We start from the raw sequence: 288,358 nt of genomic DNA, 5'->3' as shown, positions 1-288,358 counted from the left end.
ATCTCCACTGCGCGGTGTTCGATATTTTTTGTATTTGAATCTTGGTTTTAACGAGAAGAATATTAAGTGTTATGATGGTAGCAAGGAGCCATAGGCCACACATATATTAACGCTACAAATCCTATAAATCTAACATCTACGTGTTATTTAATGATATCATGTTTAAATTTGAGTCATCGCTTCTGATAGTTTCGTGCTTTATTTATATAACGGAGGCTGTGTAACGATTATGCAAACATTGACCGAGACGTGAACAAACGAGAGTTTAGATGATCAACACACAAATGACCATCTCGCTATGACCTAAGCAGGTCACGATACCAAACCAGTTATTGTAAACAAACAATGGACGTTTCCCAATGTGATGTACCCATTTATCAGATTCAAGATCTCAAAAAATAGTGTTTTGGTAGTTATTTCGACAATGCTTGATAAGGAATTATTAAATTATAACCAGAAAGATTAAATCTTAAATCCGTATTTAATTTCACTTGATTTTCCCTCAGACATTTTAGTTTACATCTGACCTAACTTATACTGACCGATAAGATTTGTGCAGTCACAGAATATTCTCCATAGTCACCATAATATACAGCCGGATATCGCACACTAACACAGGTGTACTTACTTTGTAGGTAGGCAGGTGAGAGGTTACCTCGACAGTCCGGTGTCCGTGGATACTGAAGACAGAAGAAATACAGACGTTATAAGTCACAATTCTTTAAGTCAATATCCTTACTGCGACGTTTTCAACACACCAAAAAATCTCGGCACAAGATCACTGTTATCTCAAACCATTGCACGGACAACACATTTTGTAACTTAACACCAAGTATTTCATACACGTATGCCTGTGGTGGACTGACAATTGCTTTACAACATTTCTGGTTTATTTACGGAAACATATTATGTATCCGAGAGTGGCTCCACCTTCTTCAGTTTTCCACACCCACCCTGCTAATTTATCCCCCATGTGTAGCTGTAACTCAGACACAACGGCTGGAATCATTGGTTCGTTAAAACGCTTGAATTATTGATGTCAATTAGCAACTAAAACGGTATTTAACTATAATTCAAATGTTATTAAGAATACAGTTTGTGATGTTAAGGTAAGCAATGTCATAGGCCTCAAGGCCTTAGTCTTTTAGTTATTTTACAATGTATAAAGGTATCGAAATATTGTATTTGATACAAAATTCCACTATCCACTGATACAATAGTGATTGGATTTTCAGTACAATTTTCCCTCCGCTCTCTTAACCAGAAACAACAAGTGGAAAAGCTCCAAACAGATTTTGACACGTGCTGATGCGTGTCCGTCCGTCACGGCTCTACTGTCAGGAATTTGCCGTATGTAGAATCAAAATCACCCAACATCATTGGCCATCAATAGTTTAGCAATATGGGAAGCTTGGGGCGACTCGATTTGAATATCGACGTTGATTCTGTCATCGCCGGGATCTTAGTAGGACTGTGATGTAGGCCAACACATTCAGTCCAATCGATCCACATGACGAATTATTGTACCAGAACAACAAGATGTCTCACCAGAGGGCGAACTTTCACTGCTGCCATGCGGACAGCTGGACAAAACCGGAAAAGGTCTCAGCAGGTTGAAAACATTCACTGCCGCCACACGGACAACTGGACAAATCCGGATATGTCTCAGAAGAGGGCGAACACTCACTGCCACCATACGGACGACTTGGACAAATATGTACAGCATCTTGAATACCAGAACACCGATAACTATCACCAGAGGGCGAGTCTGTTGCAAAGCGGACAAGTGGACAGAACACCGTGACGAAACCTACATGTAGACACAAACAATCAAACTCACAAGAACAACAAAAGTCATTCCAGTGTGACATAATGAAATCGTTTACAAATTTATAATCTAATTATTTATAAAACATGCATTTCGATTGGCTAAGTTTTTCTATGTTATCATCCGATAACGTTCAAAAAATCGACGTCGTTTTGTAACGCCACGTTTGATTGGCCAAAGTGGTGGTGTAAGTAATTATGAAGTATCGATGATAAAATGTCAAAATGATTTTTTATATTGATATTGAATTATTTCATATTAAACGTACCTGTAGACAATACAAGGTTATGTTTCTGAACAAGAACAACTGTCCATAACCTTCTGTGCTCTAAATATTCTGCACCGACGAACAACGTCTTTTTGTGCCTGTACTTTTGGTACTACAAGCTCTCTTAGTGTGCGGACGGATACCGCCCCCATTCATTTCAGGTCGTGTGTTTATTACGCTATGAACTTTACAATATGCTACACGGACGAGCTGTACGGACGAACAGAGAACCTTTCTGCCTATGTTGATGGCTTTCGCAGTCAAAATCAAATAAGTGTGTAAATCACAACAGATACACAAGTCAATGTTTTCCACTACGATCGATAAAAGTATTACAAAAACAGACATGTATACTCGGGAAATCTTCCCCGAGGTATACCGATGTAACATTCCATCTCGGGCTCAAAGTGGCACTTCGATTTTTCTTTGACCTAAGGATTGCTGATTGAGTAGATTCACTTGCAGCGGTCATAATTGTGTATGCTGTCGGGCAGGTAAAGCTCCCGTGATCATTCATCACTTTATATTACAAATTATCAAAATGGACAAACTCTGTACAAACACATTAATAACATACAACGTGTTTTTGCTATTAAAAACAATATATGTTATGAGTCGTCTTTCGTTTTTCACAATTAACGACAGAACAGAAAAAATAATCATTTCTGGGTGATGGTATCACGCTCGTCTTTCAACTACACTAAGTATTCGTATCTCCGATCGGACATGAAACAGTATGGGATCACCCGCCCGACCACGCAGATATACTCCTCCCACAGTAAGACCCCTCCGATCAGGGCAGGCAAGGGTGGTGGATATAACCTGATAGATTATTTCGCAATGGCTGTAAAACGTTCATTATGTGTTCACTCAGGTAATAATGATGTCTCTCAGGTTTAAAATTCCTTAAAAAGAAAAACAACCACCAAACCTCGTACACAACCTGACGAAATTAAGTCTACTGTAATCTTATAAGGTTAAAAGTTTGGTTGTCAATCAAATATACATAGAAACGACATTATAACAATATTCTTATCTTTGGTGGGAGATAAGCTGTTGGAAGAAAAAAAGAACTCATCATAAATTGATTTAACAATAATGTTTATCGATATTATAATTACCTGATTTATCCGGTATAGTGTTTGACGATTTGTCTCGTGCTGCATTCCTAACATACCTGTATTATGATATAGTCTTTATCAGCCGTGTTCATTGTTCGCTTTGTACAATGACTTCCTGTTACACGTATAAAGAGTGTTTGAGTGATCGATTAAACCTGGTACCATTTACAGGGTAATAATCTTTGTCCGTCTTGAGGTTGTCTCCCCTTACCCTAATCTCTCTTATTACAAAGCAATTTGATACCTTAATATTGATAGTGTCATTTTCCTCTTTTGACAGTGTTAAAGAAGACAATAGAACGAATGAATGAATGAATAAATGAATGATTGAATGAACAAATAATTAACTCGGAGATTTCAACTGAAACTGACGTATATTTATTTTATAAATATATACAAACGCAGGTAACGAGGCAAGGACAATAATTTAAGCTTACACCATCTGTGGTTGAACAATCCAATTACGATGACTTCTGATCAGAATACGAATTCCGTTTTAACCTGTCTGATATAATGACATCTAATTTCCGTATGTTCTGACGTCTAAAATTATTGATTATTTCTGTAAAACCTCGTTGGAAATTTCTATATCAATAGTTTTTTTTTTTAATTCAGAACTATTCAATTCGACGACTTTCGATTAAGATATGACACTCCTACTTAAACATTTCTGTCACCAGTAAAATAAAATCAAGTATAAAGTTGGTCTGTATGTGTACAGGCGTCACACATCAACCAAATGTGCTTCTGTAGAGAGAGTTCACTTCTACATTAGCCCCCTGTTGACAAGTAGAAAATTATCATCTAAATACACATATGTTCTGAATGTAAAAAAAAAACCACGGAAATTAATGTTTTATCTGTATGTCATCTTCATTTTATCTTTGCATTATGATTTGCGTTTGTTTGCCTTGTTTTATTTTCGTTATATCTATCTCTTTTCAAAGTACAGAATTACATTATATTTTCAGTATGATACTTTACACAAGTTATGTGAATTTTCTCAGACTGAATTGTCTAACAGAATGATAATTCAACAAACAAAATCAATTTGTTTTGATTGAGAAGAATTTAATGTAAGCAATACCTTGATGTTTAGTAATGAATTAAAGGGAGTACATCTTAAACACCAAGCAGATGTGGGTAGTCGTGTCAAGATACTGAATACAAGCTTCTATGAGAATCAGAATGACAAACTTCTATGAGAATGTGATCCATCGTAACGCTACTCTCGCCGGTAATACTACACCAGTACCACTTTGGTAAGGTTTCCGTCGATATCAAGTGTTCGATTACGTCACATACTCATCATCTCCATGTTTGAAGAAATAAAAGCTCGGTTGTTAAATTGTTTGGGAATATTTCCGCCTAGAACTTGAGGGTCATCAGCGGATATTTCTCCAATATTCACGAAGAACTAACCAGACGCTTGTAAGGGTTCCGAGAATCTCGTTTTACGGGATAAAATGATGTCTAATACAAATCGACGAAAAGATGAAATCTCGTGAACACTTTCATTGACAACCCAGCAACAGGTGTGTTTATCGTAAAATATATTGTGGACATTTTATCAGATGTGATGTCGATGTATTTCATTCACGACTAAACGGTTGTACTTTACACAGATTCAGGGTCAGATTACACAGAAACAAGTCTGATTTTGTCTGGTTATGTTTCATTGTCATTCTTTAGAAGAAATATTGGCGCTGTGTTTGTTCTGTCTCTGACCAGATCAACTTTAGGTGATTTAAACTGACTAAGCTAAATGTGTTACTTGCAATAATTAATTTAAATAACACCGAAACATTTGCCTAATTATCAATTATGCTGATTCCGGCTCCGTTGCACTGATTAGTGCAATCAGATTGACAATCAATAGTTTTTTTTAGAAATATTTACTAATGGATAACTGATTGATTTCATGTGCAGAATATCATTTAGTGTTTGGCATCAAATCTCTAACAATGTATTGTATTTGTAATGACGTACAATATGTCGGTCCATTAGGATAGAAATTTATAGCTACAGAAGGGAATGGACTGGAAATCCAGTTTCACAAGATCAAAACTCTGTGTGTTCTCCATTGGCCTCCTAGGCAATCCTAAACTGGAAAGCGGGACGTCGCACACAGACAAAGCCTCTAGCAACATTTTAAGTATTGCTCTGAAACTGATGCGTCTAAGTCCTGGAACGCTTCTAGCGGTCAATTAAGAAAACTGACCCGATCGTGCAAATGCAACATCTGTAAATATGTATCTTACCGACGTGACGTCGCACGCGGACGTTCTGCTTGTGGGCAGTCTCGTACCGTGTTTGTCTCATGAAAACGCCCCCTCAACAGTTAAAAGTTTTTTAAAACCATCTAACAGGTTTTTTAATACTTCAAGATATAATTTTGGAAATTATCAGTCAGAAAAGTACTCTTGGTTTTTTTTTTTATCGTCGTTGTTGGGTAGGCCTGGTAGCCGACCTCATACCTATTCACGTCCATCCGGGGAAGAGAACCACGGACGTCGAGGTGAAAGGAGAGTGCGCTACAAAGACGCCACCCGAAACCAATCACATCGCAAACAGAGAGCTTTCGATTTTAAAGCGACATATTCACGCGGTGAAAGCGAAAACAAGATGAGTATCGAGATGACATTTTACATGTTTCTCATAACACGTATTATTTGATAGATACTTTATGCATCGACAAGGGGAGATAATGACGTGTATGACGAGATGATTCTGGAGAAAGGAGAAATGATTTCTGTTTAACCGGAATTTTCTGTTTGAAAAAAAAAACCGACGATTTTTGTCGTGAAATTTTGCGGCCTTGTTGCTAAGTCGGACCTAGACCTAGCTGTTAGTATATGAAATCTCGTTCAACGAGATTAGTGACATAGCCGTCAACACACTGGTACACGTACTTTCGAATTCTTTCGAATGGTAATTCCGGTTTCATATTGATGATTTAGTATGAAGTGTCATCGTCAATTCATTTCTAGTGGTTGACATAATAGCCTTTTAAATTTGACATGACAATGTAAAGCTAATTCTGCTTGGTGTTGTAACGAATGACACACACTGCCTCGTGCACCGACGGCAATGAAATACAAACCTCATTCTGTTGTAAATCCATCCACGCCCATATTTCATAACGTCTCTAAACAATGCAGGCAGTGATAAAATCTTTAAAAACAATTAACATAGCAACCTTTGGCAACTCTGTACCCTGCCATAAAACTCGCCTAAACGTCAAGTAATTACAACACTGGACAATTATTCTTTAAAAAACTATTTACCGAATTTATGCAGAATTGACCAACGCATGGTTCCAGATGTCTGCTAGCGTGGACATCTTTGATTTACGGACTACTTAGGTTTTACAGCCTCGTGTGTCATTTAGTCTAACCAGCTCAGTCTGTCCGTCTGTCTGTCGAGTCTCGAGAAACATATATCCAATATAATGCACGTTTGTTATTAGTATTGTATTTTTACCAGAGATTTATAGTTTTGGATGTAAATGGTGGATACAAAATCGTTGTGATCGATTGACCAGGTTCTACCTCATCCTTGACATGTAGACATTCAAGTGCGACAACGCTCTCCACACCAATCGACATGTGAAATTGGAAAATGCTTTGCGGACAATTATAGACCGATTTCCGGTTTGACAGACAACCTATGACATGCTATGTTGACTATGTCCGAACAGAATGTGATTACTTGTGCTTAATGATATTGCCGCCTCCGTCTTCAGAAATGACACTATTATTATAGATCGTTGGTATGTGTGAAAACATATTGACACCGTGAGTTTTAGCTGACACTTAAAGACACAGGTTTCACCACGGAAAATATCACATCTTGCAAGCTTTAATTAATTTGGTCAAAAGTAAGGTATTTTGTACCTAGTGGTACAAAAATAAGGACCATTATTTCGTGTTCATCTTCTCAAAAATAGTTAAACGTTAATCACTAAATCAGTTCACTAAATTTTAGTTTCACATTTTCACATTTTTACATTTTCTCAAAGCATATGGAGAGTGAAAGTTTAATTGGAAAAAGAATGTAATACAATAGACGTAACTTTAATTAAAAAAACTTGTAAAATCGCTGAATCTTCCGAAACACCTCGGCCCGTGTTCGTGAAACCGTTCTCATGCTCAAGCATGAATTTTGTACTCAAGACTTATGTCTTTTTTAGGTTAAAGATTAATAAATAAGGCTGGTTTTTCCGAAGATTTAAAAACAATTTTGAAAGGATTTCAACTCAAAGCTATATTTAAGGTATAAATTTGACATTTGTATTATCTTATATGATTTAGGTGAATTATAAAAAAGTTAGCTTGAGCACAAAATATATGCTTGAACACGAGAATGGTTTAATGAATACGGGCCCTGGTCTTATTATCCTTGTACTTTTTCAAGGGTCTCCATGTAAACTTACTTTTGTTCATATTTTGCCCTAGTGTGATTGAATTGGGGCTCGGATGATGATTGTATTTACATGTTGTTTTTTGTTTTGTTTCTATGTATTAAATAAATAAATTTAAACCCTAAAAAATGTCTATAATATTGTAAATGAAACAGGAATACTTAGTCAAGAAAATCATAATGTTACAAACACTGTGACACAAATATGGACGGTGTACAAGACTCGTAACAGTACATATAGTGAAATCATAGTGTACAAACACTGTGACATAAATATGGACGGTGTACAAGACTCGTGACAGTACATACAGTGAAATCATAGTGTACAAACACTATCACATAAATATGGACGATGTACAAGACACGTAACAGTACATACAGTGAAATCATAGTGTACAAACACTATCACATTAATATGGACGATGTACAAGACTCGTAACAGTACATACAGTGAAATCATAGGTTACAAACACTGTGACACAAATATGGACGGTGTACAAGACTCGTGACAGTACATATAGTGAAAGCATAGTGTACAAACACTGTGACATAAATATGGACGGTGTACAAGACTCGTGAGAGTACATACAGTGAAATCATAGTGTACAAACACTATCACATAAATATGGACGATGTACAAGACTCGCAACAGTACATACAGTGAAATCATAGTGTACAAACACTATCACATAAATATGGACGATGTACAAGACTCGCAACAGTACATACAGTGAAATCATAGTGTACAAACACTATCACATAAATATGGACGATGTACAAGACTCGTAACAGTACATACAGTGAAATCATAGTGTACAAACACTATCACATAAATATGGACGATGTACAAGACTCGCAACAGTACATACAGTGAAATCATAGTGTACAAACACTATCACATAAATATGGACGATGTACAAGACTCGCAACAGTACATACAGTGAAATCATAGGTTACAAACACTGTGACACAAATATGGACGGTGTACAAGACTCGTAACAGTACATACAGTGAAATCATAGTGTACAAACACTATCACATAAATATGGACGATGTACAAGACTCGTGACAGTACATACAGTGAAATCATAGTGTACAAACACTATCACATAAATATGGACGATGTACAAGACTCGTAACAGTACATACAGTGAAATCATAGGTTACAAACACTGAGACACAAATATGGACGATGTACAAGACTCGTAACAGTACATACAGTGAAATCATAGGTTACAAACACTGTGACACAAATATGGACGATGTACAAGACTCGTAACAGTACATACAGTGAAATCATAGAGTTCAAACACTATCACATGAATATGGACGATGTACAAGACTCGTGACAGTACATACAGTGAAATCATAGTGTACAAACACTGTGACATAAATATGGACGATGTACAAGACTCGTAACAGTACATACAGTGAAATCATAGTGTACAAACACTATCACATAAATATGGACGATGTACAAGACTCGTGACAGTACATACAGTGAAATCATAGTGTACAAACACTATCACATAAATATGGACGATGTACAAGACTCGTGACAGTACATACAGTGAAATCATAGTGTACAAACACTATCACATAAATATGGACGATGTACAAGACTCGTAACAGTACATACAGTGAAATCATAGTGTACAAACACTATCACATAAATATGGACGATGTACAAGACTCGTGACAGTACATACAGTGAAATCATAGTGTACAAACACTATCACATAAATATGGACGATGTACAAGACTCGTGACAGTACATACAGTGAAATCATAGTGTACAAACACTATCACATAAATATGGACGATGTACAAGACTCGTAACAGTACATACAGTGAAATCATAGTGTACAAACACTATCACATAAATATGGACGATGTATAAGACTCGTAACAGTACATACAGTAAAATTCTTGATTTCCATGTCGGTTCTATTTTTGGTAATTTCGCTATACACTTAATCTAAGAATTTATTTGTCCACGAACTATTAAATTTAGTATGTATAAACCTATTTAACCACTTAATCAAGCGTCCACGAAAAAGGGATTTTTTTAAAAACCACGAAAATTGAATCCCATGAAAAATTTACATGATGTAAATCTTCAGTGTAGAGTTCAACATGATGTAAATCTTCAGTGTAGAGTTCAACATGATGTAAATCTTCAGTGTAGAGTTCAACATGTTGTTAATGGTGTTTAAACATTGATCTTGCGACACAGACAAAGTGATTCTGTCTAAAAAATAACGGTTTTATATCATGATTTTGACATTATTTTCAATCATTTTGGATTCTCCTCAGTCGCCTCCTATGCATCACTGACAACACCTAGAAGGATGAAACAGCTGTATGATGTAGCATCACTGACAAGACCTAGAAGGACGAAACAGCTGTATGATGTAGCATCACTGACAAGACCTAGAAGGATGAAACAGCTGTATGATGAAGCACCACTGACAAGTCCTAGAAGGATGAAACAGCTGTATGATGTGGCATCACTGACAAGACCTAGAAGGATGAAACAGCTGTATGATGTAGCATCACTGACAAGACCTAGAAGGATGAAACAGCTGTATGATGAAGCACCACTGACAAGTCCTAGAAGGATGAAACAGCTGTATGATGTAGCATCACTGACAAGACCTAGAAGGATGAAACAGCTGTATGATGTGGCATCACTGACAAGACCTAGAAGGATGAAACAGCTGTATGATGTAGCATCACTGACAAGACCTAGAAGGATGAAACAGCTGTATGATGAAGCACCACTGACAAGTCCTAGAAGGATGAAACAGCTGTATGATGAGGCATCACTGACAAGACCTAGAAGGATGAAACAGCTGTATGATGAAGCACCACTGACAAGTCCTAGAAGGATGAAACAGCTGTATGATGAAGCACCACTGACAAGTCCTAGAAGGATGATACAGCTGTATGATGTAGCATCACTGACAAGTCCTAGAAAAATGAAACAGCTGTATGATGTAGCATCACTGACAAGACCTAGAAGGATGAAACAGCTGTATGATGAAGCACCACTGACAGGACCTAGAAGGATGAAACAGCTGTATGATGTAGCACCACTGACAAGTCCTAGAAGGATGAAACAGCTGTATGATGTAGCACCACTGACAAGACCTAGAAGGATGAAACAGCTGTATGATGTAGCACCACTGACAAGTCCTAGAAGGATGAAACAGCTGTATGATGTAGCATCACTGACAAGACCTAGAAGGATGAAACAGCTGTATGATGAAGCACCACTGACAAGTCCTAGAATGATGAAACAGCTGTATGATGTAGCATCACTGACAAGACCTAGAAGGATGAAACAGCTGTATGATGTGGCATCACTGACGAGTCCTAGAAGGATGAAACAGCTGTATGATGTAGCATCACTGACGAGACCTAGAAGGATGAAACAGCTGTATGATGTGGCATCACTGACGAGTCCTAGAAGGATGAAACAGCTGTATGATGTAGCATCACTGACAAGACCTAGAAGGATGAAACAGCTGTATGATGAAGCACCACTGACAAGACCTAGAAGGATGAAACAGCTGTATGATGTAGCATCACTGACAAGACCTAGAAGGATGAAATAGCTGTATGATGAAGCACCACTGACAAGTCCTAGAAGGATGAAACAGCTGTATGATGTAGCATCACTGACAAGACCTAGAAGGATGAAACAGCTGTATGATGAAGCACCACTGACAAGACCTAGAAGGATGAAACAGCTGTATGATGTGGCATCACTGACAAGAACTAGAAGGATGAAATAGCTGTATGATGTGGCATCACTGACAAGACCTAGAAGGATGAAACAGCTGTATGATGTGGCATCACTGACAAGACCTAGAAGGATGAAACAGCTGTATGATGTGGCATCACTGACAAGACCTAGAAGGATGAAACAGCTGTATGATGTAGCATCACTGACAAGTCCTAGAAGGATGAAACAGCTGTATGATGAGGCATCACTGACAAGACCTAGAAGGATGAAACAGCTGTATAATGAAGCACCACTGACAAGTCCTAGAAGGATGAAACAGCTGTATGATGAGGCATCACTGACAAGACCTAGAAGGATGAAACAGCTGCATGATGAAGCACCACTGACAAGACCTAGAAGGATGAAACAGCTGTATGATGTAGCATCACTGACAAGTCCTAGAAGGATGAAACAGCTGTATGATGAGGCATCACTGACAAGACCTAGAAGGATGAAACAGCTGCATGATGAAGCACCACTGACAAGACCTAGAAGGATGAAACAGCTGTATGATGTAGCTGTATGATGTAGCATCACTGACAAGTCCTAGAAGGATGAAACAGCTGTATGATGAGGCATCACTGACAAGACCTAGAAGGATGAAACAGCTGTATGATGAAGCACCACTGACAAGTCCTAGAAGGATGAAACAGCTGTATGATGAGGCATCACTGACAAGACCTAGAAGGATGAAACAGCTGTATGATGAAGCATCACTGACAAGTCCTAGAAGGACGAAACAGCTGTATGATGTAATGAAATTCATTATTTTGGCACTATTGTTTCTAAGTTTGTATTAGTTGGGGTTATTTACTGGTGTGTTTTGTACAATCTCATTATTGCTACAGTAGAGGAATTTCATACCGCTGTACACTAGTTCAAGGGTCACCGTCGGACATCCAATCATTCTGATTACGTCATTGCAAAGTCATTATTTTAAGTCTAACATTTGATCAAAAATAAGTGCATGGAATTTTTTGTTTGTTTAGAGAATGTAAAATCTAAATGAATGATATTACAAAAACAATTTAATTGTAATCGTTTTTTTCAGCCTCCCTAAGGGTAAGTTTTTATTATTAGTGATACAAATGGTTACCATGGTTATCATGAATTAAAATTAGTGGTATTTCATAACTATTTTAATTAGCGATTTTATTAAATTTTGACATATCACGCAGGTTTCTAAAATCGTCGCTCAGACTTTTTTTTATCTTTCTCCACAATGAATATCTGTGCCAACCTCTGGTTTAAGGTATAAATTTGTCCATAGTAGGATGAATATCGTAAAAATTTGTACAAATGCTAGACGGAGGGAAAATACGACAACTATTTCATCATCCGTCTGGTATTCGATTTTACTGTTAATTTATATGCATTGATGTAATTTCGGTGTATAATTATCGGTGACAGACATACATTTTACTTTGTTCTTCCATTTACTTTTGAAGGGAATGATCCGCGTGCTAAACATTCTTTTACCATTTCATACAGATCATATTTTCTCAAAACTCGAACAACACCATTCATGAATCCGCGATCATTCAAATTACTTTCATGCATATTAGTGCTTACATCCGCCATAAAAAGGCGAGTAAAACATACAGTACAAGACACACTCTCTTTCCCTAAATTACACAATCTTCCAAAAAATGTTAGCTTCCTAATATCTATATATGATTCTAAGCTAAGCCAACCAAGCAAGCTGCTACACATATCCGTTCGAGTCCTCATATGGAACCCCTGAATCGATTTGAGAATAAAACGTTGAGTTCTTTCCAACATTAAAACTTCTGCTTTTGCAAGACATCATCATCCGTCTGGTATTCGATTTTACTGTTAATTTATATGCATTGATGTAATTTCTCGGTGTATAATTATCGGTGATAGGCATACACTATTAATGAAACATTGATATATAAAACCCATTGTATAAGTCGGATATATATAGACATCTTAGGGTCATACCGAAGTTCTACTGAAACAAAAACATCTGTGTGACATTGTTATTTGTAGGGACCTCTGAATATCAGATAAATAGCAGTGCTAAGTTATACCAAGCAATTACTTCCGAAATAGTAGATTTAATCTTCTCCACATTGGATGGCAAAAGACGGGAAAGAGAAAAGACACGCAGACGACAGCTGACTGACCAATGAAATCTTTGACAAGTAGGTGTTCAATCGTGGAAACAAAATCGGGGATGTAAATTGAAATATGTACTCCACAAATTATCTGATAATGTATGTTTCGGGTAGAATGTGAAGATAGTTCGAGAAAACATGTTGTACTTAATTTCTCAATACAAATGAAGTGCTTTGATAATCCCAACTATTCTGGTATTTTTTTATCCTTAATGTCACATCCCAGTAAATTGATGTACAGCACAGCTGCCACTGTTGATATATTTAATAGCTATATAGGTTTGCTCTCCTGTTATAGTGTACATACACATAAAACACTTTAACGTCATACATTATTCTGATCTAACAGATAAGCTCTCAGGACAGTCTGGATTTAAACGTTTACTCAATCACTAACAAAAAAAACATACAGAACATCACAAACCAAACTATGGATACCGTCGGGAATAAATATCACAAAGGGGACATAACTGACTGGGGTGAATACTGATCTCAATATCACCCAAGGGCACATAACTGACTGGGGTGAATACCGATCTCAATGTCATCCAAAGGGGATATAACTGACTGGGGTGAATACCGATCTCAATATCACCAAAGGGGACATAACTGACTGGGGTGAATACCGATCTCAATATCACCCAAGGGCACATAACTGACTGGGGTGAATACCGATCTCAATATCACCCAAGGGCACATAACTGACTGGGGTGAATACCGATCTCAATATCACCCAAGGGCACATAACTGACTGGGGTGAATACCGATCTCAATATCACCCAAGGGGACATAACTGACTGGGGTGAATACTGATCTCAATATCACCCAAGGGGACATAACTGACTGGGGTGAATACCGATCTCAATATCACCCAAGGGCACATAACTGACTGGGGTGAATACCGATCTCAATATCACCCAAATGGATATAACTGACTGGTTGAATACAGATCTCCTCATTAACCTAGGACCAGGATTTCTGTGAGGATATTTGACAGATATAATATTTTCTGACTCGTTGTTATATGTCTTACTTTAACACTCGTTTTCACAGATAAACTTGCGTAAACGCAGATTAAGGAATATATTTGATCAAATACACGTGTTCCGTTATACCAGACATAGATAAGTTATGGTAAATCAGATGTCTACATGAGGGTTGTGTTATAAACTCTAGGGAATCGTTTAGTGGAAACGCAAGAGAATGATATACAATAGGCTTAAGCCTTGAGATTTTAGCATAACGTTAATTGTACAGCTGATCTAGTGTAAGAAATATACATCTGTACAATGATAGACACGCCCTTCTCTAAGGTTTCAATTCCGTTCAGTCGACATCAATATCCTTGAATATAACAATCTATCCCTAAATAAGACAATAAAAACAAGGTTTAGAATTATGCCAAATGTTGATATTTGCTTTTGCCTTTTCTGTAAAAATGTTTTTAACTTCGCCCTAACTTTGATCGTAACACGCAATAATAGTTTGTTTTCGACCTATTACTTCAAGGAGCGTGAGGTATATATCAAGATTTCTGATGCGTTTTTGTCTATGTCCCATTCGATAATAAACTTCCCCCTTGTCGGTGAATGTTTACTGTTTTAGTTTTGTGCTATGTCGTCATGTTTCGAACTTTATACGAACGTTGTTTTCATAAGAGGATGTTTGTTGGCGACGACGACTAACCCCTAGGTAAAATATGAAAAAAAGACGCTGAGCCTTGTACAAGCCCAAAAATGGAATAAGATCATGTGTTCCGGAAAGGTAAGTGTCTTCTGCTTCACTGATGAAATTTACCATGTAGATATTGGTTAATAGACTGTTGGGAATGTCGTAACCTCAGATGGGAACGAAGTAAACAAGAACGGTACCGGCAGGCATATAAATGACAAAGAAATAGAGTATTAACCTTTTGTTGTGAGTTTATCTCTCAGTTGTCGACATCTTGCAGGAAAATTGTGATATTGGGAACACGCCCTTCAATAGGAAATCAGCGGCAACATGAAAACACCATAGGCTGGTGGTTCGGGACTCCAACTTATAATATCTATGGTAAAACTGGCTCATCCGGTTGGTGGGAATGGTCTTATATCGCAGCCGATTATAAAATTGTGTGTGATGTTTGTATGACTACAATGTCATCGTCATCAGATGTAATACCAAAAACAAGCGTATTTGCACTGAATGCGTACAGTGTACGAGCTGGTAATGAATCGTCAAGACTGTCCGGTTGTACTATAATCCTTTGTACATTAAGCTGGAAAGATGTGTGACGAAATGACCACAAGAGTACAGCGATAACGGATAAATCGGCGATCTTCCATAACCGTACTTTAGGTGGTAACAATGTACTTTCTCATGAGTTCATTCGGTTTCGCTTTTTTGGGCCTTCATTGAACACCAGAAAAAGATAGAAACCCAAGAAGACAGGAAATGTTTACTTTAAGAAATTTTAAACGTGAAATGTACCTGGGCGCAGCGTACAAGGTAAATAAGGCGTCACAGATCATGCTGAATATCATTGATTGGAACAATTATAAAGTAGATGATAGAGAGAACCACCTTTTCAAGGGGCTTCTGAAGGAAGTCACCTGGATATGGCCTATCGGACCAGTTCTAAACAGAGACAAGGGGGCTCATAAACTATCGTATATCTATGACCAGGTTTTGAACAAAGTGTAGCCGACTGGACTTTCTCGATGTAATATACCTATATCACTACCGTATAATATGACGAAAAATTAAGCCCCACGTAAATGTATGAATTTACAGTAAGCGATATTCAGCATATGACGTCATCATTGATCACCTTTCACCATTCTGTCACATCCTTGCTTAAGATATTTTGTTTCGCTTGACCAGCGTCACGCCTTACTAGACGCACATCTCGCGGTTCAATAGCCCACGGAAAGACAGATGCATGATTGTAATTCCTTATAACATATAACAGAAGCTTCGCGTATACACAGGTTATATCATTCTGAAATAAAACACGACCATGTTGACACGAAGAGAATTTTAAAGACGACACAGATAGACATTTAACGGCCACTAAATCACGTGTTAAACACTTCTTAGATAGTCTGCTAGAGAGGATTAATGGGCAATACTACACCTGTAGCTTGTGGTCTTCCCGAGGCGATAGAAATATACAAGTGTAGCACTTAATCTTGTACCGTAGCATGAGGTCGGGTGTAGCGACCTTTAACTTTGAGCTTACTCATGTTTTACTATGTGCATCATATAGCTATATTTTAATGTCAACAAGGATGTAATCTAAATTTAGTCCTTGTAGTTCTCGTGCTTGTGTTACACAAAGTAATTATAGACTCATGTCCAATGTATATTGGCTTTTTACAAACCATTCCCCGGTGTGAAATTTAATTAGTTAAAACATAATTCCTAATAAGGTTATTAATATTTATCGATAACGTCATCTTTTCAAATCAAAGTGTTATAACGTTCTCAACGATAGACTATGGTAGTGAAAAGGATGTTATATTGATCATAACCGTAGACACGAGAGAGAAATTTGAGAATTTATGAACGTGGCTTTTAAACTTATCGGAATATAGCAGACGTGAAACGAGCTCTTGAATAACGAATAGGTTGCGAAATGTATTACTGACGTAAGGTGAGAATGGTGCTGCTACCAAGACAGTGAAAATAGCAGAGACAACACAGTAAACAGGATAAAAAAAATGGTGGCAGATTAAACGAGAAAAGATACTGACGTAATACAATTATCATTTAAACTAAAACCAAATGTGTTTGGCGTAATATGAACAAAGGAAAGATTTACACGGAGACTCCTGAAAAAGGCCAGGAGAATCAGACCAGAGCAAGTTATGAGCAAAGCTGAATTTACACGGAGAAAAAAAATTAACATTACCAAGTTTATTTAACCAGAACGTCTCGAAACAAAAATTGATGTAATGATAATTACAGATTGTCATTGATGTAAATAAAACTCAGCACTGCTTCAATTTTTCAAGTCAACAAACGTTTGTAACTTCCGTTGAATCGTGAAATGTATTGAACATTGACTGACAGTAATATATTCAAGATTCTAGATAGAGATCTGTCTTTGATCTGTGAGACAGCGATAATGAACACCAGGATCTTCAACATTAGAAAACGGGTTACGTCTACAGACACCTACCAGGTCGTCAGGAAACACATGTAATCTCATCATCTAATATACTGCCATATTTAAGTGTTTCTTTTTTTTCCTAGTGATAGAGTGATGTATATGGAGATGATAAAAAGATCTCCACCGCATCAGAACGATTTCATGACGGAAGTGAGGTCATGGGGATTTATTTTTTGTATCTGACTAAGGCAGATTGCGTATTGAATACGAAAGACAGGATCGCTATTTCTGTAAGAAACGGTACAAGAATATATTTGGTAATGTATGCAGCAAAAAGGCCGAGGACATTTTCACGCTACACTTCTTGTCGTCTCAACTCTATTGTTTCCAATGTTACGTTACAATGCGATCAATGCGTGTATGACGTCACTTCATTAGTTAGACCTAATTTCATATTTTCTAGATGTTATACAGTTATTTGGTCGTCAGTATTTCAATTGTAGTTACATAAGTATGTTTCTGATGTTTTTACCTAAATGATACTAGAAAAACTGTCATTCTGAAGGAAGATGCAATACAGTTTAACAGTCGTCATAATGGTCTCATTAAAAAAGTTCTATTTCCTTGTACGATATCTAGTTGGACATGTTTGGCGCTCGTTTGTATACCTCGTGGTTCTGTCGCTTACTCTTTATGAACTTCTGGTCTTATTCTATTTGTACTCCATGTAAATATTTCTCTTGTTCCTTGTTTCAGTATCAGGGAATTTGAGTTAAGGTTAAATATGTGTTGACATTGCCGGTTTTTTTTATTTCATTATGCTTTTTTCGAACAAATGGTAAGACCTATATCTATGCCATGAAAACCATATCGCTTTAGAAATACCTATTGCATTCATTTACATATTGAACCCGTTGCAACCATTTTTTTTTATATTCCGTGAGCAACATACAAAATACTTTATACAAAACAGACATTAAAACACGTTTTCTTAATTTACTCTTCATCCTTATTCAAGATAATTACATTTACAACACATTAAAAACCATATATCAGAGTACTTTCAGAATTTCTTTCCCATGTGCCCTTCGAATTACTATTTGCAAGTCGCTGAAGGAGTCGTTAAATTTTCCATTTTCCGGAAGTGTGACGTAATTGACAGAACTAATGGGATCTGTAACGATATGTTCATTGTCTGACATGACATTCACATATCCAAACGACAAAGAACTGTCTATATTGTCGGCATGCTCACATTAATTATTCATTCGGAATGTTGTAATTAACATGTATTGACGACAGTATGCTGTACACTGATGTTTTCTGTGAAATAAATTTGATAGGAAATATTGTAAAAATGGTGATGTCGGACACATCCAGTTTCAACACTTGTCTTGTCTTGTCAAAGCTCCATAAATATGAAGAATTCAGCCTCATCATATCGACAAATTCAATATAAATAAGAGTCTAGCTTATGCAGAACCGATTTCAAAATTCTTATTTATCTGTCTCTGCCATTTTCAAAGATCTTGAAATTGAGCGATTGATTAAATAAATATTTCTTAAAATGCAATAATTTGAACTTACACGTAACCACAAGAAAGATGAATAACATTTTGATGATATTATGTATGGAAAAAGATAATTTATGACGTCACAAACGTTCACTTTTGTCCGCACTTACTTCTATCAATTAATGATGAAATCTTTCCGGAGGATGACGAAAACCTGCGATAACACCTGTAGACATAAGCAGAGATCGCCGGAGAATGACGAAAATCTGCAATAGTACCCGAGGACACTGCAGAAATCACCGGAGAATGACGAAAAACTGCGATGATACCCGAGGATGTTAGCAGAAATCACAAGAGAATCGGAAGCATATATTACCTAAACGTTCGCAACTTTTTATTGAGAGAAGATTTTTGGTTGCATATGAAATTAGTTGTAAATCATTTTAATGTTTTATTATTGCCTTTTTAAATGCGGTTTCCTGTTATGCACCATATACTAAGGTATATACTTAAACGCCAGGGCTGCCTTCCCCTGGTATTACATAAACATGACAAGCGATTTGCATAAGTGATCAAAACTATCTAGATGGCACGCCTGTTAGCATCTCAGGTGTGAGAATATGTTACCTGTATAGGAAACAGATAACTAAAGTGGGACAATCGGGGATTTATTATGGGAGACTCTGTTGTTCATCTGATATTCGTTGTAATATTATCACTGAAAGGACCAGACAATATCGATATTGAAGTCAATCTCTGTGGTATTAATAGCTAACCGATGATAAATTGTATTTTATATTTACCCAACAGTATGTTTTTATCAAAGTTTGTCGATTTCATGCACAATAGATGGCCCCCACCCTCTGTTCTCTCAGTCAGGTTATTGTAGTGTTTCATTAGGTCTGTCGTGAATCACAGTATGGGTTAAGGAAAAAGTAAGATGCTCGATTTTAGAATAACCTTTTTCTCGATTTTGTGTCACAGACGTTCTTTTGAAGTTGTCCGAATATATATATGTATATGAAATTTCGGAATTCCGAAGCTAGTGCATCTTCCCAATGAAATTTATTTTATTTTTATCGATCAATTATAATTTTCCTCAGTCGTGTCCTCGGTGATAAAATTTAGGCACTTAACTGACGTGTACTAGAAGGACGAAACAGCTGTATAATGCAGCATCACTGACGAGTCCTAGAAGGACGAAACAACCGTATAATGCAGCATCACTGACGAGTCATAGAAGGACGAAACAACTGTATAATGTAGCATCACTGACGAGTCATAGAAGGACGAAACAGCTGTATAATGTAGCATCACTGACGAGTCATAGACGGACGAAACAGCTGTATAATGCAGCATCACTGACGAGTCCTAGAAGGACGAAACAACTGTATAATGTAGCATCACTGACGAGTCATAGAAGGACGAGACAACTGTAAAATGCAGCATCACTGACGAGTCCTATATGGACGAAACAACTGTATAATGTAGCATCACTGACAAGTCCTAGATGTGTATGTGTATGATATCTCGTATTCATTATCCGACTCTTGTATTTGATTATAATATTTTGCACTGAAAGGTGTTATCAATTTGTGTGTTTTGTGCATTCCTATTGTATTGTATATGTTATTTATGTTAGGTTGCCGCACAGATAAATTCGATGTTATACATTATGAAGCAGACGACGCTTATTTTCCTGGAACACCTGGCCTTATTCTCCTTGTACTTTTCAGAAGTCTCGATGTAAACCTTTCTTTTGTTCATAATATGTTCTAGTTTTATAAAATTAATTGGATTATGATTATGTCCACATGTTGGTATGTTTTCGTTGTTGATGTTGTGGAGTCCTAACTAAAATGATAAAATCCTGACGTCACGTTTCACCGACTGGCCCGGGTGTGTTAGGGTCATGGAAATGTATTTAAACGTTATGATATACTACTCAAGGAAAGCGACATTAAATACGTCACGGTACAATTATTTTTATATATCACTGTATATAGCGTCATTAATCAAGCGTAACATTGATCTAGATTTTTCCCAGTCTCGTGGGATACATTTGATGACACATTTCGATCAAGCTTTTATCCGTTTTATTGACGTTCATATTCTGAATTAACACCGTATCCCAAAAGTTTGGTGTGCAGTACCACATAACTGTATACAACGCCCACACGAACGATGGTTCCTCAACTGGTCGGATTCGAACTCTTTTTAATTTCTGAAAGCAATGTACTTCCATTTTCATCAAGATATGTTTGAATTTACTTAGTTCGTTCTAGATCCATCCAGAGGATATATAAATAGTAATGTATATATTTATCAATAAACCAATCTGCTCCAGATGTCTGACATCGAACTGTTATGCTGTGGGGTGACATGGTACCAACTTACCCTCTTAATCAAACCAGGACAGTATAATCAAATATTAAACATATGGGGTTAGAATGACGAATAGAAGGATTAAAAACCCTCTGTTTCATGGACGAAAATGTCAAGTTTCATCAGAGGTAAAATCTATGGAATAAAGTAAATTCAAAATGCTCACACTGATCTGTCTTTTGTACAATGACCAAGACTTCAAGGGCCATGTGAGGTCAACAATTTGTCCAAATTACAATTCCCTACTGTCAAGCTATCCAAAGGTGGTCTTTTTGTCAGTTTCTTCATTATTCTAAAACTTATTTAGTTTGAAAATAGATTAAATGTAAATTATGTAATTGTGACCTTCTTGAACAATTTTGTGACACATTGTTTTTTTTTACTTTTTTTAATCAATTGAATTTTTAAAACCCAATATTTCTTGAACAGAAAACGCAAATACTACATTTTTTTAATGTATAAGAAATTTAATAATGTCATATTCTCAAGGTAAACAACAAGGTAAACAACAAGGAACCAACAGGAAAATTAACGGGTATCAAACATGTCCAGCTTTATATCGTACTAAGAAATAGAAGATCCCTCTATGAGATCGACCATAACAATAGAATTAATTAAAAAGACTAGAACTGTTTCATTAATTCCGTATGACTGGAAAATTACCCAAGACCTTCCTATAATTGGTAACAAACTGTGTGCGAACCGTGTTTATCATTATATCTACTTTTTATACTAGATTCCACAAGCTGAAATAAGTTTTATGTCGTATGTGACACATACTGATAGAGTGTAATTCTCTCGAGTTATAAACACGAGTATCTGTAACATGGTACAAACATCAGGTGTCATGTGCTAAAACGTTTTATTGTGTGGATTACATCAAAAGAAAATAAGTTTCTAGGACAGTGCAACACAGATACCTTTCAGGCGGCTTTTGTGTGGTACATCACGATAATTATTTATATGTGTGATTTGTAAGCATAACACATGTTCAGACAGCATTTAAAACACATCAGTAGATATTATATTTGTTGAAGGTAGGTTTAATCAGAATTTCATCTTGTGAAATATACAACTATTATCTTTATTACAATTTATTTCAAACCGACTTCAGCAATTATCAGACATTATCTGAATGCTCTAGACAAATGCTCAGGTGCACACGTGAGGGCTCTCCGAGTCGTGACGATATCAACCCCGCCACTTGTGTCTCACATATCTCAATGTTTAGACAACTCATTGTGAAGATCGTGACAATACAAAATATTCCAAAACTATCAAACTATATTATAATTTGCTAACAAGTCTAAAATGTCCTGTCTGGTCCTAACCGATCTCATTCTATCCCAGCTGGTCCTAACCAATCTTATTCTATCCTTGCTGGTCCTACCCGAACTTGTTCTTTCCTTGCTGGTCCTAACCTATCTTATTCTATCCTAGCTGGTCCTACCAGAACTTGTTCTATCCTAGCTGGTCCAAACCGATCTTATTCTACCCTAGCTGGTCCAAACCGATCTTATTCGATCTTTCCTAGCCTTACATGGTCCTATAAGATGTTATTTTATCATAGCTTGTCCTATCCGATTTTATTCTATCCTATCCAGTCCTACCTGGTCCTGCTCGATCTTGTTCAATGTTACCTAGTCCTGACTAGTCCCATCTGGTCCGACCCGATCTTATTCGATCCTACCTAGTCTTACCTGGCCCTATCCGATCTTGTTCTATCCTAACTTGTCCTACTCGATTTTATTCGATCCTAGCTAATCTTACCTGGTCCTACCCGATCTTGTTCTATCCTAACTTGTCCTTCTCGATTTTATTCCATCCTGCCTAGTCTTACCTGGTCCTACCCGATTTTATTCTATCCTACATAGTCTTACCTGGTCCTACCCGATTTTATTCGATCTTCCCTAGTCTTACCTGGTCCTACCAGATCTTGTTCTGTCCTAACTTGTCCTTCTCGATTTTATTCGATCCTACCTAGTCTTACCTGGTCCTACCCGATTTTATTCTATCCTACCTAGTCTTACCTGGTCCTACCCGATCCTGTTCTATCTTAGCTTGTCCTACTCGATTTTATTCGATCCTACCTAGTCTTACTTGGTCCTACCCGATGTAATTCTATCCTATCTAGTCCTACCTGGTCCTGCTCGGTCTTGTTCAATGTTACCTAGTCCTGACTAGTCCCATCTGGTCTCACCCGATCTTTTTCGATCCTACCTAGTCTTACCTGGTCCTACCCGATCTTGTTTTATCCTAACTTGTCCGACCCGATCTTATTCTATCCTACCTAGTCTTACCTGGCCCTATCCGATCTTGTTCTATCCTAACTTGTCCTACTCGATTTTATTCGATCCTAGCTAATCTTACCTGGTCCTACCCGATCTTGTTCTATCCTAACTTGTCCTTCTCGATTTTATTCCATCCTGCCTAGTCTTACCTGGTCCTACCCGATTTTATTCTATCCTACATAGTCTTACCTGGTCCTACCCGATTTTATTCGATCTTCCTAGTCTTACCTGGTCCTACCAGATCTTGTTCTGTCCTAACTTGTCCTTCTCGATTTTATTCGATCCTACCTAGTCTTACCTGGTCCTACCCGATTTTATTCTATCCTACCTAGTCTTACCTGGTCCTACCCGATCCTGTTCTATCTTAGCTTGTCCTACTCGATTTTATTCGATCCTACCTAGTCTTACCTGGTCCTACCCGATTTTATTCGATCTTCCCTAGTCTTATTCCTACCAGATCCTATTTTATTCTAATCTTACATGGTCCTACCCAATCTTATTCTATCCTACCTAGTCTTACCTGGTCCTATCCGATCTTGTTCTATCCTAACTTGTCCTACTCGATTTTATTCGATCCTAGCTAATCTTACCTGGTCCTACGCGATCTTATTCTATCCTACCTAGTCTTACCTGGCCCTACTCGATCTTGTTCTATCCTAATTAGTCCTTCCCGATCTTATTCTACCGGGCTACATATGTATTGTTTTTTTGTGCTACAGCACGCGCCGTCGAGAAGGTCACCTTGAAATCCAGTAAATATAATTATATCCTTATTCGTAGCATTCAAAAGGTCTTGACTTTTCAGGCCTCTGACGACAAAGAGTATAACATTAAACATGTATAGAGACGTACGTGCTAGATAGCGTTTCCTCTCCGGTCAATTTCTATACGTCATTTAGTCTGATTCGAACTCTTTTTAATTTCTGAAAGCAATGTACTTCCATTTTCATCAAGATATGTTTGAATTTACTTAGTTCGTTCTAGATCCATCCAGAGGATATATAAATAGTAATGTATATATTTATCAATAAACCAATCTGCTCCAGCTGTCTGACATCGAACTGTTATGCTGTGGGGTGACATGGTACCAACTTACCCTCTTAATCAAACCAGGACAGTATAATCAAAAGAACGCTACGTATTAAACATAGCTGGCCTACACGATCTTATTCCATCGCAGCTGGTCCAAACCGATCTTATTCTATCCTACCTGGTCCTAACCGATCTCGTTCTTTCCTCGCTGGTCCTAACCTATCTTATTCTATCCTACCTGGTCCTACCCGATCTTATTCTATCATAGCTGGTCCTAACCGATCTCATTCTATCCTAGCTGGTCCTACCCGATCTTATTCTATCCTACCTGGTCCTAACCGATCTCGTTCTTTCCTCGCTGGTCCTAACCTATCTTATTATATCCTAACTGGTCCTACCCGATCTTATTCTATCATAGCTGGTCCTACCCGATCTTATTCTATCCTAGCTGGTCCTACCCGATCTTATTCTATCCTAGCTGGTCCTACCTGATCTTATTCTATCCTACCTAGTCCTACCTGGTCCTGCTCGATCTTATTCAATGTTACCTAGTCCTGACTAGTCTTACCTGGTCCCACCCGATCTTGTTCTATCCTAACTTGTCCTACTCGACCTTCTTCTATCCTGCCTGATCCTACTTTTTTCTACCGGGTCTTTTTCGATCGCACCTATTCCTAACTAGTGTTAACTAGTCTGTTATGCTAGGACAAAAAAAAAAGAAGAAAAATTCTGAAAAAGGAAAAGCTCCACCCATATTAATGTTAAGGTATTGAAGTATTACAAAACCAGGTATATAGTTCCACATGTATGACAAATTCCTACCTCCACATATTTGTGAAAATCATATTTTCAAAGTTGTGTTGGCAGTATTTGATTAAATTGATCACTTTTCAATGTTCTAACATTATGGATGGCTCCTATATTTAGTACAGACAAAAGTAGGTGGAACATAGAATCGGTATCTACTGTTCTAAATGTTCAGTAGATTGCCAGAATCACCAACAAATACTGACACACGTCCTGCTGTAGTCCTCTTTAAATTAAAGACAGAAAAAGATGTACATCGTCAGACAAGACCTGGTTATTTTGGGAGTTTTTCAATTGGTATTAGATATGCGATTACAAGAGGGGCGATAGTTGCCAAGTGATTAAGACATCTGACCATCTTTAACTAGCCCTCTGCCTCTGAGTCATGGGTTTGAGGCCTACATGCATGTGGGGCAGTCACCAGGTACTGGCCGAAAGTCAATGGGTTTTCTGCCGGAACTGCGACTTTCCTCCACCAGCCAAACCTGGCATGTCCTTAAATGACCCTGGTTTATAGTTGCTTTACGTCCTATTAACATAGGACATAAAGCAACTATAAACCAAACAAACCAGTCACAAGACAAAGTTGTTAGATGTTAAAATCTACACCTTAAATTATGACAGGAACATCGTGGCTTGTTGACGATACAATATCCCATGGAGCATGGCACCGTGAAAGATTGGAATGATATGGAGAGAATCTGGCAATACATTTATTCTAAGGACCAATTACAAACATTTTCAGAAGAGGTATAAAATCATCTCCATAATATTTGTTGACAGTTTCCTTTTGTCGTTAATTTGTCAATAATTTACTTTGTTTAACTCTTATCTCTCGATCTTATTCAATGTTACCTAGTCCTGACTAGTCTTGCCTGGTCCTACCCGATCTTGTTCTGTCCTAACTAGTCTTACCTGGTCCTACCCGATCTTGTTCTATCCTAACTTGTCCTATTCAATCTTGTTTTATCCTACCTAGTCCTACCAGATTTCATTCTATCCTGCTTGGTCCTGCCTGGTCCTACTTTTTTCTACCGGATCTTTTTCGATCGCACCTAATCCTGCCTAGTCCTATATGGTCCTACCCAATTTTATTTGATCCTACCTAGTCTTACCTTGTCCTTCCCGACCTTGTTCTATCCTTACTAGTCCTACTCGATCTTGTTTTATCCTACCTGTTCCCACTCTATCTCATTCAGCACAACATAGTCCTGCCTAGTCCTACTTGATTCCGCCCGATCTTTTCGATCGTACCCAATCTTAATTAGCCCTACTTGGTCCTACCAGATCTTATATAACATGTATATCCTACCTGGTCCTACCTGGTCCTACCTAGTGGTAATAAGTCCTATCTTATCCTATCCTAGCTAATCTTACCAGGTCCTACCTGTTCCTATCTAGTTTTACGTGGTTCTACTTGGCTATTCTCCTAACGTTCCAATACGTCCTAGAAAATCCAACCAGTCACATGGTTTTACACTGCCTTTGAAGTTTCTCGCATGTCAAATCAGATTCGGCTCGTAATCCTTAAATCATCACTTTAAATACATGTAGCCACATCGATCACGACCCTTAAGCTTAACAGACACCGCTAACAAACTTTAAATACATGTAGCCACATCGATCACGACCCTTAAGTTTAACAGACACCGCTAACAAACTTTAAATACATGTAGCCACATAGATCACGACCCTTAAGTTTAACAGACACCGCTAACAAACTTTAAATGCATGTAGCCACATCGATCACGACCCTTAAGTTTAACAGACACCGCTAACAAACTTTAAATACATGTAGCCACATCGATCACGACCCTCAAGTTTAACAGACACCGCTAACAAACTTTAAATACATGTAGCCACATCGATCACGACCCTTACGTTTAACAGACACCGCTAACAAACTTTAAATACATGTAGCCACATCGATCACGACCCTTAAGTTTAACAGACACCGCTAACAAACTTTAAATACATGTAGCCACATCGATCACGACCCTCAAGTTTAACAGACACCGCTAACAAACTTTAAATACATGTAGCCACATCGATCACGACCCTTAAGAGTTTAACAGACACCGCTAACAAACTTTAAATACATGTAGCCACATCGGTCACGACCCTTAAGTTTAACAGACACCGCTAACAAACTTTAAATACATGTAGTCACATCGATCACGACCCTTAAGAGTTTAACAGACACCGCTAACAAACTTTAAATACATGTAGTCACATCGATCACGACCCTTAAGAGTTTAACAGACACCGCTAACAAACTTTAAATACATGTAGTCACATCGATCACGACCCTTAAGAGTTTAACAGACACTGCTAACAAACAGATAGTGCATAGTGAATGAAATGTATTAATATATGCAAGTAACATTTACGAAAAGCCGAGATTTCTTGGCCAGACACGAAACTGAGGTGACAAGAATAACAATTGGTAAACTTTAAAATAAAATACAGAGATGCAAACATGTATTAGAAAGTAAAGAAAGTGATGGAAATATTATGACTACAAAAATTCCAGGTAAAAAAATCGTGCTTCATTGGGAGCCTGAAGTTGGCTCCGAGTTCTTTATAGTTCCTAGCTTCGTGTAGGAAAAACGGAACTGGGAACCAGGGTCTGGTTCCCAGGTCAAACGGAACTAATATATGGCTCCCAGTTCTGTTTTTCTTCAACAGAACTAGGAACTGGGAATCAGTTTCAGGCTGTTCGTTTCAGAATGGCTAAAATTGGCAACTGAACCATAACTACCGATATTGTAAAAATATTCACATCACATCCATATCTGATAGAGTTTCAGTATCATTAACCTAGGCTGTTTCGATGTTTTAATTGATTCAATATTCTAGGATTTATTCAAAAATCGTTAATTCTGTCATATATAACGAAAAATAACAGTAATCCGTGGTCACGTGGTTCAGAAAGCGTGCCGTAAAGTTAAATTTGGTAACTTAAAGTATAGATTGGCTACTAGCTCGTAGATTTTGCCATGAAATACTCACTGCATTTGTATACTAGCTTATCTGTCCTTACTGTGAAGCTTGAAATCAAAAGAGTAAAAAGAAACCAGAATTTCAAAACCAATGTTTTAGTTATTAAATATTCCAGAGACCGGGTCCAGTCTACTCAAACTGACAAAGTTACAAATCATTCGAGGGAGAGCTATACATAACATTTTTATCGCTATTCACAAAGTTTTTAAAGTTATATTCAATCTAAATGTCGGATACAGATATATCAGCACATTTATGAGGTATAAAGCTGTGTTTTTGTGTGTGTAATTGCTGGTATGTACTTCCGTTATTGTTTTGGTTGTGTCTTGTTTCTTCGAGTCAATATAATTACTATTGGCGAAATGTTTTAGTTTACCCCTCCACTGATTAACGAACACTTCCTTCAGTCACACCAACTACAGTTGTGGGATCGCACCATGTTACACGATGTGCAATGTGCGCACGATGTATGCACGGTGTGTGCACGAAAATTAGACGAAATAAGCTATCTCACATTTGTGTGGTTGATAAAAATTTAGAAATGACACATAAATAAGTGTGGGATAGGGTTTATTTATTTATATGTATATAAGAATACAACTAAGTATATTTCCTTAAATGTGCGATCCTATCGCACAGTTGTGCGCACGATACTGTATCGTTCGTGCGCACGATTCGTGCGAACACAGTTTTTGGTGTGTTGATCGTTACCACAACTGTAATGAGGTATTTCAATGCCACGATGATTCACACTGTTGTATAACCGGTTTCGTAAATAATTCAGGATACGCTGACTTCTTCAATTACTTATTTACATATATATACTTCGTCGACTTCTTACGCGATTCATTGCGATATCTGAGACAAAGAAATGATGTTTCCATTTTTGTGTGTTTGTTGATGTCTTCGTTGTTATGATAAGTGCGTTGTAACTCCTACAAACCAGCCGTTTGATTCAGTTAATTCATTATTTGGCATTACCCTGTATCGATTACCAAATTAACAATGAAATGTGTTATTTGCATAATGAACTTGTGCGCGTTTAAGTCTTCGTACAACCGTAAAAGACAAGGTAATTTTATAAGGTGATGTATATAAACCCCTTGCTTACATACCTTAACCGTACTAGTTCGCTAGACACAATACCAGGCCTGGTCATTCTTATTTATTATTATTATTATAATTATTATTACATTCTTAACGGCCCGTTAACACATAAAAGGTCATTAGGGCCATCAAACGGCATTCTTATTTAAGAAATTGTCATTTCAAAAAGTAGAAAATAACAATAGAAATCCTTATACTTCATTTACTATGGCGTTATTAATTAAGTGTGACGTCATTAATTGTCTATGACGTCACTAAATATGCTGCACTTGTTTGACGTTACAGTAAACGTTATAAAAATCATCCTAGCTTATTTCAAATGAAACAATGTTTAGTATCTATCTGATGTTTGATACTGGGGTTTTATCCTACGTAGATTGTAATTAATTCACCACTGAATATATCAGGTAAATTTTAGTTAATTGACGTTGATGTGGACCATGGCTTAATTAAACAGGATTTGTTGATAGGTATTTACTGACGGCGATAAGCGTCACACTCATTTTACTAACTAACCTGTCAAAGCCATTCTCATGCTGCTTCTAATCTTAAATACACATGTAGGAGAGTTGACAACATGCTATAAGTATAACATGTTATGGTATTTCTATAATCAAACTACACGTGTTACAAAAAGAAATTATATATATTCCTGTTTTACCAAATATATCGTTGTCAAAGGTGTTAAAGTATTAATTTGTGAAAATGTTGACAATTTTTTTTTCAAATCCAGTTATACACCAAAAAACTTCCTATAGTGTCCAGAGGGACAGGAAAATGAAATTTAAATTGGATGATAAATTATTGTTTTTATATTTTGGTTGTTTTTTGTTTTTGTTTTTGCCATTTTGTTTATTATTGTTTATTTACATCGGTTGAGGTAATGCTGACGTCAGACTTAGGTACATGTCGTGATGTATCGCACACAACGTTACAAGTTTGTGTGAAAGAATATACCAGTATATTTTGTAGAGAAAAATGTTGCATACTACACAATGTAGAAAAATGTTGACAGTACAGACACTATTGGTAGAGGGCGACATCTGTCGGTGTACCAGGTGGCGAGCTCGACGACATATGTTCAATAACCATCCTCCTAAATACGATGTAGGTATTGTATAATCTACTGATGTGCATGGGGTTGTTTCCTATTTAACAACAAACTGGAAAAAAATAGGTGTCATATTATCTCAAAGTATTCATAGAATAAGAAAATAAATTCTATTGTTCTTTTTTTCATGGTATCATTATTCTGGAATGTTCCGTACTTATATTAGTCATCATCCCAATAATCCGGAATGTTCCGTACTTACATTAGTCATCATCCCAATAATTCGGAGTGTTTCGTACGTTTGATAATTATCATCGTGGTAATCCGGAATGTTCCGTACTTATATTAGTCATCATCCCAATAATCCGGAATGTTCCGTACTTATATTAGTCATCATCCCAATAATTCGGAGTGTTTCGTACGTTTGATAATTATCATCGTGGTAATCCGGAATGTTTAAGAAATTATTCAATATTCCATTTTTCACATTTTAAATCAGAAAAGTTTCTTTCAGCACCTGACTAACTGTGTGTGTTTTTTTCTTCTCCAACCAGAATGGTTACATTCAATTTCGATTTAAACGAGTTTTATCAAACACAAGGATACAACAGATTTGTTCCTTAAAATTCTTTTGTATGTAACAACGGTAGCCTGTATAATATCGTGACAGTACAATGAACTTGTAGGATATGGACAACGTTATAAGGTGTTGGACTGATATTTAGGAAATAGCACCAGAATCATTTTCGATAAATGATTCGTTTTTCTACACTGAAAGGAAGAAGATCAGAGACAATCCCATACACTCGAAAGCTTTAGAAGCCCCAAACTGACACCACATTTTAATATTATTAAGTATTTGATCTTCATTACAACATAGAAATTTTGTACCAGAGACAGATATGTGAATAACACCTTTCAATACAACTTTAGCAGGGCAACATAATTAATCAAACTGTATCATACAGTTGTTTCGTCCTTCTAGGACTCGTTAGTGATGCTACATCATACAGCTGTTTCATCTTTCTCGTACTCGTCAATGATGCTAAATCACATAGTTGTTTCGTCCTTCTAGGACTCGTCAGTGATGCTACATCATACAGCGTTTTTGTCCTTCTAGGACTCGTCAGTGATGCTACATCATACAGATGTTTCGTCCATCGAGGACTCGTCAGTAACGCTACATCATACAGCTATTTCGTCTATCGAGGACTCGTCAGTCATGCTGCGTCATATAGCGTTTTCGTCCTTCTAGGACTCGTCAGTGATTTGCTACATCATACAGCTGTTTCGTCCTTCGAGGACTCGTCGGTGTTGCTGCATCACACAGATGTTTCTTCTTTCTAGAACACGTCAGTGACACCATACAGTTGTTTCGTCCATCGAGGACTCGTCAGTAATGCTAAGGGTCTATTTTTAAGACTGGAAGGCGACTGGAGAAATTCCAAAGATATCAAAATGAATCTCAGAATTTAGATTGGGAGGTGCACTTATAAGTAATTCAATAAAATTTAATATTTGTTAATTTTAGAAGTACGTCAAATACATCCAAGTACTTTTTATGATCAGAACCTATATCGATTAGTACATACAAATTGTTTGTTCACGGGGGAAAATAATCGCTTAAATGGCGAAGAAATAATAAAATTCTTGTTAAAGTCACATTACAATAGCCTGGTAAATAAATATGTAAAGTCCAGTCAACTGCAAACTGTTTAAACAAAAATGCTCCTTTTCTTTTCGTTTGATTTTACATCCAACACGAAATTACAATATTTCAGAATCGAGAACATCACTGAGGTTAAACGGCTGGTGAAAAGTTTAGAACCCAGCATTTCCTCATGTTTGGAGTTAACAAATTGTGTCTGGTTTTGAGATCATCAACACTATATTTGACGCCTACACCGAAAAAAAGAAGCGGAAGAACCCAGGGATTTACCTAAATTCTGAATGTTGTAACGGAATTGAGTAGGTGTTTTTCTCGTACCCTTGTTCATAGTTTTATTGAATTTTAGTTTGTACCTCGATAAGGTTCGCATATTGGGGTATTCTTGTTTTTTTCAAATCTTTGTTTGAAGTGACTTTGGAATAATTCAGGTCCTGTCAGTATCTGTCGTTCTTTCCCTGTTTTAATCAAGACACAATAATTTTGCGCTCTAGAGTACCAATAGTGATTTTGGAAGTCTATATATGTTTCATGTTCTCGTTTCTATAGATGTTAAAACAAGAAAACAGCCGACATCTGTAAAGATTCCAACCTTTTGCTCACCACAAAGGTTTTCACGCCCAAGACTATCCCCATACAATCACCGTTCCGCTTTTCTACTGGCAAGAATTTCATTTCGCTGATGGCGACGATTACGACTTGAACACATGGAGCACTGTGTTGGGTAGGTACATAGTTTACAGGTGATGACAGGTCTGATTTCGTACGTGAAACGTTCACGTAAAAAGGCATGCATCATCTGAACTAGATGATTCAGAACACGTCAGCGAACTGACTTACTTTTTTCAGTATATTGATGGTGTTACTTAAGTTAAGAAAGGTGAATATGGCGTTTCTTTCTACTAAAGTGACTCTGAAAAATGAGTGAAAACTCATGGATATAATTCTTTTAGGCAATTTTTGTGTATCGACTAGGCAACTTTAAAATTTCAATATTTTTATTTCGTAAAGGCTTTTTAGTTTATTCACTAAACTATGCATGAAAATGTATTTTTTTTTGTTGTAAAAGTTTTTGTAGCAATTAACCAAAATATCCATTAAAATGTATGTGTTTTCTGTAAATATTTTTGTATTTATTAACCAAAGTACCCATTAAAATGTTTTCAATGCGGGCAAGGCTTGGGTGCGTATTTATTTTGCGTTTTGGTATAGCTATCATCGGTAAATCAACACTGGAAACAAATTCGGCCCGATTGAAAAAAAAGTAAATAGGATGACGAAATACGGTTGTCACTGCCTTAGAAGATCTGTTCCCTTCAGGAGACACTAACGGCGGTATAGTGGATGTTCTTTGTGATACATTGTAAAGATAATCCGCCCAGTGCTACGGACGATTACACCGCGAGCTCACTTCCGCGTGCTTCACCGCATCTGACGTAAAAGAATACCTATTAGTTTCAAAACCTATCAAGCTTGACGCCGAAGTGTCAACACATTCATTAAGTTACAGCCATTTTGTTTAAGGTTTACTTTCAGTTGTAAGCGAAAGTTTTTGTGTGTATATATATAACGCTTTGTCGACTTTACAGGCAGCCAGCATAAAACAAGAGACCGCTTTTTCGTATTTGATCTTAAGCTGAAAAATTAAAATAAAATTGACAACGATATACCCTGTAGCAAAGGGCGAACTCTTAATATTCCGCCCCCAATTTCATACGTGATTTTGTCGGTTTCAGTTCAGTACTGTGTGAAGTCAGTACGCTCGATACCCCAGCTCCGCCCACCCTCAGGTCTACTAACAACTGGCTATTGCATGTAGAGAATGCTTTTATTTATCACTTGAAACTTTATAAGTTGATGACAATAAATTCAAAATTTTGAGCAGTTATTGACACAGTAGTACAGTAGTAGCGCCTCGTGTCTATTCGGTGAAGTACTAGGGCCTCGTGTCTGTTGGGTGCAGTAGAAGCGCCTCGTATATGTTGGGTGCAGTAGTAGCGCCTCGTGTCTATTTGGTGAAGTAGAAGCGCTTCGTGTCTGTTCGGTTTAGCAATAGCACCCGGTGTCAATTCGGTGCAGTAGTAGCACTTCCTGTCTATTCGGCGCAGTACTAGCACCTCGTGCCTTTTCGATGCAGTAGTAGCACCTCGTGCCTTTTTGGTGCAGTAGCAGCACCTCGTGTCTTTTCGGTGCAGTACTAGGACTTCCTGCCTATTCGGTGCAGTACTAGCACCTCGTGTCTTTTCGTTGCAGTTGAAACACATCGTGCCTTTTCGGTGCAGTACTATCACCTCCTGTCTTTCCGTTGCAGTTGAAGCACATCGTGCCTTTTCGATGCAGTACTAGCACCTCGTGCCTTTCCGGTGCAGTAGTAGCACCTCGTGCATTTCGATGCAGTTGCAGCACCTCGTGCCTTTTTGGTGCAGTAGCAGCACCTCGTGTCTTTTCGGTGCAGTACTAGCACTTCCTGTCTATTCGGTGCAGTTGCAGCACCTCGTGCCTTTTTGGTGCAGTAGCAGCACTTCGTGTCTTTTCGGTGCAGTACTAGCACTTCCTGTTTATTCGGTGCAGTACTAGCACCTCGTGTCTTTTCATTGCAGTTGAAGCACCTCGTGCCTTTTCGGCGCAGTAGCAGCACCTCGTTCCGTTTTAATGCCGTTGAAGTAAGTATTGATAAAGTGAATTTTGAGATATAAAAACCCACTGATAAAATAGAAATACCAAGATCCCTTGAAGTTTGATATCAAGGTATTGATAAGTTTGTGGATAGCGAAGGACAATAAGGTATAATTAAACCTGATGGTAGGCGAGTCCTATACGTAGCTAAATGTGACTTTTATTTAAAACAAGTCAACTGTTTAGTGCTATTCAATGATTGATGAACTTGTGTTCAGAATTATTCAATAACATGATACCCGTAAAGATACTACAAACGTTTGGTCGTATCTGCTGTCGTTGTGACCCTTCCCATTAAATACTGACAAACATCTGCCTGATGACCAAAACATTAGTCGTACTCCACCAAATTTGACCTGAGTCATTTAACCAAGACACACCGTGCAAGAGAGCAGCCGGTTCCGAGCTCCCCCGGGGCGGGATACAGTGTACCCCTCTCGTGTCTCCTGTACACAGACTGTCAGTTATTTTACCTGTTCGGGTCCCACTATCCCTATATCATGTGTATTTCAGAACTTATCTTGAGAAAACATGAAGTTCTGCCGAGAATGGTATATGTTGGTTAAAATTGTGTTTTGTCGGCTGACAGAGGTGAGGGGTTCAAGGTAAAGGTATCTCGGTGATGTAGTGAAGAACAGCAAGTCTGTTTTACATGTTTAAATACCTAAAGAATCTATTCTTGGTACAGCACAGTTAGAACCAGTGGCAAGAATTGTCAATGTCAGCCTGTGTTAACATGTCGTTAATCACTATTTGGTGTAGATGGTGGTGGTGGTGGTGGTGGAGGTGGTGGTCGTAGGAGTGCGGAGTGGGTAGAGTGAATCTCCGGGGCCAACTTAACTGAACAGAATGTAATCTTATTGAAACAAATGAACGTTATTTGTGTCTAGAACAATGAGTGTAACCGTACCATTACAACAGAACGTAACAGGTGTTTGATACTGAGAGTGTAACCTTACCGGGACAACAGACATCATTAGTGTCCGATACCGAGAGTGTCACCTTACCGGGACAACAGACATCATTAGTGTCCGATACCGAGAGTGAAACCTTACCAGGACAACAGACATCATAAGTGTCCGATACCGAGAGTGTCACCTTACCGGGACAACAGACATCATTAGTGTCCGATACCGAGAGTGTCACCTTACCGGGACAACAGACATCATTAGTGTCTGATACCGAGAGTGAAACCTTACCGGGACAACAGACATCATTAGTGTCCGATACCGAGAGTGTCACCTTCCTTGGACAACAGAACGTTATAGATGTCTGGTACTGAGGGTGAAACATTCCTACGACAACAGAACGTTATAGATGTCTTGTAATGATCGTGTGCTAGACCTCGTCGTTGTTTAAGCAAATGAAACAAGATACTGATGATGTAGGCTTACGGAAACAACCATTCAAGGACCTTGTGATTTACACATAAGTTTAATGCAAAGAATAAACCGCATATTAGATACGGGAAGGAAAACAACTTAAACAAAATATCGGCATTCAAATGATATTACAATTACACTGCTTTTAGTAGACAAAGACAAAAACAGTTAACTAATACAAGTGATGCTGGAGACATGCTATATCTGACGATTTTCTTATAAAATTGATACATAGGGGAAATGGTTTGGAATTACAACACGGAATTGGAGAAGCATATTTGTCAAACAAATTGGATACAATAAGTTTAAGTCATTTTATTCGAGAACACTAGCAAATTAAATGGTGCAATAACAAAGACGAAATATTGCAAATTATCCCCAGATAAATCATTAATTAAAGCGATGAGCAGAAAACATACGAAAATTTAAGTTGTCCTTGAGATCTCCAGTAAAGCGTCTCAGGTGATCACGTGTCAGCACCGTCAAACCCCTCGTTCGTCACGTGACGTACATTGAATATGTACAGGCGACCAATATTTTCAATAACAAAAAAGTTAGTCCGGTTTAACCTGATAGTCCGAGTGTTTGCACGTGCAATATTAATTTTTTACTCTGTAGCACGTGTAAATCTGTCACGTGATGAGTTAAGAGCACAGTCCGTCTTTCTTAAAGCTGACATAAGGGATGGATTTGATAATACATCGCTTAAATGAAAGGCATATGTTTGTTAATTTACCAAACAATAACAACATTTGGTTATTATCAATATGTACCTTCATATTAACAGTTACAGGGATGTTTATAATTATACCAAGTCGCTGGCACAGCTACACGTTCATCAAAATGTTTACAACACCAAATGATACTAATGGTATTTCTCAAGATTTCTGATATTCAAGTTGAATATTCTGTTTCTAATCAATAACAATGCCTGTATAGAATATATTATTATTAACATGCATTTCTCAAATGAGCGAGTTCTAAACATACAGAACCGGCGTCATTGATTGAGTGTCTGAGATCTATGTTAGAACTCCATAACCTATATATCACACAGAGGTAAACTGCGGGCTCGTTTTAATGGTTGGTGTAACTACGATAGTGACGAAGAGAAATCAACAACATATATATAGGTTTATATACCTATATACTTACCACGTATACCATGGTAACAGACGTTCTCAATTTTTTATCATTTTCTTTATTCCTGTATATATGATCCATGAAGTTATAAAGACAGTACGGACAAGTTCATTGCCTTTTCGAGGAACCCTTATCTATCATCAACACGCAAATAATTACAAAATTTAAATCACATGCATAGAACATAAAACAAAGACAAAAGTATAAAGTGTCCCGATAATCTCTTCGGCCAATGTACGCCGGGTAAAAAGGCTCTTTATAAGGAGCAAAGATCTATCTTAAGCTGATGTTTCCAAAGATGGTAAATCAAATATCAACTCTGGGGTAACTCTCAGTAAGGTTTGATAGCAAAGAAAACATTTTTTCAGCGTCAAACTCTTGGGTTTGTCATTAATTATCGGTTCCATCCTAAATAAAGAGCTGGTGATTGAAAATCAGAAGTTTTATTGAAGAGAGTTTATAAATGTATGTATAGTTAGAATAAAAATATCTTTAATAAAAATCACTAGTTAAATGAAAATAAAGGAAGAATTGAGTATGGCCGAATAGGCCAAACATAAGTCAACTCGTCCCCAAGTAGTCTAGATTCAGGGTGGCCCGTAAATCTCATATGATGGTGCCATCTTGGTGTCCAAGGCTGTACCACTGATTTATAGACAATGCTCTTCAGTGAATGTGAAGTTGTTCAACGTGAACAATGACTTTAGAAGTTTTACCAAACTATCTGTTGAAGGTTGTTTGTTCTCCCTATTACTGTGGACGAAGATGTCTGAGATGTTGATCGACAAGGAGACTACATCCCTGTTTTCCTGGAACGTATCATCAGGTAAATTGCTACATGGTGTTTTTGTTTTAGATAACCTGTGGTATCTTTCAGGTAAGACGGTATATCTTCTACATGAGCCGTATTTGGAAGTCGATGAACTTTTTTCACTCTATGTTGGCCAATCGATGATATATCAACGTATCAGGAATACTAGTCTTGTGAATTTTTGGGAAGAGGTGAAAATTCCATGTCCTTGGGGAATCGCAAATGTCTCATGTGATAAATGGCGATTGGCTTCTTTAATGTAATAATCTGTTTTGATGACACCCACTGCGGAGCCATTGTCAACTGGTTTACATCACAATACCGATGTTCTGTTTGAAAGCCTGCAAGACCTTACGTTTATCCAGACTAAGGTTATCTCTTTGGGTAAGGGTTTTGGTGCAGTGTTCGGATATCTCCTGTTTTGCAGCAGCTATCCTGCACCAATTCGGTGTTTATATGTATAAGTTAAGATTAAGCGGCTCGTTTAAATGAACTTACGTGAAAAAGTTTGACAACGATAAACCGAAAGATTTTCAAAGTGAAACGGAAATTCACGACAACGCGGACATTAATGTAAATAATTCTGTAACTGATTTCGTCAGCGTTGCGTTCGGTCGGTGAAGTCGCCGGCAGTTTTACATTTAATAGTTGATACGGGGCATTAGTGGGAGAGATGCTTCAGAATATTCTCACCTGCCATAGAAATGTGCCTGCCTTTCGGCGAGAAACTGGATAAAAATATCCATCAATATTTGACAGCTACTTATGGTTCTAAAATAATCAGTCATTGAACTGTGTCTATCGCATGTAAACAGGGTGTGTCGGAAAGGTAAACAATTTGTAACAGGTGTTACATAGGACGATAAATGTTGATGATATATTTTGTTTAGTGCTTCTATTTATAACAGGTGTCCTGAGAAACGCTGCAAGTGCTTAACACGACATAACGTCACACAGGTAAATAAAATAAGTGACAGGTGCAGTGTCCAAAAATATTTATTTGCACGTTCTGTACAACACATTAGGTGATAAATCAGTTCGTACCGAGCAGAAAATTCAGCCAACGTCCAGTTTTCTTAACTGACCATTATCGTCGTAAACTTCCTGTTACATCGATTGTTCTAGAAATCAATAGTGAGAACTAGTACGACAGCTATGGTCACGGCACCGTATAATCACTATAGAGTTTTTTATCAACAGATACAGTTTACAAACATTCTTCCGCGTTTGTTTACTCAACAAATATATTTCTATATTTATTCTGCAGGGATGTAAATACGAGAATAATGTGTTTGTGATTGTTATCGTCATACTTCAGCGGGATAGGTAGACGTCACGCAGTAACAAATAACACGTCCTGCCTATCTGGTACAGGCACGCCGACCCTCTCTTTATTGTAGATGTATAATCCTCATTACATACATACTGTTAACGACTGTGTGTGGACTGTTAACCGCAGATTCAGCAAGGTTAAACATGACTTGAGAATGATCTATCGTAATGGTTCAAACACTGCCAAAGGAAAGCGACATATTGACAAGATTTCTTCTTCAGTCGCCAATGAAACCACTACAATGATACACACTAAATATCAATATTACGTGTATTGTATCTCCCTTGCATTAAGACGGTTCAGATTCGAGGCATCCGATCGGAATGACTTGAACAACTTAGAATGTCTCGTGTCAACGTTGTCATTGAACGTTGTTTCTGTGTTTATGATCAATGATTTTCACTAATGTCATTATTCAGGTCTACGTATTTCCATGGCTATTTTTTTACTTAAGGCCGAAGGGCAAAATATCCGTACCTTTTGTGTAAGAAACGAATGTTCACAAGTGGTGGTTTCGGCGACCAGGTCAAGGTATGGTAGGTTGCCTAATACGTCCCATAACAAAATATTCTATATTTAGTTGTTTGTGTATCTAGCCATTGGCATTTTCAGCATTTTTATAGTATTTTCTGTGAGAGTAACCAGTTATACAGTGCCTGGTAGATATCTTAGCAGTCTCTAAATACAATAACATGAAAATAGCACAAAGAGCTACAGCATTTAGATATAGCAAGAGCTAATGCTAGGTTTAGCGTTTTCGCAGACAATGAAATCATTTTTTTTACATCATTAAGAACAATTAGATTGAAACAACAAATACAGATTGAAATATAGGCATGGAGTAATAGTACATCTCACACAGCAAGGAAAGGTTTTTTACACATCGCGCATAAAACAACTTAGGAATACCAAGGGTCTATCCGGATTGCCATATTTATTGAACTTTCAACGTGTTTATATAATAGATAATATATAAATGAATAGTTCTCCATTGACTTTACAATTTAACGTTGATAAAAAATCATAAAAACCAATAATTTATGATGTGGATCAGAAGATCGACTGCTAGAAATAATCCCGAGATAAGTATTATTTTATCAAGACATAAGCAATAGAATTGGGAGTGATTTGAAATAAAGCACACTGATTCGTTGTATTGCTATCTTTGACGGGTACCATTGACAAAAGATAATGACCATACTAAGTCATATAGATATATTTGGATGACTACTATCTGTTTAATCCGGTTGTCTGGAAAATTTACTTTTTATATAAATATATTTACAGTCTGTCCGAATTTTTCACCTCATTTGGCAACCGAACATGAATTTTTACGTCATCATTATTAATTTACTTACTAAACTTTCGTCCTCTAAATCGACCTTTCGGCCTTTCGGGGAACGAGCCTCTGCCTCGTCACAATGTTCTCTTGTGATTCAATGGTTTATCATTGAATATCAATGATACGAAGGGTGAAATAATTCACTGGAATAACATTACAAGTTAGGTGTATTCTGCAGTTGAAGTCAGCCCACACGAGAAACCTTGTCAAGCTGTATAGACGGAAATCTGGCTCATGATTTGATACATTATCTAGATCGAAACTAGATCGAATTACTCAGTTCTCATGTAAAGTGGTCAGTGACTTTTGACCAACGCCCGTTAAATTGTCTTCCCGATGTCGCTGTAAATGTTTTGGGGATATCGCCAGACTGTACTGTACCAGCGACATTTAAATGATTCACAATATTCCTCAGAATAACAGATATGGACGGCTCTGTCTGGTCAGTTTGATCGTGACCACTAGTGTAAGGAGTACATTAGACCATCCAGGATATAATATCGAACTCACAGAAATAACACAATGATATTGCAAAGAATTTTCATGCGATAACCGAGAGGTTGAAAATTTGTTAATTTTATGATTGATAGGTTGAAAATGATATTAATGTGAAAACTAACTGGTTGAAAATAATGTCCATGTGATTATGGCTTGCATAAAGAGTCAAGATTTAGAACTTGTAAGTTAAGGCTTCACCAATTCTGAATCTTAATAATGATCGACAGCTGAAGTAGGAATCACCTTGTCATCATATAGTAATTAATGTAAAACATACACCAATGTTTGTCTGATGTGAAAGAAGCAGACTTCAATGTTTCGGAATCAACAGACCTTTCGCACTAGTGTGAGGTTTTATGTTGAGATAAAAAGAGCGCCTCATCATCCTGTGAAATAGAGTGTGTAGTTCTTACCTGCCGTTTGCTGTATGTATTATCCTGCAGATTGATCGGCAAATATAATCCGATTGAAACACAAAACAAGATGGATGACACCATCTGATGAAGTTGGCAATTTTCTCTTTACGTTTCTATCCGTCTTATGAGTTCTAACTTGTAAACAGAGTTATTTTCTCTATCACGTTTTAGAAAGGTTTATCCGCCTGTCCGGCCTCGAGAGCTATCCACATGGTATTAAGCCGTGTAGTTACGATGTATTTTATCACCAGCAATTTAAATGACTATTTTCCCCATACCCCTAGACTTTTAAATAACATTCGCTTAGCCATGCGTTGAGTTTTGTGTGCATCACTGCTGGTTTGAATAGGCTACAAATAAGTTACTAAAGGTGTAAAGTCAGTTTACCCGCCAACACTGTAAGATGGTTCTACAACAAGCACCGTCAACTTGGTAGTCATTTACCTCGTGTGTTTACAACATTTGTTATCATTTATTCTGTATAGCAGCTTTCAGAAATATTAATGCTTTTTGAAGTCAGAATATCAACAATGTCTTTGTTCCGCTGTCGGTTGAACGATGGTGCTGTCCTGTGGCTGGTAAGTTGACCATACATCCCCCCGCCGGACTGGTCTATAGACAGAACAGGCTGTTCTATACACTGTTCTACTTGCCGTTCATATTCTAAGTGACATGTTGTGATGGTGTTTCCTCCTCAAACGCACAGAAATCCATCACTCAATCAACTCCGGTATATAACTGTAGGTTTACATAGAAGTAGGTAGAAAAAGCCATACAGGTAAATCTATTTCAGTATCATTATATCTCGACCGATATATATATATAGATATACAGGGTGTCTACAAGGACAGTAAACATTAGGGTGCAGATGTGTAATGACACTCGAGCGTGCTTTAAATACGAGGAAAATTAAGTCCTGTTTGTTTCAATTAACCATAATGATTTCAAGTCTGATTAACATAAAGTTGAATAAATCTTAATGTGTACACTTATGGTAGAATATACCACAGCATCAACACACAGTGGCAAAATATACCACAATATCAACACACAGTGATGATATGTACCACAATATCAACACACAGTGACAAAATATACCACAGTATCAACACACAGTGACAAAATATACCACAGTATCAACACACAGTGACAAAATATAACACAGTATCAACACAGTGACAAAATGTACCACAGTATCAACACAGAGTGACAAAATATACCACAGTATCAACACACAGTGACAAAATATAACACAGTATCAACACACAGTAACAAAATGTACCACAGTATCAACACACAGTAACAAAATATAACACAGTATCAACACAGTGACAAAATGTACCACAGTATCAACACACAGTGACAAAATATACCACAGTATCAACACAGTGACAAAATGTACCACAGTATCAACACACAGTAACAAAATATACCACAGTATCAACACACAGTAACAAAATGTACCACAGTATCAACACACAGAGACAAAATGTACCACAGTATCAACACACAGTGACAAAATGTAACACAGTATCAACACAGTGACAAAATGTACCACAGTATCAACACACAGTGACAAAATATACCACAGTATCAACACAGTGACAAAATGTACCACAGTATCAACACAGTAACAAAATATACCACAGTATCAACACACAGTAACAAAATGTACCACAGTATCAACACACAGAGACAAAATATACCACAGTATCAACACAGTGACAAAATGTACCACAGTATCAACACAGTGACAAAATGTACCACAGTATCAACACACAGCGACAAAATATACCACAGTATCAACACACAGCGACAAAATATACCACAGTATCAACACACAGTGACAAAATGTACCACAGTATCAACACACAGAGACAAAATATACCACAGTATCAACACAGTGACAAAATGTACCACAGTATCAACACACAGCGACAAAATATACCACAGTATCAACACACAGCGACAAAATATACCACAGTATCAACACACAGTGACAAAATATACCACAGTATCAACACACAGTGACAAAATGTACCAGAGTATCAACACAGTGACAAAATATAACACAGTATCAACACACAGTGACAAAATGTACCACAGTATCAACACACATTACATTTTGTCACTGTGTTGATAGTTTGGTACATTTCATCACTGTGTGTTGATATTGTGGTATATTTTGTCACTGTGTGTTGATATTGTGGTACATATCATCACTGTGTGCTGATATTGTGGTATATTTTGCCATTGTGTGTTGATATTGTGGTATATTTTTCCACTGTGTATATATGTGTGTTTGTGAAACGTTCTTGCGTTAAAAAATAATTTCGTTCTCCTAAATGATTTCATTTTATTCATAGTTTTTAAACTGAAATATTATCTGAAATAGCCATATTTGACAACAATAACTTTTAATAAGGTAGTTTACCAGTTACACCGTGAAAATGTTAGGTTAGCTGTCTACACACTGAACAGACGGTAGAGATATTCACGTCTGCAGTCATCAATGTCGGCATCAGGCTACATCGATCTTACATACGCATCATAATTATTGATATTTATACCACATGTTAAAGTAACACGTTGATAACTTTACCGGGACTATTTATTTACAAAATGTAGTTAGTATAATATTTCTTATTTACAAAATGTAGTTAGTATGATATTCCTTATCTACAATATGTAACAAATACGAAATGTTAACAAAATCTTAATTCAAATACATTTTCGATAGAGGTGTCTTAAAATATGAACAAAAGATTTACATAGAGTCTTCTAGAAAGGCTTAAGTAATATAAGACCATGTGTTCCAGACAAGAAAGCGTCTTCTGCTTCATCAACGACACCCATGATGTAAATCACAGTTGATCTAAGCAGTGTCACAATTCCAAATTGAGAACAAGGTATACAACAATGGAACCAATAGGTAAACTGACGAAAATCAAACACATCGATCTTCATATCACACAAAGAAATAGATTATTTCTCAATGAGATAACTATGACGACCGTAAAACGTCCCCATTATTTTTATCAACCTGCATATTTTAAAAGATTTTGTTGTCAGTTTGTCAGGTGAAAAAATAATGTTTACCTCACAGTTTCAAGAGGAAAGTTATTTATTTTGATTTCGTTTTAGGAAAAGTTAGAATGTAGAAAAGTTTGTCCTGTCCTAAATATCAAATTAAGGATGGAACGATGACCGTTGTCAGTACATTCCTTGTTATGTAAAGGTAAGGCGTCATCAAAATATTAAAAAAAGAGAAATTGAAGGGCTTGGCGACGTCTATGTGACCTATTGCGATAAGATCTTTGATAAATCCAGCCTCGTATAAAAAAAAAAAAAAACAAAACAAGTCAGCCAACAGCGAGGTACATTTAATGTCCGTAGGTGCACATGGTCAATAGGAAGATCTTACCACCATATTTGACGAAAAATTCGATTTTTTTTTTAAATTTTGTTTTGGTTTTTTTATGCCAATTCAAATGATTTATTGACCTAGTCGTTTTTAAGAAGTCAAGAGTTCAACGTAACAGAACAAAAATGAAGAACTTTTTTCAACTGTTTTTCGTATAATAACGATAATAAACGAGTTTGATAACTATTCTGTTGATTAACCATAATTTGCATACAAATTGGCTGAAAGTTCGTATTTTGTTTGTGGTTGAACCATAAATAAATTGACGTCATAATTGACTGTATGGGACTGAATACAAGGTAACACGCATTGAGTGCGTGATCGGCACCAATTTTACAGGGCGTAAGCACGTGACGGCAGCTTCTAAAATGGTGTTGAGTAAACCTAATAAGCTAATATCCCTAATAGATTATTTAATGTAATTTGACTGATGGTAAAACTGATTGGGAATGATAATTTCCTTCGTTTAATTCCAAATATCATGTCAATTTCCTATTTCCAATTCATTTTGTGCACAGCGTTGTGTTTACAAAGCGTTTGTCTGATCGCGTCAGAGGAAAGTTTGTGTTCAATGTATCTCTAGGGCATACCTTTACCATGGACATTAAAGCAATATCACGTTCTGACTTCCGGTTATCAGTACGCATGTCAACATGGAAATGAATGAGATAAAAAATAGAATGGTCCGTAATATTGAAAGTGCTCAAAATATCCGACTTGTATAATTAATGGAATTGCATTTTAAAGATTGCTGCAGATTTGAAATCCAGGTGAAGTCCGGGGTCTCCTACTTCCGTGAGGAATGATTCCACATACGCCGCTGTACCGTCCAAACTAGCCGTCGACATTTTAAAGTACTGGTGTAGTTGCCCTTCAGTACATAAGAGTAAGATACACCAACTAAGAAGGTATGCATCAAGCCTGGGTATAATACTATTAAAATATTGTGTAATGGTTTCAGAAGGCAATGTTTACACGTGCTTATCAGTGTACTTTCTTACTATCCCAGCTGCTGCTGTACATAAACTCAGTGACGACTGGTCTCTATCAACTGGTAATCAAAAGGATTTTAAAAAACCGTTTACCACTTTTTGACAATCGAAATGAACAGAAAATGTGACTTTGATATCATTTTTTGCAAAGTTTTAAGCTTTGTCACCTACCACTGACGCAGCCTTTTGGTAGGCAACATTTACCGCGAACACGAGGGAAAAACCGGTGTTCGGAATACCTTTGTGTTTATTTTTTTACCCTGTATGAAAAAGAAAGTTTCTGAGGTTCTCATTGGTAATCCAACGCTATCAGATAATGTGGCGTGCAGAAATATTTTATGTTTGAGGGTAGTCACACAGTTATAGGTTGGTAGGGATTCGTTGGGGATAAGCTATCTTGTTTGTTTGCGTGTTAAGCTAGGGTCATTTAGAGGCGAGTCTCCTGGTAGTGTAGCTTGTGGGTGTCTTACTGAACAACATACGTGAGATCCGTCTATGAGGCGGGTCTCCTGGTAGTGTAGCTTGTGGGTGTCTTACTGAACAACATACGTGAGATCCGTCTATGAGGCGGGTCTCCTGGTAGTGTAGCTTGTGGGTGTCTTACTGAACAACATACGTAAGGTCCGTCTATGAGGCGGGTCTCCTGGTAGTGTAGCTTTTGGGTGTCTTACTGAACAACATACGTAAGGTCCGTCTATGAGGCGGGTCTCCTGGTAGTGTAGCTTGTGGGTGTCTTACTGAACAACATACGTGAGATCCGTCTATGAGGCGGGTCTCCTGGTAGTGTAGCTTGTGGGTGTCTTACTGAACAACATACGTCAGATCCGTCCACGAGGCGGGTCTCCTGGTAGTGTAGCTTGTGGGTGTCTTACTGAACAACATACGTCAGATCCGTCTATGAGGCGGGTATCCTGGTAGTGTAGCTTTTGGGTGTCTTACTGAACAACATACGTCAGATCCGTCTATGAGGCGGATCTCCTGGTAGTGTAGCTTTTGGGTGTCTTACTGAACAACATACGTCAGATCCGTCCACGAGGCGGGTCTCCTGGTAGTGTAGCTTGTGGGTGTCTTACTGAACAACATACGTAAGATCCGTCTACGAGGCGGGTCTCCTGGTAGTGTAGCTTGTGGGTTTCTTACTGAACAACATACGTGAGATCCGTCTATGAGGCGGATCTCCTGGTAGTGTAGCTTTTGGGTGTCTTATTGAACAACATACGTAAGATCCGTCTATGAGGCGGATCTCCTGGTAGTGTAGCTTTTGGGTGTCTTACTGAACAACATACGTAAGATCCGTCTATGAGGCGGATCTCCTGGTAGTGTAGCTTTTGGGTTTCTTACTGAACAACATACGTGAGATCCGTCTATGAGGCGGGTCTCCTGGTAGTTTAGCTTTTGGGTGTCTTACTGAACAACATACGTAAGATCCGTCTACGAGGCGGGTCTCCTGGTAGTGTAGCTTGTGGGTTTCTTACTGAACAACATACGTGAGATCCGTCTATGAGGCGGATCTCCTGGTAGTGTAGCTTGTGGGTGTCTTACTGAACAACATACGTCAGATCCGTCCACGAGGCGGGTCTCCTGGTAGTGTAGCTTGTGGGTGTGTTACTGAACAACATACGTGAGATCCGTCTATGAGGCGGGTCTCCTGGTAGTGTAGCTTGTGGGTGTCTTACTGAACAACATACGTCAGATCCGTCCACGAGGCGGGTCTCCTGGTAGTGTAGCTTGTGGGTGTCTTACTGAACAACATACGTGAGATCCGTCTATGAGGCGGGTCTCCTGGTAGTGTAGCTTTTGGGTGTCTTACTGAACAACATACGTAAGATCCGTCTATGAGGCGGATCTCCTGGTAGTGTAGCTTTTGGGTTTCTTACTGAACAACATACGTGAGATCCGTCTATGAGGCGGGTCTCCTGGTAGTGTAGCTTGTGGGTGTCTTACTGAACAACATACGTAAGATCCGTCCACGAGGCGGGTCTCCTGGTAGTGTAGCTTGTGGGTGTGTTACTGAACAACATACGTGAGATCCGTCTATGAGGCGGGTCTCCTGGTAGTGTAACTTGTGGGTGTCTTACTGAACAACATACGTCAGATCCGTCCACGAGGCGGGTCTCCTGGTAGTGTAGCTTGTGGGTGTCTTACTGAACAACATACGTGAGATCCGTCTATGAGGCGGGTCTCCTGGTAGTGTAGCTTTTGGGTGTCTTACTGAACAACATACGTAAGATCCGTCTATGAGGCGGATCTCCTGGTAGTGTAGCTTTTGGGTGTCTTACTGAACAACATACGTGAGATCCGTCTATGAGGCGGGTCTCCTGGTAGTGTAGCTTGTGGGTGTCTTACTGAACAACATACGTAAGATCCGTCTATGAGGCGGATCTCCTGGTAGTGTAGCTTGTGGGTGTGTTACTGAACAACATACGTGAGATCCGTCTATGAGGCGGGTCTCCTGGTAGTGTAGCTTGTGGGTGTCTTACTGAACAACATACGTAAGATCCGTCCACGAGGCGGGTCTCCTGGTAGTGTAGCTTGTGGGTGTCTTACTGAACAACATACGTGAGATCCGTCTATGAGGCGGGTCTCCTGGTAGTGTAGCTTGTGGGTGTCTTACTGAACAACATACGTCAGATCCGTCCACGAGGCGGGTCTCCTGGTAGTGTAGCTTGTGGGTGTCTTACTGAACAGCATACGTGAGATCCGTCTATGATGCGGGTCTCCTGGTAGTGTAGCTTTTGGGTGTCTTACTGAACAACATACGTGAGATCCGACGGATGCCATAAACCCCTTCTCTATCCGTGTAAAAAACTCCCATGATGACGTTATAAACTGTATCTCATCGGTGCGACTTAGTTTACAGTTTATCACAGATTTTCGCAATTATCGCGTGTAGAACAAAAATCCTACTGGAACACAACAGCGATTTCCAACCTACCTACACTACGATACTACTGTAACAAACATCAAGTGTCTACCACATTGACATAACACAACTCGGGGATACATTGATTATATACTAATCAGCTCCCTTGGACGACAATATCAAAAACCTAATAGGATATAATAGGCCCATTACGAGATAAGGGTTAATGGTTTAGGAATGATTGCCTTCCCTACCGGATCTAACACAACAATTAGTGAGGAATTTAGCCTACACTTTGTTTCTTTTTTCATTATTTTTACGGTTTGGATATCAAATGTGACTGGTAATTACATAGTTGAAATATGGATGAATTTATCAAATATGTAATATAAAACAGAATTTATATGAAAAATAAAGCTAAAAAAGAGCCAAAAAAGCAGTATTGTTCGCCCGAATATAAATGATCTGAATGTTATTAGGCTATGAGTGGACTAAAATTGTATGAATATTTCGTGCTATGAATATGGTTTGTAACATTTTCTCTATAGATAGATATTGCAATAATTTGACTGGTGTTAACGGAGATAAGAGTCTACCATTATTACCTACAACTCTGTCACAATACCTGGATAGTTACCTCCCTTGGATAAATAGACGATTCATCCTCGTTCCATGTTATACTTTTCTAATATCTATATTCGGGTTAACAACCACAATCTAACTCGTTTCAATATATCTGTATATGAAGTGTTATTTTCCAGCTTCTACGTATCAACACACGAATTTAATTAGATAACATCAAGTTGCCTAGCCGTTGATCTTTTGGTGACGTTGTCCAGAGAACGGTCTTTATAACGTTGTTGTTCACGTGATATTTGAGATTGATAAGCGAATAAAATTACATGTTAGATAATCAGACGAAGAAAGGAAATTGAAAAAGCACAAACAAATAAAAAAAAAAACAAAAACAAAAAAAATGCAAAAAACAAAACAAGACAAAAAATAAAAGACAGAAAGAAAGAAAAAAAAAGAACAAAACAAAAACAACGAAAATACAAAACAACAAAAAAGCAGAATAATTAAAGGGAAATTAAACTGATGGCATCTCTAACATCAAATTTTGTAAAACTTGAAATTTGAGTACATCAATTAAAACGATATGTCGGCATTAGACTCGACAACATCGTAGTTAGGAATCATTATAGTAAACAATGATAGGATACAGAGCTGACCGCTGGTCATTTGCTACTAATGTTTGTACAGTACACCTGAAAGATGTTGTCAAAGCTGATCTCAGAAATGCAGAGGTTATAGAAAAAAATTCAAATAGAATTAAACAAAATCAAAAATTTTCTTTGTCATTTCTCAGCTGTAGGTTGGTTGAGACGTGTCTGAGAGATATTTTTGAATGTATACATGGTTTCCATTGAAGATCTTTGATTTTTTTTTCAGTGGGCGGAGTTTTTTTTCACTCACTATGAATTTTCCTAACCCTGCTTTGAGCCATTGGGACCTGACGGGTACTCTACTCATGTGACCACAGTCTATGAATATTCATTTGATTCATGGGAGAAATCATAAGTCACGACTGAATGGTTTGCAAACACCTGACTAATATTGTGATAGAACAAAACAAACCACACGTCACAGATAAATTATCTAAATAATTGATAACAGTCTCATGTTATACACGATGTTTGTCTGCTATATGTCAAGCATAAAATAAAATTTGTCCGAACTGAAAACTAAAACAAATTATTCAAACTGAATGATTTCAGTTATTACGTAAGATTAAGTATTACATGGTCTGTCTGAAAAAAAAAATCAGCCTCGCAGAGTTCAAACCACCACGGGTAGGAAACAGCTAACAAGGTGATGTAGACCAACGCGCTGCATTTTAAGTGATAGGCTTGGCGATAATCTGAGGGGAGAATGGTGGATAGGCAGGGCGATAACTGAGGGGAGAATGGTGGATAGGCAGGGCGATAATCTGAGGGGAGAATGACTGATAGGCAGGGCGATAATCTAAGGGGAGAATGGTGGATAGACAGGGCGATAATCTGAGAGGAGAATGGTGGATGGGCAGGGCGATAATCTGAGGGGAGAATGGTGGATAGACAGGGCGATAATCTGAGGGGAGAATGGTGGATGGGCAGGGCGATAATCTGAGGGGAGAATGGTGGATAGACAGGGCGATAATCTGAGGGGAGAATGGTGGATGGGCAGGGCGATAATCTGAGGGGAGAATGGTGGATAGACAGGGCGATAATCTGAGGGGAGAATGGTGGATAGGCAGGGCGATAATCTGAGGGGAGAATGGTGGATGGGCAGGGCGATAATCTGAGGGGAGAATGGTGGATAGACAGGGCGATAATCTGAGGGGAGAATGGTGGATAGACAGGGCGATAATCTGAGGGGAGAATGGTGGATAGGCAGGGCGATAATCTGAGGGGAGAATGATGGATAGACAGGGCGATAATCTGAGGGGAGAATGGTGGATAGACAGGGCGATAATCTGAGGGGAGAATGGTGGATAGGCAGGGCGATAATCCGAGGGGAGAATGGTGGATAGACAGGGCGATAATCTGAGGGGAGAATGGTGGATGGGCAGGGCGATAATCTGAGGGGAGAATGGTGGATAGACAGGGCGATAATCTGAGGGGAGAATGGTGGATAGACAGGGCGATAATCTGAGGGGAGAATGGTGGATATTGTAAAACTGCCTCTCTTCGTATAACAACTCTCATGGTGACGTTATACAGTAAACTGTTTGTCATCGATCTGTGTACCAAAAATAACTACACCACCTATTCTCCACACACACACACACACACACACACACACACACACACACACACACACACACACACACACACACGCACGCACGCACGCACGCAAGCACACACGCACGCATGCATGCACGCACGCACGTACACTATTACTCGTTTACCTAGTAAAGAGAGGTACACTTTCTTGGCTGATTTTTATATGCGTTGAGAGGACTCCACACACACACACACACACACACACACACACACACACACACACACACACACACACACAATCACAACTATAAGTATTTGTATCACCCACACACACACACATGACTTCAACAATCACACGCTCTACATGCACTGAGAGGTAGATTTGCGTACTGTAAAAATGACCCATGTTTGTACGATTTGAACTGGTGGTTCCCAATGAATCGTTACTTCAACGGAAACAGTTTAACACAAATTATTTCCTTTTTAATTGTAGCATATTGACTAAGCTTAAAACTAAACATTATTGTAATAACAATGAAATCATCAATTACATTATTTTCATTACTTTTATGTAACGTCAGATTTACAATCACACAAAGAACTAAAAGAAAAAAATGTTCTAAAACATCAGTCAAACCGATAAGTTGTCTTGTTAGTATTCCAATTAATGCTGAAGCAGAAGAATAGCTGAGAAAAATGTATACAATGTAGCTTACATGTACATATATATATATATAAATAATATACATCACTTTAGAAAAAAATATGACAACACTGATTAAAGTGTCTAAAATTTCATCAACAAAGCGAGGTACATTACAGTACCTCACTTCAGCGAAATTTTATTTAAACACAGTGTGACAACACTGAACCTGCCAAGCGAGGTACATAAAAAGTATCTCACTTCGCCAACATTTTGTTTAAACACAGTGTGACAACACTGAACCGGCCAAGCGAGGTACATAAAGCCTTGTAAGCAGATACCGGGGATGCTCAAAGCCAGGTAACGGGTAAAAGTACCTCGCTTTATTTCGAACCTTGCTTCGTGGAAGTGTACTCCTGGGTAAGTAGGTTAAACGAACTCACACACACACTGACATACACACATACAGACACACCACCACCACCACCACCACACACACACACACATAGGAATAAAGAAAAGAATGCCCACATTGATTTGTAGAATGAATGACATTTTAATTCATTAAAGGAGGGGAACACATGTTCCAATCTCTTGTGGGAAATCACACTACCAGTAACTGTCATGTCCACTCTTTTAGAGAGCGAAACAAGACCGATATATAAAACCCGCCCTCCGTATCGTTGGTAAGACATGGACTTTTTTTACCGTTAGCTACAGCTCAAAGAGGTCACTGCATTCGACACAAGCCAATATCAATTTACGCACATCTGAATTTGAAATAACACCCATTGTTGCAAAAACACGAAATTGAATTGTTTTTGTTTTCTGTGATATCTAAGAAATCGACGTTTTCCCCCAGCGTGTTTCAATAAATATCAAGCCCAATATCAATTTTCTCTCCTCCATGTAGAAGACTTATCCGTTGTTGTCACGTCTAGTCTTTTGTCGACATCCATTCTGGAGATTAAAATCTCCTGTTCCTTTGAATAAGCTTCATGTGCATCCTAACTAAATCACGAGTGTAGTCTATTTGTACTTTTAAGTAAGATTAGGTGTCAAGTAAAGTTTAGTGGGGATGGTCCGGCGGTCCATTTGATACTGTATCCAGTCGGTTCCGAGGAAATTAAACAGTTAAATCATTTCAGCTGAGGGATACATGTTGTAAAAAGAAACTGCCCGGATGTTAGCCTACTAGCCCGGATTTGAGACTTCTAGTTGTTACAGTCGGGGATGAATTAATATTGCTAGGCTAAATGACATTTTCCATGAACATCCTAATTTGAACACCTGCATTAAAGGAGTGATTACATGTTAATAATTTGGAGCCGATTGTGAAGAGAACCTACCAATCTCCAATAGAATATGTTTCCAGAAGGTTTCTTCCGCACAAACGTCTAGCGAAACAACCTACAACAAGATGGTTCTACGATCAACCCAGACGACTTAGAGACTTGTCCACAATCAGCATATCTAGCGGCTAATAGTAAATAGACAAGCACATTTCTCACCATTTCGATTCAACAGCTCTTTAAAAGTACACAATGCAAATAACCATATAGAGAACACAAGCAGTGAAAAGCAAACTCTAACTCCAAAACGTGGACATTCTCAACACCGACGTGTTCACAAAATCGTCACAAAACTTCAAAACGTGGACATACTCATCACTGACGTGTCCACAAAATCGTCACAAACACATTGTTTCCTACTTAAATCTAACATAAAGTATTCACTAAAGCACAAAGTACGCCACTAAACAAAAACGCATTGTATGCCACTAAACTTAAACAAAAAATATGCCACTAAACAAAAACACAAAATATGCCACTAAACAAAAACACATTGTATGCCACTAAACTGAAACACAAAGCATGCCACTAAACTAAAACACAAAATATGCCACTAAACAAAAGCATATAGTATGCCACTAAACTGAAACACAAAGAATGCCACTAAACAAAAACACATTGTATGCCATTAAACTAAAACACATGGTATGCCTCTAAACTAAAACACAAAGTATGCCACTAAACAAAAACACAAAATATGCCATTAAACTAAAACACATGGTATGCCTCTAAACTAAAACACAAAGTATGCCACTAAACAAAAACACATTGTATGCCATTAAACTAAAACACAAAGTATGTCAACAAGACCTAAGTTAAGTAAGCCGTCAATCCTCCGATAAAACGTTGCTGTGATTTGGATAAAGAACATAATGATATTAGAGTATAATTTAATTGATTTTTGAATAGACATTTGATGTAGCTGCTGCAATAACACTACATGTGCATCTCATTGAATCACTCATACACATGTAAATGAGATACCCGAAATGTTTGTCTATATTATCAAGGCTTCATAACAGTTTATAAATGATGAATTGGAAAACCAATGCAAAAAGCTCGTTGGTTATGAAAGCACTCGAGAGACAAACAAAAAATAAAGTTAAATCAAAACTACATAGACGGCGGAGACAACTCAGAGAGCCGAAACGCATACTCCACTTCTAAACCTATCAAATCCTGACGTTGCATGGAGTATGGCCCAAATCACATATCAATATTTAGTCTGACACAGTGACAATGTCGTTTGCTTCACATCGAAAAATTATATATTAAAACAATCCATCGAATCATTCCAAAACAGTCAAAGAAAACTATGTATTTTATTTGATACTCGGACAGTAGTTCTCAGATAAAAACAACAATATTTAATAAATCTTTGAAGATTTTTGCAGTGGTCTAGTAACTATACACGACCGGAAGTAAAATTATCCCGTAATGTTTTTTATTTAAACACGTTTCATTTCAAGAATAAATAGATAGATAAGTAATTAAAATAAACAAATGAAATAAATAAATAAGTAGATAAAATATAAAAATGATATAGAATAAAGATGGTATAATGATAGAATATTCGTTAAGAAGACAGAGTGGTTACACATTGAAAATAATGACTATAATGCACTCTGTCTGTTTACACTTTGATGTATGAATTGAACGTAACATGACAGAAAAGAAAGTTTAAAAGAATTCCTAATTAAACTTTTCCCGGTATCAATACGTCCCTGTTAGGTACATTTGGTGTAGTAAATATAAGAGAAACGTCTGTCTAGCTGTTTGGTCCTGTTAGAAACACGAGCAGACTTTGTCAATCCGGGAAATAGTTCGGTTCTGTCAATTAGTGTGTTGTGTGCAGCATTAGAAGTGACGGCACTGTTCATCAAAGTAATACTAGCTGTGAAATACATAGGTTGTTCGTCGTGTTATAAATATGGAAGCCTGTAGTTACCTACTGGCTGTTCAACTTCCCCAAAATCACGCCTCGTGTCATATAAATTATAAAATCAAGGACTTTTACAGCCGTTCGTTGTTGACCAAACTTTAGCTTTTCATTATTCACTTCAATCCTCTTGTCAGCATTTCGTTATTGAATTCAGTCCTCTTGTTAGTTTTTTGTCCTTCATTTCAGCCCTCTTGTCAGGTTTGGTACTTTACTCCAGTCCTCTTGTCAATGTTTCGTTCTTCACTCCAACCTTCTTGTCAATTTTTTATTCTTCATTTCAAGACTTTTGTCGGTATTTCGTCCTTCAGTCCAGCGCTCTTGTCGGTGTTTGATTCTTTACTTCAGACCTCTTGTCAGTGTTCCGATCTTCCTTTCAGCCCTCTTGTCAGCGTTTCGCCCTTAACTTCAGCCCCCTTTTCAGTTAATCGTTCTTCATTTCAGCTCTCTTGTCAGTGTTTCGCCCTTAACTTCAGCCCCCTTGTCAGTTATTCGTTCTTCATTTCAGCTCTCTTGTCAGTGTTTCGCCCACTTAAATGTTTCCTCCTTCTTTTCTGCCTTCTCGTCAGTGTTTCAACTCTCCTATCCTGGCCACCGTATTTCATTCACTTGAGAAGTTTGGTTCTTTAATTTTCTTCATAATTTTTCATCAACATGCTTATTACCTCCACGTGTTATCAATGATATCCTTACTATCACACAGGCACTCCACTAAACATCAGTTTTCGCGTCCTGTCAGCCTCCATATAAGTCTTCTCTAATCTGAGCTGTAGTCTACATGAGGATGACGCGATCCTACTGGATTTTTGCCACCTCAACACGTAAAATCTCCCGACGTGACGATTTGCAGACTTGTATAATTTGAAGGGACGCTTAATTCCTTATAGTAATGCCTGGAAATGAGTATTAAAGCCAATCGAAGCGCCCACGGGATGCGGTACGGGAATCGGTCAATTATATAAAAAGGTCCGCTCTACCCAAACGTAATAGGATTCTCTCCTTGTTTCATTGCTCTCTAGGCAGAACGGTGTAAATGGATGCTATACTTATACAGGGCATTTTAACTAAGATACAGCGCTCAGTAATGGTCAGAAGCTAGTGTCCAGATATGTCCGTGATGTATAATACTACCGCAAGATATACGATTGTATGTGTAATCACAATACATATTTGAGCACAGCTGTAAGTTGATAAATTAACACAATTATGATAGTGGTTATCACTGTTTTTATTTATATACTGTACAAATTCACATTTTCATAGTGTTTATAAGAGCGTTCTCCCACATCATGACAAATATCCCGTCCCTACTTTGAGGACGTAACATTTTTGGGATTTCAACATTAACAAGGTATTAAGTTTCTGTAAAACAAGAAATTTTCAAACTTTCAAATAAATTGGGCTAAATCATCTTTAGCATTGACTTATTCAAAGTTACCGTAGATTCGTCGAGTTTTGTTAACATTTTGACTTTCAGAATTTTAATTTGTAGACCATTTCATTCAACTTCACTGTCATGCGCTAAGACACAGAATATTTGATGCTTCTGATGTGACATGAAAAAGAAGCAAATCATGCCATAATTCACATGTATCACGCGTTAGGAGAGTGTACAGTCATACTTGTTGATATTTCAAATCTACTCAAGCTGGACTCAATGAAATAACCAAATTTTTGTCTGTTTCATTTTACCATGAACTTGATCAGATCCCCTTAGACCTGGACGTATGAATACATCCTTAACAAGTTATGTTAGGGGAGAGAGCCCGTGACAAATATTTGGTGCTAAACTTTAAATAAAAGTATCCAAATTTGCTTTAGATTTGCAGAATAAGAATTGATAAAGATAGGTAATATACAAAATGTATATAATGATTATTAGATGAATCAAACTATGACATTATGGTAATTTTCAGCAGAAAATCTGATATCTGCTTGAGACCTTGGGAATGTTGTCGTCCGCCGCAAACAGTTATCAACCTTCCACTGCCTGAAAATGAAAATATTCTGTAAGACCAAGAGCGTCCATTGAGTGATTTTGTTACAGAACTGCTTCTCCACTAAGTTTTGAATGCCAAGGAAACATAGGCTATTGAGAAAGGTCACAAAACACACTCCGTGACAAGTTAAAAGTGGCAGTAGCCGAGTTCGAAGCAAAGTAAGAGACGACCATAGAACTCAGCATGAATGTCCTTCTTCTGAGTAGCTATGGGAGAATTTTCATAATTTCTAATAATATATTGACAGAATCATGGGGGATGAATTTCTCTTGAGACAAATTCAATATGAGCTGCATCGCACTTAAGTTTGCATGCAGAGAAATTCAATTTATCATCCCATTTAATCGACAAAAACACAATTCAATGCTGAATTGATATACACGAAACTGTACGATATCCCCAATGATGTATCCGATTTTCAATAAAGAAATCACACATTCATGTCAAAATAGGAACATTTTAATCTTAGTAATTTTCCTTCCAGGAGATACACTTTCCGATTTAAACAACAATTCGCTTCCTTGAGGAGCAAAAATAAAATGAAGCATTTTGGAATAAGCATTTTGGAATATGGAATACGGATAACAGCTATAGAAAACATAAAATCATACTCTAGCATAGTGTATGTATATCACACAAGTGTCATCATTAAAACATTACACATATGACATAATTTTTATAAAAGTGTATATTTTTTTTACATCATTGTAGTAAGTAATCACACAAGACATTATTTATTTGTATGATATATGTAATGTTTTTTTTCTTTCCCGTTGATTTCAATATTGTACAATGGATGATGTTATAGGTTTGCTCTCTTTGATAGTTTTGTCCATAATATAACTATGTTACAATTATCCTACTAAAGACAAGAAGATGAGGAACAGGATAACAGATTGATCAAACTGTCCCTACTTCGTTAGATGATATGTCTAGACCGATGTGATTTACACGGGCGATGTCCATTTCGTTTGAAACAAGTGTCCATCAAACCAGATGTGACAGTGCCAGGCAGTTCAGTGGCCGAAATACAGCAGTCACTCCCAGAATACATATCTAATCGAAACCCGTCATACGATTATATAACAATTTTCGAAACACAGAATGAATAGATAACCGCATGTAAATAAATAAATAAATAAATAAATTCCTAATTCATATTATTAATTACTAATAGATATTTCTGTAGCTGGAAAAAATATTTTATATGACGAGTCATATACTGTCATATAAGGATCGCCAAATGATATTCTTCATCTTACTCGGATACTAGCCCTTTCATGATCATCACAAATGGTATAACGAACAATCCACAGACAGGGAGGGGTGTGTGTTTCACTAGGTTGATGCTTTACACTGTCTTCGTTTAAGAAGTTAGCAAAATCGATTTTAGATTCTGTTACAAATGTTTCTGAAAATCATCGATCAAAGTTTATATTGGCCGCCTTACCTGCTGGCAATAATCAAGTCATTGGCCGCATTATCTGTTGGCAATAATCAAGTCATTGGCCGCATTATCTGTTGGCAAAATTCAAGTCATTGGCCGCATTATCTGTTGGCAAAGCTCATGGCATTAAACGCATTATCTGCTGGCAATAATCAACTCATTGGCCGCCTCTTCTGTTGGTTATGATCACGGCAATGGCCGAAAAATCTGTTGGCAATGATCAAGTCAATGCACGCCTTATATGTTGGCAATGATCAAGTCATTGGCCGCATTATCTGTTGGCAAAGCTCATGGCATTAAACGCCTTATCTGCTGGCAATAATCAAGTCATTGAACGCCTTATCTGCTGACAATAATCAACTCATTGGCCGCCTCTTCTGTTGGCTATGATCACGGCAGTGGCCGAATAATCTGTTGGCAATGATCAAGTCAATGCACGCCTTACCTGCTGGCAATAATCAAGTTATTGGACGCCTTATCTGCTGGCAATAATCAAGTTATTGGACGCCTTATCTGCTGGCAATAATCAAGTCATTGAACGCCTTATCTGCTGACAATAATCAACTCATTGGCCGCCTCTTCTGTTGGCTATGATCACGGCAGTGGCCGAATAATCTGTTGGCAATGATCAAGTCAATGCACGCCTTACCTGCTGGCAATAATTAAGTCATTGGACACCTTATCTGCTGGCAATAATCAAGTTATTGGACGCCTTATCTGCTGGCAATAATCAAGTTATTGGACGCCTTATCTGCTGGCAATAATCAAGTTATTAAACGCCTTATCTGCTGGCAATAATCAAGTTATTAAACGCCTTATCTGCTGTACAATAACATACCTTTCATCTAAATCTTTAAGTGTGGATTTGACATCTGGATCTAGGAATGCTGATCTGTGTTTTGTCTTCATTTTGGAATTCGAGCTGCTAATTCTTTCAAGAACGAGGGACCAGATTTAACCCACTATGATAGTGCATAAAATACAGCATGTTCTCGTTTCACCCATTCTCTAGCATAATTTCAACGAATTCAACAAGTATTTGTGAAACTTATATTCTAATGAACGGACGAGGTTTCACGATGTTTTGGACCCATCATGAAAATCTTTCGTCGCTAAATAATTTGGATAATGCTTAAATCACCCGTAATAAGGAGAGGTATAATAAGAACAAGCTGACGGCAGAGTAGTTATAAGGTCTTTAGAGTATTTTACAATGCACATACCATTAACTGCACTTGTTGCCATGCGTCAGGTAGGTGTCTGACTGTCTGTAGGAGCCACATTAGGCCTATAGCAGTAACGAATGTAAAGCCACGCTATTATCAGTAGCCATTTTTGTATTCTAAATGTTAAGAAGCGGATTAATTCTAAAACAATTTCATGTGGTTTTATTACGAGTTCAGACTAGTGTGTAGAAGACATATTTTTTTTCCGCTGTCTGTTTATCTGTTGTTGTCTTTAACCTTGCCCATAACTTTTACAAAGAGGTAGGGCTTTCATATTTTGCATGTCAGTTCCTTGTGACAAGATCTTTCTTGTGATACCAAATTCTTTGACCACGTGACCTTGACCGTAACCTCTGACCTACATTTGAAAATAAAAAGAATCATTACCACAATGAAGACATAAGTGTTTCACAAAGTGTGCATGCAATTAACACATGTCTTACACAGTATAGTTTTAATGTTCCGCATGAGTATTTTCTTGCAACAGGGAGCAGTGTTTCATAAATACGTCATGTTTTTGTTTTGTTTTTGTTTTCGGATTTTGTTTTTGCTTTTGTTTTCTTTTTAATCTGTTTCCTGCCGTGACTTTTGTGTAAAACTCATTGTAGTGCAAGAATAAGATGTATTTAAACTCTTTGAAAAGTCATTGAAGAAATACACCAATTGATATCGTCAATGAAAAATTATCGTCAATAGTTGATATCAAAGTCAAAAAAATAAAAAATTTAGCATATAATTTAAGTCCCATTCATCCTTCAAATTAAATAAAAGTATTAGTAAATAAATAAAAATAAATATCAACAATTTATGATTTAATCTATTGTTCGTGGTTAATTGATCCTTAAAAACTGTTGATTTTTTACCATTGTTTCCAATACTCATGTAACTCATCAGTTACACAAAGGTCACAGAGAAGAGCAAAATGGTTGACGAAATTACAATGGATAAAAATCTCCTTATCGAAGATTGAAATTCTTAGAAATGGTTGGAATTACTACAAATGGCATTCCTATGTCAATTTCTTTGTCAAAATCTCCCTAAAAATTAAAAAGTTTGAGGACTGTTAAAATTGATCCCAGATTGATAACAAATAAAAAATTCAGTATTTAAAGTATTGCATTGTCAACCTCGTCACCAGATTCACATACTGGTTTTCACTGGTTTGAGGCCGCACGCGTATTTGACGTGCCCACGTACTTATCATTGCAATATATGACGTGGATATCAGGCAACATTTTCATTAAACCAGTCTCCAAGATTTGGCCGGAATTCTCCTGGCGGTTTCGGCCGAGCAGCCAAGCATGTCTATCAGTTGTCCGCAGACATGATGGTTAGTGATAGGGTGGTTGAGGACCATCGTGTTTAACTGTAGTTTCCTGTCAAATTCCAAGCTAGCCAACCAGATATACGGTCTTCTGATAGGCATCGTTTTTAAATCATGTCTTATTTGTTCAAGTGTAGATATTGACGATAATAAACTCTGCCAATTTCAAAAATCTTGCTATTTTCCTAAAAAAATAGACAATATCAGATTTACCCAGATAAATTATGCCTCGAGTGTTTAGATAATGTCAGCATGATGGTCTTACAGGTCACGTGATGTACTCGTTAGTGTGATGTCTTGTTTGCGCGGGATAAACACGTGATGTCCCAATAGGTAACTAACTAAGAATGCACGACATGTCTATATAAATCAAAATCGAGGTAAAATACAAATTAGATAAATCAAGGAATGCTGATAAATGATATATTTATACCACCAATATACAATCATTACACGCTCTGACGACATCCAACGAAACAAAGAGATAGTTCTGGAGCTGATTGAGCATGTAAATGTGGGTTATGACCGTTAATATGGAACGCTTTCTATCATAATTACAAATTTGTTTAGAATAAGATACTTTAGTAAGGTAAAGGTCAAATGTCAATAGTTCGTAACCAATAGAGAGAAAAAAACTTCAGTAAGGTAAAGGTCAAATGTCAATAGTTCGTAACCAATAGAGAGAATAAAACTTCAGTAAGGTAAAGGTCAAATGTCAATAGTTCGTAACCAATAGAGAGAATAAAACTTCTGTAAGGTAAAGGTCAAATGTCAATAGTTGGTAACCAATAGAGAGAATAAAACTTCAGTAAGGTAAAGGTCAAATGTCAATAGTTCGTAACCAATAGAGAGAATAAAACTTATGTAAGGTAAAGGTCAAATGTCAATAGTTCGTAACCAATAGAGAGAATAAAATTTCATTAAGGTGAGGGTCAAATGTCAATAGTTCGTAACCAATAGAGAGAATAAAACTTCTGTAAGGTAAAGGTCAAATGTCAATAGTTGGTAACCAATAGAGAGAATAAAACTTCAGTAAGGTAAAGGTCAAATGTCAATAGTTCGTAACCAACAGAGAGAATAAAATTTCAGTAAGGTAAAGGTCAAATGTCAAAATGTATGTTCTGTCGCGTCTGTAACAACCAAGTGCAACCCAGGTTCGAGTTTGCCTTCTAAGCATCTATGTATAGAATGATGGACACACAACAAAGAAGGTAATTGTCTTTACAACTCCTGCTTTAATTTACTTAATACGACATCATCTAGAACTTATAACAGCACAAAGTAAACAACCAAATCAAAGCCACACAGTTACTAGGGGAGTAACAACATGCTTACCATTATAGGCTGGTATTATTCATCATCAAGCATCAAATAATCATTCCAACATAATGAACTTTGAGCTATGAACTATGAACTTTTGACCGAAATGGCGTTTCACGCACTCACAGATATGCGCGGATGTATTGTTCACATTATCGTGAAGAGTTCATATATATTTCTTCCTAGTTGAGAACAGAAACAAAAACTATGCGGAAAACAACACAGAAGAAATTAGTATGGTTTCGGAATCCTAGATGTGGTCACATTTCTCAAGGAAATCGATTTTTTATTAGGATATGCCATATCATAGTTTGTTGATAATGAACTGAATGATGGTATAAGACATATTGAAATATCTTCTCATTTCATTTTCGAGAATAGCTATATTTATGGTTCATTATCACGTAAGTATTTCCATAGTTACGCATGAAAAAATGCTTCGGCAAATTCTCAACATAAGCAACATGTTAGCTACGTGTAAAACGGATTAGGGTTACTAACTGGCTTTCAAATGTTGTTCATTTCCAAAATTAGCTCCAAAACTTATCTAGACTGCAACCTTTTCATATTTTCACTCTCTTGTAGTGATAACAAAAATCATAAAGATGGCAATTACCGTGTTTTCCCTCCCAACAGCGGGAGTAACGGCTAATCAAAACCGCCGCACATTTATACGGCCGTGTTTCTACAGCAGTTAGTCAGCTGGGCAGAAATTGATCATTTGTTTTTGAAACAGACGTGATATATGTATATTTCAAATGCGGCTGCTTTCGCTGGTAAAATATCGAGAACATGGATAGAAATAAAATTAAATTTTTGTTCATCTACTCCTCATTCTAAACGAATCGTTTATTGATAAACGAGACGACAGAAGACACATTCCATGAAATGCGACATCTACCGTCATTGTGTTGGCGGTATGACAGACACATACGTATAGGCCTATATATATGGTTATAAAGAATGACACATGTCAAAATTTGAATTAAAAAAAAAAAAAAAATGACGTGATTTTAGACTAAACAAATCTCACTGAAATGTATATATGTGCGAAAGGGTCATTTATGCTTTTTTTCTATATTAGCTCTGTCATATACCTTGTCTCAACGGATGCAACATACAGATACCATTTATCGTGATGACGTTCTGTGGTACCATGTTACATAATCACGGTTACTCACGTGCCAGGTAAAATTGTTATTATCCTCATAGCTATCCACCATCATAAAACAAATCTGTCTAATGGATTTATACAATGTTCTTTTTGGTAAAGTGTTTTTTCTGCGTTTGACGAAGGAAATGTGATTTTATCGCAAAATATTACATCACTTTTTCTCGATGTGGCTGCAATGTTCGGAAAAACATCTCGAAGGTACAAGAAATATGTTGTTTTTAGGAAAATGTGTTTCTGTAATATATTTTCATGGCTGTTGAACAGGACCGTCTTCTCGGTATAATTATACACGTTGATGAGAAGAACACACGGGCGGTACGTTAACTGGAAGGATAGCTTGGAGGACGACAAGTGATGTGTGTTGCTTGCTTCTGTGGTCGGCCTCTTTGTCAGTCATACACGTAAATTTGAAAGGTAGCCAATGTGTGTATGTTTTCTTTTAAAAGAAAACCAAATGACACAGACTAGCCAGGATATCTTGAACTTGGTGAATTAACTCTAATCTAGTTTGTTATGTAAAGTTGGTGTATCATTGACCGAAACCTTAATACAGAAAATGAATTGAATCAAATAGATAAATGTCATTGGTCCATAGTTAACCTAGACAATAGGGTACATATTTACCAAACGGTGTTTGAATAAAAATATTCCCGGCAAACCTCCCCGATAAGGTGTTAACACATATCAGATGACCATGGTTCTCCTTCAGGCGCGCGACTGGGATTTTGAAGTACCAGAAAGTGTAGTTTTGCAGGGGAAATGTTTTACATACAGTATCATGCATTTCAAAATATTTTATTAAAGATTCAAAATGACACTATTTTGAAAGAAATTCTGATAGATGTTAATGACAGCTAAAATTGCCTTAAGATGGAATATTATGAGTTTTTTGGTGATAATTTCCACGCAATGTCCACTCAAATGACACTATATAAAGTATCAAAACGACAAAAATTGAATTTCCTTACAAGAAAGGTACTTTTTATCAAATGGAAGGATTTTGTATGCTCCCTGGCGTTTCTGTACAGCATGATATTGAAGAGAAAGCTAGCATGCATTTTTCTGACATTTTATCCAGTTTGTAGAAGTAAATAAATGTTCCCGTGTCCACTGTAGCGGTGTTGTCTGTTGTTGGACAGTAAATCTACAGTGACGTTGTGACGTGTCCAATAGAATCCCGCAAGCTCAATAGTCTATGAACAGCCTAAATATTTACACTGTCTGCACGTGATTGTTTTGTCGTGTCTCACAGGACCAACCACATATAAGAAGCTTGTCTGTCGGAAGTCTAAGGTCAAGAATCCACCGACCCCAGAGCTCCATATTAAGACAGTCACCGCATGTCTGTGATGAAACGTGTTGGTGAGGTTAAGACGATGTGAACGTTACGTTATGCTTGGTGTGGCGTCTACAATATCTTTTGGCGTCTACATTTGGATGTCGTCTGAGGTAATTTTCAGAATCAAACTGAATGGTTCTTATAGGTCATGGTGCTAAGTCACTGGGAATGACTTCTATGAATTGTCCGTGATATATTGAAAGTGTTCCATCGACCTAGTATATTGTTTTTTACTCAAGCACTTTGTGGATTCTGAATTTTTCATTTATTCATAGTGTTGTGGATTCGCATGTCTTGTTTTCACCTGGGTTGATTGAAAGTAACAAAAGTTCCGAATGACCCTCGAAATGCCTTACTACAACTTTTTAGTTGGTCGGTTTGTTACAGATTTTCCGTCTCCGTGACTCCTCCCGTATCCAGGTGTCGTCTTACCGACGAACGTCAAACGTTCTGGCGACGTCTTTCTTTAGTTAGAGTCCGTTCGTAGTATTTTCGAAGCGAAGTCTACTTGAGATAACAGAAAAGCTATCGCATGCAGGCAACCCAGTCGAGTGCGCACGTCACGATTTCGCTACGGAAAACAAGTAACGAGGTTATTAATGATTTTGCCCAAAATCACTTTTCTGAAAGCTGAATGATTAAACGGCCGACAGTGCTGTTTGGGATATCTATGTTCATTATTTTTTCTGCAAGTAACCAATATTGTGAGATTGTATAGTTAACACAACGATGTAGAAAATCTGAGGTAAAATTATCTTGCGAGGATAAAAAATAGTAAATGAAATATAAATATTCCTCTTAAACACGTAAGTAGAGTTGTTTATTGGAGAGGTTTTTGCTGTGTTTACAGTCGCCTGGTGGAGTCAGGAACGGTAAAAACCGTGATATGAGGCCTGAAATCACGTTCATTCGGTATCTTACAGCTTGTTTACGCTGTAAAAAATCTTTCAAGCGTTAATTCGAAATTGGAATGCGATGACGTCAAACACAAATCAATAAACGATTCATTTGATCTAATCACTTTTACGTGTGAAACATGACCAGCGTCCCTCGCTGACCAAGTCTACACCAACAAAACATTGTTGCAACGGCAGCGTTTATCATATACGTTCACTGTCGGCGATAACGACTAATACAATTAGGCTCATTGATCAGATATAAAAGACATACCAAACAACTACATATCAGAATGAGATTTATTACAGCGGAGTCCCGGAACTCGGAACATTTAAATTTAAGTCTGAGTGCACGTGTTTCTGTCTTGACGTGTTCAACACCAGTTGTTGTTGCTATCTGAATCATATTACGAGTATTTACAAATTTTACTTTCCGCGTCAAAACAATTATATAAATATTGAATGGTATATATAATATATATATATATATATATAATGAACATATCAACAGCTCAGTGTCCGGTTCAGTATATGAGAATAATAATCAGAAACACGATGTGCATTTAAGTGTAAAGCATGAGCGCTTCCATGTATTAATCTTCATCAATTTACAATAAATTACATTAAATATACATTTAATTTAAGACAAGTCTTACTTTCCTCAATGTGTTACACCTGTACAGGTACACTTGGCACTCAGTACGATTGCTTCTGGCACCAAACTTGCTCCGGATAAAATGTTTCCAATTCAGAATAACCACAAACGTAATGTGAAATAATTTCAAAAAGGAAGCTAGTTTGCATCCGAACAACAGATGCGTTTCAGTATTATTTTTATCTAACCATGTCGATGTTAGGTGAGATAGACCGTAGCGATCTTTACTTCCGGTTTTCGGATTCCTAAACTCATTAACATTTGAATAAGTTTAACGACACTTTAGATCATTCTTACAACAACTTAAGTATCAGTTCCAGCTGTCCATACCTTCAGTATACATCACAAACGGTAATTTGTATGCGCTGACTGACGTTTCTGTACCAACTGTGTAGACAACACCAGGATTGTTAATAGAGACGATCTGCCTGGCCTACCGACTATTAGTGCATCTGACCCTATCACTGTGGACATAACTTCTATTCGTTTTATACATCAAACGACGTTTCTACAATCGCAAAATATATGTTCCCTTATAACGGGCCTTTTGCTTTGTTAATTACAGAGTTTAATATTGCGGACTTTTGTGCTCGAAAATGTTCAGCAAGAGAGGCAATACGTGTAATTCAATAATGGAAAAAGAGTCATTGAAGCTACTATCAGGATCTGTGTTTGTTATTATCGAGATCTGTGTTTGTTAATATCGAGATCTGTGTTCGTTAATATCGAGATCAGTGTTTGTTGATATCGAGATCTGTGTTTGTTATTATCGAGATATGTGTTTGTTATTATCGAGATCTGTGTCTGTTAATATCGAGATCTGTGTTCGTTAATATCGAGATCTGTGTTTGTAATTATCTCATGTTCCAGTAGACATCACTATTTACCGTCACTACACCATCTATCATTGTCCTGTGTCGTGTTGTTCTCATGTTCCTGTAGACATCACTATTTACCGTCACTACACCATCCGTCATTGTCCTGTGTCGTGTTGTTCTCATGTTCCTGTAGACATCACTATTTACCGTCACTACACCATCATTTCATGTTCCGGTTCATGTTCCTGTAGACATCACTATTTACCGTCACTACACCATCTGTCATTGTCCTGTGTCGTGTTGTTCTCATGTTCCTGTAGACATCACTATTTACCGTCACTACACCATCAGTACTTGTCCTGTGTCGTGTTGTTCTCATGTTCCGGTAGACATCACTATTTACCGTCACTACACCATCCGTCATTGTCCTGTGTCATGTTGTTCTCATGTTCCTGTAAACATCACTATTTACCGTCACTACACCATCATTACTTGTCCTGTGTCGTGTTGTTCACATGTTCCTGTAGACCTGTGTCGTGTTGTTCTCATCCTGTCATCGTGTTGTTGTTCTTATGTTCCGGTAGACATCACTATTTACCGTCACTATACCATCCGTCATTGTCCTGTGTTATGTTGTTCTTATGTTCAGTACTTGTCCTGTAACATGAATACCTCTCATATGATATAGATATAAGCTATTAACACCAGGATATGATATAGATATAAGCTATTAACACCAGGAGCCGAAATCTTCACCCCCTCCCCCGTCCCCGGACTATAAATCCCTTCTACAAAGTGGTGATAATGGTTATTATTACAATGAGAAACAATGTTAAACCTTATCATATATCAATGATTAGAAACTCCTACTATTAAAGATCTGAATCATTCAGTCTTTAATGATTTCATTCGGATGATTTCTGTTTTGAAATAACACGTTTTATTGTTTATTGTACACATATCTGCTACAAACATCAAACGCGCTACGCTCACCAGTGTGTGGAGTTACAACCGTAAGAGACTCTTGTTTCACAGCTGTCTTCTTTTCATCGTAACACATAATTGATGTGCACTAGTAACAGATACTTTTCAACTAAATATAAACCTGTATGTCATAACAATTCAGTTTTGACAGGTGTTGTAATCAACCGCAGCCGTGGGATACCTGGCATTCATACTATTGTAAACGCAATAGGGTACCTGGCTGCTGTTCCGCTACCTGATGTCTAATTGAATTGCAAGATATGTTTTATTGATGTAGCTATCTTTAAATCCATATCTGGTGGTCATTTCAGACAGGTTCGTGAGATAGCCAAAGTGGAATGTAGGGAAGCGTTCTTCGATTGTGAATGTCGTCAGCATCAGGCGGTTTATGCATGCATGTCCTTGCATCTTGGCCAGACTGTCCGATCAAGTTTTAATAAGACATTGCATGTGTACATGTCCTTGCATCTTGGCCAGACTGTCCGATCAAGTTTTAATAAGACATTGCATGTGTACGTGTCCTTGCATCTTGGCCAGACTGTCCGATCAAGTTTAAATAAGACATTGCATGTGTACGTGTCCTTGCATCTAGGCCAGAATATCCGATCAAGTTTTAATAAGACATTGTATGTGTACGTGTCCTTGCATCTTGGCCACACTGTCCGATCACGTTTTAATAAGACATTGCATGTGTACGTGTCCTTGCATCTAGGCCAGACTGTCGGGTCAAGTTTTAATAAGACATTGTATGTGTGTGTTTTCTTGCATTTTGACCAGACTGTCGGGTCAAGTTTTAATAAGACATTGTATGTGTACGTGTCCTTGCATCTTGGCCACACTGTCCGATCAAGTTTTAATAAGACATTGCATGTGCACACGTGTCCTTGCATCTTGACCAGACTGTCGGGTCAAGTTTTAATAAGACATTGTATGTGTACGTGTCCTTGCATCTTGGCCACACTGTCCGATCACGTTTTAATAAGACATTGCATGTGCACGTGTCCTTGCATCTTGACCAGACTGTCGGGTCAAGTTTTAATAAGACATTGTATGTGTGTGTTTTCTTGCATTTTGACCAGACTGTCGGGTCAAGTTTTAATAAGACATTGTATGTGTACGTGTCCTTGCCTCTTGGCCAGACTGTCCGATCACGTTTTAATAAGACATTGCATGTGTACGTGTCCTTGCATCTTGGCCACACTGTCCGATCAAGTTTTAATACGACATTGCATGTGTACCTTTCCTTGCATCTTGGCCAGACTGTCCGATCAAGTTTTAATAAGACATTGCATGTGTACGTGTCCTTGCATCTTGGCCACACTGTCCGATCACGTTTTAATAAGACATTGCATGTGTACGTGTCCTTGCATCTAGGCCAGACTGTCGGGTCAAGTTTTAATAAGACATTGTATGTGTGTGTTTTCTTGCATTTTGACCAGACTGTCGGGTCAAGTTTTAATAAGACATTGTATGTGTACGTGTCCTTGCATCTTGGCCACACTGTCCGATCAAGTTTTAATAAGACATTGCATGTGCACACGTGTCCTTGCATCTTGACCAGACTGTCGGGTCAAGTTTTAATAAGACATTGTATGTGTACGTGTCCTTGCCTCTTGGCCAGACTGTCCGATCACGTTTTAATAAGACATTGCATGTGTACGTGTCCTTGCATCTTGGCCACACTGTCCGATCAAGTTTTAATACGACATTGCATGTGTACCTTTCCTTGCATCTTGGCCAGACTGTCCGATCAAGTTTTAATAAGACATTGCATGTGTACGTGTCCTTGCATCTAGCCCAGAATATCCGATCAAGTTTTAATAAGACATTGTATGTGTGTGTTTTCTTGCATCTTGACCAGACTGTTCGATCAAGTTTTAATAAGACATTGTATGTGTACGTGTCCTTGCATCTTGGCCACACTGTCCGATCAAGTTTTAATAAGACATTGTATGTGTACGTGTCCTTGCATCTTGGCCAGACTGTCCGATCAAGTTTTAATAAGACATTGCATGTGCACGTGTCCTTGCATCTTGGCCACACTGTCCGATCAAGTTTTAATAAGACATTGTATGTGTGTGTTTTCTTGCATTTTGACCAGACTGTCGGGTCAAGTTTTAATAAGACATTGTATGTGTACGTGTCCTTGCATCTTGGCCACACTGTCCGATCAAGTTTTAATCAGACGGTGTATGTGTACGTGTCCTTGCATCTTGGCCAGACTGTCCGATCAAGTTTTAATAAGACATTGCATGTGCACGTGTCCTTGCATCTTGACCAGACTGTCGGGTCAAGTTTTAATAAGACATTGTATGTGTGTGTTTTCTTGCATTTTGACCAGACTGTCGGGTCAAGTCTTAATAAGACATTGTATGTGTACGTGTCCTTGCATCTTGGCCACACTGTCCGATCAAGTTTTAATAAGACATTGTATGTGTACGTGTCCTTGCATCTTAGCCACACTGTCCGATCAAGTTTTAATAAGACATTGTATGTGTACGTGTCCTTGCATCTTGGCCACACTGTCCGATCAAGTTTTAATAAGACATTGTATGTGTACGTGTCCTTGCATCTTGACCAGACTGTCCGATCAAGTTTTAATAAGACATTGTATGTGTACGTGTCCTTGCATCTTGGCCACACTGTCCGATCAAGTTTTAATAAGACATTGTATGTGTGTGTTTTCTTGCATCTTGGCCACACTGTCCGATCAAGTTTTAATAAGACATTGTATGTGTACGTGTCCTTGCATCTTGGCCACACTGTCCGATCAAGTTTTAATAAGACATTGTATGTGTGTGTTTTCTTGCATCTTGGCCACACTGTCCGATCAAGTTTTAATAAGACATTGTATGTGTACGTGTCCTTGCATCTTGGCCAGACTGTCCGATCAAGTTTTAATAAGACATTGTATGTGTGTGTTTTCTTGCATCTTGACCAGACTGTCCGATCAAGTTTTAATAAGACATTGTATGTGTACGTGTCCTTGCATCTTGGCCACACTGTCCGATCAAGTTTTAATAAGACATTGTATGTGTGTGTTTTCTTGCATCTTGGCCACACTGTCCGATCAAGTTTTAATAAGACATTGTATGTGTACGTGTCCTTGCATCTTGACCAGACTGTCCGATCAAGTTTTAATAAGACATTGTATGTGTACGTGTCCTTGCATCTTGGCCACACTGTCCGATCAAGTTTTAATAAGACATTGTATGTGTGTGTTTTCTTGCATCTTGGCCACACTGTCCGATCAAGTTTTAATAAGACATTGTATGTGTACGTGTCCTTGCATCTTGACCAGACTGTCCGATCAAGTTTTAATAAGACATTGTATGTGTACGTGTCCTTGCATCTTGGCCACACTGTCCGATCAAGTTTTAATAAGACATTGTATGTGTGTGTTTTCTTGCATCTTGGCCACACTGTCCGATCAAGTTTTAATAAGACATTGTATGTGTACGTGTCCTTGCATCTTGGCCAGACTGTCCGATCAAGTTTTAATAAGACGGTGTATGTGTACGTGTCCTTGCATCTTGGCCAGACTGTCCGATCAAGTTTTAATCAGACGGTGTATGTGTACGTGTCCTTGCATCTTGGCCAGAATATCCGATCAAGTTTTAATAAGACATTGTATGTGTACGTGTCCTTGCATCTTGGCCAGACTGTCGGGTCAAGTTTTAATCAGACGGTGTATGTGTACGTGTCCTTGCATCTTGGCCACACTGTCCGATCAAGTTTCAATAAGACATTGTATGTGTACGTGTCCTTGCATCTTGGCCAGAATATCCGATCAAGTTTTAATAAGACATTGTATGTGTACGTGTCCTTGCATCTTGGCCAGACTGTCCGATCAAGTTTTAATCAGACGTTGTATGTGTACGTGTCCTTGCATCTTGGCCAGACTGTCCGATCAAGTTTTAATAAGACATTGCATGTGCACGTGTCCTTGCATCTTGACCAGACTGTCGGGTCAAGTTTTAATAAGACATTGTATGTGTGTGTTTTCTTGCATTTTGACCAGACTGTCGGGTCAAGTTTTAATAAGACATTGTATGTGTACGTGTCCTTGCATCTTGGCCAGACTGTCCGATCAAGTTTTAATCAGACATTGCATGTGTACGTGTCCTTGCATCTTGGCCACACTGTCCGATCAAGTTTTAATAAGACATTGTATGTGCACGTGTCCTTGCATCTTGACCAGACTGTCGGGTCAAGTTTTAATAAGACATTGTATGTGTGTGTTTTCTTGCATTTTGACCAGACTGTCGGGTCAAGTTTTAATAAGACATTGTATGTGTACGTGTCCTTGCATCTTGGCCAGACTGTCCGATCAAGTTTTAATCAGACGGTGTATGTGGGTGGTTTTTTTCATCTTGGCCACGCTGTCCGATCAAGTTTTAATCAGACGTTGTATGTGTGTTGTTTTTTTCATCTTGGCCACACTGTCCGATCAAATAAGTTGCGGTATCGTTGTATTCGTTTTAGACCAAGAGATGTCGTCACTTCCGCTTTGCCTTCTGGTTGCTGGTATGACTTTGGTTTGTAATAATGCCTCTCCACTGGTATCACTACTGTAACCACGTGGACTTTGTTTGGATATCGAAGAGTACAGTTTCCGGTTCCGGTTCCGTTGTCACTTTCGTTTCGTCGCCTAGATTTAATTAAAAACATGAAGAAATAAGTTAAATGTTGAATTTGACTACAGCATGTACAATAAGTTTTATTCTCGTGGCTTTTTTCATATTAAATATGTCGCGGTGGTATAACGGAATAAAACAACTATGCAAATTAATTTTCGTTGCAGGTTTATATCGAGCACCAAATTCAAATAGAACACGTGATCAACAGATCTAGGCTTCATACACTTCCGTGAAGCTGACTTACTGAAGACTGCTACCATTACAGAGATTGTAACAATTTACATTAATCAGTGAGACACTTTTGTATAACGAATTATTCAACCCCTGATAGTTCTGGGGCCTTGGCTGCTGAGACCAGTTGATAAATTAAACAGATTTTATTATTTTTCTCTTTTTTATTTCCACTTCAAATAATTTACCTCACAATACATAAAATAAGCATTAAGACGGATTTTTTACTAACACGTGAATCGCAATTGAGATTACTTTACCGGAAGTGACATCAAGTGTGAAGCTCCGTTGAGCAATCAACTCCGGTCTGATAACTGCCGATGTTTTCTTTATCTGATTGTTCTAATGAGAGTAGAGAGAGGTCATGCAATTTCTAGCTGATGAAGAACAGAGAATGGACTTTAGTCAGCTTTTATTGTATAACAGATAAGAACTAGCGGGGAATGACTTGTACATGTGTAGATGCTCAGAAACCGGCCTCCTTACCTAGAGTTTGCTAGTGGGAATTTTTCTTTCATTGTGCGCTACATGTTAGACACGTATTAGGAGGCAGCGTTACATATATATACATGTGTTGACAACCCCACTAGTATATATGTGTTGAAGAGAACTGACCCGTACAACCCCCACTAGTATATAGGTGTTGACGAGAACTGACCCGTACAACCCCCACTAGTATATAGGTGTTGACGAGAACTGACCCGTACAACCCGACTGGTATATATGTGTTGACGAGAACTGACCTGTACAACCCGAATAGTATATAGGTGTTGACGAGAACTGACCCGTACAACCCGACTGGTATATAGGTGTTGACGAGAACTGACCCGTACAACCCGACTGGTATATATGTGTTGACGAGAACTGACCTGTACAACCCGAATAGTATATAGGTGTTGACGAGAACTGACCCGTACAACCCGACTGGTATATATGTGTTGACGAGAACTGACCCGTACAACCCGACTGGTATATAGGTGTTGACGAGAACTGACCCGTACAACCCGACTGGTATATAGGTGTTGACGAGAACTGACCCGTACAACCCCACTAGTATATAGGTGTTGACGAGAACTGACCCGTACAACCCGACTGGTATATATGTGTTGACGAGAACTGACCCGTACAACCCCATTAGTATATAGGTGTTGACGAGAACCGACCCGTACAACCCGACTGGTATATAGGTGTTGACGAGAACTGACCCATACAACCCCACTAGTATATAGGTGTTGACGAGAACTGACCCGTACAACCCGACTAGTATATATGTGTTGACGAGAACTGACCCGTACAACCCCATTAGTATATAGGTGTTGACGAGAACTGACCCGTACAACCCGACTGGTATATAGGTGTTGACGAGAACTGACCCGTACAACCCGAATAGTATATAGGTGTTGACGAGAACTGACCCGTACAACCCCATTAGTATATAGGTGTTGACGAAAACCGACCCGTACAACCCGACTGGTATATAGGTGTTGACGAGAACTGACCCGTACAACCCGACTGGTATATAGGAACTGACGAAAACTGACCCGTACAACCCGACTGGTATATAGGTGTTGACGAGAACTGACCCGTACAACCCGACTGGTATATAGGTACTGACGAGAACTGACCCGTACAACCCGACTGGTATATAGGTGTTGACGAGAACTGACCCGTACAACCCGACTGGTATATAGGTGTTGACGAGAACTGACCCGTACAACCCGACTGGTATATAGCTGTTGACGAGAACTGACCCGTACAACCCCACTAGTATATAGATGATGACGAGAAGTATGGAGTATCATTGTACAACACCCTACACCTGACAGTAATGTAGGAGTTTGAGTGTGTCATTGTACAACACCCTACACCTGACAGTGATGTAGGAGTTTGTGTTTATCATCGTACAACACTCTACACCTGACAGTGATGTAGGAGTTTGTGTTTATCATTGTACAACACTCTACACCTGACAGTGATGTAGGAGTTAGGGTGTATCATTGTACAACACCCTACACCTGACAGTGATGTAGGAGTTTGTGTTTATCATTGTACAACACTCTACACCTGACAGTAATGTAGGAGTTTGAGTGTGTCATTGTACAACACCCTACACCTGACAGTGATGTAGGAGTTTGGGTGTATCATTGTACAACACTCTACACCTGACAGTAATGTAGGAGTTTGTGTTTATCATCGTACAACACCCTAACTCTGATCTTGAATTAGACTTAGAACTTTAAGAGACGCCAAACAAATATATATATGTGACTATATTTGATTTAGTATATATTGGAAAACATCAGAAGATACGGAATTACTAAAAATCTGATGTTGAAATTGATTTTGAAACCTTTTTTGAATTATATAAAATTTCATAGTCCGACCATAATAAATGTAAGCGCCGGTATTTGATCGAAGAGAGGTAACTCTTCCATTGTTCTGTTCATGTTGTAGATAAAATTGACATTTTCCAGTTCAGAGACGATCACATAGAGTTTCCTACACTGTGTACCTACAGCAAATTAAATGTCCTATTTGTCTTCGATAATCCTTCTGATTGTCCGCGACAATAGGCTGACAGGATTTCTTTACATTGTTTTAAGCTGAAGTGTCAAACACCACAATATACTGTACATTGATTTTACTTAAATCTCGATTTATACTCCAAAATTGAGAACCGTTTAAGAAAATAATCCATTCATACTCGATTTTTTTTCGATGAAGTTTAAATTCAGATCATAAGTATCACGATAATTCTTCGTTTTGTTTCTGTAACGTGTTGTTGTATTTTCTATAAAGAATATAACGAAATGTCGATAGGTAGAGATTCCCAACGAGTGACGAGTCACGTTATTTTCAATTTTTTAAATGATCTAACAAGAGTTTTATAAACATAACAAACAACCGTTACGTGTTAGGGAACATGTTTATCCCATAACTTTTAGATAAGAAAAATGTACTGAGCTCCCCTATCACGGCAACTAAATTCTGTAAGCCGCACCACTCCACGACAAAATATAGTAATGAATGAACGTCTATTACATATTGAAGATGTCCGATTGATTTTTTTCATCGAAATTTTCTGTACATAAATTAGCATTTAAAAAATGACACAATATTTTGATAAGTATAGCGTTTGTTTGTTTCGTTAATAAAACACTCGTTTAAATCCCCTCGCGAAATGAACATACATGGCGAGATCGAATGAAAAAGCTTGGACTGCCGAATTCTACCGTTTTCAGCTATCGATCGTTTCCTGAACGTATTAGGCGTGTGGTTATTGTTGATGCTAATATCAAAAGTTCTCTTGAAGATTTTTCTCATTCAAGACACCACAAGGCAGACGTGTCAAGTTCAACAGATTTCCGGGAAACCGAGCCGGATTGATAAACTAATGTTACTGTCACGACACCTTGGTTGACATAAATGGCGATGTCGGCGGGGCTGCTACACCGGCCGGAGGGCAACAACAGGGAATTGTTGAGTGTCTGACGGGAGTTCAACGCCGAAATGCGTTGATACTACATGTATCAGGTAAAATTAAAATTGCATTATTTGAATATGTTGTCAAATTTGGAGGTAGCTTTTTTGTGTGTGTTTCAAAAACTGTTTGTTTACAACATGTTTAAGAAAAACACCAAGAGACACACCCCATTGGCGCCAGTAGTGGTTGACATACAACAATGACCTTTACACCTGAATGAAAGGTTAAACAATGATTATGTTCTTACTGATCACATTCATGCGAACATAAAATAATTGATTTCAAATGAATAACAACCACATACATAGAAATAACAGCACGTTGCTCATTCGAGAAGTAAACGTGTGTGCAACTGTATACCGACCTAGAACTACATTTAAATGTTTAGATTCAAAGAAGCTGACAACTGGGTATTTGATGAATCCTCTATATATCAATCCTTAGCTACGTCAGACTTCAATCGACCATTGACCTTTATAAGACGTGCAGAAACCTGTTGATTGCAGGAGACCTCGGTCGCGCCACCGCTCCTGAAGTTATGTAAACCAATTTTCTTTTTGTCTATGCCTGTAGACGACAAAGCGTCCAAAAGTAGCTCTCTTGCCCTAGTGTATGATAAAGCCTTATTTGAATTACACAGTTTATAACTGTTGGATTTCTTACTAAAGACAACCGCTCCAAATATCAACATATCCATAAAACTGGACAAGTTACCTCCCCTGTCCTAGCAATTACAACTTTATTCCCTCTCCTATACATATATCCATTTTACTCAATATCGATACTGATGTAATCCTTAAACATCATGATATGTTTAACCCTCCATTGTATAATTTCCTTAGAAAACCTGCGAAATCTATCAAAAACATATTACACAGTCTTAAATTTAGAAGATAAGCAAGGTTCGATCCATATTTGTCAATTATTTTCTTGATAATGTCCGATGAAATAGGTTCCTTATTTTGAGCCTCTTTACACATCGTACACTTTGCGCCTCCATTAACATCAGAATTAAGTGACAGCAAACACACATCCTGATATCTCTTAATACCGTAGTAAACTGAGGAGTTGATAACAGACTCCGATTCGTTCATCTGAACCCGCGTACTGATGAAAACTACTACAGTGGAAACTACAGCTGGTGAAGTACTTAATCCGTTGGACTTACAAACTATATGAAGTTCCAAGCGACTTTTGTAAAAACTTGACCAGCAGAACTAAGCCCAAAAGGTAGAACAGCAAACTCGAAATAACTGATCTCATTCTTATTTTTCCAACAAAAATCTGGAGATTTCCGATGCTCCGAATGAATATCAATATGATGATAGCCATTTTTGAGATAAAATTTACACAACTGATTACCTTGCTGTGCCTAGTGTAAGGCCTCGTTCACACCCTCAAATTTGTCCTTCACCTTTTCAACATACTGATTTACGTGTCTTAAATCAAAAACTATTCTCCTTTTCTCTGTACTGTTGTTAGTCGAAACTGTCAGCGGTTGCAGACATATGGACGTTTTACCTGTTTTACACACCCAGCCTTTAACAGTTATACGAATTCAGAATGATATTGATGGCAGGTCGATAATTTTTGGACATGGGTCACTTTTAAAAGAGATTTTGTAACCGTCTTCTGCGCAAATAAAATTTTAAGACACCTTGCTAATATAAAAGTGACTTAATAGTACCGAGACTTTGCTTAGTCTCATAATCTCTTCCTTCATTATACTCAAATTTATAAGCAACTGGAGCCTCCTCACTTTGGGGACGCTAGTCTGCTGCCCGCCGAAATTCCCGCTGACTTCGGAGGCTGAAGATATGGCTGATGACGTGGGACAGTTTCTCGTGAAGTTGCCAAGTTGTCTACAGTAGCAGCAGAGCATGGTTTTTGCTCTATAAACACTCTGTCCAGTTTGTTGTTAATTTACCAAAAAAAAAAGTCATTTGGTACAAAACCCTGTTGACCGCTGAATGCTGGTCCCCCCACACCCAGGTGGATTTTGAAGAGTATGATTTTCTGAAAGTTTATGGAAAATGCAACATGAAAATCAGTGTTTACCATCTGGCCGTTGGAGCTTTTGGGCGTGGCACCTCGCTCCCTATTAGTTTTGATGCTTTGTAATGGAACACAGTCTAGGTTATAACGTGCGTCATTTTAAAGCTAGAACCATAAAAATGCAGCAAAAGTGCAACAGAACATAAAGACATAAGTTTGCGACATCTTGATTGATTTCAAAACTAGAGTTGTATCATTTGAATAGTATGATGTCTGGTTTAATTAAATGCTAAAATATGTACATTAACTCATTTGTACCATAAGTTGGCATGAGGTCCACAATACAGTAAGAATGCTTACACTAGACTGCAAATACTATGACCATTAACATGCCCTAAGTATTTCCGACATTAAAGGAAATATAGTTAGATACTGACTTATGTATTTTAGACTTTACGTAATAAGAAAAACTGACAACTAAAATGGATATTTAGTGTCTAAACAAATATGTATCAAATAAATTGTACGTTTGAAACAAATACCGTTTGTTTTAAATCAATTTTATATTTAACTTTCAGAATGTAAGCTTATATAAACAAAATGTCTTATTCAAATAAGAGATAAAACACAGAATTTTGTCATGAAATTTCCCTCTTACTTAGAAAAACCTTCGTCCCGAAGAGTACAAAGAAACATCTCTTTGAAAAAAATAAAATAAAGAAATACAGATAACAAATGTTTGTGATGAATGATATTACCATGATTCAATTATCAAATTAATGTCCCATATAAGGACCTTGTGGAATTTAAAACAAGGGAGATAACTATGGTATCAGACAGAATGTTACAGAATAAAGATTGAGGTACAAAAACGAATGTATCCTTTGAAACTAGGAATGTACATCTTATATGTTTTTCGGACGGCTCAAGCAATCCGTGTTGTGAACATTCTCTTTACACGATTAAAATATATGTATATACAGACATATTAGTGTACACAAAATATAAAAGAAAAGTATGTACAATTGAGTTCATATATGAATTTGTACAGAAACATTTTCACAAAGACTTCCCCAATCAGTTTATACCAATATAAATCCCTTATCCTATCATTAGTGGCAGAATCCATTCCCTCCATTTGACTTCCCCTATTAGTTTATCTCTCTGAAATTAAAATCCCTTATCCTACATTTAATGGCAGAATCCCTTCCCTCTAATTGGCCTCCCTTATTCGTTTATCACTGAAATTGAAATCCCTTATCCTGTATTTAGTGACAGAATCCCTTCCCTCCATTTGACTTCCTCTATCAGTTTATCTCTGAAATTGAAATCACTTATTCTATATTTAGTGGCTGAATCCCTCTCCTCCATTTGACTTCCCCTATTAGTTTATCTGAAATTGAAATCCCTTATCCTAAATTTATTGGTAGAATCACTTTTCTCCATTTGGCTTCCCTATTAATTTAACTCAGAACTTGAAATCCCTTATCCTGAATTTTATGACAGAATCCCTTCCCTCCATTTGACTTCCCATATTAATTTAACTCAGAACTTGAAATCCCTTATCCTAAATTTATTGGCAGAATCACTTTTCTCCATTTGGCTTCCCTATTAATTTAACTCCGAACTGCAAATCCCTAATCCTATATTTAGTGGCAGAATCCCGTTCCTCTATTTGACTTCCGCTGTAAGTTTATCTATGAAATTGAAACCCCTTATCCTGTATTTAGTGACGGAATTCCTTTCCTCCGTTTGGCGTATTTGTTGTTCTAAAACATTGGACCAAAATCTCCTATTCCTGATTTCCTCATCTGTCACTTCCTCAGTGATATAACTTTCCGGTTTAGAACAACTTTCACCTGCTTCACTCAAAATCTGTTATCTGAGTACTGGTCGACCACGGACACTTTCTGTAAAATCAAGAATTATCAAGTTATCATCAATCTTCTATAACTTTGTATTTTTCCCCTATAATTTGCAGATTTTGTATTCCAGGTATATGTCATTGTTGTTGTATGTCTATCGTAACTGTCGCCATTAGGCCTGTCTAATGGTGATTTTCGTGATTTTGTAAATAAATATTTCATGAAACACACAAAAAAGCATTGGTTGTCACATGAACAAAGCTCCCTAAAAGAGTGTTCACTTATCCCACCCAACCCCACTCCGCCTCTCTCTCTCTCTCTCTCTCTCTCTCTCTCTCTCTCTCTCTCTCTCTCTATATATATATATATATATATATATATATATATATTGTGTTTTGATTTTGTTCGAAACTGGATTTTCTATGTGTGCAAGCGGAAAACAAATACCTGTCATAATCTTCAATTTCTCAATGTTATAACCAATTCGAATAACTTAACCCCGACATTCCTACTTAGGGGCCCTTTATGATACAAGCATTTCGACAGGATGCAATTTACAACAATTAATTTAAAGTTAAATAAACGGATTTAAAGGCAGAATCTGTTATAGTCACACATCTCATATAGTTAAACTTCTGACACTAGAGTGTATAACATTTACCATACCATAACCCAAATGGCAAGACCACTTTCTTAGAAGCGATTAGTAATAAGCATACGAGAACACTCTTATGTGTAGCTTTGTTCATGTGACAACCCAGGCTTGACAGGAAAACCATATTCGGCTTCGCTTTGAAAAATTTTTATAATCACGCTTTGTAATCTGGACATACAATAAGGAAACTTTAAAAACCCGGTGTTTAAAATCCATGTATTTCAAAATTCATGGTTCAGTTAGGGTTGTATGTTCATGGGTTACTTTATTTATCTTAACTTCTACTTGTCACACTTGTGATAAGCATGCGAGGGGTCTAAGAGTAGGATAAAACCTATGTTTCTTCGGGGAATCGAACCTCGGACAGGTGCGCTACAAATGATAATTATGCATTGTTTTCGAGATGAAGACGAAGAAGAAGAAGCCTTAGTGCAGACATGAATGGGGCAATTCAAAATGGGCATCTTGTTGATCAACTTGCGCTCAGTGTTTTAGGCACTGCCTTGAAAATATTATGGACTTGTATAAAAGATTAACGCAGGCACAAAAAGATGTTGCAAGTCGTGTCCCTTAAATATCAGGGACCACCAGGAAATACTCAATAATAGCACTAAATAGTTAAACGCTGGAATAAGGAACTTTAACAAGCATAATTCAGTTTAAGCACCAACATTCAGTGCGGATTTAGAAAAAGAGAGGAAAAGACGTAAGAAAATTATATTCATTTAGCGTACTGGTGGAGTTCACCTAAGTTCTAATCTAAGCAAATACTGGGTCAGAAGACTAGGGACAAAGATTTGGCCAAAGGAGTGTGAATGTGAATATCTATCTAGGTAATATGATGAGTGGGGATTGCTCTACCACAGAAACTTAGATTACACCAACACTTTTCTGGTGCCGAGACTTAGTAGGAACATTATCAATTACAAAAAAAATGGCAGACAGGGAAAAAATAAAATGTCCGAAATGTGACAACCGAATCAAAAACAATATGGTAATTCAGTATGAAGTGTTTGATGATCTGTGATACTGTATAAGATGGCCAAAAACATACAACCTACTGCAATCGGATGAACTAGACGAACTGACGCGGATATGTAAAGTATGCGAAGAAAATCCCGCGAGGTTCGCCATGATAGAAAAGAGTTTAAAACAAATTCAAGACAACACTAATTACAGGAGAAAGGGAGGGGGAGGAAATCGAAGAGATAAGACAGGAACTACAAAGATAAGAAACTGTAAATGACATGAGAGATGACATAATCTCTGGCCTGAAGAATGAACTAAATGACATTGTTTATAACATAATTAAGAAGGCAGGTCAACGAAAGAGTCGAGAACTAAACAGTGTTAATTCATATAAGGGAATCCACTCCAGAAAATGCTGCAAAAAGAAAAGAAGGTGGCAGAGCAGAAATGAATCGGCTTACAAAAGCACCAGGTTTTAGCCAACTTGCGATAAAGCACATAATAGGGGGAAAGGCGAAGGGAAAAGAAGGCCATCAAAGCTAGTTTTTAAAACTAAATCAGAAAGGAAAAAACTGTTTTGTTAAAATCGGAGATAAAAGGCAGTTGCAATATCAACATTTAAATGATATTCTTGTCACAAGGGCGAGAAGACGAATAAACAACAGTTAGATATAGTAAGAACCAGGATACTGACATGCTGCAGTACTTGGACACAAGTTTTAACCTGCACAAAACTAAAAACATTGCACAGAAAAATCCTCAATGTTCGGGGTTGCATATAGCAATGTTGATAGCTTCCTATATAAAAGTCATGAATCAATCATTAACATGGAAAATTAAGAATGGTAGCATTGACGGAGAAATTGCCAAAACATAACATCGTAAACCTTGACATCAGTGTATTCACTCTAAAAGGATATGACACATTTACAAACAGTCTTGAGGGGGGACGAGGAGTCATAATTTACATTAAAAGTAAACATCAAGAAGAAGAGGAAGACGATTTAACGCAATTAGACTTCAAAGAACTGATATGGTGCAGCATTAAATCACAAGTAGTTGATATGGTGTAGCATTAAATCACAGGTAGTAATTACAAGCTGTTAATAGGATGTATGTACAAGAGTCATTCCAGTAGCAGAGACACACAGAAAACCTAGACAGTGATACAAGAATCAAGCGACAGAGCCTCACACCTTCTCATACTGTTGAATTTTTAACTAAAAGGAAATACATTGGCAAATAGAAACAATGACCCTGAAAGTTTAGATTGTATACAAGGGTTGGGGCTATGAACAGATATGCCTGGAGCTGGATAGAAAGAGGTGGGATGAAATTAATCTAATGGATCTGGAATAATCATGGGGGCCTACTTTGTTGACAAAATTATGTAGTGTACTGAACAATGGAAATCAGTAAACAAAAGTAGTCCTGGGAGACCTCGAAACCTATAGATGAACGAAACAGTAATACAAGCAGTGAAGAGAAAAAGAATAATATAAGTACAGAGGTAACGAGAATGAAAAATTACAAAAGAGCAAGGAACCACGCCACAAGTGTACAGCAACAGACTTCTAAACGGTATGGACAAAAGATAGTCAACGAGTTTAAGACAGACTCTAAAAGCTTCTGGAAATATATTCAAACCAGGACAACAACAGGCATCTCTATATTAGAGGCAGAAGATGGCAGAATGGAATCGGACAAAAGTGACAAAGCAGATGTTCTCAACAAATGTTTCTGCAAAATATTCACTATTGGGAATCATCAAGATATCCCTACATTACCAATTGATAATACATATATTCAAATGAGACGGTTAGACATCATTGAGGAAAAAGTATTGGCAAAACTATTCAAATATGACTCATCCAAAGCCACAGGTCCGGATGAAATTCATCCAAAAATATTATATGAAACAAGAACTGTATTAAGCAAACCCTTGAATATTATATTTAACAAATATCTGGAAGATGAAAATCTAACCGATGAATGGAGGGAAGCTACCATTATTCCAATCTTCAAAAAGGGGCAGTAAAAAATCCAAATGATTATAGACCTATTAGTCTGACAAGTATAATATGCAAGATTATAGAATCTATCTTAAGGGACAGCATCGTGGAATACTTGAACCAATAAGGTCTGTTAAATAATGGTCAATACGGGTTTCACAAGGGACGATTAGTCACACTACAGCTCTTAGAGATCCTTGGCTATATAATCAAGAAAACAGACGAGGGAAATAAAATGGGCATTTTTATGAAGATTTTCAAAAAGCTTTACAAAGTTTCCCATCAAAGAAACAGCAAAATTCAAAGTCATTGGTATAGAAAATAAAGTGTCAAATTGGATAGCATTTTCCTACGTAACCTGAAACAACGAGTACTTATCAGTGGTAAAATATCAAATTGGGCAAATGTAACAAGCAGGGTCCCCCAGGGGATCGTCCTTGGACCTGTATTATGTTTAATATAGATCAAAGTACTAAATCTACCACAAAATTGTTCGCAAATGATACAAAGATATATGGAACAAGTTACAACGATAACAGGTCAACTCCAGACTGACTTGGACACCCTGGGAGATTCGTCTAAAACGTGGTAGCATAAATATAATCCTGGGAAATGTAAATCTTTGCACTTTGGACATAACAAGGAAAGGCACAGATACTATATGGATTGTTAAAAAATACAATAAGGATATCAGGAAAAACATCTAGGGGTCACATTTGACACTGACTTGAAGTTCAACATACATGTTGTGAAGTGTTAAAAAGGCGAACAGATAAGTAGGGCTATTAAAGAAGTCATTCATACATATAGACAAAGAAATGTTCATAAAACTGTATAAGGTTCTCCTTAGACCGAATTTAGAGCATGCTGTAACTGTATGGAATCCACTGTTACAGAAAGACATTAGAGCAAGTGAAAAAAAAGCGCAAAGAAAAGTCACTAAGCATGTTAGATCTTTAGAGGACTTGTCAAATCCAGATAGGCTACCATCGCTCCGACTTCCAACCTTAAAATATAAGAGAAAGAAGTCCGATGTCATTGAAGTCTATAGAAACCTCAATGTAATTGAAGAAAAGGGCAGAGAAATGTGTGAAATTATTAAAAGCAACAAAACAAGGGGCATATCTTCAAAATCCACCAGAAACACTCTAAAATGAAGGGGGCACTCATTTGGATTAAGAGTGGTAAGAGACTGGAACTATTTTTCGAATGAAGAGATCAAGTTCAGTCCAGATTGTTACTAGTAAGGGGCTATCTACTAGGAGAAAAGAAGTTTTAAATACGTGAAAATGTTTTTAAGAAATTGGACAGACTAGCTCAGAGATATCGTAATGCGCAACCAACGATAAAAACAAGAATTAAGAATCATGGTGGTGTAGACGTTTATACAAACAGAAGATCAGGTGAATCGGGTAAACCATTTCTTCTGTAACACACACGAATTCAGGATTTGGAGTTAGAAGGGACGAACATTTTTTATATTGAAAAATCTCCTCCCGTTCTCCTCCCGCCCCCTTTTTATACTGTCCGGCCCAACTTTTTTCCCGTATTATGCTTATTATATTTCAATTTCTACCAAAATCAGACTTAATGAAACTACTAAATGTGATCTGTTTCATTTACTAATGAATTTGACCAGATTAACATTGCCAGTGTGTATGAATACAAATATTAGTTAAGGGGAGAAAACTCCCCAACTTCTACTAGACTGGCAATATACCACAAGTATTTATAGATTTAAAAACATCAAAATAAAAATATAACATTTAATAACTGTAACTTTACGTTTCAAAAGAGCTTCGGTGCCTGTAGAAAATGGCTGCCACCGCTTCGATTGCGAACCGGCGCACCACGTCTAGATGTTATTCCTCCGTGGGGAAAATGCATACTGTCTTTGTTGCACACTATTATTTAAATTTTCATTAAAGTTGTCGAAAAGTGTATTAAATTTTGTCCTTATTAAAGTTTCATTGAATATTAAGTAACCACGCTGAAATATATTTCAACCTGTCACAATAATCTGTCTTCAAATGACGGACTATTTGCTTGTATGACGTCAGACGATATGATGACAAGAAACGAAAATAAAAGTAGAAGATAAATTGCGTCACTTCCCATGCTGTAGAAAAAAAAGAAGCGTTAATTGAAATATAAGGATTGAATCTTGCTTATGTCGATTTCATGGGATGATGAATTGAGTTGGTCTTGAGACAAATTCAACATCAACTGCTTCGCAGTATATTGCGGCTAGTATTTGCCACAGCTACAATATGTTCTGAATTTTTTTTAATCAACTTCTCATTTACGTGACTTCGTTTCGCTGACAAAGTTATCAACATAGAGACCAGTATCATTCGATTCTTTAAGAAGCTTTATAAAAACGTCAAGAAAATACCAACATGTCAACGTAGTCATAATCCAAACTGAAATTCCTTAAAAATAGGGCAAAATATGAACAAAAGAAAGATTTACACAGGGGTTCTTGGAAAAGTACAAGGAGAATAAGACCAGATGATCCCCAAGAAAAAAGTGTCTAAATACAGACTCTTTCAACCTCGCAAAAGTTCAAGTGTATGACGTAGCATTTTATTTAAAATGGCGTCGACAAACAGACGACGCATAAGCTCTGGAATTGTGATCGTGACGCGGTTATGGAACGGGTACCAGTAACGTTACGAAACAAGCGCTAGGACTCTGTTTCCACAGGAAATCGTTTATCGTCGTAATGCTTTATTACCAAAAATGAGGGAACGAAAACATCGTAGTGAGATTGTGCGACTCGTGTACAATGTCCCCGTGTGGTCATCTAATTAAGCCATGATGTACCCAGCCTCTGTTGGTTTTTTTCGTCGCTACAGTCATTAACATAAAACATAGTTTAGTAATACAAATATTTATTTGATTGTCGTTATTAAATCTACGCTTTTTTTAAGCTCTGACTTTTTATGATTGTAAGATAGCTTTTGCATTTTGTGTTTGAGGGATACTATTTGATGTTATCATGTCAGAACTGAGTATGTGTCATAAACAAATAGCAGTGATACGTCATTAAATCAATAATTATAAATTAAGGCTGATCATGGTTTAAAATCTGATCTTAGGTACCTACCATGTTGTGTACTTTCGACTTTGAAAGCCCGCGCAGAAAGGGTTGGACGACTTACAGGATCGGGCTACGATTTACAGGATCGAGCAGAATCGGGGTAGAATAGTGCCATTTTAATGATTTTTTTTTCATTAATACCATCATAAGTTTAACACCAAGAACAGCTTTAAAGGGGAAATGAAGACATATTACATAAAACACTCATATATGTTTTGGTCGTGCAAGACCGAAGGACGATTTACAGAATTGGGCAGAATCGGAGGTAGAATAGTGCTGATTTAATGATTTTAATTAATTTATTTTGCATTAAAATTAAAACGGCAGTATTATACCCCGATTCTATTTAAATTATGGCCCTTTAATAACAAAGTATTTACATTAGGAACATTTTAATGTACAAATTCTACATAGAAATCCTGTCCGACCCTTTAAATCTGTCCGATCTTGCCCGATCCTGCCCGATGCTGTAAGTCGTCTAACCGGCGCAGAAACATAGACACGTAGACGTTTGCATTGGTATGTAAGCATTATGCTTTGTTTATCTCCAGTTCTGTAGTGTGATGTTTATTATTGTACGTTTGTCCCGAGCACGTTTCTGAAACTCTGCACGTAGCACATCACAAAGGTAAACTCTTAACAAGAGGTTTTTAACAAACATTCCAACAGACTAAAGCGACATTCCGCGGAAAACTATCGCGCAGAGTCACTAACTTTTGTCTGAAACTTACAGTCTGTACTTAAGGATCTAGAAAGACATGAAGTGATTACTATGAATAAATCATGGCTTCAGATCTGGTTATTCATGTGAGACACGATTACTCTTGACCATTGCATGACGTGACTTGTTCAACTAAAGCAGGTTGGGTAAACAACATGCGTATGTTGCTATAGTGGGCTGGACTTTCGCTTGTGTCGTTTACGCTCAAGAATCAGACACAGGTGCATGTGGAACAACCCAGCATAGTGTAAGACTATCATGACCAGTGCTCGAAAACTTTTTTTGATATTTTCGGTTCTCATTCCACAGACGACCGATTTGTCCACACATGGTGCATTATAATTATGAGGTGTATTGACCTAGTTAGCAAGTTCAAGGTTTTCTGTCTCTGCGACCCCTCTCGTCGCCTTTTTACGCTTTTATCGTCTCTGTGATGAACTTTGTGTACTTTGATAAAAAAAAAAGCACTTGACCTACCGTGGCAATCTGAATCTAGCAGACGACTGCGCTGCCAATGCTGCTGCAATCTAAACTGCAAATTTCTGTCCCTTAAATGATGTGTTAATGTCAGTCAGTATTCTTATTTATTTTGCTGTTATTAATATATATATGTATAATTTTACATACTATGCACATTTTAAAAATAAAAATGTCAAAATCATTAGCACCAATATAAATGTGAATATTGACGTTAAATTATCATTTAGAGACGGAAATCTTCAGCTCAGCTGCAAGTGACCACTGTCAAAATAAAGGTTGATACTTAAAAAGTTTACATACTTACTATTTTAAAGTACTATTCCAAACCATTACATTTAACACTGTGCTACAGAAGAAACTCCTGCATAAAACCTAGCAAAATAGTGTGTAAGGACAAGATATGTGTTGTAGTGTTGTAGTTGTGTCTTAGTGTTTTACTAGTGGTTGTAATTTTGAATATTTTCAGTATGAAATGATCATGACCAAATTTAATTATTGAAGTTAGTTGAAGTAAAAGAATGCTATTTTAATGAATTCATTTTAACTGTCCAGGATCAACTCATTCAAGTGATTCTTCTGCCATTTTATCTGACCCAGCAGGAAGTTGTTAGTGTTGTACTATATTTTATCTGACTCAACAGGAAGTTGTCAGTGTTGTACTATATTTTATCTGACTCAACAGGAAGTTGTCAGTGTTGTACTATATTTTATCTGACTCTGTAAGAAGATGTTAGTGTTGTACTATATTTTATCTGACTCAGCAGGAAGATGTTAGTGTTGTACTAAATTTTTCCTGACTCAACAGGAAGTTGTCAGTGTTGTATATATTTTATCTGACTCAACAGGAAGTTGTTAGTGTTGTACTAGATTTTACCAGATCCAACAGAAGTTGTCAGTGTTGTACTATATTTTATCTGACTCAACAGGAAGTTGTCAGTGTTGTACTATATTTTATCTGACTCTGTAAGAAGATGTTAGTGTTGTACTATATTTTATCTGACTCAGCAGGAAGTTGTTAGTGTTGTACTAAATTTTTCCTGACTCAACAGGAAGTTGTCAGTGTTGTATATATTTTATCTGACTCAACAGGAAGTTGTTAGTGTTGTACTAGATTTTACCAGATCCAACAGGAGTTGTCAGTGTTGTACTATATTTTACCTAGCTCAGTAGGAAGCTGTAAGTATTGCACTATATTTTACCTGGCTCAGTAGGAAAAGTTAAGTGTTCTAAAATTAACCTATCAACTCAGAAAGAAGATTTTACAAGGGTTATATTCATAATGTTTTTTTATTTTGCATTTCAGGGACAAAATCAGTTGGATGGAATTGTATGACAACATGAATACACAACTCTTTGTATTGGTATACATTTGAGAAAAAGATCTGTGTAGTCATTGTCACATATACGATTAGACATCATGAATCAGGACCGAACAATTTCCCCATTACCTCTGGATTTCAGTAACAACTTCAGTGGAATACCCACTACTCCACCAGTACTGCCCAAAAAACAGGGGAGACCACTCTTCTCCATTGGTGTGGATACTACTCAGAAATCAACTTGCACAGAAACTGAGAGATCTCCAGACACAAATCTACAAGATGTTGGTAAGGGGAGAGCACTCTTCTCCATAGGTGTACATACTGCAGCATATATCATAATAGATAAACAATACGCTGATCAACAAGATATAAAGTAAGCAGAGGCAACAATGTATTTTATTGTTGCGGGTTGCTGTGACCTGTATTTTCTATTGTATCAACTTATGTACAGTTTTTAATAACCTGCTTATATGATAACTTAATTATTTGATGTTAAATCTATTAAAATCTCTAGATATTGATACTTGCAGGTTTATTTTATTTTTTGTTTTTGTCTCGTCAGTTGTTAATTCTAAATAAAATCATTATTTCTAGACTATAGCATATATATATAGATATATTTCTCTCAATTAGATTTGGTAAAACCCAAAATTTTTCAACTTTCACAGGAGGTGCACACCTTAAAGTGGAAAAGAAGACTGGTATAAACAGGTCAGCATCATCCCCAACATTGTCACAGTTCCTCAACCTTGTACAGGAATCAAAGTTTACCAGTAATGTCAACTTACAGGCGAATGTTTCCGGGTTTACAGCAGATAAAGTTAGGTCATGTGATGACAGCATTAGTGTCCACCCACAAGTCCAAATACACAGCGCAAATAGTACATCATCACTTGTAACCCAAGAACCTTCCGCTAAACATGTCCGCAAAGAAATGCAGTCATATTATTCCAGAGGAGAGGTAAACAAATATGGAAGCTTGTTCAGAAAACCTGGACTTGATCACAAAGTGTCATCTGTCACAAGATCAGAATTTGTTCCAGAGAAGACCCAGCTACTGTCATTCCCAGAAGAGGAAGAAAGCTCAACACCTGACGTGTCAATTGGGCAAAGAGTTAAAAAATGGATGACAACATCTCCTGTAAAACAAACAAACAGAGAAAAGAATGCTATTTTTCCATCTTCCTTTTAAAGAGCCATACCCACTCCTCGACTGATATTATTTTGTATTAAAAAAACCCCATGATTTTCTATTTTTCTCGGGTAGCAAAAGTTCTGACCAACCCTGTAATACCGCAATTTTAAACTAAATCGCTGCCAATCTAATGTAATAAATAGTTTTAAAAAAGAATTTGAAACGACTCCGTGCTAATTCATAATTATGCGGGAAGTCCTGCCCTCTGATGCATGCGCAAAGAACTGTAAATAAATCTGCCGACTTCCAACATGGCAGAAAGCATGCGAGGGAAGCGGGGAAGAAAACGTGTTTTGACGGACTCTGAGGCGAAAAGAAGGAAGATGGCTGGTTCATACTCTGTAATCCCTTTCTGTTTGGCTCTCTCGTGTAGTATCACTCTAAAATCACATTCATAAATACTCTTATCATCCAATATTCACTTTAGATAGATCCATTTCGGGATGTTCTATCTGTTCGTTACCGTATCGTTGCCCCCATTAAAGAGCCTCTTTGCAATTAATCGTAGTTTTTCTCGTAATCTGCACGTTTTTGTGTCATATCTAAGCATTGAAAGATGCCATCAATACATACGTTAGATGATTTCCATACAGGATATATAGAGTATTGATTGCATTTATCGGTAAAATCTCTTTACAAGCAATGTGACATGGACATACTACTCACCTCTTCCTCCATTTTTGTTTTGATTCTGACCGCGTCTGAACATATCACGTGACTTTCCCTCATCAATATTCATATCCTGGTGTTGATTAATGAGACTAATTCTGGCACCGATATCTCCTGTACCCTTTCAATTCAATTAGTATACAACAACATTTCCAGTCAATAAAATATGAAAAAATATCTATAGCGGAGTGGGTCTGGCTCTTTGACCAAGTTTTGGTAAGAAATATTGTTATCATGTTATTGTATGATATAAACAGCTACCACCTGATACCCACTATCACTGTAAGTAAAGTATGTGTGTGTAAAGAGAAGCAGTTACATACAACGTAATCTTGTGGTTTTGCTTTTAGTTATTGTTAATGTAAAAGATAAGATGTTCTTAACTTGACACATTTTGAAAGTTTAAGAGGAGGAGTGTCAGACCTTTTTGGTTTCATGATTTAACAAAGGAAACAAACTCCTGATCACACAGGAATTCAATGTAGAATTATCAACAAATGAGAGGGGAAACATGCATCAGTACAAATCATAAGGGTGGTTGGATGGTGCAGTGGTAACGCACCTGCCTTTCACATAGTTGTCCAGGGTTTGATTCCCGGAACAGACATAAAAAGGGAAAGGGTCACCTGCCTGACCACGCTGGTTTTCCCTGGATACTCTGGTTTCCTCCCACAATATCACTCTTTGCACTTGCATCCGGGTAAGCAAGAGTGATTAGTCTTAGATGAAATAACTGTAATAGTGATAATGTAAAAGTTGATCGAAATTTACACAATTGGAGGGACTGTATAGTGATTGTGTAAAAGTTGATAGAAATTTACTCAATTGGAGGGAATGTATAGTGATTGTGTAAAAGTTGATAGAAATTTACACAATGGGAGGGAATAAATAGTGATTGTGTAAAAGTTGATAGAAATTTACTCAATGGGAGGGAATGTATAGTGATTGTGTAAAAGTTGATAGAAATTTACATAGTGGGAGGGACTGTATAGTGATTGTGTAAAAGTTGATAGAAATTTACACGATTGGAGGGAATGTATAGTGATTGTGTAAAAGTAGATAGAAATTTAGTTGATAGAAATTTACACATTGGGGGACTGTATAGTGATTGTGTAAAAGTTGATGAAAATTAACATGGTGGGAAGGGCTGTTTGGTGGTTGTGTAGTGTGATTGTCACTTAAAACAAGTATTTGCAGAGGCAATCACTTTTTCAGTTGTCTCCCTTTGTCATGTCTTTGCACAACCACTCAACACAGAGGTCACTTGCATTAAATATTTCTTGTGTGCATTTCTGAGTTACATACAAACCTGTGCTGTTGGAAAAGTTTGAAGCTCAAGCATTTTTTAATTTGAGTACACTATGGTGTCTCCGCATCCTATTGGATTTTAACTACCATGACACTAAAGTGCCTACATATCCACAGGAACTAGCCTTGTCCGGTTAGTGACTTGTGACATTTCCCAGTAAAGGGAAAGCTGGAGTGTTTTTCAGGATTTGTGGTATCATTAGAGTTGTTATAATCATTGTTGCTCCATTTTGTGTCTTTTATCCATCATCACAACCTTATTCATCTTAATTATTCTAGTCACTAACTATGCTGTTTCATTGACATACAGTGTTATGTTAAAGCTGAGTGCTGCCAATATCCTTTACCTATTTATCCAGAAAGTTGGCTGGGATTAGGATTTCTTAAGCTGTAAAAATATGCGCTATGTTACACTTGGGATATATTCTATTTCTTTGTGCGATGGACAGATTTGATACTTGTTAGTTTACCTGTTGACACCATTGTTTTATACCTTGTTCTCATTTGAGAGTGTGACATTTTTTACTTATATTTACCAAGATTTACATAGTGGGTGTCGTCGATAAAGCAAAGGACGCTCACTCTCCCAGAGTATCTGGTCTTAATCTCCTTGTTTTCCATGTAAATCTGTTCATATTTTGCCCTAATTTTATTGAATTTGAGTTTGGATTATCATAATGTTGACACGTTTGTACTTGTTGTTGTTTGTTTTTTAAAAATCTTCATAATCACTTAAAACAAGTGTTAAATCATACAATATATGGCTAGTGGCCATGATATTAGTGAATACAAAATTTTGGAGAGAAATAGAGGAATTCTGTAGAGTTTTCTTGTAGGTAGCCATGTTACTTACACGTTTATTAGATGAATAGAGTCCTGACCTCTCAGATTGTTTTAGTGCACTTGTACTGGCATTGTTTTAGTGCACTTGTACTCACATTGATTTAGTGCACTTGTACTCGCATTGTTTTAGTGAACTTGTACTCACATTGTTTTAGTGCACTTGTACTGGCATTATTTTAGTGCACTTGTACTGGCATTGTTTTAGTGAACTTGTACTAGCATTGTTTTAGTGCATTTGTACTCGCATTGTTTTAGTGAACTTGTACTCACATTGTTTTTGTGCATTTGACTCCTACCAACATACTTATAGTCTCTGTAGCCTTATTTATTGAGTATGATGTTCAGATATTGTAAAATGCTGTCAGTCTAAGTATAATTGTATGTTGGAGGTACGTGTCAGTCTAAGTATAATTGTATGTGGGAGGTACGTGTCAGTCTAAGTATAATTGTATGTGGGAGGTACGTGTCAGTCTAAGTATAATTGTATGTGGGAGGTACGTGTCAGTCTAAGTATAATTGTATGTGGGAGGTACGTGTCAGTCTAAGTATAATTGTATGTGGGAGGTACGTGTCAGTCTAAGTATAATTGTATGTGGGAGGTACGTGTCAGTCTAAGTATAATTGTATGTGGGAGGTACGTGTCAGTCTAAGTATAATTGTATGTGGGAGGTACGTGTCAGTCTAAGTATAATTGTATGTGGGAGGTACGTGTCAGTCTAAGTATAATTGTATGTGGGAGGTACGTGTCAGTCTAAGTATAATTGTATGTGGGAGGTACGTGTCATCTTGTTTGTAACAGATTCAACTGTTGAAGGACAAATTAAGATCAAACAATGGCTTATGCCATGATCCTGCTGGGATCTGTTGTTAAAACTACTTGTGTATATATAGGTTATGATTACATTAGTATAAATACAAAGTATGATCTACTTTTGTTTTGACAATTTTGATGGAACTCAAAAGTTATGGTGACATGGGCACCAGAAATTTGGAAGACTCGTCTTTTTTATTGTGGACTGAGACTGGCCTTTTATTGTGAGACTGACTGATTGTTTTTTAAATGGTCATACAGAATGCTTACATGTATACAGATAAGGTCTCCTATTCTGTGTTTTACAGGCCTATCAGAAATCAAATTATATTTTATATAATTACAGTATACAGTGCTTTAATCAATGTTTATTTATATGTAGGTTTCCGACCGATAAGATAATCAAACATAACAATTTATTGAATCTTGTATTTTATATAGTAAAATTAACGTATATGGTGGTGATATGTTTGTCATCAATGTAAGTCTCCTCCTCTAGAGAGGCTTAGCAGATTTTGACCTCATTTGATTTGTAGTATTATTTGGCATGAACTCTGGTCCTCATGGTCAGTAGCATTATATGTCCTTGTCTTGCTTATTTGTCGCAAACTCTGCAGAAAAATTTTATGTGTCTGTGTCAAACATTCAGAACATTTTCTTCAGGTTTGTAATGTGAATAGAATGAAAGTTCTTATAACACAATCAGTAGAAGATTAGAGTAGGGTTTCTATGACTACATGGTCACCTTCAACCAAATGGGTTAATTACTTACCATTCCATACACTATATGTGTGTCAGTGCAAGAATGCTTCACACTGGTCATTTGACTGATGAAGCTGACTGTGTAGTCATTGAAACGTTACACTTTTATCTTCTACTGGTTGTGTTATCAGAACTTTTATTCTGTAAATCAGCTGGCTTTGGCTCCTGTTTGGGATGCAAAGCATTTAATCAGATCTCAATGTAATATCTTCATTCCTTGTTACTGATTTGTTATACAGGTACCTGTTACAGGGCCAATAAAATTATTTATTCCAACATTTCTCAGTTTTTGTTAAGTTTGTATTGTAGATATAAATGTTACATACATCTTGGTCCATTCCGAAAGCTGCCACAAGATAGTGGTTAATTAACTTGTTTGTTACACAAGTACTACAGGGATCAATCTAGAGTACTGATTGGATAATCTCCCCTAGATGCTAAAATTCCTCTCTTTCAAAATGTTCCCCTTGAATTTTGCAATATATACCCCTATTTTACATAAATTATCGATTTTCTGTTTGAATTTCCCCATTTCAACATAAAATGCTCTTTTTATCTTTTTATTGTTTTTGAGTAGAATTTGATGGATATTGTATATTTTCTGGCTTATAAAGAATCTTACATTGTTCCACATATTTTTGTACTGCCAATCATAAGTTCTGAAAACCTATCCACTGGTTTCAGCCCAGAAGGCTTTTGCTTGTAGTCCTTTGAAACCCAGGCTGTTTCCCCTAGTCACAAAAAGTACTTTCTCCGGTATCCTAGATTGATCCCTAAGTAAAGAGAAAATCTAAGAAAACATATCCACAATTTGAAATTTTCCATAAAAAGTGATACATCATGATTAAGAATACATATTTTTCCGTTCAAGGAGTAGTAAGTACTAATGTAAATAAAAACTCTGCCAAAAACATATGTTAGAATCTGGATAGACAAACCACCGTACCTCCACTGTACGTGAAGCGGAATTAAGCAATCTTAATAGGCTCCCAGTGAGGTACAGATTCAACCAGCTGGAAAACAAGAGAGATTTAAAACGAAAACAATTTGTGTAAACAAGACCGGAACTCCGACTCTATAAAACGAAGGTAATATATTTCAAATAGTAATACCAGGAACTGCAATATAGAAAGTTCGTGATATTACCAAATATAATTGAAATATTAGAAAAGAATATCCCGATACAAATATATATATATATATAAACTAGAGAGCATAGTCAAGCTGTAATAGGGAATATGTATTGGAAAAATATACCCAGCTGGGGTTCGAGCTAGCAACCCTTCTGTCTCTAACCTGACACACTGTCTCTTTCTATATAGCAACAGCACAGATGCATTGAGATATCACCGTAGGTAAGAAAAGTACTACTGGGCGGAGCGAAATTTTTGTTATACACCATAAAAATGAAGCAATGATGGCGTGATCAAAGTGTCGCCAATTTAGCAAAATTTGACGAAATTAGAATTCGAAAGAACGAAGGACAACAACTTCTAAAATTTTCAAGATGAAAAAAAAACTATAGCCAAATTTAAAGAGATCGGTCAAAACCCGAAAGAAGAAATCTACGGACAAAATTTAAATGTTGAAATAAAATTCATGTAAACAAAGCAAATGTCTTAAGAGTCGAGAGTGATAATAACTCCTTAATACAAACTGCTCGGAACGCTATCAATATTTAACATATCATTCATCAGAATCTTAATTAAACAGAGGCTATTTTTAACCGCTGTCATTTCTTGAGATTATCATTGGGGTTAGGATTACCACCAAACCACAGGGTCTTGAAAACTCACTATCAGACCTCTCAACATTTTAAAGTCTTTTCTTGCATGTAATTTCTTATTAAATCCACAACGAGTGTCACAAAACGGCGATGTTATGATACTTGGATTTTTATGTGAAATCATGTTTTTCATTTGACTGAGCTTTCATTGTTTTCAAAAATTATAAATTCCTTACAAAAAATTACGATTTTATCTTTTGTACTATATATGATAACCCATGGTGTCCTGTTGGGACGGTTTCTTTTAGGGGTGGGGTGGGGGAGGGGATGAAGGGGGCTACTTTGGTTAAATGATTATTTTTTCGTTTTGAATTCATTCATTCTGTTATGTTAAATAACGGCTTCTCTTTGGATACCCTGTATGTCGCTACCTTGCTTCGTACATCGATCGATAATCTCGTCAGTTGTTATTCCGGCCGTGAACCTGGCGTGTCATGGCTTCTTCCGTATACGGCAAAATGCAGAGATAAAGTGATAAAGGTAAGTTTTGTGGGTTTCTTTCTCTTTCTTCTCGTATATACGGTGTGTAAAACCCCCGAACGATTGACTACCGATCGAATTTCAAATGTTACTACACTGTGTACCATGTATAATGTGTATACATTTTGTCTCTGTTTGGATATCATTGTCTAGGTATTGTTATATATTGCTGTGTGATACGTACCTTTTAAAACTTCTTGGATTTGAATGAAATATTTCAGGATACTATTGATTAATAAATATCTATATAATGATATTAAATTTTTGTGGTTTTGTGTGATAAACAATGATTTTCCTCTACGAAATCAAACACCGTTGTACGTTAACCTAAAACGAAAGTAGATTGAGAATCAATGTGTTCCCACGTAAAACTTTTCAATGTTGCTTTCTATGACTATTTTGGTAATGATGTGAAATAAGGAAATCATCTAAACGACACAATTTACCAATAAGAATAATAAAATTTCCGCGGGTTGTTCACAATAGTTCGGATATGGAAACCGAAAGTAAGAGAAATGCGATGAGGATTTCCACCTCAGTATAAGAAACATTTTATTTGAAATAGCATCACCAAACAGAAAATTTCATGATATTTTCCTTGGTGAATTCGGAAACAAAATTGTAGATGATGGTGATGGTGATGTTAAAACATGAACAAATTACACGGTGACTGATATCATTTCACGTGTGCACGATTATATGAAAATGGTTTATTCTGTACGCACAAATCAGGTATGAAGATTTGTTTACTATTAGGTACAGAGGAGATCTGTTTTCTATCAGGTATGGAGGGGATCTGTTCCTTATAAGGTACGGAGGAGATCTGTTTACTATTACGTACGGAGGGGATCTGTTTACTATAAGATACGGAGGGGATCTGTTCCTTATAAGGTATGGAGGAGATCTGTTTACTATTACGTACGGAGGGGATCTGTTCACTATAAGATACGGAGGGGATCTGTTTACTTTTACGAACGGAGGGGATCTGTTCACTATAAGCTACGGAGGGATCTGTTCACTATAAGAAACGGAGGGGATCTGTTTACTATTACGCACGGAGGGGATCTGTTCACTATAAGATACGGAGTGGATCTGTTTACTTTTACGAACGGAGGGGATCTGTTCACTATAAGTTACGGAGGGAATCTGTTCACTATAAGAAATGGAGGGGATCTGTTCACTGTAAGATATGGAGATGATCTGTTTTCTATCAGGTATGGAGGGGATATATTCACTATAAGGTACGGAGGGGATCTGTTTTCTATCAGGTATGGAGGGGATCTGTCCACTTTAAGGTACGGAGGAGATCTGTATACTATCAGGTATGGAAGGGAACTGTTCTCTATAAGGTACGGAGGGGATCTGTTCACTGTTTGGTATGGAACAGATCTGCTTTCTATCAGGTATAGAGGGGATCTGTTCACTATTAGGTACGGAGTGGATCTCTTCAATATCATGTACGGAACAGATTTGCTTACTATCAGGTACGGAACATATTTGTTTGCTATCAGGTACGGAGGGGGTCTGTTCACTATTGCGTACGGAGGAGATATCTTCACTATAAGGTACGGAAGAGATCTGTTTACCATAAAAATCATAGGGAATCTGTTTAATATTAAGTGCGGAGCAGTTTTGTTTTCTATCAGATACGGAGGTGATCAATTGATTATCAGGTACGGAGGAGATCTGTTTTTCTATCAGGTATGGAGGGGATCTGTTTACTATAAGGTACGGAGGATATCTGTTTACTATTACGTACAGAGGGGATCTGTTCACCATAAAATACGGAGGGGATCTATTCAGGTATGGAAGGGAACTGTTCTCTATAAGGTACGAATGAAATTTGTTTTCTATCAGATACGGAGGGATCTTTTCTCTATCATGTACGTAGGAGATCTGTTTTTCTATCAGGTACGGAGGGGATCTCTTCACTATTAGGTACGGAGGGGATCCGTTTATTATAAGGTAAGGAGAGGAACTGTTTACTAACAGATACGGAGAGGTCTTTTCTCTTTCAGATACAGAGGGGATCTCTTCTCTATCAGGTACGAAGGGGATAGGCGCCAAATGTCTTGATACGATGCAAATTGAATGTTATTATCTTTAAAATGATAGATAGAAATATGAAACAATCGGTTTAAGATGACAAATACAACTGTTTTGATTTCATAAACAACAATACAGTGTAGAAGAAGGATTTATGTTTGAGCAGGATGGACATTAGTATTGTGTACTAGTTATCTCATTAATATCGATATTGAATTCAATTATATAATTATATATATATATATATCAACTTTAAAAAACTGGAAAACACGATGAGCAGTAAAGCCTTTCTTCTTCAGATGTTTTACATTGTGTACATAGCTCATCGTGATTTCCATTTTTTTTAAAAAGTTTTTATATGTTTTCTGGACACGAAGAATTTACCATATTTTCACTATATATATATAAATATATAGAGAAATATATAGAAAGGTCTTAACTACCAAACAAAAAACTCAAAATTCAACTCTGTCCTAAGACATTCAAATCTTTGAAGCATAATATACCTCTTCATTGTCGAAACGTTGACTCTCAAAGAAAAAAAAAAGATCGATATTCTCACAAGAATGACCACAATTTTAAACTTGGTCTTTCAATGATGTAGTTGATTGAATGGTCATCGTGTTGCTTTCTATTTTCAGAACTTTGTCGTGTTTGTTGGGGATTCTAAGACACACATGGACATTAAAACGAAACAAAAATTGTAAGTGATCAAGTCTACTGAAAGAAAAATAGCAAAACAGTCGTCATGGCCTCGGCGATTCAAGCCGTTGTTCGGAGGAGGGGGCAGGATACGTGCATCCACCATACCGGAAAGATTATAGCGTTCCTTTGTGAAAATTGCAGCGAAGTGGCATGTATGAAATGTGTGGGTTCACGGCACAAGGGACACGACTTGACAGAGTTGAGTGACATTGCCGAGCAGCAAAAAATAGAAATGATCAAATTCATCAGCGAAGTTGAAAATAACAGGTTGCCAAATATGAAAGACAGCATTGAATCAGTTGAAAAACTAAAAGCGGATACCACGAATTATTTCAACAAGCTAGAGACAACAGTTCAAGATCAAGGGGACAAACTGAAGCAAGCCATCGATGTATTGATCGCAAAATCTTCGTCGTTATGTCGGAGGCTGAAAGAAGATAACATACAACTTCTGAACGACTACAAGAAATGCCTTTCAGATATTTACGAGGGTCTCGGCAAACAATTACACGAATGTAAAACACAACTTCAAGACGCATCCGTTCTGGAGCTTTTTGACACCGGACATGCATTTCGAAGCCTCGCTTTGAATTTACCCGACAAGCCAAGGTTACATACAGTAGTCTTTGAAGCACCTGCGCACTACCAACCTTATTTGGAAGAAGCATTTGGAACGTTGACCACCGATGACCAAGGTCAGCCAGATTCTACTCTGCAGCCAGGTGCACCGACGGAGGACCGATCGTCTTCAGGTACGGTAATGGCGAAAAGACAGGAAGTGAACTACAACCTCTCACACCAGACAAACATCCTTGGAAAATTCAATACTAAAGGAATTGGCAATAAGGTATGTGCCACCGAAAAAGAAGAAATTTGGATTTCATACTCGAACAGTCTCCAACTTTTGAGCAAGAAAGGTGAGATACGACGGGAAATAAAATTCAACGTGAGAATTACAGATGTCTGTATATCACCTCGAACCAAGAAGATTTGGATTTGCTCTGATACAGATTCCAGCATCATGGATTGCGCATTAGGAGTGCCAAATTTGCGATTCAATTGTAAGAGCAAACCCATTTGTCTGTGTGTAACCGCGGCCAATCACGTCTTGGTGGGAATGTCGCAAAAAGTGACCAAGTTCTCACAGAAAGGGGAACCGCTCCTCAGCACCAAGACTACAACTTCTGGAAAACCCATAGTTCGCTTACCACAGAAAATAGCAGAATGTCGACTGACACAGAACTTGGCTGTAGTTGAGAGACAGAGTTATGACGAGTATAACACAAAACAAGTTCTTGTTATGAACAAAGAGTTTGAAGAGTTGTTCCGATACAAAGGAGGCAGAGCAGAGGGCCAAAAAACAGCAGAAGCCATATTTGACCCCTGGGATGTAACCTTCGACAATGCCGGGAATCTTCTCATCGCCGACTGTAACAATCACAGAGTGCTCCTCGTTAGCTGTGAAGGAGAATTCCTGAGGACTGTGTTCACAGATGAGAGAAGTGCACAAGCTATCTGTATAGACAGAAGCCTCATCCTCTGGGCGGTGTTCGGTGATGAAGTGAAGCGTCTACAATACTACAGCGGCTGAGGACTGGTTCAGTGAACACGTTTTCCAACAATATACTAAAACTTTCAAGTGAATTGGTCCAATGTGTCGGTACGAGGTGTGTATACCAGACAACAAGGTTAAAGAAACTTATATGTGGTATCTTAAATATCTTAAACATGTACACTTTCTTCTGTTCGTGTAAACATAAAGTCTAAGGATCAATAAGAAATATCATCAACGGAGTATTTCCTCATCCTGTCCATATAGTTGACCCTAAACATTGCCTACCAATAGAGACGAGAATCTAAACAGTTTGAGGAAGTTCGTCTGAGATAACCGATTTCTGGTAATGCTGTTAATAATGTCTGCGAATAATCCAAACTCAGAGTCAATAAAATTAGGACAGAAATGAATAAAAGAAAGATTTACCCGGAGACTCCAGACAAAGTACAATGAGAATAAGACCAGGTGTTACGGAGGTGAGAGTGTCTCTGCTTCATCGATGACACCCGCCATGTCAATTGGCCAATCCAAGTAAGTAATGTCTCGTTCTCAAATGATAATAAGATATGTAACAACAGAACCAACGAAATAGAATATCTCGAAATGAGATCACTATGACGACTGTAAAACTTTACCCACATTTTTATCAACCTGAGACACTTGTCTACTAGTATGTAATGCCATGTATAAATACAAGGTAATATTTTGACCCCAGATTTCTCTATATGTACTCGAAATCTGGACGATGTACATTCCGGTATACAATCCTTCACATCTGACGACTGGAATGTATATTTCAAAAAGGAGTCCGAGGTATCCCGTATCAACACCTTCATGCGAAAATAATGTTATTTGCATTCATCACTATGGTGTGGCATTAGGTGTGTCCTCGTTCTTTGCTGTATTTAGTGGTTGCACACTGAAAGGGTTAGGCGGAGCGATTGATGTAATGAAACTTTTTTCGTACTTGTTTTTCAATCAAGGCTTATTCTGTTTTGTGTTATTGAACACATGTAGAGAAAAAAAGGGAGACATTTTGCACAAGACCCAGTGTTCCCCTGCGTACACGAAATTGTATATCTAATCGATTGGAGTCACTTGGTGAACTCGTTGATATATACTCTCGCTTGTAGCAAAATATGAAGTCTAAAAAAGCTTAATTTCTGTGTGAATGTTTGTATTTACACTACTTTTCAAAGTATTCAATCTATTACATTTCAATCAAAGAGGAAATTTGTCGGAAGAAGGTCACCCCGAAAATATATATATAAAAAGATATTTGCTATTTTACATCAAAAGGGGTAATCATAAAATGGATATTTCCTATCACACATGAAGCGGTTAAATAAAAGTGAATCAACATATTGATGTTTTTAAATATTTCATATAAATCATTTCCAGATCAAGCAGAAATTTATTAATAAATTTGGCATTTAAGGCCTTCTTGTCCCCACTTAAACTACTGGACAAGGTGCAAATTCGATACAAACAATGTACGGTATTTGACATTTCCTCGACCTTGTACTACGTACACATGTATGGATTTATGAGAGTTGTGTCCCTTTTTGCGGATGACGTGTTTCTGTATATCCTTTTACATTAATCAAAATGTTAGTAATTTGTGTAAGATTTTATTGTACGTGTCAAGAATGTATGTCATTTGTATGCTTATTTATAATATATACCACAATTGTTCTGAATGTCATCCTCGATACTCCAGGGGTTATGTTCACTGTCGTGGCAGACTGGCATGTTTCGATGTGCGATACGTTGTGGACAAGACGAAAAGACTAGTTTGATCATTTGATGTACTTCGAACGAATCTCGAGTTCGAATAACGGTATATTGTAACGGCTTCAAGGTTGGGTGTCGCTCCTTTGTAATCTTCAATAGGAGTATTTGGCCTGTGATTGGTCAGGGATTTTTCTCCTGGAATCAATCAGATTACTTCGCTCGAGTCTTCAATTTTGCCATGTTACCCCCTGAGGTATCGAAGATGCCTGCATGTGTGATTGAATACTTATGAAAATGAAGTGATAGTTTGTAATTGAGAGGATTAGGAATAGTATACAGAAGCCATCGGCTGGCGTTTTTCCATGTTATATGTATGTTATGGGTTACTCCATAACTATTTGGTTGTGAAGTTTTTATTGTCTCAGAGAACTATGCTTTGTGCTGTAAATAAACAGAAGTTGTAATTAAACATTATATTTCAAGTGTTTTTAATTGGTATTTCAGTTTGGGAGTAGCATATATCAAACAATACACAGATACGTTTGACCTGAATAGCCCACCATTTTGTCACAGCAAACACATCTCTGTATGTAATATATCCTAGCGTGTTGTTTCGTGACATTACTCTTTCTAGATTAGCTATGAAGTCAAAATATAACGTTGCACATTTCTCTTAAAGCTCCTCTCGACACGTTGCTGGGATACAGCGAGTAAGTCTGATAAATGGATTTAAACATCCCAGATAATTCCGAAATCTTACTTAATTATCTTTCGCTTACTCCCTGTTTAAAAAATATATATATAGTTTTTGATACCCATTAAAAATTTATATGAATTTTAGATTATAAAAATTATTTAAAAAATGATAACACCAGATTTAAAGAAAAGCCATACCAAAATCACCCCAAACCCCCATCTACACTTTCCTCCTTCAGCGACTGTGTTGTGGAAAAGTTTTCTTTGTCCGTCTAAAATCAACAGCAAAAACAAATATCAAACAACAGTTTCCGATTATCTAGGATATTTAGACCAGATATACAACACATGCTTAGAATTACACGCGCTGTCGTAACGAGGCTTCAGTATTTGAGGAGTTTTAATTCATCATGTTAAGAATTATTGCAATGGGCCTGTGTTACCTGCTTTGGTAAACGTACTTTCATTTACATTAAGTTGGATACATGAACTGTGGATTTTTGTAAAATTTATTTTAGAGTCATATGGAGAAATACAGAAAAATAATTTCTGAAATCAATGTCGTAACAACATTTCACTGCTCCTTTTTGCTCGTACATGTACAAGTGTTATTCTTTGAAAATGGCATGTACACTACATGTCAGAAGTGTAAGTAAATAATATATTGTTTTTAAAAAAAACACAATGACGATGTTACATTATAATGACCGTCAGAAACTCACCAGACGATGGTTTGTGGTAAAAAACACAGGATCGGTTGTATAATAAAATATATTGCCTTATCATATACATAAACTGTCCAAATTACCATGATAGTGACCTTATCATGGAACTTTAATTACTTCCTGTAGGTGTAATGTTGACGATATGGACAAAGATATGACCAGGGCGAGGACAAAGTGTCGTGTGAGGTCGCTCACTGGCTCAACACACACATGTTGGCGAACCTTCGGAGAACTACTTTTGTCTCTGTCCCGAGCCAAGATGCAGCTTATATTTTAAGAGACTGACCACGTATCCTATTTATCCTGCAACATTGACTGAACATCATACTATCGAAACAGTTTTGTTGTTTAATCTGTGTTAACCTGACGTGGACGTTACGCTGAATTTTGTCTGATAGCGGACGCCAAAATAATTGCTCTGCGCGGAGATATAGTCCAAGCTTCAAAGAATATATCAGCGAATTTATGAATTTTAACAAACTACTGGTTCATTACAAAATGTAAAAGCGCTTATTTATACAACTATCTATATTTCTAAACATAATATTCAGGTAAATTCAGAAAGTGATTCTGCCGAATCTAAAATCTATAAATAGACTATATAGAGGTCACCATCATCTGTGGCTATAAATAGACTAAATAGAGGCCACCATCATCTCTGACCATCCTCCTTGGAATAGCTACAGTGTATCTCTCAATTAGAATTCAAAACTTGCCAGCTTGAATGACGAACACACATCATCAATCCCATCAAAAAGGCACTCGTTGTGAAATCTGTCCTCACTTCCTGTATTTCAGTTAATAGTAATGGATTTACATCGATCAGGAAGTAGTAAATTTCTTCCAATAAAACATAAGTACTCCCGGTTATTGTTCTTTTAATGGCATGTCCACACAGCCTAAATGTGCTAATAAAACACACTTAATTTCCTAACAGTCTAAAGTGGTCTTACATTTCCATACTATTGACGTCCATGAACCATGGAATGCTGACAGACATATTTTATGTGGAGACAATTACTGTCCATTTGATGAGCCCTCCACGTAGCTGTAGTCCTGCCAAGCGCGAATGTCGAGATCTGGAAGTGAGTGACATGGCACCTGGCGTCTGGGTTTGTCCCTAAAATCAATCAGCAAAACTTACAAGTACTTTTAATAGTGGAGATACCTAATAAATCTTATGACGCAATTGACTTTATCACAATAAAATTTTTTTAAACTTTCGTTTTACGGATTATTTACACTGATAAATAATTACCACCTCTTCTTGCGCTATCAAATAATGACGTCATTAATTATGTTATGTGACGATCAACCAATAGAAAATCTTGTTCCAATCAAGATCAAAACTATAACAAAAAGCCAAAGTTCGGCAATTTTCAATTGGTTGGTTGGTTACAGAATTTTTCATCTCATTGACTCGTCCTAGCTATGGGCGTTGTCTCGCCAACGAGTGTTAGTCTTCTGGCGACGTGTATATCTATGTAAGCTTATTAAATTAACAGAATCAAAATGTAGTCTGGCACCAGTTATACCGGGTCTTTACTTAGCTTCGACACCAATCACTTACTTGATGTTTGGGAGTAGGAACACATTCTTCTGTAATGGTGTGATATTAAAATTCTCACACAGAATTTTTGATAGCCGCATTTGCTTTATCGACCTCAACTGTCCTGTTAATGAAAACAATTTTCAAAAATGAAAAGTAAATGATTTTAACATAAATTTGGGTCGAGTTGATGTGGTGAGATCGCTTACTATTTGGGTGTTGATGTTAACTTTGTTATCGAATATTGACAGATTACAATGGTTATATCACTAAATTAACGAATATTTTCGAACATTAACGAATATCCCCGAACATTAACGGATTTACTCGAACTTTAACATTAACGGATTTACCAAATAACCCAGACCAAAATAATTCAAATGACATACTTATAATGTACGCACATCGAAATTACCATTTTTTCCTTTTTAAGATATTGCAGGAAATTTTCATTTCTTTTCTCTTCTTTACTCATTTGGTTCGTCAATTTGCTAACGTGGACATGACTTACTCTCCGTGAAGCCGGTGATGGGATGTGCCCTCTCGTACCAGAATCTGTCCCCGACTTTAAGTTCCCGGAACTGGTAGCCTATGATGCAGGCGAAGGTTGGACCTACACTAGCCCCTTTCAGATGACGTTCCGATATGGCACCAGTTAACACATCTATATCGTCCGGATCACTGTAAATGATATAGTTCTAGCCAATTACAGAAGAAACAAGATTTATTTATGAAACACTATGTCCCCGGCTGCAACAAAATTCTGAAGTGGGACATTGAGCATGTACTGTGTAAGGCATGTGCTAATTGCATGCACACTTTGTGAAGCACGTGTCTTCATTGTGGTAATGAATTATTTTACTCTGAAATGTAGGTCAAAGGTCACGGATAAGGTCACATGGTGAAGACTTTGGTATCAGCGAAAGGTATTGTCACAAAGAACACACATACCAAATATGATGCAATAGTTATAGCTAATTGTACAATTTTTCAAATATAGGTCAAAGGTCACAGTCAAGGTAAAAAAAAAAAGGCACCACCGGAAACATCTTGTCACGAGGAATAGACATGCAAAATATGAATGTCCTACCTCCTGCAGTGCAATAAGTACGGGCAAGGTTAAAGTTGACAGCAGAAAAACAGACAGCACAAAGACAATATGCTCCCAGTCATTCGATCCAGGGGCATAGAAATAGACAATTTAGTCAACAGTACATAGTCATCAGATTTAAACTAATCAGCAGCTGCGTCACAAGGAGGATGGTAAAGTTTACTCTGATTAACATAACTACTTCAAAACTTCAAGCCCGCGACTATCAGGACAAACAAAAGTAATCAGTTTATATTGGTTACCATTTTGCAAATAATTTGCCCATTCATAAAGCATGGAAACGTTCATCCGAAACAAAAACCTATTTTGTCGATACTACTTTACACATACCGGATGGCATCAATTTGGGAAACTCGCAAAAGTATTCGGAAAAAAATATCGTCTTCACGATATTACATATAAAATCATTTTGCATTACATTACTTTCTTTGATGTTTTGATGTTTTTTTAATGTGAAAACAATAGGTTTCCCTAATATAAAGAAGAAGAAGGATTTGCTCTATCGGTCGGGACTCGCTCCTTACGCCCTCAGGGTGTCGAGACCTACGGTATATATAAAATTGATTCCCCTTTACCTAATCATGCTTCAGACCGAATTGGAATATAATTCAGGCATTCCTACAGAAGAAGGATTTCAAAAAAGATTTTTTTTCTTTTTTCCACATTGACTCTCCCGCCCCATGGGGACTGAATCCTAACACAAAATACTCTTCTTCCAGGAATGATCCACACCAAAGTTGGACAAAATCAAATTATACCTGAAGAAAGTTTTTAAAGAACCTCTTCTGGGTCCCGCACCTCTGGCACCTTGGATTCGGGAACCATCAATTATACAAACTTAATTTTCCTTTCCAAAGAATGCTTCAGACCAGATTTGGTCAGTCGTGCATGACTGGTAGCGATATAGTGAGAGGTTGACGGGCGACAGACGACGGAAACAGCGCCATGGTATAAGCTCAACGGTCCTTTGGACCATGTGAGATAAAGTAAAATAAATTTTCCTTCTTGATTTTAACACATGTATTGGGATTGGTGGATTTTTTCTTAAAACATTTCTGATTCTTTTGAATTTCACATTTTTCTCCGAATCATAATATCGCGCTTAATAGAAATGTCATTGAATGAACTCTGCAGGATAGCATCAACAATGTTTAAAACCTGAACTAGTTATCATAAGTTCGTCATCTTAGACAAAATATTTCTTTCCTAGTCCTGTACCGGTAAGTCCGCTGCAGAAGTCTGGCTGATGCCTGATCATGGTGAACAAGTCCGTCTGGCCCAAGCCCGAAATGACGAGCCCGGCCCAGGCCACACCATCTCCGCCAAGAATTGTACGGCGCTACGCCATGGTCACGTCCTCTCTGGATGTTGATAGCCGCCAGGTCAAGACTGACATTGTTCTGTAGGAATAACTGGTCCCGAACTCCACGGACAAAAGCTCTGCAAACAGTATACACGACACATGTTACCCAAAGAACGGAAACACACAAAGTCTATTTAGGCATTGCTCTGTAGATCTGGATTAGGATGCGCTGGATTCAAAGTTATACAAAAGATACACTAGAGAATAGCATATTTGAATGAGAAAATAAAAAAAAATACACATTAGAGCCAAATAACAATAAATTGAACTGCATCATACAATTGTTTCGTTTTTCTACGACTTGTCAGTGGTGCCAAGAGCCCAGAATTTAACGTCTGGCGACCGAGGAATATCCAGCGATTGAAAGAAAAGACAAAAAAGAAAAAGAAACGTGCATTAGCTCAAAATTTCAATAAATTTCATAGTTTTTATATAATTTTGAGAACAACGCCAATGAAAAAAATCGTAACACATGATTTCAAAAGATGCAGGTTGAAGAAAAGTACGCGGAAGTTTTAGGGTCGCCAGAGTGATCTCATTGAGTATGTTCTATTTCTTTGCGCTCTATGAAGCTGGACGTGTGTTTGGTGTTTGTTCTCATTTGAGAGCGTGACATTACTTACTTGGAATTACCAAGATTTACATGGCGGGTGCCGTCGATGAAGCAGAAGACGCTTACACTACCAGAACACCTGGTCTTATTCTTCTTGTACTCTTCCAAAGGTCTGCGTGTAATTTTTTTCTTTTGTTCACATTTTGCACAACTTTTACTGAATTTGTGTTTGGAGAATGGTTATGTTAACAAGGTGGTATTTTCTTGTTTTTTTCTTGTTTTTTTTTTCTTGTTTTGTTTTCTTGTTGGTTTTTTGTTTGATTGTTTGTTTTGTTTGTTTTGTTTTTTGTTTTTTTTTTCTATTGGGTCTTTATCATAAATGCTAACTACCTGTTTGTTTCCGGTTGAGGGTCTTTAATTAGCCATCTCAGCACGTCCTCCACTCCCTGCCCGCTGTTAAATTGTGCAAAGTAGGGCCTATGGTATGTAGACTCGATCCGGAAGTCATGACGGTAAGTTTCTTTAGGTCCAAGAAAAGTTTGAATGGAAGGAATCTGTGAATGACCAAATCTAAACGCTGCCACGGCAAAGACATTGGCTATTCCGGCATTTGTCGACATATTGTACACGCTTGTTTCGAAGAATTCTGTCTTTGGTAGAATGTCGTAATACTCCATGATTCCCTTACCGAGTATCAGAGGCAGATATTCGTTATATGTTATGTGTTGCAACAAGGCTGACATAATCTTACGTGTTTCCTGATAAATCCGCTCGTCGCTCCAGAACCGGTTGAGAACTCCAAGCATGGCGGCTATTCGGTTGTGTTCTCTCATAAACAAAGTATGAATGGCTCCTAACGAAGGCACAACATTCGGACGATCATCACCTGTAATACAATGATTGGCAGAGGAAATCGGTCTACACTTCGTACACAATCATCATCGTGACAACTTAAATCAACCATCATCTCTCCAGACCAGTAGATATCAACTTGTGAACTCATCCATTTATCAAAGAAAATCACATTGGTTAATGGAGTTGATAAAACGTGTGAAAAATTTGCAAATGTGGCAAAGATACTCTTACGTGCAGAAAAATAAATATCTGATATAACTGAAAAGATCCTATTTTATTCCTAATTGTAGTCACTAAGTATTAAGAATGATGTTATACCTGCAGTCATACACACGTCAGCTTCAGTCCTCTTTATACAATTGTCTTTGCCGCTAGGTGGCAGCAGTCGGTTATCGCCTTCCTTTAGCAATCCTAATTGATTAAACATAACAGAAATAAGTCAAAATAAAACAACAATGATGACATCGGCGAAAACAGGATGAGAGGAGACATCGCACAAGTAGAAGGATATGAATCCTGCAAACCGGAAGAAACATTTGATCGGACTGGGAAGCAAAACAAGACGAGATATTTGATCCGGCATGGAAGCAACACAAGACGAGACATTTGATCCGACATGGAAGCAAACAGAACGAGATATTTGATCCGACATGGAAGCAAACAGAACGAGACATTTGATCCGGCAGGGAAGCAAACAAGACGAGACATTTGATCCGACATGGAAGCAAACAGAACGAGACATTTGATCCGACATGGAAGCAAACAGAACGAGACATTTGATCCGGCAGGGAAGCAAACAGAACGAGACATTTGATCCGACATGGAAGCAAACAGAACGAGACATTTGATCCGACATGGAAGCAAACAGAACGAGACATTTGATCCGGCAGGACACCAATACCCAGTTTTTCTTTTCTGTACACTAAATTGGCGGGTATTTACAAAGTTTTTGATATAACGAAGTCAAACAAATCTTTAAATTGCTTTCCGTCCACACAAATAAAGCTAGAATACCTTACAACTCAATACATGCTCTCGCTGTTTTGGTAAAAACAATTTTTTCTATGAATTTGTCTGATCATGCATACCTCTGGTCTTGGCTCTCAAGTAGTCCTCTTCCTCCCATGAAGAGCCATACACTGCCGAGGCGTCTATGTATGAAGTCACTTTATTCATTTGTTCTCGTACACCTGCAAAATCAAACTATGACATGTTGACGTTGTCTACAGGTTACCACTGCCATGGTCCTGTCTATTTTTACAGTTTTAGCATTTGCATTCAGATCGACGTCTTCGAGGCTGACAAAGCTTGGCTGCGGTAATATGGCTGTATAAAGAACGCAATTAAAATGTCACTTTTTGGCGGGAGAAGCTCTTTAGTAGTTATCAACAATAATTCTATGATTTGCATCTTACCATAGTTACACACGTCCTGTATTCACATACCTATAACACAATTCGGTCCTACTGCTGGTGCGGACCTTACCATATTCATACACGTCCCTTCAAAATGGTCGTCATTAGGTGGGATCTGCACTGGGAAACATCCTTCACTGAAAAATTATGTTTAAAGTTGTATATGTTCGAGTACCGCACGGGTACAGTGTATACCTAGGTGTGTAGCTACGTGTGACGTCAAACACAGCGCTATATGCCTTTGTATATGTCCCGTTTCATAAATGTCTGTGGGCATGTCTTTTATGTTGTTGACTCGACTGGACACTGGACAGTTGACCAATCGGCAATGACTTCACTGCACGAACATTTCACTTAGAATTCCCGCCACCGGTTATAACCGTATAAAAGCCCCTGGGTCCCGGATAGCATACCGCTGCCAGTTCCGCGTTTCCGTATCTTTTTTTATAGTACGTTTGTCAGTGTGATTGTGTGTTTTCGTCTTTTTACAGGTTTGTTCCCGGTTTGATCCCTTAATTAACATATATGTGTACCACCAGACCTTGTGGTTGGGTAAGAGTTCCTTTTGAACCCCCCACCCAAAGTGGCTACCAATGGGTTATTATACCTGGTAAATAAGTGTCTGAAAGGGTTGATTTTAAGACCATGCCCCAATTTTTCTTGGTACCCCTTAAAATAAACCCTTTTAGATACTTATTATAGCCTACTGGTGGTCATTTTGGGGTGTGTGTGGGAGGGGGTTCAAAGGAACTCATTCCTGTGGTTGTTTATTAACCCACCCCAGGCTACAAAGTTTATAGTAATAAAATACGTGTTTGTTTGTTAAATGTTCAGATTTCATATATAACAGCTTTCCTTTTTTCATGAAAATCATGCACTGCGTTTTGATATTTTTTTTTCATAACTTTTGGATGTAGACTTACAATGATGAATCCGCCCCACAGCACTCGTATGATGATCCATTGTCTTCTGAAATTAAAACATTTGAGTGACTATGAAGGCGATCATAAACAAGGTATATCATATATGGAATTGGATTTTTTTTATTATAAGCCGCTGGTTGTTTAAGTACACCTCTATTGTCTTTAGTACAAATATCAATAGCTTATACATTGATTCCGTGAATCGTTAAGCGTTACATTATACAACAGTGGATAGCAGTAGTAAACATAGTGTCGTATAACAATAATAGGAAAATTCCAAGGACATCCTAAGTATTCTAGATTGTCACAGCAACTGCTGTCTTGGCTAGAACTGTCTTTATACATTTTCGTCCTCGAAATTTCTGGGTGATGTAGCAGTGGCATAGCAATGTTTTTCTTAATAGTGTATGCTTTCGAGAGAAAAAAATATAAAAATGTATTGATTATGAACTGCTGGACGCTAAACATGTTTGAGGACACTTACAAGAGAGTCATTCCTGTCATACTCCTCCATGACAGTTCAGTGTACTGCATGTGTACATGTAACTTTAACGGTGCTTTCAGATACTTTTCAGTTGGTCAGTTAGAATGATTTTAGCCTGTTGGTAGTCATTTGATGAAAGTTTATAATACAAAAACAATAATTACGAAATCTTAATCAATCAAATGGCGGCATGTGAAAACCTCGCAGGACACTCAGTCCTAGTGGTAGCTCAGTGTAGTGCTAGTTGTGCACGATCCGCGGTAACTTCAAAATGCAAAAACCGCAATAACAATGGTGTAAAGTGTGTAATATAAATGATATATAGGCGCTAAATATGTCCCAGGACACACCCAGCACACTCCAATGACACACCCAGCACTCTCCCATGACACACCCAGCACACTCCCATGACACACCCAGCACACTCCCAGGACACACACAGCACACTCCCATGAAACACCCAGCACACACCTAGCACACTCCCATGACACACCCACCAAACTCCCGAGACACACCCAGCACACTTCCGTGACACATTCAGCACACTCCCGTGACACATCCAGCACACTCCCATGACACTCGCCGGAAACTCATTAGTTACACCGCAGGAGGCGTTCGCCAGTGGGATTTTTAGGTGCGAAAGCCCCTGCAGCTGTCGGTTTTTAGCTAATTAGAAATATCTATTCTATTTACACCAGCAGTGTCCAACTTTGTCGTCAAAGGCGAACAACGAACACTGTCATCCTTCAGTTCGTTTTCTGAAATGAAGTTGACACCATAATAAGGAGGTTCGTACTTGGATTTGCCTTGAGATGTGTCACTAGACATAGTATCAAAAAGGGAGGTCTTCCTAAATGGTCTTGTCACCCCAAGCAGATCCACATATCCGGTTAACGTTTAAAAAATCGGTAATTTTGGTAGTGTAACGGGTACGAACGACTTTTAAAGGGCTAAATATTCAAAATTTGTACTACATAGGGAAAAGAAAATGATAGTTAGATGTTATATAATACACGTACATGTATATGCATATTTATTGAGTTTTTGATGTATGTGTATACATACATGTATATATACATATTTATTGAGCAAAGCAACACGATTTTAGAAGTAAGAACAAAAGTACGAGTAGATATCTCAATAGAATTTGAGTTTATGCTAAGAACACAAGCATACATTATTGTTACGCCACTATCTAGGTATCTTACTGACCACCCTTGGCTCGCAGAGATATAGTTTGCTAAATGGTCACTAATAGCGATTCACTCTTGGATACTTAAATTTGAACTCTGTTGTAGTTGGCACTTACTTTTGAGGACAGGCGTACCGACAATATCGTGGTCGAGGAACTGTCCCCACTGCATGACCATCGCCGACAGGGAGCAGTCCTGGCGACCAAACCCTCGGGGGCTGTGGACGATGTTACTGACCAGTCGAGCGCTGGGGAGGGGCAGTCCATCCTTCCCCACACGGCGGGGAGAACTTATACCTTTCAATATAAAACGTACACATGTTTTCCACTGCCAGTTATAAAAAAATACTAGAAACTTATCCCCATGGAATCATTCGATCAGGTTTTTAACCTCCTTGAAATTACTTTAGGGATGGGGACAGGGGTTCCAAATAAAGTCCATCTGTCGATTTACTATAAAGTAAAAGCCAAATTGCAGTACAAATGACAATTACTAATGTATATCAATAGTATCAGATTAAATTGAATTAAAAACTGTCAATTATAGACCCGAAATCATCAGCATTGTTTGTGTCTACGTTTTATGAAATCGGTGATGAATATCTTACCGTCCTGGTACATGGGTCGTAAGTAGCGTTTTTGCTGCCTTCCTGCCATTCCCCACGTAGGACGTAACAAATTGTTGCATGAGGCGTCTATGGTGCGGAAACGACTTAGATGGTTGCACGTAAGGTTTGCACTCAGATCCTGACAGTCCTCGCCGAATTGAGTTCTCAATGCCTCCTGCCAATTAGGTTTATCGAGCAACTCGTATACTGTACTTCCGGTACTAAACAAAAAAGCCGAGAAAACATTACCGTCGATCGTTTTGTATCAAAAACATTCCTGTAAATTGTCCGTTATATGAGATATCGGGATAGAAGTTTTATATTATTCATATAAAGAACATTACTTAGGACTTAAGATATCTGTTTCAAGTCTAGATATTAAGAATAGCCAATTGTTTACAGTCATTTGTAGCGAACAATGTCCGTTTTGTAGATATATACATATACATATGTACATATATATATATATGTATTCCAACATCGTACAGAATGTCGCATGTTTTACCAAGACGAAATTTCCTGTGTCCACGATTAAATGTGTGGACATGTGACACGTATAAAATGTGTGGACATGTGACACGTATAAAATGTGTGGACATGTGACACGTATAAAATGTGTGGACATGTGACACGTATAAAATGTGTGGACATGTGACACGTATAAAATGTGTGGACAGGTGACACGTATAAAATGTGTGGACATGTGACACGTATAAAATGTGTGGACATGTGACACGTATAAAATGACGTATAAAATGTGTGGACAGACACGTATAAAATGTGTGGACAGATAACACGTATAAAATGTGTGGACATGTGACACGTATAAAATGTGTGGACAGGTGACACGTATAAAATGTGTGGACATGTGACACGTATAAAATGTGTGGACGGGTGACACGTATAAAATGTGTGGACAGGTGACACGTATAAAATGTGTGGACAGGTGACACGTATAAAATGTGTGGACAGATAACACGTATAAAATGTGTGGACAGGTGACACGTATAAAATGTGTGGACGGGTGACACGTATAAAATGTGTGGACGGGTGACACGTATAAAATGTGTGGACATGTGACACGTATAAAATGTGTGGACGGGTGACACGTATAAAATGTGTGGACATGTGACACGTATAAAATGTGTGGAAGGGTGACACGTATAAAATGTGTGGACATGTGACACGTATAAAATGTGTGGACAGGTGACACGTATAAAATGTGTGGACATGTGACACGTATAAAATGTGTGGACGGGTGACACGTATAAAATGTGTGGACATGTGACACGTATAAAATGTGTGGACAGGTGACACGTATAAAATGTGTGGACAGGTGACACGTATAAAATGTGTGGACATGTGACACGTATAAAATGTGTGGACAGATAACACGTATAAAATGTGTGGACAGGTGTGGACATGTGACACGTATAAAATGTGTGGACAGGTGACACGTATAAAATGTGTGGACGGGTGACACGTATAAAATGTGTGGACGGGTGAAACGTATAAAATGTGTGGACAGGTGACACGTATAAAATGTGTGGACATGTGACACGTATAAAATGTGTGGACGGGTGACATGTATAAAATGTGTGGACGGGTGACACGTATAAAATGTGTGGACATGTGACACGTATAAAATGTGTGGACATGTGACACGTATAAAATGTGTGGACAGGTGACACGTATAAAATGTGTGGACATGTGACACGTATAAAATGTGTGGACAGGTGACACGTATAAAATGTGTGGACAGGTGACACGTATAAAATGTGTGGACATGTGACACGTATAAAATGTGTGGACAGGTGACACGTATAAAATGTGTGGACAGGTGACATGTATAAAATGTGTGGACAGGTGACACGTATAAAATGTGTGGACAGGTGACACGTAGAAAATGTGTGGACAGGTGACACGTATAAAAAATGTGGACATTTATCGACGTATTTCACAGTAGATAATATCTATTTTGTCCAAAGTAGGCGGATTTATCATTCCACACGTGGATTAACCTCAAAGCACGCTTTGGATTCAAATTTATTGAAACTTTCAAACGACTCCTTATGAATTAAAAGAGGGACTGGAGGAAAATGATTCCCCAACCTTTGTGTGATCACGTGGTGTGATAGACAAAGTACGAACCCAAGGCTTTCATAAATATTTCATAATCTTATCCCTTGGATTGAGATTTTTCTCTCAAGGTGAAAGAACTATTATTCCATACTGCTTGAATACAATTCAATTGCATAAGTATAGTCTGTTTCATATTGTACCTGGTACATATCCGCTTGATGGCTCCCAGTGATAGATCAGCTAGGCGGGTCTGTTCTCGGACCATCCTCTCACGGCTTGGTAACACGAATTGCTCGTGGAAATTAGGACGGATGGATGATGATCGCAAGACTAAAATAATTCATATATAAAAATTATTGTTTATCTATGATAAGGGACAATGTAGACTTTGATTTTAGAAATTATGATCGTCGTTTTACATAAAATTTATTTTTCAGTTTAAACTTTAAAAGGAAGTTTTTATGCGAATAGCGAGTGAGGTGTGTTTAGTGCATTGGTGAAAGGCGAGTCTTCGCCTTAAGATTTAAAATCTCTTTAAATATATATATATGAATTCATCACATTTTCACTATATGTACATATATATATATATGCCGGTATACTTTATAAAGAATTCGAGAACTACGAAATCTTGAATGTAATAGTTATTTGTCTTTGTACAAATATAACCAAGAGGGTTTCGAGAAAGCGGAGTATATTTATGAGTCGTGTAAGTATGAGTAATTCCGAGCGGCACACTTGGTATCTGGTGATTGGCAGATCATTATTAACGTAAATTTATGATGACGTTTTGTGACGTTCGATATACCTTGGATATTTACCTGGTACCTGTACTGGTAGTCTTGACATTTCCTGTTTATGTGTGTGGTAGATGGTTCGGACTTTTTGACGTATCTGTCCCGGGTCACTAGAGAGCATGAATAAAGAGTGAGCCGTGACGTCAGCCACCAGTAGGACGACAGAAATACACAACACGCAATAGTCCATTTTGTCTGACGTAGTTTTATACAGTATCTGCAACGGAAACCGGTACACATTATTCTGAACTCCATAAATATGACAAGGTCACGTGGTTCAGAGAAGCTGTCATTGTCTCACTTTAACAGATAAAGTCTCCGATGATGAACACTCAGGGAAACAGGATGTGAGAAATACCTTTGCTATGACGATAATTGCTATGATGACCTTGGCCTTCATATTGCAGATCATATATGTCATATCGACGTTAAAAAAGTACTTTTAGCAATGACTCTATGTCATGAAGTACCTCGCATTGGAGAGAATATCTTAAATATATTTTTCTGTGATGCCATCGATTGTGTATATGTATCCTCGTTAGTGTTGTGTACTTGTTTCCTCGTTAGTGTTGTGTACTTGTTTCCTCGTTTGTGTTGTGTACTTGTTTCCTTGTAAGTGTTGTGTACTTGTTTCCTCGTTTGTGTTGTGTACTTGTTTCCTCGTTAGTGTTGTATACTTGTTTCCTCGTTTGTGTTGTGTACTTGTTTCCTCGTTTGTGTTGTGTACTTGTTTCCTTGTAAGTGTTGTATACTTGTTTCCTCGTTAGTGTTGTGTACTTGTTTCCTTGTAAGTGTTGTGTACTTGTTTCCTCGTTAGTGTTGTGTACTTGTTTCCTTGTAAATGTTGTGTACTTGTTGCCTCGTTAATGCTGTATACTTGTTTCCTCGTTAGTGTTGTGTACTTGTTTCCTTGTAAATGTTGTGTACTTGTTTCCTCGTTTGTGTTGTATACTTGTTTCCTCGTTAGTGTTGTATACTTGTTTCCTCGTTAGTGTTGTGTACTTGTTTCCTCGTTAGTGTTGTGTACTTGTTTCCTCGTTAGTGTTGTGTACTTGTTTCCTCGTTAGTGTTGTGTACTTGTTTCCTCGTTAGTGTTGTGTACTTGTTTCCTCGTTAGTGTCGTGTACTTGTTTCCTCGTTAGTGTTGTGTACTTGTTTCCTTGTAAGTGTTGTGTACTTGTTTCCTTGTTAGTGTCGTGTACTTGTTTCCTCGTTAGTATTGTGTACTTGTTTCCTTGTAAGTGTTGTGTACTTGTTTCCTCGTTTGTGTTGTGTACTTGTTTCCTCGTTAGTGTTGTGTACTTGTTTCCTCGTTAGTGTCGTGTACTTGTTCCCCCGTTTGTGTCGTGTACTTGTTTCCCCGTTAATGTTGTGTACTTGTTTCCCCGTTAGTGTTGTGTACTTGTTTCCTCGTTAGTGTTGTGTACTTGTTTCCTCGTTTGTGTTGTGTACTTGTTTCCCCGTTAGTGTTGTGTACTTGTTTCCTCGTTAGTATTGTGTACATCTTTTCTTGTTAGTATTCTGTGTTTGTGTCCTCGTTAGTGTCGTGTACTTGTTTCCTCCTTTGTGTTGTGTGCTTGTGTCCTCGTTAGTGTTGTGGTGTGTTTGTGTCCTCGTTAGTGTTGTGTTCTTGTTTCGGCGTAAGTGTCGTATAATTGTTTCCTCTTTGTGTCATTTCCTGTTCTCTTCTAAATATCGCTTCTTTATTCCCCAAGAACTTTTGCACCGATCAATTTTTTTTTATAAAAAGTATTCTTGTTATCATAACCCTGGAAGTGTTATCACATTACACATTGATTATTTTCATCACAGATGCACATGGAAGAGTAGGACTGGACTATGACCTGAAGGAGTGAGATCTCAGTATGACATGGAGGAGTGAGATCTCACTATGACATGAAGGAGTGAGATCTCAGTATGACCTGGAGGAGTGAGATTTCACTATGACATGAAGGAGTGAGATTTCACTATGACATGAAGGAGTGAGATCTCAGTATGACATGGAGGAGTGAGGTCTTACTATGACATGAAGGAGTGAGATCTCACTATGACATGAAGGAGTGAGATCTCAGTATGACATGAAGGAGTGAGATTTCACTGTGACATGAAGGAGTGAGATTTCACTGTGACATGAAGGAGTGTGATGTAATTTGAAATCCTGTTGTTTCTATTAGTGACGTCATAATTTTCTAGTGCCAAAATGTTGTATCACAGATACACAGATGAATACATTCCCTTCCATTTCCTACTCGAATTAAAAATTTTACTTCAACAGAGGTTGGTGAAATGAAAGATTCTCAATTCATTTCCTGAATTTTAAATTAATAGAAACTTATTTAAGATTTGCTATGTATGGAAGTCTCTCAGGGTTCCTGGTGAATTTAAAGAATACTTTGATTTTGTTATCCTTTACTTCGCATATCTTAAAAAGGTTTAGTGTGTTCTGCTGCCACAAATGGCAAAACTTTCATCTTGATTTATGTTTTGAAAACCATCTATGATCGAAAGAAGCAAACTCAAACAGATTAAAACGATTTTGTATTGTCAGAAAATGACATTAATGCTTGTAACAAGTTTTTTTTCACAATTTACGTACTTAAATAATTACAGACGAAAAATTTCAATTATTGTTTTTTTGAATGATAACATACCTGTTGTATTTCTCTTCTATATCTCAGTCTCCGCGTTCTATCATCCTGAAATTACACCGATCCACTGAGACTGTCCAGGAAACATCACGATCAGAAAAACTTACTAAAGAATTAATTCACCTGATACACAAACACATTTCCATAAAAAATTCCAGAAGGGAAAAAAATGATTAGGACTTTGGTAATAGGCCCGTCTTGGTTAAATGAGACGGAGTGAGTGTGCTGTTATTTCCTATCGTAAAGCTCCAGGCTACTACCGTAGTACGTATTACTCTGTCGGAATCCAGTCTGGAGAACAATGCCCGTGATTGTTTAATCAAGTACCTTACCGATGTCTAACAGTCGGTACGACCTTCTCACCTGTCAACAGGTGAGACAAACTATTCCCCTACATGTGTTTTGAGCGCTGCTACACAGTATAGGACCGCATGTAAGTGTCACGTCAGCAAATCAGCGATTGAATACACGAAGTACGTCATGTTTATTATACACTTATTGTGAACGTTCCTGAACTGTTGTATAATTAATATTCATAAATATACCAAACATATTTTGGCTACTTAAAGTTTAAAAAGGAACGATATCGACAACAAACAAACACGAAAAAGTCGAAATAAACGAAACAAAAAAAAAAAAAAAAAAAACTGATTAATATTCTAATGTGATTACATTTGTAAGTAATTGTCACGCATTTGAGGTATAAAGTATGTTTATGTTAAAGGACAATGTATTGTAAAGGCCAAAATATACTGAAGGTCGGAATATTGAATGAAGTTTCCAATATTGTATTGTGTTAGATTCGTATTCGAGTTTTAATCACTTTTTTCGCGCCTATGACCCTTGATATGAGAAAATATCAAGGAAGTTTTCGTTTTGTTCAATATCTCAGGGTTGGAAAGGAATGTAATACTGAAGTTTTACAAATCCTTTTATAAATCGAAGATGCTGTTTATCCTGTGGAATTAATTTTACAGAGTAAACTTATAAGAAATAAAAAAGCTGTTTAAGATGACGACTTTCTTCGGATAGTAATTTTGTCGTAAAAATCGAAAAAAAAGTTATATTCCTATGTGCCGTAAAGATTGTAAAATTCATCATTCTCTGGTGGTAATTGTGCCGTAAAGATTGTAAAATTCATCATTCTCTGGTGGTAATTGTGCCGTAAAGATTGTAAAATTCATCATTCTCTGGTGGTAATTGTGCCGTAAAGATTGTAAAATTCATCATTCTCTGGTGGTAATTGTGCCGTAAAGATTGTAAAATTCATCATTCTCTGTTGGTAATTGTGCCGTAAAGATTGTAAAATTCATCATTCTCTGGTAGTAATTGTGCCGTAAAGATTGTAAAATTCAACTTTCTTGGATTGTAATTGTGCCGTAAAGATTGTAAAATTCATCATTCTCTGTTGGTAATTGTGCCGTAAAGATTGTAAAATTCATCATTCTCTGGTGGTAATTGTGCCGTAAAGATTGTAAAATTCATCATTCTCTGGTGGTAATTGTGCCGTAAAGATTGTAAAATTCATCATTCTCTGGTGGTAATTGTGCCGTAAAGATTGTAAAATTCATCATTCTCTGGTGGTAATTGTGCCGTAAAGATTGTAAAATTCATCATTCTCTGGTGGTAATTGTGCCGTAAAGATTGTAAAATTCATCATTCTCTGTTGGTAATTGTGCCGTAAAGATTGTAAAATTCATCATTCTCTGGTGGTAATTGTGCCGTAAAGATTGTAAAATTCATCATTCTCTGGTGGTAATTGTGCCGTAAAGATTGTAAAATTCATCATTCTCTGGTGGTAATTGTGCCGTAAAGATTGTAAAATTCATCATTCTCTGGTGGTAATTGTGCCGTAAAGATTGTAAAATTCATCATTCTCTGGTGGTAATTGTGCCGTAAAGATTGTAAAATTCATCATTCTCTGTTGGTAATTGTGCCGTAAAGATTGTAAAATTCATCATTCTCTGGTGGTAATTGTGCCGTAAAGATTGTAAAATTCAACTTTCTTGGATTGTAATTGTGCCGTAAAGATTGTAAAATTCATCATTCTCTGGTGGTAATTGTGCCGTAAAGATTATAAAATTCATCATTCTCTGGTGGTAATTGTGCCGTAAAGATTGTAAAATTCATCATTCTCTGTTGGTAATTGTGCCGTAAAGATTGTAAAATTCATCATTCTCTGTTGGTAATTGTGCCGTAAAGATTATAAAATTCATCATTCTCTGTGGTAATTGTGCCGTAAAGATTGTAAAATTCATCATTCTCTGGTGGTAATTGTGCCGTAAAGATTGTAAAATTCATCATTCTCTGTTGGTAATTGTGCCGTAAAGATAGTAAAATTCATCATTCTCTGGTGGTAATTGTGCCGTAAAGATTGTAAAATTCAACTTTCTTGGATTGTAATTGTGCCGTAAAGATTGTAAAATTCATCATTCTCTGTTGGTAATTGTGCCGTAAAGATCATCAAATTCAACTTTCTTGGATTGTAATTGTGCCGTAAAGATTGTAAAATTCATCATTCTCTGGTGGTAATTGTGCCGTAAAGATTGTAAAATTCATCATTCTCTGTTGGTAATTGTGCCGTGAAGATTGTAAAATTCATCATTCTCTGGTGGTAATTGTGCCGTAAAGATTGTAAAATTCATCATTCTCTGGTAGTAATTGTGCCGTAAAGATTGTAAAATTCAACTTTCTTGGATTGTAATTGTGCCGTAAAGATTGTAAAATTCATCATTCTCTGTTGGTAATTGTGCCGTAAAGATTGTAAAATTCATCATTCTCTGTTGGTAATTGTGCCGTAAAGATTGTAAAATTCATCATTCTCTGTTGGTAATTGTGCCGTGAAGATTGTAAAATTCATCATTCTCTGGTGGTAATTGTGCCGTAAAGATTGTAAAATTCAACTTTCTTGGATTGTAATTGTGCCGTAAAGATTATAAAATTCATCATTCTCTGGTGGTAATTGTGCCGTAAAGATTGTAAAATTCAACTTTCTTGGATTGTAATTGTGCCGTAAAGATTGTAAAATTCATCATTCTCTGTAGGTAATTGTGCCGTGAAGATTGTAAAATTCATCATTCTCTGGTGGTAATTGTGCCGTAAAGATTGTAAAATTCAACTTTCTTGGATTGTAATTGTGCCGTAAAGATTATAAAATTCATCATTCTCTGGTGGTAATTGTGCCGTAAAGATTGTAAAATTCAACTTTCTTGGATTGTAATTGTGCCGTAAAGATTGTAAAATTCATCATTCTCTGTAGGTAATTGTGCCGTAAAGATTATAAAATTCATCATTCTCTGTTGGTAATTGTGCCGTAAAGATTATAAAATTCAACTTTCTTGGATTGTAATTGTGCCGTAAAGATTGTAAAATTCATCATTCTCTGTTGGTAATTGTGCCGTGAAGATTGTAAAATTCATCATTCTCTGGTGGTAATTGTGCCGTAAAGATTGTAAAATTCATCATTCTCTGTTGGTAATTGTGCCGTGAAGATTGTAAAATTCATCATTCTCTGGTGGTAATTGTGCCGTAAAGATTGTAAAATTCATCATTCTCTGTTGGTAATTGTGCCGTGAAGATTGTAAAATTCATCATTCTCTGTTGGTAATTGTGCCGTGAAGATTGTAAAATTCATCATTCTCTGGTGGTAATTGTGCCGTAAAGATTGTAAAATTCATCATTCTCTGTTGGTAATTGTGCCGTGAAGATTGTAAAATTCATCATTCTCTGTTGGTAATTGTGCCGTGAAGATTGTAAAATTCATCATTCTCTGGTGGTAATTGTGCCGTAAAGATTGTAAAATTCATCATTCTCTGTTGGTAATTGTGCCGTGAAGATTGTAAAATTCATCATTCTCTGGTGGTAATTGTGCCGTAAAGATTGTAAAATTCAACTTTCTTGGATTGTAATTGTGCCGTAAAGATTGTAAAATTCATCATTCTCTGGTGGTAATTGTGCCGTAAAGATTGTAAAATTCAACTTTCTTGGATTGTAATTGTGCCGTAAAGATTGTAAAATTCATCATTCTCTGTTGGTAATTGTGCCGTAAAGATTGTAAAATTCATCATTCTCTGTTGGTAATTGTGCCGTAAAGATTGTAAAATTCATCATTCTCTGTTGGTAATTGTGCCGTAAAGATTGTAAAATTCATCATTCTCTGGTGGTAATTGTGCCGTAAAGATGGTAAAATTCATCATTCTCTGGTGGTAATTGTGCCGTAAAGATTGTAAAATTCATCATTCTCTGTTGGTAATTGTGCCGTAAAGATTATAAAATTCATCATTCTCTGTTGGTAATTGTGCCGTAAAGATGATAAAATTCATCATTCTCTGGTGGTAATTGTGCCGTAAAGATTATAAAATTCATCATTCTCTGGTGGTAATTGTGCCGTAAAGATGATAAAATTCAACTTTCTTGGATGTAATTGTGCCGAAGAGATTGTAAAATTCATCTTTCTCTGTTGGAAATTCTCGTTACAAACTACCACACCAGAGTATAATACCGTAGAGGGGCGGCATATTTTTGTTAACTGAGATATTTATATTGTCCGACATCTCTCTTAAGTTTCCAGATTTTCCCTGAAATGAATCCTTTTTTTATAATCGTTCAAGCTTCGAGTTCGATACTCGCGGATTACATTACAAGTAGGGCGAACCGATCCTCAAGAAATAAAACTACACTATAAAAGACCATCATTTTGATAGTGAATTTAATAAAAGTCATACATACTTGACAGCAATCATAAAAGTAAATTTTCCAAGGTCGGAGCGTAACCCTGAAATGTTTTGCGAATACAAATAATTATTGTCCTCAAATGAGAAATCCGTATGTAATTTGAAGTGCCGTATTACATAAGACTCATACACTGAGGTGTGATGATGTAATTTCAATTCATCATTATTGCAAATAACGGTCATTGGGCAAATTTAAGAGAGGGTGTGCGCCGGGTGCGCCTCCCACTGGATCCGCCAATGAAAACGTTTTTATTGTAGAACGAAGTAACAACATCCACAAACCGTGCAGGGTATTATCTAAAACCATCGGCCGATCATCCGCTTTTGCACAAATAAATTACAAGTGGAATTTTTCACACGCCATCGAAAAGGTATGCTGAAAATCTATGGACTTTTGTTATACAAAGAAACACCAAAACACACTACTTTTTCAAAGGACAATAGCCAAACTCGGCTAAAAATACATTATCTCTAACCCTAGCTAGTAAGAGATTGACATTTAGAAGCTGGTACCAACCACGGTTCGAATCTTTTAGTCATATATATTGTCAAAATATCAGCGTTGTCTTTCATCAAATCAATGGCGAGGATTTGTCCACGAAATCGTCCAATCATATCCATTGTTAGAACGCCATTTCTTAAAATAGTTTGTGCATGGTGTGTGATAGATTTTGTTTCATTGAAAACAGTCACATGACGGGATTGACTAAGTCTTCGACACGTAGAGGCGGCAGTTGTCGAGGAGACCATAACGTATTGTACAATAGAGTTTGTATGACGCTGAACCTTACCAGCAGCTTCGACATATTTATTTCTATAGCTATTGAGTTCCGAATCTTCTCCAATTTTGTCTGTTCCCTCATGTGGTTGATTTGCGTTTCCAAGAAAGAGTCCAAGTGTCACAGTTTCAGATAATTCTCTCAGCGTTTTGCTTGATGCAGAGCTATAGAAATCAACAGGAAGAAAAACTGACAATCCCACCTTCCGTTCCCCAGCATATACAGCCAACGTGTTTATCGTCAGGTTAACAGCACTGTTAAAATATTCTGAGAAAAGGAACAATCCGAATTTTTCCGAATCTGCGGGATCTACACAACTTGACATCACGGCGCCTAATCCCTCTGGAATCCCGGGGGAGTTCACGGTGTCAAAGTCTGAGTAAGTCTGAGCCGAACTGTTCCAAAAATAAACTTGTTTGTTGAATATTCCAAGTTCATTCCGATAGGCAGTTATGGTACTATTATCTTCTGACGTTGTGTAAAATTTGTCGATCCATTCTACAGCGTTTCTTGAGCCAATATCTTTCACAATATCCTTTTCGAATTCGCTGTCCAGATTGAGTATGACGTAATCGTCCTGATGGAGGTTGGTCAAAAGCCAGGTGACCAGATCCACGGTATCAATCATGTCTCTTTGTTCCACCATGCTGGCAAAACCATTGTTTGTTGCTTCGATTTTCGTTTTCTGTGTATAGACAATTTTTGGTGTGTAGAGTGTATGTTTTAGGTATGATTGATAGAATAAAGAATAAGATTCGTCGGGTAGGAAAGTAAATATGTCATACTTATGAGAGTCGGGATATGTTTTGTGGAATAATTCCAATGTTAACGGAAATGTTCCGCCACAATTCACAAACACCTTCCTCGGAATATAGTCACGGAACTGAACACTCATATCCTTTTTGATTTCCACTCCATCTCTATCCTTCGGTTCGTGTATATTCTTTGCATGTGGCATCTTTTGTTTTGATGAAGCCACTTCCGGTTTTAGTACAGATGATTTTCCTACATTTTTGTTCGTATCTCGTCTCACAACCTGTTCGTGATCAGGATCAAAAGTCACGTGGTCGAGCGTCACGAGGTAGTGATACATGAAATGACCACATATAATTCCGATTGCCATAACAGCGACCACACCGACACAACGTCCAAACGTCCGGAAAGGGCGGGTACCGGAAACGACGGAGACACTGCGTGACAATTGTCTTTTTATACCCATATCGGTATTTAGCACCATTCTCAGTTCAGTGGCAGTTCGTTGGACTTATATCTTGTATGTAATTACCTGGCGAGTGTTATCTCTCCAGGTCAGCACAAACCATATCTTTATATTTCAAAGCACCAGGCAAGGTAAACGTCCATAACAAGGTCACTAGACTAGAATTACACTATATATATGATCAATAACAACAGATTAAAATAGTGCCAAATAAAATATTTAAGCCGTTAAGAAAGAAAGAAAACAAAAATACTCCCAATTTGAGTTTCTGAACATTCCCCAAAAATTTCAGCTTAATGACTACAGTGGAACTTAAAATGGAGTTTAAAATGAGTTTTTATAAGATGGCGGCCATATTGCATTTTAGGTCGACTCCCCAAAAAATAATCTTAAGATCATTTCAGACAAATTTCATCTTGTTGAGTTTTGAAAGAAGTTTAGAACATGTATTGTCCAGGGAAACCATGATCGCATTATCATAGCTTTTGATGAGGCTGAAAAATAACAAAGTTTTAATCTTTGTTTTTTCTAGATGGCGGCCATATTGGATTTCGCACTGACCTGAAAAATAACAAAAATCGGTCAGGGTCATGTCAGCTCAATCCCATTAATGGAATTTGAGAACGACGGACAAAACATGTTTTCTTACATGTAAGACCTGTAATATTTGTATATACCAAAAGAGAGAACTGAGAACTAGTTACGTGTATGTATACTTATGGACTAAACAGATGTGAAAAACCTCATTGAAAATAGAGTTTGGATGTGAAAAATACAGCAAAAAGGCATTGTAAAAAAACAAGCTTTAAATTGTCATAAGATAAATCTTAGAGACAACTTACGTTTGTTCTGCCAAATAAGTAAAGATTAGTATAGGATTCAGTGTATAAACATACAGACTTATGAATGCCTGGAAACAGCATTGATTACAGGTACCAGTAACTGGTGAGTTCATAAATGAATTAATTCTTCTTCTTCATATATAGAAAATAGAATGAAGAGAAAATTGGTTTTCTTCCAATTTAAAAAAAAAATGGTGTCTGGAAGGTATACGACAAGGTGGTCCTACATGTGCTTGGTCCTTCTGGATTGTCTGTAATGTCTCCTATAACCCGTATAGTACTCTACATCACATTGAAAGAAAATTACTTTTCAAAATTTATCAGGGTGTTACAACCAATCTATATCTACCAATTTAATAGTGGTTCACCAGACTGATTTCCTATATTTTATTTGTTCAATCAAACAAATCAGGCACAAATAATCCCGACTCAGAAACGCCTTCTCCCAACATACTTACATATTACTTAGATGTAACAAGCAGGTATAGTACAGTAACAATCCTTGTACACACAGGGTTCAGTGTAGGACCGATCCCCCGTACAACATGTTTCCCTCAGTACCTTGATGTAGACCCTACACTAGTATGGGGGTCTGTGACGGACCGATCCCCGTACAACATGTTTCCCTCAGTACCTTGATGTAGACCCTACTCTAGTATGGGGGTCTGTGATGGACCGTACAACATGTTTCCCTCAGTACCTTGATGTATACCCTACACTAGTACAAAAGTAAGTCACTATTCATAAAAATTGTTTCAGACAAAACTTCCATAATATCCTTTGTATGGAAGATGTATTTTTCAGAGCTTATAATTCGAAATTGATCCAACTATCCCGCCCTAGGAGGCCAAGAGACACATTAATATAAAATTGATTCTCTTTCACCTAACAATGCGTCAGACCAAATTTGGGCAAAATCAATTTATTCCTACAAGGGGACTAGAATCTTTTTCTAGAATTGGCTCTATTACCCTTATTTGGTCATGTCTTCCCTTGCAAGGGGGATCAATACTTACTGTTTATACAAAACTGATTCCCCTTCACCCAAGAATGCTTCTGACCAAATTTGGGCAATATCCAAAGAATTTACTTTATTTCTCCTATTGAGCCCCACTTCTCCCGCCCCAGGATGCTTCATACCAAGTTTGGACAATATTCATTAATTCCTACAGAAGGAGTAGAATTTTAAAGAATTTACTCTATTTCCCCTTCTATGGCCACTCCTCTGGCCCCTGGGGGCCAAGAACCAATTTCTATACAAATTTGGTTCCTCTTCTCTCCTGAATCCCAAATTTGGACAAAATCTGTTAGTCGTTCATGACTAGTAGTGATTTTTAGTACAATGTTGGCGGACTCATGGTGGGCGTCACACGATGGTATTTACTCACCAGTCCTTCAGACCAGTAGTGATAAAAATGAAACAACAAATGCTTTTTATCTCATTTTGTTTTTATTAATAAATGGCATCTGTAGATAACTAGCACTATTTTTCTCTGAGTACACCAACATGTGTGCAAATTCACACACATACATGTATGTACACACACTGGTCACATCTTGTTACAGGTGTAGGTGAAACAGTATCATTGTTTTAATTCTACACTCAATATTAACTTTGTTAAATTAAATTTTTCTTTCAAGTGTGATTTCAAAATGCATGCTACAGAAATTACAGAACTACAAAATCGTGAAACTTCTAAAAATTCTAATCTAATATCTCATTCATATTCAAAATGGAAGTAGTTACTTACAGAAGCAGGATTCAAGGGTTTACCTAACTTTACAATCACATACAAATCCCTTCATACCTGAACAGCAAATCCATTAAACCAGATAAAACAAAATCTCTAGGAACAAAGCTGATAATCTTTCAATCACAGATGATAAATATGTAAACATCACATGAGTAATAGGGATCTTGCAAATTCCCTTTTTCCCATTGTTAACATAAAAGCATTATTCCAGCAATCCAACATACATCATTCTAGATACTCCAGGGGTTACAATCACTTTCACTTTCTGCACCCCTCTGGAACTTGGCAGAATTGAAGTTTCCATGTGAGACACCTTGTGGACAAGACGAAAAGGCTAATTTGAGCCTTTGATTTACATCAAACAAATCTCGAGGTCTCATAACAGTATATTGTATTGGTTTTGAAGTTGGGTGTTGGTCTTTTGTACTCTTCAAAAAGAGCTATCAGCCTGTGATTGGTCAGTTAGTTTTCTCCTGGGACCAATCAAAATACTTCACTTGTGCCTTCCAGGGGAGCAAAGAGTGAAAGTGATTGTAACCCCTGGAGTATCAGTGATGAACATACATATCACTTCTGGAAAGTTTTCTACACATAAACCATAAGGTACCATACATATACAAGTAATTTTTACCTTTCTCCAAGCATATTTGTCTGTGATTGTAATGTAAATTAACATGCAATAGAATGGACTTCAGGGATTCCCTCACCCTCATCCTCTCCCTTATAACATGTTGATTTCAATTTTTATTATGTTTCCCTTTCTAAGTTTGTCTAGAAATTCAGGTAATAATAAGAAAGTGTAGAATTAAGGTGTACAAACCGTTACCTGGGTTCTTACAGGCTTTGAATAGTACCGTAATTACTGCTGTAATTTTGACCAAAAAATATACAGAATGTAATGCTGAAAAAATGATGTTCTTTTAAGAAATCTGGGATCTTCATAGTACAATTACTCAATTGACTCATTACAATATAATATGGCACAGATGACAATTCTTGCCGAATTTTAAAACTACATGTTTTTACGATGATAAATGTTCATACCTCAAAGGAGTGAAAATTGGTCACAGAAACACACCATTCTTTCTCTTTTAAAACTCCATGGTAGATATAACACATTTATACAAAACTTGTGTTCTATCAACAACTTAAAATGTTTTTTATGGGAAAATGAAAGCTGAGTTTTTGTAAAAGGGTTCAAAACCATGAATTGAATAAATTTAGAAGCATGAATGCCTGTGTACTTCTTTAGTTGCACTGTCCTGACTTCATTGCTGTGGTAGTGAGTTCCTGAGGTAGATACATGTATATATTACTCAATTTGTAACAATGCTGGACATAATCAGTTTAAAACCCAATAAAGAATTTTCTATTACACAACACAGATATAAACTTACCACCGTTTACTAATAACATTTCAAATTTCTCTCTTATGCAAACTTAATACCAATTTCATCACACAGGTTTAAAAGAAAAAGCAAATACATCACACACATCTATAAAAGCTCTGTACACTCTGATGACCATGGAATATTTCCTTAACGAAGCACTACAAAGTAGTCAACAGGAAACAAGGAATTATTTCTAAATACAGAACCATTTATAGTCTGAAGCTTTAGCACTAGATTTCTTATAGAAACTTTCATTCACAGTCAAAATAAAAAATCTTCAAATCATGAAACAAAATCACTTCATTCTGAAAATCCAACAGAAAACTGGTATTGTTTACTGTTTACACCATATCTTTTTTTTCATTAAGATTTTCACTTCTAAAAAAAAAACAAAACATCCTCCACTCGCACATTAACATATCATTCTTCATGGTGTTCTAACAGGTTTTCCCAACACCAAGTGTTTTTAATATCAAGACAATGAAAATAACACAAACTTGCTGAAAGAATGTGACCTTGCTTTCAAATATTCATGTTTCCCTGGCGTAGCAGTCCATGTCATCCATACAGTATGATTACATTAAAGTTTTGGTGTTTTATGTGCGACACTTTTCGTGGCTCTAATTGCCTTCCCTTTAATGTCCTGGTCCTTTAAGAGAGGTACAAAACCGGAATTATTTGTAGGATCTACAAGTTCCATGTTGAACAGTTTTGTTAAGACACTATGGAATTCACTACTTGATTTATTCGCACGAAGTTTGAATTTTTGATAGACTAGATTTTGTATGATTCTACCTAGATAGAAATGATTTGAATATATCCAAGCTTTCTTCATTTGTATCACTTCATCACTTTTCTCTGCGCTTTCCTTGTAAACACATTTTTCTTCAACAACCTGAAATTGAAGGAAATATTATGGAATAATTCAGAGGTACTAGCAGTCACTTTTCTTTCAAAGTGAATCAAGAAATACTGAATGTCAACACTTTATAAAGTCTTTTTCTTAATTTGTTTTTAACCGTGATGGTTATATTTGCACATTTGCTAAAGAAAATGGTGGGATATATGTTTTCTGATCTTCAGATGAGAAATTAAATTGATTTTTTTCAATAGCTGACTTTCAACAATTATCTTTACGAGTTTAATAAAAAGAGGAGGAAGAAGAAGAAGAAAAAAAAGACATCAGGATCTATAAAATCAAAAAAGCAAAATAAAATGTTCTTCAAAACTTAACTCTGTGGACTAATTATCAGGCCTTAACTGTGAACAGCTTAATTTTTGTGGCCCATTATTTGTTTGGCCTTAACTGAAAATTGCTCAATGTTTGTGGCATATTATTTGGCAGCGTATGCCTTACTGTTCATTAATACTTAAATTTATGATTAAAAGAATTCTTGTCTAGTGTGATTTATAGTATTTATCATATTACCACCACAAGAAATATTGTTTGTTTTTCCTAAAAGATGCCTTTTTACAAGCTGTAAGTTCTTATGACCTATGTTTCGTGTGTAGGTTGATGGTATATATTATATTTACAGCTAAGTCTTTGTGACCTATGTTTTGTGTGTAGGTTGATGGTTTATATTATACTTACAGCTAAGTCCTTGTAACCTATGTTTTGTGTGTAGGTTGATGGTATATATTATACTTACAGCTAAGTCCTTGTAACCTATGTTTCGTGTATAAGTAATCATTGTTTTTGCGACAGGATCTACAATGGACTCCTCTATGACCCAGGTCTTTTTGGCGCGGGTGTGGAAGAGCATGTTCACCACCTTCTCAGCAGAATTATTAGACTTGTTGATAAGCCTCTTTGTAAATAGCTTGCCTTCAATAATCTTACGGGACAGCACATCCTCCGAAATGATATGTTTACTAAAATAGATATAAATGGCATTGAACAGATATTAAAAATGAATTTTATAACTGAGACCACTTTTAAACCCAAAATGATTGGTTGTACACTATATCATTAAGGATTGTCCTACGTTAATTATAGAGGACCTGTTTGTGGTAACTGAACTTAAAAATCTATCAAATGTATTCCAAAGAGTAAAACTTGCAGATGGGAGTGAAGAAATATTTGAAAAGACAGACTTTGTTATTGGAAAGATCAAGAAAAAAATGGGGCACTGTTACGTTTTTTTTTCTTTTAAATTAAAATGGAATGCAATATTCATGAAAACCATTTAAGAAAAGTTCGGTGTCCAATACCTTTTGTGTAAGGAATATTTCTGCCAATAGGTGGTAGCAACTTGATCCCATTGGAAAGGAAATATGTAACTTCCACTGTAGAATTTCATAGCTGCATTTGGAATGCTTCCACTCCTATCACCTGTCAAAGAAGAATTCATAGTGTTTACTAATTTAATCATCAGTGTAAAATCTTAATCTGATCCTATCATGTATACCTAAATGAATATTGCTCAGAAACCAAAAGTGAAAATAAAAATCACCTTGTGCTTGATGCGAATGTGCTTTTAACAATCAAATATACATCAATCAGATCAATAAAAATAAACAAATTCATGTTGATTCTAATGGCTACAAAGTGCAGTTATCCAATATGATTACATTGCTTTTCATCTCTGCTCTAACTAATAATGTTTGACTATCATGGTAGTTTTCACTTCCAGTTCTTGTGGCCTATATAGTCTCCTCAGTAACTTTAATATAGAACTTCACTATGTCTCTGCGTAATTTTGGAAAAAATGGGTCCTGGAATTGTCTAAAAAAAATTCATGAATTGCTTGTCATCTGTTTGTTACAAAAATGTATGTTCCATTTGAAAATTATTCAGATTTCTAATAGATCTACTGATGATTAGGAAAGGACTAGTTTCTTGATCTTTTGGTATAATAAACATCTCAGGGTAAGTTTATTCAAATTTATTTCCTGTAGCTAAGATACAGACTGTCTCCTAAATATATCCCTTCATAACTGCTCTAGGTGATAGGGGCGATAACTCAAATCTAATGCACAATACCATAAATTTACCAGTTACATCAACTTATGTAGCTCATTTATATTTAAACCACAAGGCATTAACTAAATAACAATGTCATTTAATGATTGACCGTGAATTTAAAAGTAGCTACTAAAGGTCTGGGGTGTCATAAGCACGTGTGTACCTGTCCTTAACACAAATTTGACAAATCGTCTCGCTATGTCATCACTCAGTTAGTTTTTAAAGCACACTAAATTTTCTTTATCACGCTAAATTACATGCATTTCATAAGATTATATGTAATTATCTTACAAATTAGTCACGGAATCCACTGTCTACTTCAGAGCTTCTAAAACGTGTTCGTTTCGGCCGTTATCGGGTGCCGTTTCTCTTCCTTGCGGTCACATTCATTTCAAGGTCAGCTGAGCGCTTACAACCCCTGTACAGGTTTTCAAGCGTCCTTACTACCGGGCTACAACTTCCGGCTTCCCTTGGGTGTGACAGTTTTGTTATCAACTTTCGTTATCTGTTTTATGAAGCTGTGCGTTGCCGGCGAATACCAGAGCTCTCAGCAGAAACATATAAAGGAAATTCTACACAGATATGGGGGAAACAAAGAAAGGATTTGTAGGATTAACGATATTCGTAAGCCTAGCCGCAATAGGACTTGTCGTAGCTGCTTTTGTCACAGAGAACTGGGTGTCAGCTTTTGCACAGAAGACAAACAACACTTTTATTAGAAATGCTACCGTCGATACAGACGGAACTCTAAAATTCACAGGAAATATAACTTTCGGATTATTTTCAGGAACGAGATATGTTAATTATGGAGTTGGAGCGAGAAAGCAAACAATTGAAGGTACATTCATGTGATAATCTATTTGTTTGTTGACAAGCATGTGTAAAAATGAGTGCTACTGCATGCATATACAAAGGAGTTTGACACTTTAATTCATCAACGCCAGACTCCTTTGGTATATAAAGTTACTATTGTTTCAGAAATATGATTTATAGATTATCGTGTGTGTTTTATTACATCTCTACATAATTGGGTTTGGTATATATCATACAGAAAGTCATTTAAATTTAACACATTTATCTCATCATTAAAACAATGAATTTGACTGTCAACAATTCATAAGTGCTCTGGTTAACATATCTTTTTTTTCAAAACAAAATTTCCTTCTGAAGTTTATTAACCAGCCCACATTTGTTCTTTTGAATCTTATACTCTATGTATAACATATGTATAGCTTGCTGTGTTTAAACAGTTAAAAATGTACCTTGTAAGACTAATTTTTTCATGATCTGTTAGTTGGTATGATTCACATCATAATTTCAGGAATTACCTTAAAATGAGTTAATTATCATAGCTTGGGACATCAATATTTTACAGAGATAGGAAACATTTAATGAAAATAGTTAAAATAGAAATTAAAAAAAATAATTTAACCCCTAAACTTTATTAATTCTTTAGATGCTATTATGTATGTTGGTTTTAAAATCTCAATAATTCTGTTATGAAAGTTTTGATACAATACAATGTATTTTCATGCCAAACTAAAATTGATCTTTAGTAAGAGATATGTATCCTTCAGTGTGATACAAATAATAAATGTTCGGCAATTATGCTTTAATAAATTCTGAATGTTTACAAATGTACTTGGTTGTTGGTGCATGGTGATCATTAAAGTACTGAACAAGCAAACTGTTTACAAAATATCTAAATTTGTCACATAATTTGTAACCCATCTGTTATCCAGTGAATTATCCTGTGGAATATTTTTTATGTTTGTCACCAGTGTATATGTAATATTCCCTGAATCATTTTCCATCGGCTACACAAGTCAGAAATTTGATGTCATATGAACAACGTTGTTTCATCATGAATTGAAAAAAGCACAAGATAATGGCTGCCATCCTTTTGATTTTTGTTTTGATTTTGATTTCAAAACCTATCAAAATGTTACTGAGTTACTTGATAGAAAAAATATGGAATTTGTGTATATTAAGACTTCTTTTCAGATGTTACAAACTCCCCTAATGTATACTTGCACTTGTTGAATTATGCTATCTTATTGCTTCCTAAAAACTGTCAAATCATGAAACTTTCAACAACAACGTATTTCTTGACATCCTGTGTATTGGTGTCTCCGTGGAGAGCTTTGGTTACCACAGCTGCAGTCTGTGGTACCAGTATTTCACACCAACAAGCGAGGGACCGGAACTTACAGCATATAGTATACTTGGATGTTTGACAGAGTTTTGTGTTTCCATATACACATAAACCACTTTAGATTAAAGTAACTACAATGTACATACCAAATGTAGCTGTTACAGGTTTCATCTGTTATCAGTGATGTTAGCGAAATATAGAGGATCAGGCCTACACGTATATACACATTTAAGATATTTTAAAAAAGCCTATGAAGTAACAGACATTTTTTACCTCTGGGATTTAGCCTTTTTCTGTACATGTGGAAGCAACCTGGCCAATTCTGAAGCCAATTTTCAAGATTAATTTAATTTTTTTGGAATTTCAGATAGGTGACATTTAAATCACCAGTGTGTGTGGTTTATCTTTCGTCATTATCTTGTGAACTTAATTGTTTTTTTTAATGTACCAAGTCATCAAGATTATTCTTTAATTTCATCTGTCAGTTTTTCTTTATATAGTACATGACCAATTTAATTTAGGTATTGATCAATTCAGATTAAATACAATAAAGCTAAAATTGTAATTACCCTTTCTTTATTAGTATAAAAAAATTGTTCTAAAAGCAATGGACTGCATGAGGAAAATCGTAACTGGCTGGAAGAAATATCACAAACTACTAGACAAGGATATGTTAAAGCCCTATGAATTAGGAATAATTGAATTAATGAATAATGTGCATGAATTAATGACAGTAACTGCATGCAATATCTGAGAACACAGTGGCACATTATCGTCATTGATTCTGTTTTGTTTATTGTTTAGTTTTATATTAGATAATGGTTTTACTTGTGTTTTGTTTAGTTTGCATGCCTGATTTTTTCCCCTTTTTGTTTGGTTTTATATTGTAACAGTTGTCTGTGATGGATCTGCTGGGTATTGTGTCTTGTACAACACCACCACCCTTGAGAAAAGGAAAAAGCTTGAGATGGTGATAGATGATTACAACAACGCTTCAGCTGTGTTGGCTCAGTCATCAGGTCAATATCTGTAATGTTAATTGTTGTAGCTGATATCAAATTTCAGCTTAAGTATTGTTTTTAAGGCTTACAATATGTAGTATCATTAACATGGTTATTGAACAAAATATGTTGTCATATAATGTCATATTTGCTGTCGATAGCTCAACTGGTTAGAATGTTGATCTATGTAACTTCAGGCAAAAATCTGACATGCATTATTTATACTGCCACCTACCCATGGTGATTTGTTTCTCAGAAAGCTGAGAATTGGGCTGGTCTGTGCTGTTGAGTCCTTGCTCTGGCTAAGACACTTATTTTCTTTTGGTGATGTCTTTGAAAATAATAAATGTATATATTTATGTATGCATGACTATGTATGTAGCATTCAATGAAGCATAACATTTGTAGAAGATGTGAGACATCAGTTTTGGTCTACTAAACTTGATGTCTCAATGGCCTTGCTAATATACCATGTTTTTTCTAGTGTTTTTCCAGAGTAAAAGAAATACATTTTTACTTTATTTGGCCTTATAAAATTGCTATGTATAACACATTTTTGTTTTTTTCCATTAAAATTGATAATTACAGTCAAGTTTTGAGAGTGCACCTATAAATCTTGAGATACTGCACTCAGAGTATACTCTATAAAATACATACTTTTTAACTTTGGCTCTTCTGTAAATGACTTGCATGTGCATTTAACAAAAACATCTTTAATTCCTCTCAACTAACAAGTTTTATTCCAGATTATTTCAAAAATTAAGTATGTACAATTATTGCATCATGTAGAAAATGATATATATTTCAAATACTAGCTGTTGATTCCTTGTAATTTACTGTGATATAATTTACATTAACACTGAAATAAAAAAAGAAGCCCTTCAGTCCCTCTTCCCCAACTTAGTGACAAGGAACATAGATATCATATATATCTACTCTTAACCTGCAAATCTAAACTTGCATGTTCTCATTGTACTTTTTCTGTTTCTGTATTTCTATTTTTAGTTTCATTGATTTACACAACAGCAATATTTCGTTTATTTTCTTATGGTTATATGTAATAATATATACACTAGTACATATCATCATTACTTATGTCAGTTTTATTGCCTTGTAAAAACTTTTAACCTAAGGTAGTTTGTTGGTTACGTTTCCTTGACTTGCCCTATATCTTAGGTACAATCAGGTAGCTTTATATATATATATTATACTGTAGGTGACCTGTGTTATATTGTGGCTGGAAGGCAAGTGTAATGTAACACATGGTCAGCTAATAGTACCTTGGATAAAAATTTAAAGATACAAGTGTACATGATGTATTTAGAGCCAAACAGAGTTCTTGTAATGCTTACCATGAGGTAGTTTTACAAAAAATGACTTTCAATGATTTCCAATAGACAGTTAAAACATTTATGATTTGGTTCTCACAAAGGACCCACAACTTGAACAGTCAGTACGATAATGGTGAACTGTGAGATAATTACCTGTAGGTAAAATGGATCATTCCCCTCTCTGCTGAAAATTATTCTCTATAAGTCTTTATGAATATGATTAAGTGCCATCCACTGTGATAAACATGTTGTTAAAATTTGGAGAATTACACTCTGACAGGGATTTATTGTGTGTAGTCTGTAAAACTCTTATCAAGTTCAATTGTATTTACCTACAGAACTAGAAACCTAATTAGTGTAAATCATGGAGTTATCACTGAACTTAGCCAGCTACCATATTTTTATGAAATTTTTTTGACAGACATAATTTATCAAAGTGTCTAATAACCGACCCTGATATTATGCAATCATTGACTGTGGATTGTTTACTTTTACATTTAGAACATACACCTGTATTGTATGATAAGGCAGGGTTTTCATTGACAATCTTCTAAACTGTTGATTGTATCCAGACTAACAACCAAAGCAGCCATCATGATAATCTGTTTTAAACTTCATTTTTAGAGGAGGGATGGATGAATCAGTTTCGTTGAAATTTCATAGCAATGTTTTTGACCAAGTCTGCTTTTCAGGGCAACGCCCATGGTTAGAAGTTTAACATAATAACATAGCTAGGCTGTGTGTAATGTTTTATAGCAAATTCATTTGATGTTTACAGAAGGATTCAAACTTACTGAAAGTTCAGTTTATAAGACAGTCACTAGATTTCTTTGAAAAACTCATCTAGAAATAATTTCTTATAGAAAAAGTACTTGGTAACATAAAAAAAACCCACTATATTGAATTGCAGTAAAAATGCCTAAACATTAATGATAATACATGGTCCTTTGATAAGACCAAGCCCAATCAGGTTTGAGAAAAACTTTATGAGTCACCTCCACCTATAAACTATAAACTTTATTTATTTTACAACAATTGCCAAACAAGTTATTTCAGCTTATACCAATATTATACTCTTGTTGACCCGGATGTAAGTGCGCGAGGGGTCTTATTGTGGGGGAAATCCCAAGTGTTCAGACAGGTGACCCTTACCTTTTCACGTCCATTCCAGGAGTCGAACCCCGGACAGCTAGGTGAAAGGCGAGTGTGTTACCACTGCGCCTCTCAACCACTTCCACCTTATATCAGGATATATACCGTGGGGTATTTCCCTTCAGATCATCCCCCCCCCTCCCCAGCCTTATTACAGGATATGTAACACTGATGGTATAGGGTATCCCCCCTCCCCAGCCTTATTACAGGATATGTAACACTGATGATGTAGGGTATCCCCCCTCCCCAGCCTTATTACAGGATATGTAACACTGATGATGTAGGATATCCGCCCTCCCCAGCCTTATTACAGGATATGTAACACTGACTATGTAGGGTATCCCCCCTCCCCAGCCTTATTACAGGATATGTAACACTGATGATGTAGGGTATTCCCCCTCCCCAGCCTTATTACAGGATATGTAACACTGATGATGTAGGGTATCCCCCTCCCCAGCCTTATTACAGAATTTGTAACACTGATGATGTAGGGTATCCCCCTCCCCAGCCTTATTACAGGATATGTAACACTGATGATGTAGGGTATTCCCCCTCCCCAGCCTTATTACAGGATATGTAACACTGATGATGTAGGATATCCCCCTTCCCAAGCCTTATTAAAGCATTTGTAACAGTGATGGTGTAGGGTATTCCCCCTCCCCAGCCTTATTACAGGATATGTAACACTGATGATGTAGGATATCCCCCTCCCCAGCCTTATTACAGAATTTGTAACACTGATGGTGTAGGGTATTCCCCCTCCCCAGCCTTATTACAGGATATGTAACACTGATGATGTAGAGTATCCCCCCTCCCCAGCCTTATTACTGGATATGTAACACTGATGGTATAGGGTATCCCCCCTCCCCAGCCTTATTACAGAATTTGTAACACTGATGATGTAGGGTATTCCCCTTCCCCAGCCTTATTACAGAATTTGTAACACTGATGATGTAGGGTATTCCCCCTCCCCAGCCTTATTACAGAATTTGTAACACTGATGATGTAGGGTATTCCCCCTCCCCAGCCTTATTACAGAATTTGTAACACTGATGATGTAGGGTATTCCCCTTCCCCAGCCTTATTACAGAATTTGTAACACTGATGATGTAGGGTATTCCCCCTCCCCAGCCTTATTACAGGATATGTAACACTGATGATGTAGGATATCCCCCTCCCCAGCCTTATTACAGGATATGTAACACTGATGATGTAGGGTATCCCCCCTCCCGAGCCTTATTACAGGATATGTAACACTGATGATGTAGGGTATCCCCCCTCCCTAGCCTTATTACAGGATATGTAACACTGATGGTATAGGGTATCCCCCCTCCCTAGCCTTATTACAGGATATGTAACACTGATGATGTAGGGTATCCCCCCTCCCTAGCCTTATTACAGGATATGTAACACTGATGGTATAGGGTATCCCCCCTCCCCAGCCTTATTACAGGATATGTGTTGTAGGTATCACTGTTTGAATTAGATCTATATATAGATATTTTCCTGATTCCCTCACTTGGTTAGTTTTGATTGTGTATCATAAATTTGATGATTGACTCATGTTGTCCAAGTAATCAATAAACAAAGAGGAAGCTATACACAGCTATCACACAGATTATAGCTTTACAGCTATAGATAGACTGAACATTACACTAATATATTTTCAATGTCATTTTCAATGAGGAAATCAATAACACACCGAGGAAGGCTAGAATACTAGATAAAACTCAAGAAGTTCGTATTACAGAGTGTTACATAATTGTATTTCTTATTTTAGAAGCTGTGTCGTGAAAAGTTATTCTGTAAATTTTATGCCCACACAGAAACTACTGGATTTGCCACTTTGTCTGTCCTTACCATCTGTCCTTCCTTGTCTTTAGTTTAACTTAGCCCACATTTAAGTCAGGTGTATATATCGATCATACAAAGACAAGGAGCAGTACATCAATATAACAGCCCTCAACCACTTAATTATAAATATTGTTCTTTAGGTGGAATTTTTAGGTCTATAGCTTAATTAATTTGCTTACAGAGTACAGATTACAGAGTTATTGCCCTTTATTAGAATTTTTTGTGTTGGAAACATAACTAAAATAGCTAGGATAATTAAACTTGGTGTATTCATTCATTATACTAAGAGGATGTGCAGTGTTCCATATTCATGGCCTGCATCTCCTTAATTACACAGTTATTGCCCTGTGGTAAAAATTCTTTATTGAGTAGTCTTTAAAGTCCTGTAACTTATTTAGTTCTCTGTTGATAAATACATTTGGCTATAACTACATGGCTCTGTTGATAAATACATTGGGCTATAATTACAGGGCTCTGTTGATAAATACATTGGGCTATAACTACAGGGCTCTGTTGATAAATACATTGGGCTATAACTACAGGGCTCTGTTGATAAATACATTGGGCTATAACTACAGGGCTCTGTTGATAAATACATTGGGCTATAGCTACAGGGCTCTGTTGATAAGTACATTGGGCTATAGCTACAGGGCTCTGTTGATAAATACATTGGGCTATAACTACATGGCTCAGTTGATAAATACATTGGGCTATAGCTACATGGCTCTGTTGATAAGTACATTGGGCTATAACTACAGGGCTCTGTTGATAAATACATTGGGCTATAACTACATGGCTCTGTTGATAAATACATTGGGTTATAACTACAGGGCTCTGTTGATAAATACATTGGGCTATAACTACAGGGTTCTGTTGATAAATACATTGGGCTATAACTACAGGGCTCTGTTGAAATGTACATAGGGATATAGCTACAGGGCTCTGTTGATAAATACATTGGGTTATAACTACAGGGCTCTGTTGATAAATACATTGGGTTATAACTACAGGGCTCTGTTGATAAATACATTGGGCTGTAACTACAGGGTTCTGTTGATAAATACATTGGGCTATAACTACATGGCTCTGTTGATAAATACATTGGGCTATAGCTACAGGGCTCAGTTGATAAATACATTGGGCTATAACTACATGGCTCTGTTGATAAATACATTGGGCTATAGCTAAGCAAGAAACAGGAAACTTGGTATGTGTACCAGTTACATTGAGGTAAATTGCTGCTATAAGTTCAATTTGCAAAAAACAGCTTTATAATCCAGAGAGACTGTACTTTCTCAATGTCAAGTATTTTAAACATGTTTTATTTTTACAAATGTGAGGCTCTGTTTGTTTATACAAAAATACTGTAAATGTTAAGTTTTTGATCATTAAGATAAAGTTCTGTATAATTAAACACAGGAATGTATTGATTACTGATAGGACTGTTATTAATGGTGTGTGAAGTGAGACTTAATCACCAGATAGTACCATGTTAGTCAGCTCACATACTATAACCAGTCAATATTGCTAGTACCACCATACAAGTAAATTATATGATACAAGTAAATGTAACAAAAAATCTGAAATAAAAGTGGTGTCCACAGTTACTGACCTGTTCTGTGTGTTTTACAGTTAAAGATGAGCTGTATGAGTTTGGCCTGTTCCCGTATGGTTTCTGGGTAGCCACCATCGTCTTGTCATCGCTCGGCATGGCCTGGGGCTTGGTCTCAATCGGATTCTCCATCTTTAACATCGTTGGCAAACCAATAGAAACCATCACAGGCCCAATGGGCCTTTACCTTTGGAATGGTTTGGCATGTAAGTAAATCTTCAGAAAATTTTCAAAGTTCAATATTGTAGAATAATTGAAATCTATGCAATACATCTCTACAGCTTAAATTAATGTTTCAAATCAAGTACAAATATAATGTATTATATCACATGTAGACATAAAACCGTTCTGTGTTGTTAAGGTCAAGGTCATAAAACAGTTAGATCATGGTGTAGAGGCCAAGGTCATACCTAGATTGTGATGTTCAGGTCAAAGTCATAGAAGACCTGGATTGTCGTTTATGTAGGTCAAGGTCATACAAGTCCTAGATTGTGGTGTATAAGTCAAGGTCATTCGAGTCAGATTTAGTATATATATAGATCTAGGTCATACAAACTTATATTTTAGTGTGTAGGTCAAGGTCATACAAGTCCTAGATTGTGGTGTATATGTCAAGGGTCATTTGAGTCATGGATTGTTGTGTATATACATGTCAAGGTTATACAAGATTTAGATTTTAGTGTTTAGGTCAAAATAATATAAGACTTACATATGGTGTATAGGTCAAGATCATACAGGACCTTGGTTGTGGTGTATAGGTCAAGATCATACAGGACCTTGGTTGTGGTGTATAGGTCAAGGTCATACAAAACCTAGATTGTGGTGTATAGATCAAGGTCATACAAGACCTAGGTTAGTGTATTACCTGTAATAGTACTGATTTTAAGTCTTAACTTTTGGGGGAATGGCTCAGTGGATGGTGTACTCACCTTTCGCCAAGGCAAGTGGTTTTAGATTCCACAATTAGAGGTGAACCTTTCCCAAGCCAGGTTCAACCTATCCCCACCTCTTTTTCTCCATATTAAGCAATGAGAGTGATAAAATATTTAATTTTACTGGTTTTGATATTAATATTGTAAAAGACTATGATTTATTTTTAGAAAATTATTTGAATTATTGAATAAGGTGATAAACCAGTGTTAAAAAATTCTAAATCAATTTTTTTTTTCGTGATGGGCTGTGTTATGTAAATGATCTGATGAATAAGACACTTCTTTACATTGCCAGTACTGTTCTCAGCCCTTGGGATGGTGATGTACCTGGTATTGTTTTTCCGTTACTACAATTACAATGTCCTACCACTGGAGGATCGTCTGGCAGACTTCACCACCAAGGACAACGCCAATCTCGCCTACTCATTCTACTTACTGGTGACTGCAACTGGGCTCTACTTCATAAACCTTTTTCTCCTCATGTTTTCTGGTGTCAGACTCAAGTGTGGCTTCACGCGGGAGGCTGATAAAGTCATCGATAACGGAATTATACTGTACTAATATAGTATTGCCAACGCTGTACAGTACAAAGTCAGTAAGATAAGGTAGTATGGATGATAACATATGTCTTTAAACAACAATAGAAAATACAATCATTGAATGAATTGAATTGAGGGACTTTTAATAGACAAAACACCTTTCTATGGGAAAGATTGAAACATAAAATGTTCCTTTATGTAGATGTGCCATTGTGGGGTTAAAGAAAGATTACATATTGTGAACACCTGATGGTTATCGGCCTTGAATTTACAGTAGATGGTTTGTTGGTCAGGCCCTCTAAGTGATGATGCCATATTAAGAAATTTCTGGTAGTCTTGCCACTGTAGTTGGTGTTGCAATAGCAGGAGATTTGGTTGGACAGGCCACTCTAGTTGGTGCTGCCACATCAAGATATTTGTGGCAGTCAGGCCACTTGAAATGTTTTTGCAACATCAAGAGATTTCTTTGGTCAAGACATAAGAGCAGATAGTTGTGACAAACTTGACTAGGATCTCTAAAATAGATTTAACTTCATTTGTTTTAGAGATGAACTGACTTGGTATCAATTTTATACAGTGATTGTATAGAGACAGTTATTGATGATTTAAGTAAACCAAAGTCCTTTAAACTGTAAAATTATTTTATTACTGAGAAAATCAGCAGAAATGAAATCCCAATGATATTTTTTACTTTATTGTCAATGATGATTGGGGAGCAGGATAACTTTACTTATGCCATAATAGATTTCCAGTTTGATTCCATCCAAAATGTGGTTGATAAATCACTTCTATTTTTCAAGATTTATTGTGTTGTTTCATTTTTTAAAGAAGAGTACTTTGTACTCTCTGGAATACTGATCACTCCCTGGGATGGGGATAAGGTGGGGGGAGGAGGCCACTGTTGTGAAAAAAATTATGAAATATATGTGACATTGAATATTATGAAATGTAAGTGTCTGATATCTCTTCAGTATCTAAATTTACTTAATTTGTAGTGATTTTTTTAAGTGAACCCAGAGAGTATGCTACATATCATTAAAAATGTCTGTTGAAATTCTTCAGTACATACATTCCCGTTAACAGAGTCTGAGATCTAATGATTTATGAGTCAACTTGCCCTCATGGTTTTAGAAATCCTGTCTGGTAAATCTTGTTTTGAAAATTCCCTCATAAAAATCACTGATTAGGTACGTATTTACTTTAATAAATTTATATTTAAAACTAATTTTGATTAATCACATATTGATTAAAAAACCCAACAAAATCTGCATGTTTACACTCTGGACGATCTCTGATCTGATTGTCTTAGTTGAGGATCTTGAGTAGAGTCTGTCACACAGAATTCTCCCAAATTCTTGATTCTTACGTAGAATATCTGTGACTATAAACGTAAATGTAGGAATGATTTGTGTACAAGCAAGGAGTAAGGTATTTGTAAAATTATCTCTAAAATCATAATTGCATAAATTAAACCATCAACCTAGGTTGTTTTATTTTTACTTTCTCAGGATGTCATGACCTTTCTTTAGGACTCTCTGATTTTTACTTTTAGTTTTGCCATTTTTATTGACTGATTTGTAATTTACCAGAAATCAACATACGAGTCCTGAGTCCTGTCCTCATAGAATTTCTGCTTATATGTAATTTTTTCTCTTTGGGACCCATGGTATTAAGGCATAAACTTGAAAAAAAACTCATGAAAATAAATTGTAGATTGATCTCAGCTTTGTAGAAAGTTAACCTTCTGAATTTATAGTGAATCCTCGGAAGACTTTATTTCTCATGTAAAACTGTTGCTGAACATAAACTTTGATCAATTAGATTAAGCAAGTAAATGTTTTTGTATTGAATCCATTGTATTGGTAAATGTAAAACCAAAAATAATGTTGAAATAATGTCTTAAATTTTTTCTGATGAAGATAGATACAGGGAGTAACAAGTTTTATGTATACACATTATGTATCTCACAATAAGCCCATATCTAATAATAAGCTGTTCCTGCTCAATAAAATTACAAACAAATTTTGTCCTGTAATAAGCCGCCCCCCAACGTTCAGTCGGAGGTTGTTTAATGACTTCCTTGACTTATTATAATCATGTAATAAGCCCACTCCTGACTTAGTGTCAGATGTTGTGTTGAGGCCCCTGGACTTCTTTCAGGACAGATACCGCTTATTCTTATCACGGCCATTTTAATGAAGAAATCCAAAATCCATCCTAATTAGTGATTGTATCATTTTTGAATCCTATGTAATGACCTTGTGAACCTCTTTTGTATCTACTGTTCAGCGTGAACAGCTTGTGTTTTTGTCACACATTATTTTGCTGATGTAGTGAGCTGACTTTTGTGGGTGTCAGACATATGAAGGAAGTTAATATTTTTATATGATGTTACATTGATGTGTTGAGTTATGACCTGTATACTTGTTGATATCCATTGTTGTCTAGAATCACTGATGATTCCTTGCCAGCTGGTTTTGGTGAGAAGTATTTAATATGTACTTACAATCAATAGTTTTAGTTAGAATGCACTTTTTAGAACTTTAAATGCGTTCAGTCATGATAGCAGGTATAAATTTAGGATTGTTTCAAGGGCATGACCTTTTTGTTTATGATAATAACACTAGGTTGTTTTGTGTTGAAGATGATGTATTTGTTGTTGTTTATTGTGAAATTGACATTTGCCTCATCAAAGTTTATCACATGGTGATATAGATCACGTGACTAAGAATCAAAATGGTTGAATAATTAATATATAAGTCTTTATTTATGAATTCATCAGTGATACTGTCGTGTCATTTAACATATTTTAAGCATGATGTGAAAAATTTCTTGCCCCACAAATTGATTTTTACTGTAAATCTAAATACATTCTATGTCATTTTCCAATCCTCTTGGTACATATAAATATAACACTTTTGATATCTTCTCTAAAATAATATATTGAAATTGGATAATTTTCCTTTTTTTTTTTTTAACCTTTGTATTAAACTGGCCAATGAATACCAAACTTGTCCATTCCAATACTTCCGCCTGCAGAAGTATATTCATTTAAGTTTTAAATACTTTGTTATAAACATGTCAAAAGGGATTATTTGTTACCTAAACAATTGTCACTTGCCATAAATATGAGCTCTTGCCATAAATTGATGTTTACAATAGTTTTCCTGTTGATGGTAATTTTGGCTGTGTCAATGATTTTTGTATCAATTTTGTTTTTTTATTTTTCATCTTCTTAATATCACGCTTACTTCTGCAACTGTCTTGTGCAAAATAGGGCAAGTCTGGATTTTGAAGTGATCAGAGCTGTATAGTTGGTGCAGTGTCAGTAATGATTTCTAGAAAATTATATTAAAACATAAACTTTCCAATAATTTCACATACCTGTGACTTTAACCAAAGATTTGATAAAATCCTTGTTAGAGAACTTATTCCTACATCAGAAATCAAACCCTGTAATCCAAACTTTTACTGATTGTCCTATTTATAGGTGTAATATTATGAAGTTGGTTTTCATTTCACATCAAATGATCATGAACAATTTGGCTAAGTCAGATATTTGATATATCCTGTGGTCAGCTGATAATTCATGTTTCAATTTTGATTCTAGTCAAAAAAGGATTTGAAAATTTCAAAGCTGTAGTCCTTTTTATTAATTTTTTTTCTGGTGTTCTCATAATAATCTGTTTTAATTGGTTAGTAGAGGAGTCTAATAGTATATCTTGTCCATTATAAGTTTACATTTTGAAAAATAAAAAATGTGAGTAGATTCCTTTTATTACAAAAACTTTAAAAGACAAACTTTAATTATTTTGTGTTGTTCGTGTTGTACGATTATATGGGGAAGGGATTCACCTTATATCAGGAATTTGTTCTTTTTGACAATGGCATCCATGCAGTGTCGTCAACCTGTAGGAATCATATCAAAATCAAGGGTGATCGGGTGTTTTAAAGTGTCGTCAAGACAATCATGGTGTTATGTTGGCACATTATTTGGAATATATAAGATCCAAAAATTTATTTAGAAATTCTAAATGCTTTTAAGCATGTTATAAGATGACCAATAATGATAACATCAGCTAGGTGAATGTGACAACATCAGCTAGGTGAATGTGACAACATCAACTAGGTGAATGTGACAACATCAACTAGGTGAATGTGACAACATCAGCTAGGTGAATGTGACAACATCAACTAGGTGAGTGTGACAACATCAGCTAGGTGAATGTGACAACATCAACTAGGTGAGTGTGACAACATCAGCTAGGTGAGTGTGACAACATCAGCTAGGTGAATGTGACAACATCAGCTAGGTGAGTGTGACAACATCAGCTAGGTGAATGTGACAACATCAGCTAGGTGAGTGTGACAACATCAGCTAGGTGAGTGTGACAACATCAACTAGGTGAGTGTGACAACATCAGCTAGGTGAATTTGACAACATCAACTAGGTGAGTGTGACAACATCAGCTAGGTGAATGTGACAGAATCAGCTAGGTGAATGTGACAGAATCAGCTAGGTGAATGTGACAACATCAGCGAGGTTAATATGACAACATCAGCTAGGTGTATGTGACAGAATCGGCTAGGTGAATGTGACAACATCAGCTAGGTGAATGTGATAAGATCAGCTAGGTAAATATGACAACATCAGCTAGGTAAATGTGACAACATCAGGTAGGTGAATGTGATAACATCAGCTCGGTGAATGTGACAACATCAGCTAGGTGAATGTGATAGAATCAGCTAGGTGAATGTGACAACATCAGCTAGGTGAATGTGCTTGTATTTTGGTCTGTTCCCCATTTTTCTGGTTCAGTTAAATTGCCAACAATTGATGTTATCTCTTTCTGATTCGAGGGGAAAACCTTAAATTTTTTATGGATATACTAACAAATAATGTCGTCGGTTGATATGTGATTTGAACGGCCATTGACAAATAGATATGTGATGTTCATTATGCTTGTAAATAATGGCCACTATGCAAATTTTAGAGGAGATGTACACTGGATGTGTTCCTCTTCTGGATCTGCTCATGGTATTTATGTCGTAGTGAAAAGATTGAACCTTACAAATTAGTGATCGAATGAATACAATGTGTTTAATTATTATCACTGATTCCAATAGATTTTACAGACGACACTGACTTTGAATATTTGTATATAGTAATGGGTGTATATTAAATGCTTATTGATGAACTGCGTGGTACAGCTGATTTATCCATCTTAAGGACACTTCATTTAAACAAAGAATCAAAAGTTTGGAATCTTCATGAAAAATCGGAACAAACTAACCCTGTGTTTCAGTCACCATGGTAATTTTGTTTATATATATTTCTAAAAGAATATGAAATCTGTGTTCAACTATTCTGAATCATTCTCAGAGCTGTTGGGCTCATCAGCTTGTATAACCGACTGCATGATTGAAGGGAAATAACTTCTGACAGAATGCACCATCTTAATTTTATCATTTGTTTACTAGTTTTCACAAAGCAGGTTGTGTTTAGTTCTATTAGTGTGTGGCTAGTCAGTGTTAACTAGGTTGCTACAAATTTGTTTAGATGTAAGAATTTATTGTTAATTCTTAAACTTTTACAAAATTGTTACTTTTTTTTCTTGGTAGAAGGAGTAATTATCTTTGTCATTAGAAATAATTTGATGTTAAAACAGAAATGTTAAATATCCATGTTGTGATAGACAGTAACAAACTTGTTGTCCACTGTGGCAAATCAGTGTTTAGCCCATTTATAGAAAAGACAACAAGTTCAAGCTTCATACTGGCAGCAGCCGTAACACAGTACATCATAAACAAGCACTTTCAGGGGGCTCAGTTGTACATATATACCTGGTAACTTATAAATGTGTGTGTATATTTTTGTATATCTGGGTATCATTGTGTTGACATATACACAATGTATATATAGAATTGTGTATTTCCATGCGCACATTTTATAAGTTAGAATTTTTCTTTTTTTTGTGAACAATTTTTTTAAACAGAGGTGCTTTTTACTATTCCAGTTTTAAGAATAAGGAATCGGGATTTGTCCTAAAATTGTGATTCTTACGCAAAATTGTGGTTCTGAGTGTTATTTGTTGATTGGTTTACTACCCAACATTCCTAGATTTGCTTCGTTACATTTATTGATGTGCAATGATTTATAAGTTCAAGAAAACACCTGTATCCTATCAGGAAGGATTGTTTTAATCTCATAACATGCTTGTCAGAATGGGGTTGGTTGTTCTCATTTGTTATCCTGATGTCATCGAGTTATGTGTATTGTACATGACAAAGAAAAAAAAATGAAACCTTAAATTATCATTTCAAATTTCATATCAGTTTTAGGAAATTGTGTTTTTGATAATGTTTGTTAAAATATTGTGGTTGTGATGAAGTAAAATAGCAAGATCATTCCAGCTTTTTATGAGGTTTATGAAACTTTCTATTTTCAATTTAAGGACATTTAAAAGGAATGTCAATTTAAAGATTATTTCATATACGGTATACATGAAAATGAAACTCATTAAGATTATGTGGCTGTGCCTATATATTTTTTTTCAGCAGTCACCAGCACTGTACAGTTGTAATTTCGTTCACAATTCAATGTTAACAGCACAGTCAGCTTTAGTTAAGTGTTCTAATGTAATATCATTAATCAAATTATTTTTTCTAAATCTAGTCTGTTTATTTTTTTTATGATTATAATTAATGATTTATTGTTGATAATTTTATTTGTTTTACAAAACGAAACTTTTGTAAAGTTTGATTTAGCTATATCATTTGTACTTTTCAAGTATATATTCTGATGTATAGTGTGGACCCAAATGGCCGTGCAGGTATTTCATTGTTTTAAATCTTTTTATCTTTTATTCTGTGCTTATCAGTTGATTTATTTTTTATCATTTTGAACAAAGCATTTTCAGTTTGGTTGTAATAGTCCTGTATTTAGATGTATGTTCTAAGTTGTCTGGCTGCCAGGCCTATAAACCAGCACCATTGCATTACAACAAGCGGTTTACAATTGGATGGTGTACTCATGATCATTTTTGGAACATTACAGTGGTAATTTAGAGTAATCATTTTCACAAGATTACACTGGTAACTTACAGCGATGATTTTGGTAAGATTACACTGGTAACATACAGTGATGATTTTGGTAAGATTACACTGGTAACATACAGTGATGATTTTGGTAAGATTACACTGGTAACTGGTAACATACAGTGAGGATTTTGGTAAGATTACACTGGTAACATACAGTGATGATTTTGGTAAGATTACACTGGTAACATACAGCGATGATTTTGGTAAGATTACACTGGTAACATACAGTGATGATTTTGGTAAGATTACACTGGTAACTTACAGTGATGATTTTGGTAAGATTACACTGGTAACATACAGCGATGATTTTGGTAAGATTACACTGGTAACATACAGCGATGATTTTGGTAAGATTACACTGGTAACTTACAGCGATGATTTTGGTAAGATTACTCTGGTAACTTACAGTGAGGATTTTGGTAAGATTACACTGGTAACTTACAGCGATGATTTTGGTAAGTCTTAACTTTAGATGTGTTAAAAAAATGTTATCGCAGGAGATGTGTAAATCCAGCCTAATCGTAGGTGTTATTCAGGGGAGACAACACCATTCCAGTTTGATGATAAATAGAAAGATGCTTAGATTTTGTTATGATACACGTAAAAATGTACTCAATGTTGATTTGAAATAATTTTCTTGGAACCTTACTTTTAAAAGTTCTCCTGTTTGTGAATTTATGAACTTGTCAACTGAACAGAAATCGGAGATCAAATAGCTTTTGAGATCATTGATTCTAGTACTGTTTCAACTTTGCAATTTATTCATAAATATTACACATGTATCTGTTATGGAAAATGAAAGGTTTCCCTGAATACAACAAATCAAAAATAAGTGAGGATTAATTACGGTATACAGTACTTTGATATATAAAATGTATATAAAGTAAATGTGTAAAATTTATCTATTGTAAATCCACTGTAGTTTCTCAATATACCAGTGCTATATAGATATATTTGCTAGAACTATATATATATATATATATATTTTATGCTAGAACTATATCTATTTCTGTGCTAGAACTATATATATATATTTCAGTGCTAGAACAGTATATATATACAATGTATATATATATATCTGTACTAGAACTATATATATTTCTGTGATAGAACTATATATATATATCTGTGCTAGAACTATATATATATATCTGTGCTAGAACTATATTTATATATCTGTGCTAGAACATATATATATGTGCTATAACAATATATATATATACCAGTGCTTGACCATGAAAATTGAAATGAGAATAACTAAAGGAGATTTCATAACCAGATGACTTCAAATAACAGAGCTTGGTCATAGTAATTGTTTTGAAATAATTACAATTTTGTTTCTGTAAGACAAGAGATTTCATATTAATGAAATTATTGATAAAACTCAATTATTAAATTGGGATGTCTTTTTTTCCTCATCTTCCATGATGATGCGGTAATTTATTAAAGTTTTGGCAACAAAATTTCATTTCTGGATTCTTAATGAATTTAATCATATAGGACCATTATTGTGTAGTTTTAGAGTAAACATATTTATATATGTTGATAGAATCTAAGTTCTGATACTACCAATAGTAAGGAGATAGCATTGATGTATACCACAGTTTTCTTTGATGAATGTAAAGCATTTCATTTACATCCAAAAGGTAGATTCAATAAAATGATAGAAATGTTTCCTTAACTTTGTGTTTTCTGATGTTTTACAATTTTTAGGTCATCTGACCGGAAGGGTCGAGATGACCTATAGCCATCGTGCATCGTCCGTAAACTTTTCATTCAAAAAACTTACTTACAAAGTTTGTTCAAAGTAATGACCTTGACCCACTTTCAAGGTCACAGGGGTCAAATATGTTAAAATATACAAACGACTTCTTCTCAATAAGCAAAAGTCCAAGAGTGCTGATATTGGGCCTGTAGGATGATTGGAGGAAGGACTACCAAGTTTGTTCAAATGAATGACCTTGACCCACTTTCAAGGTCACAGGGGTCAAATATGTTAAAATATACAAATGACTTCTTCTCAATAAGCAAAAGTCCAAGAGTGCTGATATTGGGCCTGTAGGATGATTGGAGGAAGGACTACCAAGTTTGTTCAAATGAATGACCTCGACCCACCTTCAAGGTCACAGGGGTCAAAGATGTTAAAATATACATCCGACTTCTCAATAAGCAAAAGTCCAAGAGTGCTGATATTGGGCCTGTAGGATGCTTGGAGGAAGGGCTACCAAGTTTGTTCAAATGAATGACCGCGACCCATTTTCAAGGACACAGGGGCCAATATGTTGAAATTTTTAAAGAATTTCTTCTCAACAACCAAAACACTCAGAATGCTGATAATAGGTTTGTAGGATGCTGGGATGAAGCGCTACCAAGTTTGTTCAAATGAATGACCTTGACCCACTTTCAAGGTCACAGTGTCAAAAATATTAAAACATACAAACAACTTCTTCTCCATAAGCAAAAGTCCAAGAGTGCTGATAATGGACCTGTAGGATGCTGGGATGACATGCTACCAAATTTGATCAAATGAATGACCTTGACCCACTTTCAAGGTCACAGGGGTTAAATATGTTAAAATTTGCAAATGACTTCTCAATAACCAAAATTATTAGAGTGATATTGGGCCTGTAGGATGCTTTGAGGAAGTGTTACCAAATGTGTTCAAGTGAATGACCTTGACCCACTTTCGAGGTCACAGGGGTCAAATATGTTGAAATATACAAATGACTTCTTCTCAATAAGCAAAAGTCCATGAGTGCTGATATTGGGCCTGTAGGATGCTGGGAGGAAGGGCTACCAAGTTTATTCAAATGAATAAAGCCCACTGTTTTAAAAGCAGACTCACTGTTGTTAGAGTTTGGCTTGCTTTTTGTCAGATGACCGTTAAGGCCCATGGGCCTCTTGTTAGAATATTACAACAGCCAAGAGTCACAGTACGTGTCCATGGCAGTTTCAATGATCAGCAGACTGTGCCTGTCAGGATACAGCAACACATGTTTAAACACTAACTGTTAAATTCCTGTAGAGATTTTAAAAAGGGTTTAGTGTGTTGTTGCTTTGTCTTGTAACAGCCAGGGTCATTTAAGAACATGCAAGGTTTGGTTGGTGGAGGAAATCTGCAGTTCCCAGAAAAAAACCAGAACCTGTGGCCAGAACATGGTGACCGCCCCACATATGCCTCAAACCCAAGCAAAATAAATGGAGCTTTATGAGTTAACGCACAGTACCTATGTTAAATGTGACTTCGATGATACTGCTCAGTGTACCTGTCAATTCTCTGAAATTGAAAAGTGCATGAACAACATTTATTATTACAAGATATCTAAATAACTTCAAAATTGTTGGCACCTTTGTGTGTTTGTGAATTGCAAGACATAAATAAATGTTTCATTGTGAAGTGGTGCCTCTGAATGAAGTTTCCTGAGAAACTTCTGAATATTTTATTCATAATTCCTTAGAGCTTATTATCCCCCACCAAATGAAAAGGGCCTAGTGAGCTATAGGGATACTGCATCATCCATTGTCTGTCAACTTTTACTATAACAGATTTTAATCAAATTTTGGTCTGAAGCATCCTTGGGGAAAAAACAATCATGTGTTCTTCGTGGGTCTCGATTTCATGGGGTCAGGCCCAATAGGAAAAATCTATCATATTCTTTTAAATCGATCTTGTTCTTATGTAGGAATGCCTGGATTCTGTCTCATCTGGTGTGAGACATGCTTGGGGAAAAGGGGATCAATTTTGTATGAACAGTGGGTTTTGGTCCATTTCGACAAGAGGGCTTGGGCCAAATAGCAGAGTAAATTATTTAAAATCTTCATCATGTTGGAACTGATGAGATTCTTGATGAAGAGAACCTAATTATTTACAAACAGCTGCATCTACCTCCTTTTGGAGGAGGGTTGAGCCTACTCTGGGGAAATAGATACAAGAATTTTAAATACTTTTCCTTTTGTCAAAATAAATCAATTTTCAGCAAACTACATAGGGTGAGCAAAACAGGCCCTATGGGCCTCTTCTTATAGTAACCATGGAAACAATGATTTCAGTATTTCCACAACATATCTCCAAAGCTGTTCATAAAACTTCATTAATACTTTAATCACAACTTCCATTCCATCCTTCATTTTGACTATTAAATTAAATCATCTTATGAAGTATCCTTGGAATTATTTTGGCAGAGGATCCAAATTACTCTTACGCTGAAAAGATAAATCCATGCCTTTTTAGGGGTGTGAAATTTCCTTGTCTCTCCCTAGGGATTCTCCAGTGCAGACAATGATGTGGCATCACAGTAACAATTTAACAGCGTCACGTCAGTAATTCAATCTTGTCATGATGCAAAGCACTGGAACAACAAAAACTAAAACTAGAAGGGTAAGAGAAAAATAACCATTCACCACCATGTTGGTGAGATAGGAGAAACTTAAGTTGCACACACTCATCAAGCCTCATGTTTGCTAACTTAATCATATTTCCTCTTCAGTTGTGATCCACCAATCTCACCTCCAATTGGGTGAAAGATTCTATTAATCTAGGTCCGTGTTAGTGTAAAAACTACTCCAAACAAATATTAAAGAGCTGGTGTTAAAAAATAACACAACATATAGAGAAATAAATAATCATTTTTATTCCATTCCAGCTAAGAACTTATAACATTAACAAGAAACAGTTTGAGACAGATTTTTCTATCACAATATCACAACAATAAATACAGTTTACCATAATAGAATAGAGAGGATTTCAACAGATCATTACAACAGTTATAGAGCTATCTTAACAGGTACAACATTCAGTTATAATTATCATTATGAGACAGCTATGGATAAGAGTTGTGCCTTGTAAACAAGTCGTGGTGATGTTTGTATATACATTATTAGCAGATATATACAAACATTACCAAAGTTGTGTGCCACAGGAAATTGTATTTATACATATAGATAAATATATACACAAGTTGAACATTAATTTCAGGCCCTATACAGCAGCCTTGACTCGTACACTTAAATGTGATTGTATAATTAGCCTTGATGATGTTACTTCATTGCAGTCCACCTCCACAATTGGTAAGTGCTTCTAATTTTATGCATACTGTAGTTTTAAGAATCATTCAAAATAGTTATTTTTCAAACTCTGACACAGCTCCTCAACCAAAATACAAAAGGTTTTAAAAAATGCCCATAAATTTGTTTGCAATCTGTGCAGAAATTATAAGGATGTATGAAACTCAAGATGCCAAAAATTTTGAAAATCTGGTCATCGTTCCGGTGATATTTTGAAAGGTTAGATAGTCGAAAGTAATCTAAAAATAAATACTGCTTTTCTCATTTTTCTTTTGGTTAATTTTGAGGCAGATATTGTACCAAAATTTTTTGGTATTTAAATGCAGTTGAATGATACTGGGAGAAGAAAAATTAATCTCAAGTTGATAACTAAATTTTCAATTTGACTTGACAGCTGCAAATCTTCAAAACAACTGCAAAAATAAAAAGTTTGGAAAAATTGCTTAATTACTTGATTTGACAATGTTCTGAAGTTGAACTTTTCATGTATTTCAAATCTGTGATTTGTGGGGATAATTCATGTATTTCAAATCTGTGATTTGTGGGGATAATTCATGTAAAATTTTCTTGAATTCTGCCAAAATCTCCCAGAGTTACAGTCAAGAGGAGCACCCTTGCAATGGAAAAAAAATTGAAATTGATGACTCTAAAACGTAACCATAATATCAACTACACTGTCACAAGTTATAGTCCATAAAAAGCCTCTATATAGACTTTTATATTAGACATTGCACTTTCGGCAAAAATATACAATTATCGATAACAAAATTCATCAAAACACAATTATAATTATGCTTCTGGCCAAACTTGAGTTTCATATATACCTTAGTTCGAAAAATGTCATTTAATGAAAGGATGGACAACAGACAAAGCACCAAAGCATAAACTGCACCTTGATCTATCTTGTTCATCAGGCAGACAAAGGGAAAATGTAGAGGTTTATCTCTGAATGAAAAATATATGTTATTGATATTACACAACTAACCATGAATTACCTAGGTAGCATGGACTGTAATACATAGAGTTGTACACATGAATGATCACAGGAATACAGGTTTGGCACAAGTTCAGAGAGTTTAAGATATCTGCTGACAGTATAAAACAATTAAAGAGTTACACACTCTAGGTTTATTTATAAATAAACCCATGCTATGTAATTTTGATTACTCTATTATTACAAAAAATATTTCACTGTTGTGTAAGAAGCCAATCCCCAATTTAAAGGCATTAGTAAGGTGTTGACCTCGTGGCCGACTTACTGCGGCTAAATTGGACAATAAAACGTCTCACAAGTTTTAGGGTATCAGATCAAAACCAGTGCTTACTAAACCAAGATGCTCTCATGTAAAAGTTTCAACCTAAACAAGCTAAGTATCCTAGAGTGAATCAGAAATTTACCTTGAACATATTTTAAGACGGTTTTAAAAGATCACATTTTTCGGTGATTTGGTACCAATTTACAGGAGCACAAGGCAGATCACCTGGTACTAGTGTATATAATATGATGGGTAAATGCTCCAGAAACCAGATATACCGACATAAATGAGATACTTTGGATCCAACTGTTAGATTGTTGATGAGCCAAAGATTTAAATTAAAATCACAAATATAAAATGATTTAGAAACAAAACATGACTTGTTGAAATTTAATCTAAAATATCATTACTACACTTGAATGTTCATATCCACATTGTTCAGCCTTAGACTCAAGACCAGTGAATATATGTGCTCTTGAACAAAATATAGAAATGTGTTGGTCAATTTCAAACTAAGTTTGGTTGTAATCTCCTGATTTGCCATTTTGAGAAGTATTACTTCTATCAAAAGTCATAAAAGCCAGTGACAGTTTTTAATGAGCCCACACACAAAACATATATGTTTATACCACATGGTAAATAGAGGCTGATGATGAGACAAAAATGTCTGCAAAAATGTCACAATGTCATTTGTAGTTTGCTTTGTACAAGGTGTGTATATTAATGAGATAGATCATTATTTACTGTGCATGGCTCATTCTAAATGGGAAAAGATGAATCTATAATAAACAGTCTGAAATGCTCAATATATCATCATCACATATCTTACATAGAAAGTTTACTGCAGTGTTGTAATACAGTTAATTACAACACTCTTTTGATAATATCAATAGCTTAGTGGAGTTAAAACCTTATTTTTCATGTAAACCTAACTACAACGCTAAGCAAAATCCTGGCTCTTTATAGAACTCTCAGCACTTTTCATTGCTGTGTCAGAAATAAATTAATTTTCAAACAAGTGTTCAAAAAATTATAAATGAAATGAAAGTGTTTTGTCAGCATTGTGATGTCATTATTGAGGGTTAGTTTTATCAATATATAAAATATGCCCTCATGTGAATAAAAATACAAATAAAAAGGGATATAAGAAAAAGGCTTGTGATAAATGTTTTTAAAAAATGTTTTGAAGATATAGTTAATATCAACTGATAAGGAAAAAACAAAAGATATGATATTTAACAGAAAACCTTGTTGAGAAAATCTGTATACTGATGTGTGCATCTAATTTAGTATTTACAGTTAAATTATGATACCTAAATTCCAATTAATAACATGCAAATGTGTTTGTCCTTTTCTGTACCATAACATATAGTTGTGAAGTTTTGTAAATTTCGAGTTATGTTGCACAGTCGAATTTTAGAATAACTTAGCTGATAGTGAAGATATCACATATTTACAAATGATATTTTATTATAACAAAAAACAACACAGAGTAAATACACATCAGCAGAAATAGGTGATGACAAATATGACCAGGTTTCCAATTTCCACCTGCACCAGTCAGCACTCAGTGTCCTCTAGGCCAAATCCCCGACATTTTAGCATAGTTTGATGTCAGACCAACATAAGCTGCCAGAAGATTGATTGTTCCAGGTGAGTCAACGATCATCCATAAGTCATCTCTCTTGTGTTTAGCCTCTTGTGTACATGACATATGAACAAACTTTGACCCTTGCCATAAAATCTAAAAACACAAGATGAAGGAGTTGCACTTTGTCACATCAAAGAGCAAATCTTGGTCTTTTTATAGGTTTTTGTCTCTGGTTTGTTTGGTATCACATTAGATCCATACTGGAATAAAGCAAGAAAAACATTTAGTTCACTTCAAATATTTTAATCATACAACAATTAGACTTGGAATTGTTCACCTGTGTAAAATGTATCAATCTTTGTATACTTGGATAGAAAAGTCTGCGCCATAATTGGTTACCAATGTTATCATTCTAAATTTTGTTAATTTTTGTTTTTCCTTTTGAATGTAAGAATATTGTAAAAAAAGTTCAAACTGGATTCAATGTGATAGAAGCTTTCTACATATATTTCATTTTTTTCTCTGTATTGCTAGAATATCAATTCTTTGCTAACTAACCCTTTTTGGCTGGGCATTTGTGCTGTTTTTGCGCACTCCTCCATTTTGTGTTTTCTGTTCTGGACTGGAGTTGTTGGCTGGTGCAGGTTTTTGTTCTGTAAATGACAAAAAAAAGTTATAATTTAAGCGTGAGCTCATGTTTATAACAAGTATCACATCAAGGAAAAACAAACAAACCTGTGACATTATAATGGTATGTATTTCAAACATATTTAGTATCAATAAGATTTGAACATAAAAAGGGCCTTTGGAGAAGTAAAGCATTCTATAATGTCAATGGAGAATTGATTTCATATTTATTTATTTACCATTGAATTTTACCGACAACTGAAAATAATTGTGTGATAAATTCGATAGATCAAGGCTGAATGGAACGATGCATGAAAGTGATTCTGTGTCACCACTAGAATCTGAAAAGTTCAAATAATTATGTAACATAAAATCACTTTCATTTACAGTATAAATGTATTTTCATCATCAAAAGAAGTTACTGTAATTGATTTCATCTTTTGGAACTAAAGTTTTTTCTCTTGTTGAATGCTGCATTGTTGTGAAATTGTAAGGAGTTCTAACTTGTAATTTAACAAAATATCAAATGTCCAAGTACAAATGCAGGACAGTAAATAAAAGAAGCGTCTTTCTGGTTGTTTGTTCATTTTCATTTCACTAGTACTTATTATCAAGGACCAACTTATCATTCCATTCCAACTTCTAATTTCATAATGAACTTACTGTTTCATAACACTACCAGAAAGCCACTTTTTTTAAACCAAAAAGAGATATTCCAACATTTGAATTTTATTTTGCTTCTTGTCACAATAGATACTACACATAATTAAGTGAATGGATCAAAAGTCTTCTGTGTACAGGAAGTTTATTTTTTGTGAAGAAGCAGAAATAATATTGTTCAAAAGTTTAGATCATTACTTCTTTCATAAGGCAATAGAAGCAAACTGGACTAAAATGTTCACAAAAGTGATGTATTTCACTACAACTGACTGGTCAATGCATCAATAAATGATAAAGGATTGGGCCATAACTTCCTCAATTAAGGTAATGTTGTTTCATAATCAATTTAACTGAAATAAGAAATACTCTTGTATTTTGGTCGATACATAGAGAAAAATATATTTACGTTACAGCATACAATGTGCAATATATTTCTATCTAATTAACTTCTTGAAGTTTGATGGCAGAATGACTTCAAGAAAGAATAAGTAAATAATTCTACCACTATAAAAATGTAATGATACTTAGTCAGTTGATATTTCTGTGTCCAGTTCCTTATCAGTTAGATATGTTATTCAATCATAGTATGATCACATGGCCTATGTTTATTTCAACACTTTAAACCAATGTCATGATTTAGTTTCTGAACATTTCACTAGTATTTCCACGAATACATTTTAATAGCTGAACTTAAAAAAAAAAAAAGTTTCCAAAGAAATATTAATCAACACTTTAGTTGTACATTTGTTTTGGAAACACAATGTTAAATATGGAGTAATTTCAAAAACCCTCAGAGGCTATAACTCAATGAAATTGGTGTTAATATTTAAATGCTATAATTTATAATTTAAATGTTATAATTCAGGAATGAGTTTAATATTTTCTCAAAGAAGGTTTAAAATACTTTTGTGCTGAGTTACATGTCATTATCCATCAAATCAAAGGTGGGATTTCAAAATGGCCTAAGAGCAAATACAACAGTTTGTATGTGCTCTTAGTAGCCTCTGTAGTCCTACGTTTACAAATGGGCAAAGTCCAAATATGTACATGCACAAGAATATGGTGCTCTTATGTGCCAAAAATGAAATAAAACGTATGAGAAAACTAAACATGAACATGCTGATAATAACATATTAGATATCACATATGCAAAGCAAGAAGTCGCATTGGGAACAGGAGATAAAAATCTGATCGATTTTAAGAAAGAACATGTTCTTTTATATTAGGCAAATTTTCTAAAGGTAAAAAATACAGTTTCCTATTGGAGTCCATTCATAATCATGTGCTAAAAAAACTCATCAAACAGTATAAATAATCTGTTTTGGATTTAAGTATTTTAAAGTAAACTAAAAATGTTTACACTTGTTTCATTAGTACAAAGGGACTGTCACACTAATAACTCACTAAAGTGATATTTCAATTTTCAAAATGGCCGTCATGTTCCCTGGTAACCAAAAAAATTAAATGTTCTTACTGAATCAATATAATAACAAGAATGCTAAATGACAGATTTAAGTTGGGTTACACATTAATTGGAATCCAATAAGGCTTCTTCCTCCCAGGATCTGATTGGCCATGTCAGTGTTAATCTACATTGTACAGTAATGTAGTTCTAAATTTCCAAGTCGACTATATCTGATGCCTTGAAGATGACGGTTGGTAGCAAAGTCTACATTACTTGAGGTTTGTCTTAAACCTTTTGACTTTTGGACGCAAAGTGTTACTGGTTTCCGAATGCATATAGTATCTTAAATAGTACAGGATATTAGCTACATGGGCACATACTCCCATGGTTCTCTGTCCAGTAGGACACTGGCAATAATAATCCTTTATTGGATTAATGGCATCAGTGCTGTCAAGTTGGATCCAAATAGTGCGTTTTTACACTGCTCTTATGCCTAGAGTGGATCTCACATCATATAATATTTACCACTCCATGGTATTTCCACTACATACCTTAACAACTGTGCAATATCACTCCATAACTGCCAACTGGCATATGAATTTAACAGTAATGGAAATGGATTAATAATAATACCTTTTGTAGATGACAATTGAATTAAACACTGAAATATGTATTATCCATCATCACTGAAGTGCTAACTTATGTAGCCAGCTGCCAATGATATTTGGTATGTGCTACATGAAATTATCCAAAGGTATTCTATATCTAACTTTGGAAAGTCACAATTATCCACAGTAGCATCTAGTTTGACAAATAGTGACTTGGACCTTCTGGAAAGATCAGTCTCATTTTTCACATGCTGAGCTAACCTGTGAACACTAAGGGGCACTATCATTTTGCCAGCCATCGCTGTATCCTTTGGGTCTCGTTCTTGTGTTCTAACATATATGGATCCTCAAATTCCCTTGAAACAGGCTGCTACTATTCTAATGAGTGCCTCGATGGCATCAATGAAGTAGTTGGAGGCAAGCTGTGTTTTCAAAAACAATCATTACTTGAATTGTCTATGATATGACTCCACTACCCATCTGGATTTAGTTACGAAGCTATCAAGAGTAGCTTGTTGGTCATCATTTTTACAGCTATAAGATCAGACCAAATATTTGATGTCAAATCATGTGATTCCAAATCTGGCAAAACATCCCTAAACCCTTGATTTACAATGACGTTGTCATCTTTCTCCAGCCAGGAGAGACTATCAATGATGGTATTTGTAATCTTCGCATCATTAGCACTCCCAGGAGAAAGTCCTAATGTGTCCAGAATGTAACCATCAGGCAGGGCTATGCTCATGAACTTCAAATAGTTCCACTTCTTCTGGCCATGGTGGGAGATTCTCTGGAACTTGTGGAAAGAACTCTTAAAAATAAAGATATATGTACCGTCAAGTATGAGTCTCCCGCTGGCCAAGAAATGCTGCTGAGAATAGTGTTGTGCTCCAGGAGAGGAGAAACGCAGAGTAAAAGAAGACTCCCGCGTTAATAACATATGTGATATCTGTAAAATATCATTGATGATTTCCTTTGATCTAGATGGTAGCTGGGAAGTCAACATTTTTTTTTTCATCAGTGCCGATTTTAAAGTTTAAGATATTTCCCAATGAGATGATGTGAACAAATACGTGAAGACCAAGGACACCACAACTTGTGATGAAAGATGAGTTGGTGTTTTGTGTGCTTAGGTAATATGGTCGAGTTTTAATTGAAACTTTTTATACAAAGTGTGCATTTTGCTTGGGAAGACTGGCGATACAGTAGATCCTTTATGGATAATAGTGGAATGTTTCATAATCATCATCAACACCAACATTTTAACTTACTTAGCACACATACCAATCTCTTGATCATCAGTTAAGTTATTGCCATCTGCTTTTAAAACATCTCATATTTTTAGCAGGTTTCTTGATTTTAATGTCTCTCCTAAAGATAATTTTACAACCCATACCTACACATCTACCTCTCATTGTAAGAATGGTACTGTGTTAGACGTTTAAAGTCTCTGTCTTAGTAAACAAGAGTACCGCAAAGCGGAACAAAATACACCTGTGAATATCCAAAACAGCAAAGGGGCATAACTCTTGTTCAAAACGTCTAATCAAAACCCTGTTCATGAAAAAACGATTTCATATCATGGTGATTAAGCCTACCAAGTTTCATGAAGATTGGCTGAAAAATGGAGATCTGCGGACAAGATTTCTATAGTGAAATAAACAAAGGGGCATAACTCTTATTCAAATCGTCTAATCAAAACCTCATTCAGGAAAACACAATTTCATATCATGGTGATTAAGCCTACAAAGTTTCATAAAGTTAGGCTGAAAAATTCTATAGTGAAATAAACAAAGGGCCATAACTCTTGATCACCAAATCAAAACCCCATTCAGGAAAACACAACTTCATATCATGGTGATTAAGCCTACCAAGTTTCATAAAGTTAGGCTGAAAAATGTAGGAGATCTCTGGACAAATAAAAGTTTACGACGGATGACGGACGGACAGACAGCGCCATACCATAATACTTCCTTCTTTGGATGGGCGTATAAAAATGTATAATGTCAAAAGAACAATTGATGATATTGGGGTATATGAAATAATATTCATATTTCCACTAAACCCGGACTCAATGAACCTACCAAAGTTTACTCAAGTCATTTTTCAATGTACTCTTCAGTTGGTGTATGAATACATGTTGTTTTTCAAATATGACCTTTTTACTGTCATTAACCTGAAATTGCTCAGTCATTCTAGGACATATCAGCATAACAAGTATGCATGCTAGGGATTGTTATATGGAAAGGCACACGTGTACATGAAGGTTTGGAGTGTAACAAGATGGTCTCCTATGTCCAATATCATTCAACAAGTTATTGGGGAGATACACGCCAAAGCCAAAAGTCAACACTATGCACAAATGGTGAAGTATCGATCTTCAGGCTCATTTAGAGTAAGAGATTAAGCTATTTATATGCTTAATAATTTTGAATGGACTGAACAATGAAGACACTCAAAATGCCATTTGTTTACAAAAATTTGATGTTTTTCTCACAAAATGCTTAAAAAATCAACAATTTCAGTAATATACTTACTGTTTTAGTATTTTGGTATTTTGTTAACTTTTCAAACTATTTTGTTAAAATAATTAAGTATTTTCTGTTTTAGTTGATTAAACAGTACATCATCGATTAATTTGGATTAAATGTAAAGCCAAGGATACCAATTTTGATGGCACAAAGCAATGTATTGGTGGGTGGTCTCAAAGGGTGAAAAAACTTTCGACCAACCTCTATGGGAAATCAGCATTGCTGAAATGCCACCTTTTAGAAATTACAACGAAACAATCATAAATATTTTATAATTTTCCAGATGCTTTTCCCAAAAGTGCATGTGATTTCTTGTTTATGTCTTAGTGAGGGAATATGTGTGCATGTGATTTCTTGTTTATGTCTTAGTGAGGGAATATGTGTGCATGTGATTTCTTGTTTATGTTTTAGTGAGGGAATATGTGTGCATGTGCATGTTTAATAGTTTCTATATATATCTTTTCATCAGAATACCAGGAGAGGATCAATGGCTATTGAGTGTCCAGTTAAAACGACATCAGTGACATTGGTTCATTAGTGAAATGAAAATATGGCATCACAGCACAAAATACCTTTCATAGGATAATTCTGTTTCATAGTGCTGTAGTAGACAGGAAAAATGTTTCAATTACATTTTCATGCGGTAGAAAAATTCAAAACAAATACATGTGCGAAAATTTTCTCATATAATCATCATTCTGCCCATCACATTACATATACTCTTATAAAGAAATTTATTGAAGAATAATATCATTATCATTACACAGATCTATGAATGTAAGTAATTTGAGTTTCTAATCACTAATTCTGGAATGATTTAGGATTATTTTCTGTTTACAATAACTTAAATGTAACACTGACTTTTTCATTACAAACACAATGTGCTACAGTCAATATATTAGGTATGAGAACTGTACATGAAGCAACATGTACACTCAGGGACAACACAAAAACAGAATACAACAAAGAACAAAACAAGACTTGAAGTTATTGATAGAAGATAGCAAAATCATTAATTCTTGTGGGCATCAAATTCATTTTCGTTAAATTTTTGATTACTTTTAATTCATGAATTGAAATGTCTACAAAATGATAAAAACATTGACACAAATTTTCGTACTAGAAGATCTCATCAGCATTAAGATTCATCCACCAAATCAGGTGTCAATGAAACCGTTTATTTAAAAAAAACCCACAGAATTAGAGTACCACATAAATACATGATATTACAGTAACATCTAACAAAAATAATCTAATAAAATAAAGTTCCATTTGTAGGAAACAACTGATTTTGAAATTTTTTTGGAGCCATCATTACAAAGGTATAATCTGAGAGAAATCCATTTCATATTTTTTTTCACACACATGAAAATCTACCTCAGCTTTCTGGTGAATTATCATTCACACAATGGAACAACAATCCTTTTAAGGGGCAAAAGATTCCCAATTTAAAATCTACATTATAAATAAAGCAAGTAGTCATTGCAGCCTTGGTAGATTTCCATTTATACTAGCTCATATCATATGTAGCAGTCTTATGTGAATTGAAAAACAGAAACTGATCTCTAACCATGATTTCCCTGCTTTCCTTCTGCCATCTTACGTTCATGTTCATCAGCCATTTTCTGCCAGTTGTCTCTATTATTCATTACACCTTTGTACAGTGGATCCAGTTTCTTATTCATCTCCGCAAACATCTGTAAGGAGTTTTACACATTTACAAACAATAACTAAAAAGGGACAAAATTGAAAAAGAACACAAAAAGATGTCATCTTACTATTTCTGTAAGATTAACAGAACTTACCATGAATAGAAGATTTGTCATAAAAACAATCAAAGCAAAAGGACTTGTCTCTGACTTCAGAGTCCCTGTTATGTTCTCTATATATCATAATAACGAACCACCTCTTAAAATTGATGTTTTAACAAACACATATGTACAGAAGTCAATAACAGATTGTTAAGACCATGGATATTCATGAAGTCCAAGGACGTACTGAAGATTTGGTTGTATTCCCATCAAATTAACACAGATGACGTTATTTTTATCATTTTATAACAACCCAGAGATAACAATTTTAAATAGGTTTTAGAACCAGCCATAATAACAATACATTGTATTGTCATCAAGAGCCCAGACTGGTCTTCAAAGTGAGACTACAGAGAGTTTCTGTGAACAGATTATCTATAGTTAAAATGTATCATTTTGATATGCATGTAATACATCACATGTATACAATAAGCTTATTTGATACATGTATACCGATCATAATACACTACAATGATAAATTTGAGACAGCAATTTACTTTCTTTTGCTCAAAGTGATGACAAAGAGCATTTACTGGGTGAATTTTTGTTTTTTCATAACAAAACCCTTCGACTGATACTCATTGCACATTATTTTTTAAAGAGGATGTCCAATGAAAACTGACAGCTAGAGAGATGACAGGAGTGATAGATTGACAGAGAGACAGGACGAACATGATAGTTTTTGTTTATGTGAAGGAGAAGGGAAAATATACATGTTTATTCCACATCAATGTATAAATCCTAATACAGAATGACCATGCTCCCTTATGATTTGTAAAATAAAACACACAATCATTCTCTATTAATAAAATCACATTAATCACACAGATCACTACCATACCATCACCAAAAACTAAATCTTCTTATGACTAAAAATCATATTTTAGGAAAGCCTGATAAAGTAAATCTAAAAATGTCTTTAGAGACAACCCAGCCAGACATGCCAAAATGAAAAGTGAAAAGTAAACTCAAGATATACAATTCAGGCAATGGCATCATAGTCAGTGATTTAAAACCTCACATCTATTTTCCATTTACAAAATAATCGACAGGTTAAAAAAAAATCACAACACTGAACTATGTCAAGGTCATAAGGCTAACCTACTTTTAATAAAATAAGTGAAAAAATTTAGAGAGGTGGCCTCAAATTTAGGTGATATAACAGCAAATTCTCAGTGATGATCACCAACTGATCCAGCAATGAAAATTCCTAACTTAACTTGACCTGAACAAATATAAGACCCTTTATACTCTTGCTATGACCTTGATGTTCAGGATTGATGTGGCACCTGATATATCTTGCCATCTTGCATGTTGATAGATTAGGGATTGTAGTGTACTAACAAGACTCAATCCAAAAATTTTCACCATATGTTTTTTGTACTTTTCACTCTCCAAATATTGTCACCTGTATACAATTTTCTATGATAAAAACATTGCTTATCACACAAAAATAATTTCTTACAGTGAACTAAGTTCCACTTAATGTCACATCTTACAATACACGATCCTCTCAATATCACAATTTACATTTGTCTTACTCAATGTCATATTTGACATCATGTGTTCCTGTTAATGTCACACTACAGGTGGTGGTGGGGTGGTGCTGCATCATTACTCCAGTACCAACATTACATAATGGAAATACTTTTGAGAATTGTAATAACACCCAGTCACCAAGTCTGTTTAAAAAGTAGAGAAGATAAAAGGCCATGGTTACAAAGCCTTAAGTATCCTTAAGGAAGTGTAAGTGATTAAATATAAAATGAATTCCAAAATAATATCTAGTACTTAAGTGTTCTTATACACTTTGTTATCTGTAGGTGTACTTAGACATGCCTATTTTCATGACATTTTGAATAAATTTCATCTATTGACTACTTTTTGATGGCATGATTTGGTTAAAACTTTGAACAATTTCAACGTTTTCTGGGTGCAAGGTAGTCTCTTGAGTATATCTCCGTAAATCTAGGGTGTATTTCAGCTGAATTCTGCATGAATTATCACCACATATCATCACTTCAAAATATCTTAATTCCAACTTGGAGATCCATTTTTCCAGATTTTCAGGTCCCAAAAAAAAATATTTCAGCTTGTTTCTTGATCTCTGAAAAAGCTGGCTATTTGGGTAAAATTGCGAAAAATAAAGCAGACCCCCTCTTTTTTAATCAAGAAATGTGTCCTAAAATTTTCTCTTTCCAAACATAATTTTTTTTAAAAAAGTTAAATGCTAGAAGATGTTCAAATAAAGGAATTAAGTCATCTTGGAACATTAAAATATCTTTTATTTTTTCTTAACATCCCAGTATCATGTAATTTTATCTTGTAATGAGAGATGAATTTTTACTTTGAAAAAGGTTGCCATGAAAACAAGAATTATTTGCGGTTTACATTATTCTGACGCCTGTACCGGAAAAAAGTTTAAAACTGGAATTCTCATAGGAATACATCCTTAAGTTTATATCAAAGAAATCAAATTGAAGAAATGGCATCCCTATAATATTTGAGGAATATGCCTACTTACAGACAGTAAGTGCATATTGTTAAGTAACAATAAACAGAAAATCCCAGTAATACTTTCACTAACAGTCAGGGTAGTCCTTATGCTACTGCATTCCAAGAAAATTACACAAATGACATGGCCAACAAGCAAAGAATGCTCCAAGAAAGAAAATATTTAAAAAGCAATGTTAGAAATCCAGACATAATGAGTTTTGATTACTGTGAAAAACTGAAAGCAGGATTTTAAAAACAGGTCAAAGGTGGCTTTGGTGGAGGTAAAGATTTCAGAGGCTTTGTGATCCTTCAGTGTTCTGGTATATAGCAAATGTAACTTTACATTGATAAACCAGCGTCCTGACTCTCACTTCCTACTCTATCATCCTCTCGTTTCTGTGTATGCCTATCAGGATTGTGGCTTACAGACAATGCAGGTACATAAGACTACTAAATAACATATATGATATTAATAGGAATTCACAACTGAGCAGCTATGTATTAATATCAATTTATTTTGACATGCGTGTAAGATAATTGTCTCTTATCTATGTCAGTAAGATAATTGTCGCCTATCTATGTGTGTAAGATAATTGTCTCCTATCTATGTGTGTAAGATAATTGTCTCCTATCTATGTGTGTAAGATAATTGTCTCCTATCTATGTGTGTAAGATAATTGTCTCCTATCTATGTGTGTAAGATAATTGTCTCCTATCTATGTGTGTAAGATAATTGTCTCTTATCTATGTGTGTAAGATAATTGTCTCCTATATGTGTGTAAGATAATTGTCTCTTATCTATGTGTGTAAGATAATTGTCTCTTATCTATGTGTGTAAGATAATTGTCTCCTATCTATGTGTGTAAGATAATTGTCTCCTATCTATGTCAGTAAGATAATTGTCTCTTATCTATGTGTGTAAGATAATTGTCTCCTATCTATGTGTGTAAGATAATTGTCTCCTATCTATGTGTGTAAGATAATTGTCGCCTATCTATGTGTGTAAGATAATTGTCTCCTATCTATGTCAGTAAGATAATTGTCTCTTATCTATGTGTGTAAGATAATTGTCTCCTATCTATGTGTGTAAGATAATTGTCGCCTATCTATGTGTGTAAGATAATTGTCGCCTATCTATGTGTGTAAGATAATTGTCTCCTATCTATGTGTGTAAGATAATTGTCGCCTATCTATGTGTGTAAGATAATTGTCGCCTATCTATGTGTGTAAGATAATTGTCGCCTATCTATGTGTGTAAGATAATTGTCTCCTATCTATGTGTGTAAGATAATTGTCGCCTATCTATGTGTGTAAGATAATTGTCGCCTATCTATGTGTGTAAGATAATTGTCTCCTATCTATGTGTGTAAGATAATTGTCGCCTATCTATGTGTGTAAGATAATTGTCTCCTATCTATGTGTGTAAGATAATTGTCGCCTATCTATGTGTGTAAGATAATTGTCTCCTATCTATGTGTGTAAGATAATTGTCTCCTATCTATGTCAGTAAGATAATTGTCGCCTATCTATGTGTGTAAGATAATTGTCTATGTGTGTAAGATAATTGTCGCCTATCTATGTGTGTAAGATAATTGTCTCCTATCTATGTGTGTAAGATAATTGTCTCCTATCTATGTGTGTAAGATAATTGTCTCCTATCTATGTGTGTAAGATAATTGTCTCCTATCTATGTTTGTAAGATAATTGTCGCCTATCTATGTGTGTAAGATAATTGTCTCCTATCTATGTGTGTAAGATAATTGTCTCCTATCTATGTGTGTAAGATAATTGTCTCCTATCTATGTGTGTAAGATAATTGTCTCCTATCTATGTGTGTAAGATAATTGTCTCTTATCTATGTGTGTAAGATAAATCTCTCTTATCTATACGAGTAAGAAAATTGTCTCCTATCTATGTAAGTAAGATATTTTTTTCCTTTTTATGCGAGTTAGATAACGGTCTCCTGTCCATGTGAGTAAAATAATTGTAAAAAGATAATAAGACCAGGTGTTCCTGAGTAAGTTTCTGACACCTGCCATGTAAATCTTGGTCAATCCAAGTAAGTTTCAATGTTATATTTTCTTATATTCTCTATCATTTTGGCCCAAAAATGGTATTATATGTATATATGGCTGGTAAACAATATCAACACTTCAAATCTTCTGACTTTTTTGTCCATAAAAATCAAGTTGAAAGCCTTTTTATATATAGGGAAAAGATCATGTCCAGAATGATAAGACCAATGCTCTGATAGAAGAAATGTCATTCACAGAATAAGGTCTAGATACTCAAACTGCATGCCAGAATGCCAAGTTCCCATGCTACAATACAAATGTGTACAAGATGACAAGAAATTTTCAAATTACAAAGCTGGTGAAAAAGATGATTCTCGAGACAATATTCAGGATCACTTGATAGTGGAAAAAGCACCATATAATGAACAGCCAACATACATGCTTCTGTAGAGATAATCAAGCTTGGAGAATCTGACAGAAAATAATAAAAAAATAATGACAAGGAGACCTGTAGAGGTGACTTTAGAAGGTGAGGCTAGTGCATTCTGCTTGTCAGCCAAATCCTGCCACTGATTCCGATTGTATACACATCCATTGTACATGGGTCGTAAACCACCCCACAATTCTGAAAACATCTTAACCACAATACCAAACACAGGATTAGTTCAGAGGATTGATATCAGTTCTAGAATTGGTCATATACAATCATTGTAAGACAATATCTATGCCACTTCATTTCATAGTTTACAGTTCTATATGGTCAAATACCTTTCACTGTTTATGTACACATGTATACATAGGTATATAATCTGGATTTGGCAAAATCAAAAGTTAAAAGTTTAATATATACCGTAATGTATTCATCACAAAAAATATGTAGATCACTTTGTTATAGACCTTGCCTGGAAATCATTTTATGCTGCAATGATAGTGATCATCAAACACATTTCTCTACAACCTTACACTGATATTTCACTTAAAATTTTTGAATCCTTACACCATTCAACTAGAATAAGCTTTTCCAACATTTGACAAGGTGGTATACATCTACAGACATATTAGTTTGATATATACAAATGATGATCAGCCTAGCAAATTTTAGTACAACTTTAAATCCATACCTTGTGTGTATGTCTTTTTTATTACCCCTTGTTAAACCATAACTATCTTTACTTAATATCCAAAGATTGAACAATCTTAAAAATTAAGAGAGAAGAAAAAAAACAAACACAAAAATCAAAAGGAAGTTTTCTTTAACTTCAAAAGTGTTTGGTCAATAAGATGGTCTCATTTTTCATTTGTACAACACTAATCAGCTGACCTGAACAAATTTCCAACAAGTGCCTATATAGATATGCTGAAGCAGGGTCAGAACAGTAAACTGTTTTGGCATTACTGCATTCATCGTTGTCAAAATTATGAAGTAGGTAATTACACTGGATAGAGAAATCATTATCTTTTCAAAAATAAACAATAATAAAGTCAATACAGTGTACATACTTTGTAAACAGGAATACAGATGGCATCAATGAAGCCAACTTGCATTTTAGGCAACTCGTCCACCTTCTCTCTGTCCATCATTGCCTGGTGAGATTAAAACATTACACTATCAAATCATGAACAAAACTAAAGAATATACACATCATTAATAATCAATTAATCAGAATTTCAAAAACTGTAAAGAAATTCAAATTATAGGCATATTTCCAATATCAATTCTCAATAATTTATATATGATCAAATCAAACTTCAAGTTTAAAAAATATAAGAAAAGTTATAGCAATTAATTTATACATTTCCTGTAAGTCATCTGGACTGCCTAAAAATTGTGTTTTGTAAAAAAATTAAAAATAACCTGTAAAATAACTCTATTTCAATATTTTCAACAACAATTCATATAAAATGAAACTTACAATTGGTTTTTCACCCAATTTGTCTTTCTCAATATCTCCCTGTTCAAAGAATTCATTGGCCACAAGCTGTGCCACCTCTTTCTGAATTTCCCATGGTTTTGTGATAGCAGCCACATCACAGGCTGTCATCATCATTGCTCTGTTAATCAGAAGTCATATAAGATAATAGAATACATAAGAGTAAATTCTAGTGCTAAATCATTATATAGAATCTTGTATGAGTTTCCTTTTGATATGTGGACTTCAAAATCGAGTCCAAAAATCATCAAAAGCAAGCTAAGATAAAAATTTGTGACAAGTTACTCACATATCAAACAGAAATTCATGTATTATCCTTTTTATCACATGATCAATTTTTCAAGCAAATATGGTAGAAAACAGACATTTCTGAATGAACTTTAGTTTTGCTAGCTCTATATATATAACCTATAAAGTTACATCACAATGCAGTCTGTGAATGTGTGAGTTTGACGTCACAATCACCTACATTTTATGTGTAATATACAGAAATATCACCCGGGATATATAACAAGGCACTCATATGATAAACTCATATATCAAAATTGTACTATATCAAACAGACTGAATAATTCTGAAATATTTCCAGTGTAAATTTCATGCTTTGTTTTTATACTTTTGCACATAACTGTTAATGGTTATACCTCAGTAACTCCTTATTCTGTTCTGTGTCAAATGTTGTCTCTCCATTGTCTATTAAAGATTTAAAGTCTCCCCTTTTCCTGGAAATAGAATACAAGTTATCACAAATAATTAACTAGATGATATCTTAACCCTTAAATCCATTCATAAAGCCAATGCTGTACTGTACCAGATATTATAGTAATGTTTTAAAATTAATTTGGTGCAAAGAAACTACAAAATAAGGGGGTCCATACAGGGAAAAACTCACTTCTACAAGGTATTCAAAACATCATGATGGCACAGATAAATCAATATCCATCTAAAAGAAAGCATAAACTGTACTACCTTGTAGTCTCTTGATAAAGGTTGATTTGCTGAAGCTTGTACTTTAAAAACTTTCATTGGCCGTACGTTACAAAATTATACTGCAGTCAACAATGTATCAGATTGACTGTCCATATCCTCTAACGCCAAGCTGAAGACACTTCTTATTTTCAATAAAAATCTTCAAAATACAGAAAATCTTAGCGATAATTGATTGATGAAGCTTGACCAGTTGTCAGACATTACTTGAAGTAGAGAGCGAGATCAGTGGAGAGAATGGCATGCTCCAACATCTTGATTACAGTTCTGTATTCTTCTGAAGATAAAGACTGGAAGATGTTGTTTCCCTACAACAGAACAAACTGGTAATGATTCTATGATAGTTTTGGCCTCATTTCACCCTATTTTGTTTTGCTTAAGTCTCTAATCTGCACACACCATTCTAAAACATCTTAGCCTCAACATGAAAAGACACAAGCATTTATATCTTTAAAAGTAAGCAATATATAAAATATATAAAAAATTCAACTAAATTTTGGATGATTTTATCTCCTACTTACCTCACTGTTGAGAATCATAATACAGTGATCAAAATGATGATGTTCCATCACTGACGTACTGTACAGCATGGCCAAAGGGGAGACAACCCTAGAAATAACAAGCAATATTTTCAGTATTGTACCAATTAAAACACCTTTATCCAGAAATAAGAAAGTCAAATTATGTATACCTAGTATTATATATGTATATGTAAATATACTTCAGTAGGACTACCAACAAATGCTGTTTCCCAATATCCTGTAATAAACTGACCATCTGACTTTAGAGTCATGTTGGTCCTCTGGGCAAGATAATTAGAAAGGGTTCACTAGGATCCAGTAAAAATTTCTAAGTCACTGATAGAATGTAATAAAGCCATTCTATATACAGTGACAAGAACTTGTCAGTCTCTTTTGCTGTAGACTTGTCTGTCTTTATTGCTGCAGTAAGTCCACTGCCTTTTTATTCATTCTCCTGTTCATATGTCCATTGACAATAATAATACCTGATTTTAATCTGTAACCTTCTGATTGTACCTATGTGTATCCTCAGAGTGGGGCCTCATAACCAATATCACATTAACCTTGTGATTAGTCCAGAGGAGTCTCTCTACCATGGGTAAGAATGTTTCAGAAAAGCAATAACATGGGTCAAATTCCTTTAAGAACTGACAAGTGAACAAATTGAATTTAGATCTAAAACAAAATGTGTTTAAAATTCAATTGAGGAATATTTTTATGACATTGAAACAACTTACTTGACTTGGAAAGCATTGTTTGTTCCTCTGTGGTCCAAATCGTGACACAGGCAACCTACCAGTAATGTCAATATTTCTATGTCTTTAAACATGGGCTTTAATCCTCCAGTCTGTTGGTATCAAAACCATCATGTCAACATATAAATTCTAACATGCATGTAAATAACATTACAAACTGAACATGTCTGTCATTTTTGTACCTTAACATTTGTTTGGGAAGATGACTGAAGTGATAAATACTTCATTATATTTATAACTAGACTCAACAGTTTACAAAACTGGTTTACAAAAGTAGATATATTTTGAGTGAGATGTTTATTTTCAACACAAACAACAACTGGAAACATTTTTGTGAGCTATCAGAAAAGTTCTTCCAGAAAGACTATTGATAACATGTCTTTAAGACAAATATGTGACACTTCTGTGACTTCATCGTTAACAAAGGTATGTTGAGAGCTTCCATAAATGACATACCAAAAAGCTTTAAGATGAATTTAACAAACACGATGTTACACTATATACATATCACATAAACATACATATCCAATCTTATCATAAATCAGAATCATCATCCATTCGATAACATCTGGTCATCCTTTCATTTCAACACAGAATAATGGTGAAACATTCAAACTTACATAAAGCATGGTAAACATTGTCTGAGCAACATTGAATGCATGTCTCCAGTTGTGGTAAGTCACTGGTCTGTAATTCTTCTTAACGCTGGTCGCCCAACGACAAAGTACCTGAAGTTATAAAACAAAATTAACATCAACTTCAGAAAACTTCACCAGCAATCAAACGAAACCTGCATCAATTTTCAGAGTCATGAATTTTATCTGAAATTTCAATGATGCTCAGCATTTGTAAGTAAATTCAGCGTTTAGAGCATAAAATGTAACAAAATAGAGAATATTCTTTATCAATCGTCATGGCTTTGTGTTTGTGGAGGCAGAACTAATAGATTTGTTCATAGGAGAATTAATTTTATTTTTGAATCAATTTGTTTTCTTTAAATCCACAAAGTTTTCTTTTCAAAATGTCAAGGAGAACCTATAAACAATAACAAAGTATTCCCCGGTTCAATTTATAAAAGGAATGTTTTATGGAAGTGTACAACCACAAATAAGAGGGAATTAAACCCACCTGTAATTAATCTTGTAACCATAAAACGTATCAAAAAAAGGCCCCTGACACAATATTCCACTGTTTGATGATGTTAAGCACATGTTGATAGGAAATGTTTACTTACATCATAAGGTATCCGGAACTTGTTGAAAAGGTCAGCTTCTTGGAACATACACACCACAGCTTTCACTGTATCATCTTCACGCATGGGTATATCATTAAAGTCAAAGGAATACAGATTGATCTTTTCTGCAGCAGGAATATCACATGCCTTGAAAGACAAAAAACAAGTGGAACAATTTGGTTGTGGGCTCATTAACACTTTTATCTGGTACACTTGATATCTGAACATTTTTACACACAAATATTTGGTTGATATTAGCTTAAAAGTGTATCATATGTTAGAATTCTGACATCATGTAGAGAAGTATTGTTGCAAGCTTTCTAGACAATTACAGATATAAGTCAAGTTGTAAAAAAACAGATTTATTCTCTATTGAGCAATGGATTCAAAATCATAAAGCTATAAAACTGTCAAATTGCCCAAAAAGAGAAAAACAGAAAAAAAAAAAAAAAAAAAATCAGTTGCCCCTGCAAATTTTTATTATTATTATTGTTATTATTATTATGACATTCTTAACGGCCTGTCAACGTCTACCCATAAAAGGTCATTAGGGCCATCATACGGTAAAACACACAGCGATCCAAAAGGAAATAACATTAAACAAACCAAAAGGTAAAAGACAAATGTTAAAATCTTAAATGGGTATATCAACACAAAAGATTAAAATGGTACGTCTTAGTCTATTGTATAGACCAACATCTTTCAGGTATCCTAGAATTTTACAAATCTCAACAGTTTCGAAAAGTTTTTTTTTAGACTTGCAATTTGACGATAAAAACATTCTTCAGTAGACAAAAGGTCAATGCAGTCCAATAAAAAATGTTTAACGGTGATAGGCTCATCACATCCTAAACACCAAGGATTATCTTCGCCTTTCAACACATATGTGTAAGGTATGCATGACACTGCACAAAAAAATAAACATGTAACTATCAGATAAAAAGATACTAATGTATAATTCTGATACTTTTTAAACTCATTTTTTTCTTATTTAAGAAAGTACAACATGAGATAGGGATATGAAATATTTAATTCCTTGAAGCTTTGGTCACTATTTGAAACTTACCAACAATTCTTCTATTTCTGAAGTCTGAGCTGTTGCATGATAAGACAAGACTTCAAGAGCTACACTCTGTTTTGCCATCAGCTTACAAGCATTCTCATACATCTGACAATTGTGGATCCCCAAGCCAGTAAATATAGAGAAAGCCTGAATACAAAATAAAAAAAAAAAAAAAAAAAAAAAGATTTTCAGAAAATTTCAGTAACGGAAAAAGTAAACATATCCTGAAAAATTAATGCAAAGATAGTGTTGTCTAGCTGGTACAAAGCGAGAGTTTTATGTGTGGAAATTCAAAGTGGTTAAAAAAATCTACCGAACCAACAAAGTGCATATGAAATAAACGTTGAATAGCTGGTTACCTGGAACATTCTGCAGTATGGCCTGTGAACTTTCAACCTACAGAAAAATATCTTGATCTACAAAATATCCCTTCAAGCATTTGTGTGTAAATAAAAACATACTTTAAGGTAAGGAAGCTTTCGGATAAGCTTAAAATATACACAACAACTTAAATCCCATTAAAGCCCATCTGAGCAGAGAAAAGTGGTTTGTAATCCAAAATTTAGAGATAATTAATCCAGTTCAAATACAGAGTTCATCAGCCATAAGCCCTTTTGAGCAATGATAAGACTGACTTACATAAAATTTGACGTCAACAAATACCAATACATGAGTTCATGATTTGTACTGTTTTATTCAGGAAGTGTCTAGTTTGAGAAAACACTTAAACACTATAAAGTTCTTTTTTTGACTTAAGGGCTGAAAAACTGCTAATTTCTCAACTTATATTATTGATCACTAACATAAACTCTTTGACTTGTGGCTTATTCATGTAAAACCAATTTTCATGAGGTGATACTTACCATAACTTTAGTATGCAAAAATGGTACCTACACCCATCTTTGTATCACAAAAAACAAAATATTCAAAAATCTAAGAGCTCGACAAAGACAAAGCAGTCTATCTCACTCCTCTGGGCTAGTCCAAGCTGGGATCCAAATGGGATCGGGCGAGAACACTGGGAACTGATTCTTTGCTAAGAAGGAAGGATCAGTTAGGAGCCTCTGGACCATCATAGGCAAGAAGGAAGCGACAAGATGGGACTTCACTCCAGACAGACTCCAAAAGCTCATAAGGAGCCCAAGTCAAGGAATCTAGCACCAAGGCCTGATTCCACTGTGAGGTAGCTGCCGAACTTTGGGTCTATCCAGAGCGAAGCCTCTGATTAGGGCAGAAAGAGAGGAGGACAAGCCTATTTCTTTCCTGTCGTTAAAAGCAAGGACACTGGCAATGGGAGTATGATAACCAACAGGGGCCAGATTGCGGTCCCTAAATAATGAGAGTAGGAAGTCCACAATCAACTGCACAGAGGCTTCCAACATATCAACATCCCTGCTGATACACTAATCACAGAAGATCTTCCATTGTGACTGGTAGCCTCCACGCGTGAAGGTGGAGGATCTCTGGTCGAGAGTGTGTCGTCCTGGATTGAGGCTGGCAAAGGAGATACGGTCTGGTGGGGAGAGCCAGAGTCTCCTCCACCAGAAACGACAAGAGCTCAAGAAACCAAGGTTGCCTCGGCAACAGAGGGGCTATCAGAAGTAAGAAGCAGTGATACTCCTGGAACTTCTGTAGCACCCTGCCCACCAGGTTGAAGGGAGAGAATGCATATGCATACATCCCATCCCAGTCCAGTGATATGGTGTCCACAGCCCAAGCCTTTAGATCTGGGACCAGAGAGACGAGGGTTGGCAGCTGGTTGTTCAGGGAAGTGGCAAACAGGTCTATAAGAGGTCTGTCCCGAACCTGACAAATTCCCTGGAAAATCAAGGTGCCATTCCGTAAATGATGGCTGACAGCACCTGGAGAGAGTGCCTGCCAAATGGTTCAGCCTGCCAGAAAGATACTTGACTGTGATGGTCAACTGCATATCCTGGCAGTGAAAGAGAAAAAGAATGCAGATGGTGAGAGCACACATGATGTGAGACCTGGTGTCCCCATCCTATCATGAAAGCATCTGTGAACAGGATCATAGAGGGGACAGGCTTGGTCAGAGGCACCCGTATACCCAGAGCCCGGACGAAACAGAGATAGGAAACTGGACACCTGGCCTGCAAACCCAGCCCCTTGGGGGAAATCCTCTGGGTACCCCTGCACAGGGAACTCTGGACTGGACAGGAAAGACCCAGAACCAGGAACCTGAGAGGGTGGGAAAACAGGCCCCGCACTGACGCAACCCTGAAAGTATTTCTGTGGCCCCGGCACCTGCACTCGAAAGTACAGGCCCGGCACCAAGGTGACTTTCACCAACAACACTACCTGGCGTGCTGGGATCACTGAATGGATCACTGGCCAGCGGCAGGAAATCCCAATCCCTATCTGGACAGGTGGGACCACCCCTTGCTCAAGGCGCTTAAACAGCCGACAAAGCAGAACAAAAATAAAAGACTTCAAGTAACCAAAATGGCAAAACACGTGAAAAACGGTAAAAAAATTGGCACAAATAAACATAAAACTAAGTCATGAACGACAATATAAATGGGAGATGGGTAAACAAAATCAAACTGGGTAATAAATAATACTCAGATAGTGAAACTACAGAAATATGAGAGAGGAACTCAAGGCACTCAGCTGAACACCTCTGCACTTGTCTGCGAGACAAAGATGGGTGTAGATACCATATTTGCATACTAAAGTTATGGTAATTATTATTGAAATGAAAAGTGCCTTTACATATTGAGTGGCTTATTCTGATTCAATATTTGATATGGTCACAACATTCTTTGATAACATTATATGAAATATTGATACAGCTAGAGCTAGGTAGACTTTTGCATATCTATATACCTCAATGATATTGGCATCACTCTCAACAAAGGCTTGACCATTCAATTTGTTGATCAGTTGTGTCACTCCAATGATTTTTTTGTCACTGTTGTAAATTGGCATGCACAGCATGCTTTTACTCCTGAATCCATCCTCATCAATGTGCTATAGTCAAACAAAACAAGATCAATCTGTGAATGCTTGAATATAATGAAATCAAATCATAATGGATTCCACTTTTCTTCAGATTTTTTCTCATGTTTTGAAACTTGTTTGTGGTTTCACCATCCAGACAAACTTAGTTACATCATTAATTCATCTGCTGACCATAAACTAGATTATAATGGTAAGTCCACACCCAATCAATAGTTTATCATATATGGCAACATTCCCATCAATATTTCCTAAACAAATCTTGAATATATCTTTGTCTTTACTGAACAATTCAATTCAAGGATCCAAGGTTCAATGTTTGTAAGTTAGCATCAAGAATTATACATGTATATTTAATTTTCATAACTAACAAGAATTCATCGTTTAATTGATATTTCATAATATGGGCCTAATTAATCATTGACAATTCAATACATTCAGTGATAGGCCTTTTATTGAAAGTTTACCGGGCCATTCCCAAAGGTTGTAGTCTCATCCATATCATCAATGTTGAGTGGCATTCCCTTCACAACAACATGGCGTGCAATCTCAGCATTTCTAGATTTAGCTAAACTGGCAACACTGCACAAAAGAAAAATTAAAACAAATGTATATAAAATCTTTTGAGGGCATTCAATTCATGAATCCAACTTTAGGACCAAGTGGACAAAACTCATGGAGGTGAGGGCTCGCACCTGTGTTGTTTGAGACCTACTCTTCCAATACGGGATGAGGCAGGCAGAGACCTTGGATGGAACGGGGTGATACATTTGTTTTAACCCCCCTCCAAACAGGTCTTCCTCTGTTTCGCACCTTGTACAACCGCCAAGATTCACACAACCTGGCCATACAGCTGCCAGTCAGTCTTTGCCACAGTTTTTATACACCAACCAAGACCTCACCACCTGACTACACAGTAGCTGGTCAATCTTGCCCAAGCCTGTTGCTCGGCAACTTTTCTCTGACCAACACAGCAAAACCACATCAGTTTGCTGCTACACCTCAGATTCAAAACAGGTTACATATGGTCAAAAGCAACCCTACTTTCTGCAAACTTCAATAAGAAATCTAGAATCTTAATTCTATTGTTTGCATGTTGTTGTGTATATAAGCATTCATTCATGTCCATTACCATTTTCATGAATCATAACCCTGCACTTCAGCTTTCTCTATACGTAACAGGAAAGAATTAAAGCACTAGGTTGTTAATTCACTTCCAAATCATGCTTGTTAGTGTCTTAGCTGGTGTTTTTTTCTACCTGTAATTTACACCAGTCTGTAGTACTATTTTTTTTTTTATTTTCTTATGAAAACAACTCTCCAATGAGCTAAGAGAGCAACCAGCTTTTTATCATTAAACAGAGGGGAAAAACCCTGTCTGCAATAATCAGACTTCCACCAATTTGTTAATTTTGGTGGAAGACTAATGATATTTACCTTGATTTTAAAAATAAATTATAGATTTAATCATTTGTGATTTCAAAATCTGACTAGTCCATTCGAAAAGAGCAGCCATATTACATACGTTAATCATCCTATATAAGAAACAGAATTGTCACAATGAAATCTTGAATATGTTTGTCTCAAGAAAATAGTTGTTGATTACACAGTAGGAACAGAGATATTGTAAACTTACTTAATTTAGTGCAATCAAATTTTATAAGCGCATTATCATGTTTGGCAAATCAGAACAATGACATCAATTTCCACATCCAAAATAATTTCTTTATAAACAGTATATAGAGACTGTAGATAACGCAGTCTTACTTCAGCTCATTACTTTCAGGGTAAAAAGCGCTAAAGTAAGACGACTGATAAATAAAGAATTTCATTTCAGAAATATTTACCATAACTTTAGTATGCAAATATGGTACCTACACCCATCTTTGTATCCCAATAACAAAAGATTAAAAAATCCCACCCTCCCTACTATCCATGAGCCATCACAGCAGAAACATAGAGTGATCTCCCTCTCTCTTTCCTTTATGATTGCCGACAAGTCCAGATGGTTTGAAGCTTTCAGTTCCTTCTTGTAGTACATTCATTCATTATCTGAGTATTATTCATTATGAAGTTTTTACCCATCTACCAATTTATATTGTCGTTATACAACTTGTTTTTATGTTTATTTCTGCCTATTTTTAGGCCATGTTTTTCTCCTCATGTTCGAGTGCCTGACCACGTGTTTCACTGTTTCAGATATTACGTGAAGTTTGTTATTATTTTGCTGCTTTGTCAGCTGCTTTTGTGCAGCCATTTTCTTGCAACTTTATGTTAGTTTTTGCTTTCGTTGGTGGTTTGTTTTTTAATTTTTGTCTAAAACTTTCTTGCCTGTTTTTCTTGCTTACAATTTCATCATTGTTTCAAGTATGGCTAGTGCTGGGTTACGTCCTTCAGCTCCTTGGCTGCGGCAGACCAAGGGCCAGGTCGTTTGGACAGTGGTCCTGCCATCTCAAGCTCTTGACCCTGTCCTGCAGGATTAGGCTCCGGGTGGGCAGATGATTCGCTGGTCTGGCAGGGTTTGTTCTGCCCCACTTCGGAGCCTTCAACAGGCACATAGATTCTCCTCACTTCAAGATGGAGACCCCACAGTGAGGTATGGAATGTGGGCAATTTCAGTAGATCTGAAAGATGCCTACTTCCACATCCCCATCAAGAAGTCGGCATAGAAGTTCCTCCATTTCATGTGCAATGGCAAGTTTTTCCAATTCTGTGCCAAGCCCTTCGGGCTTATGACAGCTCCTGCATGTGGTCATGGGATTCCTCCACATCCACATTTATTTCAATAACTCCCTCATGCTTCACTTGCTAGTGAAGGACACCCGTCTGGTCCTGAAAGTCTTGCTCAGTCGGCTTCATTCCTTCCAGAGAGAAGTCAGAGGTTTCCTGGGGAACTGTTGGGGGCTTAGCCCTTCAACCTTTGGAGAAGTTCGAGAATGCCAGGGCTCTGGCTCTTCGCTTGGTTGCATGTCCAGGTGTGTTGGTTCTTCAGTTTATTGAGGTATCTCAACTCCCTGGCAGATGTGGTCCCCCTAGGGAGGCTTCACATCAGACCTCTCCAGATGTTCCTTCTGTCCAACTGGGTTCTGTTATCCAGGAAGTGGGAGGACTTCCTACTCTCTTTGTTTAGGGACCGCAATCTGAAAATATTGCTGGCTATCGTACAGCTATTGCCAGTGTTCTTGCTTTTTACGGCAGGAAAGAGATAGGTTTGTCCTCCTCTCTTTCTGCCCTAATCAGTGGTTCCACTCTGGATAGACCCAGAGTTCGGCAGCTGGCCCCACAGTGGAATCTGGCCTTGGTGCTAGATTCCCTGACTAGGGCTCCTTATGAGCTTTTGGTGTCTGTCTGGAGTGAAGTCCATGCCTTGTCATCGTTTCCTTCTTGCCTACGATGGTCCAGAGGCTACGCTGCCATAACTCTCCTAACTGATCGTTCCTTTCAACAAAGAATCAGGTCCCAGGGTTCTCACCCGATCCAATCATGATCCCAGCTTAGGACTAACACGGAGGAGTGAGATAGGTTGCTTTGTCTTTGTCTAGTTCTTAGGTTTTATCTCGATAAAACCAGGTGGGCAGGGCTCTCGATCCCGTTTCTGCCCATCAAACAGGGATAATGTGAGATCTCCTCCCAGCTGGTTTCCAGGTGGAGTTGCCAGGTCATTAAGTATGCTTACGAGAATTCTGATGATCAGGCTCAGGCGAGGGTGAAAGTGCGGACTCATGAAGTCAGGGCCCTCGCTACGTTCTGGGCCCTTCTCAATGGGTCCTCTTTTCAGGAGGTCATGTCTGCAGCTTTCTGACGAGGCAGGGATACCTTCACAGATTTTTATCTGCGATCCCTAGCTTCCCACTCTGAAAGCCTGTATTCGTTGGGTCTTCTGGTGGTGGCACAGTCAGTGGCTGGAAGGAAGGCTGCCTGGCATCTAGTCACCACTATGGTGAGACGAATTTGCATACTAAAGTTATGGTAATTATTACTGAAATGAAATTGAGGTTTTTTCATTTTCAGGAAGTAATACTTACCATAACTTTATGGAGTTTCACCCTATCCTTCCCTCTTACTTTCTACCTGACTGCCCTTCAGTGGTGCTCAATAAAGATTGTTAGAGGAAGGGAGATCACACCATGTTTCTACTGTGTTGGCTCATTGATCGTAGGGAGGGCGAGATTTTTTAATCTTTTGTTTTTGGGATACAAAGATGGGTGTAGGTACTATACTTGTATACTAAAGTTATGGTAAGCACTACCACATGAAAATTGGTTTTACATGAAAAAACCTTAAGTTTGTTTCACAGTTATGACTTTCAGTGTAGGAAGGGTATTTGATGTTGCTCAAATCGAAATTACCTTGGTACGTGGATTGTCCCACCATCCTCTGCACAGAGATCAAATGCTTTGCAGAAAACAACTTCCTGTAAACAGAAATTTCAAATTATGCATTGTGATAAAATGTTAAACACTTATACATTGTAATAAAATGTTAAACAATTAAACTGGTGTATTGTTATTTTAACTTTTTGAAAATCTTAATTAAAACTGTACATTAGTGGAAAAAAAGAACCAAGGAAAACTTTCTGATCCAAATTAGCCCATCAACTCCCTCTTTCTATTGTTGCTTAATATGTACCTATAATTTACTCACATACATCTATGACCAAACAGGAGTACCATGAAGCGAAATAATGTACATTGGTCCCTTGCCATCGATATTCAGAATATATATCTTGTATTAAAAAGAACACAAATATGGAAATGGTAATAAAGAGTCAAAATGTGAAGAGGGAGAACATTGCTATTTGTTCTTGTATTTTGAATATAAATAATAATAGTTTTGCCATAATTGACCTTTGCATAAAGTTTGAGCAAATTCTGTCAAATAACAAAAGAAGTTGCAAAGTGCTTACATGTACATCCAATTGGGATGATTTGGGACAGGATGGGATGAGACGATCATTGGCAATGCTATATGCACCCCAATTTTATGGTGGAGGCATATAAACAACATAGGGTAGAAACTCTTCCAAATACAGTTTAATTCAAAAAGTGCCATTCAAATAAGCACAATATCAAGTCTTGGTGATTTAGCCTACCAAGTCTGAAAGAAATTGGTTGAAAACTGAGGAAGGAGATGTCTGGAAAACATTAACATTATGCAAGCATTAGGCAGTAAATCTTCAAAATACAATAAAATAAAATTGCCATTTGAAAGAACATAACTTCATGCCATTATGATTAAGCCATTGAAGTTTGAAACAGATTGGTAGAAAACTTTGGGAGGAGTTCTCTAGACAAACAAGCTTTCATGATGAATGGACAGACGAACGTCATACCATAATACATCAAAATTTTGAGGCAGGGCATATCAAAAAACAATCATAGGAGGGAAATCACTGAATTGGTTGGTGATTTCTGATAAACAGTAAATCTTGAATTTGAAATCTTTTTATCAAAATCCCAAGTCAAAGCAATATGAACTTGTTCCAGAGCAGTATGCAACAAAAGTACATAAATATCAAATATGTCCTCCCCCTTCCCTTATCCTCCCATTAAATGGCCAGGGCACAAGAAACAACAAAACATTTTCATTAAAATCAAGTATGTTAAATATTGATATCATGAATAAACAAGTCTTTTCATATAAAAATACAGGAAATTAATATACAAGTATTGTTTGCACGAAATTATACAAAAAAAAATCATAATACAATTTGTATTAAAGAAAAGTGCAAATGTGATACATAAATAGGCAAGATAAAAACATTTTTCATGCAAAGTTTCTTTGTATATTTTGCATGCAGTGCAATTCATACATTCTGATGATTTAAAGTAATCCTTCAAAATCAATAGAACCTGTTAACTATAAATAGAAGATGTTTGAAACACTTAAGCAAGGTTTATATTTGGTTTTGTCAAACTCTACCCTTGACAACTTCTGTCTAGAACAGTTTTATTAATTAGCTATTCTTTTCATTAAGAATCATCCTATGTGACACAGTAATTGGCTAATACTGAGATCACTAATAAATAAATAGTTTAATTCTGTTAATGTTACAGTATATTGAATAGAATGTGATGAAACATTACAGATCATTAAAAGCCAGACAACCAAAGAGAAAGGAGTTTATTTAGTACTACAGGTGGGCAGAGGGAGCTAACTCTTATAGCTGGGGAAGACGTTTATCATAAATACTCCTTTTTACAGATCTATAAATACTGACAGTTTGCCTATTAACACTCCAAGATTCTTGGCCATTGCCCACTGCAAGTGCTCAGTTAAAGGACCTCCTTGAGAGAGCTGAAGAGCCTGGGTTGTCTTTGGCACAAACTTTGTGAAGGAGAAAGTAGCATTGACTTCTGAATCTTCTATTCAGTGACTCATAAACACATCAAATCATCGTCGTACAAGAAACTAAAATATGCAATTAAAATGTAATCAAAACGTAATTATAAACACACAGTAAATTTTCACTGCTGTCTATCACAATTACAAGTACTGTATCTTCCGGATTATAAGCCTCAACCTTTTGAGTCGAGTGTGCGGCTCATACATCAGTGCGGCTTGTATGAGAACGAAGAAAAAATCGCCAGAATGAAGTAAACCAGATTGTGTAGAACTGTCACTTGTAATCGTATACAGAATGATTTGAAGATTGCAATAATAGTAACATTCAAGTGTATTTAATTCATATCTTCTAATATGAATCGCAATAATATCTTCTTAACTTTCACAGTTACTTTACAGCAATCACAAAAGGGTATGGCGGAAGTTTACGGAAATTTCCAATAGCCTATTGTACACTGGGATCGCAAGGTCAAGAAATAATATGGGACCATTTAAGAATTTTGTCAGCATGCAACGGGTTTTGTTAAATTTTAACAGTACAGACACGGATGGAAAGACTGTTTAGTAAACCGTACGTATCGTCAGGACTTATATCTGTGCGAAGACAATCTTTGATGACCCCACGCCAAACAAGTTCCACATTTGCTATTTGATGTATTTTGGATGATCAGAATAATTTTTAAAAGACATCAATAAAATAAAGAAATATTAGTGCATCATTCATTTGCAAACTTTATCAAATATTTGACTGACAATCTTGATAAATTATCTTCTGTTTTTGTTATATCAACAAACTTTGGTCAACATAATGGTTACCACATCCTAAGTAAGTGTGCGGCTTACAGCCCAGTGTGGATAATATATAGATCAAATCAAAAAATGATAAAGATTGGCTCTGTGGCTTATATACAGGAAAATATAGTAATTGAAGAGATTCTTCCAAAAATTGTAAATGATTTCAATCAGTTATGATTAAAATAATAATTACCCTATGCCTGAACACAGCAAAAGTTAGCAAGAGGGAATTTTCCTTTAGCCTTGTGGTAGGGCATTCAGCTGGGTAAAGATTATTTTCACTATTTCTCTTATTAATGATTTATTACACATGCTTTCGGAAAACAAATTTGTAGGTCATGCATTACATTACAGTAATACAGACTTATTTTCTCTCAAGGAAATTGATGACTGACCAATATGAAAATGTACCAACAATTTACTAAAATTTGTCAGGTATATCATGCTTTGATCACATGCTCCATTTTGATATAAGTTACTGGATACAGTGAAGTAATCAACTGTGTTAAGATTGTGCTAATACCACACCAATCAATTCTATAATGAAATGCCTAAGAATAAATTATCTCATTTGAAAATATTCTATTGAACAAACATGTCACATGCATCCACTGATAGAGTGATGCATATGATATGATTATTTTTATCATAAAAAGACATCCTTTTGGTTATATCATTTCTTTAGCCCATGTATAATGACCTTGACCTCTGACCTTTCTAGGTTATGTAGTTGATACAATGTGAATTTAAAAAGTCTGATTAACTTCATATTTAATTCTTTACATCTGAGAATCAAATCAATTGCTGTATTGAGTCACACTTAGTTAGCCGACTCAAATTAAAGCTGTCCAGATGAAACTGGGTATTCAACGTCTTAATTGATACATTGCAGATGATACAAAACTTAATACATAAGTTACTAGAGTACTATAAACATTATTGAAAACAGCCTGTAATACCTCTCAGCTTCAATGAAAAGCTTGTCATTGGCAAAAAACTGGTGAATGTATGTTCAGTACCATTTTTATAGCCACCATATCGGTGACAATTAAAGTTTTTGTCAGCTTCTTTAACTTGAAGCTTAAATCATTATATATCTCGATATGATTGGAATTTTACAACACGTTCAGAAAATGTTTGGACTTTAGACAAAGGATATTAAGATGGGTCCTTGACTTGTACTTGTAACCTTGACCTTGGAGCAGTATGTGCGAAAAATACGTTTTGGCAAGTAATTAGACAATTTATGAAATTCTGTAAAATTTGATCTGCATTCTACAAGAAAAAACAATTTGAAATCTTGCCTATTTTTTGAAACTGCTATACTTGTAATGGTTAAAAAGAAGAAGACATTAAATAGTAATTGCTGAATTTGTGAATATATTAACTAAAGATATTAACTTAATATTTACATGTCAACTGAAAGTTTACACTCTAGGAAAAAAATCAAAAGTTCACCTGCAGTTTGAATATTACTTTCCTCCTGAAGACCCAAAATATGTAAAAAGTAGGATACAAAACAGTGTATATATATTCTAGTTTAAAGCTGAAGGCAGAATAAAACTGGATCTTTGTGGAAATGCACCTGATACAGAGTATATGTCTATAAATTGTTTGGCCTACAATTAGATAAACCTATGCCCCAAATTAACGAATATGTTCAAGAATTCAGATACACACATTTAAAAGGTAAATTTCAATTTTAGTTCTAAAGAAACAGTTCTTACAAGTAAAAACAAACCAAGTGTGCATGCTTTAAGAAATGTGACCTACCTTGAATATAATTTTAAAATGCAGAGAGAATGGATCCCGACCCTCTCAAAAAGGTTCTTCTATATACTGAACCTTTAAAATTGTTCAAAGACATGATGGCATTCCTATGAAAACTACATGCCATGGGCTACAGCTAAATGAGACTTTCAGAATTACCTTCGTACTGGTTGGCCTTTTATAATCTTCTTGCGGCCTATCTGCATCCTGAGAGAAAAATGTACAACATTGATGACAACAAATACAACAGTACACAACATGCCCTGCTGCATCTCATAGAAAAAGGGTGCCAGATCAAACATATTAAAGCTGCACTGTTGTGTAGATAAAAAATGTTTGTGCTGGTCCACTGTTCAAACCAATGTGTTGATGAAGCAGAGAATTTCAAATCACAAACATGAAAATGTCTACCGACATGCTTCACAACAAAACACCTGTGTTTTTATCATTACTGATATTACAAAATAAATGTTTACCTTAAAAACAATTCATTATTAAAACACTTTGTTTAATTATTTTACTATTTTTTCCTTTTTTCACCTAAATGAAAAAGAGATATATAGTATCGATAATGTTTCAGAAATTAATGAAACCAATGTAAATAATTAATGCAATTTTGACTAGCAAGCAGTAAATTAAAGGTAACAAATGAAACGTGTAAGACTGATGAGAAATCTTGATATGTGTCTACCTAGCTTAAAGAAAGTCATGCCCACAGATAAGTAACAAAGCCAGGCTGATACAGGCTTATGGACTATTGCCAGTAATGGAAAACAGATGATCTGAAGCAAATGGGGAAAAAAGAAATAAAAATATTCACTAAATTGAAGGCAGTTAAAGTTTTCTTCATTATTGTTCATATTATTAGGCAATTATTAGTAGATTGTTAGTAAGCTGCCAACTATTCACTCAAAAATAAGAAAAACACCCTTTGTTAGTATTAATATGGAACAAGAGAACCACACACATTGTAAAAAATGATCTGGAGAAGTGCTGTTGTGTATCTCTATTAGATGTTTGATGGGTTTTTATCATCATTTATATGGTGTATGACATGTTTTGAAAGTACATCAAATAATTACTTGGATGTTGTTTTTATTCTTCAGTCCCTCTTTGATAAGTGGGATACCCATCCACCTATCTCAGACCATTCAATAGGACATCCAGTTGGGTGCCAGTCTGAGATCATGATGACAACTAGGACACAATTAATTGCTGATGCCAGCAGGAATTGTTGATATTGCTTTTGCTGGTTTAGCGAAGGTGGCAATGTATATAATGCATCTAGCAATTATCTGCTGCTACAATGATACTTTGGCCTTAAATCACTTCATTTTGTAGCCAATAGCTATAAAATCTCTGATGTAAGGTCCTCTTCTGATTGAATGGGGTGTATCATTTTGTAATTACTGAAAAAGGAAACTTTTTATTGATTACACTAATATACCTCCACACCAAAAATTAGTGAGACCAAAAAAATCTTAAAAATCCTAAAGACATCCTGGCACAAGATGGTCTTCAAACTCATATATTCTTAGTTATCTGTTGTGTGAACAATATTGAATAAATTGTGTCAAAATTAAGAATATCTTATCAAACTCCAAATGTGCCATGCATAACAAGGATTCTGTGGGACTTCATATTTTCTCATTGACAGCATAAGTATCAGTTATTTTGAAAAAAAGAGAGGTAAACAAGCTTCAAATGTCAACATTGAAAATGGTTCTTGCACATGTAGATAGTCATGATGAAATTCTAAACAATTGTTGCATACACAACTGGAGACATATTGAACACAAAGTTTTCTGCAGAAATAGCAAATGCCAATGGCTTTCTTGAATATCCAATCAAACTCAAAATGTTGCATGCAAAACTAGATCAATATGCTACTTGCTCATATACAGTTTATATAGATCTCTCAAATTGATCTTGAGAAATCAGTCAGGTGACAAATTTTAAAAATCAGATTTAATTACCCTTTCACACTAAAATTGTGGCATGCACAACATCCTCTCTTATATTACCAATTAGTGAATTTTATCAATAACCCATCACTAAATAAGTATATTGTTAGAGTGATATAGCCAGCATTCTCACTAAATCAGTATATTGTTAGAGTGTTAGAGTGATATAAGCCAGCATTCTCAGTTTTTTTTTTTTTTTTTTAAGAAATCTGTCATGCAACTCTCTTAACTACAGGAGAAAGACTTGGCAAATCTAAAGATAAAAATTTTTTTTTTTAATCTAATATGCAGATTTAATAAGTATCATAAATATGTCAGATGCAATAGATAAAGATAAAAAGCTCGCATACAAAGAATACAATCATGTTTTACGCTAATTGGTTAAATCTTAAACCATATATGATAATTGCATATTTTATCAATGACTTTTAATACACGTTTAACATATTAAAGACTCCTATACTCTTTTGAGGGCTACTAATTCCTGTGACTTAGAAAATATTTCTCAGATACTGTTGTGTTTCTGTTCATGTAAGGAATTTTTAGAAGTCAATTTAACTCTTACTAAACTGATCACAGAATAACCAATATAATCTCAATTTTAAATATGTTGGTGTCAGCTTGTAGTTACTATCATAGAAATGTAAATGAGCTGTGTTTGGAAGTCTTTCAAATCCCAGCTTTAAGCCCCCAAACACCAAAGCCCTTAACCTCTGCCCCTATGAAAAAAAAAAAAACTACTTTTGTATTGATGCCTGAGTATTTTATATCACTCAATTTCATCTTCATAAAGCCAACATCCAAATTATATGGTCTCTTGTGACATTTTTATGTTTATTAGTGCCAATATTTCGGCCATTTTTTCCTCCATGTGTTTGAATTCGTGACCATGTGTTCCGCCTTTTCGGTTACATGAGGTTAATATTTTGTTTTCTGCATTGTTGGTTGTTGCTTGCCGTGGTATGTAGGTTTCTTCTTTCGTTTTGCGTGGTTTTGTTTTGTTGGTTTTTCCAAACTTTATTGCCTTATCACTTGTTTATGAGTATGGCCAGCGCTGGTTTATGTCAGAGTACAGCATATGGGTGTTCGCATTTCTTCGGGAAACGGGACCTTCATGATGCCTATACTGTGTGCTAGCCCTGTAGTGAGACTTCGCCATGTCAACTCATGTGGAGGCTTACGTCAAGGTCTCCCAGCCTGTTAAGCGAGCTTCTTCCAGCAGGAAAAGGAAGCCTGCTAGGTCCTTTGCCTCCAGTTCTGAATGGTCGGCAACTTAGCCATTTCTGCTGGAGGAGTTCTCTTCTTGTCACACTCTTCCTTCAAGCAAGGGTTGGTCCCGCCTGTCCAGGTTAAGTCCTGGAGAAGGGGACTGGGGAACAGTCCTACCCTGACTCGGCATAGTCCAGGGTCTCAGGTTCCAGGTTCTAAGCCTTTCTGGTCCAGTCCAGAGTTTCCTGTGCAGGGGTACCCAGGGGGCTTCCCCCAAAGGGCTGGGTTGGCAGGCCAGGTGTCCAGTTTCCGGTCTCTGTTTCCCCTGGGCTCTGAGTATACGAGTGCCTGCAGGCATTCATCCCCGGGCCACCCAAGTCCAAGCCTCCTGGGGGCAAGAAGAAGAGTTCCTGTCTCATTTACCTCCTTGGCAATGGAAAACCAAGAGTCGGGTCAGGTGGATGACGGTCCTCTTGTATCAAGCTCTTGTCCCTGTCTCGCAGGATTAGGCTCCAGGTGGGCAGACGATTCTCTGGTCTGGCAGGGTCTCGTTCTGCCCCATCCAGAGCTCCCTGTGGGAAGGTGTTTCATAGCGTTTCTTCCGCAGTGGGAGGAGATCACAGGAGACACTTGGGCTGTAGTCAGGGATGGTCTAGGTAGCGGCCTTCTTTGGGATCCGCCCCTCACCGCTCTGCTAATTTTCTTTCTTCTGTTTTACATGAAATGGCAAAGTGTTCCAATTCCGGGCCATGTCCTTTGGCCTCAGGACAGCATCTTGTGTTTTCACCAAGCTGCTGCACTTGGTTGTGGGATTTCTTCCCTCTCGCAGAATAGATGTCATCATCTATTTCAACGATTCTTCCATGCTTGACCTGGTGAAGGAATCGTTAGTGAAGAACACCTGTCTGGTCCTAAAAGTCTTATACAAGTTGGCTTCATTCCTTCCAGAGAGAAGTCAGAGGTTTCCCCATCTCAGGACTTCGGAACGATTTGGGGCTTAGCCCTTCCACGATTTGAGAAGTTCGAGAAGGCCAGGGCTCTGGCTCTGACCTTCATCTCTTGGTCGCATGTCCAGGTGCGTTAATTCCTCAGTTTCCTGGGGTATCTCAACTCCATGGCAGATGTAGTCTCCCTCAAGAGGCTTCACATCAGACCTCTCCAGATGTTCCCCCTGTCCAACTGGGTTCCTTCGTCCAGGAATTGGGAGGCCTGGATTCCTCTTACCCAGTCGGTCAGAGAGTTCGCTCGTTGGTGGACCATTCAGGAGAATATTCTCCGCAGGGTGCCTTTGACCATGCCAGTTCCCTCTATGACCCTGTTCATGGACACATCCATGGCAGGATGGGGAGCTTACCTCGACAGCCAGTGCCGCTCGGGGGAGTTGTAAGGGGAACAGTTCTTGGAGCACATCAATGTGCTTGAGATCAGGTCTGTTTTCTTCGCTCTGCAGTTTTTTCGAAAGATTCTGCAGTCCAAAGTGATTTGTGTGGCTAGCGACAACTATAGTTGTCACGTATCTGGAGAGACAAGGGGGCACCAATTCTCACATCCTGTGTGCTCTTGTCGTTCGCATTCTTCTTCTCTGCCATGAGATGCAGTTGACCATCATGGTCAAGCATCTTCCTGACAGGCTGAACATGCTGGCAGACACTCTTTCCAGGCACAGCCAGCTGGTGTTGACGGAATGGCAGCTGTGTCCCTTGATTTTCTAGGGAATTTGTAAGGTGTAGGACAGACCTCTTATAGATCTATTTGCCACTTCCCTGAACAATCAGCTGCCAATGTTTGTCTCTTCCTATTTCTGGACCGGGATGGGATGTATGCATATACATTCCCTCCCTTCCTGGTGGGCAGGGTGCTACACAAGTTCCGGGAGCATCACTGCTCCTTATTTCTGATAGCCCCTCTGTGGCCGAGGTGAATCTTCTTCGCCAGCCTCGGTCCAGGACAACACACTCTTGACCTCCACCTTCACATATGGAGGCTATCTCAGTAAGTCTTGCTAATTGAGGCTTTTCTCAAGATGTGTCAGATTGCATCACGCCATCAATCAGGGCTTCTGCCGTCTACCAGTCGCAATGGAAGATCTTCTGTGATTGGTGTGTCGGCAGGAAGGTTGATACGTTCTAAGCCTCTGTGCAGTTGACTGCGGACTTCCTACTCTCTTTGTTTAAGGACCGCAATCTGGCCCCTGGCATTATAGCTGGTTATCGTACCAGTATTGCTATCTCTGCAATCTCTATATATTTTTTCACTCATACGTCACATTAAAGTGGATAGCAACTCCATTTGATTAATTCACTTACACAAAGTCTCATTCAGTGCTTTTCACAGGCTACCTTGTCTCATTTTTGATATGATAGTGCAAATCCTTAAAAATGGGTTTTGCTGACATGAGATCTTAATACCAATATATATAAACTTCAAATTTTAATCTGAAACAAAATCACCATCCTTTATGGCAGCTTCCAATGATATGTAAAGTGTATCTGCACTTTTAGTTGCATTTGTTTTTGCAAGAAATCTCTAGCTTACAAAATCTGCAGAATGCCTCATTTCAAGGCAGGTTTACTTTCAGGACTTTTCAGGACAATTGTCATGTGTGCATGTACCCCATTTAATATGATCTTAAAAATCAAGTGCATGCACATGAATGCAAAAAAACAAAATCAACTTTCCATGTACTAATCCCTGACCAACAATTAAAGCAGTTGCACCTCATTTTAGTTTAAACAGATAAGAACAGTAACAGAGTTTTATGAAATATATCATACTCATAACATTTTATGGCCAATGAATTATATTTAGCAGAAAGAAATGTCAGTAACTTAAATTGTTTTATAAAAATCACATAACTAACAGTAATCAGTCTTGATTGCTCAGATGGAAGCATACTGTGGCCCGAGGTAAACAGAATATCACTGTTCTGGCCAGAGTTCTGGCAGTCGTTCTCGTCAAATCAGAAATTGAACCCTGGTCACCCTGGTAAGAGGCCAGTACTTAACTACTGCATCACCCAATTATCCCTATAAGACATTTTATTATTTGATCAGCAAAATGACCATTGCTGTTTTTCAATATTCATAGGAAGGATTTTCTGACCTATGAAAGGTAACATCTTGTCACAAAACAGAAAGTAAACTGTCACAAAATAGTCGCATTTATAAAGGAAGCAAATGATTATCAAACTAGCCTACTAATTTACTGTTTTAGTTTCTGTAGTGAAAGTGATGGTAGAAAGTCAGAAAAAAACAGGCTGTATAAAATGACAACCTACTGCATTTCACTACATTTGTTAAGACACATAAGTTACCTCCGTTTACCTTATTGAAAGCCCACTGCAGTTGTTTGTGATTAACATATTTCTCCATAACCTTGTCAAACAAGCCTGTGAGAACGTTCTAAATATTGCAATGTTTTGAAAAGAAAAGAAAACAATGAAATTAAATTTCACTCAATATATATCATACCATGTGTAACACACTGGATTGATAATCAAAGCATGTTTACACTAAAACACACACTGACATCCTCTATATACACACTACACTATTGTTCTACACACTATCATTATACAAAGATATCATATTTGGCTCGAGTTTATCCAGCCTTGCTGTAGTTATTACACACCTGTAATCTCTTTTGGGTGCCAAGATTACTGATGGCATAAATGAATGCATCAATTGATAATCAATTGATAAATCATTATAAAAGAAAACAAAATCTTGCTTGCATTGAATGGGTTTAAAGTTAAGATATATATTAATCATTTAGTAAAAATCTTACACATTTATATAATTTTCAATCATTTCGTTTTTTAATCTAAAGAATTTGTATTTTCCTGAAATTGCATCTTCTGATGGCCGAAACATGGCATAGGTTTATATTTCTTTGATTGACATCGGAGTATTTTCAAAAGAGAGAAAAAATAGAAAATTATGCCAATATGACCTTTCATTAAAATACAATGCAGAGTGATGTAACTTCAAGCAGATTACAGCACCTCCAAATGGCTTTTTAGGCACCAGTGCAATGGTTTACTGTCAAGAGATTTTTTAAGAACACACTGTTAAGTTTCTGTTTCTACTATTCAATACATCGATGACAAAATCACCATGTCGGCCAAAATAATCTTTAACCACATGGAAATAAGTTACATGATTTTATTTTATTTCATTCAAACTATTCTTACTTTTGTTTGGTTTTTTTTGTTTTTCTTTCTTTGTTTTTTTATCAGTGAAGGTGACTGAATTTGAATATTTGCAGTTTGAATTTCAATCTTAATGAAATAAAATCAATATATTAAAGAAATAAAATTTAAATGACCTTATAATCATGTTGATACCAACTCTAACACGACAATTAAACTCTCTAATCATGAATAATGCAGTCTAACAGATATATACTACAAAGTACAAAGATGAATTGAAATTTGCTTTTTACAACGTAAATTCTACAGAAGCCAACTTTAAAAGTCTGAGCACTGCATTTTAAAAAGTGACTATAAATACAAATAAAGTACACAACATGTATGCTGCAACAGCTTCTTTTCCAGGCAACACAAAGCATGCATACAACCTATAAACAGACATGCTAAAGCATGATTACAATGCCCAAATATCAAATATGTAGCTGCACCCATGCTGTACATTAAAGCGTGATTTGTCTTAAACTGAACCAAAATACTAAGATTTTTTTATTTGATTTGATATGTACCTTGTCCAAGACATCATCCAGTAGATATACCAGACAACGTTCACACTTAAGAAGGTCTTGGGACTGTAAGATAATCTTTTGTAGGAGTTTCTCCAGGCTTGTTTGTTCTTCAAATACTCCTCTAGCCAAATTGAGCAGCAGCTTAAAAATACAGTAAGTAATCAAGAGCTTTAAACATTATCAAATTTAAAAGTCTCTGTGATAACATGAAATGTTACAGCATGATTTTGTTGGTGCATTTTTACATTTTTCCACCAACTGCCTCACCAAGGTGAACGTTCACATGTACTCCAAAGTATGAAATTCCAGTGACTGTAGTGTTGGAGATAGAGCTGGACAAACCCTTTTCTTTAATGTAGGTCAAAGGTAAAAATGAAGGTCAGAATTATCTACTGCTCATGAGTGCCGCACAGCCTCACAAAGGTAAACCAATTACCCAAAAATAAAGTGAAGTGACAAATTACTTACGAAAGAGACACCAAACTAACTTTTTCAAATGATGAAGGTTCTCAGTGAGAGGCTAATTAAACAAAACTTAAAAAAAGGGATTTTATATCAAAATGAGTGAATACCAAGTATCAGCCTTTTAGAGTCAAAAATATGTTGATTTGATAATTGGAATATTTGCTAAATTTAAAACCACAGTGAACATCTATTTCCCATTTTTTCCATTGATGTCTTCATCCTGTCCTATCAATATAATGATCACTGTTACATTTAGATACCACTGTAAGTTCTATTGGAAGTTCTGAGAATTCAAAGAGTAATAAAGAAATATAATCCAACATCAGTTTTATGGATGGAAAGAATCTTGTTTGGGACTTTGGGACTCAAGTGGCATAATCTATCACAACTTCATCAAATTAAATTTAAAAGGCAGTATCACATCCTTTAACAGATAAATAGGACACAATGATAAACTTATCCCCTAAACCATTTATTGTTCATCAAAAAGTAATATGTGAACAAGGGCAGCAATGTTTTATTACCTGGTTACGTTTGTACTCCTGAACTGACATTTCAAACAGCTGGGCATTTGTAATGCCTATTCCACAGAAAATCAAGTACCTCCGGAAGTACTGAAATAAACAGATACATTTCAAAATACAATACAAACATCACTTTTTGCTTTTAAATTAGAGATCAATATTAAATCCAAGGATGAAAACTTGGGCACATAATTCCACAGATATATATCATCAACACTGATTAACACCACATGCAAAAGGATCAGTTATAACAGCATAGAATTTTTCAAATAATAGGTGCTAAGATTTCTTCCCATTTTTACAGTTTAACTCCAATAACAAAGCTCAGCCACACAAAATGGTCTGGGGCTAGGTGTTACAATGATGACAAAAGCACAACTTCAGATCGTATTGATATACCCAGTATATAGTCTATCAAATTTCTTACAGATTCAAAGGAAACACAAATCTACTTGACAAAAAATAAATTACATCAAAGAACTAATTCAATGTCAAACTTGATGGGTGTGGTGTATAAAAAACTTTGTTTCAATCAGAGGAAACGGCATTTATAGGCAGACAAGAGATGTTCCCACCAGTATTTGAGCAGTACTTTTCAGCCAGGTTACCCTACATGTATATTACAACCCAAGCATTTTTTACCTTGGTAGTGAAATTTTCAAGGAAGGATTATTACAAAATGTGAAGGCAAGATTCCTTATCTTTAACAAAAATATTTGAAAAATATAAAAAAAAAATTCATTGAATTTGGAGACCTATCTATTTAACACTATGCAGTGTTAATTAAATTATGATGTGAAGCTGATTTATAAAACCTAAAGCAGTTGGCTGATTATGTCATTTTAGCAAAATTAATAAACCATTTAATTTAAAACATAAATTGTAAAAGTAAACTGTCCTGAATCATAAGATATGTTTTAAAAAAACAGAAATCTTAATTCTTTACAATTTATCCATCATAATCAACTCACCTTTTTGTTTTGTATGTGACATAATGTTTGATGATTACATTCCTGTTATATGAGATTTCCCAATGTAATTCCCCCCAACAAGTATAAATCCCATCACAACTTTAGCTCGGGCAGGCCAGATCTCCATTGACATTGTCAAACTACACTATGTAAAGCAATTCAAGGATCTGTGAACAAATGGTGTGTTTGATTTGCTATTACTGAAGCTGGATACAAACTGTCAAAACATTTTAAAAGAAAAAATTCATTCTGGCTTACACCTGAATACATCGTAATATTTGTCTAAACTTGGTAATGAAAAGAAAGCGTGTATTGGGAGCTTAACACTGCATTGTTTAGCATGGAGTGTACCAATAATAACTAGGTAAGGTCAACAAAGACACAAAAGCTGGACATGGTGAGAAAATTTTTGACCTTATCTAAGACACAATAACCAACAGCAAACAACAAGTTTAAAGTTATGATCAATTGTTCATTTCAGATTCAAATTTCCTCGTGCTTAGAAGGAAAAAGCCACCAGCTATACAAAATTTTCAATTCATTAGATTGAAAATATAGCAGGAAAAAACATTAGATGGTGTCGATTGACTTCATTCATATCAACAGTTTAATGACTTCCATCCACAGAATATCACAATGTACATGTTGCCATTTTAAAGATCATGGAGTACAATTTTTGCACACAATATTAAGATAACTACAATCAGAAGTTTATATTGCTGAAAATACATGTAATTTTAAAGACATATTGTGAAGGGACATTTTCAAACACTGATTTTTATTGAGTATGGTGAAAAAGATTAAAAAAAAACAAGGGACAATAACTCTGTTAAAGATACCCAGTAGTCAAATTTAACCGTTCTTCTGGAAAACAAAAACTCCATGTCATGCTGATAAAGTATATAAAGTTTGATCTTACAAATATGTTTATGATAGACTTGGTAAAGTGATTTTATACCTTACCATTCCTTTAGTTTAATTGGATTACTTACCTCTTCGTCCTGTACAGTAAACTCATGTGGACCATCAACTTTGTTGATGATCTGTGCAACACCAACTATTTCTTCATCATAGCTAAGAATTGGCATACAAAGTATACTATGTGTCCTGTAACCAGTCTTCTTGTCAACATCTTGGTTAAATCTTGGGTCCTGCATAACATACATAATATTAATTAATATTTGCTAATTCTCATGGCATACCAATTGAATTATTTCAAAAATAAGAAGGAAAAAAACTTAGGAAACACACAAGTACCGGTATGTATATTTCCTGTTCCAGATTAGAAAAAATTGAAAAAATTAAGTAAATGTGGTATGAAAATTGGGAATATTAAAACAAACAAACAAAAAATTATTTTAACATATCTCACATCATAAGCTTCCTTAATATTGACAGTTTCTTTTGTCTCAGCAACGTGACCTGCTATTCCCCTTCCAAATGGCACTTTTATTTCATTTTCTTCTGTGTGAATGGACTCCTCTGGAGTTGACGTTCTAGTGACATCAAACAGTTTGGACACAAGGTATTTTTTTTGGTCGTTGCCTCGTACCAGAAACAGACTTCCACGATCACTTTTTGTCAGTATACTGACATTCTGTAATATTTTATGACACAGCACATTTACGTCAAGTTCTGTTGCAATATCTCGAATGAGTTCCATGAATAATTCCTGCTCATTCAGTTTTCGTAAACTAACAAGGTTTTGAACCAAAGACGCTTTCTTCATTTTCTTCATTTGTCCTTCTACATACTGCTTGAACATACTGGTGGTGACAGAGTTCCTTTGTGATGACTGATAGCCACCAACAGGTTTACCTGTTGGTGATGCTCCTTGAACTTCTGCCACTGCTTTCCCTTTAGGGGACAAAAGACCATCTGTAGAAAAAGTATCAGATTTCACAATTTTGATATTTTGAGCATTTAAAGTCTTTTTCCCAGTCATTTTTTCTAGCATTTCCTTTGAACCATGCTTTTGGTAAAACTTTGCCAAAAAATCCTCATGGTTCATAAGGAAATGTTCAACCCTCTCTTCTGTCAAAGGTTCCATACTTGGTTTCTTTTCCATCATTGCAGAAGAAAATCAAAATCTGAAAGGAAGAAAACAAAAGTCATTTATCATTGACACCTAAAGTATACAGTGGTCCGTGTCCCATTAACAAATTGTCATTTGATGAAGAATTCTTTATCATAGAATATGATCATTTCATATGATTACACAATATGACTGGCTGACACAATTTTCAACCACTGGAATTAATATAACAATGGATTAGAGTCTGCATTATGATAGGTTTTTTTATGACTTGGGTCCCTTTTGGATTAAATCTGAGATACTTCAGTACATCTTAAAAGGTTTTATACTATTTAATATATTTTATCCAAAATCAATGCTTTAAAAAGCAAATGCAAAATATCTTATAACTTAGGTTTCAAGTTGAAATACAAATATCTGTGATAAATAGTTAATTTCATATTCTGTCTCAGTTTTTAAAAGCAGAAAGTTCGTGGTCTTTTAAAAATATTGTTGAATGACTATTGACATGCTTTGATAAAGATCACAATCTGTTAAACTGTTCTTAAGATTTCATTTGAATGGAAATCTAACAATTAAATAAACATGAACTGAATCTTAAGACTTCTCATGAAATAAATTTTCAGAGCTTCAAATACAAAAGACTGAAATTTTGAACTGAAATTCTCAGTCAACTATTTTGAACATCTTTTTTATATTTAGATTGGAATGATTAAGTTTTTTCTACAAAACATGTCACAAGTACCATGGTTAAAACTGAAGTTTGTACTGAAAGTCTTGCCCCCCAACCCCCTCAAGGCAAACAAGAACATGGATTTAACTCCAAATAACAACTGAGCTTATCAATACAGTATGTTTACATAATGAATTACAAACAGCTGAGAAGTTCATTTCGAGGAATTACATTTGAATGAACTCAACATGTAAATGTTCATTTAAGAATTTTTTGATATAATTTTATCACTTTTTCCTTTTTCTCCTGGCAGCTAAAACATTGATTAGATTTATAGCATGGTATGAAAGAAATATCATGTTTAAGATTTACAAAGGTGAAACTCTTTAGCACTAGATATAAAAGCCACACTGACCCACTCATTATACACTAATAACCTTTCCCCATTTTCAAATTTCCTAAATCTCAAAACCAATGACCCTAAATACCACAACCTGTGCTGTTGGGATTTCAATTTGTGCCACTGTGATAAAACAATAAAAGAATGCAGACAGCCAAGTGGACCTTCATCTATCCTGTATCGGCTTAACCAGGTTAAGCTAAATATTGACGCATTGTTTGAAAATTCCTGGATTCATCTATATAGAAGGGTTTGCAATGGATATTTATAATTGACAGAATTTAGAAGTATCCATATTTAATTGTAATTCAGTCACTGACAGGTCACAAGAGTGTGTATTTGGAGCAGAGTGAACGCCTCTTGTGTCCGCCTCCTTACCATTTCCTAGTTAATCCAAAGATTACAATCAATATAAAAAAATAATTTTGATAACAACAAAACCTAAACGTGAATATCGACATCAAAACACCATTTGTTGAGACAGAAATGTTCTTTTATTAACATTTATTAGCATAAATAATGTACGCAGGCTTGCAGCCTCTATGTCCATATCAATATCAACACAAAGCATAATGTAAATAATTCCCCTGTACAATGGCTTAACATAAGTTACTGTAAAGGGTTATTTTTCCAATTTCAAATTGTATAACAGATTCAGCTTGACAACAATTTGGGGTAAACTATTCCATAAATCAACAACTCAATAGCTGAAGAAATGCTTCTTTCCATCAAGACGACATTGCTTCTTATATATTTTTTTATCTTGACCCCTGGTCCTATTCATATTGTCCATGTGGAAACAGTTTTTTGTTACCCTACTATCATATCTATCAGTTCTGTCTGCCATCCATTCTCAATAGAGGTGATTAGAAATCCATGTGGTTCAGTTTATTTTTTTCTATGGAACTTACTTGTTTGACAATGAAAACAGTAGTGTTGTTTCCTTTTCGTGTTTACCTTCTCCTCCCTTCTAACAATTCAAATACAACAAAAATATTCACTGAATGTTCTACAAGGCTTACGTCGCAATACTTCACATTCAAAAGCCCAAATATTTTACCTTAATTTTTTAGACTGTCGTGGAGTTTACATATTTCTTCTTTAACTCTGTCTTATTGATGTCTGTGCACGTATATATCGTCGTGTGGTGGAAACTATTCAAAGCTTCGGCGCTTCGAAAATCTTTCAATCCGCCATTTTTGATTACGTCACTGTATCGTGCTATTTCCCGCCAGATCACTTAAAAAGCCCCCAAACACTAGACTAGATCATTGTGAATTCTTCATTAAAAGACCTGAGCGAGGGGGCGGTTTTAATTGATCACCAAATGATACTAATCTCAAAATTATACATAGTCAAATTATCAAAATGTTGTTTCGCAAAGATAGTTGCAAGTTTGCACGAGAATAATCATATTTCAGAGGACCGCATTCACATCTTAGTCTGGTATGAAAAAATCAATTTCTATCCCAATATGCATTATAAATGATAACTGAATTCAGTATGTAGAGGATGGTATTAATCAAATATTTTTACCTAAAGAATTCTAACCATAGTCTGCGTGTAGAAGGCAGGGAGGATATATATGTTAGTAACGGAGAATCTGAAATTGAGAATTCTTTTCATATACATACAGACCGATGTCAATCATGATTCTCTCGACACCAATCTGGGTAGAAAGCGATCACCATGCCATCATCGGTTTTGCGAAGACATTTATAAAATTGCATAAATATGCATGGGGATTTCTACGGATTTATTAATGCCTCAAAAATAAGATATCAACAAGAAGAAGGGACTACACCTAATACTGATTCCATATTCGATTCGGGAACAAAGCAACTAACTTACTATCTTATCACATCAAACACGTTTGTCTGAATGGATGTTTATAATATAATGTAGATATTGCCTGTAATTACATCATACCATATTTAAGTAAGAAATCAAAATAGTTATCACATGTTCATAGAGAAACAAGAGTCATCGCACGTGACCTTTAAACAGAGAATGTGTTCGATTTAGAACAAATACGTGACCTCTTTGAGAGGACAGAGAATAAGGTCAAATAAGTTCCCTGTCCCCCTAAGTTTTCCGTAATTTTCCCCTTTTTTCTCCTGCTATGTCTTTAAGACAGTATCGTTCTTAATTCTTAGTCTCCATCCAAAGCGACAGTTCTCAACAGTAACCCCATCATTTATAGATATATCCTTCACATTTGAGACGTATGTACCTCATGTAACAAAATAGGGTTTAGATATATTGTTACAAAATGTGGTTTCGATATTAGCGTAACTCAGATATTTAAGTCAATAATATTTGACTGACTGGTTGATTAATTTTATCGATACGTAATATCGGGTAGGCTGGAAGGGAATTATGATTGCACACCGATATTTCGTAACTGTATTTACAGTGGACAGCACTGATATCTTCTGATCCTGTTAGTCTATTCTGTAAAACAGCTGGATTTTCATATGGGATTGGTTGAAATAAGTTAGCTTAAACAATAGTTCGTTTAATATTCAATACTATATCAATTTAACACATATAGGTAGTTCACAGGGGTGTGGATAATTACTTGCATATATACACTTAGGTTGGTGTAGTCTGGGCCCCGAGAATCTTATCAGTGGGTGTACAGCTTCGGCCAGTTAATTAAGTAGAGACTATCCCCACTTCCTTGATAATCAAACTTATGCAAATTCACGTTCTAACAGTGGCCCCTAGTAGTAGAGTATTTATAAGGGTCTATTTCAAGTAACAATTACAGGTGGCTATACTTCAACAATTGTATCATCTAGCAACAAGTGAAGTCCATATTAGGGGATGGCCGGACAAGCTTGGTCCAGGGTAAGAGAAAAGGGGGCGATCTTTAGGTTAGAACACACGGCCTTGGGGGAGCCCACCAGATGGACAGTTCTGATACCAGACACAACGCGAAGAAATAGTATGAGTATATGAATTGATGAGATGTTGCTTTTGTAAATGTAACATTATTATTTTTCAACATGTAGTAAACATGGCTATTACCAACAAGTGCGCGTGTTTACGCCTACTGTGTTACATTCATGGTCATTTGAAGATATATTTGATTCCGGCTAAAAACGACATTCCTATCACACGATAAGTTTTAATACATCCCATGTTGAAAGCACTACTAATATTAGCGAAGTCTGACCAGTATAAAGCACGACATTTAAATTACAAGCAATGTTACCCGTATTTACACAATAGTGTACCTCCCATATTCTAAATCTATAATCCATTCAACATCGTATAGATGATGGGTATTTATAGATTTACACAAACATCATTTAGCGACGGTGTCCATCATTCTCCGCTTGGCTACTAATTGAAATACCATTAGCCTTGTTCTGACCATATATCCTGTGTGCAATTTCTTGTTCGGCTTTATTACTATTGAACGGCTATCCGTATGGACAGAATTACAGCTGTTGTTCAGTTCTTATAAATGGTAAACATTTTACGCGGTCACAACTAGGAATGCAACAGGGCACACTTACATCACCTATCGTATTTTGCGCTGGCTCGAGGTCAAGAATTCCATCTCAGAATTTTATTGAGAATTTTAACTACTTTTCAAGTGTTACATATAAAACGGTTTATAATGACTAACGTCATTCTGATAATACTACACATAGTAAATGCCTTCATACACTTTATATATATACATACGTAAAGCCTAGATGTTCGTTACCGTGGCGTTTTAAGCAGTGCTAAATAAATTTTGTTCTGTTAATTAAAAATAATAACTTCAGTGGAAAATCAGATATATAAAAGATTCATCTTGTATTTAAAAAAAAATTATTTCGTATTTTCAAAATGAACTATGTTACACTGACAGGTTTTTGCTTCCATACTGAATACATGTCTTACCTGTACGAAATTAATATCAGGTAGTGATATACTGGACATTAAAAGTCGGTAAAGTGAAGTGGTATTTGAATTGAAATTTTCTGTGTGTGTTTATACTTGGTTCAACCAAAAGCTTCTATAATCGCTAAGTTACGCCCACTTAGAGTGTATTAAAACTCCTGTCCTATGGTTTCTTGTTTCTGCTCTAACTTAAAATTTACATTACCTTTAAAACGACCAGCTGCCTATGGCTGTCACCTCTATTTCTATTTATCGCCGTTAATGTTATTTACCGTAAATATTTACTAAAGATATTTGACATATATATAAATAATAACCAGGGACAGAGGAATTTAATATTGGTGGTTTGGGGCCACGGCGGGGAGTCTTTCTGCCTATACAGTTAATTGTAGACTAATCTTTCCACACTAGTGCACTATTAGTGCACACGGTAAAGACTAGAAGTTCACGAGAAAAAGACTACTGATGAACTAGAAGTGCACTATACCAACACAGGTGATACACAATTCCCCCTACAGGTAAATGTTCCAAGGTACCTTAAATGTGTTGTCTGTCACAATTACCCTCAAACTTGCAATATTCTTTACAATTATACAATATGTAGGGGAACAGATTATAAACTTGTTTTCAACACAATCTTTATACACTTGCACAGGTTTGGTAAGATTTTTACTGTTGTACAATAGTATTCATTCGTATATAATGTACCAGGTATGTTTTTTCTGATTTCGGCAGCGATCGTATGGTTATATGTAACGGAGATACGACGGCAGCACGTAGCCAGTGACAATATATTACCAAACGATGTCGGTAAAAATATATACGCAATATCAGGAACTCCACGTTTATAAATCAGATGAAAATTTGATGACATATGGCGTAAAATCTATCATACTTTTTTCAGTATCACATGACCTTTTTTATTTCGTCTTTGAAGGTTTACTTGCTGTTAGTATTTCCCCCCTCGTTAAACGTCTCCCGAGTTTTTTTATTCTTATATCTTATGATGTTAGGACTATACTTTGTACATTTGCACAAAGGCTCAAAGAGCTCACAAATAGATAATTTTTTCGTTGTGATTTTCCTTGCCGTTTAAATTACATGTATGATAAGCATACTAATTTACATTTGAGAAAGTGACTAGAACGTATATATACAAAACCGGCTCGACCTTCACTCCTGAGCCGAGACGGAAGTCACAAGTGAAGCACCAAACGTCAGGACATGACGTCAGACCACCTGTCGAGTGAAAGTGATTTACTTCTGCTATATGTATGTATATTACGCACGTCACAAGTTTCAATAGCCTGAACTCTTTCGTCAAGACTGATGTTTCTAAATCCACACCTCAACACACTCCCCTCCCCCTTCTTGTCTTCCCCTGACTTCCTCTCCTCGGATTCCCTCGCACCCCGATACGCTGCCCTTGATATCTAAGCAATGAAATAACAAACACGTAAAGTATCATAAAGTAAACTAAATAGATGTGCACATGTACAGTATACACCAGTTAGATTTTATCATTTTTTGTTGACCGAGTGTTTCACACGTGAATCGGAAGTATCAAACTAGAAATGACGTCAGTAAACTTACGCGTTCAAACTATTTCCTTAACAGTTCAATTTTGCTGACATACGACAAACCTTTCTGAGGGTCTCCTATGGTCCATTGCTATACTATGAAATATTTCTGATTTCATTTACACTTTTATCTTCAAAATCCATCTGATGTGATTTAGAGCACGTCAACCATAATCAATATCCCTTCATGCCGCCATCTTTTCTCGAAAAAAATGGTAAGAAACCACTCACAATATTGAGATACAATGTATGTACTGATCTGATATTTGGTGGTATCTATGTTGTTTCGCTTGACATATGTAAACATACTGAAATGACAGATATAACAGAGACATTTTTATAGGATTATAAATTCCATATAAGGAACAATTGCAAATGTTATTCAATCAAAATCACAGCATTTTTTGAATTGCAATAATGTTTAATTATCATTAAGACATAACTGCAAAATCAAAATCGTGAAATAAATATACAGCGAAAATATACACATCTACACAATATGTCTTCTAAATCGCAAAACGTTGGAAGAAAAGCAATGAAAATTTTCCGTTAACTCAAGTGACAAATTTACTCTCATCCATGAAACTTCTCTGTCCTCTCCCCTCGTATAATGTATGTAACAATGATGCATTCAGCATGTTCTTTTCATTAAAAACAACCCATTTCGTCTCTTTTGATACGTTGTCAGTAGGTCAGAAAGTTCTTTACCCAAAATTTCTATGACAGGAAATAAGTTAAACACACTCACATTAATCTATATAGACGTCTAGGGCAATCCATCACGTGAAAATGTCCATCAACAAGCCTCCGCAGTCTCCTCCATCAACAAAACATTTGTACACTCAGACACCGAGGACTTTATCAAGTCAGAGAAACAGACTTATATAAACACAGGTCTTCCTCTGACGGAAATGACGTCATTCCTCACGTACTAGTATACGCACATGGCCATTGTATTATTATCTATCTCCGGCATGAGATTTTCTATAAAAAGCAGATGCAAGTCGTTACAGACGTTGATTCGCCTGCGGAATAAACGCATTGCAGACATCATGTCCGTGCAAACGAGAAGTATGGGATTAGAAATCAATTAGGGGCGTTTATATATCAGAAATCAAGTGTGCGCCAGATGTCGCGAGAGGCAATCTACTGTCCAATTAACGTCTACGCTTACAAATGCACATGTATGTTCAATTGCCACGAAACCTCCATATACTGTCACTGATTGATTGTCTAAGACACGGAAGAGGAGTTATACTGTCACCATTGGTTGTCATGGACACGAAATAAACATTATGCTGTCACGACATGGACACGATAGAAGCATTATAATTTTACTGTTGATTATCAGGGACAGGATACAAACGGATACGATAGAATCTTTATATTGTCACTACTGATTGTCATGGAGACGATAGAAGCGTTATACTGTCACTACTGGTTGTCATAGACATGAAAGAAGCGTTATTCTGTCAGTACTGGTCGTCATGGACACGATAGAAGCTTTATACTTTTACTGCTGATTATCAAGGATACGATTAGACCATTAAACGGTCACTACTGGTTGTCATTGACACGATAGAAGCGTTATACTGTCACTGTTTATTATCATGGATACGACAGAAACGTTATACTGTCACTACCAGTTGTCATGGGCACGAGAGAAACGTATACTGTCACGAAATGACGTGGACATGATAGCTCAGGAGAGATATGTAAAAAACTCATCCATTGTATAACCATTGCTTCTTGTGAACTTACCTCTAAGCTAAACTAAAGACGCCTTCACTTCGTTAAATTTTAAAGAAGTATCGTTTCAATTTCAAGCATTGGGTTAGACGGAGTAGTATGAAGAACGATGGCGAAAAGAATAAGAGATTTTTAACGATTTTACTATTGTTTAGTCAAAGTTGTCTCGTTTTCGGATTCTTGCAGTCGAAAACTTGACCAGTCTGGACAATGACTGATGGAAAACACAACAGATGGGTCACATATTATCGAGACGGTGAAACGTGTATATGCTATTCCACGGTGAACGATATTTATTAGATCAAATCGATGGCTCAATCCTTATGATGAATTAATCGATTCTGTCAATCAACACCCGAAAGAAATATTTTGGCTTTTTTAACATATCACTGAGGAATCCAGATACTAAGATCAAAGTAAATATATTTATAAAAACGCTTCTGCATATTCATTCCACCGAACTGATCGTCTTAAGGCAAGCACGCGGATTTTGCTATCGACCGTTGCAGTTAGCTGTCCGAGCAGAATGCGACATGTTGCTATGTAAACAAAGCTTTTACCAGAATTTGAGGCAATAGCCATAACATGTTATAAAGAAACAGATTTATCTCGCCGACTTAAATTAAGACAAAAGTTTTCCTTATCACGGCTATGCAATATTGATGTTGTGCAGCTCAAAATACGCCATGAAAATACATAATTTCCGAGCCAGATGGTAACTGATAACGGTTGCTTTGTAAAAGTTTTTAAGTGCCTGATTTCATCACACTCATGGCGACTGATGGAAGCTGATTATAGCGAGTGTATCAGCAACGCCGATGATATTGTATATCTTCAGTACACAAACACTTACAGGGCATAACAGAGCGACTAAACATGCTGAATATTGGTAAATGTGTCAAAATATATCCTCAACTTCGTTTCAACAATCTAGATATTCACCAAAGATATGTACCTCCGCACCAAAACACATCCACTGCCACAAAGGGAGCAAGCGGCCAAAGGGAGCTGCTTCGCTCATCTGGTATTCATTTTATAAAAAAAATAAACTTTGAAACTGGTCGGTTTACACAGAAAGACGAGCTTCTGTCTACAACTGATTGATTCTGTTGTGAGCAAGTCAATTAAAACAGTAGAATGGTGAATTCATCGGACTTCAATCAAGGATCATTTCAGTCAAACAGAATGGTTCTACGTGTAATGGTTATTGAGGAGAAGTTCGGGCCACTTGAACTAAAAATCTCAGATACACACGACACCACCGTAATATAAATTGATACCATGGTCAGTAAGTGTTAATGTTTAATTGGGAAAAATCAAGTGTAAACAGAAGGTTTTACCTGTGTCTCAATCTTCCTTTACTATGGAAGAGACGGAGGCCTCGGCCAAGAGGAAACACAGCATCTAAGGATTAATTAAAAAGACCAAAATAATCATTTAAATTACTGAAAATACAATCCATAGAGTTCAATACAGCACTGTTTGGAAAAAACCCCGTTTGAAATGGAGTTTTAGATTGGCTGTAGAAGTATATAATGCACGCGGTGTTCTCTGATCACCATGGTAATGCATTGTGCGGGATATAGATCACCACGGCTAACTCGTTGAGTGGGACGGAAGACGGAGCAACATGGCGTAATAGCCAATCTGCATTCCACACTTATTAGTGTCACAACAGTGTTAAAGATTTTTGTCAATATTTTTATATGGAGCCCTATTGATGAAATGTACTTGTAGCCTAGACTTTTCGTGATTGCCATGCACAATATGGTGTCCGCTCGTCCTTTGTAGTTAGTGTACATTTTGTAACCATGGGATTATTGGTTATCACTCAGGGTAAAATCATTATGGCATACATGTACTTCAGTTTTGTTATACAACGGATGTAAAACACACTCAATGGGCTATTTCAATTACTTCTATTTGTAAATAATTCACCGGCGGCTTTTTCCTATATATGTTTCCGGTAACAAATTAGAGGAAATATTGATCTTTCAGAAAATCAAAGAATTAGGGAGAGATTCAAATATCGATCACATGCTCCAATCCATTCCATTCCGTGATTATTCATTAGAGTGTACGTAATCTGTTTCTCATTAAAGAAATTGCAAAATTCAAATTTCAATGGTCGATCTCAAGTGGAGTGTTTGTAGTAAACAAAATAATAATGTAGCCAGACTCGTGGAAAATCGATGGTTTGGTCTGGTGGTATATTGTGTAAAGTTCTACTCTTCCACGGATATATTAAGCATTTTTTCGAATTTTTTTTAAACAGTCTTATTTGATATAACAAATAAATTCGCTTATTTTAAACGTTTATTTATATTTAATAAGTAAATTAGAGAGTCAATCTATAGAATGTATGCACGTGTGTAAATACAGCTTTTCCCCGTCAGCGCTGAATACAGCAAAATATATGTGATAAGCATATTTCGACAATGGCTGCACAGTTGCAGGATAAAACAAAATCCTGTGACTACACAAGATGGCCGACATCAGCAATTCTAACCAATAGCTTGGTATTGGAATGAGTGAATGCACCGTAAAACTTTCCTCACAAGGGCCGCCGCTAACTAGAGGCCAAAAGTTAGGAAAAAGTCAAGGGAGACACTAAAAAAGTAGTTTTGATGTTGGAAATATCTGAAAGTATATCAATATTCACTGTAACAGCTATTACTTATTCTTGTCGCCATTAATCCAGATGTCTCATTTATTCATCTCTCACCATTAATCCGAATGTCCTCATAACCTATTCGTGACCATCAAACCGGACATCCCACTACACTCTCCACCAACTTTATTCGGATGTCCCACAACACTCTCCGGCACCATTCATTCTGATGTTCCACAACACTCTCCGGCACCATTCATTCTGATGTCACACAACACTCTCCGGCACCATTCATTCTGATGTCCCACAACACTCTCCGGCACCATTCATTCTGATGTCACACAACATTCTGCGCCACCATTAATTCGGATATCCCACTAATTTATCCACCACCATTAATAAGGATGTCCGACTACACTCTCCACCAACATTAATTCTGATGTCCCACTACATTCTCTGCCACCATTATTTCTGATGTCCCACTACCACTATCCGCCAACATTAATCTGGATGTCCCATTACACTCTGTGCCACGATTAATTCGGATGTCACATTAATTGATCCGCAACCATTAATCCGGATGTTCCTCTACATTCTCCGCAAACATTAATTCAGATGTCCCACAACACTCCGCCACCATCAATGCGGACGTCCCACTAATCCTTCTTCCTACAATTCTTACAATTCTGATATCTCGCTACACTCTTCGACAACATCAATCCGGACGTCCCACTAATCCTTCTTCCTACAATTCTGATATCTCGCTACACTCTTCGACAACATCAATCCGGACGTCCCACTAATCCTTCTTCCTACAATTCTGATATCTCGCTACACTCTTCGACAACATTAATCCGGACGTCCCACTAATCCATTTATCACTGAATGATCAAGGCTGTCATTATACAGATCCCATTAATCAGTCTCATTAATCCAGGTACCACTTATGTGTTTGTGTCACTTTCCAGCCGTTACATATCCGGACATCAAACTTAAATGTATCATGTTCGTGATCAAATCATTACTTTCGTTTTTATTCTACCTACTGTATATTTAAAAATCGATATATCCCTGACAACGTAATCATATCCAAGGTTTCCATCATTGTTATACTAATCTATACCTACACGTTTACCCTATCGAAAGGCTCAGCTTTAAACATATGTCTGAAACCGACCAAGGTTTTCTGTTTAAAAAAGTGAAACTGTTACTTATAAAACTTACCAAATGAGGATGGTCGCCGTCCTCGTGCTGAAAGTCTTGATAACTAGTCTTGTCTTGTGATATATCCTGGTGTTAGAATGAGCAATTACCTCTCATGGCCGAAGCGTACTAATTTGGAACGTAAAAGTGGCGAAACAGTTGTCATTTTGCTTGTTTGTTGTTGTGTTACAGCTAGCACAAGAATGTTCACGAGATTTTATGAAAAAGAGATTTTTAACTGTATAGGTAGTAGTGCTATTGCTCTAGTGGTTTCTGCTGGTAGAACTAAATTCCAGACGGATGCCACACGCAATCAAGGCCATATACTTCTGACGAGATGCCATATGGCCAGATTGAGGGGGATCTACGTCAGGTACAACGTCATTTCGTGAATATGCTGTTCCCAAGGGCCACGTGACATTCTATAAACTGTCAGACAACCTGTACGCCCACTGGCTCAGTAACAAGACAATTTCGCTGATTGAAGTGAAACCGCTTTTCTAAAAGCAACCGAGAGAAGATGATAACAAATTGAAAATATGGCCTTTAAGAAATTCGGCTGAGACTTCAATGACTGTACCATAAAAAAGAAAGACGGCACGATGAAATGACAAACAAATCCCGTATGCCTGTCGCCGCCATGAGCGAGACAATTTGAGAACCAGAAAATTGGCGCTTCGGCTTTGGTGCACTACGACAGGGACAAATAACTTTACTATAGTTCAAGTTTGTTTCATGCTACGTGGTGCTGACAATATACTTGTCAAACTTTAATCTTTCAACGATTAGTGTAATAATCCATCGTACTTTTACAGTTAAACTGCGATGTAATCTTATTGGACCATACAGAGGTATTGTAAATGGCATTGCATTTTTCTTTTCTTTTCATTTTTTTTATTCATCGTTTGTACAAGTTGTCAGTTCAATATTTTGGAACATTTTCTTCACGTGGGTAATGTTAATAGGATAGAAGTTCATATTACACAACCAGTAGAAGATTAGAGGGTGACGTTTCGATGACTACACGCTCCGCACTGGTCAATGATGACTGTGTAATCATCGAAACGTTACACTCTTATCGTCTACTGGTTGTGTTATAAGAACTTCTATTCTATTGCCAGTTCAATCATTTCATTGGTAGGTTTTTTTTATCGAATTTGGGATGAATTTGTATAGAGGCAGTGCTCAAGTATCATATCGCCTTGATACATGACCATTGTATGGAAGATTATAGGAAAAAAATTTGAACAGAGTAGAAAGCGGGATACCTAAACATCACATACACGATCGGAGCATTGTGAATTCCAACGTACGGAAATTCGTTACCTCTCTTAACTGATCCATTGTACTATGGACTTGGGGCTGAAAAATGATTGTGTCTATAGTTTGGTGTAAATTACAAGAAGGTCGCGTTAGGATTACAAATGACGTCATCATAATTCATGACGCCATCATACTAATAACCATGTGAGTCTCCTTTTTTCCTCTGTAGATTGCTAAACTATCTTATTTAGCGATAATGACAGGAAAGAACAAAGATAACTAATAAATGACGAGTGCATGTCCTATATATGTACAAACATATTTTCATACAACAACTTCAGATGGTATTTTGTTTCTTATAATAAAGGGCCTTCGGCGTCCATCGGCCGAAGGGGTAATCGAGACACCTAAATTTACACCACCGTTTCAGATTTTAGTTTATAACTTTGTATTTTCTTTACGTGTTAATTAAATAGTGTAATTAATGTAATATTTGTGTCCTATTTTGTGTCTTGATAAAGGGACAGATTGCCTCGAGAATTTCACAATTCCTTTGTCCGTACTGTCGCTATTACTTCATTGACCATGGACAATTATATATATATAAATGCCCCTGATTAAATTCAAGTTAAATTTTTTTTTGCTTTGTCAATAGTTATCTAGTAAAAAACGTTACACTTGTAATAATAGTTGATGCACCGACGCTTTCCGACCGATTTTAGTCTTCTGAATCAGCGCCCACGCCTTTCATTCTAACTTCCGATTTACGATAAACTGAACAGTGCACGCAGAATGATATTACCTGCCCATTAAGATTTAATCGTTAATCCATAGACCCTTCCGCTTAGCTGTAGCTATCAGTCGCTTTTAAAAAAGCCCCATTCTCAACGGATTGCACAGAGAATAGAAGAGCTAGAGAGTCCCTGGCTTCCAACTTATAATCTGACGGTGGAATATCGATACACGACGGATGAATTCTATTGAATAGAGATTACGAAAATGATATCAGCAAGGAAAGCGGAAAGACGGGAAAGATTACCACTGCCGTGATTACGTCATTTATATTGATTATCTTAATTCCAATGTATCACGTGATATAATGAACAAAATGACGTGTTACAAACCATCACATGTACACCATATCTGGTGCTACATTTGTGTATAGTAAATCATATGTTTTTAAATATAACCTAAAAAATGAAAATATCGACGAAAATATTATTATCTAAAACATGTTGTGAGTTGTAGCTTTAAGACCACTGGAATGCATCTAATGATTTCATCAGTAAGGAAAGCAGTTCCATAATCTTCTTGTCTACATGTTTAGTAACAAATCTAAAAGACAATGTGTCCAAAACTTGCATTATGGATATTTTACAATGGAAACCAATTTTTTTAAAATATATTTCTCTCCCATGATTGTTCATCTTTTTGTTTGTTTCTTTTTTTTCTGTAAAAATCGTATTAAGCGGCAATCATTTGCACAGATTCATGTCAACATAACAGACATCCAGTATCACCTAGGACAATCAAGGACCGTCTGCTACCTATAGCGCTAGAGTAGTCGTAGGTCTTCATTATCACGGTCTGAACGACAAAACTATTTCATTTGCTGTGCTGTAACTAAACTAGGATATTAAAACTCAAGTTAACGTTTAAAATGTCTTTATTCTGTTCTACATAATCCTCGAAAATTATGTTTTGAAATAAAATAGACAAAATTCATCCCAATGGTGCTTTTATGCATTAATTCGAATAAAAATAGAACAAGTTTTTATTTTATATGCGATAAGTAAGATCGATATCTTCGCGAATATTGTCCTCGCAAAACTTGACTTGATTTCATTCACAAGTCCCTGCGTTTGACAACTGGATTCACAAGTCCTTGCGTTTGACAACTGGATTCACAAGTCCCTGCGTTTGACAACTGGATTCACTAGTCCCTGTGTTTGACAACTGGATTCACATGTCCCTGCGTTTGACAACTGGATTCACAAGTCCCTGTGTTTGACAAGTGATGCCTACTATCTATAACTCTACAGATACTCTGTCAAGACTAATGCTCCCATTTACTGGCTTTGACAACATCGAATCCGTGACAGCTTTTGTGGTCTGATAAAAACGTCCGGAAAGCCACCATTTAACAGTCTCCTGTCACCGACGGTAAAGGTCTCGGCTTAAAGCGACGCCGTCAACGATCGGGTGTTCTGAAGCTCTGTAATCGAAGTTAACGCTTCTGTGTCTTTAATTACCATTTACAACAGAGAGCAATTTGCTGTTGCTCGCTATTAAGTCTCCGTATCGACAGCGTTCTGTCTCCAGCATCCTGCAGTGTGGTAAGCTTATAAAATCATATTTTAACAATATTCCTAAAGTGTCCCAACAAAACTAAAGCAGAATTATTTTCACATTTCAAATGAAATTTTAAAGCATGTTATGAATGATTAATCAGTGATATGATATGGTATGATTGATCTTCATGGGTAGAATAAATTTTCTATCACTCACAGTAATCTGACACTCTATCTTTGGTTTCTATCACTCACAGTAATCTGACACTCTATCTTTGGTTTCTATCACTCAAGGTAATCTGACACTCTATCTTTGGTTTCTATCACTCACAGTAATCTGACACTCTATCTTTGGTTTCTATCACTCAAGGTAATCTGACACTCTATCCTTGGTTTCTATCACTCACAGTAATCTGACACTCTATCTTTGGTTTTTATCACTCACAGTAATCTGACACACTCTCTTTGGTTTCCATCACTCACAGTAATCTGTCACACTATCTTTGGTTTCTATCACTCACAGTAATCTGACACACTATCTTTGGTTTCTATCACTCACAGTAGTCTGACACTCTATCTTTGGTTTCTATCACTCGCAGTAATCTGACACTCTATCTTTGGTTTCTATCATTCAAGGTAATCTGACACTCTATCTTTGGTTTCTATTACTCACAGTAATCTGACACTCTATCTTTGGTTTCTTTCACTCACAGTAATCTTACACTCCATCTTTGGTTTCTATCACTAACAGTAATCTGACACACTATCTTTGGTTTCTATCACTCACAGTAATCTGACACTCCATCTTTGGTTTCTATCACTCACAGTAATCTGACACTCTATCTTTGGTTTCTATCACTCACAGTAATCGCACACTCTATTAATGGTTACTCTCTGTTAATGTTGATAAATTTAACTGTTTCCAGTACAATGGTGTCTGACGCTCCAAGAAAAAAACCATCTAAATGTTTTGCGTTTACTGTCTCTTTTATCATATTGCATTCATTGCCGCATGATTGTCATTTCTTCAGAAATTGTATACATTCTTAGTATGAATCTATCTCGCTTTTCGTTGTAGATCCCGCCTGGGGCAAAGTATTTAATCAGCTAATGGAACGGAAATTTCAAAACACGACTGCATGCACGGCTCCTGGTTCTATTGATTTTTTACTGTATACGTACATGCAAACATAATGCAGATAACATGTCAAAATGACGTCATCGTGATTTAGCGAAACTTTATTTCTTGATCATAATTATCTTTCATTTTGTTTCAAAAGTTATTTATCAATATTCCCGATCGGATATGTTTGCAAGTACGGGATTTAAGAACAAACACCTGAATGAATCTGACTACGAAAACAATCGCTGTAAGCCCGTCGTAGATAAGATCAAACATTTGAATGAATTTGACTACGAATCGTTTGACTTTATGTCAGAATAAATACATATGCAGTTAAAATTACACAAACATGCGTACAAAGAATTATCTTCATTTAGGATTTAGAAGAAACAATTTACATATTTTTTAAGGAGCTTTGAGCATTAAATTAATCCTTCTAGATCTGTGAATCCTGAATTTGGCAATCAAATGTTTCTATTTAACACGTATATCACAGGGACATAATAATCTAAAAGACGTTGCCGGGTTTGAGCTAATTCTGACGAAGAATGGAGATTTTTTCTCTTCGTTTGTTTGTCTATAGTCCATTATCCTAAAATATTAGAGGCAGAAGAAGAAGAGTAAACAAGAACCTATTAAAAATAATGTTACCTCTTCAATATCCAGTCATATTTCATATCTTCAATATTCAGTCATATTTCGTCTCTTCAATATTCAGCCATATTTCATATCTTCAATATTCAGTCATATTTCGTCTCTTCAATATTCAGTTGTATTTCATCTCTACAGTATCCAATCATATTTCATCTCTTCAATATTGAGTCGTTTTATCTCTTCAACAACCAAACATGTGCTATACCGATTCACATGTCCCTGTGAAACCTGTTTCCTGTGTTCCTGTGATACCTGTACCTAACTGTCTACAAGCGACCTATATCCGGAAGGTTATAGCAGGTAGATGGCCCCTGTTGGTCACAATCTATAATATAACCCACCACACGTCATCTTGTTCCAGCCAGTATTACTGGGTTATATTAATTTGTATTATCTTGAGCAGTAAAGCTGCCCGGGATTATTGAAATGATCAAATCATTTTCACAACATATGTATTTGCATAGATTTCTGGCGCTGACAATAAAACAGTAGATACTACAGTGTATTTTGTTATGGATTTATCCGACCGCACCATAAAACATAATTTCTCTCTCTTTTTAAAACAAATCGATACGATATGCGATCGTCAAATCCCGTCAGCTGTAAAAACGGCGTCATCGATCAATTCAGAAAGGATTTACATCCTCTGATCTGTCCTTAAAATGAAATGTCAGTGTGTAATGAAGGCATGTAACAAGCAAATGAAATAGTCTCTAGTTTAAACTTAACATCGACTTTGCCATTTATGAACGACTTCCCGACAGTACGAGAGAAACTGAGAGGGTGTAGAAGGACAATTGAATAAAAAAACAGTATTTATCATAAAACATAAGTTCGACATTTTACCAATGATTTATTATTTCACAACAACCTTGAAACCAGACCAGAAGAAACCGGAAACCTAGAGAAAAGGGAAGTGGTCGAACAAGTGATCCCTTAATTATGTATTCACTTCCGGTCAGGGAATCACAATATAACACATGCTCAGGTCCCCGTGATACAGACCAGGGTACGCCCGTTTTCACACAGACAGTAACGGATTCTCATCTCTCAGTGAAACGGACCAGGGTAGGCCCGTTTTCACATAGACAGTAACGGATTCTCAGGTCTCAATAATACAGACCAGGGTAGGCCCGTATTCACACAGACAGTAACGGATTCTCATCTCCCAGAGATACAGACCAGGGTAGGCCCGTATTCACATAGACAGTAACGGATTCTCATCTCCCACGGATTCTCACATAGACAGTAACGGATTCTCAATAATACAGACCAGGGTAGGCCCGTATTCACACAGACAGTAACGGATTCTCATCTCCCAGAGATACAGACCAGGGTAGGCCCGTATTCACATAGACAGTAACGGATTCTCAGGTCTCAATAATACAGACCAGGGTAGGCCCGTATTCACACAGACAGTAACGGATTCTCATCTCCCAGAGATACAGGCCAGGTTAGGCCCGTTTTCACATAGACAGTAACGGATTCTCATCTCCCAGAGATACAGACCAGGGTAGGCCCGTATTCACATAGACAGTAACGGATTCTCAGGTCTCAATAATACAGACCAGGGTAGGCCCGTATTCACACAGACAGTAACGGATTCTCATCTCCCAGAGATACAGACCAGGGTAGGCCCGTATTCACATAGACAGTAACGGATTCTCAGGTCTCAATAATACAGACCAGGGTAGGCCCGTATTCACACAGACAGTAACGGATTCTCATCTCCCAGAGATACAGGCCAGGTTAGGCCCGTTTTCACATAGACAGTAACGGATTCTCATCTCCCAGAGATACAGACCAGGGTAGGCCCGTATTCACATAGACAGTAACGGATTCTCAGGTCTCAATAATACAGACCAGGGTAGGCCCGTATTCACACAGACAGTAACGGATTCTCATCTCCCAGAGATACAGACCAGGGTAGGCCCGTATTCACATAGACAGTAAGAAATCCCGAGGTCCCTGTGATTCGAGCAAGGGTAGGTCGTTACTTATCTAGGCTGTTACAATTTCACAGGTCTTTATGATACAAATCTCAGGCCCCTGTGCAATTAGAATCTTTGTCGAATTATGTTGCATAGCATAGCGGTTTCGGTCCCTTAGATAAGCGTTGGGACTAAGAGTGATTTGTTATAAAACTGTTTTATATTTAGGAGCTAAAACCCACAGACGAATTTAAATTAGAGAAATACCAGTAACGCTATTTCATCTCATTATATAAAATGGATGTCAAGAGTCATGTGACATTCCATTGTAGTCACGTGACGTTTTAATGATGGCATTATTTCAGTTCAGAGTGAAAAATTTAATTTAAAGATCGAATGATTCGCAAACGAGAGTGCAAACAGATAAATCAAACGTCTGGCAATATAGCTCGGTACAGTTCTATTATAAATCATGATAGATGGATGAACAGACCGGAAATTCATCCCGCATTGCGTGACCAGACTATTCCCATTGGCTATCATTAGGACAACAGTGGTCAGGGGTTTTATATTTCAACAGACGAGATATTGAAAATCATAAAGTGAAGAGATGAACCCTTTACACAGATAAGATAAATGTTTGTATAGGTTTGGCAGAGTGCCGGAGTTATTGTAATACAGTACTAAACACCTATCACACGAGTTCTGGTAGCTGCCTTCTTTTGGGTGTAAAACCTATTTATGGTTTTAACGTAAAAGTTCTATTGACATAAATCTCCATGTCAAAGTTAATACCGAAGTACATGATCAATAATGGGGTTCCCGTATACACATTACAAAATACATAATTGTCTGTTTATACAGAGTTAGACACCTGCCTCTCGCTGACAGGGGAGAAAGTGGATAGGATCGGAGCGGAATCTCGTCTGTGAGTTCAGGGGTCAAGACGAACTTTCTTGACTTCCCACCTCGTGTACATTTTGTATTTGAACTAGGATGGAATTTGATCGCACGTCAGACACGTACGTTGTGTCAGTAAAACGACACTGGGTACATGTCATTGGTGTTTGACTAGGTGTATGTTCATCACCTAATTAAAGTGATTTCAGACCTGTACGGAGAGATAAAACTCCTCTTTAGTAGCGCTACTCGGATTTAGGTTAAAGGTTAAGTTAGAATTAAACAAACCATCATAACTTCATGCGATTTCAAAAAAAGCAAAATATTTTACAAAATAATTATTGTTATGCATGAGAAATATATCGGTCAGGCATCTCATCAGTCCATTAAAAGACTGTTTTGACACCAAGTTTCATTAATGACGTGATGTACCACTTGCATTTTTATGAGACAACTTAATGCTGTCAGAATTGTTTGTCGGTATGAAAAACGTGTATGTCCCTTTCCCGACATCATAAAATGATTAATTAAAAATCAAAATTTGAAATTAATTTGGGATATTTGATACGCAGAATATCATGTTCGTTTCTAGTTAATTCTCGTTGGCCGTTTTTTCTCATTCTCTTATGAATCTGGAAAAAATGCAGACTATGATCATGTTAAAAAAATAGTGGTGCCAATCTGCTTGTGACACAGAACCGTGGACGATATCGTGCGACTAAAGATGGTTTTATCTTGAGAATACGAGAATCAATCGCCAGTCGAATCAGCGTTATTTCTCAGAATGTGTTTAACCACCCTAGCTCTAGAAAATATTGACGAATCTTACATAGCAACCGCTAGATGTTTGTCTTGGCCTGGACTTAGTTTACCAAGCGTCTCGATCCATACTTCCGATCGTAAATATTAGAACCTGAAGACGGTAAACATCTCTAGAGAAAAACTGTAATATACTAATGTTTGAAACTTAAACACTTAATGAATTTCAATGAGGTTCACATGGTTTATCTACAAATGAAAAAAATGATACCCAAGAATGAAATTGTCAATAAATGTAACTTGCTTCGTAACAATGGCAGAAACTAATAATTCTTAGTAAATGCACTTTACATCATATCCCAAGTTGTTGAACGTCGCCTATTGAAGTGTATTAGTACAGCAGCGAATGATTGCATGACCGAACCCAATCGCTTATCTGTCCAGAAGAACAAGATAGACGGCAAACCCGATCTTCTGTAAGATACAAAAAGTAATGACGTTGGTCTGGAAGTCCGAAATGTTATGTTTTGTAAGAAACAAAAGATGATTACGTCATTCCGTAAGACTCAAAAGGGAGGTTATTCTGTAGAATGGAATAAGAGATCACAGACAGATTGTGCGGCATATTATCGTTTGATATAAATTTATTCTTTAAAGTTATCTTTTCCCTTATTTTCTCTTCTTTCTTGTTTTTGTTCTTAATCATATGAAAATTTTAAGTTATTCTTTAGAAATAGCAATAATAATCTTCAACTGCCAAATCATTGATGGTCGCCTGCAAGCCATTTTAGTTTTTCAAGTCAATCCCAAAATCCAAATGGCACAGGTATGTTTCAAGAGGAATTTTCTTACTAAATATGAGAACGATCCCTCTAGTCCTTAACAAGATGACAATCCTTCAATGTCAAAATCAAAGATGGCCGCCTGTCAGTCATTTTGTTTTCCTAATCAATCCCAAAAGGACACTTGCATATGAAATATGAGAAAAATGAATCTTGAGAAAAAATCACTATACACTTCTCACGAAGCGATAACTAACTTTCATTTTCAAAGTCAAAGATTGCCGTATGTTTGGTGGTGGCTAAAAATGATGACGACATTTTGTAAGACACAAAAGATGATAACGTCATTCTGTAAGACAATAATCATGACAATACATATTAACCTTTTTTAGAAAACAAAGATTTCAACGTCTTAGTTAGATTTAGATATAAAAAGGGTTAATAATGTTCTTTAGCAAGATAGAAAATGGCTGACATTCAAAAAACCTTTGTGTTATAAACTGAACGTATTTACTGCTCTAAGGCTTTTTATATACTGGCTCTAGTTTCTGGACGGACACGACGAATTCTCAGATATATATTTAATTGACTGGGGCATATTGATCATGACGAGTCCAGTGATATCCGCCGTTCTTGGTATAATCCGGAAACCAAATATTTGTATTAAATATTCATAATATGTATTTATGTATATAATGTACTTAGTGTTCACGGACTGGCATAGTGGTCAACAACAGTTGATGGACAACGCTGACCAATCATATGATATTTTATTTAATAAAGACTACTGATATACAGCCTTGGTTTCATGAACTACTTGAAGGTAGCATATCTCCTTATGTCATCACGTCATAGTTAGGTAGCATACAACCTTACGTCTCCATCCAAGTCACAGTGAGGTAACAGTACAAAATTAAGTCTCAAAATCATAGTTTGGTAACATACAACATTTAGCCTCCAAACCACTGCAACGTAGGCTACAACCTTAAGTCTTTATGTCACAGCAAGGCAGCATACAATCGCAAGTCTTTATGTCACAGTAAGGCAGCATACAATCTTAAGTCTTAGGGTCACAGTAAGGCAGCATACAATCTTAAGTCTTAGGGTCACAGTAAGGCAGCATACAATCTTAAGTCTTCATGTCACAGCAAGGCAGCATACAATCTTAAGTCTTCATGTCACAGTAAGGCAGCATACAATCTTAAGTCTTTATGTTACAGTAAGGCAGCATACAATCTTAAGCCTTAAGGTTACAGTTAGGTATCATTCAACCCTAAGTCTCCAAATCACGGTAAGGTACATTTAAGCATACACTCTTATGTCTCCAAGTCAAAGTAAAATAACATACAACATTAAGTCTCCAAGTCAAAGTAAGTATAATACCTCCTTAAGTCATCGAATACTATTACTTAGCAATAACAGCAGGACAGAGTTTTAAAAATGTAAAACAATTTACAAATGTTTTTCAGTCAGATAGATTTTAGTACATAAACAACATGTCATATACTTTTAAGTTCGCTTGTTTTGACGTTAAAACGCCATCACAAACATTCATATTACGTAATAATGCCTGCCCATTTCTTATATTGATTCTACCAAAAGCATGTACACTTGTCTCAATGCGAAATTTTCTTCTGCAGAAAAATACCACGAGTAAATCATCATATATCTTCCTTGTGTGAAGCAACATGCAACAGATTTTCTTTTTAGAAGCAGATGAGCGAGTGTGGTCGATTTTAATTAAGGTGGTGAAAAGGAGATGCCTTCTCTATAAGATGGACGCGCGCGCCCTAGATAATTTGAAAAGACTTCGGAATTTTTACTCATTTAATGATAAGAGGAAGACACGTTTGGATGATGTTATTTATAAACCATCCTGTTAGGACAGGATATCTGTCACATGATTTATCTCAGTTTTAAATAAATTCTCGTATTTCACCAAGTAACTACGTCTGGTTTAACACGTTTCGGAAAAATCACACAGTGAAGGGGTTTGTAAAATAATGAAGAAGAAAAAACATTAGTTCAGTGGGTGACTGTTGATGTGAAGTAACACGTACATGTACCCCCTTCAAAATTTTTTTATTGTGCCTACAATCTCTGACAATGTTGTCTTTTGTTTTCCTTTATTAAATGGGGGTAGGGGCATCGTATTCTACTGGAATTTAATATTGTACCAAACACAGAGTAAAACTGGTGTCTGTATCTGTAAAACCAAACAACTTCGACTTGATTTTTAACGACAGGAAAATCTGCGGGAACATCAAATCTGAAACTGTATACTACAGAGATACATCCTACATTACACAGATACATCCTACATTACACAGATACATCCTACATTACACAGATACATCCTACATTACACTGATACATCCTACATTACACTGATACATCCTACATTACACTGATACATCCTACATTACAGATACATCCTACATTACACTGATACATCCTACATTACACAGATACATTCTACATTACACCGATACATCCTACATTACACTGATACATCCTACATTACACAGATACATCCTACATTACACTGATACATCCTACATTACACTGATACATCCTACATTACACTGATACATCCTACATTACACTGATACATCCTACATTACACTGATACATCCTACATTACACAGATACATCCTACATTACAGATACATCTTACATTACACTGATACATCCTACATTACACAGATACATCCCACATTACACAGATACATCCTACATTACACTGATACATCCTACATTACACAGATACATCCTACATTACACTGATACATCCTACATTACACTGATACATCCTACATTACACAGATACATCCTACATTACACTGATACATCCTACATTACACTGATACATCCTACATTACACATATACATCCTACATTACACAGATACATCCTACATTACACTGATACATCCTACATTACACAGATACATCCTACATTACACAGATACATCCTACATTACACTGATACATCCCACATTACACAGTTACATCCTACATTACACAGATACATCCTACATTACACTGATACATCCTACATTACACAGATACATCCTACATTACACAGATACATCCTACATTACACTGATACATCCCACATTACACAGTTACATCCCACATTACACAGTTACATCCTACATTACACAGATACATCCTACATTACACAGATACATCCCACATTACACAGTTACATCCCACATTACACAGTTACATCCTACATTACACAGATACATCCTACATTACACTGATACATCCTACATTGCACAGATACATCCTCAATACACAGATACATCCTAAATTACACTGATACATCCTACATTACACAGTCACATCCTACATTACACTGATACATCCTACATTACACAGATACATCCCACATTACACAGATATATCCTACATTACACCGATACATCCTACATTACAGATACATTTTACATTACACAAATACATCCTACATTACACTGATACATCCTACATTACACAGATACATCCTACATTACACTGACACATCATACATTACACTGATACATTCTACATTACACTAATACATCCTACATTACACAGATACATCCTACATTACACAGATACATCCCACATTACACCGATACATTCCACAGATACATCCCACATTACACAGATACATCCTACATTACAACAATACATCCTACATTACACAGATACTTCAAACGTTACACAAATACATTTTACATTACACATATACATCATACATTACACAGATACATCATACATTACAACAATACATCCTACATTACACTGATACATCCTACATTACACAGATACATCCCACATTATACAAATACATCCTACATTACACCGATACATCCTACATTACAGATACATCTTACATTACACAAATACATCCTACATTACACTGATACATCCTACATTACACAGATACATCCTACATTACACTGACACATCATACATTACACTGATACATTCTACATTACACTAATACATCCTACATTACACAGATACATCCTACATTACACAGATACATCCCACATTACACCGATACATTCCACAGATACATCCCACATTACACAGATACATCCTACATTACAAAAATACATCCTACATTACACAGATACTTCAAACATTACACAGATACATTTTACATTACACAGATACATCCTACATTACACAGATACATCATACATTACAACAATACATCCTACATTACACAGATACATCAAACATTACACAGATACACTCTACATTACACAGATATATCCTACATTTCACTGTACTCTACACCGATACACTGTACTCTACACTGATACACTGTACTCTACACTGATACACTATACTTTACACTGATAAACTGTACTCTACACCGATACACTGTACTTTACACCGATACACTGTACTCTACACTGATACAGTCTAAATTACACTGATGCATCCTACATTACACCGATACACTGTACTCTACACTGATACACTATACTTTACACTGATACACTATACTTTACACCGATACACTGTACTTTACACCGATACACTGTACTCTACACTGATACACTATACTTTACACTGATACACTGTACTTTACACCGATACACTGTACTCTACACCGATACACTGAACTTTACACCGATACACTGTACTCTACACCGATACACTATACTTTACACCGATACACTGTATTGTACACCGATACACTGTACTTTACACCGATACACTATACTTTACACCGATACACTGTACTTTACACCGATACACTATACTTTACACCGATACACTGTACTTTACACCGATACACTGTACTCTACACCGATACACTGAACTTTACACCGATACACTGTACTCACACCGATACACTATACTTTACACCGATACAGTCTAAATTACACTGATACACTGTACTTTACACCGATACACTGTACTTTACACCGATACACTGTACTCTACTCTGATACACTACACTTTACACCGATACACTATACTTTACACCGATACACTGTACTTTACACCGATACACTATACACCGATACACTGTACTATACACCGATACAGTCTACATTACAACAGTAACGTATTTTGTATGTAATTGAAATTGCTTCCTAACGTATTGAAGTATCGCTTTATTCAACATAAGCGGATTAGCTTTTCAACCATCAAGTGGTTGTACTTAACGGCTTAGACGCTAAGTTTCTTTATTCTTTACACAAGTGACACAGAAACAGGTTAGAAAAGAAATAAAGTGCAGAGATATTAAGGTGATTTTATGTCACTGCTAAGTGCAATATGGAAAATAACAGTCTCTGAATATAACTACCCACATTCTATTTTATCTCTGCAATTTCCGACACCAATGGAACTTAAACTGTAAATATTGATTGTGAGAACTAAAAATATTCTTCTTCTCAACTTTCCCCTCAAAATGAAAAGTCTAACTATTCATGCAAATCTTGCTTGACATACTGACAAACACTTTTACCGCGAAACATTCTACACCAAAGACACATTTTAATTCTCGTGTACTTACCTATACTTGACTTTGGTGTAGTAAATAACACCGTTCCAGCTTTACCCCCAGGCCGGAAGGTCACCGTGTCAGCTGTCCCCCGGGCCGGACTCCCCGACACATGGAAATGGTGACATGACGGTTTAGAACGTCTGTCGGAATCCGGTTTGGATCAATGATATGACGTTCTCGTTGAGATTTGGGGTAGCACTGAAATATCACAAACGTTAATCCCCGGGGCTCGGGCGCCGACTTTCACGACTGCTGAACACGCACAGTTCTTTTTACAGATATTAATTAAGCACATGTATCGACACGTGCGGTTATTGATACTCAAATGATACGTAATTATACGATCAAATCACAATTTCTTGCACCAGATTAAATATCGCTGCAGACTTCGTTTATGATTACTTAAAATAGTCAGTTTGCTGACTTCTTCTCTGTCGCACACATGCACACACACACACACTGAAAGTCGATGCTCCAGACGGCAGTGTCGCGCGCTATATTAAAATGAAGGAATACACTGATCCGTCAGCTCCGTGCTGTGTCGTGGTAATCTACAATATACTGTCCATTACCTTTATACATACACATGTATGCGGGTGATCGATTTCCTGACCCAGGTGGCTATTGCGCCAGCGCCATCGTAGATCATCCCCCAAATGATGAGATAAGCCGCAACTTTAATCTCATTTCGACATCAGAACACAGGGAATACGGACACTTAAGCGCTAGAAATGGAAGTACGACAAACAAGGATTTTAATATCTGTTAATAATAGCCATCTTTTTAGATACGCGGAACTAACTAGATCAATCAATGTATTTTGGTTTGAAACTTATAGTTACAGATTTATGGATTTTGATGGTAGCTTTGTTAAAAAAATTAACTAAGTATACTGTAAGGTTTAATATTATAGCCTGTGAACGTTTTATTTTGTGGAGAAGACTGAAATTATCATAATAATCGAAACATCTCTAACACGTTTCCAAATTGCCAATAGTCACTTTATCATAGGTTTCGTGTTTTTTGGTTTGTCTCTTTTGCACAGGATTATCTTTCTATGCTTTGGTGGGTTTTTTGACATTTTATGTACATATACCAAAACTCATTTGCCTTCAAAGATCTGTCATTTCATTCAACTTATAGTTTTATAATACATTCATAATTTGCACGGGTGCCAAATCAAGCCATTTTAATCAAGTTGGGGTTTTCGATGAAACATCATATGATTATGCTTAAAACTCTCCAAGACATATAGTAGAAACATCCATATCATCTCTGAGTATTGTAGATTTTCACATCTATCAACACTATAGTTTTGTTTTATTATTATATAGCAGGCAGGTTTATAAGTCAGCTGTGCATCCATTATTCCATCAATCACCTCTATTCAACTTGACAGTAATGACAGTTATTTACATCAATATCTGAAGTCAAGCTTCATGTTTACCAGTTATTTACATCATAAGTCAGCTGTCATCTTTACCAGTTATTTACATCTAGTTAAGTCGAGCTGTCATCTTTACCAGTTATTTACATCAATCACTCTTGAGTCGAGCTGTCATCTTTACCAGTTATTTACATCACTCACTTTGAAGTCAAGTTGTCATCTTTACCAGTTATTTACATCTATCAATATGAAGGCGAGCTGTCATCTTTACCAGTTATTTACATCATCACTCTGAAGTCGAGCTGTCATCTTTACCAGTGCTGTCATCTTTACCAGTTATTTACATCAATAGTTCTGAAGTCGAGTTGTCATCTTTATCAGTTATCTACATCAATAGTTCTGAAGTCGAGCTGTCATCTTTACCAGTTATTTACATCAATCACTCTGAAGTCGAGCTGTCATCTTTACCAGTTATTTACATCTATAGTTCTGAAGTCAAGCTGTCATCCTTCCCAGTTATTTACATCAATCACTCTGAAGTCGAGCTGTCATCTTTACCAGTTATTTACATCTATCATGCTGTCATCTTTACCAGTTATGATCAGTCGAGCTGTCATCTTTTCCAGTTATTTACATCAATAGTTCTGAAGTCGAGCTGTCATCTTTATCAGTTATCTACATCAATAGTTCTGAAGTCGAGCTGTCATCTTTACCAGTTATTTACATCTATCACTCTGAAGTCGAGCTGTCATCTTTACCAGTTATTTACATCTATCATTCTGAAGTCGAGCTGTCATCTTTACCAGTTATTTACATCTATCACTCTGAAGTCGAGCTGTCATCTTTACCAGTTATTTACATCAATAGTTCTGAAGTCGAGCTGTCATCTTTACCAGTTATTTACATTTATCATTCTGAAGTCGAGCTGCCATCTTTACCAGTTATTTACATTTATCATTCTGAAGTCGAGCTGTCATTTTTACCAGTTATTTACATCTATCACTCTGAAGTCGAGCTGTCATCTTTACTAGTTATTTACATCTATCTTTACCATCACTTCTGAAGTCGAGCTGTCATCTTTACCAGTTATTTACATCTATAGTTCTGAAGTCGAGCTGTCATCTTTACCAGTTATTTACATCTATCAGACTGAAGTCGAGCTGTCATCTTTACCAGTTATTTACATATATCACTCTGAAGTGGAGCTGTCATCTTTACCAGTTATTTACATATATCACTCTGAAGTTGAGCTGTCATCTTTACCAGTTATTTACATCTATCACTCTGAAGTCGAGCTGTCATCTTTACCAGTTATTTACATCAATAGTTCTGAAGTCGAGCTGTCATCTTTACCAGTTATTTACATCAATCACTCTGAAGTCGAGCTGTCATCTTTACCAGTTATTTACATCAATAGTTCTGAAGTCGAGCTGTCATCTTTACCAGTTATTTACATCAATAGTTCTGAAGTCGAGCTGTCATCTTTACCAGTTATTTACATCTATCACTCTGAAGTCGAGCTGTCATCTTTACCAGTTATTTACATCAATCACTCTGAAGTCGAGCTGTCATCTTTACCAGTTATTTACATCTATCACTCTGAAGTGGAGCTGTCATCTTTCTGAAGTCGAGCTGTCATCTTTACCAGTTATTTACATCTATCAGACTGAAGTCGAGCTGTCATCTTTACCAGTTGTTTATATCTATCACTTTGAAGCCGAGCTGTCATCTTTACCATTTATTTACATCTATCACTCTGAAGTTGAGCTGTCATCTTTTCCAGTTATTTACATCTATCACTCTGAAGTCGAGCTGTCATCTTTACCAGTTATTTACATCTATCACTCTGAAGTCGAGCTGTCATCTTTACCAGTTATTTACATCTATCATTCTGAAGTCGAGCTGTCATCTTTACCAGTTATTTACATCTATCACTCTGAAGTCGAGCTGTCATCTTTACCAGTTATTTACATCTATCAGACTGAAGTCGAGCTGTCATCTTTACCAGTTGTTTATATCTATCACTTTGAAGCCGAGCTGTCATCTTTACCAGTTATTTACATCTATCACTCTGAAGTTGAGCTGTCATCTTTTCCAGTTATTTACATCAATAGTACTGAAGTCGAGCTGCCATCTTCACCAGTTATTTACATCAATAGTTCTGAAGTCGAGGTGTCATCTTTACCAGTTATTTACATCAATAGTTTTGAAGTCGAGCTGTGATCTTTACCAGTTATTTACATCTATCAGAATGAAGTCGAACTGTCATCTTTACCAGTTATTTACATCTATCACTTTGAAGCCGAGCTGTCATCTTTACCAGTTATTTACATCTATCACTCTGAAATCGAGCTGTCATCTTTACCAGTTGTTTATGTCTATCACTTAGAAGTCGAGCTGTCATCTTTACCAGTTTGATACATTCATTATTCTGAAGTCGAGCTGTCATCTTTACCAGTTAGTTACATCTATCACTCTGAAGTCGAGCTGTCATCTTTACCAGTTTGATACATTCATTATTCTGAAGTCGAGCTGTCATCTTTACCAGTTAGTTACATCTATCACTCTGAAGTCGAGCTGTCATCTTTATCAGTTATTTACATCTATCATTCTGAAGTCGAGCTGTCATCTTTACCAGTTATTTACATCTATCACTCTGAAGTCGAGCTGTCATCTTTACCAGTTATTTACATCTATCAGACTGAAGTCGAGCTGTCATCTTTACCAGTTATTTACATCAATAGTTCTGAAGTCGAGCTGTCATCTTTACCAGTTATTTACATCTATAGTTCTGAAGTCAAGCTGTCATCCTTCCCAGTTATTTACATCTATCACTCTGAAGTCGAGCTGTCATCTTTACCAGTTATTTACATCTATTGAAGTCAGGTCATCTTTACCAGTTATTTACATATATCACTCTGAAGTGGAGCTGTCATCTTTACCAGTTATTTACATATATCACTCTGAAGTTGAGCTTTCATCTTTACCAGTTATTTACATCAATAGTTCTGAAGTCGAGCTGTCATCTTTACCAGTTATTTATATCTATCACTCTGAAATCGAGCTGTCATCTTTACCAGTTATTTACATCAATAGTTCTGAAGTCGAGCTGTCATCTTTACCAGTTATTTACATCTATCACTCTGAAGTCGAGCTGTCATCTTTACCAGTTATTTACATCTATCATGCTGAAGTCGAGCTGTCATCTTTACCAGTTATTTACATCTATCAGACTGAAGTCGAGCTGTCATCTTTACCAGTTATTTACATCAATAGTTCTGAAGTCGAGCTGTCATCTTTACCAGTTATTTACATCAATCACTCTGAAGTCGAGCTGTCATCTTTATCAGTTATTTACATCAATCTCTCTGAGTCGAGCTGTCATCTTTACCAGTTATTTACATCAATAGTTCTGAAGTCGAGCTGTCATCTTTACCAGTTATTTACATCTATCACTCTGAAGTCGAGCTGTCATCTTTACCAGTTATTTACATCTATCATTCTGAAGTCGAGCTGTCATCTTTACCAGTTATTTACATATATCACTCTGAAGTCGAGCTGTCATCTTTACCAGTTATTTACATCAATAGTTTTGAAGTCGAGCTGTGATCTTTACCAGTTATTTACATCTATAGTTCTGAAGTCAAGCTGTCATCCTTCCCAGTTATTTACATCAATCACTCTGTAGTCGAGCTGTCATCTTTACCAGTTATTTACATCAATCACTCTGAAGTCGAGCTGTCATCTTTACTAGTTATTTACATCTATCACTCTGAAGTCGAGCTGTCATCTTTACCAGTTATTTACATCTATCACTCTGAAGTCGAGCTGTCATCTTTACCAGTTGTTTATATCATATCAGTTCTGTAGTCGAGCTGTCATCTTTACCAGTTATTTACATCAATCACTCTGAAGTCGAGCTGTCATCTTTACTAGTTATTTACATCTATCACTCTGAAGTTGAGCTGTCATCTTTTCCAGTTATTTACATCAATAGTTTTGAAGTCGAGCTGTCATCTTTACCAGTTATTTACATCTATCACTCTGAAGTCGAGCTGTCATCTTTACCAGTTATTTACATCAATAGTTTTGAAGTCGAGCTGTCATCTTTACCAGTTATTTACATCTATCAGACTGAAGTCGAGCTGTCATCTTTACCAGTTATTTACAAGCTGTCATCCTTCCCAGTTATTTACATCAATCACTCTGAAGTCGAGCTGTCATCTTTACCAGTTATTTACATCTATCATGCTGAAGTTGAGCTGTCATCTTTACCAGTTATTTACATCTATCATGCTGAAGTCGAGATGTCATCTTTACCAGTTATTTACATCTATCATCTCTTATTTAGTCGAGCTGTCATCTTTACCAGTTATTTACATCTATCACTTCTGAAGTCGAGCTGTCATCTTTACCAGTTATTTACATCTATCTTTTTCCAGTTATTTACATCAATAGTTCTGAAGTCGAGCTGTCATCTTTACCAGTTATTTACATCTATCACTCTGAAGTCGAGCTGTCATCTTTACCAGTTATTTACATCAATAGTTCTGAAGTCGAGTTGTCATCTTTATCAGTTATCTACATCAATAGTTCTGAAGTCGAGCTGTCATCTTTACCAGTTATTTACATCTATCACTCTGAAGTCGAGCTGTCATCTTTACCAGTTATTTACATCTATCATGCTGAAGTCGAGCTGTCATCTTTACCAGTTATTTACATCTATCACTCTGAAGTGGAGATGTCATCTTTACTAGTTATTTACATCAATCATTCTGAAGTTGAGCGGTCATCTTTATCAGTTATTTACATCAATCTCTCTGAGTCGAGCTGTCATCTTTACCAGTTATTTACATCAATAGTTCTGAAGTCGAGCTGTCATCTTTACCAGTTATTTACATCAATAGTTCTGAAGTCGAGCTGTCATCTTTACCAGTTATTTACATCAATCACTCTGAAGTCGAGCTGTCATCTTTACCAGTTTTATACATTCATTATTCTGAAGTGGAGCTGTCATCTTTACCAGTTAGTTACATCTATCTCTCTGAAGTTATTTACATCATTATTCTGAAGTCGAGCTGTCATCTTTACCAGTTAGTTACATCTATCACTCTGAAGTCGAACTGTCATCTTTACCAGTTATTTACATCTATCACTTTGAAGCCGAGCTGTCATCTTTACCAGTTATTTACATCTATCATGCTGAAGTCGAGCTGTCATCTTTACCAGTTATTTACATCAATAGTTCTGAAGTCGAGCTGTCATCTTTTCCAGTTATTTACATCAATAGTTCTGAAGTCGAGCTGTCATCTTCACCAGTTGTTTATATCTATCACTTAGAAGTCGAGCTGTCATCTTTTCCAGTTATTTACATCAATAGTTCTGAAGTCGAGCTGTCATCTTTACCAGTTATTTACATCAATCACTCTGAAGTCGAGCTGGTATTGAAACTTAACATGAAGTCGAGCTGTCATCTTTATTTGAGTATTGGCACAACTCGGTTTATATTTCCTTGGTTGATTGACCCCGTCTTTTGAAAGTAGTGAGCAGATATATGAAAATTACAAAATTTATTTAAACATTGGGCTAGTGTACCTCCCAATTTCAATCTAGATCTTGACTTTCGATCACTTCGGAGATTTTCCTCAGTCGCCTCTTATGTTTCAAAAAAAAGTACACTATTAGCATCACTGAAGGACAGTTTTGTGATGTAGTTTAATTCACTATGTGGCCCTGTTCTATTAAACTCTAAATTTGTCTTTTTCTCCAGATAATACATAGCTGATTGACAATCAATTGCTAACTTCATGTGAGCCAACTGATTGGGTGGAGTTGAATCACAGTTAATTATAATTGTTTTAATTACCTGAAAAACGTAAATCTCCGTTACTTAGTTTATATCGTACATACTTTTTATACAGGATAAGGCAACATTAATTTGAAAATAGAACAAAAAAACAAAAAAACAAAAAACAAAAAACGAAAAAAATAAAAAACGCGGAAAATTTGAAAGATGTTTTTTCCATTAACAAAATACAATACAATATGTTTCTTCCCGGATACGGAAAGTCAGCCTCCAAACTAAGGGAGAACCCAGGGGGATACGGAATGTAAGCATTCATACTAAGGGAGAACCCAGGGGGATACGGAATGTAAGCATTCATACTAAGTTGAAATGCCAAAAGTATAGGGAGAACTTGGAGAGATACGGAAAGTCAGCATCTAAACAAAGGTGAAATACTGTCAGTATAAGGAAATCTCAGAATTTTGCTGAGATGTCATCAGTAAATGGAGAACCCAGAGAGATACAGAATGTAAGCCTCCAAAATAAAGTGAAATGCCAAAAGTATAGGGAGAACCTAGAGAGAACTATCACACAAAACAAGGTATTTAACCAAAAGGGAGCGGAAACTACGTGAAAACAAATAACAATACGGAAATAGAGGACGTACCAAAAAAACACCTTCGGAAATCCTTGTCCGGTTTCCCATAAAATGCCCTTTTCAATGTGATCTTTTTAATTTGAATTCACCTTTGACATTCGCTGTGTATAAATAACCCAGAATTGATTATCGGCATGTCTGGAAACTATTACAGATTTGTTTCTGGGATATTTTGACTGAGAATCATTATCAACTAAGGTATACAGACTTACAAATCCTCTATATGTTTACGTGTAATGAGATAAGTGATGTTTGTAATAGATTGGTCCATCATGTTTTCATAATTCAACAAATGATGGCTACGAAGAACAAGTAAACTTTGAATGAAACGCTCAACTATGTATGTACTTCTACTAATTATGGAATGGATATGACTCAGGCAAAATTAAAATACGCGTATAAAGTACTATTTATCAAACTACAAAAGCAAAGCACTATTTACTAAACGGGTTTAATTATACGACCGTAATGGCTTAACTCTGCGAGACCTTTCATATATTTGCAGGTATTCATTGAGTCGCTCATGACAGTTGGTGACGTCATAGGTGGTTCAATAATGAACCGCAACTGTAGGGAAACTATTCCTTTAGCAAGCCAATAGGTTGTCTTTGTGATTATATTAAATACCAACAGACTATCGATTTTGTGATTGTCCGAATCCGTTTTTAGAAGAATACACTCTAGCTGTGTGATTTTGACAGCTTATAATACGACTGCCCCGTAGATCCCGACTTCTAGACTCGTCAATTGTCCGACTGTCAACGCAGATATCCATAACTAAATAGACATGAAAAAAAAACCTTTCCTGGCTCAAACAAAATTATACAAACTAAAAAAGTAACTTGTTATTTAACTTTAAGGTTTTCTCTTTTTTATTGTCCCAAGATTGACTAGTTCGGGTGATTTGTGACATTGCGTTTGTTACCAAGACAGACTGTTCATAAAAGACAATGTTTCCGCTATCATATGTATCAGTTTAGAACTGTAGGTCTTTCTTCATATACAGATTCCATGTCCAGCTCAGAAATTCGATCGATACAACTGAAAAAGACTATCTTCTGCGTCTGTCTGGAACATATATTTCATTATTATGTATCGCAGACCATGGAGGAGAGGGATACAAAAAATATATGTCTATATTTGACAAAAGATGTCTTCTGCTTGTGCTATCAGGAAAACAACAAAAAGAGGTGTTCATTTCACTTCAGAACTGTATTAATGCGTATTCATATTAATTTCAGTGTATAAACTTCGGCCATGTGATTTGCCCTTGTACGAAATAATAATTCACAGCATATAATGTACATAAACCTATAAAATGAGATAACACAGTTCTGTTCAAAAGAGATTTATTGCGGATTTCAACATTGATTTTATGTTACAACCTCTGGCTGATGTAACCAGTATTAGGACAGAAGGCCCATCACACTCTCACGTTTATTGACAGGAAGACAACAAACATCACTCCACCACACGCCCTGCTAACGATACGTAAACACCGACTTCAGCTACCCAGAAGCATAGGTTTTTAACATTGCAAACACAGGGCTAACATTCTAAACGCCGACATGCGTTTCATAACAAAATAAAACGACAGAAAATTTAGTTATCAGCTGTTTCCGGTTCAAAGAATAAATGTGGAGAATTTCATTGATTGGTGCCTTCGTTTATCGCGATACAGTACGTTACTATGTAAACGTAAAAGGTGGCAAAAAGGGATGCTTACATTGAATTGACATAAGATTTAATTATAAGTAAACAAAACATATCAATGTGAAGAATAAATCTGCTTTGTCTGACTGTAGGACCGCATGGACACTAAAGAATAAGTTTGTTGTGTCTGACTGTAGGACCGCATGGACACTAAAGAATAAGTCTGTTGTGTCTAACTGTAGGACCACATTGACACTAAAGAATAAGTCTGTTGTGTCCCAGTACGGTATCGTGATGGGACAGTGATGAATAAGTCTGTCGTGTACCAGTACAGTATCGTGTGAAGACAGTGAAGAATAAGTCTGTTGTGTCCCCTGTACGGTATCGTGTGGAGACAGTGAAGAATAAGTCTGTTGTGTACCAGTACGGTATCGTGTGAAGACAGTGAAGAATAAGTCTCCTATGTACCAGTACAGTATCGTGTGGAGACAGTGAAGAATAAGTCCTTTGTGTCCCAATACGGTATCGTGATGGGACAGTGAAGAATAAGTCTGTTATGTCCCAGTACGGTATCGTGTTTAGACAGTGAAGAATAAGTCTGTTGTGTCCCCAGTACGGTATCGTGTGGAGACAGTGAAGAATAAGTCTGTGGTGTACCAGTACGGTATCGTGTGAAGACAGTAAAGAATAAGTCTGTTGTGTCACCAGTACGGTATCGTGATGGGACAGTGATGAATAAGTCTGTTGTTTACCACTACAGTATCGTGTGGAGACAGTGAAGAATAAGTCTGTTGTGTACCGGTACGGTATCGTGTGGAGACAGTGAAGAATAAGTCTGTTGTGTACCAGTACGGTATCGTGTGGAGGCAGTGAAGAATAAGTCTGTTGTGTACCAGTACGGTATCGTGTGGAGGCAGTGAAGAATAAGTCTGTTGTGTCCCCAGTACGGTATCATGTGAAGACAGTGAAGTATAAGTCTGTTGTGTACCGGTACGGTATCGTGTGAAGACAGTGAAGAATAAGTCTGTCGTGTCCCCAGTAGGGTATCGTGTGGAGACAGTAAAGAATAAGTCTGTAATGTATCAGTACGGTATCGTGTGAAGGCAGTGAAGAATAAGTCTGTTATGTACCAGTACGGTATCGTGTGGAGACAGTGAAGAATAAGTCTGTTGTTTCCCCAGTAGGGTATCGTGTGAAGACAGTAAAGAATAAGTCTGTTATGTACCAGTACAGTATCGTGTGGACACAATGAAGAATAAGTCTGTTGTGTCCCCAGTACGGTATCATGTGGAGACAGTGAAGAATAAATCTGTTGTGTACCGGTACGGTATCGTGTGGAGACAGTAAAGAATAAGTCTGCTGTGTACCAGTACGGTATCGTGTGGAGACAGTGAAGAATAAGTCTGTTGTGTACCAGTACGGTATCGTGTGGAGACAGTGAAGAATAAGTCTGTTGTGTACCGGTACGGTATCGTGTGGAGACAGTGAAGAATAAGTCAATAATATACAAAATGGAGATAACAATATACAAAATATAGGTAACAATATACAAAATACAGGTAACAATATACAAAATACAGGTAACAATATACAAAATACAGGTAACAATATACAAAATACAAAATACAGGTAACAATATATAAAATACAGGTAACAATATACAAAATAGAGATAACAATATACAAAATACAGGTAACAATATACAAAATAGAGATAACAATATACAAAATACAGGTAACAATATACATAATAGAGGTTACAATAAACAAAATAGAGGTAACAATATATAAAATAGAGGCAACAATATACAAAATGAAGGCAACAATATGCAAAATGGAGGTAACAATATGCAAAATGGAGGTTACAATATACAAAATAGAGATAACAATATACAAAATACAGGTAACAATATACATAATACAGGTAACAATATACATAATAGAGGTTACAATAAACAAAATAGAGGTAACAATATATAAAACAGAGGCAACAATTTGCAAAATGGAGGTAACAATATGCAAAATAGATGTAAAATTAAACAAAATAGAGGTAACAATATACAAAATAGCACCTCTTTTTGGTTGAGGTTACATAACGTATATTGAATTTAATATGTAAACATTTTTTGTTGAGGACAAGTTTATTGAGGATTTTGTGCACAATATTCAAATAATCTCAAAGGAAAATTGACGGCTTGTCTTTGGCCCAATAGACCAGCTATTGTAATAATTAGTGCGCTGTCTCATCTCGAGTTGGTATACAAAAAAGTCAAATGTAAATTTTTCAACACTTTCATATTCCACTTACAATAGTAAAACCACTTGACTGATTTCGATAAGTAGATAGAAAGTTGAAGAAATCCTATTTCGATATCTATGACAATGAAGATCGCAATCTTGTAAATGACTTACAGCTAAATCCCAATTCGGACCCGTCGATGGTGATAACTACGAACATGAAATTGTCTTTCTTCGACCTCGAAAAGCATTTTTACATCACTTCCCTTCCCCGCACAGCGCGCGTCAAAGATGGCAAGACTTATAATCGAAATGACGTTCGTCCTTCCGGAATCATTTCCGCTCAATAACTTTATATCCTTCTGGTTAATCAAACTTAATACATGGCTGTCTTGTCCAGGGCGACCGTGCAATTGCTGGAGCTAGTTGTCTAGGAAAGCATAAGCTCCACTGTCACAGAGGTCACTGTCTACTTCAATGTTTCCGCTAGGATTCTGTCACAAAGGTCACTATCTATTTCAATGTCTCCGCTAGGATTCTGACACAGAGTCACTATCTATTTCTATGTCTCCGCTAGGATTCTGTCACAGAGTCACTATCTATTTCTATGTCTCCGCTAGGATTCTGTCACAGAGTCACTATCTATTTCTATGTCTCCGCTAGGATTCTGTCACAGAGTGACTATCTATTTCTATGTCTCCGCTAGGATTCTGTCACAGAGTCACTATCTATTTCTATGTCTCCGCTAGGATTCTGTCACAGAGTGACTATCTATTTCAATGTCTCCGCTAGGATTCTGTCACAGAGTGACTATCTATTTCAATGTCTCCGCTAGGATTCTGTCACAGAGTCACTATCTATTTCTATGTCTCCGCTAGGATTCTGTCACAGAGTCACTATCTATTTCTATGTCTCCGCTAGGATTCTGTCACAGAGTGACTATCTATTTCTATGTCTCCGCTAGGATTCTGTCACAGAGTCCTATCTATTTCAATGTCTCCGCTAGGATTCTGTCACAGAGTCACTATCTATTTCAATGTCTCCGCTAGGATTCTGTCACAGAGTGACTATCTATTTCAATGTCTCCGCTAGGATTCTGACACAGAGGTCATTGTCTAATTCAATGTCTCCGCTAGGATTCTGTCACAGTGGTCATTGTCTACTTCAATGTCTCCGCTAGGATTCTGTCACAGTGGTCATTATCTAATTCAAGAAATTCTCTAGTCGAGAGGTTTATTTCGGCTGGTATTTAACCACAGTTACAACATCAAGCGTTTAAACAAAGAGGATACAGAATTTCTCCAGTCTGTAATATTTTTTAGACAAACATTTGATTAATTCTCGGTTTCGTTCATCAATATTAATCAAGAATACACACTGTGTATGTCTGCAGTGATATGTTATGGAGCTTACACACTCATCGGGAAGGGAATGAAGGGAAGGGCTTAGCCTAAAGGCTTATAGACACAGAATATAATTGAACTTTTAAAATGGCATTATACAAACCACCCATGTTGTTTAATGAAAACGAAACTCTATTGACCGATGTCAGACAGTAGACTCGTGATGCAATGAATAAGTACTATTCTACATTATCATTTGTTTACATAGGAAGAAAATGTCGGAATATTTTTCCTACCGTGCTTAACTGTGCTTTAGGGATATCTCTTAGACGTGGAATGGCAGTCACATATATTTATCGGTAAATGTAAACCTACCATCAAAGATAATTTACACGTCTACCGACATAAAGCACAGCATTCGCCCATCTAACACAACTATCTCATATTCCCTGCTATATAGGGTCAATACACAAAGGATGCTGGGATGATCGACATTTTGTCCTTAGCAACGATATCATCAAATCATTACATCTTAGCAACAATGGTCGCCATTTCTAAAACGTGTGATGTGTACTGATCATCGCTGGTTCCTGACTTCATGCTAAACATGTGCCAGGTCTTTAAAAGAAAAGGTCAGGTATAGATTTGCCAAATATGATAATGTACAAAATAAATGTACTTATACATCTCTAACTTGTGTATAAAATTATCATTATTAGGATTTTGATGAAGGGGACCAATTAAAGCGAATAGAAGTTACTGTCATTCATATATATAATCATACATGTTATGTAGCTACTGGTTCGTACAATTCAAAGATAAAGATTGATTGGTCGTCAAATCAGAGAGAGCGACAGTCTAACAAAGCAAGGTCTCAACAAACGCTAGAAAGTGGATAAAATGGACTAAGGAATGGGGGGAAAATATAGAGAATCAGAAAAACGCGACTCCATTTTCAAGAGGGTGCCAACACACGGTCTGGTTATCGGTACCAGAAATCACTCAAAGAAATATTAAGTAATTTCTCGAGTGTAGACTTGCCTGGTGTGTTCTCAGCATGAACTTTGAAACATAAATAACTTTAACATAAATGCATAAAGCACTGCCAATACACAATATTATAAGGACAAGCCTTACAGCATAATACACTACATATACCTTTGTTTACTTTCACACGGCGAGTCGGCTTTGAAGTCACGTGATGCTAATCAAACTGACCTACCAAAAACCAAACTGTTATTGTAAACACATATTAGGAGTACGTCCGGGGATTTCAAGTGGCAAAGATCGTTGGCCTATATACACTAGACAGGTTCTTAAAACTTTCCCCATGGAGTGTTCTGTGTAAATCTCAAGTGGGCGCTATATAACCCCATTTCTACTGTCATATAAATCTCACCATGAATTTATTTTATAAAGTGTAGTATCAAACTAAAAATAAATTATTATTATTTAACATTATTATTCAACGTGCTTTCAATAAATCAATTGATCGAGAGTCGAATATTTTTATTTATATTTCATTGGGATTAGAAACAGTGAAATTGAAAAACAAATTATAGTTGATGAGACTTAAATTTGATTCGAATATAAATTTTTGATTCGCGAAGTTAAATAGACCAATATATAATGATAAGATATAATTTATGTCGTATAAAGCCCTAGATTTCCCCTTTAAGGCTTGGGAGCTATTGAAACGAGGCTACATGATTGGTCGCTATGGTAACGAGTTTAGAGGATTACTTGCCAAGGGAACGTCACTGGAAGAGTGGTTGACATGAAAACGAAGGAGGGAATTGGAATTTTGAAGACCATTTGTCAACAAGCATTATTGGGAATTCCGCGTAATTATCGTTAATTACACTTAATCATGTACCATGTCCCCTCTTGATTAACCCGTCAGTGTGGTATATGTTCAGTGGAAAGAAAAATCGCAAAAAAATCATTTTATTTCATTCATTTATTTACAGACTTAAGAAAATTGACTACAAAAATATATCAGACATTCAATGTGATAAATACTAGCAATAACTTGTGAAATCTTACAAAATTACTTACATGTTTTACATGTAAAGATATTTTATGACCAGTCTCTACAGAACATATCCAGCCATTCAATAAACCTTTACTTATTCCTCATTGCAGTCAGATGATTTAAAAGTTTTTTTTAAAGTAATGTAAATTTCGTTTTGCTTGGGAGAGAGTTGTTTATAAAAGGCCGATGTATGATGTATGCATAGAACAAAAATATGATAAAAACTTTGTCGGTTTTGTATAAAACACCAATGCTCGTCATTCCATCGCTGGTTTTACACATAGTTCGTACGCAATGTTAACAAACAATTCAAGGATCCCGGAGTTATCTCCCTCCAATCAAACAAAATGCCATTTTGCGTGAGAGGTCTCCTAAGGAGTCGTTTGTGAAACAAAGTGAGATTTCCTTCATCAACAGAAGATAAAAAAAATCCTTCATTATGAAAAAGCGTGAAAATAAACTTTACAAATTGATTTTTACTTTCTCCACTTAAGGATTACGTTATTGGAGGATTTTCTTTTATTTGTTTTTACAGTATTAGAGAATTGGAACTTCGACACAGAAGGAACCTGAAAACAGTTACGAACACGTGGATACTGAGTAGAATTCCGAACAGATGGAAACTGAGTAGAATTCCGAACAGATGAAACTGAGTAGAATTCCGAACAGATGGATACTGAGTAAAATTCCGAACAGATGAAACTGAGTAGAATTCCGAACAGATGGATACTGAGTAAAATTCCGAACAGATGAAACTGAGTAGAATTCCGAACAGATGGAAACTGAGTAGAATTCCGAACAGATGAAACTGAGTAGAATTCCGAACAGATGGATACTGAGAAGAATTCCGAACAGATGAAACTGAGTAGAATTCCGAACAGATGGAAACTGAGTAGAATTCCGAACAGATGGAAACTGAGTAGAATTCCGAACAGATGGAAACTGAGTAGAAATCCGAACAGATGGAAACTGAGTAGAATTCCGAACAGATGGAAACTGAGTAGAATTCCGAACAGATGGATACTGAGTAGAATTCCGAACAGATGAAACTGAGTAGAATTCCGAACAGATGGAAACTGAGTAGAATTCCGAACAGATGGAAACTGAGTAGAATTCCGAACAGATGGAAACTGAGTAGAATTCCGAACAGATGGATACTGAGTAGAATTCCGAACAGATGAAACTGAGTAGAATTCCGAACAGATGGAAACTGAGTAGAATTCCGAACAGATGGATACTGAGTAGAATTCCGAACAGATGGAAACTGTTGAGTTGTGAGAGTTGAGATACTAAAAACCATTTTGTTTGTAATCTCTCCTTGAAATCATGTGTTGTTTGGTTGTGATACTAAAACCATGTTGTGATAATCTCTCCTTCAAGAAACCATTTGTTGGTAGGTTGTTATACTGAAACCATTTTGTTTGTAATCTCTCCTTCTAAAAACCACGTGTTGTTAGGTTTTGATACTGAAACCATGTTGTTGATAATATCTCCTTGAAACCATGTGTTGTTAGGTTGTGATACTGAAACCATATAGGCTGACTGTATGAACTGATTGCACTACTAAATGTAAGTAAATATTGATTGTGACACTTCATACAATATTTCTTTCATTAACCTGTATTGTAGTATAGTTTTCTCTCAGATAATACTGTTAAAGCCCCCATCATACTGTATAATGTAACTGGATATTTGACATTTTCATTATTTTCTACAAAAAAACTGAATAGAATTTGAGGAAAGCGCTTCTCTCTTTCTGTTGTCTATATATACAGCTCAACAGCAAGCTGTCTACTGTCTGCAGTGTTCTCTTCTGATCATTCTACGGATATTGTCGCCGTCTTTCGTCTCTCTTTAACCGACCCGACCGGTACACGACATAGCACAACAGTGGAAATTGATCTTCAGAAAACCACATAGATTAATCAAAATAATTTGTCGAATTTTAAATTCCAATACAAATGAAACTTCGATGTCGACATAATTTTTAATTGGTCATAATCATTTAATATAGATAATCAATGCACTGTTTGATCCAGTGTTTAGTTACAAGTGTAAAATCTATTTCATATTATTGAAATCTAACGCCCGTTATAAATGTTATAAAAAGACAATAACGGTCCAATAAAGAAGGTTCTGTAATACGAACAGACGATACTCGTTGTAAGTCGTAATGGCAGACCTGCGAGTACCCCACGAATGTATAGATAACAGACTTAATGCGCCTCCTAGGGTAAATGGTAAAGAAGAAAATTACTGGTTTAACCCAGACGTATTTTATACCATCAAGTGAACGAAATCCTTACACACGACCATCACCTTTATATCGGCATTTTCATTTTCATAAGTCAAAAAATGGCGGATGAAAAATGTTGATAAGTGGTTATGGAATAAGGCATTCTTGTCCGATACAGAAATCAAAGTGTTTTTGATATACTCAACAATAAAAACTTCATGGTTTTGTTTGCCAGCTACACGGCTCTCACTTTGAGGACACGCCAATATGTACACTTGAAAGAGTTTTTATATGCGATTTTCAAAGACAACAATATATTTTATATTTACATACTATAAAATTTTCTCCAATTTTATTTTTAACATACCAATCTCTTGTTCTATATTAAGTAACATTGAAATAGGAAGGTTAAAGGACTTTGATTGTGAATAAAAAATAAGGGAAAAAATGAATAAAATGATGATAATAATAACAAACAAGAAGGTGTTGTTTCCTGTATTTTAGGACATAGTCTAAATTATAGCGTTACTAATTTCATTTCTAGGGAAAAGGGACATTTCCATGGTCTTCTCTAAAGCGCTATATACAATACATATGTAGATTTAATTTCTCTCTCGTACAGAGCAACACAAAACACCTGCTGTGTGGAATTTTTAAACCTTAATCCAGAGAAACTCTCTGATAGCTGGAGATGTGTTAATTAAAATACCCAACACCAGTTAACTACCAATGATATCACCGGATTTAAATTAGGACTTAAATCTGACCTTCTGTCAGGTCATGTCGATACACTCCAGTTGGCGTAGATTTTTTCAACTCCCCAGAGATATGTAGATAAAAAGCAGGGCTAAACTTTCATATACCGTCATAATTACGAGATCCAGCTAACAGTTGATAATGGACGGGTGTCGGAGAATTATACTGACGGAGTTATTACTAGTAGTCACTGTAATTACACTACCAATACAATCAGCCATTAAAAACGACATAGACAGACGGGTAGATACTACAAAGAAAGAGAACAGAGAATATTATAATGCAGGTAGAGTGCTGAGAGTATCTCGTCAGTACAATCGTCCAGGGACACTTTCGCTAGCAGAGGTAAGTCTTTTATAACTAATTCAATATTGGTTAATAAATACTCATATATTTTGTGCCAAACATTGCTTACTTCGAATATCAACCATGATTGCTGTTAACACTATTTGAATTCAAACCGGTTCATTTTTGTGAATTTTCTCGACATTTTGTGTGTATATGAATCGCTCCCAGCAATAATTGTAACAAGTCTAAATATGTGTATAGCTTTTTGCGCGCAAAATGTAAAACAGATATATATGTCAGAAAAGAAAAGGTTTGATTGTTGTAATTTTATCATTTTTTCTCGTATTTTGATATAACAATAACTCCATCCACCTGCAAATTTATTAAAAATTTTGTTTTAACGCATTCAATCTAAATTTTCGTTCCTTTCTAGGATTGTTTTAGATAAGTACATGGTTATGGTGTATTTCAATAGAGTTTTCTTATTTGTATTTTGCTCCATGAAACCATGAAGATAAACGGAGACTATTGCAATTGTATACAAGATCAAAACACATGCTGCACAAAACAACAGGCACATGATGTAATGTAATGATACAGGTTAAATCATAGTACGTTGTTTTGTAGTAATGGAAAATATAGCTGTTCTGTTTGTTCAATAAAGAAACGATAATATTTGATTGTATCGATGCATTGTCTTTCTATTTGTTATATGTAAGTTATATATATAATTTAGTAAGTAATATCGACGGTATGTTCCAATATTCGTTCTGGATCTTCTATATATAGGATCTATTAAGTAATATCGACGATATGTTCCAATATTCGTTCTGGATCTTATATATATAGGATCTATTAAGTAATATCGACGGTATGTTCCAATATTCGTTCTGGATCTTCTATATATAGGATCTATTAAGTAATATCGACGGCATGGTCCAATATTCGTTCTGGATCTTCTATATATATAATTTAGTAAGTAATATCGACGGTATGTTCCAATATTCGTTCTGGATCTTCTATATATATAATTTAGTAAGTAATATCGACGGTATGTTCCAATATTCGTTCTGGATCTTCTATATATATAATTTAGTAAGTAATATCGACGGTATGTTCCAATATTCGTTCTGGATCTTCTATATATAGGATCTATTAAGTAATATCGACGGTATGTTCCAATATTCGTTCTGGATCTTCTATATATAGGATCTATTAAGTAATATCGACGGTATGTTCCAATATTCGTTCTGGATCTTCTATATATAGAATATATTAAGTAATATCGACGGTATGTTCTATATATAGGATCTATTAAGTAATATCGACGGTATGTTCCAATATTCGTTCTGGATCTTCTATATATAGAATATATTAAGTAATATCGACTGTTTGGTTCGATATAGGTTCTGGATCTTCTATCTATGGAATCTAGTAAATAATATCGACGATAAAGTTCAATATTGATACTGGATCCTTACAAACAAATGTTCGTTGGATGCATGTTACTGGAATAGATATATGATCAATGAAGTAATAACGACAGTGCGGAGAAAGGAACTGTCAAATTTTCGAGGCAATTTGCCCCTTTATCAAAACCGATTAAAAACAAATTGGCTTGAAATTTCTGGGTTGACCTTGTTTTGTTACGTTACTGAGTCCATACACTAGGACACACAAGACACAAGATAGTCACTGCTTGCATTTAGTAAAAAAAAAACATTCAGATAACTATTGTAAATGTTTAAAACTTAGATACTATCAAATATTATAGGGAAAAAGTCACTTAAAATTCCAACAGTTAATAAAATTTTTATATTCCCATCCGTGCTTGATAAATTTTATAAATGTAGGTTTTAGTGTGAAAAAGTATTGACGTTAAGAGCTTACTAACTCGATAGAGTGTCGTGATTAACCTGCCACGCAATTAAACAGTTATCACATTGTATTTATTGTCAATCAATAAATGATGTGACATCTGAGGAATATATATATCTGCAGAACATTCATTGTTTGTATCTATTTATTTGTTAAAAGGAAATCTTCGAAAGTACCGACATTTCTAAATTCAGCATTCAAAAATACGAAATTACTTGAAATGCGTTTGGACTTGCGTACATTGTAGTCTCTGCGACCAATTACAGTGAACACGTTAATATCGACCCCTTAATTAAATCAGATATCAGATCATGTTTCTTTTTCTTTATTTGGTTTTTCTTGAGTTATTCTCCTAACCGTGTAGTATACTTCTTATATTGGCTGCATGTGGTAAACACACCTTAACCACCAGGGTTCTAAGTTATCTCTAGTGAAAGCAGCATGTTGTGTGTCATCACACCTATAACTCCAACCAGAGATCTGACTCTAGGTTTTGTGGTCGTTTAATTTGTGAGTAACCACAAACTTTATCAACGAGTTCATAATTCTAAACAAAGACTGAAAGAAATCAGTAATATACCGAGTAAAGTCAAATACAAAAACAGAGAATTCTGGCATGTCAATAAAATAAATACCAACAACTCCATGGCTCTATGAATAAAACAGATATACAGAAAATTCAGTGTAGAGCAATTTAGGGACATATCTTAAATAACTCGTTGGAATCTTTCTACAGATTCTTTGAAGACACAATTTTAGCTCTTGTCACTTTTAAGGGTCATCTCACAATGTGGTCATTAACATTTGAACTCACGGCAGCTTTTAACACAACTTCTTGTTGCGGGTAACCTCTCACATATTGATGCTGTATAATAATAAAGGGTTTTATCGTAATCGCAGCTGTACTTTTCTGTATCAGACTTAAATATCAGAAGGATCCAGGTCAACCACAAACAAGATGACATATCTAGTGATTAATGCCGTACAACACCCGCTACTCGACCCTCTGGGACTAAACTGTTATAGGATACTGTTGAGACTATTTAATTAACCGTAGAATGTCTGTTTAACTACCAAGATGTAAAGCAGGTTAGTGCAATAGTGTAGAAATATTTCAACTACACAAGCCTTGTTGTTTACCTTATTTTTTTTTTATCTCTAAATGTTGTATTTCAATACACTTCCTCTTGTGTTTTTATTTCTAGACATATTTTAATGTTTACTTTCTTTATATACATCATATACATATCAGATATAAAAACAAATACTCTCCTTTATTCAGCATATAAATAATATCGATAAGTTTCCTTTAATTTTAATCGATTTGAACAGACTATGAATGTCCTAACGGTTTTGCTGTTACTGCCACAGTTTTTGTTTCGACAGCGTAACATAGGACATGACAATTTATTTACAGAACATTATGATCCTATGTGACCCTAAAGATGTAGTTGTGATTACCGTGTTTTCCATTTGCATTTGAGAGCGTGCCATGAGATTCGAATATCAACGAACAGTCCACTACGATCCAAACGGTTTTGTTAATACTGCCACAGTTTTCGTTTTGAGAGCGCATCATCAGGTGCGGATTTCGGCAGACTGTGAAGATAAGCCACATCATTGAGCTCTTTGTTATTAAGATGATTTAAACATCCGGACTTCCTCCCTTTGGCCATGTAGCGTTAACGAAGGTCATGCAAGTCAAACAGTGCAGGGCTAAACGGACGATCAGATAACAACTGTGTGTTACAATGGATTCTTTTTATAAGTCGTAAAGCAAGATCATATATCGACCTGTTGTTTATTTAGAGTAAAGTGACAAGCTGTCAATAACTTCTAGTAAATAGAACAAGTTATCAGATCACCGACCCGGGGAAAATATTCTCACGCTTACCTTCGAAAAAAAAAAATAGTCACTGTTTATAAAAAAAAAGAAAACATCATTAACGATTTCTTTGTTAATGTTTCTGTTGGAAATCACAGAAATCAAATTTGTATACGAAGATCACACAATGAAAATATTTGAGGATATAGTTTGTAGTAAATAATGCAGATAAACCATACTCCGATGTACACCGAATAGTTATATAACTACAGTATCCGAGGTACACCGAATAGTTATATAACTACAGTATCCTAGGTACACCGAACGAACATGAAATGCGCCACACTTAGGAACACTTGTCCTGTATCTCGGAATCTGTAAATCATAAGTGCTTTTCAACCGTTTAATAAAATATGATTAACAGAAATGTTGAAATCTCGTCAGATTTAAAATTAATTTACCATGAGGCCATTCACTGGAGCTTCCTAACACGTACAATCGACTTCCTCGTACTGGCGAGATACAGGTACGAAAAAGGGAAATATGTTTTCGATAATGAACACCACATGCGCTGATGAAACTGACACCTGCCATGTTTTAATACCATATTTCCTCGTCACTCTTCATCGTCAGCAAGGACGTTATTACCATCTGCTTAATGAACAGATGTAGTTATTCTGCAGACACAAGTGCGTTCGTCTGCTGTAGAATCTATCATAGTGATAAGTATTCCATGTCTCTTTCATTGAGATGTACCGAGTAAGTCCAAACGTGTATATTGTAACAAAATTACGAAATGGGAGTGAGTAAAAAACATTCTGATGTCACACTCGAACACGGTCGCTCATATTAACTGACCGAGTTCAATAATCACTCCATGGATAAGTTTTGTTACCACCAGAAAGATCTTATCATCAGCAAATATGAAAAATATGAAAGCGCTACCTCTTAAGGAGCAATAGTTATGGGCAATATTAAACTGCACAACAAACAAATAACACAAAAACAATATGCCCACGATCTTTCGATCTGGAGTATAAAAATGGGAAACATCTTGTATGCTTGTTGGATATTAATGGGTTCAAAGATGGTGAAAGTGTGGGGATTTAGAACTACAGAGTGGGATTGGAAATGAATTGTAATATTAGCATTTGTAGACTACAGTATTGACTAATTCTATCGAACTGTTCTAAAATGAAACTCGGGAAACTTCATCTAAAACTTAAGAATAAAATATATACATTCTGTCATTTCTGTTTTTAAAACGTGCACAGGTTAATAAATGTAACAGAATGGATCAGTATCCTTATCAATTAGTAAATAAATTGTCATGTTTGTATATCATAATCATACAAGTTTAAACAGCAGCTTAAACGTATTGTTGACTTAATAAAGTTTAATTCTGTTGCAGAATTATCTTATAAGATATGGTTACCTAGACAACCTAAGACACATTCATAGAAGGGAGAGACATCAGGCAATTCAGTAAGTACTTTTAAAATTGGTTTTAAAACTATCTACCAAGAAAGCTAATACCGAGAAGGAGTATAAACAGAATATGTAACATTATCTTCAGGTAAGGTTTACAGAAAAGTGGTATTTTTTCAGCGGAATGTAGTCAAAGAGCTACAGTGCTTTGTAGTGTTAACTATCGGTATCCATTGATGTAAATTACGAAGTGCAAGTCAGAATGTGTCAGGACATTAACGATATGTTAATATCGTAGTACTGACTATGTACCATTAGTCAGTAATTAATCGCTGTATATAAAGTCCAAGAAAATGGTATCAACAGAGAATATTCAGAGTATTATAGTTAAGGGTAAGTGGTTAATATGACACGTTATTTTATTTAATATATTAATATATGATTTTATGAATAAAAGATTAAACGAATGCATAATCAAATGAAAAAATGATGATGAAAGGAAAGAAGGAAGGAAGGAAGAAAGGAAAGTAATGTAATATGAATAATATATTTATATATATGATTGAATGAATTATTGGTGAAGTAAGGGGAATGAGAGCCCTCCTGCGTGAGGACAGTATTTGTTAGCAGACGGAACGCGGGGTCTAAACCCTAGATTGCCCTCCAACGAAACTGGTTCTGGGGCATTAATAATAAGAAGAAAAAATATGCGTCATTCATAAATTTCATTGATGACATACATACTTTTTTGTATTTGAAGATTCATCAAAGTTCCTTCTCAACTAAACTTGGCTAGAGCAATGTAAACAACAAAGAAATATCAGTCTGATGCATTAAATAAAGTTCCAGACCAAGTGTAATAGAAAGAATCAGATAAGCTGGTTTTTTAGGAATAGAAAACTTGTTTTTTTAACTTCTCCATTCTCCCTTGTCAATGAGGAAACACAATTATATTAAGTTCTAATGGTGTTTGTTATCTTCAAGGCGAAAGGCAGCATACGGTGAACAGCAACCTTTATTCAAAGTCTTCAGGGCGTTCAAACATTTACTTGGAATTCATGCGTTTAGCTGATCTGACGTTACACTAATAACCATCAAGTATGGATTAAGAATCAAATATCTAAAATATATAACAGGGTTGTAGCTAAATGAATAATTTCATCTTTGTAAGCACTTTTCCCGAAGAAAATAAAAGCTTGAGAACTTTAAAGATAGGTCAGGTCAGCGCCTTGTCGGAGGTTAAGTATCCGCTAATAGGTCAGCGCCTTTTCGGAGGTTAAGTATCCGCCAATAGGTCAGCGCCTTGTCGGAGGTTAAGTATCCGCCAATAGGTCAGCGCCTTGTCGGAGGTTAAGTATCCGCCAATAGGTCAGCGCCTTTTCGGAGGTTAGGTATCCGCCAATAGGTCACCGCCTTGTCGGAGGTTAAGTATCCGCCAATGATTTATAAGTCTGTTAGGATTTATCGTACATTTTATGGAACAGCGTCTATATTGATATTAAAAACATGTGGTAAATTCTATCAACCGTGATCCCTTTTTTACCTGTAATGTTCTCCAGGCCATCTGAGGTTAACGCTATATCACTACCATACTTCTCATCTAAGATCACAGAGATATATATCTCCATAAAGATAGCTGCCACATACTACGGGGAGTCTTCTTAATGGTCACAAGTAATTTTTGTATAATGGATGTACTATGTAAGCTTACATTACACAAATGAGAGTCGATATTGTGAATTTTTGAGAATGTGAACGATATCTATATTAGCTCGCTAATACTGTGTAACAACAACAACAACAACAATGACATACATTTTAGAATATATATATTGTATACGTTAACTCTATTTACACAGTATATTCTTCATAGGGAAAATACAACTTGAGAATAGATTTAAATGATGATGTTCTTCACTTCATTTACTCTGATTTTGTTGTGTAATGTCAAGGTCATTCCAGCATTATAATGGGTTGCGCGAGACTGGAAAGTTGAATCGCAGGACAGTACATAAAATGGAGGAGCCTCGCTGTGGACTTCCGGATGACGTTCATCCTGTGGTGAACTCGAGAAAGAAAAGACAGACATCGTATGGTATCGTATCTAACCTTTCTTGAGAGCTGACAATTATGGTTATTCACAGTGAAATCCTTAATTTTCTTGGGGGATTTATTTTCGCTGATTTCGTGGGTAATCCACAAATTTATAAGTCAACGAACTACTAAAATAAGTACCAGTAACTTTATATAGCTGTATATATCCATGAAATAAAAAATAAAAAAAAACACCAAAAACAAGAAAATATGGCCGCGGGAAAATATATGCTTAAATAGTAACAATAAAATCACGCAGCTACTTTTTTATCCAAGGAAGATTTAGCATCAATTGTTTTATGTCCTTACTTATTATTCAGGTCGAGGCTGGAAACAGAATGTCATCACGTGGCGGACAATATCATACTCAAGGAAAATGCCGATTTACAAGCAGTGGTAAGTCACAGCTAGTGTGTAGAACAAAGTTGATTTTGGACAAATGTAACCGACATTTGCAAATATTTCGGAATTGAACTGTTTATAACACTGTTATAGCTCAATAAACACAAGAAAATACCAACATGTCAACATAATCATAATCCAAACTCAAATTTCATAAAACTAGGGCAAAACAACAGCAAATGAAAGACTTACACCGAGACCAATGCAACCGTACAAAGAGAATAAAACAAGGTGTCCCGATGTCACCCACCGTGTTAACCTTGCTCAATCAAAGTTAGTAATGTAACGTTCTCAGATGAGAGTAATGTATACAATAATGGAACCAACAGGCAAACTATCGAGCATCAAACACGTCTAGCTAAAAATGACACAAAGAAGTAGAATATTTATTAAGGAGATCATTTTGAATATTCATAAACATGATTAATAATACTTTTCTCTTCCTGACACTTTTCTTTTCTCTTCTGACAGGAAGACATTTAGAATCGCGTTTCAGACGTGGGCACGTGTTATACCAAAACGTTTCAAGTTTTCATTAGAAAATCCGGATATCCTGATAAAGTTTGCACGGGGTATCCATGGTGACGGTTACTACAACGGATTTGACGGAAAAGGTAAAATGTTATATATCAAAAGTATTTTTATCCAAAATGTTAAGCAAACACTTAATAGTGATTTTTGAAAACGTTAAATTGTCTGCTAGATTTCAATAGCAATATAGATGATAACACGGTTATTAAGACAAAAGTTAAATGTATGTTTAGTACATTTTATATACCAAAAATACAGTATACTAATGTAGAACAATTTTAAGTAATTCCAAACTCAAATCAAGAGCATATATTTGCATTTGGGTTTTTGAAGACCATTGGACTGATATTGATATGTCATTCATACTCGTATGAATGACACTGATGCACGGTACTTAACGTAAAATGGTTTATTTGCCAACAGTTCTTTGTAGCTCACATAATAGATTGTAGATACAAGGAGAGATATATGTTTGTTTACATATACCCTTGGTTTATGTGGATTCTTGTTTGCTCAGAAAGCAAAAGCTTAATTGTCAGTCCAAATAAATAAACATGCTAAAATGACACCTCGCTGCCAGATTTATATAAGGAACGTGAGGAATACTACGGTATCAAAGGCTGGAGACAGTTTCTGAAATTAGTGTAAAATTTCAATGCAGACTACACAATGATTATGATTCCCTCGCAATGAATGTTGGAGGGGATATAGATATGTTTTTGTACATAGTATTTATCATGGTCAGCTCTCTAGCGGTGACATTTCTGTGATCAAACTTCGCAGACTCATAACATAACTATTATGTCTTGACGGGAATCAAATTTCAGGGTTCTGGAGTCAAGGTCAAGGTCACTGTTTCTGTTTTTAGAAAATACTTGTTAGTATTCTGGTGATTTCATTTCCTGAGGAATTTCAATAAAAAATCATTGAGTTGTAAAGAACTGTAGAAAATCCACCTGTGTAGTCATTCAATGGTCCTTGTCAATCCTTTAGTGTGTTTATTCCTTTGTCCTCGTCAATCCTTTAGTGTGTTTATTCCTTGGTCCTCGTCAATCCTTTAGTGTGTTTATTCCTTGGTCCTTGTCAATCCTTTAGTGTGTTTATTCCTTGGTCCTCGTCAATCCTTTAGTGTGTTTATTCCTTGGTCCTAGTCAATCCTTTAGTGTGTTTATTCCTTGGTCCTTGTCAATCCTTTAGTGTGTTTATTCCTTGGTCCTTGTCAAACCTTTAGTGTGTTTATTCCTTGGTCCTTGTCAATCCTTTAGTGTGTTTATTCCTTGGTCCTTGTCAATCCTTTAGTGTGTTTATTCCTTGGTCCTTGTCAATCCTTTAGTGTGTTTATTCCTTGGTCCTTGTCAATCCTTTAGTGTGTTTATTCCTTGGTCCTAGTCAATCCTTTAGTGTCCTAGTCAATCCTTTAGTGTGTTTATTCCTTGGTCCTTGTTAAACCTTTAGTGTATTTATTCCTTGGTCCTTGTTAAACCTTTAGTGTGTTTATTCCTTGGTCCTTGTCAATCCTTTAGTGTGTTTATTCCTTGGTCCTTGTTAAACCTTTAGTGTGTTTATTCCTTGGACCTAGTACAACCTCTAGTGTGGTCATTCCTTGGTCCTTGTCAAACCTCTTGTGTGGCCATTCCTTGGTCCTTGTCAAACCTCCATTTAGGTCACTCCTTGGTCCAAGTTAAACCTGTAGTGAGGTCATTCCTTGATTCTTGTCAATCCTTTGGTATGTTTATTTCTTGGACCATGCCAAACCTCTAACGTGGTCATTCCTTGGTCTTTCTCAAATATCTAGTTTGGTCCTTGTCATGCCTCTAGTGTGATCATTCCTTGGTTCTTTTCAAGCTTCTAGTGTGGTCGTTCCTTTGTCCTTGTCATACCTCTATTGTTGTCAATCCTTTGTCCTTGTTAAACCTCGATTTAGGTTATTCCTTGGTCCTTGTGAAAACATGTAATGTGTTTATTCATTTGTCCTTGACAAAACCTCAAGTGTATAATTCCTTGGTCCTAGTCAATCCTCTAGTGTGTTCATTCCTTGGTCCTTGTCAATCCTCTAGTGTGGTCATTCCTTGGTCCTAGTCAATCCTCTAGTGTGTTCATTCCTTGGTACTAGTCAATCCTCTAGCGTGGTCATTCCTTGGTCCTTGTCAAATCTCCTGTTTGGTATTTACTTGGTCCTTGTCAAATCTCCTGTTTGGTAATTCCTTGGTCCTTGTCAAATCTCCTGTTTGGTAATTCCTTGGTCCTTGTCAAATCTCCTGTTTGGTAATTCCTTGGTCCTTGTCACATCTCCTGTTTGGTAATTCCTTGGTCCTTGTCACATCTCCTGTTTGGTAATTCCTTGGTCCTTGTCAAATCTCCTGTTTGGTAATTCCTTGGTCCTTGTCAAATCTCCTGTGTGGTCATATCCTGGAGTTTGATTAAACTTCAGACAATTGACTTTTTTCTTTATCGCCCTTAAGTCAGTGTGGATCTATTAGGGATTGGTATTGCTTGCGATGCCTTGCTTCTGTGTGTATTTAGTGAAAATGTCTAATTATCAAAACGGTATGAATTCACATGTTTTAGCTTCAGTTTCATGTCCCGTATCGAAAGATCAGGTATATATTGCTTTTGTGCTGTCTATCTGTCTGTCTGTTTGTCTGTATGTATGTTTGTTTTCAGCTTTAACCTTGCCCAAAGCCATTGCTTCGTAAGATGTATGGCTTTCATGTTTGGTCTGTGTGTTCCTTAGGACAAGACCTTTCTGGTAGTAGCAACATTTTCGACCATGACATTCGATCTGCATTTGAAAGCTTTGGCCTAATCTATTGCATAATAAAGTCATAAGTGTTTCACAAAGTGTGCATGCAATTAACACAATATGCCTTAACGGTATAGGTTTGATATCCCACTTCAGAATTTATTTGCAACCCGGGGAATATTGTTTGATTGACACCTCTTGGTTTTTTTTTCAGGAATGACGTTGGCGCATGCTTTCCGACCCGGGAACCAACCCCTGTCCGGTGATACTCACTTCGACGATGACGAAGACTGGAGTCAGGAAGGAAAAGGAAACTCTACTCATCCCGACCTCCTTGCTGTCGCCACTCACGAGTTCGGACACGCCATCGGACTTGAACATTCCGCGGACTACGACAGTATCATGTCACCATTCTTTGCGGCCAGTCGGACGGAACTGACTGAGAGCGATATCAGAGCGGCTCAAACTATCTATGGTAAAATGGAAGTGACGATTCTAAGTGAAGAAGAGGGGCACCGTTGGATTCCCACTTTTGTTAATCATTGCACGGTTCAATTTATACATATAAACATGTACTTGTCTTTCAACGTCGTGTTTAATTGGTAAACTAAAAAGATTTGGCTATACTATGTCTAAATATAGATTTGCATTGAAATATGGTATTTACTTAATGTTTGTCGTTATGATGTCGGGATAATTTCAAATAGATGAAGTAGGAATCAAGTGCGCTTTTACTTTGGCCAATATAAACAATTTATCTGGCACAAACAAGTCTAGCAATCGGAATTCAAACCGAGTTATGTTTTTCTACAGTGAGCAACTACCTGTAGTGTCTGTATCATAGTTAATTATTGTTGTCAGGTTCAAAGCCACGGATTCAACCTAATTCAGTGACGATAAAAAACACAAACATCCTCACTGAAAACACAACACCCAAACCATGGTACCGCAACATACCTAGAACGACGACTGACTCACCGAGACGGCCGAGGCTCACGAAACTACCGCATTGCCAGGATGTAGACGCTACGTTTATCGGTTGGTATACACACAATAAATTGCAATATACACGTCTATGTATATTTGTCGCAAATAAAAAAAAAAAAAAAAAATACTAAAAAGCTCGAGTTCAGTGAAACTATGGCAAATTATGAATTAGTGCACATAGGATTATAGTACAGCCGAAAAAGTTTATTTTTTTACTGGTTATGTTATTAGAACTACTACTTTTTTGAAGACTACCTATTGTAAAAGAGTTATTTTCCTTGTTGTTTACAGGAAGCGACGGTTACGTAAGTGTCATAGCTAACGATACCTTATTCCAAAGCGACAGGAAGTCTGGATCCCGGAGGTCCTCAGCGTTGAGGTCAATTTATCCTCACGCGCCTATCCCGGTGGGAGCGGCAACTTACTTAAAAGGAAGGCTTTATTTATTTAAAGGTAAGACTCTAGAAAGAACATTGAACTTCATATTGAATCGCACACAATCATTCATTTTGCCTTCATTTTATCGAGTTTGAATCAAGATTCGATTTGCATGTCGCAATTTTCTTTGGTATTGTGGAACATATGTTTATGATTCTGTGTTGTTAAAAATTTGAATAATCCTGTGTGTTTATTCTTTAAGGTATTTTGTTTGTGGGAATTTTCACTTTGAAACTTTGTCCATAAGGTATATATATGTTTTACTAATATGTGCAGTGTCTTTTGAGTGTTGACGATAAGTTATGAGGTACGTATGTTTTGTGTCTTGTGTGTGTTGACGCCAAGCTATGAGGTACTTGTGTTTTGTGTCTTTTGTGTGTGTTGACGATAAGTTATGAGGTACGTATGTTTTGTGCCACTTGTGTGTTTTGACGCTAAGTTATGAGGTTCAGATGTTTTGTGTCTTTTGTGTGTGTTGACGCTAAGTTATGCGGTTCAGATGTTTTGTGCCTTTTGTGTGTGTTGACGCTAAGTTATGAGGTTCAGATGTTTTGTGTCTTTTGTGTGTGTTGACGATAAGTTATGAGGTACGTATGTTTTGTGTCTTGTGTGTGTTGACGCCAAGCTATGAGGTACTTTTGTTTTGTGTCTTTTGTGTGTGTTGACGCTAAGTTATGAGGTTCAGATGTTTTGTGTCTTTTGTGTGTGTTGACGATAAGTTATGAGGTACGTATGTTTTGTGCCACTTGTGTGTTTTGACGCTAAGTTATGAGGTTCAGATGTTTTGTGTCTTTTGTGTGTGTTGACGCTTAGTTATGAGGTTCAGATGTTTTGTGTCTTTTGTGTGTGTTGACGCTAAGTTATGAGGTTCAGATGTTTTGTGTCTTTTGTGTGTGTTGATGCATAGTTATGAGGTTCAGATGTTTTGTGTCTTTTGTGTGTGTTGACGCTAAGTTATGAGGTTCAGATGTTTTGTGTCTTTTGTGTGTGTTGACGCTTAGTTATGAGGTTCAGACGTTTTGTGTCTTTTGTGTGTGTTGACGCTTAGTTATGAGGCTCAGAAGTTTTGTGTCTTTTGTGTGTGTTGACGATAAGTTATGAGGTACGTATGTTTTGTGTCTTGTGTGTGTTGACGCCAAGCTATGAGGTACTTGTGTTTTGTGTCTTTTGTGTGTGTTGACGCTAAGTTATGAGGTTCAGATGTTTTGTGTCTTTTGTGCGTGTTGACGATAAGTTATGAGGTACGTATGTTTTGTGCCACTTGTGTGTTTTGACGCTAAGTTATGAGGTTCAGATGTTTTGTGTCTTTTGTGTGTGTTGACGCATAGTTATGAGGTTCAGATGTTTTGTGTCATTTGTGTGTGTTGACGCTTAGTTATGAGGTTCAGATGTTTTGTGTCTTTTGTGTGTGTTGACGCTTAGTTATGAGGTACGTATGTTTTGTGTCTTTTGTGTTTGTTGACGCTTAGTTATGAGGTTCAGATGTTTTGTGTCTTTTGTGTGTGTTGACGCTAAGTTATGAGGTTCAGATGTTTTGTGTCTTTTGTGTGTGTTGACGCTTAGTTTTGAGGTTCAGACGTTTTGTGTCTTTTGTGTGTGTTGACGCTTAGTTATGAGGTTCAGATGTTTTGTGTCTTGTGTGTGTTGACGCCAAGCTATGAGGTTCATATGTTCTGTGTCTTTTGTGTGTGTTGACGCTAAGTTATGAGGTTCAGACGTTTTGTGTCTTTTGTGTGTGTTGACGCTTAGTTATGAGGTTCAGATGTTTTGTGTCTTGTGTGTGCTGACGCCACGCTATGAGGTTCAGATGTTTTGTGTCTTTTGTGTGTGTTGACGCTAAGTTATGAGGTTCAGATGTTTTGTGTCTTTTGTGTGTGTTGACGCATAGTTATGAGGTTCAGATGTTTTGTGTCTTTTGTGTGTGTTGACGACTTTAACTTTGTTGTTTCGGTGTGTTGTAGCTTTGAAGTCACGTATCAATTATATGACAACTTTCACTGTTTTACTTTACACATGATATCATTTCTATCTAAATGAACAGGTAGCCACGTTTGGCGCTACACTAAACACAGATTGGATTACGGTTTCCCGAAGAAGATATCAACCCACGAGAAAGGCGAATATCCTCGAGCCGCGATAAAGATGGAAGGATACAGGAGTCGGCGGATATATCTTTTTGGTGTAAGTTTTGGTTCTTTTTTGACAGAGAGAAAAAAAACGAAATAACCCGATTGCTTACATTTAACTGGTTCAACCGTTTAAAACAGATGAATCGATGAATATGACAGGCACAAATTGGAATCAAAGTTTACCTCAGACCTATTCGGAATGAACAATTGGACATAGCGACTGAACATCACTTGTTTTCAGAATGTATTCATACATAAAACAAGTCGTTCATACAAAAGATTAACATGGCGCGTGGCATCTGTGAAGCAGACGACAGTTTTCCTGATCTCATTCCCGTTTTAGGAGTCGACGTGTAAATCTTTTTTTTTTCTTCTTATTTTGTCAGATCTTTGTCAATTTTGTGTTAGAATAATGATTCTGCTTATATGTCTGTATTTCTGTGCTCCCCGAATTTTTAGGGAACACATATAGTCGTCTTTTCCTCCGTATCCGGAGCATTACTTTGCTTACATTCAAACTAGGATGATGAAACTTGGTTATGGTAGTAATACATTTTACATAATTCAGGGCCCGAAACTCCTGTATCACACAGTTCCTTTAGTTAAAAAATTGTTTCCAATCATGATTTTTTTTTCTTTTTCTTTCTTTTTTTTTTGGAAAGCATTCATCACTTTCATCTTTACTCTTGTTTTCAAATATGATGAACAATTTGGTATTCACTGTTACTAATTGTCTTATATAAACTGAAGAAACAAATGATGTTTAAGTCGCTGTTTAAGGATGATATGCATATATTACAGAAAACGAAATTCTGGGAATGGAGTATACATAATGATGACGTCATAGGGCGTAAGCAGTACGACATCACCCAGTTCTGGAAAGGTGTGCCGAACTCCCCCAACACTGCCATCACCTGGACTGATAAGGCCATTTATTTCGTAAAGAATGACATGCAAGTGTTCTGACTTACCACTAATCATTATATGTATTTGTTTATATAAGAATAACTTCAAATAACACGCCAGATTAAGCATTAGCGCTTTTCATTCCTGAATCTTCATGATGCTTAATTAATTGCCCAGATACAGTGTCTGTGAAGTAATAAGAAGACTGATTATATGACGTCATAACTGAACGGGATATCATTACGTAGTTTATATGATTCTTAGACAATACTGTTTAGTTTGGGTTTAAAAGTTCTAATAAAATACATTCCTTTTCTTTCAATGGGATTCTCCGAATAGAATTTGTAGAAAGGAAAGATTTTAAATGTTTTCTTTCCGAAAATGTCTAAATGTTCACTTAGTTTTATTTTTCTGTATTCTGGAGAGATGAGGTGCTGTTGGTGGACTCGAATGCGTGCCCGTAGTGTTGTGCCAGTTTTTGCGATGTGATATTCGTCGCAACCGAGGCATAATATACAGTATATTAGGTGTTTAGATGAGCATGACACATACGCATTCACTGAGAATTTTATTCCTCTGAAGTGGTGTGTTTATCCTTCCACTATATATTCACAAGTACCGCACCGTTGGTATCCACATTCTGTTACATTATACCTGATCTGTTTATAGTTTGAACAAAACCTGGATTTACACAGGAGTCTTTTGGAAGTTGTTTGTTTGTCTTTTGCTGTTGATAAATTATTCTATAATTATATAAATAATTTCCCGTGTTATATAACGTATCCATCAACCAGATGTATTGTTTTATCATGTTTTAGGTTTTACAAAGTGAGCCAAAGAACAAGACGCCTTACAAGACGATTCCCGAAACATATGCCAGTACCCTGGATGAGAGATATATGTATATAAATCAACAAAGTGTTACAGACACTGCCTTTTACATTCGGTGAGAGATATTTAAATTAGGGTAAACGGGAATTGTTAATTGGATTCGACAATATAATAGACAATAGGATTAGAGCAAATCAGCTCGAAAAAAGGTAGACCGTCGCAGGCCAATACTACACAGGAAAGGGATTAAAGGTAGACCGCATCGGGTCAATACTAAACAGGGAGGGGATTAAACGTAGACCGCAGCGGGCCAGTACCAAACAGGGAGTGGATTAAAGGTAGACTGCCGCGGGCAAATACTAAACCGGGAGAGGATTAAAGGTAGATCGCAGCGGGGCAGAACTTAACAGGAAGTGGATTAAAGGTAGACCGCAGCGGGCAAATACTAAATCGGGAGAGGATTAAAAATAGACAGCAGCGGGCCAATACTAAACAGGGAGGGATTAAAGGTAGACCGCAGCGGACCAATACTAAACAGGGAGGGATTAAAGGTAGACAGCAGCGGGCCAACACTAAACAGGGAGGGATTAAAGGTAGACAGCAGCGGGCCAATACTAAACAGGGAGGGATTAAAGGTAGACAGCAGCGGGCCAATACTAAACAGGGAGGGATTAAAGGTAGACAGCAGCGGGCCAATACTAAACAGGGAGGGATTAAAGGTAGACAGCAGCGGGCCAACACTAAACAGGGAGGGATTAAAGGTAGACCGCAGCGGGCAAATACTAAACAGGATGGGATTAAAGGTAGACAGCAGCGGGCCAACACTAAACAGGGAGGGGATTAAAGGTAGACCGCAGCGGGCCAACACTAAACAGGGAGGGGATTAAAGGTAGACAGCAGCGGGCCAACACTAAACAGGGAGGGAATTAAAGGTAAACCGCAACGGGCCAACACTAAACAGGGTGGGAATTAAAGGTAGACCGCAACGGGCCAACACTAAACAGGGAGGGAATTAAAGGTAAACCGCAACGGGCCAACACTAAACAGGGTGGGAATTAAAGGTAGACCGCAACGGGCCAACACTAAACAGGGAGGGTGAGGGGACGGAAATCTCGCACACCCTTAACCTTACGGCCAACTGCTACACGGAGGAAAACCGAATCGACTCTAATACAATGCTACCGTCTTTTGCCATGTTTACTTCTTTACTATAATGATCTCATATATGTAGGATTATAGTACAACACTCAAAGCAGTTGGTCGTATCCTTACTATCCTGTACACTACGTACGTCAGTACCAGTACGTTCCACACTGGTCATTTGTCTGATGAAGGTGACTGTGTAGATCTCGTACACTACGTACGTCAGTACTAGTACGTTCCACACTGGTCATTTGTCTGATGAAGGTGACTGTGTAGATCTCGTACACTACGTACGTCAGTACTAGTACGTTCCACACTGGTTATTTGTCTGATGACGATGACCGTGTACACACTGTACGTCAGTATTTTCCACACTGGTTATTTGTCTGATGACGATGACCGTGTAGTTATCGAAACGTCATAATCTAATTTTCTACTGGTTGAGTTATTGAGTGATGACGTCACTCCTGCTGTTAATCTGATTCTAATTGTAGAATATGACGTAATTCTTTGCTATTTAGTAATGACATCACTGTTTATCTGTTTCTAAGCTTTTGATACCAGGTCACATCATGTGCACTTGTATGCGAGGTAGAGATGCTCGGAATGTGGACTATTGTGATCACGCATCACGATAATCGAATCCCATGATAGATGCCTCGTTATGATAATTGTCTGTTAAGCCCGATGTCTTTCATGTAGATAAATGTAATGATATATATACCTATATAAACTTATAAATATAAAAAATGGTATTTATATACTGCATTTTGTCACATAGTATTTCTAGAAATACTTATCTGAAGATATAACGGTCAAAATCGAAAAGCATTTTAGATAAGTATGTTGGAAATATTGAATATCTGAGAAAAATTGTCATCCATCCTTAGAATTTCTATAAATGGAACATAAATCTGCCCTTATGTTGTAAAGTACATTTTTAGTCAACATGAAGTGAAATGTAACCCCTGTATGTTAACTTAATAAAATTCCATATTTCTAGTTTTCCACAGAATTTGAATAATCTTTAGTATATTTCAAACTAACTTAATTAGATACCATTTGTTTTCTGTGTATATTATTGATAGTTATTGATAAGGCTTTTGTTAAATATTATTAAGTCTATAAAACCGTCCACATTGGACATCAAACTATTGATTAATTAATCTAATTATCTAAATAAATATACACTTTCTCGTTGACCAGTGAAGGTACGCGAAATATCGTTAGTTTACATGTCGTAGAACAAAGGAATATTGGCCAAGACGGTAAAAAGTATATGTAAAGTTTGTTTGGTTCATATATACATGTGAGTGAGATATTGATCGTCTCGGCACTGAACAATGTCGGACAACACAATAGGGACCGTAAGGTATCGCCGTATTTAGTCATACTAAATAGGCACATCATTATCATTCATGTCAACTAATGGTGTCTGGATCGATTAGTGTGGAGATCCGAACTGATGCTACATGTTTGACTTAAGTGTTTGTTGGTCGATAAAATGACTGGTGTTTACCATATTCCTTACTGTAATGACAAGGCACTATGTGTGTTTTACCTTTATGTACACGGGGGTTTCTTTAACGGAGCAAAAGACATTTCTTTTGTCTTGTGTCTTATTCCGGTTTATTTTCAAACACAATAAAATTTGTTGGTGTGAAATGAAGCATCCCGTGTCCAGTTATTTATTTTAAAGATTGCTTTATGTTTATTTGTTTGTTTTTTTTTGTTTGTTTTGAATGTATGTATTATCAGTCAATATCACCACACGTACAAATCGATGTGGTTACCGTACCAGGGGCGTAGCTAGCTCAGCAGAAATGTGTAAGCCCAGGCGAAGGGGTCTGAATTTCATGATTTCAAAGATGTTTTGAATCGTTTTCTGAGACAGTTTTTTTAACAACAAACTTCAACCCCTGATATTTATTTTCAACCTTAGTTTTGTAATTTTGTCCGACATACTCTACGCACGGATTTTTGATGTGTAAGCCCGGGCTTTCTATGGAAGCTACGCCCCTGAGTACGCGATGTTTATATTGATTTGTATATTGGACGATTGAGAAAAAGTATAGACGTTTTCATACTTTTACATCGACATTTATTGAAAAAATGTTTGTCCAAAACTACACAAAAATAGAATTGTTTTGTATTAATAAAAGCACGGTTTTTCTGTTCTGACAATACAAGTATGTACTCAAGGTGTAAATTTATCAGTAAGGTTTTGGTTTTTTGTAAACGACTTACTTCCCTTTGCCCGGAATAGCTGATAAGCCATTGATAATGACGTACATATTTGACCCCCATCCGTTTATGAAGTATTATCGATCGATTTTTTTCTCTTAATAAAAGTTTTTCTCTCGGTCTTATTTCTATGGATAACTGAGCTTATAACAGACACAGAACTGCTGTAAAGGAAATACCATCTCTCCCATTTGAGACTAAAAGAAAGGAAAGACATCTCCATTGAAAGCGGGACTTGTAAAAGACACCATCGAAAGGCAAGTCAAAATGTCATCCACTTTGTATATGACGAAATATTGGCGTATTATCGTGTATTCTGAATCCCGGTAGTAAACCATAGATACAACATTAAGTCAAAATGACATACACTATACCACATAAGTTTGAATAAATTGAGCGTTCTCATATGATATCGTCAGAAAAAGGAAAAAAAGTATATATTGAAAATATTTGTTGACGAATAACAATGTTTGTAGATACAAATGATGATAATGATAGTTCAATAAAGGAAAATTAGGGTTAAAATTAAGGAGTTATTTATGATGAAATCAGCAAACATCATCGCTGACACTGTCCCTTGTTTGTGAAATATTACCTTTCCTTCAGTATATATACCAGCTAGATAACAAGAATTAGGTCCGGATGTACTGGATTAGACGTCAGAATCATTATAAATTTCCTGTAACGCTGGTAAATTCTAGCCGCAATATACCGCTCAGCTAGAGAGAACTTCTCCTTAGCTCGATTGGCTGAGCGCCAGAGGTCTAGGGTTCGAATCCTAGCGGAGGCATTGAAGTAGTTAATTACCTCTGTCATATCTTTTAAGGACGACGTACATTTATCATAGAGGTGTTATATGATAGAAAAAATATAGTAAAAAATCAGTTGATACGTTAGGAAACAGGCTAGGAAGAGCCAAGACTTTTAATCAACACTACAGATGGACATATAATTGAAAAGAGAGGACAAAATACGGACAAATGGACATACAATCTGATTTCTACTGATCATCTAACTTCGTTGATGTTTGTATAAAAACACTTGACTTAAACTGTTCTTATATTATTTCATGTGTTTTTTTAAAGATCATAGTAATATTTAATTGACAGGTGACACTGATTGAAATGATCACAATAACATTTAACATAATAAAAAGGATATACTAACACTAACAGGCATTAAATAACAATCAAACTAGGGCTCGTCAGTGATACTAAGGGCCTAAAGTTTGAAGCCTGGGAGGTGAGTGAGAAAAATCCAAAGCGATCGAAAGAAAAGTCAAAATCTAGATGGGGTGGTGCAATAGCATCGAGTAAATTTCGTAATTTTCACATATCGTCCAGTACGTGTGTGTATTTTGAACCGCGTTCTCTATCGCCCAAATCACTCACGGAACAATGGTCACAGGTGTACTAAAAATTTAAATATGAAATTTTTTGTTTACAGATACTATAAAAATTGTCTTTGTTATTTAAGATCAAGCATGGTAAAAGTACCATAAGTAAAGACATATGGACAAATGACTTAAACATCATGCATATACAGTCAAAATTGTGAAAACGTTCATTCTTGTATGACGTGACAGATAAAATTAATTACATGATTTCAAGACAAGTACACAGACATATTTTGTAAAAAAAAGATACACTTCTAAAATGGATAAAACACAGGTGTTACCTCAAACTCAGCGGCCATCTTCGAGATAACAAGTATTCATTTAAGCCGTTATGTTTTGTGTATATAAGACACAATAAGACACAATACTGTATTTGTTCTTAAAATGAGTCGGTCCTGAAGGCCCTTATGTATGGTGCTCACAACAATACCACCATTGTTTATCATCACAGGTAAAAAGTTCATCTTATTCCAGACAACTGTCGATGATTACGTACAAAACCTCGAAGATTGTGAAGGCTATGTTGAGGCAGAAGTCAATGATAAAAGAGAGGACTTTTAGTAGAGTGATTAAGGTCACAAAGGTGTATAAAGCCACAATACATACCACGCCGTCTGAAAAAAATAGAGAGCAAAATTTCAAAACGTAAAACGTCTAGTATCATTGTGAGAAATGTAAAAAAACGAATAGTAACATCGTATTTAGAACATTCAACAAGAATTATAGATGAACAAGAGAATCGGCAAGACCGATCGATGTTCCCAGAATAAACACTTGAAGTTTCATGTTGATATCTCTTATAGCTTTTGTGTTACGTTCTGAACAAAATTTAAGTCTGAAAAATAACAAAGGGCAATAACTCCTCAATTATGCAAAAGAGAGTGATGGTTCTTGTGTACTGCACTTCTCCTTGTTGAGATCTACCTACCTATTAAGTTTTATGTTGATATCTCTGAGTATTTGTAATATGCTACAGACAAAATTATGACGGAAGGACAAAGCGGGAACATAAAAAGAACAAACGGAGGCAAATTTACAGTCTTATTTGTCATATCACTTCGTGAAAAATAATCTTATGTATGAAATATCACCAACATGCTTCACACTGGTCAATTGTGATGCGGGTGACGTCATCAACACGTCACGCCTAATATCTTAAGCGGTTGAGATAATAGCATGAAAAATTGATGTGATTTTTGAGATAATGACATAAAAAGACTTACAAAAATAATCTTTTGCCAGCATTTCGGGTACTTGTTCCACTAATGTGTAGTTTAAATCGTTAAAGTAGATCCGGATCTCGGCATACTCCCTGTGCCAAACAATAACATTATACATGAACATAAAAAATGACTGATTATACATGGGTTAAGTTTATTAATCAATCATAGAGAATTTCAACTACACATGATATTACACCCATACCTTTCATCAACATTTATTTTTCTATCAACGGTAAACAAAACCGATAAACGTTTAGTACCTGAGATTTGAAAAGCCTTTGTTGCGAAGCATGTCAGCGCTGTGATCAGATGAGAACTCTACAATCGATACATTCGCAGTATAAGACATACTCTCACACCGAAATGGACACCTGCACGTGTGCTGTAGCTTCATCTCAAAATAATCTGAAACGTGAGCAATGAATGCACAATGCATAACAGGTACCTTCACACCTGAATATCAACACAAAACGTAGATAGGTAGCTTCAAATCAAATGAACAATGCACATACAATACATGCCTTATTGTGTTTCAAAGTAAACTTGGTAATGTATAATGTTGCATCGTGTATCATGGCTGAGAAGTAAACTTTGATGTTTAGAATGTTGTATCGTGTTTAGAAGTAAATTTTGATGTTTAGAATAATGTATCATGTTTAGAAGTAAACTTTGATGTTTAGAATAATGTATCATGTTTAGAAGTAAACTTTGATGTTTAGAATAATGTATCTTGTTTAGAAGTAAACTTTGATGTTTAGAATAATGTATCTTGTTTAGAAGTAAACTTTTTTTTTCTTTTATTTTTGAAAAGTTTCATATTTTTTTTACAGATATTGACATCTACATGTGCAACACACTTTCCCATACATCATCATCATCATCATCCTCATCCTCATCATCATCAACCATCGTCATCATCTGTATCTCATTAAATAACAACATCCTCATCATAAACCATCATCAACCTCATCATCATCATCATCATCATCATCATCATCATCAAAAATATCATCATCAGCATTTTCATCAACATCCGCTATTTCTACCAACATATAGACATACATATAGACATGCATACCTTTGTACATGTATCACTCACATCATCACACACGCATTTCATGTTCTCTGCAAAAACAAAAAGAAATCCAATAAATTAAGTCAGTCAATATTAAGTCAAGAGAGAGAGAGAGAGAGAGAGAGAGAGAGAGAGAGAGAGAGAGAGAGAGAGAGAGAGATGACTGGGCTACAGATGAAACTAAAATATATGTAAGTAGAGAGAAATATTTCCTTTTTCATAGATGTTCTTAAAAAAAAAATACCTAAGTGAATTCACCAATCATTAAAAAGGGAAAATTGTCTGCGTAGAGATATAATGATATATATATATGTATATATTTAAGAAAGAGAACTAATATTTCATGAGTGTAAGAAAAATTGATGGCTAATAATATCAATACCAATTAAAGCTTAAATATCACTTAAGTCTAACAATCTTCTCCATTTTCTCCATTTATTTTCTAAATTCTGCTGTGCAAGATCACCTTTGCTGTTAGCAATATATTTTTGAAATGTGTAATACTCTTTGATTGAGTTTATCAGAATATTTGGATTTAAGATTTTATGTATACATCTTGATTTATATATATATATATAACTTAATCATGATCAGAATTTCATTATCTGCTGAGTTTCCCATAGCATTGTCATAATCTGAAGTTACCCCAAAAATAAAGCTTTTCTTGTTAAAAGAAAATGGAATAAATAGTGCATCAAGAAGAGTTTCAACATTAACCAAACATTTCTGAGTTTCTCGACATTCCTACAAAGTATGAATTATTGTCTCTCTCTCCAAGTTGCAGAGAGGACAGATAGGACTATTTGCTAATCCAGCTTTAAACAAATATGTATTTGTTGTTAAAATATGTTGCACTATTCTGTATTGAAACCACTGTAGCTTTGTATTCTTTGTAACCTTAAATGGAGTTTTATAAATATCAGACCAGGTCAACTCAATATCTTCAAATATGTCTTCCCACTTCTTCCTACCTATAGATACAGTACATTTTTTAACCATAAAATTATATAGATCCTTAGTCCCTTTTGTATTTTTCACGAAAAAAAATATGTTACTTGGGATGATAGGGTGAAAGATTAACTGCCTTCTATAGCCTATCTTTGTTACATATGATTTAATAGCAGAGATCACACCATTATATTGAAGAAAGTTTGTATTAACTTGATAAATCTCATTAAATTCTTGAAGAGTGTAGAACGAGCATGTATCAATATCTTTTATCAAATCATAAATTATTGTTACTCCCCTCTTGTACCACAATTTATAAAAAATAGTCTTTTTCCCAATAAGTAAATCTCTGTTATACCATAATGGCAATGTCAATATGGAGTTTTTCTTTCTTTCCTTTACTGTATCTGAATCATTAAATCTTTCCCAGGCTTTAAACACATCCTTCCAAAATTTATTTTTGCATTTATTTTTACATTCTTGAATATAGGCACCACCACATATAAATAATTTGTGTGGGTCTGAGAATGTTTTGAAAATATGTTGCCACTTTGATGTTTTTTTATATAACCTTCTTATCCAACCTAATTTTAAAGAATCTATAAATACCCTAACATTAACCATTTTCAGACCCCCCTCATAATAATTCTGCGTGATAATATCTCTCTTTATTTTATCCACCTTACTATTCCACAAAAAGTTGAATAAAACTGTATTGAGATCTTGTAAAAACTTTTCATCAGGGTTAGGTAAGGAAATAAATAAATGGTTAAATTGTGAAAGAAGAAGAGATTTTATCGAGACTATTTTACCAATTGGTGTAAGTGCTCGTCTACTCCAAGTTTTAACAAGCATTTTAAGTTTAATTAGCTTTTTATCAAAATTTAATTTTGGGATCTCATGTAAATTAACACTAAAATCTATTCCAAGCAGTTTAAATTTATTTTTTCCCCATTGTAAGCCTAATTCAGGTAAAAATGTATCTTCACTGTAACTTTTGCTCCCTATCCAAATAACTTGAGTTTTATCAACATTGAGATTTAAACCAGGTATCTTCGCAAAATATTTCAATTCGACAATAGATTCTTTTAAAGACATTTCAGAACCATCTAGAATAAGTGAAGTGTCATCTGCATACTGAGAAAGGAGAATTGGACAGTTATTCACATTGATACCCTTAATCTTATTGTTATTTCTAAGTCTAATTCCTAGTATTTCAACAAATAGTATGAAAAGGTATGGTGCAATTGGGTCGCCTTGACGACAGCCTCTTTTGATATTTACAAAAGAAGATAAGTTCCCCCCTGATTTACAGTTGCAGTAATGTTAGTGTGAAACAATATAACCCAATTTCGAATATCAGAACCAAAATTAAAATAATTCAAAACATTATCAATAAATTTCCATGATACTGAGTCAAACGCTTTCTCAAAATCTAACATTAATAACATACCTGGGATATAGCTTTCGTCTGCATATTGCATAATATCATAAACAAGTCTAATATTTTCTCCAATATAGCGACCTGAAAGAAATCCTGTTTGATCCTCACAAATTAACTTATCTAAAACTGTTCTAATCCTACATGCTATGCATCCTGAGGCTATCTTATAAACTATATTTAATAATGTTATAGGTCGCCATTTTTTTAAAAACTGTCTGGGCTTATCACCCTTGGGAATACAAGTAATGACACATTGTCTTTGTGTTATCGATAACAAACCTTTACTATATCCATAGTTAATAGATCTGACAATAAAAACTCCTAGCTGTTTCCAAAAACATTTAAAAAATTCAACAGTAAAATCATCTGTACCTGGACTTTTGTTATTCTTCATGTTTTTCAAATTTTTTGTTGCTTCCTCTATAGTAATTAGACCTTCTAAATTTTCAGCCTCATTATTTTTTAATGTTGGAACATCACATCCATCCAAAAGTTCAATCAAATCAACATCATCTGTCTCATATCTGTCATCATATAGTTTTTCATAAAAAGAACATACCTCCTCAAGAATATCTTCCTGCTGTGATATTATGACATTTTCTTTCTCTATCTTTGGTATTATTTTTTAAAATTCCTATTTTCTAAATTTAAAAAATATTTAGTTGGTTTTTCCCCCTCTTCATGCCATTGTGCCCTAGATCTTATAACATTGCCTTTAATCTTGTTAACTCTAATATTTTCTAATTCTTTTTTCTTACGTTCTAATTCTTCAATATCAACCTGCTCTTGGTCCTCCAAGTTTTGTATCTCATTTCTAATAATGTTTTCATTTCTATTTTGCTGTTTCTTTTTAAAGGATGAGTAGGATATGCTCTTTCCCCTAATTTACATTAACAATGTTTCAAAAAAAAGTTGATCATCAATTGAAAATTGAATCTCAGTATCTGGAATATTGATTATATTATCCTTATTGTAAACAGGTAGACAATACTGCATTTTTGTCTGTAGAATAACATTTTTAACCAAATCAAGATACACCTCGTCATACAGCAAAGAGGAATTAAATTTCCACAGACCCTTTCCTCGTTTAAATTCATTAAATTTCAAATTAAGTAAAGGAAATGAGTGATCTGACCTGTATCCTGGTTCAATAGTTGCACTAGTTACACTGGATAGTAAATTATCTGATATCAAAAAAAGTCTAATCTAGCCTGTTTCAATGGGTTCTTCCTCCTCAAGAATAATGTATCTTGTTAAGAAGTAAACTTTGTTGTTTAGAATGTCTTATCGAGTTTAAGTGATTTTGTTTTGTTTAGAAAGGTATTATGTATTTAAGAGTAAACTTTGTTGTTGAGAATGTTGTATCGTGTTTATGAGTAAAACTTAGTTTTTTAATTGCCGTATTTTGTATTGAAGTAAATTTCGTTATCTAGAAAGTTGTATCGAGTTTAAGAGTAAATTTTGTTGTTTAGAATTCTGTATTGTGTTTAAGGGCAAATTTTGTTGGTAAAATATGTTGTATCGTGTTTAAGAGTAAACCGTGTTATTTAGAATTTTGTATTGTGTTGTAGAGTAAATTTGGTGTTTAGAATTTTGTATTGGGTATAAAAGTAAATTTTGTTGTTTAGAATATAGAATCGTGTTTAAGAGTAAACTTTGTTTTTTAAGAATGTTGTATCGATAGTAAGAGTTAACGTTTTGGTTTAGAATGTTGTATCGTGTTCAGAAGTAAACTTTGTTGTTTAGAATCTTGTATCCTGTTTAGAAGTAAACTTTGATGTTTAGAATAATGTACCGTGTTTAGAAGTAAACTTTGTTATTTAGAATGTTGTATCTTGTTTAGGAATAAATTTTGTTGTATAAAATGTTGTATTGCGTTTAGAAGACAATTTTGTTATTTAGAAAGTCTCATAGTAAAATTATTGTTGTTAGGGGTTTGTACACATTAATAATGAATCGCATATATCATGGACAGATAAGTTATTGACACATTAGTGTTCGACATTCATTTTTGCCTCCGTTCTTCTGACTATTTTCCAACTCAATCTCTTCCATAAGACTGTTTGTATAGATTTGGACACCATAACATAAAACCTTAATAGAAAAAAAGATATACCTGTATGTGATAGAAGTATGTACAGCTAATGTTTCAGGCTTAACATGTGGAACTTACATGCTTTTGGTTTGTAACAGGAAACGAACTGCATAGGAGTACATATCGTGTCGTTACCTGTTCGATGAAAATACAATTTTGTAACACACATCGAAAATAAATATTTAAAGATGAAAATAAATTTTAAAAAAATCAGATAGAAAATAAAAACGAAATAAATAAAATAATAAAAAACCCATTAAAAACGACTTCCATATTTTGTCAACAATGACTATTATGAAACAAAAATATATAATGTTGAACGTTCGCTTCAATATAACACAGAAAATAAAGGAAAGCATTCCTTTATTTCGTTACAAAAAAAAAAAAAAAAAAAACACGTTATCTGTCTTGAAATCATATTCATAAATTACGTCTGTTGAACAATTTTGTAGAGTTATTATATTCGAACAGATAAGTCAAATAACATACCGGATTTAACAACCCAATTCATATACGTGACATAGTAGTTTTATTTCCTCTGTATGGAAACTCTGTATACGCCGACTTACCCGGATCTGTGTGACTGCGACATTTACACTGCCGTGTTGTGTAATTCTGTCGACACTCCATCAGGCAGGCTGAGTAGCTGTATTGCCTGTAAAACTCCAGGGGACTGGAGAACGATGGCTGGCTGGTGTCTACACAGTAAGTTTCCTCCCTTGGTAGACTTCGGTAGGGCCGACCTAAGTACTTGTACTGCAGTAAAGCGAAACTAACGATTATAATGGACAAATAATGTATAAACGACCATTGTAATTGTCGCATTAAGTTTTGTTATCATTGCTTCGTTCTCCTATTAATGATCGATGGACTTTAAACATTAATGTTTAATATAAATCGATTTTGTCAAAATGGCTAGTGAAAAAAAAATGGCCACGAAAAGTTATATTTTAAAACCACGAAATTACTGACACACTAAGAAAATTATTGCACCTACAAGTGAAAATGCGTGATAAACGATGATTCCGTATGTCGTTAAATCAATTAAAGATGATCGCGTTGGTCATTTAACAAATTAATGATGATCCCGAAGGTCGTTTAATCAACTAATGATTATCCCGTAGGTCATTAAATGAATGAACAATGATCCCGTAGGTCAATTAATAAATTAATGATGACCCCGTAAACAATTTAATAATTCAATGCTGATCACGTAGGTCATTTGATAAATCACTCTGTTCGATATAAGCGCGTTTATTCTTACTGTGGGAGGAAACCGGAGTACCCGGGGAAGACACACGTGGTACTGCGCCATCCAACCATCCAGTTATGATTTATAGCCTCTTTCAAATGAAATATATCGCTTGGACACCATGAACCGTACTACACATGTTACCTTTTCACTGGTCACTCCAGCATATGTGGTATAGCCTGGAACAGCTAAGAAACCCCTTTTCCGAACATTAGGTTCCTCAAACTTATCATGAAGCACGACCTAAAAAATAAGAATAAACTAACAAACAAAGAAAAAATACAATTTTGCCCTATAACCTTAGATTCAAATTTTATAATCATCAATTGTCTCAAAAATCTAAACAAAAAACATACCTTGATGTCATTTTCAGTATCAAACAGGAAATGATCGCGTTCCACTTTTATATACATTGTAAGAGATGACGTATTACCGGTACTGCTAGTCATCACGGAGTTCCGGTCTGGGCCGTTGAAGGTGAAACACATACCAAGTTCCGTCATGCGCGGTGTAAAGAAATCATCACAATAAATAAGCTGCCATTTTTGAACACATGTTACAAAGAAATTTTTGAGCTCGTTGTTAGTGCGTCCCACAAAGTTGGTGCTAAATCTATTTTTGTGTCCTGCCGACCTGGAGTCAGTATAATTCAGCGTGGTCTCCATGAAACTTAAAGTGTTCGTCCTGAGTAGATATTCAGTTAAAACATTTTCTTCAATAGCAATAGATTTGTTGTAGGGACTAAGGTTACAAATGGTGACTGCCGGGAACTCGAGTTCTTTCGCCGTTACCATGGTGACATTTATATCGGTGTAGTAGGAAAAATAGGTATTTGTGTGTTCCGACATCAACAGCAGAAAAATTATAGTTGCCAAAGTCTGGAGCACTAACCACAGGTTCCTACAACATAACAGTGTGAGTATAAAAGAATGATAAGAAAACATTCATATTCAATAGAAAAAGGGCAAAATACCAAAACATGACAGATTTTGCATGAAGACTCTTGTAAAAGTAAAATGAAACAACTGGTCCGGAAGAGTAAGCGTCTTCTGTTTCATCGACGACACCCGCCACGTAATCTTTGTCAATCCATGTAAGTAATATCACGTTTGCAAATAGGAACAAGGTATACAACAACAGAACTAATAGACAACTACGTGCAACTTTATATTGCACAAAGAAACAAAATATTTCTCAATGAGATCATTATGACGACCGTAAAACTGCATATCTCGAAACCATTTTTTATGAGTTTGCCTGGTATTTGACGACATCTTGCACCCATATCGTGATATTGGAAATTGGTAAATGAATATCGAATCAATTGCGACTTGTCAACACCTTAGTTTGGGGTGCAGGCATGATGCTATTCAGGAGTGGATTATGGTGAGCAAATGCTAAAAAAACCTGCAGAAGTGCAAAAGAGAAAAAGGCAACCATTTGATGTCTGCAAAGCCAATTTATAAGTAAAAACAGTAATAGATTGTAAACTGATACAAAAACAAAAGCTGACGAGACAAACTAATGACATGAATCCAACCGCCTTTCTACCTCAAGTGGAACCAGCATCAATTCCGTTCGAAAGATTGATGTGTCCTTCGCAAAAAATTATCGCTCCATTGTCCTGTCTAACCATCATTGGTACGGTTTTAACAACCGACAACCATGTCATGTGGCGATAACAACCATTTAGTCAGAGAATAAAAAGATTAAATATGTATGACTGTCAGGGTGATTTAAAAGCAAATACAAATCGATATGTTTACTTTTAATCCAAATACACACGTCAGAGTATATGTAACCAGAAATGATCCAATTTCAGGTTTTTTTTTTTTTTTTTAATTCAAGATAGCCCTTTCTAAAAATTAAAAATCAAATTAAACAATACTTTATGGTGGTTATATAATTAGATAAAATAATCTGAAAGTATCAAATTTTCATTTAATTTAACGAGCCTAACACTGCACAGAAACAAAATGGGGGCTTCAATCGGTTATATGACTATTCTAACTTTTTAAAACCCCGTGATTTGAGAGAGAAATATATAATATTGTCATGTTCTAAAAATCAAGGAAAATTGTCTAGCAAGCCAGAATTAACACTTGTGATGTGTAGTGGTCATTCGTGCAAAATTTGGTTGAAATCTATCCAAGACTTCTAGAGTTATACTCGAAAGTACCTTAGCAACGGAGTTAAGTTGGAATTGTTGACGCGTTTAAAGGAATCACGCCGTCAACTACGCTGACATAAAATGTAGTTTACAAGCGAAAAGTGTAAAACTCTATATCACAAAGTATATCAATTCTAAATTGGATCATTTTCTACTTTCATACTTCCTTATTTGTGTGTACATTTGTATAACGTCATGATTCATAAGCGTCAATATAAGTCGTCGGTGTTGGAAACCCTGTATACGTATCAAAACAACACATAGACAATCTTCATACTTACAACTATATATATCAGCTATACGATACTCTGTTAAATGGAAATATAGATAAATGAAAAAAGGAAATAAATCAATATATGTTACAAATGTACCTGTTAAAGGGCGTGTCATAGTACTTCTGTGACGTAACATTCTTTTCATCAGTATCGTCACTCGACTTCTTATTAGAGGATCTTGGACGCATGGTGATGTCACACATACAACCGTGACGTCATATTGGAACCTGTAAACTGGACAAATAGTCTGATTTTATGAAGTCTGAAAGTATGATATTTCTCTGTTTCTGTGTTCAAACTTCAATAGTCCAGCTGTGATTACACTTTTGTTTATTTTTTATGAGACGTAAATATCCTGAAGATTTCTATTTCTTGTTAAAGAAGAATTTGTCAACATTTTGAAGTCTCATTACATAACACATAATGATTCATATATTGTACACTTGAGGTCGCAAGATGGATGGATTAAACATATGTTTATCTTTTTTCCTTTTCAGCTTCCTTGATAACAATTGGTCTGCTGTAGAGATGAAGTATTATCTCAGCTTCAAATTACTTATATCACGTGATGAAACGGTTCATTATACGGCTTGTTTATATATGTTGTCTCTAGGTGAGACAAAGATACCTATGGTAAGTATATCTGCACTCAGATAAATCCTGGTAACTATACCTGCACTCTGATAAATCCTGGTAACTATACCTGCACTAAGATAAATCCTGGTAACTATACCTGCACTAAGATAAATTCTGGTAACTATACCTTCACTAAGATAGATTCTGGTAGCTATACCTGCACTAAGATAAATCCTGGTAACTATACCTTCACTAAGATAAATCCTGGTAGCTATACCTGCACTAAGATAAATCCTGGTAACTATACCTTCACTAAGATAAATCCTGGTAACTATACCTGCACTAAGATAAATCCTGGTAACTATACCTTCACTAAGATAAATCCTGGTAACTATACCTTCACTAAGATAAATCCTGGTAGCTATACCTTCACTAAGATAAATACTGGTAACTATACCTTCACTAAGATAAATCCTGGTAACTATACCTTCACTAAGATAAATCCTGGTAACTATACCTTCACTAAGATAAATACTGGTAACTATACCTTCACTAAGATAAATCCTGGTAACTATACCTTCACTAAGATAAATCCTGGTAACTATACCTACATGAAATATGTATATAACATTGCATTTGTACTGTATTCAGGCAAGCAAAAATGTTTTATATTCAGACCAGCACAGATGTACTGTATTCAGACCAGCACAGATGTACTGTATTCAGACCAGTACATGTACATGTGTGATGTATTCAGGTCAGTACATCTACCAGTGTACTATATTCAGGCCCGCAGATGTACATATGAACGTTATTCATGCCAGTTCATGTACAGATGTACCGTATTCATGCAAGGACATGTTCAGGTATAATGTATTAATGCCGGTATACTTACAGGTGTAGTGTATTCATGCCAGTAGACGTACAGATGTACTGTGCTTAGGCCAGTACATGTACATGTGTCCTGTATGAAGGCCAGTACATGTACAGGTGTTTTGTATGAAGGCCAGTACATGTACAGGTGTTTTGTATGAAGGCCAGTACATGTAAAAGTGTATTGTATTCAGACCAGTACAGATGTTTTGTATTAAGGCCAGTATTTATACAGATGTATCGTATTAAGGCCAGTACATGTACATATGTACTGTATTTAAACCGGTACAGATGTACTGTATTCAAATTAGAAGCAGCACAACAACATTGTTAAAGCGTTTTACTTCGCCATTGTTACATGTGTAGCTGTCTTTCGCTTTGTTATGTTGGCTGGTCTCACTTGGCTCCACGTGTCCCTTGAATAAGTAAACACCTGGATCAATATGGATTTTCACACCTCCGTATTACACTACAACACCATCCCCCATCCTCGTCATTTACAATAATCCTGATATTGAATCCGTTAGTGAGGATATGGATGACAGTGACTAGTTTTGATAAATGTGGTCTTATTTAATTTTTCATAGCGATGTGTACATTTGCACAATGATTAGTAAATTCTGGTCAAATTCACACAAATCACACAGAAGAGAATATATATATACAGCTATTTAGCTTTATCAAACACGCGTCCGTACTTCATCCAAAACTCACCACAGTCGCCATGGATGTACACCAAACTTTTCACTTACCTTTACATCAGCAAGACATTCCCTCTTTACCACAGCGATGAAAACGCTTTAGCCGTGACGTGTTTACAGAGAGACAAACGCTCACATGTACTATTTTACCTGTATTGTCAATGTCACGGCTGACTGAACTCGAAAGACTGCTGATGCTGGGCGTCCCGGGAACAGGTATGAAAATACAGACGTGACACAAGCTTGTAATTATACAGCTATTTAATTGATTGATTTTTTGGATAATCTGTTCAAACATGTATATATCACACGGAGCTTTACAATTGTGAGGCTGGAGCTGTTCAATCAAAGTAACATTGGCATAAAGCAATGCGATGAACAAAACAAGGAAAGGTCAGTGAAATCTCCACAAGAAAAAAATGCATAATTAATTTCTCTTCGATGTACAATTTGTGAATGACTAGAATGCTGTTAAACTTTTTCACATGAAATTTAAAATGGAATGAGACATATATTACGATTTGATGATATTCTGTGGAAAGAAACACCATCAAAGTAGTAAATTGTATTTCATCTTTTGCCTTTTGACGTACGAGTAACTCTCGGCATCAAAATCACACATATGAAGATATCCAATCGTCAAGTTAAGTTACAGTGATATTCTGTCACTAAAGAAGATATCTCATGGTCAAGTTAAGTTACAAGGATATTCTGTCAGTAAAGAAGATATCTCATGGTCAAGTTAAGTTACAGGGATATTCTGTCACTTAAGTAGATATCTCATGGTCAAGTTAAGATACAGGGATATTCTGTCACTAAAGAAGATATATCATGGTCAAGTTAAGTTACAGGGATATTCTGTCACTTAAGTAGATATCTCATGGTCAAGTTAAGTTACAGGGATATTCTGTCACTAAAGAATATATCTCATGGTCAAGTTAAGATACAACGACATTCTGCAAATATGGAAGACAACATCAAAACCGCAAAAGCAGCAGTAACACCATCATCCCTATCAGGAACAAAAACAAATTAAAAAAAAAAAATTAAAAAACATCGACGACAACAACGAAAGTATAAAAATATAAATAAAATGACTAGTCATAAAATTGAGTGATCAGCCAGACGTTAAAATTTGTATCACTGTAATGCTTTTATTGAATAATTAATTGATGCAATAGTTACAAGGACGTGGTCACGTACTGTGTGAGGGATTTCATTATGTCTTATGTGATTTATATCGTTATATCGTGTGTCAGGAGTATCGCTATATCGTATGTGAGGTGTATCGATATATCGTGTGTGAGGTTTATAGTTATATCGTGTGTGAGGAGTATCGTTATATCGTGTGTGAGGAGTATCGTTATATCTTGTGTGAGGAGTATCGTTATATCGTGTGTGAGGAGTATCGTTATATCGTGTGTGAGGAGTATCGTTATATCGTGTGTGAGGAGTATCGCTATATCGTATGTGAGGTGTATCGTTATATCGTGTGTGAGGTGTATCGTTATATCGTGTGTGAGGTGTATCGTTATATCGTGTGTGAGGTGTATCGTTATATCGTGTGTGAGGAGTATCGCTATATCGTGTGTGAGGAGTATCGCTATATCGTATGTGAGGTGTATCGTTATATCGTATGTGAAGAGTATCGTTATATCGTGTGTGAGGAGTATCGCTATATCGTATGTGAGGTGTATCGTTATATCGTGTGTGAGGTGTATCGCTATATCGTGTGTGAGGTGTATCGTTATATCGTGTGTGAGGTGTATCGTTATATCGTGTGTGAGGAGTATCGTTATATCGTGTGTGAGGTCTATCGCTATATCGTGTGTGAGGTGTATCGTTATATCGTGTGTGAGGTGTATCGTTATATCGTATGTGAGGTGTATCGTTATATCGTGTGTGAGGTTTATAGTTATATCGTGTGTGAGGAGTATCGTTATATCGTGTGTGAGGAGTATCGTTATATCGTATGTGAGGTGTATTGCTATATCGTATGTGAGGAGTATCGTTATATCATGTGTGAGGTGTATCGTTATATCGTGTGCGAGGTGTAATGTTATATCGTGTGTGAGGTCTATCGCTATATCGTGTGTGTAGTTATATCGTGTGTGATCTATCGCTATATCGTGTGTGATGTATCGTTATATCGTGTGTGAGGTGTATCGTTATATCGTATGTGAGGTGTATCGTTATATCGTGTGTGAGGTGTGATATCGTGTGTGAGGTGTATCGTTATATCGTGTGTGAGGTGTATCGTTATATCGTGTGTGAGGTGTATATCGTGTGTGAGGTATCGTGTGTGTGAGGTGTATCGTTATATCGTGTGTGAGGTGTATCGTTATATCGTGTGTGAGTATTATATCGTGTGTGAGGTGTATCGTTATATCGTGTGTGAGGTGTATCGTTATATCGTGTGTGAGGTGTATCGTTATATCGTGTGTGAGGTGTATCGTTATATCGTGTGTGAGGTGTATCGTTATATCGTGTGTGAGGTGTATCGTTATATCGTGTGTGAGGTGTATCGTTATATCGTGTGTGAGGTGTATCGTTATATCGTGTGTGAGGTGTATCGTTATATCGTGTGTGAGGTGTATCGTTATATCGTGTGTGAGGTGTATCGTTATATCGTGTGTGAGGTGTATCGTGTGTGAGGTGTATCGTTATATCGTGTGTGAGGTGTATCGTTATATCTTGTGTGAGGTGTATCGTTATATCGTGTGTGAGGTGTATCGTTATATCGTGTGTGAGGTGTATCGTTATATCGTGTGTGAGGTGTATCGTTATATCGTGTGTGAGGTGTATCGTTATATCGTGTGTGAGGTGTATTGCTATATCGTATGTGAGGAATAACATGCATACTACCTTGTTTGAAGTGTATCTTGCTAACGTGCGGGTTGAATATCGTGCTTTAATGTATGAGGGGTATCTTTTTACTATGTGTAAGGAATGTAGTGTTATCGTGTGTGAGGCGTATCTTTTTACTATGTGTAAGGAATGTAGTGTTATCGTGTGTTAGAAAGATCGTGCTACCGTGTGTCTTCATAAGATATTACGAACAGATTGGCGGTACAAATGAAATGGTAATCTTATAGTACGAGTTATTCCCCTTCCTTCATTCAGCTGTGCTCTAGAATTAAGACATGGTTTTGTATCGAATTTAACTGCTCCTTTTGAAATAGATATCAGCTGACTTACATGTTTATTAATGCTTTTCCTGTTTCATTAAGTATTATTGAGTAAAAAATATCCATGATATCTAGAAACAATGAACAGAATGTAAAGAAAAACTGATGTCAGAACGAAATGTTTCAAAAACATAAAAAATGATGCACGTATAGAGAACCAGCTATCATCTTATACTGAGAAAATATGTAAAAAACTGAAATAAACGGAACGAAATATAACAGCGACTAGAAAAGACGGAGGTAAATGTCAGCGATATAAATCATGGTTCGTTTTAACCAAGAACAAACGACAGGCGACCTTGATAAAAGACGAATGGAATCCGAGATGATGTAGGTTGAGATGTTGATTATTCGAGGAACAAATGTTCAAATGGCAGTTAACTGACGCCATGGCGGGGCGTCCATCGTCCGTTCGTCCTTCGTCAACTTTCCATACCAGTGACATTTTCTCAATAACCAAAATACATACGTGTTCTGATAATAGTCATGCTGTAGGATGGGATGAGAGCTGCCGAAATTGTTCAATCGAATGGCTTTAACCTTCGTTTAAGGTGACATGAGTCAACTGTATTAAGATTTTGTCCCAACAAGCAACAGGTCTTGTTCTCAATTCACAATAGAAGTTGAAATATTGGACAGAGAGTATCGAGATTCTACAACTTAAGGGATATGATGATTGTGGTTAAGTGTTAACTGAAAAGCAGCTCAAACTATAGATATTACTTTTCTTATCTGGATATCTTTATGGTGATTTTTTAATAATCTATTTTTCGTTGTTTGTAAGCAAAATGCAATCTGATTCGTCGATTTCTTTCTTTTTAACTCCAGAAAATATACCCAAAACATCTATTTCCGCCCATTTGATAATGCTTGGATTAGTCAAGAGTGCATTGCGGTATCCGAATAACACCTCTGTAAACTATTTCTCCCAGAGTGCATTGCGGTATCCGAATAACACCTCTGTAAACTATTTCTCCCAGAGTGCATTGCGGTATCCCAATAACACCTCTGTAAACTATTTCTCCCAGAGTGCATTGCGGTATCCCAATAACACCTCTGTAAACTATTTCTCCCAGAGTGCATTGCGGTATCCCAATAACACCTCTGTAAACTATTTCTCCCAGAGTGCATTGCGGTATCCCAATAACACCTCTGTAAACGGCCATTTTAAGGTTCTTGAAAAACGTATGTGTCTCAAATGTTTTGTTCTATGTTTTGTTCGTATTATCATTTTGAAAATAGATGTTTGTTCATCGTGAAAATGACTATTTAAGTTGATGTGGTTACAAAAGTAATGGATTATTTCGGGGAAAAAATAACTTTGAGTAAACATTCACCAACCTTCATGTTTTTTTTCACTTTCATGTTCAAATACAGACATGTTCTCGAGAGACATGTTCATATATTGTGGTATCAGTGACAACTGATGGTTGTCTACATTATTGGCTCATAACGCCTCAGGAAGCGTAAATGCTGTATTTATGCTGATCAATGACATAAAGAATAGTCGGCAGCTTTGTCTTTAGTCAGTGTTGCCAGGGATGCTGCCATTGTTGTGCACTTTGACCCTGACCGCGAAGTCAGCTATTGTCTGTCCATGAGTCGTAAACAGAGGTGTATTGTGACTGCTAAGGAACGACAACTCTGGTAGAAATCGGAATTGAATATCTGTTTACACATTCAGCTGGTGTGTGAATAAACAAGTGGTACTTGGCAACCTTCTCCTGTCAAATTCAGACAATGTCGATTTAGTTATAAAAGATAATGTTAAAGCAAATGTTTTTGCTCTATCACTGATGTTATCGATATAAATGCTGAACTTACCTGTTATTGAGGACAGAACAGATAAAAATTTTATAAAGGTAAAATCATCCGAAATAAACAGACATCATCCGAACTTAAAACGATGTAAAGCCTCTGATCACGACGGAATAAAGTGCTCAAATGTTAAAATTTATTGTACAAACGGTTTCTATATATTTTTATTTATTTTTTTATTTATCGTCTGGTGTGTATTCATCTATTTGATAATAAGCCACAGTAATACCACTATTTAAAAAAGGTGAAAAGCACACACCTTGTAATTACAGACCAATTTCATCACCATCTGCAGTAGGTAAAGTTTTAGAAAAGGTAACGCACAAACATATTCATAATTATTTTATGCAAAACCAGTCCGGTTCTATGCCAAACCACTCTACTGTTTACCAGTTAACTGGTTATATTTTTTTTACATTACATACACTAGTGAAAAATATCACTTTGAGGATTGACCAATGAGAGAGCCCGATACAAGTCTGAATAATTACAGCCGATTAATCTCTGACCAGTGCAAGGGGATTTCAAATATATTATCAACAGGAGAAGGAAACAGAGGAGTACCTGCTAGTACTACAATCTGTTGGGAGAGCAGCCCTTCACATCTGTCGGGGGTTTGTTCACTGGGAACACAACCTTTAATTCCACCGTAAATTTCCATTTTCACGGCAATCAGCAGACG

At 36.2% G+C, this 288,358-nt stretch overlaps 8 protein-coding genes across 10 annotated transcripts; 4 read left to right on the top strand and 4 right to left on the bottom strand.

Moving 5' to 3' along the window:
- The first annotated feature begins 89,096 nt into the window (after window positions 1-89,096).
- Window positions 89,097-96,624, top strand: LOC132558079 (uncharacterized). Its single transcript, XM_060222604.1, has 3 exons — window positions 89,097-89,203; window positions 90,740-91,043; window positions 91,427-96,624. Exons 2-3 carry the CDS (start codon window positions 90,854-90,856, stop codon window positions 91,948-91,950), a joined length of 714 nt encoding a protein of 237 aa, XP_060078587.1. The 5' UTR covers window positions 89,097-89,203; window positions 90,740-90,853; the 3' UTR covers window positions 91,951-96,624.
- Window positions 96,625-101,406: 4,782 nt separating this feature from the next.
- LOC132558096 (uncharacterized) lies at window positions 101,407-102,954 on the top strand. Its single transcript, XM_060222621.1, has one exon. The coding sequence runs from the start codon at window positions 101,407-101,409 to the stop codon at window positions 102,952-102,954; it is 1,548 nt and encodes a 515-aa protein (XP_060078604.1).
- Window positions 102,955-107,090: 4,136 nt separating this feature from the next.
- Window positions 107,091-119,195, bottom strand: LOC132558095 (myeloperoxidase-like). The gene is made up of 13 exons (XM_060222619.1): window positions 119,030-119,195; window positions 118,409-118,538; window positions 116,127-116,347; window positions 115,636-115,815; window positions 113,843-113,888; window positions 112,950-113,056; window positions 112,593-112,694; window positions 111,823-111,915; window positions 111,040-111,535; window positions 109,952-110,173; window positions 108,134-108,303; window positions 107,644-107,746; window positions 107,091-107,193 (listed from the first exon to the last, which is right to left on the bottom strand). Exons 1-13 carry the CDS (start codon window positions 119,193-119,195, stop codon window positions 107,091-107,093), a joined length of 2,139 nt encoding a protein of 712 aa, XP_060078602.1.
- An 11,483-nt stretch (window positions 119,196-130,678) lies between these two features.
- Window positions 130,679-135,701, bottom strand: LOC132558072 (PRELI domain-containing protein 1, mitochondrial-like). Its single transcript, XM_060222595.1, has 4 exons — window positions 135,631-135,701; window positions 134,586-134,706; window positions 134,024-134,246; window positions 130,679-133,266 (listed from the first exon to the last, which is right to left on the bottom strand). The coding sequence occupies exons 2-4, from the start codon at window positions 134,672-134,674 to the stop codon at window positions 132,952-132,954; spliced, it is 627 nt and encodes a 208-aa protein (XP_060078578.1). The 5' UTR covers window positions 134,675-134,706; window positions 135,631-135,701; the 3' UTR covers window positions 130,679-132,951.
- A 220-nt stretch (window positions 135,702-135,921) lies between these two features.
- On the top strand, window positions 135,922-145,937 carry LOC132558063 (clarin-2-like). Its single transcript, XM_060222586.1, has 4 exons — window positions 135,922-136,177; window positions 138,388-138,513; window positions 144,465-144,650; window positions 145,672-145,937. The coding sequence occupies exons 1-4, from the start codon at window positions 135,922-135,924 to the stop codon at window positions 145,935-145,937; spliced, it is 834 nt and encodes a 277-aa protein (XP_060078569.1).
- Window positions 145,938-160,486: 14,549 nt separating this feature from the next.
- LOC132558073 (cGMP-specific 3',5'-cyclic phosphodiesterase-like) lies at window positions 160,487-230,750 on the bottom strand. Of its 3 annotated transcripts, none has more exons than XM_060222597.1 (21): window positions 230,695-230,750; window positions 202,682-203,399; window positions 202,302-202,460; window positions 200,339-200,428; window positions 199,350-199,490; window positions 191,620-191,667; window positions 186,900-186,964; window positions 183,018-183,132; window positions 182,419-182,562; window positions 179,575-179,718; window positions 178,509-178,655; window positions 177,895-178,002; window positions 177,257-177,366; window positions 176,520-176,607; window positions 176,206-176,306; window positions 175,656-175,733; window positions 174,994-175,132; window positions 174,581-174,664; window positions 168,329-168,455; window positions 161,486-161,580; window positions 160,487-161,187 (listed from the first exon to the last, which is right to left on the bottom strand). In XM_060222597.1, the coding sequence occupies exons 2-21, from the start codon at window positions 203,378-203,380 to the stop codon at window positions 161,113-161,115; spliced, it is 2,757 nt and encodes a 918-aa protein (XP_060078580.1). In that variant the 5' UTR covers window positions 203,381-203,399; window positions 230,695-230,750; the 3' UTR covers window positions 160,487-161,112. The 3 variants fall into 3 exon arrangements, with proteins under 3 accessions (XP_060078580.1, XP_060078579.1, XP_060078582.1); XM_060222596.1 differs by lacking the exon at window positions 230,695-230,750 and adding an exon at window positions 210,646-210,681; XM_060222599.1 differs by lacking the exon at window positions 230,695-230,750 and adding an exon at window positions 210,646-210,681 and having other exon boundaries at window positions 168,362-168,455.
- Window positions 230,751-256,210: 25,460 nt separating this feature from the next.
- LOC132558094 (matrix metalloproteinase-24-like) lies at window positions 256,211-264,484 on the top strand. The gene is made up of 8 exons (XM_060222618.1): window positions 256,211-256,289; window positions 256,609-256,684; window positions 257,162-257,304; window positions 260,179-260,439; window positions 260,826-261,002; window positions 261,243-261,404; window positions 263,431-263,570; window positions 264,320-264,484. Exons 1-8 carry the CDS (start codon window positions 256,211-256,213, stop codon window positions 264,482-264,484), a joined length of 1,203 nt encoding a protein of 400 aa, XP_060078601.1.
- A 6,019-nt stretch (window positions 264,485-270,503) lies between these two features.
- On the bottom strand, window positions 270,504-278,869 carry LOC132558083 (acid-sensing ion channel 1C-like). The gene is made up of 7 exons (XM_060222607.1): window positions 278,432-278,869; window positions 278,220-278,318; window positions 277,393-277,579; window positions 276,902-276,958; window positions 271,522-271,666; window positions 271,262-271,350; window positions 270,504-270,652 (listed from the first exon to the last, which is right to left on the bottom strand). The coding sequence occupies exons 1-7, from the start codon at window positions 278,867-278,869 to the stop codon at window positions 270,504-270,506; spliced, it is 1,164 nt and encodes a 387-aa protein (XP_060078590.1).
- Between the last annotated feature and the right edge of the window lie 9,489 nt (window positions 278,870-288,358).

This window comes from Ylistrum balloti, unplaced genomic scaffold, assembly GCF_031769215.1.
Source record: "Ylistrum balloti isolate Yb309-2 unplaced genomic scaffold, AGI_CSIRO_Ybal_v1 Utg370754, whole genome shotgun sequence".
NCBI lineage: Eukaryota > Metazoa > Mollusca > Bivalvia > Pectinida > Pectinidae > Ylistrum > Ylistrum balloti.
Note: the sequence above shows the minus strand (reverse complement) of the source record. Positions and strands in the feature narration are given on the sequence as shown.

Bases quoted from the DNA above. Each gene is read 5' to 3' on its own strand.
- LOC132558079 (XM_060222604.1), top strand. From the start codon at position 90,854: ATGAATCAGGACCGAACAATTTCCCCATTACCTCTGGATTTCAGTAAC. The intron at 91,044-91,426 runs GTAAGGGGAGAG...CAACTTTCACAG, and splicing joins CACAAATCTACAAGATGTTG to GAGGTGCACACCTTAAAGTG.
- LOC132558096 (XM_060222621.1), top strand. From the start codon at position 101,407: ATGGCCTCGGCGATTCAAGCCGTTGTTCGGAGGAGGGGGCAGGATACG.
- LOC132558095 (XM_060222619.1), bottom strand. From the start codon at position 119,195: ATGGACTATTGCGTGTTGTGTATTTCTGTCGTCCTACTGGTGGCTGAC. The intron at 115,816-116,126 runs GTAAGATATTCA...TTATATTGAAAG, and splicing joins ACGACCCATGTACCAGGACG to GTATAAGTTCTCCCCGCCGT. The intron at 111,536-111,822 runs GTATAACATCAT...ATTGTATTACAG, and splicing joins TGACGTGTGTATGACTGCAG to GTGATGATCGTCCGAATGTT.
- LOC132558072 (XM_060222595.1), bottom strand. From the start codon at position 134,674: ATGAAATTCTACAGTGGAAGTTACATATTTCCTTTCCAATGGGATCAA. The intron at 134,247-134,585 runs GTATTGGACACC...TATCTATTTTAG, and splicing joins AAATATTCCTTACACAAAAG to TAAACATATCATTTCGGAGG. The intron at 133,267-134,023 runs GTAAGTATAATA...CTTCAATTTCAG, and splicing joins TAGGTTACAAGGACTTAGCT to GTTGTTGAAGAAAAATGTGT.
- LOC132558063 (XM_060222586.1), top strand. From the start codon at position 135,922: ATGGGGGAAACAAAGAAAGGATTTGTAGGATTAACGATATTCGTAAGC. The intron at 136,178-138,387 runs GTACATTCATGT...ATATTGTAACAG, and splicing joins GAGAAAGCAAACAATTGAAG to TTGTCTGTGATGGATCTGCT. The intron at 138,514-144,464 runs GTCAATATCTGT...TGTGTTTTACAG, and splicing joins TGTGTTGGCTCAGTCATCAG to TTAAAGATGAGCTGTATGAG.
- LOC132558073 (XM_060222597.1), bottom strand. From the start codon at position 203,380: ATGATGGAAAAGAAACCAAGTATGGAACCTTTGACAGAAGAGAGGGTT. The intron at 178,656-179,574 runs GTAAGTTTCAAA...TTGTCTTTCAAG, and splicing joins CAGAAATAGAAGAATTGTTG to GCATGTGATATTCCTGCTGC. The intron at 177,367-177,894 runs GTAAGTTTGAAT...TGATACCAACAG, and splicing joins CAATGTTTACCATGCTTTAT to ACTGGAGGATTAAAGCCCAT.
- LOC132558094 (XM_060222618.1), top strand. From the start codon at position 256,211: ATGGAGGAGCCTCGCTGTGGACTTCCGGATGACGTTCATCCTGTGGTG. The intron at 256,290-256,608 runs GTATCGTATCTA...CTTATTATTCAG, and splicing joins GAAAAGACAGACATCGTATG to GTCGAGGCTGGAAACAGAAT. The intron at 261,003-261,242 runs GTTGGTATACAC...TGTTGTTTACAG, and splicing joins TGTAGACGCTACGTTTATCG to GAAGCGACGGTTACGTAAGT.
- LOC132558083 (XM_060222607.1), bottom strand. From the start codon at position 278,869: ATGGTAACGGCGAAAGAACTCGAGTTCCCGGCAGTCACCATTTGTAAC. The intron at 278,319-278,431 runs GTATGTTTTTTG...CTTATTTTTTAG, and splicing joins ATACTGAAAATGACATCAAG to GTCGTGCTTCATGATAAGTT. The intron at 271,667-276,901 runs GTAAGTTCCACA...CTCACGTTTCAG, and splicing joins CTGTTACAAACCAAAAGCAT to ATTATTTTGAGATGAAGCTA.